At 41.3% G+C, this 288,358-nt stretch overlaps 4 protein-coding genes and 4 pseudogenes across 5 annotated transcripts; 1 reads left to right on the forward strand and 7 right to left on the reverse strand.

The window, feature by feature from the left end:
• Positions 1-8,731: 8,731 nt before the first annotated feature.
• LOC148802967 (senescence-specific cysteine protease SAG12-like) lies at positions 8,732-92,830 on the reverse strand. Its single transcript, XM_088886313.1, has 4 exons — positions 92,798-92,830; positions 80,735-81,083; positions 80,476-80,592; positions 8,732-9,210 (listed from the first exon to the last, which is right to left on the reverse strand). Exons 1-4 carry the CDS (start codon positions 92,828-92,830, stop codon positions 8,732-8,734), a joined length of 978 nt encoding a protein of 325 aa, XP_088742439.1.
• Positions 92,831-93,261: 431 nt separating this feature from the next.
• On the reverse strand, positions 93,262-94,437 carry LOC148802968 (senescence-specific cysteine protease SAG12-like). The gene is made up of 2 exons (XM_088896515.1): positions 93,984-94,437; positions 93,262-93,851 (listed from the first exon to the last, which is right to left on the reverse strand). The coding sequence occupies exons 1-2, from the start codon at positions 94,435-94,437 to the stop codon at positions 93,262-93,264; spliced, it is 1,044 nt and encodes a 347-aa protein (XP_088752641.1).
• Positions 94,438-111,306: 16,869 nt separating this feature from the next.
• LOC148802969 (senescence-specific cysteine protease SAG12 pseudogene) lies at positions 111,307-174,200 on the reverse strand (annotated as a pseudogene).
• A 2,619-nt stretch (positions 174,201-176,819) lies between these two features.
• Positions 176,820-227,947, reverse strand: LOC148802970 (senescence-specific cysteine protease SAG12-like; annotated as a pseudogene).
• Positions 227,948-237,588: 9,641 nt separating this feature from the next.
• On the reverse strand, positions 237,589-238,700 carry LOC104612166 (senescence-specific cysteine protease SAG12 pseudogene; annotated as a pseudogene).
• Positions 238,701-259,154: 20,454 nt separating this feature from the next.
• LOC104612165 (senescence-specific cysteine protease SAG12-like) lies at positions 259,155-267,889 on the reverse strand (annotated as a pseudogene).
• Positions 267,890-268,068: 179 nt separating this feature from the next.
• LOC104612148 (senescence-specific cysteine protease SAG39-like) lies at positions 268,069-269,729 on the reverse strand. Its single transcript, XM_010279471.2, has 2 exons — positions 269,210-269,729; positions 268,069-268,945 (listed from the first exon to the last, which is right to left on the reverse strand). Exons 1-2 carry the CDS (start codon positions 269,652-269,654, stop codon positions 268,353-268,355), a joined length of 1,038 nt encoding a protein of 345 aa, XP_010277773.1. The 5' UTR covers positions 269,655-269,729; the 3' UTR covers positions 268,069-268,352.
• A 12,936-nt stretch (positions 269,730-282,665) lies between these two features.
• LOC104612147 (putative beta-1,3-galactosyltransferase 14) lies at positions 282,666-288,112 on the forward strand. Of its 2 annotated transcripts, none has more exons than XM_010279470.3 (7): positions 282,666-283,409; positions 283,729-283,881; positions 283,984-284,066; positions 284,157-284,256; positions 284,387-284,500; positions 284,897-284,955; positions 286,046-286,184. In XM_010279470.3, exons 1-6 carry the CDS (start codon positions 283,054-283,056, stop codon positions 284,925-284,927), a joined length of 837 nt encoding a protein of 278 aa, XP_010277772.1. In that variant the 5' UTR covers positions 282,666-283,053; the 3' UTR covers positions 284,928-284,955; positions 286,046-286,184. The 2 variants fall into 2 exon arrangements, with proteins under 2 accessions (XP_010277772.1, XP_010277771.1); XM_010279469.3 differs by lacking the exon at positions 284,897-284,955 and adding an exon at positions 287,536-288,112 and having other exon boundaries at positions 282,668-283,409; positions 286,046-286,188.
• The last annotated feature ends 246 nt before the right edge of the window (positions 288,113-288,358 follow it).

A 288,358-nucleotide genomic window follows, 5' to 3' on the forward strand; every position in this document is an offset into this window, starting at 1 on the left:
AGAAAGAGGAAGGCAAAGAAGCCTCAGAAGAAAGCAACTAAAAGCAAGAAGCAGAAGAAAGACAAAGCATCGGATGCCTGTCACTTCTGCAAGAAGACCGGCCACTGGAAAAGGAATTGTCCTGCCTACCTGGAATCCAAGAAAGGTAACTTCGAAACTTGTGTTATAGAAACCAATTTATTGGTAGCTTCTGCGTCCTGGTCTATTGACTCCGGGGCTTCAACTCATGCGTGTAACTCACTGCAGGGGTTCAAGGTAAGCAGAAGGCTGAGTGAAGGAGAAGTCACACTCTACTTGGGGACTACTGCAACTGTTGCAGCCGCGGCCATAGGAACCGTGGAACTATATTTTAGAGAAGGAATAATTGTACTTAAAGATTGTTTTTATGTACAAAATTTAAGAAGAAATTTGATTTCTGTCTCAAAACTGTGTGCAGATGGTTATTCTGTCTTCTTTAGTAATACGATTACTATTAAAAGAAATAACAGATTCATCGCATACGGGGAACTGGAGAACGGTCTCTATGTTCTACATCCTTCTCTAGAAACTAACATAACCGAAACTACGTCGGTTGAAAACCCCAAGAAGAGAGCCCGTGATACAGTTAATCCCACGTGTCTGTGGCATTACCGACTTCGCCACATCGGTGTTGACCGAATCACAAGGTTGGTAAAGGATGGTCCTTTGGATTTTCTAGCTGTAGAAGATCTTCCCACCTGTGAGCCTTGCCTACAAGGCAAGATGACGAAACGGCCATTTGACGGTAAGCCTGAAAGATGTACAGGCACACTTGACCTAATACATACTGATGTATGTGGTCCCCTGAGTGTTAGGACATGAAATCAACACGTGTATTTCATCACCTTCACAGATGATTTTTCACGATATGGTTACGTGTACCTAATGAGACACAAGTCTGAATCCTTTGAAAAGTTCAAAGAGTTTAGACAAGAGGTCGAGAAACAGTTAGGGAGAGAAATTAAAGCCCTTCGATCCGATCGAGGTGGCGAATATCTCTCTGACGAATTCAGGGACTACTTAAAGGACAATCGGATAGTATCACAATTAGCTCCTCCCGCTACACCACAACTTAACGGTGTTTCAGAGAGGAGGAATAGGACCTTATTAGATATGGTCCGGTCGCTTCTCATACACTCAGAGTTACCCACATCCTTTTGGGGTTACGCATTAGAGACTGTGATTTACGTGCTGAATCGGGTTCCAACCAAATCGGTTCCGAATACTCCATATGAACTTTGCACCGGAAAGAAACCAAGTGTCAGACACTTGAAGATTTGGGGTTGTCCAGCACACGTCAAAAGAACGAGTGCAGACAAGTTGGAATCTAAGACCAGCCGTTGCCTATTTGTAGACTACCCAAAAGGCTCTGTAGGTTACCTTTTCTATGACCCAAGTGAGCAGAAAGTGTTCCGCAGTCGAAATGTGCAATTCTTGGAAACCGACTATATCCTGGACACCCATCATCAGGAAGTTGTTCTTGATGAGGAGAGCTCAGGAGCAGTGGGAGATGTCCCACAAGTTCCAGGTAGTGACCAACTTAGAAGATCCACTCGGGCATCCAGACCACTAGTCCGTTATGGTTATGACCAGGATAGTTACCTGGTGGAAACCTTGACTAGTGAGGAGGATCCCGTGACTTACGCGGAAGCTATGTTGGACATAGATTCCCAGAAGTGGGTGGAGGCCATGAGGGCAGAGATGGACTCAATAGAGACCAATGGAGTCTGGACTCTAGTAGATCCGCCCTCCGGGGTAAAGGCAATCGGTTGCAAATGGATTTACAAGAGGAAGAAGGGCCCCGATGGTAAAGTTGAGACCTTCAAGGCTCGTCTGGTGGCGAAAGGGTACACTCAGAAAGAGGGCATCGATTATGAGGAAACCTTTTCACCTGTGGCCATGCTTAAATCCATTAGGATCCTGCTAGCTGTAGCAGCATACCATGATTATGAGATTTGGCAGATGGATGTCAAAACTGCATTCCTGAATGGAGATCTTGCTGAAGATATCTATATGCAGCAGCCGCAAGGCTTCGTTGCTGTAGGTCAGGAAACCATGGTATGTAAACTTAACAGATCCATTTATGGGCTTAAGCAAGCTTCTAGAAGTTGGAACATCCGTTTTAACTCTGCTGTCAAATCGTTTGACTTCGAGCAGAATCCGGATGAACCCTGTGTCTACAGGAAGTACAGTGGGGATAAGGTTACCTTCTTGGTTCTGTATGTAGATGACATTCTACTCATTGGGAATGATGTGGGAATGTTAACTACGGTGAAAGTATGGATTTCGCAGCAATTCTCCATGAAAGACCTTGGAGAAGCCTCCTATATACTGAGACTTCGACTCTATAGAGATAGATCGAAGCAAATAATAGGATTATCCCAATCTGCTTACATTGACAAAATAGTCAAAAGATACAACATGGAAAACTCCAAGAAAGGAAATGTTCCTTTCAGGCACGGAGTCACTCTCTCCAAGAAGATGTCTCCCAAGACGTCTGAGGAGATTGATGGCATGAAAGACGTTCCTTATGCCTCAGCCGTAGGGAGCATCATGTATGCCATGCTGTGCACTTGTCCTGACATAGCTCAGGCAGTGAGTGTAGTAAGCAGATTTCAGGCCAACCCAGGGCAGGAGCATTGGACTGCTGTGAAAAACATACTTAAGTACCTTCGAAGGACAAAAGAGTTTTGTCTAGTATTTGACGGTAGCTCACTACAGATCCAAGGGTTTACAGATGCCGATTTCCAGTCAGACCCAGATGATAGAAAGTCTACATCTGGATATGTTTTCACGATAGGATCGTGTGCTGTTTGCTGGAAAAGCAGCAAACAGGGGTCCACTGCAGACTCCACGTCCGAGGCCGAGTACATTGCCGCAAGTGAGGCTGCCAAAGAAGCCGTGTGGATGAAGAAGTTCGTTCACGAGTTGGGAGTAGTTCCGTCCAGCACATCACCCATCCCATTGTTGTGTGACAACAATGGAGCCATTGCTCAGGCTAAGGAGCCACGAGCCCACTCGAAGTCGAAGCACATCGAGAGGAAGTACCACGTACTGCGGGAGATTGTTGGTAGAGGGGACGTCCTGATTCAGAAGGTAGCGTCAGCGGAAAATGTAGCAGACCCATTGACAAAGCCACTATCACAGAAAGTGTTTGAGAAACACGTGGAAAGCATGGGACTCCGGCTAGTACCTGATTGGACCTAAGTGCAAGTGGGAGCTGTTAGACAGTTTTGTATGCCCTTAGCTTCAATCAGAATGATGTACTTTATGAGTTTATTGTAAATGAATAAAGATACATATTTGATTCATGTTCCCTTGGTATGTTTCTGGGTAATACCCTTAAACTGGACACTTAATGAGACTCGTGTTAGTTTAGAATGTTCACAGCAAGTGGGTCGGTCTGGGGAGACCTATCCTGACAAGGCTGACACTGTAGTGCCACCAAGTCGGTTGGGGTGGCTTGTCTCAACTGCCGGGGTGAGACCCTAGGCACATACAGTGTAGGATTAATTGAATCTTTGAACTGGACCAGATTTCCAGTATTGCCCTGGACCTTGGAGATTGATGGGCAAAACTGGAAAGTTACACCCGACCCCTAGACTCGATTATGATACTACACTAGGTGTCGGATTGGGCTGTCTTTGATGTACCAATCAGTGAGATCCTTAGCGGGGGTCAAAACCTGGGTATGTTGGGACAGTCCGAGAATTCATCTGAGTGGGTGATCATAGTGACAGGATCAGCCCCTTTGTCGGACAAAGGTAATGATCGGAGATGCACTCTCACTGATGGAAACCAAGACTGCCGGCAGCCGATTTCAACCATTGAGATTTGTTTTGCAAAATATATTTTATATAAGATATAAAAGTATATATGTATGGTTTCTAAATTGTTTGCAAGAAGGTTTTAATTCCCGGGATCCATATAAGTGGAGAGTGCAACACTGTTCCTTGCAGCCGAGGGAGAGGTCCTCTCTTGTCGGGCAGTGTATGATCATTATGGGCTGAGAGGTTAAGTGTAAGACCATTGAGGATAATGCCTGATGGGCTAATCTTGCATCTGCCCATAGTCCCTGGGTGTTACAAGGTGGCTTGGCCCAGGGACCACTTAGTGTAAGTGTTGGGCCCATAGAGCTCATTTGATGGGTTTCAGGGGGTACACTGTCTTCAGTAGTGCATTCGGCCTGGCCTTGTAACAAAGGCTGGGCTGAACCCATGTGGCTGATGTGTAGATCAATGCTTGGGTCCCACGCCATACAAGGAAGCCCAACTGGGCAGCAATTTGGAAGTTTTTTGAGTACATAACCTTAATGGGCCTTAAGCCCATTTCGAACTGGGCTGATTTGATCAGTCATTTAAAGGGGGCGAATTCTGAAGTGGGTCAGCTAAAAGGATTGGGCTTAGACCCTATCCACTCAGAGAGTCCAAGATCTAAATAAGATTTAGATCTGGAAACCTCCTAATTAGATTAGGAGACAGCTGATCTTATCTGCAGATAAGATAAGGGTTATCCCTTATCACTAAGGGACTTCTAACCCAAATATGATTTGGATTAGCAGCTCCTAATCTGATTAGGAGCTGATCCCTTTTGAGATTATAAAAGGGGAAGGGGGCGGCAGCCTACTACACAACATCATCAACAGCATTCTTCTCTTAAAGAAAGAGAGATTGAGAGATTTTTTGCATACTGCGAATTCTCTCCTGCCGCCACCTTCCTGCCATTGCCATTCCTTCAGTACGATCTCCAGTTCTTGGGAGCAATCAAGATTGGATCTTGATTTCAATCTTTTGTGAAAAGATTGGTTGGAGCTGTACTCAAGTCCTCCAGTTGATCCTTATGAAGGATCAAGTTCTTTTGAAGAACGTTGCTGATTCTGCTCCACCCTGCACTGCGCCATCTTCAGTGGGAGCAGATTTTGGATCCTTCCTTGGGCGTGAACACCTCCATTGGGAGATAGTATTTCTCCGTATCAGGTATAATCCTCTCCCACTCCTTTTGGTTCAGATCTGGTTCAGTTTATGGTTCAAGATTGATCCTTGAAAATATGATTTTTCTAAATGGGAATACGATTCCCAGTTGAAGGGAGAGATAAAATTTTTGAAATTCGCCCCTTATTCCGCAATCTTTGGGCGTCCATAGGATGGATCTCTCATCCCTTCAATATCTCACTTAAGTCTGTTGTCCTTGGGCCTTCATAGGATGGTTGGACTCACTGATCATTTACTATAAATGTTGGGCCCATTAAGAGCCCATATTGATGGACTCAGGGGTTCACACTGCTTGACAGTGAATTCGGCCAAGCCTTTTCACAGAGGTTGGGACGAACCCATGTAGGCTTATGTGAGGTCATTGTTGGGGTCCAACGCTAAATAAAGTGAACCTAAATGGGCCAACAACAAACCAAGGATGTAAGCCACTTGCTTATTAGGCCTAAAGGCCATGATTAATTGGATTAATTAGGGTGTCACATGATAGCTTAAGCAGTCATTTTATATGGGTGAATATGGGTTTGGATATGGGTCTGGATCAGCCATTAGGATAAGAGGATAAGTTTTATCCACTTAGCGAGTTCAAATCCAAATAAATATTTGGATTAGGAATCTCCGAAAAAAAGAGGAGATCGAATCTGCTCCAGTTTACTCTACTCTTAATTCTCTCTCTCTCTGTTCTTTATGCCTCAGAAACCCTAATTCGACCTCCCCTTCTTGGACTGATCTTGATCAGTTCCACCTCTGATTTTTGGAAGAGAAATATAGAGAAAATTCATGCTCACCTTCCTTGTACGATCCAAAGTGTTGGATTGTAGTTTTGTTGAAAATTGTGTTGCTGAATCGGCTTCAATTCAAGCTGTGCCATCTTCAAGAGAAGTTGGTTTTGGGATTCAGTTTGAGTGTGAACTATCACTTTGGGAGCTACATTTGTGGAATCTGTATCAGGTATACTTCTCCATTCTTTTTGGTTTCAGATTTAGTCTGGTTTCGGTGCAAGAACGATCCTTGAGAAATGCAGCTTTTTAAAACTGGGAATACGATTCCCTAAAGGTTGCAAGAAAATTTTTGAAATTTTGCCCAACCATCGAGCATGGTTTGGCCATCCATATGATGGATTCCACCTTCCTTCACTTGCCAATTTGAGTTTTGGTTAAAATCCAGTTTGGTTCATTCCAAGGGATGAACCTGGCTCCGATACCACTGTTGGAAGGGTTAGGATTCATCGTATGGATGGCCGAACCATGCTAGATGGCTGGGCAAAATTTCAAAAAATTTACTAATCCTTTTGGGAATCGAACTCCCTATGTTTTGAAAAATTGCACTTTTCAGAATTGGTCTTGCACTAAATCAAACTATATTTGAAACCAATCAAAGAGGAAGATTTATACCTGATATGGATACCACAAATGCAGATCCTAAGGTGGCACAGTGTGTAGGTGAAGTTGATTCAATAACACAATTTTCAGCAAAATTGCAACCCAACTACTTGGATCAAACTGGGGAAGGTGAGCTTGAAGTTCCTCTAAATTTTTCTTGCAAAAATGAGAAGAAAACTGATCTCCATCTGTCCTTGAAAGCCTAGGTCGTGACAGGGTTTCATGGAAGACAAAAGAGAAGAAGAGAGAATAAGAAATAGTGGTATTCTTGTCTGGTTCACCCTCTTCTTCTTTTATCTCTTTATGGAGCACTTCTCCAAATCAAATTAGGAGATTATCCAAATCTAATTTGGATGTGGACTCTAATAAGAGATAAGCCTTATCCTCTTAAGAGGATAGGTGCTCCATACCATTTCCTAACATAGATTCGACTTAGAGCACATGACAACTTAATTTGTCATGTGACAACTTAAGATAAAGACCATTAGGTAATCAACCCTGTAATGGTCTCTTACACTTAACCTCTCAATCCATAATGGTCACAACACTACCCAATAGGGAAGGACCACTCCCCTGGCTGCAAGGTATAGTGCCACCTCTCCTTGACAGATCCATTGCCGGTAGTTTAGATTTCCATCAGAGAGAGTGTAAGCCCAATCTTTCGCTTTGTCCGACAAGGGGGCCGATCTTAACATTATGATCACCCACTCAGATGAATTCTCAAACTGCCCCAACATATCCAGGTTTTGACTCTCAATGGATCTGATTGATTGGCATATCAAAGACAACCCAATCCAACACCAAGTGCAGTACCATAATCAAGTTTAGGGGATATATGTAACTCGACAGTTTTGCCCATCAATCTCCAAGGTCCAGGGAATAACTAGAAAATGGTACTGGTTCAATTTTTCATCTAAACACACACTACATGTGCTATGGGTCTAACCCTAGCATTCGAGACAAGCTGCCCCAATTTCTTTGGAAGCATATCAGTCTCAAAAGATATATATATAGGGTTGCCAATTTTCCCCATTTGCCCAATCCCCGTGGTGATCCACCTCAAATGGGGCAGGGATGGGGATGATTTTCCCCTATGGGGACGGGGATGGGGAATTTTCATCCCCATTAGTGGGGACGAGGATCCACACTAATATTATGTATATATGTATGCATACGTTGTATATGTATATATGTACACATGCATCTATATATTAATATTTTTAAAAATATGGTTGAATCGTTTCTAATAAGATTGTAAATTTTATTTTTTTAAATAAAACTAAAAACAAAAACAAAATGGTTAACATTATAAAAAATCACCGGGAATGGGTATCCCCATGGGGATGGGGTTCCCCATTGGGACGGGGATGGGAAATTTCATGAGGAAGGGGATGGGGAGAGGCTCCCCATCCCTGCCCCACCCTGTTGCCATTCATATATTTATATATATATATATATATATATATATATATACTAGTAATTAAGCACATGTAGTGCATGTAAGATTTGAATCTGATGTGAACAAATTTGAAAATAACACCGTACGTAAAAAAAAACAAAGGAAATCATGGGAACCTCAGATTGACAAATTAAACCCCTGAAAATTTTTTGAAAAAGCATGTTAATTAGCTAGATTGAATTGTCTCAGATATCCACCCTTGCGTATCAATTAAGGAGCAGTTACAAGACCTTTGTTCATCCATAAATCTCAAGAGACACCATTCCTAAGATCTAGGATTGCTGCTATAAAGTTTAGTCAAGCCTACATCCAATACATAAATTTCTTAACTAGCTTTGGTACATTTTCATTCTTAGCTTGTTAGTTAATTTTCGCATTACTCTCCTTCTAAATTTAATGATTTAGTTTGATTTCCAATTGATTGATGATATTGAGATTTAGGGTAAATTAATACCTAATTCCCAATAACTTCACTATCACAAACAAATGGTCGATTCGCATATATCCCTTATCTCCCCACTGAGTGCCCCACGGATACTTAATTCCCGGTAACATCATATACAAACTAGTAGATGATGAAGACTCCACACACAAATGGTCGAGAGTGATAACAACAATCATATATATATCAAATACGTACACCTTATATAGGTAAACATTCAGTAGTAGTATATATAATTTAAGTTACACGATCAATGACAAATAGTTAACACTTAATACTTGAGTAATACGGAACATTCAATACAACAAACCCACTCAACGACATCGTTATAACATATTCCTAGAGCAACTTCTTTGTAATTTATATATATAAACTCCGAGCGATATCAATTATCACCATGCATGCATGTATTTATTAGCTAGTATAGCTGATAGATGTTTAATTAGGCGGTAGGATAAGAGGCTTTCATGGCAATGCCACAAAGGCCACCATTTGAGGCAGCAACATCTCGTTGGATTCGCATATATCCCTTATCACCCCACTGAGTGCCCCACGAATTCTTGAGTAGCCAGTACTTCATGCCCTCTTCACTTGTACCATAACCAACCACTGTAACAGCATGGTTTAAATCAGTTCCACATTCCCCTGTAAAAACACCAGTTGAGTAGAAGAGGAAGTCGTTGGAACTAGCGTCTACGGCGACAGAAACTGGTTGCATTGCTACTGCCTTCAATAACTCATTCTCATCATTTGATGGGACGTCCACATATCCACTGATACTTGCTGCATGGGATGCTGATTTCTCTGTGTCGCACATTCCCTGCACTCCTCTGTAAGGGTAGTTTTCTTCGCTGTTAATGCCTCCAGTTTGTTGGATATATTGGAATGCAGTATCCATAAAACCACCGTCACAGCCATTATTTTCAGTGTTGCAGTCTACCAGCTGTTGCTCAGATAGAGAAATTTGTTGGCCTTTCTTGATTTACACGTATATAAACACTCGTATACATGTAATTGATAAGTGATCGATGAGGGGTGATCTAACCGTTCGGTCACGAAGAGCCATGTGGCTAGCCCAAACCATTTAATGACATGTCAGCGCCATATGGAGGCAGGTCGCACCCACCAAGTCTGCCCAAGCCGACCAGCTCGACCTACGTCTCGACTGATGGAAGACCAGCAAGTCACTCCACAGCAGAGTGGAGCACATCACCTCGGGAGAATGAGTTGGTGACTTTGGATGACAACTTGACCTCCCTGACCAGGGTAGACAAAGACTTGAGTAGTCGGCCCACCTCTTGGTTACCAATAAACATGACACATTATCCTTATGCGATTAGTATGCCTATCGGTTCCGAAACAAATGGCGGCATGTCATCCATGCCTTCTCAAGGTACTCGTCATTCATTGCATTTTATTTCTCTAGCTCTCAGAATCTCCCTTCGCTTTCTTGCTCACTAAACTCGGCTAACATAAGCATCGGAGTGCCTAGCTGAAGTCGAAACCCCCAGGTACTCTGATATCTTTCTTCCTGCATATCGGTCTGTCAACCTCAACACCACTCGTTTGAGTTGTCCTCCAGTAGGGCAGTTAGGTGATAAGATCACCATTAATTGACACCATTTGTGGGAACCTAAACAAAAAATCCAGTTCAACCTCTCACCACATTATTCATAAACTCAGCATGTCATTCCCAAAAAACAACCAAAACAAAGGAACCTCCATTGGGGGGCAAACGTAGGTAGTCGAACCCTCGTTGGTTCCTGATAACTCTATATTTTGATGCCTTAAGGAGCATCATTTTAGTGTTACTTGGGCCTTAGAATAGTCAAAATTTTCCATTTTCCCAGTTAAATTCAATATTGTGACCTTTGAGGGTCCCTATGCAAATCCTGTAAAAACTGTGAAATTTATATAGTTTTCTACAGATTTTGGAAAGCTGGTGAGAATTCCAGCTGAGAGAGGGGGTGTTTCTAAAATTTCTCCTAAACTATATCCCCCACTATCCCCCGCTTTCTCCAAAATTATCTATAATTCCTATTTATCTTCTAAATTATCTCTAATTTAGTAGAGAGTTTCTCTCCTAAATTATCTCTAATTCCTATTTATCCTCTCCCCTACTTTTTATCTATATCTCTCTAAAGAAAGATTGGATTAAAAAATTTAATAATTATTTAAATATTCTAACAAAATTAAATAATAACTTTAAAATATGTATTAAAAACACAAAAAAGTAACTTTATATTTTTACAAAATATATCACGAAATTATGTTCTAAAAATTTAAATTATGTTTTTCCGAATTATAAATTTAAATGTTTTTCAAATATTTAATAATATGTAATAATATGTTCTAAAAAAATCTTTAAAGTAGAAAAATAATTAAAACCTAATATTGAAATTAATAATAATTTAATATTTTTACATAATATTATAAGTAACTAATTTCACATATTTGAAGTAATAATTCGAGAAAATAACTTTCAAAAAATTAATATTTATTAATAATAATTTTAAACTATTAATCTGTATTTATTATATAATTATATATACTAAAATTAATATTTATTGTACTTCGGTAATTATTTATTATTTTTATGATAAATTATAAATATATAAATTATCTGTAATTCCTATTTATCCTCTCCCCCACTTTTCTTCTATATCTAAAGAAAGTTTGGATTAACAAATTTAAGAATTATCTAAATAGTCTAACAAAATTATATAATAACTTTAAATATTTATTAAAAGCACAAAAAAAATAATATTATATTATTACAAAATATATAACGAAATTATGTACTAACAATTTAAATTCTGTTTTCTTTGGATCATCAATTTAAATGTTTATTCAAATAATAAAAATTTAACGTTAAAATATAAAATCTTATTTTAATATTTTAAGAAATAAACATCCTAAATAGCATAATATTATAAATATATAAATAATTATATAACAAAATATGTAGTAATATGTAATAGCCTTAAATAAATAAAATTCAAATAAAAGAAATTTTAAATATTTTACATACTGTTTAAATATTTAAATAACTAAATATATAACAGAACTATATTTTAAATAGTTAAAATAACGAAAATTTGTAATAATTTTAAAAATTTTCTTACAAGTAGAAAATAACTATAACATAATATTGAAATTAATAATAATTTAATATATTGAAAAATTAATAATGAAATTATGTATTAATAGTATGAATTATAATTTTATGGATTATTAAATCAAGTATATAACAAAAAATTTTAAAAATTTTACATATTACTTAAATATTTAAATAATTAAATATTTAACATAACTAGATTTGAATAGTTAAAATAACAATATTATGTAATAAATTTAAAAATTTCTTAAATGAAGAAAAATAATTATAACATAATATTGAAATTAACAATAATTTAATATCATGCAAAATTAATAATGAAATTATGTAATTATAGTATAAATTATAATTTTATGGATTACTAAATTCAATAAATCATGAATATTTTAAAATTTAAATATTTTACATACTATTTAAGTAATTAAAATACTAAATATTTTAAATAACAAAATTTAACATAACTAGATTTTAAATTAGTTAAAATAAATAAGTTATGTAGTAACTTTAAAAAACTTTGAAAAGTAGAAAAATAATTATATCATAACATTGAAATTAAAATTAACTTAGTATTTTTTAAAATTAATAATGAAATAAATTTAGTAATAATTTAATATTTTTATATAATATTGTAAATAACTAATTTCACTTATATCAATTAAGATTTCTAGAAAATAACTTTCATAAAAGTTAATATTTATTAATAACCATTTTAAACCCTTAATATATATATTTATAATACAATTATATATATTAATATTAATATCTATTGTATTTCAGTAATTATTTATTGTTTTTTGATTAATCTATTTTCAATAATTATGCATAAGTTTATTTTTGTTTTGTTATTTAATAGAAAACTTTCAATAGTTATTGGAGATTGAACTACTACTATTGAAATTTTTAAATTTTGTTTATTGTACTTATTGTATTTATTATATTTTTGTTATAACTTATTGATTAATATTTATTAGAGATTAAACTGTTATTTGATATTATACTATTTATTGACTAATTTAATATATTTTTAGTATGTATTGTATTTTTGTAATTATTGTATTTTTCATTATCAATATATTTTCAATTATTGTACATTTTTTCTATAAATCTTTAATAATTATTGGAGATTAAAATATTTTTATTTATGAGAGATGAGACTATTAATTTAGCTAAAATTATGAACATTCATGAGTTGGTTCACTTCGGTTGTAGGCTGTTTAGCCAACTAAATTGTCTAGGTTAGGATGGGGAGTTGGTTAGATAAAACTAACTGATCATTTGTGAAAACCGACCAACTCAAATGTATTTTGGTTGATTTTTTGGTTTTGTTAGTTGGTTCAAAATATTTAAGCTTAAAAGTTAAATTTAAATTTTAAAAATTATGGTGAAATTGTGAAAAATATATTTGATAATTAAATTTATGATATAAATCATTTTAGACTAAGAAATATGGGAAATTTCCCACTTTTCCATATTAAAAATTATATTTAAAATGTAAAATATTAAGATATATCAATTGTTATGCCATCTGATTTTGGCCGATTTACAAAGGGCCAAAGCGATAACAATATTAAGAAAATGCAGAAAGTAGTAGACAATTGCAGAGAATGTAGAAAATTGCAGAAAGTTTCAGAAAATAGCAAAACATAGAAGAAAATGCTGAAAATTACAAAAAATAACAGAGAATTGTAGAAAATGCAGGAAAATAGCAGAAAATGCAGGAAAATAGCAGAAAATATCAGGAAATAACAGAAAATGCAGAAAAAACAAAAAAATGCAGAAAAATACCACAAAATTGCAGAAAATTTCAGAAATTACAGAAACTTACAAAAAATGCAGAAAATACCAAAAAATTGTAGAACATTGCAGAAAAATAGCATAAATTGCAGTAAATACCAGTAAATTGCAGAAATGCAGGAAATACAAGAAAATTGCAGAAAAATAGCAGAAAAAACTAGGAAGTTGCAGAAAGTAGCAGAAAATTTGAGAAATAAAAGAAAGTTACAGAAAATACAAGAAATTAGCAGAAAATGCAGAAAATTACCAAAAAATTGCAGAAAAATGCATGAAAAATAAAGAAAATTGCAGACAAATAGCAAAAAATACCAGGAAATTGCAAACAATTCAGAAAATACCAGAAAATAGCATACAATTGCATACAAATTGCAAAAAATACCAGGAAATTGCAGAAAATTACAGAAAATACCAGAAAATTCAGAAAATACCAAAAATAGCAAAAATTTGCAAAAAATGCAAAAAATACCAGAAAATTACAGAAAATGCAGAAAACACCATAAAATTGTAGACAAATAGCAGAAAATAGCAGAGAATACCAGAATATTGAAAAAATTATGTATACAAATAGCAGAAAATGCCAAAAATACCAGAAAATGCAGAAAATTGTAGAAAATGCAAAAAAGTAGAAATTATAAAAAAAGTGTATAACTTTTGCAGAAAAAAATCCGAAAAAACGTATAACTTCTGACATTTTGATCAAAATCTTGAAAAAAAACATGCAAACATACAATTTAGGTGTATGACAAAGAGAACAAAATACATATGTCATATTGTAAGTGTATGAGAAATAAGAGAAATAATACAAAAATAACATTCATTATGTTTAGCCATGAGCAAATTTAAGTACATACTTTGACCATGCCTATAGATGCTATATATTAGAGTATGACATGGAACAATACTTTGTTCATGCCTACAAAAGTTTGTTGCTAATTCAAGGATGCTCCTCTAGATGGAATAATAATTTGTTGCTTCAAGGAAATTGAAACATATGCTTAATCATTTTAGCTAAATATCACATGCATTTCTAGGCATACAAAATTCCAGTTTCTACCAAGAGATTACTGATTTCAGTTTTCGTTCTGTAAATACTGAGATGGTCATCAGATCCTACATTCCCGATATCTTTAGCACCAAGTTCAGAAAAGCTTTGCCTTATTATGATCAGAAACCTTGAACATTTATATATTTGCTACTAAATCCAAGTAAGCAATGTGGAACAGGGACACAAAGACAAGTTTTAGACAAAAAATATCCATTTTTGTCAACCAACTTACTTATTTTTCCATTTTACAAAAGCAAGTAATTAACTTGTTCCTTAATTATAAACAAAATAAATAAAATATTATGGCTTGTGCATGGTTTACCCCACTTTGTAATTTTCCTTCATTATGAATCAAGGCCAACTTGTACCACACAAGCAGGAAGCTGAATCAGGAAACTATGGGTTGGTCTAGTAGATCGGTGAAAATGTTCATTTCGTTAAATAATACTTTCTGAATTAGTGACAATATACTAGCAGAAACTCATGCCTTGCTATTTGTAACAGAAGAAAAAAAAGAAGGAAAGTAATAGACCTTATTTAATTGAAAAGAACATAGAGATTTTGAGGAAATATTTGAAATGTTGATTTTAGAAGCTAGATTGGGCATGATCAAGTCTTATCATGTCTGTGTTGGGTTAAAGTTATAAACCATAAGTATCAGAGAAGTTAAAAAGCTGAAGTTGTTGAAGTGTGGCATTTCTGGTGTATAATGCTAATGTTATTTTAATCAAAAGAGTGAGCTTGGAAGATTAGATACATTGTGAATTGTGATTAAGGGTCATTGATGACAACTAGGGACTTTTCATAGCTACTTAGACACAAGACCTCTAACATAGTTTGGGGGCATATAACTTTCCATGTGTTCCAACCTGGGGTAAGCTACTTAGGTGTCCCACCCTCCTAGAATGGAGAGTGATAGGTTCAAAAATCAGCTAACTAGAATATGATTCCAAATGAATGTTTCTAGTATCAAATATTTAATTTGGATGACACAGAGAAGTTCTATCATTATTCTTTAAAGTTCTGAAGATAATTCTTTATAAATGAAGTCATATTTAAACTCAAACAGTTTGCTGAAACTTTGTTGTTCTATCCAATATTCTTTATTCATTGGAGACCATCCCATGGTGTTGATTGAAAACTTCTTTACCAAACCATATTATAATGAATAGAGCGGCAGATTTGAGGCTATAAATTATAACAATACAATTGTTATGATCTTGGACTTGTGCAGCATAGTAGAAGATGTGACATCCATTGCTCCAATTTAATTAACAATCAGTCAATGTCGTGGACCTTAATTTAAATTTACAGAACTGATGTGGGGTTCAGTGCTAGATATTAGATAAGATTGTCAAAAAATAGTGACCATGTTCAATGGGCATGGGCAAATGGTAGCCTTAGAATCTAAGTTTAGACAAGTCATCGTCAATCTTCAACAAAATAAAAGAAATGAACTTATCAAGAATGGACGCTCACGTCAACCCAACTTAATTAAAACCATCACCTCTAGACGAGATATAACGAGAAGACAAGCGGCCTTAGATATTTGATAAAAGAACAAACTGAAGACATACTTGCTGGGTTGATTTGCATTAGTCTATACTGTAAATCTGTGGTGTTTAATAAATGAAGCTCCATTACAAGCAACAAGTTAAGGGAGACATTCATTGATCCAGTCCAGCAGCCTTGTAGTCATTTTGTTCTTTTCTCTGTTTTATCTTTTTCTTCCAACAGTCATCCAACACAAAGAGATCCCCATGAGCCCATGACTCAACTTGCCATGAATCATCCCACCTAACCAATGGGGATCTTTCTATGTCCACTAGAGAGTAAATATATGTTTTGGGCACTTTTGGCACAAAATATATGCAACAGGGACAAGTTTCAGACATGTTTCATGTTCAACTTTTTAATTGAACAATATGACTATGGGAGGCAGATAATCAATGAAGGTTGAGCAATGTCAAAAGATTTACCTATCCAAAAATCTGATGTACACGCGACTTGAGATTTGAGAACTCTGAGAAACAATGGCATTGAGGCTAAGAGGACAAACTTGTTTCAATGGTAGAGAGGACAATCTGCTTCAATGGTGGAGAACTTGCTTCAATGGTGAAACAAATAACAGAAAATGGATTGAAACCCTAACACCTTTCGATCTTGCACTTGATCTAATGACTAGTGGAACAAAGAGCAAAGCTCTGAAACTTAAATAATGGATTAATCTTCAATGGTGGAAGTTCATTCGACTGAGAACTAAGAAAAACCTAGAGATCTTTGTTCAACAGTTCAACTCTTGCTGCAACTCTCTCTCGACCCTCTCCTCTTACGGTCTTACCCTCTCTCGACCCTCTCCTTACCCAAGTAACCCTAACCCCTTTTGACCCAATGGGTACCCTCGACCCAACCCACTCTGACCCTCTTTTTCCTTGACCCTAATGGGTCACTTGACCCATATAACCCACTATTGAAATGGGTGGGTTGGGTGGGTCAAAAGCGTCAGGGTCAACATTGTCACCCCTAATTTCTTTATTTTGAATTAAGAGATGTTTGGATGTAATTCACGGAGGGTAGAGAGTGGATAGGAAAAGTGAGTAGGAAATCTGGGCTGAAACCGGTTGGCCGTGTCTCAACTCTCGATTGTATGGGATGGAATTAATTAAGTTGATAAGGGAGGTGTCTCCAAGTACCTTGTGGTTGTGGACATCTTAGAAAGACATAAGACATGATTAAAGAACGTAAGTCAATGGTAGGCTTTTAGAAAAGAATTAAGTCCATGAGCAAAAGGCTGGCGTCTATCTCAAGAGAAGACTAAGAGTAGGAAAAGTGAGTAGGAAATTGGGAGGTGATGAGGGGTAATTTGGTCCACCAAATGATATTATGAAATGTGGCTTTCAAGTGATATCTCAGTAGTAAGTAAGCAGATCACCTCGGCAGGTTGGCTGGTAGCACCTAGCGGGGCCGACCTAAAATACCTCATTTTGGCCGATTTGAAGGACCTCCGAACAAGGGGCTACTTACTTCGTAGATCGGTCGAGCAAAGAAAGGTACTATTGGCAACCTACAGAGCATGCTCACAGACTTGTCACACAAATCCGTTGCTAGACCGAGTTCTCCAGATATTAATCAATCGACCATTGGGCCGGATTACTTACATTACACGCATCAGAGCCAATTGGATGGACCTAAACCCTCTGCACAGATTACGTAATCGACATAATTACTCTCCCGACATAACGGAAACAGCTCTGCGAGAACCTGAGACCCATTACTAGAAGGTCTCTGAGCACTCACGCCTATATAAAGGTCTCATTTCTACAGAAGAGGTATGCACGGTTATAAGCTCTCGCACTCTCTAATCTCTTAAGAACTTCTAAGAACTCTTCGTTGACTTAAGCATCGGAGTGCCCACCCCGAGTAAAAACAACCCGAGCACTCTAACTCTCGCCTTTTGTAGAATGATACAGCTTGGCCACTGAATGTGAGCATCCGATTCGGCATCCAAGTCATCTACCACGTGAGAGCCGCTTGCTCGCATACCATCAATTGGCGCCGTCTGTGACAGTACATGGAAAAAAGCTAAGTTCTCATTTTTAAGCATCTTACACTAATATCCATCTCTTCATCAAGCAACCAGCCCTCCAACAACAACAATAATCAAATCACTAAGGGACACGAGCAGCTCGGAATGATCCCATAAGTACCTTTAGTGACTATCGGAAATGTGCCTTTTACCCCACCAGGCGTCCCACCCACTCTAGACCCAACCAAGACACCATATCATGTGAATGCGCCTCCTCCTGCGGATGAGCCCTCCGTGGCTCCCACTGGAGCCGACACGCGCTAGTTCTATGACCTGGTGTAATGTATCTACGGAATGAGCAATCAGATGAGAGCCTGTGAGGACAAGTTTGCCACCCTAATAGGGGCAACAATAGACACAACAACTGCAGATTCAACAACAACAACATTAGAATTGTTAGACAGTTTTGTATGCCCTTAGCTTCCATCAGAATGATATACTTTATGAGTTTATTGTAAATGAATAAAAGTGCATATTTGATTCATGTTCCCTTGGTATGTTTCTGTGTAATACCCTTAAACTGGACTATTAATGAGACTCGTGTTGGTTTAGAATGTTCATAGCCAGTGGGTCGGTCTGGGGAGACCTATCCTGACAAGGCTGACACTGTGGTGCCACCAAGTCGGTTGGGGTGGCCTGTCTCAGTTGCCAGGGTGAGACCCTAGGCACATACAGTGTAGGATTAATTGAATCTATGAACTGGATCAGATTTCCAGTATTGCCCTGGACCTTGGAGATTGATGGGCAAAACTGGAAAGTTACACCCGACCCCTAGACTCTTTTATGATACTGCACTTGGTGTCGAATTGGGCTGTCTTTGATATACCAATTAGTGAGATCCTTAGCGGGGGTCAAAACCTAAGTATGTTGGGACAGTCTGTGAATTCATCTGAGTGGGTGATCATAGTGACAGGATCAGCCCATTTGTCGGACAAAGGTAATGATCGGGGATGCACTCTCACTGATGGAAACCAAGACTACTGGCAGCCGATTTCAACCGTTGAGATTTGTTTTGCAAAGTATATTTTATATGAGATATAAAAGTATATATATATATATATATATTATGGTTTCTCAAATGTTTGCAAAAGGGTTTTAATTCCCAGGATCCATATAAGTGGAGAGTGCAACACTGTTCCTTGCAGCCGAGGGAGAGGTCCTCTCTTGTCGGGCAGTGTGTGATCATTATGGGCTGAGAGGTTAAGTGTAAGACCATTGAGGATAATACCTGATGGGCTAATCTTGCATCTGCCCACAGTCCCTGGGTGTTACAAGGTGGCTTGGCCCAGGGACCACTTAGGGTAAGTGTTGGGCCCATAGAGCCCATTTGATGGGTTTCAAGGGGTGCACTGTCTTTAATAGTGTATTCGGCCAGGCCTTGTAACAAAGGATGGGCCGAAACCATGTGGCTGATGAGTAGATCAATGCTTGGGTCCCACGCCATACAAGGAAGCCCAGCTAGGTAGCAATTAGGAAGGTTAAGTGAGCACATAAGCTTAATGGGCCTAAAGCCCATTTTGAACTGGGCTATTTAATTAGTTAATTAAAGGGGCAAATTCTGAGATAGAGTAGTAGATAGGATAGGGTCTTAATCCTATCCACTCAGAGAATTCAGATCTGAATATGATTCAGATCTAGAAACCTCCTAATGAGATTAGGAGAAAGCTAATCTAAATCTGTAGATAAGATAAGGGTGAAGGGATGAGAGATCCATCCTATAGAAAATCATATTTTCAAGGATCAATCTTGAACCATAAACTGAACCAGATCTGAACCAAAAAGGAGTGGGAAGGATTATACCTGATACGGAGAAGTAATATCTCCCAACGAAGGTGTTCATGCCCAAAGAAGGATCCAAAGACTGTTCCCACTGAAGATGGCGCAGTGCAGGTGGAGCAGAATCAGTAGTGTTCTTCTCCAAGAACTCTGTCCTTCGCAAGAATCAGCAAGATGGTACATGAGCACAGCTTCCTTTCAATCCATTCTCAAAGGACTGGTGTCAAGATCCAATCTTGACTTCTCCCCCAGGTGGAGATCGAACTGGCAAACAGGGCGGCAAGAACAGGGAGGCGGCAAAAGAGTATTTGCAGGGAGCAGAATTCTCTCTTCTTGATTTCAGCACTAAAGAAAACCTGATGATCTGTGTGTATATTCTTTAGGCTGCCGCCCCCTTCTTCTTTTATAATCTTAAAGGGATCAGCTCCTAATCAGATTAGGAGTTGCTAATCCAAATCATATTTGGGTTAGAAGTCCCTTTAAGTGATAAGGGATAATCCTTATCTTATCTGGAGATCAGATCAGCCATCTCCTAATCTGATTAGGAGGTTTCTAGATCTATATCTTATTTAGATCTTGGACTCTCTAAGTGGATAGGGTCTAAGCCCAATTCTATTAGCTGATCCACTTCAGATTTCGCCCCTTTATTAACTAAATAAACAGCCCAGTTCGAAATGGGCTTTAGGCCCATTAAGCTTATGTGCTCACTTAACCCTCTTAACTGCTGCCCAGTTGGGCTTCCTTGTATGGCATGGGACCCAAGCATTGATCTACACATCAGCCACATGGGTTCGGCCCAGCCTTTGTTACAAGGTCTGGCCGAATACACTGTTAAAGACAGTGCACCCCCTAAAACCCATCAAATGGGCTCTATGGGCCCAACACTTACCCTAAGTAGTCCCTGGGCCAAGCCACCTTGTAACACCCAGGGACTGTGGGCAGATGCAAGATTAGCCATCAGGTATTATCCTCAATGGTCTTACACTTAACCTCTCAGCCCATAATGATCATACACTGCCCGACAAGAGAGGACCTCTCCCTCGGCTGCAAGGAACAGTGTTGCACTCTACACTCATATGGATCCCGGGAATTAAAACCTTTTGCAAACATTTTAGAAACCATATATATACTTTTATATCTTATATAAAATATATTTTGCAAAACAAATCTCAACGGTTGAAATCGGCTGCCGGTAGTCTTGGTTTCCATCAGTGAGAGTGCATCCCCGATCATTACCTTTGTCCGACAAAGGGGCTGATCCTGTCACTATGATCACCCACTCAGATGAATTCTCAAACTGTCCCAACATACCCAGGTTTCGACCCCCGCTAAGGATCTCACTGATTGGTACATCAAAGATAGCCCAATCCGACACCTAGTGCAGTATCATAATCAAGTCTAGGGGTCGGGTGTAACTTTCCAGTTTTGCCCATCAATCTCCAAGGTCTAGGGCAATACTGGAAATCTGGTCCAGTTCAAAGATTCAATTAATCCTACACTGTATGTGCCTAGGGTCTCACCCTGGCAGCTGAGACAGGCCACCCCAACCGACTTGGTGGCACCACAGTGTCAGCCTTGTCAGGATAGGTCTCCCCAGACCAACCCACTGGCTGTGAACATTCTAAACTAACACGAGTCTCATTAAGTGTCCAGTTTAAGGGTATTACACAGAAACATACCAAGGGAACATGAATCAAATATGTATCTTTATTCATTTACAATAAACTCATAAAGTACATCATTCTGATTGAAGCTAAGGGCATACAAAACTGTCTAACAGCTCCCACTTGCACTTAGGTCCAATCAGGTACTAGCCGGAGTCCCATGCTTTCCACGCGTTTCTCAAACACTTTCTATGATAGTGGCTTTGTCAATGGGTCTACTACATTTTTCGCTGACGCTACCTTCTAAATCAGGACGTCCCCTCTTCCAACAATCTCCCGTAGTACGTGGTACTTCCTCTCGATGTGCTTCGAGTTCGAGTGGGCTCGTGGCTCCTTAGCCTGAGCAATGGCTCCATTGTTGTCACACAACAATGGGATGGGTGATGTGCTGGACGGAACAACTCCCAACTCGTGAACGAACTTCTTCATCCACAAAGCTTCTTTGGCAGCCTCACTTGCGGCAATGTATTCGGCTTCGGTCGTGGAGTCTGCAGTTGACCCCTGTTTGCTGCTTTTCCAGCAAACAACACACGATCCCATCGTGAAAACATATCCAGATGTAGACTTTCTATCATCTAGGTCTAACTGGAAATCGGCATCTGTATACCCTTGGATCTGTAGTGAGCTACCGTCGAACACCAGACAAAACACTTTTGTCCTTCGGAGTTACTTAAGTATGTTTTTCACAGCAGTCCAATGCTCCTGCCCTGGGTTGGCCTGAAATCTGCTTACTACACTCACTGCCTGAGCAATGTCAGGACGAGTGCACAGCATGGCATACATGATGCTCCCTACGGTAGAGGCATAGGGAACGTCTTTCATGCCATCAATCTCCTCAGAAGTCTTGGGAGACATCTTCTTGGAGAGAGTGACTCCGTGCTTGAAAGGAACATTTCCTTTCTTGGAGTTTTCCATGCTGTATCTTTTGACTATTTTGTCAACGTAAGCAGATTGGGATAATCCTATTATCCGCTTTGATCTATCTCTATAGAGTCGAAGACCCAGTATATAGGAGGCTTCTCCAAGATCTTTCATGGAGAATTGCTGCGAAAGCCATACTTTCACTGTAGTTAACATTCCTACATCATTCCCAATGAGTAGAATGTAATCTACATACAGAACCAAGAAGGTAACCTTATCCCCACTGTACTTCCTGTAGACACAGGGTTCATCCGGATTCTGCTCGAAGTCAAACAATTTAACAGTAGAGTTAAAACGGATGTTCCAACTTCTAGAAGCTTGTTTAAGCCCATAAATGGATCTGTTAAGTTTACATACCATGTTTTCCTAATCTGCAGCAATGAAGCCTTTCGGCTGCTGTGTATAGATATCTTCAGTAAGATCACCATTCAGGAATGCAGTTTTGACATCCATCTGCCAAATCTCATAATCATGATATGCTGCTACAGCTAGCAGGATCCTAATGGATTTAAGCATGGCCACAGGCGAAAAGGTTTCCTCATAATCGATGCCCTCTTTTTGAGTGTACCCTTTCGCCACCAGACGAGCCTTGAAGGTCTCAACTTTACCATCGGGGCCCTTCTTCCTCTTGTAAATCCATTTGCAACCGATTGCCTTTACCCCGGAGGGCGGATCTACTAGAGTCCAGACTCCATTGGTCTCCATTGAGTCCATCTCTGCCCTCATGGCCTCCACCCACTTCTGGGAATCTATGTCCAACATAGATTCCGCGTAAGTCACGGGATCCTCCTCACTAGTCAAGGTTTCCACCAGGTAACTGTCCTGGTCATAACCATAACAGACTGGTGGCCTGGATGCCCGAGTGGATCTTCTAAGTTGGTCACTACCTGGAACTTGTGGGACATCTCCCACTGCTCCTGAGCTCTCCTCATCAAGAACAACTTCCTGACGATGGGTGTCCAGGATATAGTCGGTTTCCAAGAATTGCGCATTTCGACTGCAGAACACTTTCTGCTCACTTGGGTCATAGAAAAGGTAACCTACAGAGCCTTTTGGGTAGCCTACAAATAGCCAACGACTGGTCTTAAATTCCAACTTGTCTGCACTCATTCTTTTAATGTGTGCTGGACAACCCCAAATCTTCAAGTGTCTGACACTTGGTTTCTTTCCGGTCCAAAGTTCATATGGAGTATTCGGAACCGATTTGGTTGGAACCTGATTCAGCTCGTAAATCGCAGTCTCTAATGCGGAACCCCAAAAGGATGTGGGTAACTCTGAGTGTATGAGAAGCGACCGGACCATATCTAATAAGGTTCTATTCCTCCTCTCTGAAACACCGTTAAGTTGTGGTGTAGCAGGAGGAGCTAATTGTGATACTATCCCATTGGCCTTTAAGTTGTCTCTGAATTCGTCAGAGAGATATTCGCCACCTCGATCGGATCGAAGGGCTTTAATTTCTCTCCCTAACTGTTTCTCGACCTCTTGTCTAAACTCTTTGAACTTTTCAAAGGATTCAGACTTGTGTCTCATTAGGTACACGTAACCATATCGTGAAAAATCATCTGTGAAGGTGATGAAATACACATGTTGATTTCGTGTCCTAACACTCAGGGGACCACATACATCAGCATGTATTAGGTCAAGTGTGCCTGTACATCTTTCAGGCTTACCGTTAAATGGCCATTTCGTCATCTTGCCTTGTAGGCAAGGCTCACAGGTGGGAAGATCTTCTACAGCTAGAAAATCTAACGGACCATCCTTTACCAACCTTGTGATTCGGTCAACACCGATGTGGCCAAGTCGGTAATGCCACAGACACGTGGGATTAACTGTATCACGGGCTCTCTTCTTGGGGTTTTCAACCGACGTAGTTTCGGTTATGTTAGTTTCTAGAGAAGGATGTAGAACATAGAGACCGTTCTCCAGTTCCCTGTATGCGATGAATCTGTTATTTCTTTTAATAGTAATCGTATTACTAAAGAAGACAGAATAACCATCTGCACACAGTTTTGAGACAGAAATCAAATTTCTTCTTAAATTTTGTATATAAAGACAATCTTTCAATACAATCTTTTCTTCTCTAAAATTTAATTCCACGGTTCCTATGGCCGCGGCTGCAACAGTTGTAGTAGTCCCCAAGTAGAGTGTGACTTCTCCTTCACTCAGCCTTCTGCTTACCTTGAACCCCTGCAGTGAGTTACACGCATGAGTTGAAGCCCCGGAGTCAATACACCAGGATGCAGAAGCTACCAACAAATTAGTTTTTATAACACAAGTTTCGAAATTACCTTTCTTGGAATCCAGGTAGGCAGGACAATTCCTTTTCCAGTGGCCGGTCTTCTTGCAAAAATGACAGGCATCTGATGCCTTGTCCTTCCTCTGTTTCTTGGGTTTGGCAACCTTTTTCTGGGGCTTTCTCTTCGCCTTCCTTTTCTTGCCCGATTTGCCAGTTTCTACAAGCATGGCAATGGGCTCATCCTTTTTAATCCATTCTTCGGCCCACTACAACATATTGCTGAGTTCCTGCAAGCTGACGTTCAGCTTGTTCATGTTGTAGTTCATGATGAATGGATTAAAGGATGGAGGCAGAGAGTTGAGAATAGCATCGATCTGAGTTACCAAATCCAGCCCGGATCCAAGAGCCTCTAGTTCGTTGATATAGCCCATCATCCAAAGACAATGGTCGTGAACTTGTTGGCCCTTGGACATCTACGCGGTCATGAACTGTTTCATGACCTTCTACCGAGTAGAATGATTCTGCTCTTCGTACATTGTCCTAAGACTGTCCAATACGTCTTTAGCAAGTTCGATCTGATCGAACTGCCTCTGAATTGGATTGTCCAAGGAGGCAATGATATAGCAGCGGGCAAGGGAGTTTTTCTCCTCCCATTCTTGGTATTCTCTTCTTCGGGCCTCAAAAGCCCTATCCCCTGGACGATCCGGGGCAGGATTCTTGGCTACCTTGTCCAATTTCTCAGAGGTTAAGACCAACATAAGGTTCCTGTACCAGTCAGCATAGTTTGGGCCTTTCAACTTGTTGTCATCAAGTAGCTTTGCAAATGATCCGTTTGCCATTTTCTGATAAAAAAGCAAACATCAGTCCACAACCTAATTCGATTCATGTTCATTTCATAGATACGGATTTTAATCTACGATCCATTTCCATTTATTCTTCTTTGAGATTTCCCTCCTTTCTCAGTGACAGAGACTACGGGTTGTCTCTGGAAATGTGGGAAATCACATAGGGTGCATGAAGCCAACTGTTTCAGCTGCATAACCCCACCACCTTTCTGTGAAGGATCATATCCACTCATCATATGAGTTTTCCCTTTGGCCTCTGTCAGACAAGGGTCAGAGCCGTTTTCAGGTAAACCTTTCTGTCCAGTGAGTGCATACCCATCATATTCGTGAACGCCAAGGTACCGTGAGAGAGTTCCCATTTTCTGGTGAAGCCCCTCCCACATCGGTCTATGACGCCCCTATCATCTTATGAAACACTTAGACAAGCCCAACAGCAAATGGATAGCCCATTTTCTGGTGCGTTTCCTCATTACTGAAGGACCCATCCTCGTGCTAATGATGGAAGGCCTTTAGAGAGTTCATCACATGAATCTCCCTATCACATGCACTCATATCATTTGGAGGGAACAGATAATTACGCCCTAGTTCTAACTTTAGGTCAAACCAAAGTGTCTCCCACTGACTTTCATAAAGCCAGATTTTGGTGGGCCTAAATCGGCTAGGGTTCCGCACGAGATCTCATGATGAGGTGTGGGGTCCACCACTGAGAGAGGTCATCCAATGACCAAAAGAGACACCATGGCAATGATGTGCATTTAGCCATGGTGTGCGAAAGAGCCACTATCGATTGAGCATGGGCCAAGTACTTATGGCCCATGTACGTAGCACATCACACATCCATACATCACATGCAGGGATAAATTGATCCAATCAATTAATTATCTGTAAAGCCCATTTGAAGCCCATTTTAAATCCATAATATTAACCATTAACATTATCTAGGTATATGGGCCGAATGGATCAACCCATATAGCTTTTAAGGGTTAGGTGGGCTTTTAGCAGTTTTAATTGTTTAAAACTAGGGCTTTACAGGTTGGGCCGAATTAACCATTTAATTAAATATCAATCCTTAGGCCCATTAGTGGGAAAATTAGGGCTGACTTTCAGCCTTGATTAAACCCTAGATTCGCTCCAAACAGTTTGAACCAATCTTGGTTCGAATGGGTCTAGGGTTTGATGTTTAATTAAATCTTTAATTCAAGAAAATAATCTGAAATTAGTTATTGATAAAAGAAAAACAACAATCAGTAAATCAGGGCTGTTTGCACAATCCATCCTGCAAAACAGAGGTTAGATCACAGAATGCAGTTTCACAAACTGCAAATCGCAGATAGCGATTCTCCCATCTGTGAAATCTTCTTCTCTATGAAATCTCCCTTTCTACGCCGCCATCTTCGATCCAATATAGAAATCCTATTTCTATTAATAATTACATCAGACCGAATACCTATACAATGACTCTAGAAAAATAAAAAAAAATATTTACAGACCAAATGTAATAAATAAATCAAGAAACTGCAAATCTTGCAGGTTCCCTGCGCAGACCAAGATTTCAATCTCCTCTTGTACGAACAGCCCATAAATCAAGAAAATCATAAAGAACAATTCTAAATAATAATCAGATTTATATAATATTAATTTCAGATTATTCACCCATTAATTTTGGGAATAAATTTCCCAAAACCCATATCTGCGCAAATTGGGTAGAACACCTTCTGCCCATCCTATGGATCTGATACCACTGAAGGGATGAGAGATCCATCCTATGGATCTCCGGCTAGTACCTGATTGGACCTAAGTGCAAGTGAGAGCTGTTAGACAGTTTTGTATGCCCTTAGCTTCAATCAGAATGATGTACATTATGAGTTTATTTTAAATGAATAAAAGTGCATATTTGATTCATGTTCCCTTGGTATGTTTCTATGTAATACCCTTAAACTGGACACTTAATGAGACTTGTGTTGGTTTAGAATGTTCACAGCCAGTGGGTCGGTCTGGGGAGACCTATCCTGACAAGGCTGACACTATGGTGCCACCAACTCGGTTGGGGTGGCCTGTCTCAGCTGTCAGGGTGAGACCCTAGGCACATACAGTGTAGGATTAATTGAATCTATGAACTGGACCAGATTTCCAGTATTGCCTTGGACCTTGGAGATTGATGGGCAAAACTGGAAAGTTACACCCGACCCCTATACTCTTTTATGATACTGCACTAGGTGTCGGATTGAGCTGTCTTTGATATACCAATCAGTGAGATCCTTAGCGGGGGTCAAAACCTAGGTATGTTGGGACAGTCTGAGAATTCATCTAAGTGGGTGATCATAGTGACAGGATCAGCCCCTTTGTCGGACAAAGGTAATGATCGGGGATGCACTATCACTGATGGAAACCAAGACTGCCGGCAGCCGATTTCAACCGTTGAGATTTTTTTTGCAAAGTATATTTTATATGAGATATAAAAGTATATATATATATTATGGTTTCTCAAATGTTTGCAAAAGGGTTTTAATTCCCGGGATCCATATAAGTGGAGAGTGCAACATTGTTCTTTGCAGCCGAGGGAGAGGTCCTCTCTTTTCGGGCAGTGTGTGATCATTATGGGCTGAGAGGTTAAGTGTAAGACCATTGAGGATAATACCTGATGGGCAAATCTTGCATCTGCCCACAATCCCTGGGTGTTACAAGGTGGCTTGGCCCGGGGACTACTTAGGGTAAGTGTTGGGCCCATAGAGCTCATTCGATGGGTTTCAAGGGGTGCACTGTCTTTAGTAGTGTATTCGGCCAGGCCTTGTAACAAAGGCTGGGCTGAACCCATGTGGCTGATGTGTAGATCAATGCTTGGGTCCCATGCCATACAAGGAAGCCCAACTGGACAACAGTTAGGAAGGTTAAGTGAGCACATAAGCTTAATGGGCCTAAAGCCCATTTCAAACTAGGCTATTTAATTAGTTAATTAAAGGGGCGAATTCTGAGATAGAGTAGCAGATAGGATAGGGTCTTAATCCTATCCACTCAGAGAGTTCAGATCTGAATATGATTCAGATCTAGAAACCTCCTAATGAGATTATGAGAAAGCTAATTTAAATCTGCAAATAAGATAAGGGATTATCCCTATCACCTAAAGAAAAGTCTTATCCAAATATGATTTGGATAATCTGCTCCTAATTGGATTAGGAGCTGATCTTTTTGGTTAATAAAAGGAAGGAGGGGGCGGTAGCCTTTTGAAGACAGATCATCAGATTTTCTTTAGTGCTGAAATCAAGAAGAGAGAATTCTGCACCCTGCGAATACTCTCTTGCCGCCTCCCTGTTCTTGCCGCCCTGTTTGATCTCCAGTTGTGGGAGAAGTCAAGATTGGATCTTGACATCAGTTCTTGGAGAAGAACACTACTGATTCTGCTCCATCCTGCACTGCGCCATCTTCAATGCAAGCAGTTTTTGGATCCTTCCTTGGGCGTGAACACCTCCGTTGGGAGATACTACTTCTCCGTATCAGGTATAATTCTCCCCTACTCCTTTTGGTTCAGATCTGATTCTGTTTAAGGTTCAAGAATGATCCTCGAAAATATGATTTTCTAAATAGGGAATGCGATTCCCAGTTGAAGGGAGAGAAAAATTTTTGAAATTCGCCCCTTCTTCCGCAATCTTTGGGCGTCCATGGGATGGATCTCTCATCCCTTCAAGAACCAGCGAGAACCGGGTGTCTAACCGGTTGGGTTCCCAGATAGATTCCCAACAAAGTCTCCAATCGAGTTCCTGACATCTGATTGGGTTTCTAGTCAGATTTCCACAACATCTGCTTGGGTTCCCAGTCAGATTCCCAACCAGGTCTGTGACCGGGTTCCTAACCAAAACCTTAACCGACCCCTTGTAGAGAACTGGGTGCTTGACCAAAATCAGTATCAGCTCCCAATAGAAAGTTGAGCTACTACTCCCGTAGGGACTGAAGCCGCCAGTTCCTCCAAAGGATCCAAAAGAAGGCATCATAGACGTAGGAATGGAAACAGGGTAGGGATTACATTACCCATCCCCGACCTCGACCCCCAAATCATCTCCCATCCCCATCGGGGAAAGGAATTCTCCTCCATCCTTGACCCTGATAGGGATGAATTCCCTGTCAAAGACCCAAATCCTCGATTACACAAAGACTGAGACTGAGACAAAGCGACAGACAGAGAGAGAGAGAGTGAGAGAGAGAGAGTGGGGACCTTTGCAAGTTGCGATCGACGACGATAGATGAAGGGAGATTGAAGAACTAGGGTTTTAGCTTTTAGTTCTTTCTTTTTCGAGTCTTTCTTTGTCCTATGACCTCTATCATGTGGTAGTCGACGATCAAAGATGTCTGATGTCCGACGAGTGATGACAATTGGCGACAATAGACAAAGAAAGAAGAAGAACTAGGGTTCTTTGAGACTCTTTCTTTGTCCTCTCACCTCTGTCTATCGAGTGGTAGTCAAGACTCAAGAAGTCTCGAGAGTTTTTTAGAATAGTTTTTGTCTTTTAAGTTTTAATTTTTAATTTTTTACTTTTTATGTTTTTGAGTTTTTATAATTTATTAATCAAATAAATGAATAAAATATATATATATATGATTTGGGGTTGGGAGGGGCAGGGATAGCTTCGTCGGGTTGGGGAGCTCGGGTACTCGTCAAGGACGAGAAAAATTGCCACCCTATGCAGATGCACTCACCGCACCTCATAGAAAAGTCATCTCACTCTATCTGTGAGCGTGATGGACAAGAAATAAGAAAGCAAAGCAACCAGCCAAGCAGACACCTTATCTGGGTGGCCTATATCTTGCACCTCACCACTAGACCCTGAGATACTTATGGCCCCACGACCAAAGAACTTCAGGGCACCCAACCCTGAATCCTACAACGGAATGATAGACTCGATAGACCAAGCTAATAATTTCCAAGCCCTAATGCAACTACACGGGGCCAACGATGCAAGCCTATTTATTGCCTTCCCCAAAACCCTCTAGGATACAGCTCGGCTATGGTACTCAGGATTGGTCCCCAACTCCATAAGAAGTTGGGATTAGCTCGCCAATCTATTTACCACTCACTTCACCACCAATAAAAGGCACCCTAAGTCTGCGACCTACCTATTAAATAGCATTTAGAGACCTAATGAGACACTCTGTGAATACATTAGGAGGTTCAACTTGGAGCATCTCCAAATCCCTAACATTGACATGGTTGTACAACTCATCGTGGCAACTAACGGTGTCTGTCACCCCGACCTATGCTAGGAAATTGAATTGAAGCCTCCAACTTCTATGGAGAAATTCCTCACTGAATCATCCTTGGGCCGACCTCAGCTAGGTCCAAACCACGATAGTACTACACCTCCTGGGGGAGGAGCACACCTCTCCCCATCTGAAGAGCTACATGAGGATCGTAAAGGCAGTTGTGCATAGAGACGTTGATGTTCGGGATGAATTGACGTATGTCAAAAGGGTATGGACCAGCAGGACGTTCTTCTTGGCCCACCTGAAAAAGAGACGCAACAGGATCCATATAGATCTGATCAGTGCTCATAGGGTCGCAGCCTCCCTCAAGGTTGATGACATTCGAAGCAAATGTCGATGACCTCGCCTCAGCACTGGCCTTTGTTCTGCAAAATTTATGTACCGATAATGGTAGTGCTTTAACTATTCATCAGTTCATTGAGGAAATACATTTATGCTTTACTTGTAGGGTCTATCTTCGGCCAAGTTGAAAGAATCTATGAGCTCCGCATTGTCCTTGTATATGTTGAAACGCTTCCCCTTCTCTACATTGTCATTGTCCTGGTATATATATACAACTCCATAGCAAGTCATCCATTGTTCAAACTTCTCCAACATAGATGCATGTTGGAGAGTACGAGCACTAGCTTGAGAAGCAAAAGCTCCTAAATTGATCATTAGAGAGGCCATGCAGATGAGTTGTCATGCCATTGTCTGAAATGACATATGTACAGAGCTGCATGTGCAATTCCTTTGGTGACTATCCTTTATACAGAGCAGCATGTGCAATTCCCCACGTAGCATACAACTATGTTCCTTGTCGTGTAGTGGTGTTTGACTTGACATTTTTAATTAAGAAATTTAGTGGTGTGAGAGTGGTAATAATACATTCAATATTTGGGAGGCTGTGCTTAATTTTATCTTGCACTCAAAAGGACGCAATGCCACAACCTTTATCATTTTTTGTTGGATCATATCTATCTATCTATCTATATATATACATGGGTTGGTCGTGTCTCGATTATGGTGTATAAATAAGTTGATAAGGAGCGGCCTCATTGGATGATGGATGATCCCACACAGAAGTCCCATTAATAAAGTGCAAAATGAGACTTAATGTTTTGTTTTCTTAGCTTTTGCACTCAATTACCGCCCACTGCTGCATATATAATTTTGGTTCTACCTTATCTTAGTTAAAGTTTAAGAGAATAATGTTCTTCAAAGAATAGGTCGAATTTCACTATGATGAATAACTGTACATGGCTGAATCTTTATACAAAATAATAAAGAATAAATTACAATCAATTACAATAATAGAAACAGAGCAATAAGAAAAGGTCTTCAGTAGGAAACCCTAGGGCTGGCCGACCTAGGGTTGGTCGACCTAGGGTTGGACAGCTTCTCAATATGCCCCCTCAAGCAAAAGTGGGTTGGAAGCACTTGAAGCTTAGACCTAAGCCATTCAAACCGTTGAGAAGGAAGTGGCTTAGTGAAAATATCGGCAAGTTGATCTTGTGTGGAAAGGAACCGCACGATTATACACTTCTTAACGATAAGATCCCAAAGGAAATGGAAATTAACATCAATATGTTTAGTACGGGCACGGAAAATGGGAAAAGCTACAAGATACGTGGCCCCAATATTATCACAGTAGAGAACCGATGGAGATCTAAGTTTGACCCCATGCCAGAGAGAAGAGAATTGAGCCACAAGAATTCAGTGGTGGCATTGGCTAGACCTTGGAATTCAGCCATAGTGCTAGAGTGAGCAATAGTCAGCTACTTCTTGGCACTCTGCGAGATCAAATGAGAACCAAGAAAGATACCATGGTCTCTAGTAGATCGTCTGTTGTCAGGGCAACTAGCCCAGTCAGCATTTGAGTAAGCAATGAATGTCTCTGATGCACGACCCAAGAAAAATAAACTAGTGTCAATGGAACCCTTCAGATATAGTAGAATACGTTTAACTGTAGTCCAGTGCTCAGTAGTATGAGCATGCAAAAATTGACACTTTATTGACTACAAAAGCAACATTCAGTTGAGTAAGAGTGACGTACTGGAGTGCACCCACTATGCTCCGATACTGAGTGGGATCAAGGAGTAACTCACCATCAAACCAAGAGAGATGAGAAGAGGTGACCAATAGACTGGAAATCGGTTTGGCTGCAGCAAGATTAGTCTTCATCAAGAGGTCCAATATGTACTTTTGCTGAGAGAGAAACAAACCTGAGGCATCACAGTGAGACTCAATGTTAAGAAAATAGTGCAATGATGTCAAATCCTTGAGGGAAAAAGTTTGAGACAAACTGCTAATAAGCTGAGACACATGCAGAGAAGAAGAGCCAGTAACAATGAGATCATCAATGTAAACAAGAATATAAATTATAATCTGATCTTGACTATAGATAAAGAAGAAGGATCACATTGAGAGCTATGAAAGCCAATATCATATAGTTCATTACTTAATTGAGAAAATCAGGCCCGGGGAGCCTGTTTGCAACCATAGAGGGCTTTATGAAGCTTGTAGACATGATCAGGATAATTACTATCCTCAAATCCTTTCAATTGGCACATATAGATTGTCTTAGTAATAAATGTTAGACAGTTTTGTATGCCCTTAGCTTCAATCAGAATGATGTACTTTATGAGTTTATTGTAAATGAATAAAGATACATATTTGATTCATGTTCCCTTGGTATGTTTCTGTGTAATACCCTTAAACTGGACACTTAATGAGACTCGTGTTAGTTTAGAATATTCACAGCCAGTGGGTCGGTCTGGGGAGACCTATCCTGACAAGGCTGACACTGTGGTGCCACCAAGTCGGTTGGGGTGGCCTGTCTCAGCTGCCAGGGTGAGACCCTAGGCACATACAGTGTAGGATTAATTGAATTTTTGAAGTGGACCAGATTTCCAGTATTGCCCTGGACCTTGGAGATTGATGGGCAAAACTGGAAAGTTACACCCGACCCCTAGACTCGATTATGATACTACACTAGGTGTCGGATTGGGCTGTCTTTGATGTTGGGACAGTCTGAGAATTCATCTGAGTGGGTGATCATAGTGACAGGATCAGCCCCTTTGTCGGACAAAGGTAATGATCGGGGATGCACTCTCACTGATGGAAACCAAGACTGCCGGCAGCCGATTTCAACCGTTGAGATTTGTTTTGCAAAATATATTTTATATAAGATATAAAAGTATATATGTATGGTTTCTAAATTGTTTGCAAGAAGGTTTTAATTCCCGGGATCCATATAAGTGGAGAGTGCAACACTGTTCCTTGCAGCCGAGGGAGAGGTCCTCTCTTGTCGGGCAGTGTATGATCATTATGGGCTGAGAGGTTAAGTGTAAGACCATTGAGGATAATGCCTGATGGGCTAATCTTGCATCTGCCCACAGTCCCTGGGTGTTACAAGGTGGCTTGGCCCAGGGACCACTTAGTGTAAGTGTTGGGCCCATAGAGCTCATTTGATGGGTTTCAGGGGGTACACTGTCTTCAGCAGTGCATTCGGCCAGGCCTTGTAACAAAGGCTGGGCTGAACCCATGTGGCTGATGTGTAGATCAATGCTTGGGTCCCACGCCATACAAGGAAGCCCAACTGGGCAGCAATTTGGAAGGTTTTTTGAGTACATAACCTTAATGGGCCTTAAGCCCATTCCGAACTGGGCTGATTTGATCAGTCATTTAAAGGGGGCGAATTCTGAAGTGGGTCAGCTAAAAGGATTGGGCTTAGACCCTATCCACTCAGAGAGTCCAAGATCTAAATAAGATTTAGATCTGGAAACCTCCTAATTAGATTAGGAGACAGCTGATCTGATTTGCAGATAAGATAAGGATTATCCCTTATCACTAAGGGACTTCTAACCCAAATATGATTTGGATTAGCAACTCCTAATCTGATTAGGAGCTGATCCCTTTGAGATTATAAAAGGGGAAGGGGGCGGCAGCCTTTTACATCATCAACAGCATTCTTCTCTTAAAGAAAGAGAGATTGAGAGATTTCCTGCATACTGTGAATTCTCTCCTGCCGCCACCTTCCTGCCATTGCCATTCCTTCAATTTGATCTCCAGTTCTTGGGAGCAATCAAGATTTGATCTTGATCTCAATCTTTTGGGAAAAGATTGGTTGGAGCTGTACTCACAAGCCGTCCAGTTGATTCTTGCGAAGGGTCAAGTTCTTTTGAAGAACATTGCTGATTCTGCTCCATCCTTCACTGCACCATCTTCAGTGGGAGCAGATTTTGGGCGTGAACACCTCCATTGGGAGATAGTATTTCTCCGTATCAGGTATTATCCTCTCCCACTCCTTTTGGTTCAGATCTGGTTCAGTTTATGGTTCAAGATTGATCCTTGAAAATATGATTTTCTAAATAGGGAATACGATTCCCAGTTGAAGGGAGAGATAAAATTTTTGAAATTTGCCCCTTATTCCGCAATCTTTGGTCGTCCATAGGATGGATCTCTCATCCCTTCAATAAAACCATTGAGGAAGGCATTACGGACGTCTAACTGGTGGATCCCATCCATGGGAAACTACTAGTGAAAGAACAACATGCATAGTTGTTGGTTTGACAACGGGGCTGAAGGTCTCAATGAAGTCAACTCTCGGAACTTGAATGAAACCTTGCGCGACAAGACGGGCCTTGTAATGTTCAATCGAGCCATCTGGGTGCCATTTGATTTTGAAGACCCACTTGGACACAATGACGTTCATAGAGGAATCATAGGGTACCAACTCCCAAGTGCCATTCTTGAGTAGTGCATGAAATTCGGCAATCGTAGCAGAACGCCAATGAGGGGACTTAGCAGCCTGTTCGTAGGAAGATGGCTCCTCTTCTTGAGCAGTAACATCATGGACTAGAGCAAGAGGAAGAGGGTGGCGAGTAGATGTTAGAGCTTGAGCTGATCTGGATGCCATTAACCTAGTTGTCATAGTATGAGTACGGACAGGGGGCTCCACGGCATGGGTTGTGTCATGCTACTCCTGAATAGGTTTGGTGCGCCGAATTGGTAAGAGATCATTAGTGATGGAAGCTTCTTGTTTTGGTTTAGGGGAAAAAGTGGCAGATTCCTCATTAGTAACAGATATAGATGGTGAGTGATCAGGAGATGCCTTGGGAACAGAATCAGTAGAAGCTGGACATGTGTAAGCATTAATAAAACCCAAAGAGGGGAGAGTAACCCTAGTAGGAGCAGTAGGGTTGGGAGATGGCGATGGCTGTACCATTCTAGGAAAGGAATGTTCATAAAAGACAACATGGTGAGCAATGATCTCTTTGCCGGTACCAGGGTTGTAACAACGATACCCTTTGTGACTGTTGCGGTAGCCAAAAAGATACAATGAGCAAAGCAAAAATCCATCTTGTGAAAATTAAAAGGCCAATGTAGAGTAAAACATTTATAGCCAAATACTTTCAGTATAGAATAATCAGGAGGTTTGCCAAATAACTTCTCATGAGGAGAGAGATTACCAAGACCTAGAGTAGGTAGTTTGTTGATAAGAATGACTACATTTTCAGCAGCATCGGCTCAGAACGACTGAGGGAGAGAAGAGGACGCTAAAAGAGATAAGGTGGACTCAATAATGTGCCGATGTCTGCATTCAACATTGCAGTTCTGTTCATGCCTGTGGGGACAACTAAGATGGTGAGTAATACCAGCACTGTCAAGATAACGGGAGAGAGAGCGAAATTCACCACCCCAATCACTCTGAAACATCTTCATTTTTGTAGAGAAAAGATTCTCAACATGATTCTTGAATTTAAGAAACATATTAAACACATATGATTTTCGCTCAATAGGAAAAATCCATGAAAATTTTGAATATGCATCCATAAATAGAAGATAATACCAGAATCTTTTATTGGATAAAGTTGTGATAGGTCCCCATACATCAGAAAATACTAAATCAAGAGGGGAAGAAAAATCCGTATTTGAAGACGGTAAACTTAAACGGTGGGCATTGCCCATCTTACAAGCTTCATACACAAAAGGATGACTAAAACAACCAGAATAATGTAAACCAAATTTAGAAATAATGTTTTTCACAACTCTTAAGGAGGCATGACCAAGACGTTGATGCCATTTTGACAAGGAGATTTTCTCTCCAACACAAGCTTTCATGTTTTCTATCCTCTACTGAACTGCTCTAGGAAACTGATAGTCCATCTCTACTAGTACCTCTGAGTAAAATTCTCTTAGTATGGTCCTTCAAGACAAAGAAACCAGATGAAATTCAAAAATCAAACCAAGTAAACCAAATAAACCCAAAAACCCCAATATGACCCTTTTTCATGACCCTAGAAATTGACGTAAGGGCCATTGTGACAATTTTAAAGTTACATTTTCAGCTATTGAGATGTAAGATTTGAATCTGATATGAACAAATTTGAAAATGACACCATTGCACGTAAAAAAAAAAACAAAGGAAATTATGGGAACCTCAGATTGATTAATTTAATCCCCTGAATATTTTCTGAAAAAGCATGTTAGCTAGATTGAGTTGTCTCAGACCTGCTTCAGCCCTTCCTCTCTATAAATAAGATGGGTTTTAAGCTAGAGACTTTTGAAGAAAAAAGAAGAACCTAGAATCCCCACCCGAATAAACCATTTCAGCCAAGAACTTCAGAAAGAGTTTCAATCTCAGATTAGAACCCACTAAACACCCCAATTTCTCTCAGTGTTTTCATCCTAGCCTTCAAGAAAGGCAGAGCCCTTCCCAGCTCAGATATCCACCCTTGCGCATCAAGAAGCAATCACAAGACCTTTGTTCGTCCAAAAATCTCAAGAGACACCATTCCTAGTTAAGCTCTACTAGGATTGCTTCTATAAAGTTTAGTCAAGTCTACATCAAATGCATACATTTCTTAACCAGCATTGGTAGATTTTCATTCTTGTTAATTAATTTTCGCATTAGTCTCCTTAATTTAAAAGATGATTTGGTTTGATTTCGGATTGATTGAGATTGTAGTTATTGACCTCTGAAAGCTTTCCTTTTAACTTCATGTAATCTTAAAATAAGAGGAAGGGAGGTGGGATTTAGGGTAAATTGATATACCTAATTCCCAATAACATCATCTACATCCTAGTAGATGATCAAGACTTCACACACAAATGGTTGAAAGTAATAACAACAATCATATATATCAAATACACCTATATTCGCAATAACAACAATCATCCATGTCCAATTCCTTTTGTGGTTTTCATTTATATAGAGTTTGCATGCATGTGCACTTCCCCAAGGAAACTATGTTAATTTCCTTGCCGTGCAGGGGGTGTTTGACTTATAACATTTATCATTAGGAATTGATGGGGCTGTATATGATTTTCTTGCACTCAAAGGACGCAACCATGTCACCACTTTGTCAAATTTTGCTGGATGATCACCATATATAACTGGTTGGCCGTGTCTCGATTATGGATTGTAATTGTAATTAAGTTGATGGGGAATGGCCTACGGAGATTGCTCATTTGACGGATATTGCCACACACTGAAGTCCCATTACACAAGTGGAAAATGAGACTTAATGTTAAGGTTTCTTGGATTTTGCATTCAATTATCGCCTCCTGCTGCTTAATTTTGATTTTTTTTTACCTTGTCTCCTACGGCCAACGTGGGCTGGTCCACAGGTCGAGTCTTGGGCTAGTCATGGACCACTCCAAGCCATGAGAAGAATATCTTTTAAAAAATTGAAAAAAATAATTCTAAAAGTTTAAAGTAAATTAACAAAATAAAATAGACAAAAAATTAAAAAAAATCTTTATATATATATATTAAAACGAAATTTTGATGTATAAAATTGTTTATATATGCAATAATAAAATGAAATAATATAATAAAATTGAAAATCAAATTATATATATTAAGATACATATGTGCAAATTTATAAACTTTAAGTATTAAAATAATTATTCTATTATAAATATTTTATTTCTATAAATTTCATGAGATTCAAATAATTAATCTTCTCATATAAATGTGGATCTATTAGATTATTTATTCTATTGTTTTATCAAATACTGATTTTGTATATTATTATTTTTAATTTTTTGTTAGAGTTGTTAAACATAAATATGTATTATTTATTTGAATTGGATTTAGACAAAAAAATTCATAAGGTTATTTTATTTTACTTATTATCACAAGAAGCTAAATGGCTTAGTGGTTTAAGAAATTGGACACTAAGCAGTATTGCCTTAATTGGTTTGGGTTTGAATCACCCCATTCTAGCTCATTTTTTGGTAAAAAACCATGTATGCATGGCATATGTCTCAGTCCATAACGGCCAATACAATGTGATATGGATCCAGACACACCCATATCGACTCAATACGCACAATTGGGGGTGCTCGCAGTTTAATTAACCAAACTAGTGGTACCGATAACTAAAACCGAACTGAAGAAAATCGATTAATCCGAAAAAGCATTCACTCTGCATCGATACTTTTATATATAATATAAATCATATCAAAAAGTGGCATCTATTACATGCGCAAATTGGGGAACATATTTTCTAGCACTTAGAGGACGCAACCATGATGAAAGCTACTATGCTATTGGCTGGACCATAAACTATTCATCGTTTAGTTTAACCAGTCAAATCTAATTTTTTCTAATCTTATACTTCCATTCACTCTTTGACAATATCCATTTACACGTATATAAACACATATACATGAAAATACACATTTAGAAAGGCTATTGTTCCTTCATTAACTTGAAAGTACATTCCTATATCATTGCAACCACCCACAGCATTAATTGGCACTGATTGTGTTCTATCTGTGCAAAGTCTAAGGCAGTGTTTTAAAACCGATCAAAGGCTCATTGGCATTCTTTGGTGCATTGGAAGTCCTTCAGTTTCTTGATGGCTCGGAAGAATGGTAGGCAGCGGTCGGCCGATTTCGACATGAATCAGATGAAGTCAGCCACTTGGTCGATAAGGCTCTGAGTTTCTTTGATCGACCGAGGTGGTGCCATGTAAAGTATAGCATGAATCTTCTTGGATTGGCATCAATACCCTACAGCGTGACGAAGAAGACCAAGAATTTGCCCCAGGTGACGCCAAAAACACTTACTGGGGTTAAGCCTCATGTTGTACTTCCATAGTGTAGCAAAGGTCTTGGCTAGATCCGAGGTGTGCTGGTTAGCCTTCATGCTCTTGATAACCATGTTAGGGGTGCAACTTGGGCAGGCTTAACCCGAGCCCAGCCCGGCCCAACACGATATTTTTCACGGGTTGGGTTAGATTTTCTGGACCTCGGGTTGGACCTGGGCTTGAAAAAGTAGGTTTTTATTTTTTTTAGGTTGGGCTCAGGTTGAGGTCTTTCGTAACCCGAGCCCGGCCCGATGTATTGTGCATGTAGTATATAGTTGAATCAATGAATCGTATGTTAATATGTTATTCTGTTGGCTTAATGGTAGTTGTTTAATTAGTAAATTACTAATTTAATATTAGGTGCCATGTGTCAATTGCCAATGCCATTACTCAAAGTCATTAATTAGTTTCTTAAGTTTCTTTTTCTAGACACATTTCCCTATATGAGACTTTGACGTTTCAAATTCTTTTAATTCGATTGCCATTTTGGCAAGTTGGCAACATTAATTAAGGAAACCCAAAGTTTAAACCGCCAAAAGCCCAAAAGTCCAAAGCGAGTGGAAACTTATTATGGCAAGTTGGCAACATTAATTAAGGAAATCGAAAACGAGTAAAAACTAATTAGGCTCATTAAATTTTTATGTGGGGCTTTGGCCTTTGGGCTGATTAACCAATTCAAGTTTGGCCTAGGCCCGGGCCCAACCCGAGTGCCTAAAATTTTAGTGCGGGCTGGGTTTGGGTTGAATAATTCGGGCTTGACCTTGGGCTCGGGCTTTAGGTCCTATTCTTAGGGTTGGGCCTGGGTTGAGCTAAAACCCGGCCCAGCCTGCCTGAATTGTACCCCTAAACCATGTCATCCAAATAGGTTTTGACGTTTCTTCCCATCTGGTTCTTGAAAACTTTGTCCACAAGCTGTTGATAGGTGGTTTCAACATTCTTCAGGCCGGAAAGCATGCTAAAGTGACCACTACTATTGTACGGTTCCTATTATCTCTTCGTACTCACAGCGCAAGGGAAAACTACTATTGGAAATCTATCTTTTATATCCCGGAATGTCCGAATGTGTGATTGCCCCTAAGCCTTAGCACAGGGTGGCAAAATTTCCTTGCTGTAATTAATTAGAGAGTCCAACTTGAACCATAACATTCATTAAGAACTTTTCTCATGTCATTTGAGAAAGTGGCATTTATTACATGCGCAAATTGGGGGACATATTTTGTAGCACTTAGGGGACACAATCATGACCTATTCTACTCTTTCCTAGACCACAAACTGGTCAATGTTTAATTAGTTCGAATTTATTTTCTTTTAATCATGTACATTCACTCACTCTCTGAAAAGTGTCCACTTACACGTATATAAACACTCGTATACATGAAAATACACATGTAATTGATAAGTGATCGATGAGGGGTGATCTAACTGTTTAGTCACAAAGAGCCACATGGCTAGTCTGAACCGTTTAATGATACTTCTGTTGTTAGATAGTGTATGCCCTTAGCTCCAATCAAATTGATGTGTTAATACATTTATTGTAAATAAGCACATAATTGTTTCATGTTATGATTGGTGTGTTTCTATATAATTACTTTAATTAGTTCTTAAATTAGACATTTATGAGACTTATATTAGTTCAGAATGTTCTCAGACGTTGGATAGACTTGGGGAGTTTATCCTAACAAGGCTGACGCTAATGTCCTCTCAAGAAGGTTGGGGCAGTTTGTCTCAGCTGTCAGGGTTGGACCTGAAACACAGACTACAAGAAAATTGACCTTTGGCAACAGTCACTCAAAATACAATTTTTAGCAACAATTGATTAGTGTTGTTGCCAAACCGATGTATTGGCAACAGTTATTCTACAACTGTTGTGAATTATATTAGCAACAATTGATTAGTGTTGTTGCCAAACCGATGTATTGGCAACAATTATTCTACAAGTTTTGTTTTTATTCAAAATTGATTTAATTGACTATAAGAAGAAGTTGTATTAAATTTGGCTTAAATAGTTTTTTATATACTAATGTTTGAAAAAGTAACTTGAAAATAGAACATTCTCTTACACCTATATCAAAATTATGAAAATTAAAAAAGTTGTAGAAAACTATGTAAAAGTCATTAAATATTTAAAATGATGAAAAATGTTTGAAAATTATATACTAATAAATAGGAATGACAATTTTTCTTGTCCTTGTTGGGCATTTGATTTCCCCAAGCCCAGAGGGATGGGAATTGAGATTACCTTGCTGGAGATGGGGATTGATAGTCATACCTGATGTAGCACAATCCGGTCACTCCTAGCTGGCGCTCACGTGGCTCTTGAGAGGTACCTGAGATGAGAGGAAAACAGAAGAACTCCCGATGGGTTTCTTGACGGGAACACTCCGATGCTTAAGTTAGTATCGTGTGCAAGAAGCGAAAGGAAAACGAAGGCTAAGAGTGAGGATAGTGCATTATCACTATGTTCAGGAGGTCGAAGATTCAAGAAGAAGTTTCCCTTCTACCTTGAGGGCTTTTATAGGGACACTCACATTAGGTCGGGCATAACTGCCACTGGGCTCTTGCCACAGCCGTTACCTGCCAGGGCTGCGCAGGTGGCCGTTGTGGTGTACGCTTCACCCGGGTGATGACACGTTTCCAAATTGGTAGGCATGCCTTTGCCTGTTGAGAGATGTGGACGCAGACTATCGAAAGGACTGGGACTGTGCCATCAGTAGAGGATATGGCGCAGTCTGACCGGTACGGTCTGTCAGTCGGAAGCTTCCTGGAGGGCGCTAGTGCGGCTCGTTCGTGAGCTATCTCGTGGCGAGCTTGGAATACTCCAGGATTACCTTAGTGAAATTGGTCCTCGGAATGACTTGTCTGGTAGTGAGCTCGGGCGAGCTAATAACTTTAGCTCGCGAGCTACAATTTCCTTGGGGTATCTCTTCGAAGATAGCACGGCAAACCTGGAGTTCGCCTTGCAGCGGACTCCTCCCCTCGTGAGCTATAACGTAGCGGACTGCTTCATGGGCTCGTCACTTGGTCACTCTGGGCTTCAGTGCTAGGCTGTCACTCATGCTAAGTCGGCGTCTATGTGTCACCGTTTCATAGGTTGGGTCAAATCATCCTTTATCAATTGCCCCCCACTCCTCGAGCTAAGAGTACCGCCTTAGCGCGGGAAGTTTATGAAGTGCGATGGACTGATTTGACCAAAATTCAATCTTGATTGATTGTCCTTATTAAATGCATTTGCGGGAATCAAGAGATTTTCTGACTTTCCTGACTTTTCGGATTCCAAAAACGTGTTGAGGTGGCCTTTAACTCCGAACGTGATGCGGCTGCGACTACCTTAACTACGGAAGACGTGCCGCTAATCGCCTTCGGTTTTCAGAAGGGGCGCGGTTAGGGCGCCCGCGAACCGTTGGATCTACTTTGATCTGGGCCGTCAATTTGAAAGGGTGGAGACTATAAATAGGGGGCCCCCTCGGGCTCTACTTTCTCCCATGCCATTTTGCTGTCTTTGGATTCTGAGGTTGTGCACTTCACCTAGTCTACCCGAGTTCCTTAGTTTGCTTCATTTTGTCTACTCTGGTGAGTCCCAATTGCTGTTAGCCATGTTTGGGTATCCATATCACACTTATCAGAGGGGCGATAGCTAGGATGATGATGCTCCCTCGAGCTCGGGGAGTGCCTGGGAGCAGATCCCAGAGATTCGGGAGGCCCCTGGTGACATGGCGTCTACTTCTAGGGGAAGGGAGCCTGATACCTTTGGCCCCTCCTTAATGACAGCGGAAAGACTCAGGTCTCTGATCCGCTACTTTCCCCTCCCTGGGGACCTGGTTTACAGCCTCCCTACTAGTAACTTCCCTTGGGAGCACGGTCCCGATGACATAGTAATCTTTCAGGAACAACTCGAGGCCGGCTTGCGTCTCCCCCTGCACCCCTTGATAGTGGAGGTGCTAAATCACTTCAACGTCACTATTGACCAGCTTCATCCCAATGCCATTCGAAACATGGTTGGGACTATATCCCTGTGTCATGAGTACTGCCTTCCTTTCGACCTTGATATTTTTGTCTCTATCCTTTGTTTAAAGAACGCTGCTCCTGGGGTTCCTTCGGAGAGGCGCTTTTATTACCTCTCTCCCCATTGCAGCTATAAGCTCTTGTATGAGCTGCCGAATAAGATTCCCGCCTAGAAGCGGGACTACTTTTTGGTCCGTAATCCCGAGGGGTGGCCCTTTCCCACTGCTTGGAGGGGCGCCATCCAGGACCCCGGGGCCGAGCTGGACCCTGAGATTCGGAAAATGATGTTGTCCTAGGCATCGGTAGGCTTCCTTTGCTCGGACTACTTAACTGAGGAGAAGCTCATGCAGGTAGGCTTGAGCCCGGGTAGGTCGGCCTTTTAGGTCGCGTAGTGCCTTGTGACTATTGTGCACACGTGTATTTTGTTTCTTGTCAGACTAATACCTTGTGGTCTTTTGGCAGCCATCATGTCCAGTGCCGATTCACGTCGAGGTCTTTGTTAGCTCGGTGTTTTGGCCCTTGGGCTGAAGGAGTAGCTTATGGCCCACTCTCGGAGTCTGCCCACGCCATAGAGGCGACTGGGTCCTGTTGTGCTGAGGTCATATTAGCTCGGTATTCTGGCCCTTAGGCTTTGGGAGTGGCTCGTAGCCTACTCGATTCTTACAGATAATATTGCCTTAGGTTGAAAATATTCCATGCTCGAGGGATCACCGAAGCAGTGATCCCCCGAGCACTCGTTTCACTCGATAAGGACCTTCCCAGTTGGACTCGAGCTTGCCAGCGCCGGGCTCAGGTACCATAACTTTACGAAGGGCTAGGTCGCCAACGTGGAGGTTCCGCTTCTTGACCCTGGCGTTATAGTACCGAGCTACTCTCTGCTGGTAGGCTGCGGTCCTAATGTACGCGAGGTCCCTTACTTCATCGAATAGATCGAGGTTGGTACATAGCTCATCTTCGTTTGTCTGATCACTATATGTTTCTAGCCGCAATGTAGGTACTTTGATCTCTACGGGGATCACTGCTCTGGTGCCGTAGGTGAGATTGAAGGGTGTTTCTCCCATGGCGGTCTTCTCCGTGGTTCGGTAGACCCATAGGACACTGGGTAGTTCATCTGCCCACAATCCTTTAGCTTGGTCCAGCTGTGCCTTTAGTCCGCGGAGGATGGCTCTGTTCGTGACTTCTGCCTGACCATTTGCTTGAGGGTGCACGACTGAAGTAAAATTCTATTGGATCCCCATGTCTCGGCACCAGTCTTGAAATTTGATGTCCTCGAACTGCTTGCCATTGTCGGAGATCAATACCCGAGGTAATCCGAAGGGGCACACGATGTTCTTCCAAAAGAAGTTTTGGACATTTCGGGTTGTGATCGTCACGAGGGGCTCGACTTCTACCCACATGGTAAGATAGTCCACTGCCACTACTAAGAACTTCCTTCCACCCGTTGTTGGCGGGAATGGCCCGAGTAGATCGATGCCCCACTGCACAAAGGGCCACGGGTTGGTGAGATACTTGAGGTCAGCAGCGGGTTGGTGGTGAATATTGGCATGTCTCTGGCATTTGTCACATTTTCTGACGAGCTCAATAGCGTCTGCCTTCATTGTGGCCAATAATACCCTTGTCAGAGTGCCTTTTGGGCGAGGGCCCTGCCCCCCAAGTGCCCACTACACAGACCCTTATGGGTGTCGCGGAGTATGAGCTTGGCTTCAGTAGGTCGCAAGCAACGTAAGTAAGGGAGCGTGTAAGATCTCCGGTATAGTTGTTCGTCTATCATGACATTTTTGGTTGCCTGGCGCTGCACCCTTCTAGCTGCGTTGCGGTCTACAGGGAGGGTCCCGTGTAGCAAGAAGCTCGCGAGCGGGTCAATCCTGCTCGATTCTGCTTGAACGACGGGAGCGACCTCCTCTGCCCCCCTGAGGATGCTGGGCTAAGGCAGGTCCTCTATGTACACGGTTCTCATGGTGATGTCGCTGGTGCTGGCTAACCTGGACAGGGCGTCGGCCTCAGCGTTCTCTGACCTAGGGATTTGTCTGATAAAGTGTGACTGGAAGTTGAGCAGGGCTTCTCTGACTTTGGTTTAGGCTACCATGGTCGGCTCGCAAGCTTCATACTCACCAATGACCTGGTTGACCACGAGCTAGGAGTCGCTACAGATCACGATGTGCTTGGCTTTTACTTCTCTGGATAAGGCTAGTCCAGCTAGCAACGCCTCATACTCCGCTTCATTGTTAGACGCCGCGAACTCGAAGCATAGTGCGTACTCCAGTTTCGTGTCACTTGGGCCGTGCAGGACTATTCCGGCCCCACTGCCCTGTTGGTTCGAGGAGCCATCTACATGATGGATCCAGGGCTCCTCATCCCAGCTCGTGCTTGGCCTAGCTAGGAGAGATGCCACACTGGTTGCTACCTCATGGGGCTTAAACTGAACCAGCCTGGGAGCTTCGAGCTCACCCGAACTGGGGAACTCGCGCTCGATTGGCCTAGGAGCTTTGAAGCTGAACGTGCACTCGGCAATGAAATCTGCTAAGGCTTGGGCCTTATTGGTAGTTCGTGGCTTGTACTGGTGGTCATACTCGCTGAGCTCAACCGCCCACTTCGTCAACCGACTAGAGACCTCGAGCTTAAGCAATACTTGCCTCAGGGGTCTGTCAGTGAGGACGATAACAGTATGAGCTTGGAAGTACGGGCGGAGTTTCCGAGTTGCGATTATCAGTGCGTATGCTAGTTTTTCCATCTCCGGGTATCTTGTTTCTGCTCCCTGCAATACTTTAATAACATAATAGATGGGTCATTGGACCCGATCTACTTCCTTTATTAGTACCGAACTGACCACTTCATCGCTCGCTGAGAGGTACAGTTCTTAAACATCGCCCTCCTCGGGCCGGGTTAAGGTCGGCATACTAGCGAGGTATTTCTTGAGCTCGTCGAACATGAGCTAGCAATCTTGGGTCCACTCGAACCCTTTGCTCTTAATTGCCTTAAAGAACAGCAGATAGTGGTCCGCCGATTTAGACATGATGCGGCTCAGGGTGGCTATGCGGCCATTCAACCTTTGAACCTCCTTCAGCTTCTGGGGTGGTCTCATATCTAAAATGGCCTTAACTTTATCCGGGTTGGCCTCGATGCCGCGCCGGGTAATGATGTGTCCTAAGAACTTGCCCGAGGTCACACCAAACACACACTTGTTTGGGTTCAGTCTCATATTAAACTTACGCAGAATTTCAAAAATAGAATGCAAATCTTGTATTAATTCATGTGAGAATTGAGTTTTGATGACCATGTCGTCTACATAGCATTCTATTTTTCTGCCGATTAACGGCGCAAACAACTTATTTACAAGCCTTTGAAAGGTTGCACCTGCATTTTTTAACCCAAAGGGCATAACCTTGTAATAGTATAGGCCGAATTCCGTGATGAAGGCAGTTTTTTCTTCGTACGCCGGCTCCATCTTGATTTGGTTATAGCCCGAATAGGCATCTAGGAAACTTAGCAACTTGTGCCCTGAGGTTGCGTCCACCAATCAGTCAATTCTGGGGAGCAGGAAGCAGTCTTTTGGGCAAGCACGGTTCAGGTCGGTGTAGTCGACGCACATGCACCACTTGCCGCTGGCCTTCTTTACCAGGACGGGGTTGGCTACCCAACTCGGGTAGTGGACTTCTCTTATGAAGTCAGCTGCGAGGAGCTTCTCGACCTCCTCGTCGACCGCTTTCCACCACTCCGGGGCTAGGTTGCGTTTCTTCTGTCTAACGGGCCTAACTAAAGGATCAGTGTTCAGCTTGTGAGTCATGAGTTCGGGGTCTATACCGGGCATCTCTGCCACAGACCACACAAAAATATCTAAATTTTGAAGTAAGATGCTTACTAGTTCGGATCGTAGGGGCTCTTGGACGGAGGTGCCGATCTGAAGCATCCGAGCTGGGTCTGCTGCTGAGGTCGGGACCACGGCTGTTTCTTCCAGGGGCGCAGCTCGCTCTTCACCTTGCTTCGTGGGTCGCTCCAGTTCGAGGTCGTCGGCCACCTTGGTTTTCCCCTTCAGGGTGGCAACATAGCACTTGCGGGACTCGAATTGGTCACCCCGTGCTACTCCCGTACCAAAGTCTGTTGGGAACTTCATAGCCAAATGGTAAGTGGAGACCCACCGCCCGTAGGACATGGGTGATCGGTCGACCTATTATGGCATTGTAGGGGGAGGGGGTCGCTACCACCAGGAAGTTGTGTTTGAATCTGACCACACAAGGCCATGTGCCGATCTTTACAGGTACTGTTACTTTCCCAAGGGGGTGGACTTCTTCAACACTGAAGCCCACTAAAGGGGTGTTTGTAGGCTTCAGGTCACTTCTCTGCAACTGAAGTTGGTCGAACGCAGCTTTGAAAAGGATGTCGGCTGAGCTGCCTGAGTCCATGAGTACGCGCCTGACCTCGAAGTCGTTGATTCTTAGCTTTATTACGAGTGCATCATCATGGGGGTAGTGGACCCCTCACGCATCGTCTTCTGTGAAGAAAATTGGGTCTCCCATCTTCGGCCGCTTTGGGGGGTTCTGCTCTTCCTGGGTGGCCTCACGAACTGACGTCTGAGCTGCTGCTGAAGTGCAACCCGCAACGATCGAACCTCCCACTATCATGTGGATGGTCCCCCGAACTGGCCTCTCCTCTGGAGGCTGCTTCTGCGTTGTTCGACCGGCCTGCTGCTGGACTCGGGAGCATCTTTACCGTGCTCCCCTTGCCGACCTGCTCTATTACTATTGTTATTATTATTTTGTACAAAGTTTCTCAAATATCCGCGACGGATGAGCTCCTCTATCTCATCACGAAGGTTTTTACAACTCTCGGTACTGTGACCATGATCTTTGTGAAAATTGCAATATAGACTCTTATTTCTTTCATTGGGATTCCCCCTCAGACGAGGTGGCCACTTCACGTACGAGGCGTCCTTGATCGCCATCAAGATTTCGGTACGCTTCGCATTCAGTGGGGTGTAATCAGCTCGGTCTGCTACAGGAGCCCAGAACAATTGACCCGGCTTTGCCCCCCGAATTGTTTCCTTTTTTCTTCAGCTGTCCCCTTGACTGGAAGGCTCTCCTTCTCTCTTTCTTTTTTCGGGTGCACCCTCGCCCTTGTGGTTGATCTCCTCTTCGGTGGCTATGAACTTGTCCACAAGCTTTAGAAACTCGGTTATGGTCACGGGTTGGTTGAAGACCATGTGCCACTTGAACTCTTTGTGCATCACACCCTTCTTGGCTGCTGCAAGGCATACGGCGGGGTCCAAGCGCGGTATTTGTATACAAGCATCATTGAACCGCTTGATATAGCCCCGGATGGACTCTCCCTCTCTTTGCGCTATGTTGAGGAGACTTTCTTCAGTTCGCGGGCACTGTTTTCTAGTGACGAAGTGGGACGTGAAGGCTTGTGCGAACTGCCCCCAACTTCTTATCGATCCGGGTGCCAAGTTTTGGTACCACGTACGGGCTGCTCCCCTAAAAGTGGTGGAGAAGGCCACGTACATGCACGACTCACTGGCTCGCGCCAGGTGCATCTGTGACTGAAAAGCATCTACGTGGTCATTCGGGTCGAACGACCCGTCATACTTGTCAAGAGGGGGGAGCTTGAAGTCCTTGGGCATTGGGACTGCTAGGAGTTCGGAAGACAGGGGGGATGAAACCGAGAGGAGGGGAGCTTTGACTTTGGCCGACCTTACCTCTTCTTTGCCCATGAGCTCAGGCAAATCGCGAGTGACAGATCGGTGAGCTCGGCGGTGGCGTCTCTGGTTCTTGGTGGGCTCGGCGTTCGTGCTGCTCACCTCTGCGCTCTCCGGAATGGTTTGTGTAGAGAGTAGCCCAGTCTGCTGGTGATGGCTGTGGACAGAGGGGTCCTGCTTGGAATCCGCTGCCAGGATCTCGAACCGGTTTTCAAGGATCGGGGTTCCAAACTTCGACTGTCGAGGTGATGTAGACCTGCCGAGCCGGGGTCCTCCCGACCTGTCCGCCCGCGGCGAGATCGGGGTAGCCGGTCTCTCTCATCTGCCGCGGTAGGAGGCCTGATTTTTTGGGAGATTTTGGGGGGCCTCTCCTCGGCCAGAGGGGTGCTCATTCTGGAGGCAAGACTTGGCTTGCTGCGAGGCTGGGCGCTGAGGCGGGAGCTGAGGCTGGAGCAACTGGGGGAACTGCTGCTGATACTGATACTGGGAGACTTGGTGCAGTGCGTGTTGTTGATAGAGATGAAGTTGTTGGAACTGTTGCATTTGAGCCTGCATGGCCCTCATGCACTGCATCAAGTCCTCCAGCTAGTTTGGGCTGGCCGCTGGGGGCACGACCGAAGGTCCGGTGAACGTCATTCCGAGTGTAGCAGGGAGTGGGGCGACGACAGGTTCCATTGTGAGGGACACATTCAAGCTGGGGATTCCGTCCACTGAGAGGGGGACGGTTTACTATCTGATACAGACAGTAGGAAGATGGGGTCATTCCCTGGAGTTATCCATTTTCGTGCTTCGTCCGACGTTTCTAGATGAAGCCATGAGTGTTGGATTGTTTCAAGGAGGGAAAGAACTGAAAGAGTTTAGAGAGAAAGGCCTTTTGAAGCATTTTCCATAGATGGCGCCAAATGATGTAGCACGGTCCGGTCACTCCTAGCTGGCACTCACGTGGCTCCTGAGAAGTACCTGAGATGAGAGGAAAAAGGAAGAACTCCCGAGGGGTTTCCCACGGGAACGCTTCGATGCTTAAGTTAGTATTGTGTGCAAGAAGCGAAAGGAAAACGAAGGCTAAGAGTGAGGATAGTGCGTTATCACTATGTTCAGGAGGTTGAAGATTCAAGAAGAAGTTTCCCTTCTACCCTAAGGGCTTTTATAGGGACACTCACATTAGGTCGGGCATAACTACCACTGGGCTCCTGCCACAGCCGTTACCTGCCAGGGCTGCGCAGGTGGCCGTTGTGGTGTACGCTTCGCCCGGGTGAGTGACACATTTCCAAAGTGGCAGGCACGCCTTTGCCTGTTGAGAGACGTGGACATAGACTGTCGAAAGGACTGGGACTATGCTGTCAGTAGAGGATATGGCGCAGTCTGACTGGTACGGTCTGTCAGTCGGAAGCTTCCTGGAGGGCGCTAGTGCAGCTCGTTCGCGAGCTATCTCGTGGCAAGCTTGGAATACTCCAGGATTACCTTAGTGAAATTGGTCCTCGGAATGACTTGTCTGTTAGGGAGCTCGAGCAAGCTAATAACTTTAGCTCGTGAGCTGTAGTTGCCTCGGGGTATCTCTTCGAAGATAGCACGGGGAACCCGGAGTTCGCCTTGCGGCGGACTCCTCCCCTCGTGAGCTGTAACGTAGCGGACTGCTTCGTGGGCTCGTCACTTGGTCGCTCCGGGCTTCAGTGCTAGGTTGTCGCTCATGCTAAATCGGCATCTACGTGTCACCGTTTCATAGGTTGGGTCAAATCATCCTTCATCAATACCTAACCAAGGACGAGGATGGGGAGTGAATTCCCTACCCCACCTCAACCCCAATTATATATTAACATTACAATAAATTAGAATTTTAATACCAAAATCTGCCTAAGAAACTCGTCATTGTAAGGTACTAATTAGGGGTGCAAGTTGGGTGGGTTAGGCTGGGTTTGTGGTCAACCCAAGCCCAATCCTAAGATTTGGGCTCGAACCCAAGCTTGAGGTCAAGTCCAATCTTCCCAACCCGAGCCTAACCCGCATTGCAATTTGATGCATTCAGTTTGGGCTCAAACCCAAGCTGGGCTCAGGTTAGAAAATGGACCCATTCTAAAATTATATATGTATGTATGCAAATATGTATACATATATGTATGTATATAAGTAAATATATACGCAAGTATATATGTATATATATAAATATGTATACACATAAGTACATATCTATATATGTATGTATATGTAAATATGTATAATTGAACCACGTTCAAGCTACCTAAAGGCTAGGCCTGTACCCCAACCCAAAAAATAAAAAGCCTAAGTACCAAAAATCCAAATACAGTTGATGTAAAATTTTGGGCTGGATTAGTTTGGACCAAGGTTCAAAATATCAATATGCCCGATATGCCAATAGGGGCATATCAGGTGAATTGATATATTTTTTTACTTTTTTTTATTTTTTTTCAAAACCAATTCAACGGAGCCAATTTAAGGCTCCTCCACCCCTGAACCGGTCAGACCCCCGATACACCCACTGTAAGGGCATATCGGAGAGGTCCCAAATTAATACATATGCGTATTCATACTTTGAACCTTGGTTTGGACCCACCCAATGTGCACCAAATCGAATTTTATGTATGGTTGTTATTATTTTACAATAATAGATGATCATTTAATGATGAGTTTCAAAAACTCACCATTATTATTTAAATAATTCCGTCATTAATTTAAGAAATAAAATACTTAAAAAAAAATAACAAAACAATTGTGCGCATTGAATTTTGTGCGGGCTCCATCTCCCCTCTCAAAATTCCTTCTTATTTAAACGTGAAATCGGATTTGATGCAACCATGCTCACACTGTTCGCATGCATCCCTTGCAGCCTTTCCTTGAAAATATCTCCCCATAAAAAAAAACAATATAAGTATAGAGATATTCCCAAACGGTCTTTATGAGCACTGAATCTGTTCTCTTCAAACACAGGCCGCTCTCTCCCTCAAAAAAGCAAGAATACTCGTTCTGCTCATTCAAACGGGTCCGGATGTTGTAGGCACATTAGGTAAGCACAATGAGTTAGCATGTAATAGCTGTGTGACACATCTCAGTTAATGTGCCTTTCATTCAAACGTTTTGCTCCTTTACACAGAAATTATTCATTATTTTATTATCTTTGTCAAAATAATTAAAAATAAAAAAAATGAAAAAAGAAAACGTAAATGAGTCTCAACTCCCAACATGTTTAGGTTTTTCTTTTTCATTATTTTTATTTTTAATTATTTTGACAAAGATAATAAAATAATGAATAATTTGTATCTAACGGAGCAAAAACATTTGAATGAAAGACACATTAACTGGGAGATGTGTCACAGAGCTATTATGTGTTCACTCATTATGCTTACCTAACATGCCTATTACATCCATAGTCAGGACCCCTTTTAAACATGTTGCTCCCCGCCTCTTTCTTCTCTTTCACTCTTCCTGCACTAAACCTGAAACCAGAAGTTTGTTCTCTCTCATCTCTCTTCCTGCACTAAACCTAGCATCCCTCTACCTTCTCTACTTCATTGAGTTCACTCCGAATCTAGGAGAAGATTTTGAGAAGAGCAAGAGACTGCGAGAAGAGTCCTAGGCTTGGTCCTAGGGTTTTTTTTTTTTTTTTTTCTTAATCCGATATCAATAATAGGTGGGCCGGTTTTAAATCTCTTACTGATTGCAGATCAAATGGGTGGTTGTCTCTCCAATGCTAAGCTTTTCTTTGCTCTCATAGATGGTGTCTCAGTTTCTATTAACAGGCAAGATTATTCGGCGGCAGCCATTTCCTTGCCTATCATGGTCAGGGGTGGGGCAAGGAGTGGAATTGGGAACCAAGGGATGGATAGAGTAATGATGAAAGAAGGGTTGACAGCTTCATCGTGGATACCAGATCCCGTTACCAGATACTACAAACTAGAAAAAGAGAAGTTCATTGTTTACCTGTTAGAACCATTTTTCTCATCTTTTCTTTTTACTAGTCTTAGAATGTAATCAAGGGCTTCCCTTATTGTTTTTTTCATAGATTTTGACCATAACCCCTTTTCTCTATTTGCAGTATTGCTTTCCATCCTGACTGTCATAACTCATAAAAAAGGCTCACTCCTGTCTTCCACTGCTTATTAGTTACTAACTCTTGGAAATGGAGAAACGATCAGCAAAGTATTTTATTTTTTCTTGAAACTCTATCTATTTTGCAAGCATTCCATTTCTAATTGGAGGGGGTTTTGCAGGCATTCCACATTATGCATTGGATTTGAGGTCATGCCTAAGAGGTTTTGTGCATTTCTGACTTTTTTTTTTCTGTTATCAATTTTGCATTTGTTTTGGCATTTTTGTCTTATGAGAATACTCTGTCTATAGATGTTATACCTATTGTTACTATTAGGAGAAACTCACATTATTGAGTTCCAGATGATTTGAGAACCGAAAATGAGTAAAAGCTCATTAGGCTCATTAAATTTTAACGTGGGGCTTTGGGCTTTGGGCTGATTAACCAATTCAAGTTTGGCCCGGGCCTGGGCCCAACTCGAGTGCCTAAAATTTTAGTCCGGGCTGGGCTTGGGTTGAATAATTCGGGCTTGAACTTGGGCTCGGGCTTTAGGTCCAATTCTTAGGGTTGGGCCTGGGTTGAGCTAAAACCCAGCCCAGCCCGCCCGAATTGTACCCCTAAACCATATCATCCAAATAGGTTTTGACGTTTCTTCCCATATGGTGCTTGAAAACTTTGTCCACAAGCCATTGATAGGTGACTTCGACATTCTTCAGGCCGAAGGGCATGCTAAAGTGACCACTACTATTGTATGATTCCAATTCTCTCTTCGTACTCACAGTGCAAGGGAAAACTGCTATTGGAAATCTACCCTTTATATCCATGAATTTCCGAATGTGTGCTTTCCCTTAAGCCTTAGCACAGGGTGACAAAATTTCCTTGATGTAATTAATTGGAGAGTCCAAGTTGAACCATAACATTCATTAAGAAATTTCCTCACATCATTTGAGAAAGTGGCATTTATTACATGCGCAAATTGGGGAACATATTTTGTAGCACTTAGGGGACGCAATCATGACCAATGCTACTCTTTCCTAGACCACAAAATGTTCAATGTTTAATGAGTTCGAATCTATTTTCTTCTAATCATGTACTTTCATTTACTCTCTGACAAGTGTCCATTTACACGTATATAAACACTCGTATACATGAAAATACACATGTAATTAATAAGTGATAGATGAGGGGTGATCTAACCGTTCAGTCACAAAGAGCCACATGGCTAGTCTGAACCATTTAACGATACTTTTGCTATTAGACAGTGTATGCCCTTAAATCCAATCAAATCGATGTGCTAATACATTTATTATGAATAAGTACATAATTATTTCACGTTATGATTGACATGTCTTTCTATAATTACTTCTAAAACTGGACATAATGATGAGGCCATGAGCACAGATGATGAATTGATAGCCCGTCATTGTCGTCTGAACTCTGAAATAAGAGGAGAACAAAAGCTAAGCTAAGTAATTGAGGATCGATGTCCAATTCTTTGGTGGTTTTCATTTATATAGAGTTTGCATGCATGTGCACTTCCCCATGTAGAGCAATACGTACAAACTAATTTCCTTGTCGTGCAGGGGGTGTTTGACTTATAACATTTATCATTTATATAGACAGCATTCCTTATCATTCCAATCAATCCAGTAGTGCAGGGTGACTAAAATTTCCTTGAAGTAATTGGAGAGTCTAACTTAAATTATATATAGCATTGATCAAGAACTTTCTTCATACGAGAGTGTGGCAAGAATTACCTGCACAAATTGGGGGATAACATTGTATCAAAGAAGAAAAAAAAATGGCCGGGGTCATATTTTCTTGCACTTTGGAAACGGAACCGTGACAAAAACTACTTAATTTGCTTACTCGGTCAGTCTCAAGTGTCCATTTATGTGTAAGACATACATCATATAAAACAGATGTGACTTACAAAAGCGCTATTAGAATAAAAGTAAGTATTTAGAGTGTTGAAGATAATGTTCTCACGTCCAATTAAGATCAGATTAGAATAAAAGTAACATTTATATAAATATATTTTCTAAAAATAAATTTCAACAGTTGAAATCAACTGCTGGTAGTTTAGGTTTCCATCAGAGAGAGTGCATCCCCGATCATTCAATTTCTCCGACAAAGGGGCTGATCATATCAATATGATCACCCACTCAGATGAATTCTCAAACTGTCCTAACATACCCAGGTTTTGACCCCCTCTAAGGATCTCACTGATTGGCATATCAAAGATAGTCCAATCCGACACCTAATGCAGTATCATAATCGAGTCTAGGGGTCAGGTGTAACATTCTAGTTTTGCCCACCTATTTCCAAGGTCTAGGGCAATATTGGAATTTTGGTCCGGTTCAGGTTTTCAATAAAACCCACACTGCATGTACCTCAGCTCTCACCCTAGTAGCTGAGACAATTCACCCCAACCAACTTGGTGATACATCAGTGTCAGCCTTGGCAGGATAAATTTCCCCAGATCTATTCAACGGCTATGAAGATTCTAAACTAACTCAAGTCTCATATGTGTCCAGTTTATGGGTAATACACAGAAACACACCATAATAACATGAATCAATTATGTACTTTATTCATTTACAATAAATGTCAAAAGATACATCTGTTTGATTGGAGCTAAGCACATAATTGTCTAACACTAAGAAGATCGCTTGTGAAGAACCTCCTAGAGGATAAGGGGAAGTTCCTTAAGCACACCCAAAAATATATGAATGTCGAGGAAACACTTCACGCACACGAAAAGCTTGTCAAAGTCAGAAAAAGGAAGGAACGTGATAATGGCCAAGGCAAAAGAAGTAGTAAGCACATTTGTAGAGGCAAGAGGTTGCCTAGGTGCTATGAGTCATTGAAATGCTGATCCAGGTCATCTCTTAGCGCTCCAGGTCGTTGAGGACAGAGGATGAGGACAGAGGAGGTGATTTATTTCATCGAAAATGACATGAAGGGGGCTCACTACCCCATGATGATGCAATCACAGTGAGGTTGATCATCCATAACTATAAGGTGAAGCACATCCTAGTGGATAGCAGCAACTCAGTGGACATCTTGTTCATGGAGGCATTCAAGAAGATGCATCTGTAGAGGAAGAACCTCTTCTCTACCGATGTGTATCTGGCTGGTTTCAACAGGGACATCGTCTAACCTCTAGGAATGGTTAAGCTATTGGTTACAGTGAGGACCACGTTGAACAAGATTTCATTTGATATAATCTTTTGGCCGTGGACACACCTTCATCATACAATGCTATTCTTTGTCGCCCTGTGCTATACGCACTTTGAGCCATGCAAACCACATACTACATGGCCACAAAATTCCCCACTAAGAATAGAATTAGGGTAGTGCGTAGGGACTATCTAGACTCTCAAAAATGTTACATGGTGGCCTTAAAAGGCAAGGGAAAGCGGTCATTGGCGGTTGACCTAGAAATAGGGTTGTTCACGGGCCGGGTTTTGGACCTGACTTTACACTATGTCGTGCTCGGGCTTCAGGCCGGGCTCATTCAAATTTCGGCAAAAGCTAGGCCCGAGCCCAACCCATGAACAGGTCTACTTGGAACTGCTCCCAAAGCTTGGCATGGATAGAGCTCACCCTTTGAAAGATGCCATCCTCGTGTTGATCTTAGAAATCGAGCCCAAGAAGACAATCCATATTGGGCCACAGCTCGATGAACCTCCCCGCTTCTAAATTGGTATGTTTTTTACATTCAAATATTGATGTATTTTCCTAGTTGCATGTTGGCATGCCTGGCATAGACCCCTCTATTATTACCTATAGATTTAATGTAGTTCCCTTGGTTATACTTATAAAGTAGAGGAAAAGGAAATTCACCCCAAAGCGGTGTAAGACAATTGGCGATGAGGTTGGGAAGGTCCTCAAATGGGAAGTGGCATATGTGCGTCGGCTATACAGACCTGAAACAAGCTTGACCAAAGTATATCTTCCCACTCTTAAGGATAGACAGACTAGTTGATTGCACCTCGGGGTTCAAGCTGTAGAGATTCATGGACGTCTATTCTGGTTTCTAGAAGATCTAGATGGATCCAGTAGACCAAGAGAAAACAACTTTTGTAATCAAAATTGGGTTGTATTGTTACAAGGTCATGCCTTTTGGTCTAAAGAATGTCAGGGCGACCTACATATATCTTGTAAACAACTTTTGTTTACAATTTTAATTGGAAATAAAGTAGAAGTTTACATAGATGATGTTTGTTGTTCTAAAGAAGGTTTGCTATTTTAAGAAAATATAACCTAAAGCTTAACCCAAACAAGTGTGTCTTTGGTGTCACATCGGGCAAGTTCCATGGTTACATAGTCACCCGACGTGGCATCAAAGCCAACCCTGAGAAAATTAAGGCAATTTTACATATGTAACCAAGTGAACATAGAGGCAATTTTACATAGTCTATCCCTAAGGAAGGAAGTCGGTGCGAGGAGTGTAGAGGCATGTATTGACTCTTAGCTCATGGTCAACCAAGTGAACGGGCATTACAAAGTTCAGAAGCCTTCAATGATTAAGTACATGCATAGGTGTGTGAGCTAATCAGACAATTCGATACTTTATCCATCCAAAAAATACTGAGATCCATGAAAGCATTGGCTGACGCGCTTTCATAGCTATTGACTCCTATGCAAGTTGTAGAACTGAGCAAGTTGGATTCACTTTTCGAGTATTTGCACCATGGAGTGTTGCCCTTAGATCAGAACACAGCTCGGAATGTCAAATGTAAGTCAAATCGCCACATCATAAATGGTGAATAGTTGTGCAGGAAGTCATTCACCCTTCCTTAATTGCGATGTCTCCATCCTAGCGAGGCTGAGTATGTGTTTTGCAAGATCCACGAAGGACTCTATGGTGAACACTTGGGGGATAGGGTGCTTGCTTTGAAGGCCCTCCAACAAGGTTACTACTAGCCAAAAATAAAACTAAAGGTTTAAACTGGGCCGAGGGAGAGTGGAGAGTGCAACACTGTTCCTTGCAGCCGAGGGAGAGGTCCTCTCTTGTCGGGCAGTGTGTGATCATTATGGGCTGAGAGGTTAAGTGTAAGACCATTGAGGATAATACCTGATGGGCTAATCTTGCATCTACCCACAGTCCCTGGGTGTTATAAGGTGGCTTGGCCCAGGGACCACTTAGGGTAAGTGTTGGGCCCATAGAGCCCATTCGATGGGTTTCAAGGGGTGCACTATCTTTAATAGTGTATTCGGCCAGGCCTTGTAACAAAGGCTGGGCTCAACCATGTGGCCGATGTGTAGATCAATGCTTGGGTCCCACGCCATACAAGGAAGCCCAACTGGGCAACAGTTAGGAAGGTTAAGTGAGCACATAAGTTTAATGGGCCTAAAGCCCATTTCGAACTGGGCTATTTAATTATTTAATTAAAGGGGCTTATTCTGAGATAGAGTAGCAGATAGGATAGGGTCTTAATCCTATCCACTCAGAGAGTTCAGATCTGAATATGATTCAAATCTAGAAACCTCCTAATGAGATTATGAGAAAGCTAATCTAAATCCGCAGATAAGATAAGGGTTTATCCCTATCACCTAAAGAGAAGTCTTATCCAAATATGATTTGGATAAGCTGCTCCTAAATGGATTAGGAGCTGATCTTTTAGGTTAACAAAAGGAAGGAGGGGGCGGGAGCCTTTAGAAGACAGATCATCAGATTTTCTTTAGTGCTGAAATCAAGAAGAGAGAATTCTGCACCCTGCGAATACTCTCTTGCCACCTCCCTGTTCTTGGCGCCCTATTTGCCTGTTTGATCTCCAGTTGTGGGAGAAGTCAAGATTGGATCTTGACATCAGTTCCTTGAGAAAGGATTGAAAGGAAGCTATGCTCACGTACCATCCTACTGATTCTTGCGAAGGACAGAGTTCTTGGAGAAGAACACTGCTGATTCTGCTCCATCCTGCACTGCGCCATCTTCAATGGGAAAAGTTTTTGGATCATTCCTTGGGCATGAACACCTCCGTTGGGAGATACTACTTCTCCGTATCAGGTATAATTCTCCCCTACTCCTTTTGGTTCAGATCTGATTCTGTTTAAGGTTCAAGAATGATCCTTGAAAATATGATTTTCTAAATAGGGAATGCGATTCCCAGTTGAAGGGAGAGAAAAATTTTTGAAATTCGCCCCTTATTCCGCAATCTTTGGGCGTCCATGGGATGGATCTCTCATTCCTTAAGAACCAGCGAGAACCGGGTGTCTAACCAGTTGGGTTTCCAGATAGATTCCCAACAAAGTCTCTAATCGAGTTCCTGACATCTGATTGGGTTTCTAGTCAGATTTGCACAACATCTGCTTGGGTTCCCAGTCAGATTCCTAACCAGGTCTGTGACCGGGTTCCTAACCAAAACCTTAACCGACCCCTTGTAGAGAACTGGGTGCTTGACGAAAATCAGAATCAGCTCCCAGTAGAAAGTTGAGCTACTACTCCCGTAGGGACTGAAGCCGCCAGCTCCTCCAAAGGATCCAAAAGAAGGCGTCATAGTCGTAGGAATGGAGACAGGGCAAGGATTACATTACCCATCCCCGACCTCGACTCCCAAATCATCCCCCATCCCCATCGGGGAAAGGAATTCTCCTCCATCCTTGACCTTGATAGGGATGAATTCCCCGTCAAAGACCCGAATCCTCGATTACACAAAGACCGAGATTGAGAGAAAGCGAGAGACAGAGAGAGAGAGTGAGAGAGAGAGAGTGGGGACCTTTGCAAGTTGCGATCGATGATGATAGATGAAGGGAGATTGAAGAACTAGGGTTTTAGCTTTTAGTTCTTTCTTTTTCGAGTCTTTCTCTGTCCTATGACCTCTATCATGTGGTAGTTGATGACCAAAGATGTCTGATGTCCGACGAGTGACGACAATTGGCGACAATAGACAAAGAAAGAAGAAGAACTAGGGTTCTTTGAGACTCTTTCTTTGTCCTCTCACCTCTGTCTATCGAGTGGTAGACAAGACTCAAGAAGTCTTGAGAGTTTTTTAGAATAGTTTTTGTCTTTTATGTTTTAATTTTTAATTTTTTACTTTTTGTGTTTTTGAGTTTTTATAATTTATTAATCAAATAAATGATTAATATATATATATATGAATTGGGGCTGGGCGGGGCAGGGATAGCTTCGTCGGGTTGGGGAGCTTGGGTACTCATCAAGGACGAGAAAAATTGCCACCCTACGCAGATGCACTCACCGCACCTCAAAGAAAACTCATCTCACTCTATCTGTGAGCGTGATGGACAAGAAATAAGAAAGCAAAGCAACCAGCCAAGTGGACACCTTATCTGGGTGGCCTATATCTTGCACCTCACCACTAGACCCTGAGATATTTATGGCCCCATGACCAAAGAACTTCAGGGCACCCAACCCAGAATCCTACAGTGGAACAATAGACTCGATAGACCATGCTAATAATTTCCAGGCCCTAATGCAACTATACGGGGCCAATGATGCAAGCCTATACGGGGCCAACTATACGGGGCCAACTATGCAACCCTCTGGGATACAGCTCGGCTATGGTACACAGGATTGGTCCCCGACTCCATAAGAAGTTGGGATTAGCTCGCCAATCTATTTACCACTCACTTCACCACCAATAAAAGGCACCCTAAGTCTGTGACCTACCTATTAAATAGCATTTAGAGACCTAATGAGACACTCTGTGAATACATTAGGAGGTTCAACTTGGAGCATCTCCAAACCCCTAACATTGACATGGTTGTACAACTCATCGTGGCAACAAACGGTGTCTGTCACCCCAACCTATGCTAGGAAATTGAATTGAAGCCTCCAACTTCTATGGAGAAATTCCTCACTGAGTCATCCTTTGGCCAACCTCAGCTAGGTCCAAGCCACGATAGTACTACACATCCTGGGGGAGGAACACACCTCTCCCCATCTGAAGAGCTACATGAGGATCGTTAAGGCAGTTGTGCATAGAGACGTTGATGTTCGGGATGAATTGACGTATGTCAAAAGGGTATGGACCAGCAAGACGTTCTTCTTGGCCCACCTGAAAAAGAGACGCGACAGGATCCATATAGATCTGATCAGTGCTCATAGGGTCGCAGCCTCCCTCAAGGTTGACGACATTCGAAGCAAATGTCGTTGACCTCACCTCAGCACTAGCCTTTGTTCTGCAAAATTTATGTACCCATAATGGTAGTGCTTTAACTATTCATCAGTTCATTGAGGAAATACATTTATGCTTTACTTGTAGGGTCTATCTTCGGCCATGTTGAAAGAATCTATGAGCTCCGCATTGTCCTTGTATATGTTGAAACGCTTCCCCTTCTCTACATTGTCGTTGTCCTAGTATATATATACAACTCCATAGCAAGTCATCCATTGTTCAAACTTCTCCAACATAGATGCATGTTGGAGAGTACGAGCACTAGCTTGAGAAGCAAAAGCTCCTAAAATGATCATTAGAGAGGCCATGCAGATGAGTTGTCATGCCATTGTCTGAAATGACATATGTACAGAGCTGCATGTGCAATTCCTTTGGTGACTATCCTTTATACAGAGCAGCATGTGCAATTCCCCAAGTAGCATACAACTATGTTCCTTGCCATGTAGTGGTGTTCGACTTGACATTTTTAATTAAGAAATTTAGTGGTGTAAGAGTGGTAATAATACATTCAATATTTGGGAGGCTGTGCTTAATTTTATCTTGCACTCAAAAGGACGCAATGCCACAACCATTATCAATTTTTGTTGGATCATATCTATCTATCTATCTATCTATATATATACATGGGTTGGTCGTGTCTCGATTATGGAGTATAAATAAGTTGATAAGGAGCGGCCTCATTGGATGATGGATGATCCCACATAGAAGTCCCATTAATAAAGTGCAAAATGAGACTTAATGTTTTGTTTTCTTAGCTTTTGCACTCAATTACCGCCTACTGCTGCATATATAATTTTGGTTCTACCTTATCTTAGTTAAAGTTTAAGAGAAGAATGTTCTTCAAAGAATAGGTCGAATTTTACTATGATGAATAACTGTACATGGCTGAATATTTATACAAAATAATAAAGAATAAATTACAATCAATTACAATAATAGAAACAGAGCAATAAGAAAAGGTCTTCAGTAGGAAACTTGCTAAGAAGAGAGTTTCCTTTATGCTCTGATTGATCTATCTTTGGTAAGAGTATTCTGTATTGTAGCTGGTCCTTTGGTTGGAAGACTGAAGCATTCTTTTGTAGGAGATCTATGGCTCTCTTTGGTAAGAGTGCTGGAGCTCTCTTATGTAGGAAGGCTAGAGCTTTATTTTCTAAGAGTGGAAGAGCTAGGGCTGGCTGACCTAGGGTTGGTCAGCTTCTCAATATGCCTCCTCAAGGAAAAGTGGGTTGGAAGCACTTGAAGCTTAGACCTAAACCATTAAAACCGTTGAGAAGGAAGTGGCTTAGTGAAAATATCGGCAAGTTGATCTTGTGTGGAAAGGAACCGCACGATTATACACTTCTTAACGATAAGATCCCGAAGGAAATGGAAATTAACATCAATATGTTTAGTACGGACACGGAAAATGGGAAAAACTGCAAGATACGTGGCCCCAATATTATCACAGTAGAGAACCGATGGAGATCTATGTTTGACCCCAAGTCAGAGAGAAGAGAATTGAGCCACAAGAATTCAGTGGTGGCATTGGCTAGACCTTGGAATTCAGCCTTAGTGCTAGAGTGAGCAATAGTCAGCTACTTCTTGGCACTCTGTGAGATCAAATGAGAACCAAGAAAGATACCATGGTCTCTAGTAGATCGTTTGTCGTCAGGGCAACTAGCCCAATCAGCATTTGTGTAAACAATTAATATCTCTGATGCACGACCCAAGAAAAATAAACTAGTGTCAATGGAACCCTTCAGATATAGTAGAATACGTTTAACTGTAGTCTAGTGCTCAGTAGTATGAGCATGCAAAAATTGACACTTTATTGACTACAAAAGCAACATTCAGTTGAGTAAGAGTGACGTACTGGAGTGCACCCACTATGCTCCGATACTGAGTGGGATGAAGGAGTAACTCGCCATCAAACCAAGAGAGATGAGAAGAGGTGACCAATAGACTGGAAACCGGTTTGGCTGCAGCAAGATTAGTCTTCAACAAGAGGTCCAATATGTACTTTTGGTGAGAGAAACAAACCTGGGGCATCACAATGAGACTCAATGGTAAGAAAATAGTGCAACGATGTCAAATTCTTGAGGGAAAAAGTTTGAGACAAACTGCTAATAAGCTGAGACACATGCAGAGAAGAAGAGCCAATAACAATGGGATCATCAATGTAAACAAGAATATAAATTATAATCTGATCTTGACTATAGATAAACAAGAAGGATCACATTGAGAGCTATGAAAGCCAATATCATATAGTTTATTACTTAATCGAGAAAATCAGGCCCGAGGAGCCTGTTTGAGACCATAGAGGGCTTTATAAAGCTTGTAGACATGATCAGGATAATTACTATCCTCAAACCCTTTCAGTCGGCACATATAGATCATCTTAGTAATAAAACCATTGAGGAAGGCATTACGGACGTCTAACTGGTGGATATCCCATCCATGGGAAACTACTAGTGAAAAAACAGCATGCACAGTTGTTGGTTTGACAACGGGGCTGAAGGTCTCAATGAAGTCAACTCTCGGAACTTGAATGAAACCTTGCGTGACAAGACGGGCCTTGTAATGTTCAATCGAGCCATCTGGGTGTCGTTTGATTTTGAAGACCCACTTGGACACAACGACGTTCATAGAGGAATCATAGGGAACCAACTCCCAAGTGCCATTCTAGAGTAGTGCATGAAATTCGGCAGTCGTAGCAGAACGCCAATGAGGGGACTTAGCAGCCTGTTCGTAGGAAGATGGCTCCTCTTCTTGAGCAGTAACATCATGGACTAGAGCAAGAGGAAGAGAGTGGCGAGTAGATGTCAGAGCTTGAGCCGATCTGGATGCCATTAATCTAGTTGTCATAGTATGAGTACGGACAGGGGGCTCCACGGCATGGGTTGTGTCATGCTACTCCTGAATAGGTTTGGTGCGCCGAATTGGTAAGAGATCATCAGTGATGGAAGCTTCCTGTTTTGGTTTAGGGGAAAAAGTGGCAGATTCCTCATTAGTAACAAATATAGATGGTGAGTGATCAGGAGATGCCTCAGGAACAGAATCAGTAGAAGCTGGACACGTGTAAGCATTAATAAAACCTAAAGAGGGGAGAGTAACCCCAGTAGGAGCAGCAGGGTTGGGAGATGGCGATGACTGTACCATTCTAGGAAAGGAATGTTCATAAAAAACAACATGGTGAGCAATGATCTCTTTGCCAGTAGCAGGGTTGTAACAATGATACCCTTTGTGACTGTTATGGTAGCCAATAAAGATACAATGAGCAAAGCAAAAATCCATCTTGTGAAAATTATAAGGCCAAAGTAGAGGAAAACATTTACAACCAAATACTTTCAATATAGAATATTCAGGAGGTTTGCCAAATAACTTCTCATGAGGAGAGAGATTTCCAAGACCTAGAGTAGGTAGTTTGTTGATAAGAAAGACTACATTTTCAGCAGCATCGGCTCAGAACGACTAAGGGAGAGAAGAGGACGCTAATAGAGATAAGGTGGACTCAATAATGTGCCGATGTCTGCATTCAACATTGCAGTTCTGTTCATGACTGTGGGGACAACTGAGATGGTGAGTAATACCAGCACTGTCATGATAACGGGAGAGAGAGCAAAATTCACCACCCCAATCACTCTGAAACATCTTGATTTTTGTAGAGAAAAGATTCTCAACAAGATTCTTGAATTTAAGAAGCATATTAAACACATCTGATTTTCGCTCAATAGGAAAAATCCATGAAAATTTTGAATATGCATCCATAAATAGAAGATAATACCAGAATCTTTTATTGGATAAAGTTGGGATAGGTCCCCATACATCAGAAAATACTAACTCAAGAGGGAAGAACAATCCATATTTGAAGACGGTAAACTTAAACGGTGGGCATTGCCCATCTAACAAGCTTCATACACAAAAGGATGACTAAAACAACCGGAATAAGGTAAACCAAATTTAGAAATAATGTTTTTCACAACTCTTAAGGAGGCATGACCAAGACGTTGATGCCATTTTGGCAAGGAGGTTTTCTCTCCAACACAAGCTTCCATGTTTTCTATCCTCTACTGAACTGCTCTAGGAAACTGATAGTCCATCTCTACTAGTACCTCTGAGTAAAATTCTCTTAGTATGGTCCTTCAAGACAAAGAAATCCAGATGAAATTCAAAAATCAAACCAAGTAAACCAAATAAACCCAAAAACCCAATATGACCCTTTTTCATGACCCTAGAAATTGACGTAAGGGCCATTATGACAATTTTAAAGTTACATTCAGCTATTGAGATGTAAGATTTGAATCTGATATGAACAAATTTGAAAATGACACCATTGCACGTAAAAAAAAAAACAAAGGAAATTATGGGAACCTCAGATTGATTAATTAATCCCCTGAATATTTTCTGAAAAAGCATGTTAGCTAGATTGAGTTGTCTCAGACCTGCTTCAGCCCTTCCTCTCTATAAATAAGATGGGTTTTAAGCTAGAGACTTTTGAAGAAAAAACAAGAACCTAGAATCCCCACCCGAATACCCAACCAGTTCAGCCAAGAACTTCAGAAAGAGTTTCAATCTCAGATTAGAACCCACTAAAAGTCTCAGACCTGCTTCAGCCCTTCTTCTCTATAAATAAGATGGGTTTTAAGCTAGAGACTTTTGAAGAAAAAACAAGAACCTAGAATCCCCACCCGAATAAACCATTTCAGCCAAGAACTTCAGAAAGAGTTTCAATCTCAGATTAGAACCCACTAAACACCCCAATTTCTCTCAGTGTTTTCATCCTAGCCTTCAAGAAAGGCAGAGCCCTTCCCAGCTCAGATATCCACCCTTGCGCATCAAGAAGCAATCACAAGACCTTTGTTCATCCAAAAATCTCAAGAGACACCATTCCTAGTTAAGCTCTACTAGGATTGCTTCTATAAAGTTTAGTCAAGTCTACATCAAATGCATACATTTCTTAACCAACATTGGTAGATTTTCATTCTTGTTAGTTAATTTTCGCATTAGTCTCCTTAATTTAAAAGATGATTTGGTTTGATTTCGGATTGATTGAGATTGTAGTTACCGACTTGGCCATATCAGTGTTGACCGAATCACAAGACTGGTAAAGGATGGTCCTTTGGATTTTCTAACCGTAGAAAATCTTCCCACTTCTGAACCTTGCCTTCAAGGTAAGATGTCTAAGCGGCCATTTAACGGTAAGCCTGAAAGATCTGAAGGCACACTTGACCTAATACATACTGATGTATGTGGTCCCCTGAGTGTTAGGACACGCAATCAACACGTGTATTTCATCACTTTTACAGATGATTATTCACGATATGGTTACGTGTACCTAATGAGACATAAGTCTGAATCCTTTGAAAAGTTCAAAGAGTTCAGACAGGAAGTCGAGAAACAGTTAGGGAGAGAAATTAAGGTCCTTCGATCATATCGAGGTGGCGAGTATCTCTCTGACGAATTCAGGGACTACTTAAAGGACAATGGGATAGTGTCACAATTAGCTCCTCCTGCTACACCTCAACTCAACGGTGTTTCAGAGAGGAGGAATAGGACCTTGTTGGACATGGACCGGTCACTTCTCGTACGCTTAAAATTACCCATATCCTTTTGGGGATACGCATTAGAGACTGCTATCTACGTGCTGAATCGGGTTCCAACCAAATCAGTTCCTAAAACTCCATATGAACTTTGGACCGGAAGGAAGCCAAGTGTAAGACACTTGAAGATTTGGGGTTGTCCTACACATGTTAAAAGAACAAGTGTGGACAAGTTGGAATCTAAAACCAGCCGTTGCCTGTTTATAGGCTACCTAAAGGATTCGGTGGGTTATCTATTCTATGACCCAAGTGAGCAGAAAGTGTTCTGTAGTTGAAACGCCCAATTCTTAGAATCCGAATACATCCTGGACACACATCATTAGGAAATAGTTCTTGATGAAGAGAGCTCTGGAGCAGTGGGAGATGTCCCACAAGTTCCAGGTAATGACCAACCTAGAAGGTCCACCTGGGTATCCAGACCACCAGTCCGATATGGTTATGACTAGGATAGTTACCTGGTGGAAGACTTGACTAGTGAAGAGGATCCCGAGACTTACGCGGAAGCTATGTTAGACATAGACTCCCAGAAGTGGGTGGAGGCCATGAAAGCTGAGATGGACTCGATGGAGACCAATGGAGTCTGGACTCTAGTAGACCCGCCCTCCGGGGTAAAATCAATTGGTTGCAAATGGATCTACAAGAGGAAGAAGGGCCACGATGGCAGGATTGAGACCTACAAAGCTCGTTTGGTGCCGAAAGGGTATACTCAGAAAGAAGGCATCGATTATGAGGAAACCTTTTCACCCGTGGCCATGCTTAAATCCATTAGGATCCTGCTAGCTGTAGCAGCATACCATGACTACGAGATTTGGAAAATAGATGTCAAAACCGCATTCCTGAATGGAGATCTTAGTGAAGATATCTACATGTTAGACAGTTTTGTATGCCCTTAGCTTCAATCAATAATGATGTACTTTATGAATTTATTGTAAATGAATAAAAGTACATATTTGATTCATGTTCCCTTGGTATGTTTCTGTGTAATACCCTTAAACTGGACACTTAATGAGACTCGAGTTAGTTTAGAATGTTCACAGCCAGAGGATTGGTCTGGGGAGACCTATCCTGACAAGGCTAACACTGTAGTGCCACCAAGTCGGTTGGGGTGGCCTGTCTCAGCTACCAGGGTGAGACCCTAGGCACATACAGTGTAGGATTAATAGAACCATTGAACCGGACCAGATTTCCAGTATTGCCCTGTACCTTGGAGATAGATGGGCAAAACTGGAAAGTTACACCTAACCCCTAGACTCGATTATGATACTACACTAGATGTCGGATTGGGTTGTCTTTGATGTACCAATCAGTGAGATCCTTAGCAAGGGTCAAAACCTGGGTATGTTGGGACAATCCGAGAATTCATCTGAGTGGGTGATCATAGTGAAAGGATCAGCCCCTTTGTCGGACAAAGGTAATGATCGGGGATGCACTCTCTCGGATGGAAACCAAGACTGCTGGCAGCCGATTTCAACCGTTGAGATTTGTTTTTGCAAAGTATAATTTATATGAGATATAAAAGTATATATTATGGTTTCTAAAATGTTTGCAAAAGTTTTTAATTCCCAGGATCCATATAAGTAGAGAGTGCAACACTGTTCCTTGCAGTCGTGGGAGAGGTCCTCTCTTGTTGGGCAGTGTATGATCATTATGGGCTGAGAGGTTAAGTGTAAGACCATTGAGGATAATACCTGATGGGCTAATCTTGCATCTGCCCACAGCCTTTGGGTGTTACAAGGTGGCTTGGCCCAGGGACCACTTAGGGTAAGTATTGGGCCCATAGAGCCCCTAAGATGGGTTTTCAGGGGGTGCACTGTCTTTAACAGTGCATTCGGCCAGGCCATGTAACAAAGGCTGGGCCGAACCCATGTGGCTAATGTGTAGATCAATGTTTGGGTCCCACGCCTTACAAGGAAGCCCAACTGGGCAGCAATTTGGAAGGTTAAGTGAGTACATAAGCTTAATGGGCCTAATGCCCATTTCGAACTGGGCTGTTTATTTAATTAATTATGGGGCGAATTCTGAGATAGATTAGCAGATAAGATAGGGTCTTAATCCTATCCACTCAGAGAGTCCAGATCTGAATGTGATTCAGATTTAGAAACCTCCTAATGAGATTAGGAGAAAGCTAATCTAATCTGCAGATAAGATAAGGGTTTATCCCTGTCACCTAAAGAGAGATCTTATCAAAATATGATTTGGATAAGCAGCTCCTAATTGGATTAGGAGCTGATCTTTTAGGTTAACAAAAGAAGGGGGCGGTAGCCTGAGAAAGATACACATCTGATTCTCTTCAGAGCTGAAAAAAAATCACAGAAAGAGAGATTTCTGCACCTTGCGAATTCTCTCCTGCCGCCGCCATTGCCTTTAGTTCGATCTCCAGTTCTTGGGAGAAATCAAGATTTGATCTTGATTCCAATCTTTTGGGAAAATATTGGTTGGAGCTGTACTCACAAGCCATCCAGTTGATTCTTGCGAGGGGTTAAGTTCTTTTGGAAGAACGTTGTTGATTCTGCTCCATCCTTCACTGCGCCATCTTCAGTGGGAGCAGATTTTGGATCCTTCCTTGGGCATGAACACCTCCATTGGGAGATATTGATTCTATGTATCAGGTATATCCTCCCTACTACTTCTTTTGGTTCAAATCTGATTTGGTTCTTGATTCAAGATTGATCCTTGAAATATGTTTTCTAAAATAGGGAATTTGATTCCCTGCAAAGATGGAAGAAATTTTTGAAATTCGCCCTATCCATTCCGCAAGATTTGGGCATCCATGAGATGGATATCCCATCCCTTCAGTGGTATTAGAGCCAGGTTCAAATCTTGAATCAATTTAATTCAGATCTGAACCTGCGCAAATGGGCTTAAGGTGTTCTACCCGATTTGCGCAGATATGGGTTTTGGGAAATTTATTCCCAAAATTATTAGGCGAATAATCTGAAATTAATTTTATATAAATCTGATTATTGTTTAGAATATTTCTTTATGATTTTCTTGATTTATGGGCTGTTCGTACAAGTGGAGATCGAATTCTTGGTTTACACAGGGAACCTGCAAGATTTGCAGTCTCTTGATTTATTCATTTCATTTGGTCTGTAAATAATTTTTTTTTTATTTTTAGACTCAATGTATTAGGTATTCGATCTGATGTAATTATAATAGAAATTAGGTTTTCTATTTAATTTATTTTGGATTGAAGATGGCAGCGCAAGGAAGGAGATTTCTTAGATGGGACATTCGCTACCTGCGATTTGCAGTTTATGAAACTGCATTCTGTGATCTAACCTCTGTTTTGCAGGATGGATTGTACGGACAGCCCTGGATTAACTGATTCTTGTTATCTTTTATCAGTTCTTTAATTTCAGATTATTTTCTTGAATTAAAGATTTAATTAAAGATCAAACCCTAGACCCATTCGAACCAAGATTGGTTCAAATTGTTTGGACCAAATCTAGGGCTTATTCAAGGCTGAAAGTCAGCCCTAATTTTCCCACAAATGGGCCTAAGTATTGATGTTTAATTAAATGGTTAATTCGGCCCACCCTGTAAGGCCCAGTTTTAAACTGTTAAAACTGTCAAAAGCCCACTTTAAAGGAACAAGCTATATGGGCCGAACTGGGTAACCCTGATTCAGCCCATATACCTAGATGATGTTAACTGTTAATATTATGAATTAAAATGGGCTTCAAATGGGCTATTACAGATAATTAATTGATTGGATCAATTCCTCCCTGCATGTGATGTATGGATGTGTGTGATGTGCTATGTTCATGGACCATAAGTGCTTGGCCCATACAGATTCGATAGTGGCTCTTGCGCACACCATGGCTGAATGCACATCATTGCCATGGTGTCTCTACTGGTCATTTGATGACCTCCCTCAATGGTGGGCCCCACACCTCCTGAAGAGGTTATGTGCGGAACCCTAGCCGATTTAGGCCCACCGAAATCTGGCTTTATGAAAGTCAGTGGGAGCCACTCTAGTTTGACCTAAAATAAACTAGGGCGTAATTCTTGTTCCCTCCAGTAAATATGAGTGCATGTGATAGGGAGATTCATATGATGAACTCTCTAAAGGCCTTCCATCATTAGCATGAGGATGGGTTCTTCAGTAATGAGGAAATGCACCAGAAAATGGGCTATCCATTTGCTGTTGGGCTTGTCTAAGTGTTTCATAAGATGATAGGGGCGTCATAGACCGATGTGGGAGGGGCTTCACCAGAAAATGGGAACTCTCTCACAGTACCTTGGCGTTCACGAATGTGATGAGTAAGCACTCACTAGACAGAAAGGTTTACTTGAAAACAACTCTGAACCTTGTCTGACAGAGGCCAAAAGGGAAAACTCATATGATGAGTGGATGTGATCCTTCACAGAAAGGTGGTGGGGTTTTGCAGCTGAAACAGTTGGCTCCATGCACCCTATGTTGTTTCCCACATTTCCAGAGACAAGTCGCTATCTCCGTCCTTGAGCAGGAGGGAAAACTCAGAGATGAAAAAATGGGAATGGAACATAGATTAAAATCCATATCTATGACTTGAACATGAATCAAATAAGGTTGTTGACTGATATTTGCTGTTTTATCAGAAAATGGCAAACAGACAATTTGCAAAGCTTCTTGACGACAACAAGCTTAAGGGCCCAAACTATGCCGACTGGTACCGTAACCTAATGCTGGTTTTAACATCTGAAAAACTAGACAAGGTAGTCAAGTCTCCTGCCTCGGAACGTACGGGTGATAGGGCTTCTAAAGCCCGTAGGAGAGAATTCCAAGAATGGGAGGATAAAAACTCCCTAGCCCGCTACTATGTCGTTGCTTCTTTGGACAACTCAATACAGAGGCAATTCGATTAGATCGAACTTGCTAAGGACATATTGAACAGCCTGAAAACAATGTATGAAGAGCCGAACCGTTCTACTCGGCAGAAGGTCTTGAAAATGTTCATGACCGCTCAGATGTCCAAGGGGCAGAAAGTTCACGACCATTGTCTTCGGATGATGGGTTACATTAACAAGCTGGAAGCCCTTGGATCCGGGCTAGACCTTGGAACTCAAGTAGATGCCATTCTGAACTCCTTGCCCTATTCCTTCAATGGGTTCATATTAAACTACAATATGAACAAGCTGAATGTCAGCATCCAAGAGCTGAGCAATATGTTGCAAAGGGCCGAGGACTTACTTAAGAAGGATGAGCCTGTGGTGATGCTTGTTGAAGCTAACAAAACGGGCAAGAAAAAGAGGAAGGCAAAGAAGCCTCAGAAGAAGACTACCAAGCCCAAGAAGCAGAAGAAGGATAGGACAGCAGATGCATGTCACTTCTGCAAACAGACCGGCCACTGGAAGAGGAACTATCCTCAGTACCTCTTTTTGTGCAAAATCTAAGAAGAAATTTGATTTCTATCTCAAAGCTATGTGCGGATGGATATTCTATCTTTTTCAGTAATACGATTACTATTAAAAGAAACAATAAGTTCATCGGATATGGGGAACTGGAGAACGGTCTCTATGTTCTACATCCTTCTCTAGAAACAAACATAGCCGAAACTACGTCGGCTGAAATCCCCAAGAAAAGAGCACGTGATACAGTTAATCCCACGTGCCTGTGGCATTACCGACTTGGCCATATTGGTATTGACCGAATCACAAGACTGGTAAAGGATGGTCCTTTGGATTTTCTAACTGTAGAAGATCTTCCCACTTGTGAGCCTTGCCTTCAGGGTAAGATGACAAAGAGGCCATTTAACGGTAAGCCTGAAAGATGTACAGGCACGTTTGACCTTATACATACTGATGTATGTGGTCCCCTGAGTGTTAGGAGCCGTAACCAACACGTGTATTTCATTACATTCGCCGATGATTTTTTACGATATGGTTACGTATACCTAATGAGACACAAGTCTAAATCTTTTGAAAAGTTCAAAGAGTTCAAGCAAGAGGTCGAGAAATAGTTAGGAAGAGAAATTAAGGCCCTTCGATCAGATCGAGGTGGCGAGTATCTCTCTGATGAATTCAGGGACTACTTAAAGGACAATGGGATAGTATCACAGTTGGCTCCTCCTGCTACACCACAACTTAATGGTGTTTCAGAGAGGAGGAATAAAACCTTATTGGATATGGTCCGGTCACTTCTCACCCATTCAGAGTTACCCACATCCTTTTGGGGATACGCATTAGAAACCGCATTATACGTGCTGAACCGGGTTCCAACCAAATCGGTTCCTAAGACTCCTTATGAGCTTTGGACCGGAAAGAAACCAAGTGTACGACACTTGAAGATTTGGTGTTGTCCGGCTCACATTAAAAGAACGAATCCGGACAAATTGGAATCCAAGACCAGCCGTTGCCTATTCGTAGGCTACCCAAAGGGCTCAGTGGGCTACCTAATCTATGATCCAAGTGAGCAGAAGGTGTTCTGCAGTCGGAATACACTATTCTTGGAAAATGAGTACATCCTGGACAATCTACGTCAGGAAATTGTTCTTGATGAGGAGAGCTCAGATGCAGTGGGAGGTGTCCCACAAGTTCCAGGTAGTCACCAACCTAGAAGATCTACCCGGGTGTCCAGGCCACTAGTCCGTTTTGGTTATAATCAGGATAGTTACCTGGTTGAAACCTTGACTAGTGAAGAGGATCCCGTGACATATACAGAAGCTATGTTGGACATAGACTCCCTTAAATGGGTAGATGCCATGAGAGCTAAGATGGACTCAATGGAGACCAATGGAGTTTGGACTCTAGTGGATCCGCCCTCTGGGGTAAAAGCAATTGGTTGCAAATGGATCTACAAGAGGAAGAAGGGCCCCGATGGCAGGGTTGAGACCTACAAAGCTCGTCTGGTGGCAAAAGGATACACTCAGAAAGAAGGCATCGATTACGAGGAAACCTTTTCGCCTGTGGCTATGCTTAAATCCATTAGGATCCTGCTAGCTGTAGCAACTTACTATAACTATGAGATTTGGTAGATGGATGTCAAAACTGTGTTCCTGAATGGGGATCTTACTGAAGATATCTATATGCAGCAACCGCAAGGTTTTGTAGCTGGGGGTCAGGAACACATGGTCTGTAAGTTGAATAGGTCTATATATGGATTTAAGCAAGCTTCTAGAAGTTGGAACATCCAATTTGACTCTACGATCAAAAAGTTTGATTTTGAGCAAAACCCAGATGAACCTAACAAGGTTACGTTTCTGGTTCTGTATGTGGATGACATTCTACTCATTGGGAATGATGTAGGAATGTTAACTACGATAAAATTATGGCTATCACAGCAATTCTCCATGAAAGACCTTGGAGAAGCCTCTTATATACTGGGTCTTCGACTCTATAGAGATAGATCGAAGCAGATAATAGGATTATCCCAATCTGCTTATATTGACAAAATAGTCAAGAGATATAGCATGGAAAACTCCAAGAAAGGAAATGTTCTTTTCAGGCATGGAGTCAATCTTTCCAAGAAGATGTCTCCAAAGACCTCTGAGGAAATCGAGAGCATGAAAGACGTTCCCTATGCCTCAGCCGTAGGGAGCATCATGTATGCCATGCTATGCACTCATCCTGACATCGCCCAGGTAGTGAGTGTAGTAAGCAAATTCTAGGCCAACCCAGGGCAGGAGCATTGGACTGCTGTGAAATGCATACTAAAGTACCTTCAAAGGACAAAAGAGTTTTGTCTGGTATTCGATGGTAGTTCACTACAGATCCAAGGGTTTACAGATGCGGATTTCCAGTAGGATCTGGATGATAGAAAGTCTACATCTGGATATGTTTTCACGATAGGATCGTGTGCTGTTTGCTAGAAAAGCAGCAAACAGGGGTCCACAGCAGACTCCACAACCGAGGCCGAATACATTGCCGCAAGTGAGGCTGCCAAAGAAGCCGTATGGATGAAGAAGTTCGTTCATGAGTTGGGAGTAGTTTCGTCCAGCACATCACCCATTCCATTGTTGTGTGACAACAATGGAGCCATTGCTCAGGCTAAGGAGCCACAAGCCCACTCGAAGTCGAAGCACATCGAGAGGAAGTACCATGTACTGTGGGAGATTGTTAGTAGAGGGGACATCCTGATTCAGAAGGTAGCATCAGCGGAAAATGTAGCAGACCCATTGATGAAGCCACTATCACAGAAAGTGTTTGAGAAACACGTGGAAGGCATGGGACCCCAGCTAGTACCTGATTGGACCTAAGTGAAAGTGGGAGTTGTTAGATAGTTTTGTATGCCCTTAGCCACAATCAAGAATGATGTACTTTATGAATTTATTGTAAATGAATAAAAGTACATATTTGATTCATGTTCCCTTGGTATGTTTCTGTGTAATACCCTTAAACTGGACACTTAATGAGACTCGTGTTAGTTTAGAATGTTCACAGCCAGTGGATCGGTCTGGGGAGACCTATCCTGACAAGGCTGACACTGTAGTGCCACCAAGTCGGTTGGGGTGGCCAGTCTCAGCTACCAGGGTGAGACCCTAGTCACATACAGTGTAGAATTAATAGAACCTTTGAACCGGACCAGATTTCCAGTATTGCCCTGGACCTTGGAGATAGATGGGCAAAACTGGAAATTTACACCAAACCCCTAGACTCGATTATGATACTACACTAAATGTCGGATTGGGCTGTCTTTGATGTACCAATCAGTGAGATCCTTAGCAAGGGTCAAAACCTGGGTATGTTGGGACAATCCAAGAATTCATCTGAGTGGGTGATCATAGTGAAAGAATCATCCCCTTTGTCGGACAAAGGTAATGATCGGGGATGCACTCTCTTTGATGAAAACCAAGACTGCCAACAGCCGATTTCAACCGTTGAGATTTGTTTTTGCAAAGCATATTTTATATGAGATATAAAAGTATATATTATGGTTTCTAAAATGTTTGCAAAACGTTTTAATTCCCGGGATCCATATAAGTAGAGAGTGCAACACTGTTCCTTGCAGCCGAGGGAGAGGTCCTCTCTTGTCGGGCAGTGTATGATCATTATGGGCTGAGAGGTTAAGTGTAAGACCATTGAGGATAATACCTGATGGGCTAATTTTGCATCTGCTCACAGTCCCTGGGTGTTACAAGGTGGCTTGGCCCAGGGACCACTTAGGGTAAGTATTGGGCCTATAGAGCCCATAAGATGGGTTTTCAGGGGGTGCACTGTCTTTAACCGTGCATTCGGCCAGGCCTTGTAACAAAGGCTGGGCCGAACCCATGTGGCTGATGTGTAGATCAATGTTTGGGTCCCACGCCTTACAAGGAAGCCCAACTGGGTAGCAATTTGGAAGGTTAAGTGAGTACATAAGCTTAATGAGCCTAAAGCCCATTTCGAACTGGGCTGTTTATTTAATTAATTATGGGGCGAATTCTGAGATAGATTAGCAGATAAGATAGGGTCTTAATCCTATCCACTCAGAGAGTCTAGATCTGAATGTGATTCAGATTTAGAAACCTCCTAATGAGATTAGGAGAAAGCTAATCTAATCTGCAGATAAGATAAGGGTTTATCCCTATCACCTAAAGAGAGATCTTATCCAAATATGATTTGGATAAGCAGCTCCTAATTCCTGAGACCCATTCGAGAAGAGAGTGCGACACTGTACTTTGCAGCCAGGGGAGAGGTCTTTCCTTGTCGAGCAGCGTTTGATCATTAAGGGCTGAGAGGTTAAGTGTAAGAGACCATTAATGGTTGTTTTACTTGATGGGCTATATCTCACTTAAGTCTGTTGTCCTTGGGCCTTCATAGGATGGTTGGACTCAATGATCATTTACTGTAAATGTTGGGCCCATTAAGAGCCCATACTGATGGACTTAGGGTTTCACACTACTTGATAGTGTATTCGGCCAAGCCTTTTCACAGAGGTTGGGACGAACCCATGTAGGCTTATGTGAGGTCATTGTTGGGGTCCAACGCTAAATAAAGTGAACCTAAATGGGCCAACAACAAACCAAGGATGTAAGCCACTTGCTTATTAGGCCTAAAGGCCATGATTAATTGGATTAATTAGGGTGTCACATGATAGCTTAAGCAGTCATTTTATATGGGTGAATATGGGTTTGGATATGGGTCTGGATCAGCCATTAGGATAAGAGGATAAGTTTTATCCACTTAGCGAGTTCAAATCCAAATAAATATTTGGATTAGGAATCTCTTAATTTGATTAGGAGTGGTGATCCATAAGGCTAAAAAAAGAGGAGATCGAATTTGCTCCAGTTTACTCTTCTCTTAATTCTCTCTCTCTCTGTTCTTTATGCCTCAGAAACCCTAATTCGACCTCCCCTTCTTGGACTGATCTTGATCAGTTCCACCTCTTATTTTTGGAAGAAAAATACAGAGAAAATTCGTGCTCACCTCCCTTGTACGATCCAAAGTGTTGGATTGTAGTTTTGTTGAAAATTGTGTTGCTGAATCGGCTTCAATTCAAGCTGTGCCATCTTCAGGGGAAGTTGGTTTTGGGATTCAGTTTGAGTGTGAACTATCACTTTGGGAGCTACATTTGTGGAATCCGTATCAGGTATACTTCTCCATTCTTTTTGGTTTCAGATTTAGTCTGGTTTCGGTGCAAGAACGATCCTTGAGAAATACAGCTTTTTAAAACTGGGAATACGATTCCCTGAAGGTTGCAAGAAAATTTTTGAAATTTTGCCCAACCATCTGGCATGGTTCGGCCATCCATATGATGGATTTCACCTTCCTTCACTTGCCGATTTGAGTTTTAGTTAAAATCCAGTTTGGTTCATTCCAAGGGATGAACCTGGCTTCGATACCACTGTTGAAATGGTTAGGATTCATCGTATGGATGGTCGAACCATGCTAGATGGCTGGGCAAAATTTCAAAAAATTTACTAATCCTTTTGGGAATCGAATTCCCAATGTTTTGAAAAATTGCACTTTTCAGAATTGGTCTTGCACTAAATCAAACCAGATTTGAAACCAATCAAAGAGGAAGATTTATACCTGATATGGATACCACAAATGTAGATCCTAAGGTGGCACAGTGTGTAGGTGAAGCCGATTCAATAACATAGTTTTCAGCAAAATTGCAACCCACCTACTTGTATCGAACTGGGGAAGGTGAGCTTGAAGTTCCTCTAAATTTTTCTTGCAAAAATGAGAAGAAAACTGTCCATCTGTCCTTGAAAGCCTAGGTCGTGACAGGGTTTCATGGAAGACAAAAGAGAAGAAGAGAGAACAAGAAATAGTGGTATTCTTGTCTAGTTCACCCTCTTCTTCTTTTATCTCTTTATGGACACTTCTGCTAATCAAATTAGGAGATTATCCAAATCTAATTTGGATCTGGACTCTAATAAGAGATAAGCCTTATCCTCTTAAGAGGATAGGTGCTCCATACCCATTTCCTAACCTAGATTCGACTTAGAGCACATGACAACTTAATTTAACATGTGACAACTTACTTATTCTTATTGATTATGGGCCTTAGGCCCATTTTCTTCAAAGGCTCATGACCCAAGATGTTGTATGGCCAGCTTAGGCCAGATTTGTATGGTGTGGAACCCCACATTTACACTTAAATGATCATTGAATTCAGCCATCCTATGAAGATCCAAGGATAATAGACTTAAGATAAAGACCATTAGGTAATCAACCCTGTAATGGTCTCTTACACTTAACCTCTCAACCCATAATGGTCACAACACTACCCAATGGGGAAGGACCACTCCCCTGGCTGCAAGGTATAGTGTCACCTCTCCTTGACAGATCCATTGCCGGTAGTTTAGATTTCCATCAGAGAGAGTGTAAGCCCAATCTTTCGCATTGTCCGACAAGGGGGCCGATCTTAACATTATGATCACCCACTCAGATGAATTCTCAAACTGCCCCAACATACCCAGGTTTTGACCCTCAATGGATCTAATTGATTGGCATATCAAAGACAGCCCAATCCAACACCAAGTGTAGTACCATAATCAAGTTTAGGGGATATGTGTAACTCTCCAGTTTTGCCCATCAATCTCCAAGGTCTAGGGAATAACTAGAAAATGGTCCTGGTTCAATGTTTCATTTAAACACACACTACATGTGCTATGGGTCTAACCCTAGCAATCGAGACAAGCTGCCCTAATTTCTTTGGAAGCATATCAGTCTCAAATGATATATATATATAGGGTTGCCAATTTTCCCCATTTGCCCAATCCCCGTGGTGATCCACCTCGAATGGGGCGGGGATGGGGTTGATTTTCCCCTATGGGGACGGGGATGGGGAATTTTCATCCCCATTAGTGGGGACGAGGATCCACACTAATATATATGTATATATGTATGCATACGTTGTATATGTATATATGTACACATACATCTATATATTAATATTTTTAAAAATATGGTTGAATTGTTTCTAATAAGATTGTAAATTTTATTTTTTAAATAAAACTAAAAACAAAAACAAAATGGTTAACATTATAAAAAATCACGGGGAATGGGTATCCCCATGGGGATGGGGTTCCCCATTGGGACGGGGATGGGAATTTTCATGAGGAAGGGGATGGGGAGAGGCATATATATATATATATATATATATATATATATATATATATATATATATATATATATATATACTAGAAATTAAGCACATGTAGTGCATGTAAGTTTGGAATCTGATGTGAACAAATTTGAAAATAACACCGTTGCATGTAAAAAAAAAACAAAGGAAATCATGGGAACCTCTTGAAAAAGCATGTTAATTAGCTAGATTGAATTGTCTCGGATATCCACCCTTGCGTATCAATTAAGGAGCAGTTACAAGACCTTTGTTCATCCATAAATCTCAAGAGACACCATTCCTAAGATCTAGGATTGCTGCTATAATGTTTAGTCAAGCCTACATCAATACATAAATTTCTTAACTAGCTTTGGTAGATTTTCATTCCTAGCTTGTTAGTTAATTTTCGCATTACTCTCCTTCTAAAATTAATGATTTAGTTTGATTTCCAATTGATTGATGATAATGGGATTTAGGGTAAATTAATACCTAATTCCCGATAACTTCATTATCACACACAAATGGTCGATTTGCATATATCCCTTATCTCCCCACTGAGTGCCCCACGAATTCTTGAGTAGCCAGTACTTCATGCCCTCTTCACTTGTACCATAACCAACCACTGTAATAGCATGGTTTAAATCAGTTCCACATTCCCCTGTAAAAACACCAGTTGAGTAGAAGAGGAAGTCGTTGGAACTAGCGTCTATGGCGACAGAAACTGGTTGCATTGCTACTGCCTTCAATAACTCATTCTCATCATTTGATGGGACGTCCACATATCCACTGATACTTGCTGCATGGGATGCTGATTTCTCTGTGTCGCACATTCCCTACACTCCTCTGTAAGGGTAGTTTTCTTCGCTGTTAATGCCTCCAGCTTGTTGGATATATTGGAATGCAGTATCCATAAAACCACCGTCACAGCCATTATTTTCAGTGTTGCAGTCTACCAGCTGTTGCTCAGATAGAGAAATTTGTTGGCCTTTCTTGATTTGGATAATCCCTTCTATTGCTGCCACTGCCGAGAATGCCCAACAACATCCTATATATATTGAATTGATTGCTTTGTTAGTGAATTGTACGTATTGTAATGCTTTGAACCCTAGTCGCACTTGCACCCCAAATTATATATATACTTGGTAGAAAAGAAAAAAAAATATATATATATATATATTGCCACTTACCACAACGGCCTTGGTCTTTGATGGGGGTAACAGCTCCTTTTTCTCTCCAGTCTAGACTTGGCGGAACATCAGTCACATTTTCGTAACTGAAACTGCGGCCATGGGGAAATTTTGATGATGGCCTTTGTTGTGCAAAATTTATGTAACCATTACGGTAATGCTTTAACTCTTCATCGGTCCGGTCAGCAAATGCATTTATGCTTTGCTTATATGGTCTATCACCAGCCAAGTTGAACGAATCTATGCGCTCCGCGTTGTACTTGAATATGTTGAAGCGTTTCTCCTTCTCTACATTGTCCTGGTATACAACTCCATGGCGAGCTATCCATTGCTCAATGGATAACAAAAGCTAGGCTAAGTAATTGAGGATCGATGTCCAATTCTTTGGTGGTTTTCATTTATATAGAGTTTGCATGCAATGTGCACTTCCCCACGTAGAGCAATACGTACAAACTAATTTCCTTGCCGTGCAGGGGGTGTTTGACTTATAACATTTATCAAGCATTCCTTATCATTCCAATCAATCCAGTAGTGCAGGGTGACTAAAAGTTTCCTTGAAGTAATTGGAGAGTCTAACTTAAACTATATATAGCATTGATTAAGAAATTTCTTCATACGAGAGTGTGGCAAGAATTACCTGCGCAAATTGGGGGATAACATCATATCAAAGAAGAAAAAAAAATGGCCAGGGGTCATATTTTCTTGCACTTTGGAAACGGAACCGTGACAAAAGCTACTTAATTTGCTTATTCTTATACAGTTATACTTGCATTCGGTCAGTCACAAGTGTCCATTTACATGTGAAAGACATACATCATATAAAACAGATGTGAGTATGTGACTGACAAAGGCTATTAGAATAAAAGTAAGTATTTGAGATGGTCTAGAATTGGAGAATAAGGTTGTGTTTGATGTTTCCACTTTCTTCTTCAATCATTTTCGGTTGACCCATTTGTTCCTCCAGGTTGTAGGACAATGGTTTAACAATCCTATTGAACAGGTTGACCCTTCAATCATTTTCGGTTGACCCATTCGTTCCTCCAGGTTGTAGGTCAATGGTTCAACAATCCGAGTTGAACAGGTTGACCCGTGATGTCGTCACATATATAAGTTAAGAAAACTACAAACTGAGACTAACGCTGATGAGGTTCCTCGGCTTTTGCATTTAATTAATTAGAGAGTCCAACTTGAACCGTCACATTCATTAAGAACTTTCCTGATCATGTCATATGAGAGAGTGGCATCTATTACATGCGCAAATTGGAGAACATATTTTCTAGTATAGGGGACGCAATCATGACCAATGCTACTATTTCCTAGACCACAAACTATTCAATGGTCCGGTCGCTTCTCATACACTCAGAGTTACCCACATCCTTTTGGGGTTATGCATTAGAGGCTGCGATTTACGTGCTGAATCGGGTTCCAACCAAATCGGTTCCGAATACTCCATATGAACTTTGGACCGGAAAGAAACCAAGTGTCAGACACTTGAAGATTTGGGGTTGTCCTGCACACGTTAAAAGAACGAGCGCAGACAAGTTGGAATCTAAGACCAGTCGTTGCCTATTTGTAGGCTACTCAAAAGGCTCTGTAGGTTACCTTTTCTATGACACAAGTGAGCAGAAAGTGTTCTGTAGTCGAAATGCGCAATTCTTGAAAACCGACTATATCCTGGACACCCATCGTCAGGAAGTTGTTCTTGATGAGGAGAACTCAGGAGCAGTGGGAGATGTCCCACAAGTTCTAGGTAGTGACCAACTTAGAAGATCCACTCGGGCATCCAGGCCACCAGTCCGTTATGGTTATGATCAGGATAGTTACCTGGTGGAAACCTTGACTAGTGAGGAGGATCCCGTGACTTACGCGGAAGCTATGTTGGACATAGATTCCCAGAAGTGGGTGGAGGCCATGAGAGCAGAGATGGACTCAATGGAGGCCAATGGAGTCTGGACTCTAGTAGATCCACCCTCCGGGGTAAAAGCAATCGGTTGCAAATGGATTTACAAGAGGAAGAAGGGCCCCGATGGCAGGATTGAGATCTTCAAGGCTCGTCTAGTGGCGAAAGGGTACACTCGGAAAGAAGGCATCGATTATGAGGAATCCTTTTCGCCTGTGGCCATGATTAAATCCATTAGGATCCTGCTAGCTGTAGCAGCATACCATGATTATGAGATTTGGCAGATGGATGTCAAAACAACATTCCTGAATGAAGATCTTACTGAAGATATCTATATGCAGTAGCCACAAGGCTTCATTGCTGCAGGTCAGGAAAACATGGTATGTAAACTTAATAGATCCATTTATGGACTTAAGCAAGCTTCTAGAAGTTGGAACATCCGTTTTGACTCTGTTGTCAAATCGGTTGACTTCGAGTAGAATCCGGATGAACCCTGTGTCTACAGGAAGTTCAGTGGAGATAAGGTTACCTACTCATTGGGAATGATGTAGGAATGTTAATTACGGTGAAAGTATGGCTTTCGCAGCAATTCTCCAAGAAAGATCTTGGAGAAGCCTCCTATATACTGGGTCTTCGACTCTATAGAGATAGATCGAAGCGGATAATTGGATTATCCCAATCTGCTTATATTGACAAAATAGTCAAAAGATACAGCATGGAAAACTCCAAGAAAGGAAATGTTCCTTTCAGGCACATTTATCGGACAGGATCAGCCCCTTTGTCGGACAAAGGTAATGATCGGGGATGCACTCTCACTGATGGAAACCAAGACTGCCGGCAGCCGATTTCAACCGTTGAGATTTGTTTTGCAAAATATATTTTATATAAGATATAAAAGTATATATATTATGGTTTCTAAAATGTTTGCAAGAAGGTTTTAATTCCCGGGATCCATATGAGTGGAGAGTGCAACACTGTTCCTTGCAGCCGAGGGAGAGGTCCTCTCTTGTCGGGTAGTGTATGATCATTATGGTCTAAGAGGTTAAGTGTAAGACCATTGAGGATAACACCTGATGGGCTAATCTTGCATCTGCCCACAGTCCCTGGGTGTTACAAGGTGGCTTGGCCCAGGGACCACTTAGTGTAAGTGTTGGGCCCATAGAGCCCATTTGATGGGTTTCAGGGGGTACACTGTCTTCAGCAGTGCATTCGGCCAGGCCTTGTAACAAAGGCTGGGCTGAACCCTTGTGGCTGGTGTGTAGATCATTGCTTGGGTCCCACACCATACAAGGAAGCCCAACTGGGCAGCAGTTTGGAAGGCTTTTTGAGTACATAACCTTAAATGGGCCTTAAGCCCATTTCGAACTGGGCTGATTTGATCAGTCATTTAAAGAGGGCGAATTCTGAAGTGGGTCAGCTAAAAGGATTGGGCTTAGACCCTATCCACTCAGAGAGTCCAAGATCTAAATGAGATTTAGATCTGGAAACCTCCTAATTATATTAGGAGATGGCTGATCTGATCTGCAGATAAGATAAGGATTATCCCTTATCACTAAGGGACTTCTAACCCAAATATGATTTGGATTGGCAACTCCTAATCTGATTAGGAGCTGATCCCTTTGAGATTATAAAAGGGGAAGGGGGCGGCAGCCTTTTACATGATCAACAGCATTCTTCTCTTTGAAGAAAGAGAGATTGAGAGATTTCCTGCATATTGCGAATTCTCTCCTGCCGCCACCTTCCTGCCATTGCCATTCCTTCAGTTCGATCTCCAGTTCTTGGAAGCAATCAAGATTTGATCTTGATCTCAATCTTTTGGGAAAAGATTGGTTGGAGCTGTACTCACAAGTCGTCCAGTTGATTCTTGCGAAGGGTCAAGTTCTTTTGAAGAACATTGTTGATTCTGCTCCATCCTTCACTACGCCATCTTCAGTGGGAGCAGATTTTGGATCCTTCCTTGGGCGTGAACACCTCCATTGGGAGATAGTATTTCTCCGTATCAGGTATAATCTTCTCCCACTCCTTTTGGTTCAGATCTGGTTCAGTTTATGGTTCAAGATTGATCTTTGAAAATATGATTTTCTAAATAGGGAATACGATTCCCAGTTGAAGGGAGAGATAAATTTTTGAAATTCGTCCCTTATTCCGCAATCTTTGGGCGCCCATAGGATGGATCTCTCATCCCTTCAGAACCCTGCTAGGAGTTGGACTTCCTAAGCACAAGACACCACTTACGCCCCTAACATGGAAATTAGTAGGGCAACCACCTCGGTCAGGTTGGACAACATGGCCTCGGCATTGGGGTCCAAGCAAAACAGGCGTAGGAGGCACCCAAGGCATAATCCCATCAAGAGCCGACTCGGTCCTTAGGTGGATGGTCGTCAGACAAGCCCGCCTAAAGAACAAGAAGTCAGCCTATCAAACACCTCGACTGCTCCTCAATTCATTCGGCCTTTGCCCCTTTCGGCCAAGATCCTTGCTGAGCCCTGGCCTAATAATTTTTTAGCCTCAAACCTAGAGACTTAGGACTAAATGACAGACCTCGTTGACCACATCAACAAATTGTAGGCTTTGATGTAGCTACATGAAGAAAATGAGGCAGGAAAGTGCCTCGCCTTCCCAACCATATTCCGCCAGGCTACCCAAATGTGGTACTCAAGCTTGGCCCGGGCTCCACTAAGACCTAGGACCAGATTGTCAACCTGTTTACGACACACTTTGCTACCTACCGATGTCACTCGAAGACATCCAACTACCTAATTACGGTATACCAGTGTTCTGTATATCCAGAACCATGACCCCGCTATACAGATGACCGCAACAATCCATGACGTCTGAGACCCCCACCTGAGAAGGTTGCTTGTGAAGAACCTCACAAAGGATAAGGGGAAGTTCCTTAAGCATTACCAAAAATATATGAACATCGAGGAAATGCTTCATGCACACAAAAAGCTTGTCAGAGCCGGCAAGAGGAAGGAACGTGATAATGGCCAAGGCAAAAGAATTAGCAAGCACAGTTGTAGAAGCAACAGGTCGCCTAGGTGCTCCAAGTCACTGAAATGTCGATTCAAGCCATCCCTTGCCGCTCCAGGTCGTTGACAAGACGCTTAAGGACTCCCCCCATTGGCGGTTGACCTAGAAATAGAGTTGTTCACGGGCCAGGTTTTGGACCTGACTTTACACTATGTCATGCTCGGGCTTCGGGCCAGGCTCATTCAAATTTTGGCAAAAGCTAGGCCCAAGCATGGCCCATGAACAGGTCTACCCGGAACTACTGCCAAAGCTCGGCGTGGATACAGCTCACCCATTGGAAGATGTCATCCTCGTGTTGATCTTAGATATCGAGCCCAAGAAGACAATCCAGATTGGGCCACAACTCGATGAACCTCCACGCTTCTAAATTAGTAAGTTTTTTACATTCAAATATTGATCTATTTTCCTGGTTGCGTGTCGGCATGCCTGGCATAGACCCCTTTGTTATTACCCATAGATTTAATGTAGTTCCCTTGGTTATACCTATAAAGTAGAGGAAAAGGAAATTCACCCCAAAGCTGTGTAGGACAATTGACAAGGAGGTTGGGAAGGTCCTCAAATGTGAAGTGGCATATGTGCATCGGCTATACAGACCCGAAACAAGCTTGACCAAACTATATCTTCCCACTCTTAAGGATAGACAGACTAGTTGATTGCACCTCGGGGTTCAAGCTGTAGAGATTCATGGACGTCTATTCTGGTTTCTAGAAGATCTAGATGGATCCAGCAGACCAAGAGAAAACAACTTTTGTAATCTAGATGGATCCAGAAGATCTAGATAGATCAAGCATAGTTGTAGAGGCAACAGGTCGCCTAGGTGCTCTAAGTCACTGAAATGCCGATTAAAGTCATCCCTTGCCGCTCCAGGTCGTTGACAAGACGCTTTAGGACTCTCCCTATAATGAATAAAAACTACACACCATTGAACGCGTGGAGGGGGAAGATCTTAATGAATATTAATTCATTCAATTGCTTGAAGTGGTCAAATCACTTGAAGGGAAATTCGGAGAATAGGAATCCGGACCAGTATTGCCACTATCACAAGGAGAGGGGGGGGCACTTGTGGAAATTCATTAAGGAGGACCAAGCTGTTGAGGAACCCACAAAGAGACCAGCCCCAACAGAATGAATGGGCACTCATCGGGATGATCAACAAGAGCACAGGTGGGTCAATAGTAGAGGCTAAGGACACAACTTGAGCAATGACAATGTGAAGCCCTCCAAGAGAATAAGGATAGAGGAGGTGATTTATTTCATCAATGATGACAAGAAAGGGGCTCACTAACCCATGATGACACGATCATAGTGAGGTTGATCATCCATAACTATGAAGTGAAGCACATCCTGGTGGACAGTGGAAGCTCGGTGGACATCTTATTCATGGAGGCATTCGAGAAGATGAATGTACAAAGGAAGGATTTCTTCCCTACTGACATGTATCTGGCTGGTTTCAGTAGGGACATCGTCTAACCTCTAGGAAGGATTAAGTTGTTTGTTATAGTGAGGACGATGCCGAACAAGATTTCATTTGACCATAATCTTTTGGCTGTGGACACACCTTCATCATACAATGCTATTGTTTGTCACCCTATGCTGCACACACTTCGAAACTTGGTAACCACATACTACATGGCCACAGAATTCCCCACTAAGAATGGAATTAGGGTAGTGTATGGGGACTATCTAGAGTCCCGGAAATGTTACATGGTGGCCTTGAAAGGCAAGGAAAAGTGGTCATTGGTGGTCGACCTAAAATTGCTTCTAGAGCTCGGCAAGGATAGAGCTCACCCATTGGAATATGTCATCCTGGTGTCGGTCTTAGATACCGAACCCAAGAAGACAATCCAGATTGGTTCATGACTCAATGAACCTCTACGCTCTAAATTGGTAAGTTTTTTACATTCAAATATTGATGTATTTTCCTGGTCACCTACCGACGTGCCTGGCATAGATCCCTTTGTTATTATCCATAGACTTAACGTAGATCCCTTGGTTAGACCTTTAAAGCAGAGGAAAAGGAACTTCACCCTAGAGAGGTGGAGGACAATTGACTAGGTGGTTGGGAAGCTCCTCAATGCCGACTTTATCAGAGAAGTAGAGTACCCGAGATGGATAACGAATATGGTGATCGTGAAAAAGGAAAATGAGAACTGGCAAAGGTGGGTCGACTATACAGACCTGAAACAAACTTGCCCAAAGTATATGTTCCCACTCTTAAGGATGGACAGATTGGTAGATGCCACCTCGGGGTTTGAGCTGCTGAGATTAATGGGTGTCTATTCCGGTAACAAATAGATCTAGATGGATCCAGCGGACCAAGAGAAAACAACTTTTGTAACTGAAATTGGGTTTTATTGTTACAAGGTCATGCCTTTTGGCCTAAGGAATGTCAGGGCGACCTACTTGCGTCTTGTAAACAATTTCTTTTCCAATTTTAATTGGAAATAAAGTAAAAGTATATTTAGATGATGTTTATTGTTCTAAAGAATGTTTGCTACTCTAAGAAAATATAACTTGAAGCTCAATCCAAACAAGTGTGTCTTTGGGGTCACATCGGGCAAGTTCCACAATTACATAGTCACTCGACGTGGCATTGAAGCCAACCCTGAGAAAATTGAAGAAATTTTAGCTATGTAACCAAGTGAATGTAAAGGCAATTCTACATAGTTTATCCCTCAGGAAGGAGGTCGGTGTGAGGAATGTAGAGGCATGTATTGACTCCTAGCTCGTGGTGAACCAAGTGAACGAACATTATGAAGCTCGGGATCCTTCAATGTGTAAGTACTTGGTGAAGGTGTGTGAGATAATTAGACAATTTGATACTTTATCCATCCACCAAATACCGAGATCCAAGAAGGCACAGGATGACGCGCTTTCATAGCTGTCGGCTCTACTGACAACACCAAGAGGACAACATACGTAGAAGACTTGTTGCACCCCAACATAGAGAGGGCGATAGAAGAGGAGATGGCTCCTGTGCAAGTCATAGAACTGAGCAAGATGGATTCACTTTTCGTGTATCTACATGGTGGGTTTCGAATCCAACAAAAAATAAAAGTCCTGCTCAGATTAAATATTTTTGTATATAGTGATGAGCAAGGTCGTCTCCACAGGGATTGGGTGGATTTATTTCCAAGAAAATGAAATAGGGGGTTGTTGTAAAGATAAGGAAAATAAAATGAAATAAAATAAACAAGGATTAAATCGATGGGAGATAGCTTCTGGTTGAAGGGACAAGTTCAGCCTTGATTCTTTTCATTGATCATCGATGCAAGGATAAATTCATATGTTTATGAATAAATTGGTTATAGCCATTAACAAGCTCTAACAGCCAGCCTCTACTCGTATTTCTCGGCACCCAAAACAATATCTTTGATTGCTTCTCTTATTAATAGACAGTCCTAAACAAGCTCTTAGGATTTAATCTATTAATAGCATTAAGAGGGGAGAGACCCAATTCTAGTCAGCGATCTCACAACTTTGGACCGTTTAAACCAGATCATATATCCTCTTAACATAAATTGAAAACTTGTCCATAATCAATTTATGTTAGTTTCCACCATGATTAAACCTACCAATCATATACGAAATTAGAAGTTCAATCGGCCAGAGATTATTCTCATTGAATGAGCAAGGGATCCTTCTTGCTTAATCAATACAAATAATCCTCACAGGAAATCGCAGAAAACATATGAATACCCATAAACAATGAACTGAAATAAAAATCAATTAGATCTCACAATATTTAAGAATCAAAGCTTCCCTAACTTTTCAACCAGAAATCAAAAGCTTACACACACTTCATGTAGAAATCGCAGCTTCCAGATGAGGGGGGGGGGGGTGGGCGTATTCTGCTTCTTTTCTCCCTTCTTGCTGAATTCTTGTTTCCAAGATTTGATGATGCCTCCTTACTAGTCCGCCCCCCTTTTTATGGACTTAGGGGCGTATCCTGCAGGGCTCTGAATAGTTAGTACAAAAGAAGAGAAACAAGGAAGAACAAGTAAAGCCGAACTTACCCCCATGATTTGATGAAGAGTTGTGCTCTCCAAGAGCTGCTGGTGTGGCTACTGGCTTCCTTCCTAATACCGGGGAGACTCACACCCTGGGCAAGCTGCTCGGCCACCCCCTCTGTCTCAAGGGTGCCTTTTGGCCGAATCAACCATTGTGGCACGTAAACACTGGCCGAGCCCTTAGTCGAAGGATGTTCCGGAGTGTCCCCCCTCTGCAATGAGGACCACTCGAGTTGAGTTGTGGCCTCCTCGGAGTCAACTACCACAACTTCCTCTATGTACCTTGGCTTCTTCCCCTATTGAGGGGTGCATTCTATTGAATGGCGATGAAGCTCCATGGAAGAAGGAGCCCTAATGAGCACCTTGGTGTTCGACCTGGCTGATAGGTAGTAATACCCCTACTTTTGCTTCTTCAAGTGGAGAGTATCTAAACATCGGTAGGGTAATCTCAATATCCTTGAGAGTGCATTTGCAGAGCAACCCGACCAGGTACAAAAATGAGTTCGGCATCAACTGAATAGGTAGGACTCGATGCCACCCCAAGATGACCACTACCCCCAGACCTAAAGGGAACCTAAGGCTGAAAATCAAACTATGGATGCACACACAAATCTCCCCGGGATGGGCCGAAGTGGCCCTCTCCCTGACCCCAGGACACCTCAGTTTGTTCTCTTTGGGAATGCAATACACTTCTCAGATCTGAGCCAGGTCGGTCGGAGAAAGAGTAGACGAAGCAAATAAATAGAAAATAAAAAAAAATAGCTAGGGTTGATAGTGTGATAGTCCAATCCAATCAGGACAAATCCCTACGAAACTACAATCTGCAGATCGATCTCCATATGCAATCTCTATCTTCTTTGTAAGCTCCAACGATTTCTCTGATGTAAAAAAATAGAAAAACCTTAATTTCTATTGCTTACATCAGAAAAACTTAATACATTCTTTCTAGAAAAAAAATAATTAATTATAGACCAAATAATCAAATTAATAAATTTGGTGTGCACCGATCTTGCCACCATCAAGAGTTCGATCTCCAACACACTTTCAAGAATCCATAATAAAACAATTCTATAATATATCAGAATATATCTATAAGAATTTTAGATCATTGGCCCACTTTGAGAACCAAATTCTTAGAGATTTCTGCTAACTACTCAAATTGGCTACACTAGTTCTTGCCGATTTGAGTTTTGGTTCAAATCTAGTTTGGATTAGTCCAAGGGCTGAACCTGACTTTGATAACACTGTTGGAAGGGTTAGGATCCATCATATGGATGGCCGAACCATGCTTGATGGCTGGGCAAAATTTCAAAAATTTATTAATCCTTTTGGGAGTTGAATTCCCTATGTTTTGAAAAACTGTATTTTTCATGATTGGTCTTGCACTGAACTGGACCAGATTTGAATCCAATCAATGAGGGAAATCTATACTTGATATGGATACCACAAATGCAGATCCCATGGTGGAAGTTCACGCCCAAATCAGTCCCAAAGCCATTCTCCACTGAAGATGGCGCAGTGTGTAGGTGAAACTGATTCAACAACATAATTTTCAACAAAACTGCAACCCAACTACTTAGATCAAAGTGGGGAAGGTGACCTAAAGTTCATCTGATCCTTGAAAGCCTAAGTCGTGATAGGGTTTCTTGAAAGACAAAAGAATAGAAGAGAGAACAAGAAAGAGTGGTGTTCTACTCTAGTTCACCATCTTCTTCTTTTATCTCTTTATGGAGCACTTTTCCTAATCAAATTAGGAGATTATCCAAATCTAATTTGGATCTGGAATCTATTAAGAGATAAGCCTTATCCTCTTAAGAGGGTGGGTGCTCTATACCCATTTCCTAACCCAGATTGGACCAAGAGCACAAGACAACTTAATTTGTTATGTGACAGTTTACTTAATTTTATTAATTATAGGCCTTAGGCCCATTTCCTTCAAAGGATCACGACCCAAGATGTTGCATGGACAGCTTAGGCCTAATTTGCAGGGCGTGCGACCCCACAATGATCTCACATAAGTTCACATGGGTTCAGCCCAGCCTTTATGAAAAGGCTTGACCGAATTTATTGTTAAACGTAGTAAACCCATGACCACATCACTTTGGGTTCAATATGGGCCCAACATTTACACTTAAATGATCATTGAATTCAGCCATCTTATGTAGATCCAAGGATAATGAACTTATGTAAGATAAAGACCCTCAGAAAATCAACGCTGTAATGGTCTCTTACACTTAACCTCTCAGACCATAATGGTCCCAACAGTACTCGACAAGAAATGACCTCTCCCTTTGTTGTAAGGTACAATGTCACACTCTCTGTTTGGATGGATTCGGAGAATTAAAACCTTTTGCAAACATTTTTCATAAAACATTAATATAATTCCGAGAATTAAAACCTCCTGTGAGGTACATTGGCGGTAGTTTAGGTTTCCATTAGAGAGAATGTAAACCTATCATTTATTTTATCTTACAAAGGGGCTGATCCTAGCATTATGATCACCCACTCAGATGAATTCTCTGACAAAGGACACAACCATGACAAAACGACACAAATTATGATCACTTTGTCTCACTTGGTCGTGTCTCGATTATGGAGTATAATTAAGTTGATAAGGAGCGGACTGTGGAGATTGCTCATTTGTGTTTTCTTATCTTCTGCACACAATTACGGCCTACTGCTGCATATATAATTTTGATTTCTAACTTGTCTTCAAAGTCCAGTGTAAGCTAGCGCACACACAGATATAATCCCCCTTAAATCACACTTGTATGTATCCCAATCTAAGAACTCAAAAGAGTGAGGGCTGACGTCAGCCCTTAACCTAATCCCCCTTGGCCCAAGATTAAACTAATTAGGACAAACTAAGTAAACCAAAAAATCCCAATGTAATCTGAGATGTCAGACTAGAATCTGATATGAACAAATTTGAAAATAACACCATTGCACGTAAAAAACTAAAAAAAAAAAAAACAAGGAAACTTGCGAAAGAGTTTCAATCTCAGATTAGATCCAATTGAAAATGCCGAAATTTCTCTCAGTGTTTTCATCCTAGCCTTCAAGAAAAACAGAGCCCTTCTCAGATATCCATCCTTTCGCATCAAGGAGCAGTTACAAGACCTTTGCTCGTCCATAAATCTCAAGAGACACCATTCCTAAGCTCTGGGATCGATTGCTGCTATAAAGTTAGTCAACTCTACATCAAATACATAAATTTCTTAACCAGCATGGGTACTTTTTCATTCTTGTTAATTAATTTTCGCATTAATCTCCTTTTAACAGAGAGGTGGGATTTAGGGTAAATTAATACTTAATTCCCGGTAACATCATCTACAAACTAGTAGATGATGAAGACTCCACACACAAATGGTCGAGAGTGATAACAACAATCATATATATATCAAATACGTACACCTTATATAGGTAAACATTCAGTAGTAGTATATATAATTTAAGTTACACGATCAATGACAAATAGTTAACACTTAATACTTGAGTAATACGGAACATTCAATACAACAAACCCATCAATTATCACCATGCATGCATGTATTTATTAGCTAGTATAGCTGATAGATGTTTAATTAGGCGGTAGGATAAGAGGCTTTCATGGCAATGCCACAAAGGCCACCATTTGAGGCAGCAACATCTCGTTGGATTCGCATATATCCCTTATCTCCCCACTGAGTGCCCCACGAATTCTTGAGTAGCCAGTACTTCATGCCCTCTTCACTTGTACCATAACCAACCACTGTAACAGCATGGTTTAAATCAGTTCCACATTCCCCTGTAAAAACACCAGTTGAGTAGAAGAGGAAGTCGTTGGAACTAGCGTCTATGGCGACAGAAACTGGTTGCATTGCTACTGCCTTCAATAACTCATTCTCATCATTTGATGGGACGTCCACATATCCACTGATACTTGCTGTGTGGGATGCTGATTTCTCTGTGTCGCACATTCCCTGCACTCCTCTGTAAGGGTAGTTTTTTTCGCTGTTAATGCCTCCAGTTTGTTGGATATATTGGAATGCAGTATCCATAAAACCACCGTCACAGCCATTATTTTCAGTGTTGCAGTCTACCAGCTGTTGCTCAGATAGAGAAATTTGTTGGCCTTTCTTGATTTGGATAATCCCTTCTATTGCTGCCACTGCCGAGAATGCCCAACAACATCCTATATATAATGAATTGATTGCTTTGTTAGTGAATTGTACGTATTGTAATGCTTTGAACCCTAGTTGCACTTGCACCCCAAATTATATATATACTTGGTAGAAAAGAAAAAAAAAAATATATTGCCACTTACCACAACGGCCTTGGTCTTTGATGGGGGTAACAGCTCCTTTTTCTCTCCAGTCTAGACTTGGCGGAACATCAGTCACATTTTCGTAACTGAAACTGCGGCCATGGGGAAATTTTGATGATGGCCTTTGTTGTGCAAAATTTATGTAGCCATTACGGTAATGCTTTAACTCTTCATCGGTCCGGTCAGCAAATACATTTATGCTTTGCTTGTATGGTCTATCACCAGCCAAGTTGAACGAATCTATGCGCTCGGCATTGTTCTTGAATATGTTGAAGCGTTTCTCCTTCTCTACATTGTCTTGGTATACAACTCCATGGCGAGCCATCCATTGCTCAAACCTCTCCAACATAGATGCTTGCTGGAGAGTGCGGGCGTTGGCTTGAGAAGTAGAAGCTCCTAAAATGATGATCAATAGCGAGGCCATGGCACAGGTGATGAGTTGACAGCTGGCCATTGTCGTCTGAAACAACTGATAATTAACTAGTTATATGATGATGAATAAGAGGAGAACAAATTAAAGGCTAAGCAATTGAGGATCGATGTGCAATTCCTTTTGTGGTTTTCATTTATATAGATCGATCGAGCTGCATTTGCATGCACTTCCCCCCAAGTAGAACAATACAAACTATGTTAATTTCCTTGCCGTGCAGGGGGTGTGGCAAGAATTACATGCGCAAATTGGGGAATCATATTTTCTTGCACTTTGGAAACGGAACCGTGACAAAAAGCAACTTAATTTACTTTTATACTTGCATTCGGTCTGTCACAAGTGTCCTTTATACATCATATAAAACAGATGTGACTGACAAAAACTATTAGAACAAAAGTAAGTATTCAGACTTCATAAAGTTATATGATGATTGAGATGGTCTAGAGTTGGAGATTAAGGTTGTGTTTAATGTTTCCACTTTCTTCTTCAATCATTTTCGGTTGATCAATACAAATTGGCATATTTGATGCTATTTATAATTGACCAATTTAAAAATAGAACTTGTTGACCCATTTGTTCCTCCAGGTTGTAGGTCAATGGTTCAACAATCCGAGTTGAACAGGTTGATAACCCACCCGTGATATCGTCACAAATATAAGTTAAGAAAACTTCACATTGAGACAAATGCCGAAGAGGTTCCTTGGCTTTTGCACCCAATTAATTGGAGAGTCCAACTTGAACCGTAACATTCAGTAAGAACTTTCCTCATGTCATATGAGAGAGTGGCATCCATTACATGCGCAAATTGGGGAACATATTTTCTAGCACTCAGGGGACGCAATCATGATCAATGTTACTCTTTCCTGGACCACAAACTGTTCAATGTTTAATGAGTTCGAAACTATTTTTTTCTAGTCTTGTACTTCCATTCACTCTCTCACAAGTGTCCATTTACACGTATACATGTAATTGATAAGTGATCGATGAGGGGTGATCTAACTGTTCGGTCACGAAGAGCCATGTGGCCAGCCCAAACCATTTAATGACATGTCAGCGCCATATGGAGGCAGGTCGCACCCACCAAGTCTGCCCAAGCCGACCAGCTCGACCTACGTCTCGACTGATGGAAGACCAGCAGGTCACTCCACAGCAGAGTGGAGCACATCACCTCAGGAGAATGAGTTGGTGACTTTGGATGACAACTTGACCTCCCTGACCTGGGTAGACAAAGACTTGAGTAGTCGGCCCACCTCTGGGTTACCGATAATGACACATTATCCTTATGCAATTAGTATGCCTATCGGTTCCGAAACAAATGGTGGCATGTCGTCCATGCCTTCTCAAGGTACTCGTCATTCATTGCATTTTATCTCTCTAGCTCTCAGAATTTCCCTTCGCTTTCTTGCTCACTAAATTCAGTTAACATAAGCATTGGAGTGCCTAGCTGAAGTCGAAACCCCCAGGTACTCTGATATCTTTCTTCCTGCATACCGGTCTGTCAACCTCAACACCACTCGTTTGAGGTGTCCTCCAGTAGGGCAGTTAGGTGATTCGATCACCATTAATTGACACCATTTGTGGGAACCTAAACAAAAAATCCAGTTCAACCTCTCACCACATTAGTCATAAACTCAGCATGTCATCCCCAAAGAACAACCAAAACAAAGGAACCTCCATTGGGGGGCAAACATAGGTAGTCGAGCCCTCGGTGGTTCCTGAAAATTCTATATTTTGATGCCTTAACGAGCATCATTTTAGGGTTACTTAGGCCTTAGAATAGTCGAAATGTGCCCTTTTCCTAGTTAAATTCAATATTGTGACCTTTGAGGGTCCCTGTGCAAATCCTGTAAAAACTGGGAAATTTATATTTTCTATAGATTTTGGAAAGCTGGTGAGAATTCCAGCTGACAAAGGGGGTGTTTCTGTGAAAAATTGAGCACAGGAGGGTGCCTCCTATTTGCTAAACCCAGAATGGCGCCCCTCCTACTCTATTAGCATACTCCCCTCTCCTTAGCAAACCCTAGGGCGCCTCCCTACTCATTCTTTTCACCTCTAACAAACCTTAGGGCACCATCCACTCCTTTTAATCTCCACCTTTCAGGCCTTAGGCCCCTAAATCTCCACCATTCAATTTCGGGTGCCCAAATCTCAGCCATACATAATATTGGGCGCCCTCTCCTTCTATTCTCAGCCTTAGTATCACCTTAAAACAATCCTAACCCTCCATTCTCAACCCTAGGGCGCCCATATTTCTGCAAAAACCCAACTGCCGCCCCCTTCTTTCTCTCTAAACCCAGTTATGTCTACCATTCTCTATAAAAATGACCTTAGGGGCCTGGAGAAAGGGTGGTCAATTCACCTATTTCACCAGGCTAAGGTCTCTCTAAACCTAGTTTTGTCAAGAGGGGTTCCTGCAAACAGTCCAGTGTATCTGCAACTACCACCACTGGATTTGATCAACCATCCGTTTCGTTTTCTTTATTTTCTTTTATGTTATTTTTATTCTAGAAATCTTTTAGTTTTAATTTCTGTGTTGTTTGTGTGTTTTGCAGATCTGAACTCGTCCGGTTCAAGGGTAAGGTGTCTCGAGGGGTTCGAGGGCTGAACGAAAGGAGAAAGCTTGTATTTCGTCTTCTCAGACAACTACTGCCACTAAATCCAAATTTTGGATCATTTTTGTTTATTTCTTTTGTTAATTCCAGTGTTCTTTAATTTGTAAATTTTAATTATTGTCTTGTTCATTTCAGAACATTTAATTTCAGCATTAATCAATTTTATGTTCTTATTTTCTGCAAATCCCAGATCTATTTTGCTTTTATCTGTCTAGAACAAAAATAATAATTTTTATTCTTGCTTCCCTATGTGTTTGACTCCTTCCTCGCCACGTACTACGTTGTTTAAGGTTACGTGAGGATTGAAAAAATTAATAAATATTGAAACTGGTGTTCTGAAGTGGTTAACGACACGCTTCCGAACACACCAGTTCCTACCGGTGTGGATTATCGATAGTTGTAGGAGTTGATGCAATACGTCCGAAGCATGGACCTACGCATGTAGTCCGTGAAGCAGCATTTCGCCGCTCTCGGGCCAATGTAGCTCAGGTGCCATTGTAGATGCAACCACCGCCCAAGAACTAGAACGTCAACAAGTCAGTAACCCCACTGGATGACAAATGTTAACTTCTCGACATCTTAAAGAACCCTGCTAGGACTCGGACTTCCAAAGCATGAGACACCACTTATGTCCCTAATGAGGAAATTAGTAGGGAAACCACCTCGGTTAGGTTGGACAACATGGCATCGATGTCGGGGTCCAAGTAAAATAGGTGTAGGAGGAACCCAAGGCATAAGCCCATCAAGAGCCAACTTGGTCCTGAGGTGGAGGATTGTTAGACCAGCCCACCTAAAGACCAAGAAGTTAGCTTGTCAAACACCTCAATTGCTCCTCAATTCACTCGGGCTTTGCCCATTTCAACCAAGATCTTTGCCAAGCCCCGACCTAATAATTTCAAGGCCCTGAACCTAGAGAGTTAGGACTAAATGACTAACCCGGTCGACCATGTCAACAGATTCTAGGCTATGATCAAACTGCATGAAGAAAATGAGGCAAGACAGTGCCTCGCCTGTAGAGGGATCTTTTCAATGTCCAACCAGTCATAGTCTAGAAGTACAGTCTAAGGTCTTGAATGGGGGTTTTCTGTATTGTTAGTAGATGGAACTAAAAGTACTTTCATGGAATGTGAGGGGTCTGAGGTCAGGTAGGAGAAAGTTGGTGATTTGCAATTTTCTAAGAAGGTTGGAGTCGGATGTGGTGTTCTTTCAAGAAACAGAATTGGATGCAGTAGATGCACATAAGACATTTCCAATTAAGTGGCATCCATCTAAGTTTGATTCAAGTATTATTTTTTGAATTTTTATTTTTTTATTCAATGTCATTTTTAAAACAACCAATGACATGCACTTTCCCAGAACCTAAATAATATCTTCTTCTAAAATTTCTCCTAAATCAGAAATTTTGCAGAAAAAGTGTATAACTTTTGCAGAAAAAAAATCAGAAAAAACGTATAACTTCTGACATTTTGAACAAAATCTTGAAAAAAAAACATGCAAACATACAATTTAGGTGTATGACAAAGAGAAAAAAATACATATGTCATATTGTAAGTGTATGAGAAGTAAGAGAAATAATACAAAAATAACATTCATTATATTTAGCCATGAGCAAATTTAAGTACATACTTTGACCATGCCTATAGATGCTATATATTAGAGTATGACATGGAACAATACTTTGTTCATGCCTACAAAAGTTTGTTGCTAATTCAAGGAAGCTCCTCTAGATGGAATAATAATTTGTTGCTTCAAGGAAATTGAAACATATGCTTAATCATTTTAGCTAAATATCACATGCATTTCTAGGCATACAAAATTTCAGATGGGTGAACTCTGCTTTCAACCAAGAGATTACTGATTTGAGTTTTCGTTCTATAAATACTGAGATGGTCATCAGATCCTACATTCCCGATATCTTTAGCACCAAGTTCAGAAAAGCTTTGCCTTATTATGATCAGTAACCTTGAACATTTATATATTTGCTACTAAAACCAAGTAAGCAATGTGGAACAGGGACACAAAGACAAGTTTTAGACAAAAAATATCCATTTTTGTCAACCAACTTACTTATTTTTCTATTTTACAAAAGCAAGTAATTAACTTGTTCCTTAATTATAAACAAAATAAATAAAATATTATGGCTTGTGCATGGTTTACCCCAATTTGTAATTTTCCTTCATTATGAATCAAGACCAACTTGTACCACTCAAGCAGGAAGCTGAATCAGGAAACTATGGGTTGGTCTAGTAGATGGGTGAAAATGTTCATTTCGTTAAATAATACTTTCTGAATTAGTGACAATATACTAGCAGAAACTCATGCCTTCTTATTTGTAACAGAAGAATAAAAAGAAGGAAAGTAATAGACCTTATTTAATTAAAAAGAACATAGAGATTTTGAGGAAATATTTGGAATGTTGATTTTAGAAGCTAGATTGGGCATGATCAAGTCTTATCATGTCTGTGTTGGGTTAAAGTTATAAACCATAAGTATCAGAGAAGTTAAAAAGCTGAAGTTGTTGAAGTGTGGCATTTCTGGTGTATAATGCTAATGTTATTTTAATCAAAAGAGTGAGCTTGGAAGATTAGACACATTGTGAATTGTGATTAAGGGTCATTGATGACAACTAGGGACTTTTCATAGCTACTTAGACACATGACCTCTAACATAGTTTGGGGGCATATAACTTTCCATGTATTCCAACCTGGGGTAAGGTACTTAGGTGTCCCACCCTCCTAGAATGGAGAGTGATAGGTTCAAAAATCAGCTAACTAGAATATGATTCCAAATGAATGTTTCTAGTATCAAATATTTAATTTGGATGACACAGAGAAGTTCTATCAATATTCTTTAAAGTTCTGAAGATAATTCTTTATAAATGAAGTCATGTTTAAACTCAAACAATTTGCTGAAACTTTGCTGTTCTATCCAATATTCTTTATTCATTGGAGACCATCCCATGGTGTTGATTGAAAACTTCTTTACCAAACCATATTATAATGAATAGAGCAGCAGATTTGAGGCTATAAATTATAACAATACAACTGTTATGAGCTTGGACTTGTGCAGAATAGTAGAAGATGTGACATCCATTGCTCCAATTTAATTAACAATCAGTCAATGCCGTGGACCTTAATTTAAATTTACAGAACTGATGTGGGGTTCAGTGCTAGATATTAGATAAGATTGTCATAAAATAGTGACCATGTTCAATGGGCATGGGCAAATGGTAGCCTTAGAATCTAAGTTTAGACAAGTCATCGTCAATCTTAAACAAAATAAAAGAAATGAACTTATCAAGAATGGACGCTCACGTCAACCCAACTTAATTAAAACCATCACCTCTAGACGAGATATAACGAGAAGACAAGCGGCCTTAGATACTTGATAAAAGAACAAACTGAAGACATACTTGCTGGGTTGATTTGCATTAGTCTATACTGTAAATCTGCGGTGTTTAATAAATGAAGCTCCATTACAAGCAACAAGTTAAGGGAGACATTCATTGATCCAGTCCAGCAGCCTTGTAGTCATTTCGTTCTTTTCTCTGTTTAATCTTTTTCTTCCAACAGTCGTCCAACACAGAGAGTTCCCCATGAGCCCATGACTCAACTTGCCATGAATCATCCCACCTAACCAATGGGGATCTTTTTGTGTCCACTAGAGAGTAAATATATATTTTGGGCACTTTTGGCACAAAATATATGCAACGGGGACAAGTTTCAGATATGTTTCATGTTCAACTTTTTAATTGAATAATATGACTATGGGAGGCAGATAATCAATGAAGGTTGAGCAATGTCAAAAGATTTACCTATCCAAAACTCTGATGTACACACGACTTGAGATTTGAGAACTCTGAGAAACAATGGCATTGAAGATAAGAGGACAAACTTGTTTCAATGGTAGAGAGGACAATCTTGCTTCAATGGTGGAGAACTTGCTTCAATGGTGGAGAACTTGCTTCAATGGCGAAACAAATAACAGCAAATGGATTGAAACCCTAACACCTTTCGATCTTGCACTTGATCTAATGACTAGTGGAACAAAGAGCAAAGATCTGAAACTTAAATAATGGATTAATCTTCAATGGTGGAAGTTCGTTCGACTGAGAACTGAGAAAAACCCAGAGATCTTTGTTCAATAGTTCAACTCTTGTAGCAACTCTCTCTCGACCCTCTCCTTACCCAAGTGACCCTAACCCCTTTTGACCCAATGGGTACCCTCGACCCAACCAACTCTGACCCTCTTTTTCCTTGACCCTAATGGGTCACTTGATCCATATAACCCACTATTGAAATGGGTGGGTTTTGAAGCGGGTGGGTTGGGTGGGTCAAAAGGGTCAGGGTCAACATTGTCACCCCTAATTTCTTTATTTTGAATTAAGAGATGTTTGGATGTAATTCACGGCGGGTAGAGAGTGGATAGGAAAAGTGAGTAGGAAATCTGGGCTGAAACAGGTTGGCCGTGTCTCAACTCTCGATTGTATGGGATGGAATTAATTAAGTTGATAAGAGATGGGAGGTGTCTCCAAGTACCTTGTGGTTGTGGACATCTTAGAAAAACATAAGACATGATTAAAGAACGTAAGTCAATGGTAGGCTTTTAGAAAAGAATTAAGTCCATGAGCTAAAGGCTGGCGTCTATCTCAAGAGAAGACTAAGAGTAGGAAAAGTGAGTAGGAAATTGGGAGGTGATGAGGGGTAATTTGGTCCACCAAATGATATTATGATACGTGGCTTTCAAGTGATATCTCAGTGCTAAGTAAGCAGATCACCTCGGCAGGTTGGCTGGTAGCACCTAGCGGGGCCAACCTAAAATACCTCATCTTGGCCGATTTGAAGGACCTCCGAACAAGGGGCTACTTACTTCGTAGATTGATCGAGCAAAGAAAGGTACTGTTGGTGACCTACAGAGCGTGCTCACTGACTTGTCACACAAATCCGTTGCTAGACCGAGTTCTCCAGATATTAATGAATCGACCATTGGGTCGGATTACTTACATTACACGCATCAGAGCCAATTGGATGGACCTAAGCCCTCTGCACAGATTACGTAATCGACATAATTACTCTCCCGACTTAACAGAAACAGCTCTGCGAGAACCTGAGACCCATTACTAGAAGGTCTCTGAGCACTCATGCCTATATAAAGGTCTCATTTATACAGAAGAGATATGCACGATTATAAGCTCTCGCACTCTCTAATCTCTTAAGACCTTCTAAGAACTCTTCGTTGACTTAAGCATCGGAGTGCCCACCTCGGGTAAAAACAACCCGAGCACTCTAACTCTCGCCTTTTACAGAATGATACAACTTGGCCACTGAATGTGAGCATCCGATTCGGCATCCAAGTCATCTGCCACGTGAGAGCCGCCTGATCGCATACCATCAATTGGCGCCGTCTGTGAGAGTACATGGAAAAAAGCTAAGTTCTCATTTTTAAGCATCTTACACTAATATCCATGTCTTCATCAAGCAACCAGCCCTCCAACAACAACAATAATCAAATCACTAAGGGACATGAGCAGCTCGGAATGATCCCATAAGTACCTTCAATGACTATTGGAAATGTGCCTTTAACCCCACCAGGCGTCCCACCCACTCTAAACCCAACCATGACACCATCTCATGTGAATGCGCCTCCTCCTGCGGATGAGCCCTCCGTGGCTCCCACTGGAGCCGATATGCGCTAGTTCTATGACCTGGTGTAATGTATCTGCGGAATGAGCAATCAGATGAGAGCCTGTGAGGACAAGTTTGCCACCCTAATAGGGGGCAACAATAGACACAACAACCGCAGATTCAACAACAACAACATTAGAACCAACGAGAACCGGGTGTCTAACCGGTTGGGTTTCCTGATAGATTCCCAACAAAGTCTCTAACCGAGCTCCTGACATCTGATTGGGTTTCTAGTCAGATTCCCACAACATCTGCTTGGGTTCCCAGTCAGATTCCCAACCAGATCTGTGACCGGGTTCCTAACCAAAACCTTAACTGACCCCTTGTAGAGAACTCGGTGCCTGACCAAAATCAGAATCAGCTCCCAGTAGAAAGTTGAGCTACTACTCCCATAGGGACTGAAGCCGCCAGTTCCTCCAAAGGATCCAAAACAAGGCGTCATAGACGTAGGAATGGAAACATGGCAGGGATTACATTACCCATCCCCAACCTCGACCCCCAAATCATCCCCCATCCCCATCGGGGAAAGGAATTCTCCTCCATCCTTGACCCTGATAGGGATGAATTCCCTGCCAAAGACCCAAATCCTCAATTACACAAAGACCGAGACTGAGAGAAAGCGAGAGAGAGAGAGAGAGAGTGAGAGAGAGAGAGTGAGGACCTTTGCAAGTTGCGATCGATGACGATAGATGAAGGGAGATTGAAGAACTAGGGTTTTAGCTTTTAGTTCTTTTTTTTTTAGTCTTTCTCTGTCCTATGACCTCTATCATGTGGTAGTCGATGACCAAAGATGTATGAAGTCCGACGAGTGACGACAATTGGCGACAATAGACAAAGAAAGAAGAAGAACTAGGGTTCTTTGAGACTCTTTCTTTGTCCTCTCACCTCTGTCTATCGAGTGGTAGTCAAGACTCAAGAAGTCTCGAGAGTTTTTTAGAATAGTTTTTGTCTTTTAAGTTTTAAATTTTAATTTTTTACTTTTTATGTTTTGAGATTTTATAATTTATTAATCAAATAAATGAATAATATATATATATATATATATATATATATGAATTGGGGCTGGGCGGGGCAGGGATAGCTTTGTCGGGTTGGGGAGCTGGGGTACTCGTCAAGGATGAGAAAAATTGCCACCCTACGCAGATGCACTCACCGCACCTCAAAGAAAAGTCATCTCACTCTATCTGTGAGCGTGATGGACAAGAAATAAGAAAGCAAAGCAACCAGCCAAGCAGACACCTTATCTGGGTGGCCTATATCTTGCACCTCACCACTAGACCCTGAGATACTTATGGCCCCATGACCAAAGAACTTCAGGGCACCCAACCCTGAATCCTACAATGGAACGATAGACTCGATAGACCATGCTAATAGTTTCCAAGCCCTAATGCAACTACAAGGGGCCAACGATGGAAGCCTATTTATTGCCTTCGCAAAAACCCTCTGGGATACAGCTTGGCTATGGTACTCAGGATTGGTCCCCGACTCCATAAGAAGTTGGGATTAGCTCGCCAATCTATTTACCACTCACTTCACCACCAATAAAAGGCACCCTAAGTCTGCGACCTACCTATTAAATAGCATTTAGAGACCTAATGAGACACTCTGTGAATAGATTAGGAGGTTTAACTTGGAGCATCTCCAAATCCCTAACATTGACATGGTTGTACAACTCATCGTGGCAACAAACGGTGTTTGTCACCCTGACCTATGCTAGGAAATTGAATTGAAGCCTCCAACTTCTATGGAGAAATTCCTCACTGAGTCATCCTTGGGCCGACCTCAGCTAGGTCCAAGCCATGATAGTACTACACATCCTGGGGGAGGAGCACACCTCTCCCCATCTGAAGAGCTACATGAGGATCATTAAGGCAGTTGTGCATAGAGACGTTGATGTTCGGGATGAATTGACGTATGTCAAAAGGGTATGGACCAGCAGGACGTTCTTCTTGGCCCACCTGAAAAAGAGACGCGACAGGATCCATATAGATCAGTTCATTGAGGAAATACATTTATGCTTTACTTGTAGGGTCTATCTTCGGCCAAGTTGAAAGAATCTATGAGCTTCGCATTGTCCTTGTATATGTTGAAACGCTTCCCCTTCTCTACATTGTCGTTGTCCTGGTATATATATACAACTCCATAGCAAGTCATCCATTGTTCATACTTCTGCAACATAGATGCATGGTGGAGAGTACGAGCACTAGCTTGAGAAGCAAAAGCTCCTAAAATGATCATTAGAGAGGCCATGCAGATGAGTTGTCATGCCATTGTCTGAAATGACATATGTACAGAGTTGCATGTGCAATTCCTTTGGTGACTATCCTTTATACAGAGCAGCATGTGCAATTCCCCAAGTAGCATACAACTATGTTCCTTGCCGTGTAGTGGTGTTTGACTTGACATTTTTAATCAAGAAATTTAGTGGTGTGAGAATGGTAATAATACATTCAATACTTGGGAGGTTGGGCTTAATTTTATCTTGCACTCAAAAGAATGCAATGCCACAACCTTTATCAATTTCTGTTGGATCATATCTATCTATCTATCTATATATATACATGGGTTGGTCGTGTCTCGATTATGGAGTATAAATAAGTTGATAAGGAGCGGCCTCATTGGATGATGGATGATCCCACACAGAAGTCCCATTAATAAAGTGCAAAATGAGACTTAATGTTTTGTTTTCTTAGCTTTTGCACTCAATTATCACCTACTTGAAGGGATGAGAGATTCATCCTATGGACGCCCAAAGATTGCGGAATAAGGGGCGAATTTCAAAATTTATCTCTCCCTTCAACTGGGAATCGTATTCCCTATTTAGAATATCATATTTTCAGGGATCAATCTTGAACCATAAACTGAACCAGATCTGAACCAAAAGGAGTGGGAGAGGATTATACCTGATACGGAGAAATACTATCTCCCAATGGAGGTGTTCACGCCCAAGGAAGGATCCAAAATCTGCTCCCACTGAAGATGGCGTAGTGAAGGATGGAGTAGAATCAACAATGTTCTTCAAAAGAACTTGACCCTTCGCAAGAATCAACTGCACGGCTTGTGAGTACAGCTCCATCCAATCTTTTCCCAAAAGATTGAGATCAAGATCAAATCTTGATTGCTCCCAAGAACTGGAGATTGAACTGAAGGAATAGCAATGGCAGGAACGTGGCGGCAGGAGAGAATTCGCAGTATGCAGGAAATCTCTCAATCTCTCTTTCTTCAAAGAGAAGAATGCTGTTGATCATGTAAAAGGCCGCCGCCCCCTTCCCCTTTTATAATCTCAATGGGATCAGCTCCTAATCAGATTAGGAGTTGCTAATCCAAATCATATTTGGGTTAGAAGTCCCTTAGTGATAAGGGATAATCCGGATCTTATCTGCAGATCAGATCAGCTATCTCCTAATATAATTAGGAGGTTTCCAGATCTAAATCTCATTTAGATCTTGGACTCTCTGAGTGGATAGGGTCTAAGCCCAATCCTTTTAGCTGACCCACTTCAGAATTCGCCCCCTTTAAATGACTGATCAAATCAGCCTAGTTCGAAATGGGCTTAAGGCCCATTTAAGGTTTTTACTCAAAAAGCCTTCCAAACTGCTGCCCAGTTGGGCTTCCTTGTATGGCGTGGGACCCAAGCATTGATCTACACATCAGCCACATGGGTTCAGCCCAGCCTTTGTTACAAGGCCTGTCCGAATGCACTGCTGAAGACAGTGTACCCCCTGAAACCCATCAAATGGGCTCTATGGGCCCAACACTTACACTAAGTGGTCCCTGGGCCAAGCCACCTTGTAACACCTAGGGACTGTGGGCAGATGCAAGATTAGCCCATCAGGTGTTATCCTCAATGGTCTTACACTTAACCTCTCAGCCCATAATGATCATACACTGCCCGACAAGAGAGGACCTCTCCCTCGGCTGCAAGGAACAGTGTTGCACTCTCCACTCATATGGATCCCGAGAATTAAAACCTTCTTACAAACATTTTAGAAACCATAATATATATACTTTTATATCTTATATAAAATATATTTTGCAAAACAAATCTCAACGGTTGAAATCGGCTGCCGGCAGTCTTGGTTTCCATCAGTGAGAGTGCATCCCCGATCATTACCTTTCTCCGACAAAGGGGCTGATCCTGTCACTATGATCACCCACTCAGATGAATTCTCGGACTGTCCCAACATACCCAGGTTTTGACCCCCACTAAGGATCTCACTGATTGGTACATCAAAGATAGCCCAATCCGACACCTAGTGCAGTATCATAATCGAGTCTAGGGGTCGGGTGTAACTTTCCAGTTTTGCCCATCAATCTCCAAGGTCCAGGGCAATACTGGAAATCTGGTCTAGTTCAAAGATTCAATTAATCCTACACTGTATGTGCCTAGGGTCTCACCCTGGCAGCTGAGACAGGCCACCCCAACCGACTTGGTGGCACCACAGTGTCAGCCTTGTCAGGATAGGTCTCCCCAGACCGACCCACTGGCTGTGAACATTCTAAACTAACACGAGTCTCATTAAGTGTCCAGTTTAAGGGTATTACACAGAAACATACCAAGGGAACATGAATCAAATATGTATCTTTATTCATTTACAATAAACTCATAAAGTACATCATTCTGATTGAAGCTAAGGGCATACAAAACTGTCTAACACTACTGCTGCATATATAATTTTGGTTCTACCTTATCTTAGTTAAAGTTTAAGAGAAGAATGTTCTTCAAACAATAGGTCGAATTTCACTATGATGAATAACTATACATGGCTGAATATTTATACAAAATAATAAAGAATAAATTTCAATCAATTACAATAATAGAAATAGAGCAATAAGAAAAGGTCTTCAGTAGGTAACTTGCTAAGAAGAGAGTTTCCTTTATGCTCTGATTGAGCAATAGTCAGCTACTTCTTGGCACTCTGGGAGATCAAATTAGAACCAAGAAAGATACCATGGTCTCTAGTAGATCGTCTGCCGTCAGGGCAACTAGCCTAGTCAGCATTTGAGTAAGCCATCAATGTCTCTGATGCACGACCCAAGAAAAATAAACTAGTGTCAATGGAACCCTTCAGATATAGTAGAATATGTTTAACTGTAGTCTAGTGCTCAGTAGTATGAGCATGCAAAAATTGACACTTTATTGACTACAAAAGCAACATTCAGTTGAGTAAGAGTGACGTACTGGAGTGCACCCACTATGCTCCGATACTGAGTGGGATCAAGGAGTAACTCGCCATCAAACCAAGAGAGATGAGAAGAGGTGACCAATAGACTGGAAACCGGTTTGGCTGCAACAAGATTAGTCTTCAACAAGAGGTCCAATATGTACTTTTGCTAAGAGAGAAACAAACCTGAGGCATCACAGTGAGACTCAATGTTAAGAAAATAGTGCAACGATGTCAAATCCTTGAGGGAAAAAGTTTGAGACAAACTGCTAATAAGCTGAGACACATGCAGAGAAGAAGAGCCAGTAACAATGAGATCATCAATGTAAACAAGAAGGATCTCATTGAGAGCTATGAAAGCCAATATCATATAGTTTATTACTTAATCGAGAAAATCAGGCCCGGGGAGCCTGTTTGAGACCATAGAGGGCTTTATGAAGCTTGTAGACATGATCAGGATAATTACTATCCTCAAATCCTTTCAGTCCGCACATATAGATCATCTTAGTAATAAAACCATTGAGGAAGGCATTACGGACGTCTAACTGGTGGATATCCCATCCATGGGAAACTACTAGTGAAAGAACAATATGCACAGTTGTCGGTTTGACAATGGGGCTGAAGGTCTTAATGAAGTCAACTCTCGGAACTTGAATGAAACCTTGCGCGACAAGACGGGCCTTGTAATGTTCAATCGAGCCATCTGGGTGCCGTTTGATTTTGAAGACCCACTTGGACACAACGACGTTCATAGAGGAATCATAGGGAACCAACTCCCAAGTGCCATTCTAGAGTAGTGCGTGAAATTCGGCAGTCGTAGCAGAACGCCAATGAGGGGACTTAGCAGCCTGTTCGTAGGAAGATGGCTCCTCTTCTTGAGCAGTAACATCATGGACTAGAGCAAGAGGAAGAGGGTGGCAAGTAGATGTCAGAGCTTGAACCGATCTGGATGCCATTAACCTAGTTGTCATAGTATGAGTACGGACAGGGGGCTCCACGGCATGGGTTGTGTCATGCTACTCCTGAATAGGTTTGGTGCGCCGAATTGCTAAGAGATCATCAATGATGGAAGCTTACTGTTCTGGTTTAGGGGAAAAAGTGGCAGATTCCTCATTAGTAACAGATATAGATGGTGAGTGATCAAGAGATGCCTCAGGAACAGAATCAGTTGAAGCTGGACACCTGTAAGCATTAATAAAACCCAAAGAGGGGAGAGTAACCCCAGTAAGAGCAGCAGGGTTGGGAGATGGCGATGACTATACCATTCTAGGAAAGGAATGTTCATAAAAAACAACATGGTGAGCAATGATCTCTTTGCCGGTAGCAGGGTTGTAACAACGATACCCTTTGTGACTGTTGTGGTAGCTAATAAAGATACAATGAGCAAAGCAAAAATCCATCTTGTGAAAATTATAAGGCCAAAGTAGAGGATAACATTTACAGCCAAATACTTTCAATATAGAATAATCAGGAGGTTTGCCAAATAACTTCTCATGAGGAGAGAGATTACCAAGACCTAGAGTAAGTAGTTTGTTGATAAGAAAGACTACATTTTCAGCAGCATCGGCTCAGAACGACTGAGGGAGAGAAGAGGACGCTAATAGAGATAAGGTGGACTCAATAATGTGCCGATGTCTGCATTCAACATTGCAGTTCTGTTCATGCCTGTGGGGACAACTAAGATGGTGAGTAATACCGGCACTGTCAAGATAACGGGAGAGAGAGTGAAATTCACCACCCCAATCACTCTAAAACATCTTGATTTTTGTAGAGAAAAGATTCTCAACATGATTCTTGAATTTAAGAAACATATTAAACACATCTGATTTTCGCTCAATAGGAAAAATCCATGAAAATTTTGAATATGCATCCATAAATAGAAGATAATACCAGAATCTTTTATTGGATAAAGTTGGGATAGGTCCCCATACGTCAGAAAATACTAACTCAAGAGGGGAAGAAAAATCCGTATTTGAAGACGGTAAACTTAAACGGTGGGCATTGCCCATCTAACAAGCTTCATACACAAAAGGATGACTAAAACAACCGGAATAAGGTAAACCAAATTTAGAAATAATGTTTTTCACAACTCTTAAGGAGGCATGACCAAGACGTTGATGCCATTTTGACAAGGAGGTTTTCTCTCCAACACAAGCTTCCATGTTTTCTATCCTCTACTGAACTGCTCTAGGAAACTGATAGTCCATCTCTACTAGTACCTCTGAGTAAAATTCTCTTAGTATGGTCCTTCAAGACAAAGAAATCCAGATGAAATTCAAAAATCAAACCAAGTAAACCAAATAAACCCAAAAACCCCAATATGACCCTTTTTCATGACCCTAGAAATTGACGTAAGGGCCATTATGACAATTTTAAAGTTACATTTTCAGCTATTGAGATGTAAGATTTGAATCTGATATGAACAAATTTGAAAATGACACCATTGCACGTAAAAAAAAACAAAGGAAATTATGGGAACCTCAGATTGATTAATTAATCCCCTGAGTATTTTCTGAAAAAGCATGTTAGCTAGATTGAGTTGTCTCAGACCTGCTTCAGCCCTTCCTCTCTATAAATAAGATGGGTTTTAAGCTAGAGACTTTTGAAGAAAAAACAAGAACCTAGAATCCCCACCCGAATAAACCATTTCAGCCAAGAACTCCAGAAAGAGTTTCAATCTCAGATTAGAACCCACTAAACACCCCAATTTCTCTCTGTGTTTTCATCCTAGCCTTCAAGAAAGGCAGAGCCCTTCCCAGCTCAGATATCCACCCTTGCGCATCTAGAAGCAATCACAAGACCTTTGTTCGTCCAAAAATCTCAAGAGACACCATTCCTAGTTAAGCTCTACTAGGATTGCTTCTATAAAGTTTAGTCAAGTCTACATCAAATGCATACATTTCTTAACCAGCATTGGTAGATTTTCATTCTTGTTAGTTAATTTTCGCATTAGTCTCCTTTATTTAAAAGATGATTTGGTTTGATTTTGGATTGATTGAGATTGTAGTTATAGACCTCTGAAAGCTTTCCTTTTAACTTCATGTAATCTTAAAATAAGAGGAAGGGAGGTGGGATTTAGGGTAAATTGATATACCTAATTCCCATTAACATCATCTACATCCTAGTAGATGATCAAGACTTCACACACAAATGGTTGAAAGTGATAACAACAATCATATATATCAAATACACCTATATTCGCAATAACATCATCTAGAAATTAACAAGTAGATGATGAAGACATCACACACAAATGGTGGAAAGTGAAAACAACAATCATATATATATCAAATACGTACACCTTGTATAGGTAAACATTCAGTACTAGTATAGATAATTTAAGTTACACGATCAATGATAAATAATTAGCACTTAATACTTGCCTAATACGGAACATGTATTTATTAGCTAGTTTAGCTGGTAGATGTTTAATTAGGCGGTAGGATAAGAGGCTTTCATGGCAATGCCACAATGGCCACCATTTGAGGCAGCAACATCTCGTTGGATTCGCATATATCCATTATCTCCCCACTGAGTGCCCCACGAATTCTTCAGTAGCCAATACTTCATGCCATCTTCAGTTGTACCATAACCAACCACTGTAACAGCATGGTTTAAATCAGTTCCACATTCCCCTGTAAAAACACCAGTTGAGTAGTAGAGGAAGTCGTTGGAACTAGCGTCTAGGGCGACAGAAACTGGTTGCATCGCTACTGCCTTCAATAACACATTCTCATCATTTGATGGGACGTCCACATATCCACTGATACTTGCTGCATGGGATGCTGATTTCTCTGTGTCGCACATTCCCTGCACTCCTCTGTAAGGGTAGTTTTCCTCGCTGTTAATGCCTCCAGTTTGTTGGATATATTGGAATGCAGTATCCATAAAACCACCGTCACAGCCATTATTTTCAGTGTCGCAGTCTACTAGCTGTTGCTCAGATAGAGAAATTTGTTGGCCTTTCTTGATTTGGATAATCCCTTCTATTGCTGCCACTGCCGAGAATGCCCAACAACATCCTATATATATTAAATTTGACTTAAATAGTTTTTTATATAACTAATGTTTGAAAAAGTAACTTGAAAAAAGAACCATTCTCTTACACCTAGATCAAAATTGAGAAAATTAAAAATGTTGAAGAAAACTATGTAAAAATCATTAAATATTTAAAATGATGAAAAATGTTTGAAAATTATATACTAATAAATAGGAATGACAATTTTTCTTGTCCTTGTTGGGCATTTGATTTCCCCAAGCCCAGAGGGTTGGGAATTGAGATTGCCTTGATGGAGATGGGGATTGATAGTCATACCTAACCAAGGACGAGGATAGGGAGTGAATTCCCTACCCCACCTCAACCCCAATTATATATTAACATTACAATAAATTAGATTTTTAATTACCAAAATCTGCCTAAGAAACACATCATTGTAAGGTACTAATTAGGGCTGCAAGTCGGGTAGGTTAGGCTGGGTTTGTGGTCAACCCAAGCCCAATCCTAAGATTTGGGCTCGAACCCAAGCTTGAGGTCAAGTCCAATCTTCCCAACCCGAGCCTAACCCGCATTGTAATTTGATGCATTCGGTTTGGGCTCAAACCCAAGCTGGGCTCAGGTTAGAAAATGGACCCATTCTAAAATTATATATGTATGTATGCAAATATGTATACATATATGTATGTATATAAGTAAATATATATGCAAGTATATATGTATATATATAAATATGTATACACGTAAGTACATATCTATATATGTATGTATATATAAATATGTATAATTGGACCACATTCAATTTACCTAAAGGCTAGGCCTGTACCCCAACCCAAAAAATAAAAAGCCTAAGTACCAAAAATCCAAATACAGTTGATGTAAAATTTTGTGCTGGATTAGTTTGGACCAGGGTTCAAAATATCAATACGTCTGATATGCCAATAGGGGCATATCAGGCGAATTGATACATTTTTTTACTTTTTTTTTTATTTTTTTTTCAAAACCAAAGTAAGGGAGTCGATTTAAGGCTCCTCCACCCCCTGAACCGGTCAGACCCCCGATACACCCACTGTAAGGGCATATCAGAGAGGTCCCAAAATAATACGTATGTGTATTCATACTTTGAACCTTGGTTTGGACCCACCCAATGTGCACCAAATCGAATTTTATGTATGGTTGTTATTATTTTACAATAATAGATGATCAGTTAATGATGAATTTCAAAAACTCACCATTATTATTTAAATAATTCCGTCATTAATTTAAGAAATAAAATACTTAAAAAATAATAACAAAACAATTGTGCGCATTGAATTTTGCGCGGGCTCCATCTCCCCTCTCAAAATTCCTTATTATTTAAATGCGAAATCGGATTTGATGTGACCATGCTCACACCGTTCGCATGCATCCCTTGCAGCCTTTTCTTGAAAATATCTCCCCATAAAAAAAAACAATATAAGTATAGAGATATTCCCAAACGGTCTTTTTGAGCATTGTATCTGTTCTCTTCAAACACAGGCTACTCTCTCCCTCTAAAAAGCAAGAATACTCGTTCGGCTCTTTCAAACGGGTCCGGATGTAGTAGGCACGTTAGGTAAGCACAATGAGTTAGCACGTAATAGCTGTGTGACACATCTCAGTTAATGTGCCTTTCATTCAAACGTTTTGCTCTACACAGAAATTATTCATTATTTTATTATCTTTGTCAAAATAATTAAAAATAAAAAACAATGAAAAAAGAAAACGTAAATGAGTCTCAACTCCCAACAAGTTTAGGTTTTTCTTTTTCATTATTTTTATTTTTAATTATTTTGACAAAGATAATAAAATAATGAATAATTTGTATCTAACGGAGCAAAAACGTTTGAATGAAAGACACATTAACTGGGAGATGTGTCACATAGCTATTATGTACTCACTCATTATGCTTACCTAACATGCCTATTACATCCGTAGTCAGGACCCCTTTTAAACACGTTGCTCCCCGCCTCTTTCTTCTCTTTCACTCTTCCTGCACTAAACCTGAAACCAGAAGTTTGTTCTCTCTCATCTTTCTTCCACCGATCGCTGCTGAAATCATAGGAAAACCTAGCTCCCTCTACCTTCTCTACTTCATTGAGTTCACTCCGAATCTAGGAGAAGATTTTGAGAAGAGCAAGAGACTGCGGGAAGAGTCATAGGCTTGGTCCCTAGGGTTTTTTTTTTCTTAATCCGATATCAATAATAGGTGGACCGGTTTTAAATCTCTTACTGATTGCAGATCAAATGGGTGGTTGTCTCTCCAATGCTAAGTTTTTCTTTGCTCTCATAGATGGTGTCTCAGTTTCTATTAACAGGCAAGATTATTCGGCGGCAGCCATTTCATTGCCTATCATGGTCAGGGGTGGGGCAAGGAGTGGAATTGGGAACCAAGGGATGGATAGAGTAATGATGAAAGAAGGGTTGACAGCTTCATCGTGGATACCAGATCCCGTTACCAGCTACTACAAACTAGAAAAAGAGAAGTTCATTGTTTACCTGTTAGAACCATTTTTCTTTTCTTTTCTTTTTACTAGTCTTAGAATGTAATCAAGGGCTTCCCTTATTGTTTTTTTCATAGATTTTGACCATAACCCCTTTTCTCTATTTGCAGTATTGCTTTCCATCCTGACTTTCATAACTCATAAAAAAGGCTCACTCCTGTCTTCCACTGCTTATTAGTTACCAACTCTTGGAAATGGAGAAACGATCAGCAAAGTATTTTATTTTTTCTTGAAACTCTATCGATTTTGCAAGCATTCCATTTCTAATTGGAGGGGGTTTTGCAGGCATTCCACATTATGCATTGGATTTGAGGTCATGCCTAAGAGGTTTTGTGCATTTCTGACTTTATTTTTTTTTCTGTTATCAATTTTGTATTTGTTTTGGCATTTTTGTCTTATGAGAATAGTCTGTTTATAGATGTTCTACCTATTGTTACTATTAGGAGAAACTCACATTATTGAGTTCCAGATGATTTGAGAATCGAAAATGAGTAAAAACTCATTAGGCTCATTAAATTTTAATGTGGGGCTTTGGGTTTTGGGCTGATTAACCAATTCAAGTTTGGCCCGGCTCAGGCCCAACCCAAGTGCCTAAAATTTTAGTCCGGGCTGGGCTTGGGTTGAATAATTCGGGCTTGACCTTGGGTTCGGGCTTTAGGTCCAATTCTTAGGCTTGGGCCTGGGTTGAGCTAAAACCCAGCCCAGACCGCCCGAATTGTACCCCTAAACCATATCATCCAAATAGGTTTTGACGTTTCTTCCCATATGGTGCTCGAAAACTTTGTCCACAAGCCATTGATAGGTGACTTTGACATTCTTCAGGCCGAAGGGCATGCTAACGTGACCACTACTATTGTATGATTCCAATTCTCTCTTCGTACTCACAGCGCAAGGGAAAACTGCTATTGGAAATCTACCCTTTATATCCATGAATGTCCGAATGTGTGCTTTCCCCTAAGCCTTAGCACAGGGTGACAAAATTTCCTTGATGTAATTAATTGGAGAGTCCAACTTGAACCATAACATTCATTAAGAACTTTCCTCATGTCATTTGAGAAAGTGGCATTTATTACATGTGCAAATTGGGGAACATATTTTGTAGCACTTAGGGGACGCAATCATGACCAATGCTACTCTTTCCTAGACCACAAAATGTTCAATGTTTAATGAGTTCGAATCTATTTTCTTCTAATCATGTACTTTCATTTACTCTCTGACAAGTGTCCATTTACACGTATATAAACACTCGTATACATGAAAATACACATGTAATTAATAAGTGATAGATGAGGAGTGATCTAACCATTCAGTCACAAAGAGCCACATGGCTAGTCTGAACCGTTTAACGATACTTTTGCTGTTAGACAGTGTATGCCCTTAAATCCAATCAAATTGATGTACTAATACATTTATTATGAATAAGTTCATAATTATTTCACGTTATGATTGATATGTCTTTGTATAATTACTTCTTAAACTGGACATAATGATGAGGCCATGGCACAGATGATGAATTGACAGCCCGTCATTGTCGTCTGAACTCTGAAATAAGAGGAGAACAAAAGCTAAGCTAAGTAATTGAGGATCGATGTCCAATTCTTTGGTGGTTTTCATTTATATAGAGTTTGCATGCATGTGCACTTCCCCACGTAGAGCAATATGTACAAACTAATTTCCTTGTCGTGCAGGGGGTGTTTGACTTTTAACATTTATCATTTATATAGACAGCATTCCTTATCATTCCAATCAATCCAGTAGTGCAGGGTGACTAAAAATTTCGTTGAAGTAATTGGAGAGTCTAACTTAAATTATATATAGCATTGATCAAGAACTTTCTTCATACGAGAGAGTGGCAAGAATTACCAGCGCAAATTGGGGGATAACATCGTATCAAAGAAGAAAAAAAAATGGCCGGGGTCATATTTTCTTGCACTTTGGAAACGGAACCGTGACAAAAACTACTTAATTTGCTTACTCTTATACAGTTATAATTGCATTCGGTCAGTCACAAGTGTCCATTTACATGTGTAAGACATACATCATATAAAACAGATGTGACTTACAAAAGCGCTATTAGAATAAAAGTAAGTATTTAGAGTGTTGAAGATAATGTGCTCACGTTCAATTCAGATCAGATTAGAATAAAAGTAACATTTATATAAATATATTTTCCAAAAATAAATTTCAACAGTTGAAATCAACTGCTGGTAGTTTAGATTTCCATCAGAGAGAGTGCATCCCCGATCATTCAATTTGTCCGACAAAAGGGCTGATCCTATCATTATGATCACCCACTAAGATGAATTCTCAAACTGTCCCAACATACCTAGGTTTTGATCCCCTCTAAGGATCTCACAGATTGGCAATATCAAAGACAGTCCAATCCGACACCTAATGCAGTATCATAATCGAGTCTAGGGGTCAGGTGTAACATTCTAGTTTTGCCCACCTATTTCCAAGGTCTAGGGCAATACTGGAATTTTGGTCCGGTTCAGGGTTTCAATAAAACCCACACTGCATGTACCTCAGCTCTCACCCTAGCAGCTGAGACAAGTCACCCCAACCAACTTGGTGGTACATCAGTGTCAGCATTGGCGGGATAAATTTCCCCAGATCTATTCAACGACTGTGAAGATTCTAAACTAACTCGAGTCTCATATGTGTCCAGTTTAAGGGTACTACACAGAAACACACCATAATAACATGAATCAATTATGTACTTTATTCATTTACAATAAATGTCAAAAGATACATCAGTTTGATTGGAGCTAAGCACATAACTGTCTAACACTAAGAAGGTCGCTTGTAAAGAACCTCCTAGAGGATAAGGGGAAGTTCCTTAAGCACACCGAAAAATATATGAACGTCGAGGAAACACTTCACGCACACGGAAAGCTTGTCAAAGTCGGAAAGAGGAAGGAACGTGATAATGGCCAAGGCGAAAGAAGTAGAAAGCACATTTGTAGAGGCAAGAGGTTGCTTAGGTGCTATGAGTCACTGAAATGCTGATCCAGGTCCTCTCTTAGAGCTCCAGGTCGTTGACAAGATGCTTTAGGACTCTCCCTGTAAAGTACAAGAACTACACACCATTGAACGTGAGGAGGAGGAGGATCTTAATGAATATTAAATCAACCGACTACTTGAAGTGGTCATCTCACTTAAAGGGAAATGTAGAGAACAGGAATCAGGACCAGTACTGCCACTATCACAAAGAGAGGGGGCACGACACCGAGAACTACTAGAACCTAAAGGACGAGTCGAGGAGCTCATTCGATGGGGGTACCTGAGGAAATTCATTAAGGAGGACTGAGCGGCTGAGGAACCCACAAGGAGACCAGCCCTAGCAAAATGAATGGCCACTCGTCGAGTTTATCAACAAGATCACTGGTGGGTCAATAGTAGAGGCTAAGGATATGACTTGAGCAATGACAAGGAGAAGCCCTGCAAGAGGATGAGGACAGAGGAGGTGATTTATTTCATCGAAAATGACATGAAGGGGGCTCACTACCCCATGATGACGCAATCATAGTGAGGTTGATCATCCATAACTATAAGGTGAAGCACATCCTAGTGGATAGTAGCAGCTCGGTGGACATCTTGTTCATGGAGGCATTCATGAAGATGCATCTGTAGAGGAAGGACCTCTTCCCTACCGATGTGTATCTGGCTGGTTTCAACAGGGACATCGTCTAACCTCTAGGAATGGTTAAGCTGTTGGTTACAGTGAGGACCACATTGAACAAGATTTCATTTGACTATAATTTTTTAGCCGTGGACACACCTTCATCATACAATGCTATTCTTTGTCGCCCTATGCTATACGTACTTCGAGCCATGCAAACCACATACTACATGGCCACAAAATTCCCCACTAAGAAAAGAATTAGGGTAGTGTGTAGGGACTATCTAGACTCTCAAAAATGTTACATGGTGGCCTTGAAAGGAAAGGGAAAGCGGTCATTGGCGGTTGACCTGGAAATAGAGTTGTTCACGGGCCGGGTTTTGGACCTGACTTTACACTATGTCGTGCTCGAGCTTCAGGCCGGGCTCATTCAAATTTTCGCAAAAGCTAGGCCCGAGCCCGGCCCATAAACAGGTCTACCTAGAACTGCTCCCAAAGCTCAGTGAGGATAGAGCTCACCCATTAGAAGATGTCATCCTCGTGTTGATCTTAGATATCGAGCCCAAGAAGACAATCCAGATTGGGCCACAGCTTGATGAACCTCCACGCTTCTAAATTGGTATGTTTTTTACATTCAAATATTTATGTATTTTCCTGGTTGCATGTCGGCATGCCTGGCATAGACCCCTCTGTTATTACCCATAGATTTAATGTAGTTCCCTTGGTTATACCTATAAAGTAGAGGAAAAGGAAATTCACCCCAAAGCGGTGTAAGACAATTGACGAGGAGGTTGGGAAGGTCCTCAAATGGGAAGTGGCATATGTGTGTTGGCTATACAGACCTGAAACAAGCTTGACCAAAGTATATCTTCCCACTCTTAAGGATAGACAGACTAGTTGATTGCACCTCGGGGTTCAAGCTGTAGAGATTCATGGACGTCTATTCTGGTTTCTAGAAGATCTAGATGGATCCAGCAGACTAAGAGAAAACAACTTTTGTAATCAAAATTGGGTTGTATTGTTACAAGGTCATGCCTTTTGGTCTAAAGAATGTCAGGGCGACCTACCTATATCTTGTAAACAACTTTTGTTTACAAATTTAATTGGAAATAAAGTAGAAGTTTACATAGATGATGTTTATTGTTCTAAAGAATGTTTGCTATTTTAAGAAAATATAACCTAAAGCTTAACCCAAACAATTGTGTCTATGGTGTCACATCAGGCAAGTTCCACGGTTACATAGTCACCCGACATGGCATCGAAGCCAACCCTGAGAAAATTAAGGCAATTTTACATAGGTAACCAAGTGAACATAGAGGCAATTTTACATAGTCTATCCCTCAGGAAGGAGGTCGGTGCAAGGAATGTAGAGGATTATATTGACTCTTAGCTCGTGGTCAACCAAGTGAATGGGCTTTACGAAGTTTAGGAGCTTTCAATGGTTAAGTACTTGTGTAGGTGTGTGAGCTAATCAGACAGTTCGATACTTTATCCATCCAAAAAATACTAAGATCCAAGAAAGCATAGGCTGACGCACTTTCATAGCTATTAGCTCCTATGCAAGTTGTAGAACTGAGCAAGTTGGATTCACTTTTCGAGTATTTGCACCATGGATAGTTGCCCTTAGATCAGAACACAGCTCGGAATGTCAAACGTAAGTCAAATCACCACATCATAAATGGTGAATAGTTGTGCAGGAAGTCATTCACCCTTCCTTAATTGCGATGTCTCCATCCTAGCGAGGCTGAGTATGTGTTTTGCAAGATCCACGAAGGACTCTATGGTGAACACTTGGGGGATAGGGTGCTTGCTTTGAAGGCCCTCCAACAAGGTTACTACTAGCCAAAAATAAAACTAAAGGTTTAAACTGGGTCATGCCGCTTGTGACTCGGCATGACACAGCATGATGACATGCGGGCCATGCTAGGCCTGGCAATAACCGTGACTGAGTTGTATAAATTCAGTAAATATAGAATTTTCTTCAAGCATAAATGACCAAACACCCGCACACAGCCTGGCCGAACTTCAACGACCAAACTCCTCGTTGACCAACGATCCCAGCACAATTGCAACATCATGAAAGACCAGATCGACAATAGATAGTCAAGGCCAGTACAAGCCCCTGACGGGCTTCCTGAGAATGACGTCCTCACCACAAAATGGCAAGAGGACGGCCATTGAACTCCACACACTCTCCCGATTCACAGTCGAAGCAAAGCTAATCGAGGACAACGACTAGCCCAGTCAAAGAGCGTAAAGCTCTCCAAGACCAGATGTCACTGAGCATCCGACAATGTGGAGAGCTTGGAAGCACCTCAGCCAGCATAAGACCGAGGTCACTAAACCAAATACCTCGGCTAGCGAGAATCAAGGACAAAAACCCTAGCCAGCAAAGGCCTAAGACCTCGACAAACATGAGGCCGATGCCATAGAACCGAAGACCCCAGTCACAACGTCATGTCTGAAACCTCAACTAGCTAAGAGCAAGTACAGAAGCATGGCCTAGGGTTCCTATCGACCAACCTAATTCCGAAGCAAAACATATTGGAAAAGGAAGGGAAAAACAACATAGGAAGTGCTCGAGAAAAAGACCAAACTTCCATTAGTGAATAAGTTGATACAATGATTATGAGGTCGACATATCGAGCTGTGTACAACAAGGATAAGGGAAGAGACGGCACATCAACTATCTGCTGGGGGGTCCTAGGCATGATCCTAGGCGTCGGCAATGACAACATCTCCACTATCAGGCTCTTTGATATCAAAAGGGTCGAAACCATGAACGACACCGGCCACCTTTGGGAACTGATGCATCACCCTCCGCTAATAAAGAGCCAAATCCTCCTACCAAGAGTCGGTAGCATAGTTGTCCAACTCGTTCTGATGAGCCTTCGAAGCTCTATAATTAGAGACACCCTCCTTCTTTGCCCAAGCTATCTTTGCGTCTACCTCCTTGAGCCCCCTCCTTAGCACATCCCGCACCTTCTTGAGATCATGGATGCATCCCTTCAGCTTGTGGACTATGTTGTCCCTCTCCTCGACTCTGCACTTCAACTCGACCAATTCTGCCTTCAGTTGGGCATTCTCAATCTCTCACGACTCGTAAAATCATCGCAACCCACAAAGGCGGTCGACAGGCCAACGACCGAACAAACCGACTATAGGGCTATGAATAGTTTGTACAAAAGAAGAGAAACAAGGAAGGACAAGTAAAGCCGAACTTACCACCATGATTTGATGAAGGGTGTGGCTACTAGCTTCCTTCCTAATATCGGGGAGCATCACACCCTGGGCAAGATGCTCAGTCACCCTCTCCGTATCAAGGGTGCCTTTCAGCCGAATTGACAATTGTGGCACATAGACATTGGTCGAGCCCTTAGCCAAAGCATGTTCCGGAGCATCCCCCCTTTGTGACGAGGACCTCTCAAGCTAAGTAGTGGCCTCCTCATAGTTAACTACCACGACTTACTCTATCGACCTTGGACTCTTCCCTTATCGAGGCGTGCATTCTATCAAATGGTGTTGAAGCTCCGTGGCCCTAGGCTACGTGCTCGAGGTCCTAGCTGCCTATGCCTCCCTTGAGACCGCGACCTTCATACGCCAAGCTCTCTTAGCATTAGCAATGTATGAATCTACAAAGTTCAGTACAAAGTTAGAACGAAGTGAAGACAAGATCATAAAAAGAAATGAGAATGCACAGCCCACGTACCAGACTAGAATTGATCGGCTGAAGGGCACATCAGCCCAGCTAGGGTCAGCAATTGGGATGATGTGTACTCCTTGATGTGTAGCTACACTATCCTTTTCACAACAGCTATCTCCTCCTTTGACAACTCGACCTAGGAAGGACCCTTTTCCTTAGTCCTTGGAACAGATAGGGCGAGGGAGAATAACCAACCTCCTCGGCACTTCACAAAGAAGAAATCCTCTTTCCAGTGCATAATGGAAGTGAGACCCAATGAGCACCTTCGTGTTCGACCTAGCCGATAGGTAGTAGTACCCCTGCTTGTGCTTCTTCAAGTGGAGAAAGTATCTAAACATCGGTAGGGTAAACTCAATATCCTTGAGAGTGTAGTAGCAAAGCAGCCCGACCAGGTACTGAAATGAGTTTGGCATCAACTGAACAGGAAGAACCTGATAGCACCTCAGGATGGACACTACCCCGGGACTTAAGGGGAACCTAAGGCTGGCAATCAAAGTATGGATGTACACACAAATCTCCCTGGGACGGGCTGAAGTGGCCATCTCCTAAATCCTGGGACACCTCAGTTCGTTCTCTTCAGGAATGCGGTACACTTCCCGGATTTTAGCCAGGTCGGTCGGAGAAAGAGTATACGAAGCAAAAAAATATCAAATATTCAAAAAAATGGCTTGGGTTGATAGTGTGATGGCCCAAATGCAATCCGGACAAAAGCTGCATCCCTACGAAACTATAATATGTAGATCGATCTCCATCTGCAATCTCTATTTTCTCTGCAAGCTCTAACGATTTCTCCGATGTAAAAAAATAGAAAAAACCCTAATTTATATTGCTTAAATCAAAAAAACCTAATACATTATTTCTAAAAACAAAAATAATTAATTACAGACCAAATAATCAAATTAACAAATTTGGTGTGCACCAATCTTCCCACCATCAAGAGTTCGATCTCCATCACTCTTTCAAGAATCCATAATAAAACAATTCTATAATATATCAGGATATATCTATAAAAATTTTAGATCATTGGCCCACTCTGAAAACCAAATTCTTAGAGATTTCTACTAACTGCTCAAATTGGCTAGACTTGTTCTTGCTGTTAGACAGTGTATGCCCTTAGCTCAAATCAGATTGGTGTACTGATACATTTATTGTAAATGAGTATAAGTACATAATTGTTTCATGTTATAATTGGTGTGTTTCTGTGTAATTACCCCTTAAACTGGACACTTATGAGACTCATGTTAGTTTAGAATGTTTTCAGCCATTGGACAGACTTGGGGAGTTTATCTTGCTAAGGCTGACAGTAATGTGCTGCCAAGAAGGTTGGGGCAGCCTGTCTCAACTACTAGGGTTGGACCTGAAGCACATGTGGTGTGTTTTTATTTGAAACACTGAACCCAGACCAATTTCTAATTATGCCCTGGACCTTGGAGACTGGTTGGAAAAATTGGAAAGTTACTCATAACTCCTAGACTCGATTATGGTACTGCACTGGGTGTCGGATTAGGTTGTCTTTGATATGCCAATCAGTGAGATCCTTTGGAGGTCAAAACCTAGGTATGGTAGGGCAGTCTAAGAATTCACTCAAGTGGGTGATCATAGTGACAGGATCAGCCCCTTTGTTGGACAAAGTGAATGATCGGGACTATACTCTCTGATGAAAACCAAAACTGCCGATATTCGATTTCAAACTTGTTTGAGATTTGTTTTGCAAAATATATTTATATGATATATAGTATGTTTTAAGGTAAAAGGTTTGCAAAAGGTCTTAATTCCCGGGGCCCATCCGAGAAGAGAGTGCAACACTGTACTTTGTAGCCAAGGGAGAGGTCCTTCCTTGCCGGGTAGCATTTGATCATTAAGGGCTGAGAGGTTAAGTGTAAGAGACCATTAAGGGTTGTTTTACCTGATGGGCTATATCTCACTTAAGTCCGTTGTCCTTGGGCCTTCATAGGATGGTTGGACTCAATGATCATTTACTGTAAATGTTCGGCCCATTAAGAGCCCATATTGATGGACTCAGGGGTTCACACTGCTTGACAGTGAATTCGGCCAAGCCTTTTCACAGAGGTTGGGACGAACCCATGTAGGCTTATGTGAGGTCATTGTTGGGGTCCAACGCTAAATAAAGTGAACCTAAATGGGCCAACAACAAACCAAGGATGTGAGCCACTTGCTTATTAGGCCTAAAGGCCATGATTAATTGGATTAATTAGGGTGTCACATGATAGCTTAAGCAGTCATTTTATATGGGTGAATATGGGTTTGGATATGGGTCTGGATCAGCCATTAGGATAAGAGAATAAGTCTTATCCACTTAGCGAGTTCAAATCCAAATAAATATTTGGATTAGGAATCTCCTAATTTGATTAGGAGTGGTGATCCTTAAGGCAAAAAAAAGAGGAGATCAAATCTGCTCCAGTTTACTCTACTCTTAATTCTCTCTCTCTCTGTTCTTTATGCCTTAGAAACCCTAATTCGACCTCCCCTTCTTGGACTGATCTTGATCAGTTCCACCTCTGATTTTTGGATGAAAAATACAGAGAAAATCCGTGTTCACTTCCCTTGTACGATCCAAAGTGTTGGATTGTAGTTTTGTTGAAAATTGTGTTGCTGAATCGGCTTCAATTCAAGCTGTGCCATCTTCAGGGGAAGTTGGTTTTGGGATTCAGTTTGAGTGTGAACTATCACTTTGGGAGCTACATTTGTGGAATCCGTATCAGGTATACTTCTCCATTCTTTTTGGTTTCAGATTTAGTCTGGTTTCGGTGCAAGAACAATCCTTGAGAAATGCAGCTTTTTAAAACTGGGAATACGATTCCCTGAAGGTTGCAAGAAAATTTTTGAAATTTTGTCCAACCATCTAGCATGGTTCAGCCATCCATATGATGGATTTCACCTTCCTTCACTTGCCGATTTGAGTTTTGGTTAAAATCCAGTTTGGTTTATTCCAAGGGATGAACCTGGCTCCGATACCACTATTGGAAGGGTTAGGATTCATCGTATAGATGGCCGAACCATGCTAGATGGCTGGGCAAAATTTCAAAAAATTTACTAATCCTTTTGGGAATCGAATTCCCTATGTTTTGAAAAATTGCATTTTTTAGAATTGGTCTTGCACTAAATCAAACCAGATTTGAAACCAATCAAAGAGGAAGATTTATACCTGATATGGATACCACAAATGTAGATCCTAAGGTGGCACAGTGTGTAGGTGAAGCTGATTCAATAACACAGTTTTCAGCAAAATTGCAACCCAACTACTTGGATCGAACTGGGGAAGGTGAGCTTGAAGTTCATCTAAATTTTTCTTGCAAAAATGAGAAAAAAACTGATCTCCATCTGCCCTTGAAAGCCTAGGTCATGACAGGGTTTCATGGAAGACAAAAGAGAAGAAGAGAAAACAAGAAATAGTGGTATTCTTGTCTGGTTCACCCTCTTCTTCTTTTATCTCTTTATGGAGCACTTCTCCTAATCAAATTAGGAGATTATTTAGGAGATTATCCAAATCTAATTTGGATCTGGACTCTAATAAGAGATAAGCCTTATCCTCTTAAGAGGATAGGTGCTCCATACCCATTTCCTAACCTAGATTCGACTTAGAGCACATGACAACTTAATTTGTCATGTGACAACTTACTTAATCTTATTGGTTTTGGGCCTTAGACCCATTTTCTTCAAAGGCTCATGACCCAAGATGTTGTATGGCCAGCATAGGCCAGATTTGTATGGTGTGGAGCCCCACATTTACACTTAAATGATCATTGAATTCAGCCATCCTATGAAGATCCAAGGATAATAGACTTAAGATAAAGACCATTAGGTAATCAACCCTGTAATGGTCTCTTACACTTAACCTCTCAACCCATAATGGTCACAACACTACCCAATAGGGAAGGACCACTCCCCTGGCTGCAAGGTATAGTGTCACCTCTCCTTGACAGATCCATTGCCGGTAGTTTAGATTTCCATCAGAGAGAGTGTAAGCCCAATCTTTCGCTTTGTCCATAAGGGGGCCGATCTTAACATTATGATCACCCACTCAGATGAATTCTCAAACTACCCCAACATACCCAGGTTTTGACCCTCAATGGATCTGATTGATTGGCATATCAAAGACAGCCCAATCCAACACCAAGTGCAGTACCATAATCAAGTTTAGGGGATATGTGTAACTCTCCAGTTTTGCCCATCAATCTCCAAGGTCCAGGGAATAACTAGAAAATGGTCCTGGTTCAATGTTTCATTTAAACACACACTACATGTGCTATGGGTCTAACCCTAGCAATTGAGACAAGCTGCCCCAATTTCTTTGGAAGCATATCAGTCTCAAAAGATATATATATAGGGTTGACAATTTTCCCCATTTGCCCAATCCCCGTGGTGATCCACCTCGAATGGGGCGGGGGTGGGGATGATTTTCCCCTATGGGGACGGGGATGGGGAATTTTCATCCCCATTAATGGGGACGAGGATCCACACTAATATATATGTATATATGTATGCATACGTTGTATATGTATATATGTACACATACATCTATATATTAATATTTTTAAAAATATGGTTGAATCGTTTCTAATAGGATTGTAAATTTTATTTTTTTAAATAAAACTAAAAACAAAAACAAAATGGTTAACATTATAAAAAATCACGGGGAATGGGTATCCCCATGGGGATTGGGTTCCCCATTGGGACGGGGATGGGAATTTTTATGAAGAGGGGGATGTGGAGAGGCTCCCCATCCCTGCCCCACCCTGTTGCCATTCATATATATATATATATAGTAGTAATTAAGCACATGCATTGCATGTAAGATTGGAATCTGATGTGAATAAATTTGAAAATAACACCGTTGCACGTAAAAAAAAAAACAAAGGAAATCATGGGAACCTCAGATTGACAAATTAAACCCCTGACAAAAGCTACTTAAGATTGGAAACGGAACCGTGACAAAAGCTACTTAATTTGCTTATTCTTTTACAGTTATACTTGCATTCGGTCAGTTACAAGTATCCATTTACATGTGAAAGACATACATCATATACAACAGATGTGAGTATGTGACTGACAAAGGCTATTAGAATAAAAGTAAGTATTTGAGATGGTCTAGAGTTGGAGAATAAGGTTGTGTTTGATGTTTCCAATTTCTTCTTCAATCATTTTCGGTTGACCCATTTGCTCCTCCAGGTTGTAGGACAATGGTTTAACAATCCGATTGAACAGGTTGACCCTTCAATCATTTTCGGTTGACCCATTTGTTCCTCCAGGTTGTAGGTCAATGGTTCAACAATCCGAGTTGATTAAGAACTTTCCTGATCATGTCATATGAGAGAGTGGCATCTATTACATGCGCAAATTGGAGAACATATTTTCTAGCATAGGGGACGCAATCATGACCAATGCTACTCTTTCCTAGACCACAAACTATTCAATGTTTAATGAGTTTGAATCTATTTTTTTCTAGTTTTTTACTTCCATTCACTCTCTGACAAGTGTCCATTTACACGTATATGAACACTCGTATAGATGAAAATACACATGTATTGATAAGTGATTGATGAGGGGTGGTCTAACCGTTCAGTTACGAAGAGCCATGTGTTTAGCCCAAACCGTTTAATGACACCTCAGTGCCATATGGAGGCAAGTCGCACCTGCCAGGTCAGCCCAAGCCAACCAGCTTGACCTGCATCTCGACTAATGGAAGACCAGCAGATTGCTCCACAGCGATGTGGAGCACATCACCTCGGGAGAACGAGCCAGTGACTTTGGATGCCAACTTGACCTCCCTAATCGGGTTGCCAATGACTTGAGTAGTCGACCGACCTATGGGTTACCGACATACATGATGCATTGTTTTTATCTGATTAGTACGCCTATTGGTTCCTAAACAAATGGCGGAACGTTGTCCATGCCTTTTCAAGGTACTCATGATCCATTGCATTTTATCTCTCTAGTTCCTATAGTCTCCCTTTGCTTTCTTACTCACTAAACTCGACTAACTCAAGCATCGAAATGACTACCTCAAGTCAAAACCCCCAGGTACTCTAATATCTTTCTTCCTGCAAATCGGTCTGTCAATCTCAACACCACTCGTCCGAGTGTCCTCTAGTAGGGAAGTTAGGCGATTTGACCACCATCAATTGAAACCATATGTGGGAACCAAAATGAAAAAGCCAATTCAACCTCTCACCACATTAGTCATAATCCCAGCATGTCTTCCCCAAAGAACAACCAAAATGAAGGAACCTCCATTGGGGGGCAAACGTAAGTAGTCGAGCCATCGGCGTTCCTACCAGTGTAGATCATTTACAGTTTCAAGAGTTGATGTTGTACGTCTGAAGCATGGACCTGCGCATGTAGTCCTGGAAGTAGCACTTCACTGCTCTTGGTCAATGCAGCCCAGATGTCATTGCAGACGCAGCCACCACCCAAGAACCAGAACGTCAACAAGTCAGTAACCCCACCGGATGACAAATGTTGTCTTCTCAACGCCTTAGAGAACCCTGCTAGGAGTTGGACTTCCTAAGCACAAGACACCACTTACGCCCCTAACGTGGAAATTAGTAGGGCAACCACCTCGGTCAGGTTGGACAACATGGCCTCGGCATTGGGGTCCAAGCAAAACAGGCGTAGGAGGCACCCAAGGCATAATCCCATCAAGAGCCGGCTCGGTCCTTAGGGGGATGGTCGTCAGACAAGCCTGCCTAAAGAACAAGAAGTCAGCCTGTCAAACACCTCGACTGCTCCTCAATTCATTCAGGCTTTGCCCCTTTCGGCCAAGATCCTTGCTGAGCCCTGGCCTAATAATTTTTTAGCCTCGAACCTAGAGACTTAGGACTAAATGAGGAAAATGAGGCCTGGCCAAGATCCTTGTAGGCTTTGATGTAGCTACATGAAGAAAATGAGGCAGGAAAGTGCCTCGCCTTCCCAACCATATTCCACCAGGCTACCCAAATGTGGTACTCAAGCTTGGCCCGGGCTCCACTAAGACCAAGGACCAGATTGTCAACCTGTTTACGACACACTTTGCTACCTACCAATGTCACTCAAAGACATCCAATTACCTAATTATGGTATACCAGTGTTTTGTATATCCAGAACCATGACCCCGCTATACAGATGACTGCAACAATCCACGACGTCTGAGACCCCCACCTGTGAAGGTTGCTTGTGAAGAACCTCACAAAGGATAAGGGGAAGTTCCTTAAGCATTACCAAAAATATATGAACATCGAGGAAATGCTTCATGCACACGAAAAGCTTGTCGGAGCCGGCAAGAGGAAGGAACGTGATAATGGCCAAGGCCAAAGAATTAGCAAGCAAAGTTGTAGAAGCAACAGGTCGCCCACGTGCTCCAAGTCACTGAAATGCCGATTCAAGTCTTCCATTGCCGCTCCAGGTCATTGACAAGACGCTTTAGGACTCCCCTCATTGGCGGTTGACCTGGAAATAGAGTTATTCACGGGCCGGGTTTTGGACTTTACACTATGTCGTGCTCGGGCTTCGGGCCGGGCTCATTCAAATTTTGGCAAAAGCTAGGCCCGAGCCTGGCCCATGAACAGGTCTACCTGGAACTACTCCCAAAGCTCGGCATGGATAGAGCTCACCCATTGGAAGATGTCATCCTCGTGTTGATCTTAGATATCGAGCCCAAGAAGACAATCCAGATTGGGCCACAACTCGATGAACCTCCACGCTTCTAAATTAGTAAGTTTTTTACATTCAAATATTGATGTATTTTCCTGGTTGCATGTCGGCATGCCTGGCATAGACCCCTTTGTTATTACCCATAGATTTAATGTAGTTCCCTTGGTTATACCAATAAAGTAGAGGAAAAGGAAATTCACCCCAAAGCGGTGTAGGACAATTGACAAGGAGGTTGGGAAGGTCCTCAAATATGAAGTGGCATATGTGCATCGGCTATACAGACCTGAAACAAGCTTGACCAAAGTATATCTTCCCACTCTTAAGGATAGACAGACTAGTTGATTGTGAAGGGATGAGAGATCCATCCTATGGACGCCCAAAGATTGCGGATTAAGGGGCGAATTTCAAAAATTTTATCTCTCCTTCAACTGGGAATCGTATTCCCCATTAGAAAATCATATTTTCAAGGATCAATCTTGAACCATAAACTGAACCAGATCTGAACCAAAAGGAGTGGGAGAGGATTATACCTGATACGGAGAAATACTATCTCCAAATGGAGGTGTTCACGCCCAATGAAGGATCCAAAATCTGCTCCCACTGAAGATGGCGCAGTGAAGGATGGAGCAGAATCAGCAATGTTCTTCAAAAGAACTTGACCCTTCACAAGAATCAACTGGACGGCTTGTGAGTACAGCTCCAATCAATCTTTTCCCAAAAGATTGAAATCAAGATCCAATCTTGATTGCTCCCAAGAACTGGAGATCGAACGGAAGGAATGGCAATGGCAGGAAGGTGGCGGCAGGAGAGAATTCGCAGTATGCAGGAAATCTCTCAATCTCTCTTTCTTTAAGAGAAGAATGCTGTTGATGATTTAAAAGGCTGCCGCCCCCTTCCCCTTTTATAATCTTAAAGCGATCAGCTCCTAATCAGATTAGGAGTTGCTAATTCCAAATCATATTTGGGTTAGAAGTCCCTTAGTGATAAGGGATAATCCTTATCTTATCTGCAGATCAGATCAACTGTCTCCTAGTCTAATTAGGAGGTTTCCAGATCTAAATCTTATTTAGATCTTGGACTCTTTGAGTGGATAGGGTCTAAGCCCAATCCTTTTAGCTGACCCACTTCAGAATTCGTCCCCTTTAAATGACTGATCAAATCAGCCCAGTTCGAAATGGGCTTAAGGCCCATTAAGGTTATGTACTCAAAAACCTTCCAAATTGCTGCCCAGTTGGGCTTCCTTGTATGGCATGGGACCCAAGCATTGATCTACACATCAGCCACATGGGTTCAGCCCAGCCTTTGTTACAAGGGCAAGCCGAATGCACTGCTGAAGACAGTGTACCCCCTGAAACCCATCAAATGAGCTCTATGGGTCCAACACTTACACTAAGTGGTCCCTGGGCCAAGCCACCTTGTAACACCCAGGGACTGTGGGGAGATGTAAGATTAGCTCATCAGGCATTATCCTCAATGGTCTTACACTTAACCTCTCAGCCCATAATGATCATACACTGCCCAACAAGAGAGGACCTCTCCCTCGGCTGCAAGGAACAGTGTTGCACTCTCCACTTATATGGATCCCGGGAATTAAAACCTTCTTGCAAACAATTTAGAAACCATACATATATACTTTTATATCTTATATAAAATATATTTTGCAAAACAAATCTCAACGGTTGAAATCGGCTGCCGGCAGTCTTGGTTTCCATCAGTGAGAGTGCATCCCCGATCATTACCTTTGTCCGACAAAGGGGCTGATCCTGTCACTATGATCACCCACTCAGATGAATTCTCAGACTGTCCCAACATACCCAGGTTTTGACCCCAGCTAAGGATCTCACTGATTCATACATCAAAGACAGCCCAATCCGACACCTAGTGTAGTATCATAATCGAGTCTAGGGGTCGGGTGTAACTTTCCAGTTTTGCCCATCAATCTCCAAGGTCCAGGGCAATACTGGAAATCTGGTCCAGTTCAAAGATTCAATTAATCCTACACTGTATGTGCCTAGGGTCTCACCCTGGCAGCTGAGACAAGCCACCCCAACTGACTTGGTGGCACTATAGTGTCAGCCTTGTCAGGATAGGTCTCCCCAGACCGACCCACTAGCTGTGAACATTCTAAACTAACACGAGTCTCATTAAGTGTCCAGTTTAAGGGTATTACACAGAAACATACCAAGGGAACATGAATCAAATATGTATCTTTATTCATTTACAATAAACTCATAAAGTACATCATTCTGATTGAAGCTAAGGGCATACAAAACTGTCTAACAGATTGCACCTCGGGGTTCAAGCTGTAGAGATTCATTGACATCTATTCTGGTTTCTAGAAGATCTAGATGGATCCAGCAGACCAAGAGAAAACAACTTTTGTAATCTAGATGGATCCAGAAGATCTAGATAGATCAAGCACAGTTGTAGAGGCAACAGGTCACCTAGGTGCTCCAAGTCACTGAAATGCCGATTAAAGTCATCCCTTGCCGCTCTAGGTCATTGACAAGACACTTTAGAACTCCCCCTATAATGTACAAAAAATACACACCATTGAACGCGAGGAGGGGGAAGATCTTAATGAATATTAAATCATTCAATTGCTTGAAGTGGTCAAATCACTTGAAGGGAAATTCGGAGAATAGGAATCCGGACCAGTATTGCCACTATCACAAGGAGAGGGGGACATTTGTGGAAATTCATTAAGGAGGACCTAGCTGCTGAGGAACCCACAAAGAGACCTGCCCCAACAGAATGAATGGGCACTCATCGGGATGATCAACAAGAGCACAGGTGGGTCAATAGTAGAGGCTAAGGACACAACTTGAGCAATGACAAAGTGAAGCCCTCCAAGAGAATAAGGATAGAGGATGTGATTTATTTCATTGATGATGACAAGAAAGGGGCTCACTAACCCATGATGACGCGATCATAGTGAGGTTGATCATCCATAACTATGAAGTGAAGCACATCCTGGTGGACAGTGGAAGCTCGATGGACATCTTATTCATGGAGGCATTCGAGAAGATGAATCTACAAAGGAAGGATTTCTTCCCTACTGACATGTATCTGGCTGGTTTCAGCAGGGACATCGTCTAACCTCTAGGAAGGATTAAGCTGTTTGTTATAGTGAGGACTTCATTTGACCATAATCTTTTGGCCGTGGACACACCGTCATCATACAATGCTATTCTTTGTCGCCCTATGCTGCAGACACTTCGAACCTTGGTAACCACATACTACATGGCCACAGAATTCCCCACTAAAAATGGAATTAGGGTAGTGTATAGGGACTATCTAGAGTCCCGGAAATGTTACATGGTGGCCTTGAAAGGCAAGGAAAAGTGGTCATTGGTGGTCGACCTAAAATTGCTCCCAGAGCTCGGCAAGGATAGAGCTCACCCATTGGAATATGTCATCCTGGTGTCGGTCTTAGATACCGAGCCCAAGAAGACAATCCAGATTGGGAAGCTCCTCAATGCCGACTTTATTAGAGAAGTAGAGTACCCGAGATGGATAACGAATTTGGTGATCGTGAAAAAGGAAAATGAGAACTGGCAAAGGTGCGTTGACTATACAGACCTGAAACAAACTTGCCCAAAGTATATGTTCCCACTCTTAAGGATGGACAGATTGGTAGATGCCACCTCGGGGTTTGAGCTGCTGAGATTAATGGGTGTCTATTCCGGTTACAAATAGATCTAGATGGATCCAGCGGACCAAGAGAAAACAACTTTTGTAACTGAAATTGGGTTGTATTGTTACAAGGTCATGCCTTTTGGCCTAAAGAATGTCAGGGCGACCTACTTGCGTCTTGTAAACAATTTCTTTTTCAAATTTAATTGGAAATAAAGTAAAAGTTTATTTAGATGATGTTTGTTGTTCTAAAGAATGTTTGCTACTCTATGAAAATATAACCTGAAGCTCAATCCAAACAAGTGTGTCTTTGGGGTCACATCTGGCAAGTTCCACAATTACATAGTCCCACTCGACGTGGCATTGAAGCCAACCCTGAGAAAATTAAAGAAATTTTAGATATGTAACCAAGTGAATGTAAAGGCAATTCTACATAGTTTATCCCTCAGGAAGGAGGTCGGTGTGAGGAATGTAGAGGCATGTACTGACTCCTAGCTCGTGGTGAACCAAGTGAACGAACATTATGAAGCTTGGGATCCTTCAATGTTTAAGTACTTGGCGAAGGTGTGTGAGCTAATTAGACGGTTTGATACTTTATCCATCCACCAAATACCGAGATCCAAGAAGGCACAGCATGGCACGCTTTATAGCTGTCGGCTCTACTGACAACACCAAGAGGACAACATACGTAGAAGACTTGTTGCGCCCCAACATAGAGAGGGCGATTGAATAGGAGATGGCTCCTGTGCAAGTCATAGAACTGAGCAAGATGGATTCACTTTTCATGTATCTACATGGTGGGTGTCGAATCCAACAAAAAATAAAAGTCCTGCTCAGATTAAATATTTTTGTATATAGTGATGAGCAAGGTCGTCTCCACAGGGATTGGGTGGATTTATTTCCAAGAAAATGAAATAAGGGGTTGTTGTAAAGATAAGGAAAATAAAATGAAATAAAATAAAGCAATGATTAAATCGATGGGAGATAGCTTCTGGTTGAAGAGACAAGTTCAGCCTTGATTCTTATCATTGATCATCGATGCAAGGATAAATTCTTATGTTTATGAATAAATTGGTTATAGCCATTAACAAGCTCTAACAGCCAGGCTCTACTCGTATTTCTCGACAACCAAAACAAGATCTTTGATTTCTTCTCTTATTAATAGACAGTCCTAAACAAGCTCTTAGGATTTAATCTATTAATAGCATTAAGAGGGGAGATACCCAATTCTGGTCAGCGATCTCACAAGCTCGGACCGTTTAAACCAGATCATATATCCTCCTAACATAAATCGAAAACTTGTCCATAATGAATTTACGTTAGTTTCCAGCATGATTAAACCTACCAATCATATACGAAATTAGAAGTTCAATCGGCCATAGATTATTCTCATTGAATGAGCAAGGGATCCTTCTTGCTTAATCAATAAAAATAATCCTCACAGGAAATCGCAGAAAACATATGAATACCCATAAACAATGAACTGAAATAAAAGTCAATTAGATCTCACAATGTTTAAGAATCAAAGCTTCCCTAACCTTTCAACAAGAAATCAAAAGCTTACACACACTTCATGTAGAAATCGCAGCTTCCAGATGAGAGGGGTGGGCATATTCTGCTTCTTTTTTCCCTTCTTGCTGAATTCTTGTTGCTAAGATTTGATGATGCCTCCTTGCTAGTCCGCCCTCCTTTTTATAGCCTTAGGGGCGTATTCTGCAGGGCTCTGAATAGTTAGTACAAAAGAAGAGAAACAAGGAAGAACAAGTAAAGCCAAACTTACCACCATGATTTGATGAAGAGTTGTGCTCTCTAGGAGCTGCTGGTGTGGCTACTGGCTTCCTTCCTAATACGGGGAGACTCACACCCTGGGCAAGCTGCTCGGCCACCCCCTCTGTCTCAAGGGTGCCTTTTGGCCGAATCAACCATTGTGGCACATAAACATTGGCCGAGCCCTTAGTCAAAGGATGTTCCAGAGTGTCCCCCCTCTGCAATGAGGACCCCTCGAGTTGAGTCGTGGCCTCCTCAGAGTCAACTACCACAACTTCCTCTATGTACCTTGGCCTCTTCCCCTATTGAGGGGTGCATTCTATCGAATGGCGATGAAGCTCCAGGGAAGAAGGAGCCCTAACAAGCATCAAGGGTCAACAAGTTCACGACCATTGCCTTCGGATGATGGGATACATCAACGAACTAGAGGCTCTTGGATCCGGGCGGGACCTTGTGACCCAGATAGATGCTATCCTTAATTCTTTGCCTCCTTCCGTTAATCCGTTCATCATGAACTATAACATGAACAAGCTGAATATCAGCTTCCAAGAGCTCAGCAATATGTTGCAAAGAGCTAAAGAACTGATTAGCAAGGATGAGCCTGTAGCTATGCTTGTTGAAGCTAGCAAGACAGGCAAGAAAACGAGGAAGCCAAAGAAGCCTCAGAAGAAAGCCACTAAGGGCAAGAAGAAGAAGAAAGACAAAGCATCAGATGCCTGTCACTTCTGCAAGAAGACCGGCCTCTGGAAAAGGAACTGTCCTTCCTACCTGGAATCTAAGAAAGGTAATTTCGAAATTTGTGTTATAGAAACCAATCTGTTGGTAGCTTCCGCGTCCTGGTGTATGGACTCTGGGCCTTCAACTCATGCATGTAACTCACTACAGGAGTTCAAGGTAAGCAAAAGGCTGAGTGAAGGAGAAGTTACACTCTACTTGGGGACTACTTCAACCATTGCAGCCGCGCCCATAGGAACCGTGGAGTTACTTTTTAGAGAATGAACAATTGTACTGAAAGATTGTCTTTATGTACAAAATTTAAGGAGAAATTTGATTTGTCTCAAAACTTTGTGCAGATGGTTATTCTGTCTTCTTTAATAATACGGTTACTATTAAAAGAAATAACAGATTCATCGCATACGGGGTACTGGAGAACGGTCTCTATGTTCTACATCCTTCTCTAGAAACTAACATAACCGAGACTGCGTCGGCTGAAATCCCCAAGAAGAGATCCCGTGATACAGTTAATCCCACGTGTCTGTGGCATTACCGACAAGGCCACATCGGTGTTGACCAAATCACAAGGTTGGTAAAGGATGGTCCTTTGGATTTTCTAACTATAGAAGATCTTCCCACCTGTGAGCCTTGCCTACAAGGCAAGATGACGAAACGGCCATTTAACGGTAAGCCTGAAAGATGTAGAGGCACACTTTACCTAATACATACTGATTTATGTGGTCCCCTGAGTGTTAGGACATGAAATCAACACGTGTATTTCATAACCTTCATAGATGATTTTTCACGATATGGTTACGTGTACCTAATGAGACACAAGTCTGAATCCTTTGAAAAGTTCAAAGAGTTTAGACAAGAGGTCGAGAAACAGTTAGGGAGAGAAATTAAAGCCCTTCGATCAGATCGAGGGGGCGAGTATCTCTCTGACGAATTCAGGGACTACTTAAAATAAAATGGGATATTATCACAATTAGCTCCTCTTGCTACACCACAACTTAATAGTGTTTCAGAGAGGAGGAATAGGACCATATTAGATATGGTCATGTCGCTTCTCATACACTCAGAGTTACCCACATCCTTTTGGGGTTACGCATAAGAGACTGCGATTTACGTGCTCAATCGGGTTCCAACCAAATTGGTTCCAAATACTCCATATGAACTTTGGACTGGAAAGAAACTAAGTGTCAGACACTTGAAGATTTGAGGTTGTCCAACACACGTTAAAAGAACGAGTGCAGACAAATTGCAATCCAAGACCAGCCATTGCCTATTTGTAGGCTACCCAAAAGGCTCTGTAGGTTACCTATTCTATAACCCAAGTGAGCAGAAAGTGTTCTGCAGTCGAAATGCACAATTCTTGGAAACCGATTACATCCAAGACACCCATCGTCAGGAAGTTGTTCTTGATGAGGATGTTAGACAGTTTTGTATGCCCTTAGCTTCAATCAGAATGATGTACTTTATGAGTTTATTGTAAATGAATAAAGATACATATTTGATTCATGTTCCCATGGTATGTTTCTATGTAATACCCTTAAACTGGACACTTAATGAGACTCGTGTTAGTTTAGAATGTTCACAGCCGGTGGGTCGGTCTGGGGAGACCTATCCTGACAAGGCTGACACTGTGGTGCCACCAAGTCGGTTGGGGTGGCCTGTCTCAGCTGCCAGGGTGAGACCCTAGGCACATACAGTGTAGGATTAATTGAATCTTTGAACTGGACCAGATTTCCAGTATTGCCCTGGACCTTGGAGATTGATGGGCAAAACTGGAAAGTTACACCCGACCCCTAGACTCGATTATGATACTGCACTAGGTGTCGGATTGGGCTATCTTTGATGTACCAATCAGTGAGATCCTTAGCGGGGGTCAAAACCTGGGTATGTTGGGACAGTCCGAGAATTCATCTGAGTGGGTGATCATAGTGACAGGATCAACCCCTTTGTCGGACAAAGGTAATGATCGGGGATGCACTCTCACTGATGGAAACCAAGACTGCCGGCAGCCGATTTCAACCGTTGAGATTTGTTTTGCAAAATATATTTTATATAAGATATAAATGTATATATATGGTTTCTAAAATGTTTGCAAGAAGGTTTTAATTCCCGGGATCCATATGAGTGGAGAGTGCAACACTGTTCCTTGCAGCCGAGGGAGAGGTCCTCTCTTGTCGGGCAGTGTATAATCATTATGGGCTAAGAGGTTAAGTGTAAGACCATTGAGGATAATGCCTGATGGGCTAATCTTGCATCTGCCCACAGTCCCTGGGTGTTACAAGGTGGCTTGGCCCAGGGACCACTTAGTGTAAGTGTTGGGCCCATAGAGCTCATCTGATGGGTTTCAAGGGGTACACTATCTTCAGCAGTGCATTCGGCTAGGTCTTGTAACAAAGGATGGGCAGAACCCATGTGGCTGATGTGTAGATCAATGCTTGGGTCCCACGCCATACAAGGAAGCCCAACTGGGCAGCAATTTGGAAGGTTTTTTGAGTACATAACCTTAATGGGCCTTAAGCCCATTTCGAATTGGGCTGATTTGATCAGTCATTTAAAGGGGGCGAATTTTGAAGTGGGTCAGCTAAAAGGATTGGGTTTAGACCCTATCCACTCAGAGAGTCCAAGATCTAAATAAAATTTAGATCTGGAAACCTCCTAATTAGATTAAGAGACAGCTGATCTGATCTACAGATAAGATAAGGATTATCCCTTATCACTAAGGGACTTCTAACCCAAATATGATTTGGATTAGCAACTCCTAATCTGATTAGGAGCTAATCCCTTTAAGATTATAAAAGGGGAAGGGGGCGACAGCCTTGAAGAATACAATAACATCAATAGCATTCTTCTCTTTAAGAATGAGAGATTAAGAGATTTCCTGCATACTGCGAATTCTCTTCTGCCGCCACCTTCCTGCCATTGCCATTCCTTCAGTTCGATCTCCAGTTCTTGGGAGCAATCAAGATTGGATATTGATTTCAATCTTTTGGGAAAAGATTGATTGGAGCTGTACTCACAAGCCGTCCAGTTGATTCTTGCGAAGGGTCAAGTTCTTTTGAAGAACATTGCTGATTCTGTTCCATCCTTCACTGCGCCATCTTCAGTGGGAGCAGATTTTGGATCCTTCCTTGGGCGTGAACACCTCCATTGGGAGATAGTATTTCTCCGTATCAGGTATTATCCCCTCCCACTCCTTTTGGTTCAGATCTGGTTCAGTTTATGGTTCAAGATTGATCCTTGAAAATATGCTTTTCTAAATAGGGAATACGATTCCCAGTTGAAGGGAGAGATAAAATTTTTGAAATTCGCCCCTTATTCCGCAATCTTTGGGCGTCCGTAGGATGGATCTCTCATCCCTTCAGTGGTATCAGAGCCACGGTTCAAATCTTGAACCAATTTGTTTCATATCTGAACCTGCGCAAATGGGCAGAAAGTGTTCTACCCGATTTGCGCAGATATGGGTTTTGGGAAATTTGTTCCCAAAATTAATGGGCGAATAATCTAAAATTAATTTTATATAAATCTGATTATTATTTAGAGTTGTTCTTTATGATTTTCTTGATTTATGGGCTGTTCATACAAGAGGAGATCGAAATCTTGGTTTGCGCAGGGAACCTGTAAGATTTGCAGTTTCTTGATTTATTTGTTACATTTGGTCTGTAAATAATTTTTTTATTTTCTAGACTCAATGTATAGGTATTCGATCTCTTGTAATTATTAATAGAAATAAGATTTCTATTTATTTTAATTATGGATCGAAGATGGCGGCACAGAAAGGGAGATTTCGCAGAGAAGAAGATTTCGTAGATGGGAGAATCGCTATCTGCGATTTGCAGTTTGTGAAACTGCATTCTGTTATCTAACCTCTGTTTTGCAGGATGGATTGTGCGAACAGCCCTGATTTACTGATTGTTGTTTTTCTTTTATCAGTAATTAATTTCAGATTATTTTCTTGAATTAATGATTTAGGTAAAGATCAAACCCTAGACCCATTCGAACCAAGATTGGTTCAAACTGTTTGGACCGAATCTAGGGTTTAATCAAGACTGAAAGTCAGCCCTAATTTTCCCACTGATGGGCCTAAGGATTGATATTTAATTAAATGGTTAATTTGGCCCAACCTGTGAAAGCCCAGTTTTAAATAGTTAAAACAACTAAAAGCCCACTTAACACATAAAGCTATATGGGTTGAACCGTTCGGCCCATATACCTAAATAATATTAATGGTTAATATTATGGATTTAAAATGGGCTTCAAATGGGCTTTACAGATAATTAATTGATTGGATCAATTTATCCCTGCATGTGATGTATAGATGTGTGATGTGCTACGTACATGGGCCATAAGTACTTGGCCCATGCTCAATCGACAGTGGCTCTTTCGCACACCATGGCTGAATGCACATCATTGCCATGGTGTCCCTTTTTGTCATTGGATGACCTCCCTCAGTGGTGGGCCCCACACCTCATCATGAGGTCTCGTGCGGAACCCTAGCCGATTTAGGCCCACCAAAATCTGGCTTTATGAAAGTCAGTGGGAGCCACTTTTGTTTGACCTAAAGATAGAACTAGGGCGTAATTTTTCTATTCCCTCCAGATGATATGAGTGCATGTGATAGGGAGATTCATATGATGAACTTTCTAAAGGCCTTCCATCATTAGCACGAGGATGGGTCCTTCAGTAATGAGGAAACGCACCAGAAAATGGGCTATCCATTTGCTGTTGGGCTTGTCTAAGTGTTTCATAAGATGATAGGGGCGTCATAGACCGATGTGGGAGGGGCTTCACCAGAAAATGGGAACTCTCTCACGGTACCTTGGCGTTCACGAATATGATGGGTAAGCACTCACTGGACAGAAAGGTTTACCTGAAAACGGCTCTGAACCTTGTCTGACAGAGGCCAAAGGGAAAACTCATATGATGAGTGGATATGATCCTTCACAGAAAGGTGGTGGGGTTATGCAGCTGAAACAGTTGGCTTCATGCACCCTATGTGATTTCCCACATTTCCAGAGACAACCCGTAGTCTCCGTCACTGAGAAAGGAGGGAAATCTCAGAGATGAATAAATGGAAATGGATCGTAGATTAAAATCCATATCTATGAAAAGAACATGAATCGAATTAGGTCATGGACTGATGTTTGCTCTTTTATCAAAAAATGGCAAACGGATCATTTGCAAAGCTACATGATGACAATAAGTTGAAAGGCCCAAACTATGCTGACTGGTATAGGAACCTTATGCTGGTCCTTGCTTCTGAAAAACTTGACAAAGTGGCAAAGAATCCTGCCCCGGAGCATCCGAGAGATAGGGCTTCTGAGGCCCGAAGGAGAGACTATCAAGAATGGGAGGAGAAAAACTCCCTTGCCCGGTGTTACATCATTGCCTCCTTGGACAATCCGATACAGAGGCAGTTCGATCAGATCGAACTTGCCAAAGACATATTGGACAGTCTCAGGACAATGTATGAAGAGCAGAATCGTTCTACTCGACAAAAGGTCTTGAAACAGTTCATGACCACGAAATGTCCAAGGGTCAACAAGTTCACGACCATTGTCTTCGGATGATGGGATACATCAACGAACTGGAGGCTCTTGGATCCGGGCTGGACCTTGCAACCCAGATAGATGCTATCCTTAACTCTTTGCCTCCTTCCTTTAATCCGTTCATCATGAACTATAACATGAACAAGCTGAATGTCAGCTTACAAGAGCTCAGCAATATGTTGCAAAGAGCTGAAGAACTGATTAAAAAGGATGAGCCTGTAGCCATGCTTGTTGAAGCTGGCAAGACAGGCAAGAGAAAGAGGAAGGCAAAGAAGCCTCAGAAGAAAGCCACTAAAAGCAAGAAGCAGAAGAAAGACAAAGCATCCGATCCCTGTCACTTCTGCAAAAAGACCGGCCACTAGAAAAGGAATTGTCCTGCCTACCTGGAATCCAAGAAAGGTAATTTCGAAACTTGTGTTATAGAAACCAATTTATTGGTAGCTTCTGGGTCCTGGTGTATTGACTCCGGGGCTTCAACTCATGCGTGAAACTCACTGCAGGGGTTCAAGGTAAGCAGAAGGCTGAGTGAAGGAGAAGTCACACTCTACTTGGGGACTACTGCAACTGTTGTAGCCGCGGCCAAAGGAACCGTGGAATTATATTTTAGAGAAGGAATAATTGTACTGAAAGATTGTCTTTATGTACAAAATTTAAGAAGAAATTTGATTTCTGTCTCAAAACTGTGTGCAGATGGTTATTCTGTCTTCTTTAGTAATACAATTACTATTAAAAGAAACAACAGATTCATCGCATACGGGGAACTGGAGAACGGTCTCTATGTTCTACAACCTTCTCTAGAAACTAACATAACCGAAACTACATCGGCTGAAATCCCCAAGAAGAGAGCCCGTGATACAGTTAATCCCACGTGTCTGTGGCATTACCGACTTGGCCACATCGGTGTTGACCGAATCACAAGGTTGGTAAAGGATGGTCCTTTGGATTTTCTAGCTGTAGAAGATCTTCCCACCTGTGAGCCTTGCCTACAAGGCAAGATGACAAAACGGCCATTTAACGGTAAGCCTGAAAGATGTACAGGCACACTTGACATAATACATACTGATGTATGTGGTCCCCTGAGTGTTAGGACACGAAATCAACACGTGTATTTCATCACCTTCACAGATGATTTTTCACGATATGGTTACGTGTACCTAATGAGACACAAGTCTGAATCCTTTGAAAAGTTCAAAGAGTTTAGACAAGAGGTTGAGAAACAGTTAGGGAGAGAAATTAAAGCCCTTCAATCGGATCGAGGTGGCGAATATCTCTCTGACGAATTCAGGGACTACTTAAAGGACAATGGGATAGTGTCACAATTAGCTCCTCCTGCTACACCACAACTTAATGGTGTTTCAGAGAGGAGGAATAGGACCTTATTAGATATGGTCCGGTCACTTCTCATACACTCAGAGTTACCCACATCCTTTTGGGGTTATGCATTAGAGACTGCGATTTACGTGCTGAATCGGGTTCCAACCAAATTGGTTCCGAATACTCCATATGAAGTTTGGACCGGAAAAAAACCAAGTGTCAGACACTTGAAGATTTGGGGTTGTCCAGCACACGTTAAAAGAACGAGTGCAGACAAGTTGGAATCTAAAACCAGTCGTTGCGTATTTGTAGGCTACCCAAAAGGCTCTGTAGGTTACCTTTTCTATGACCCAAGTGAGCAGAAAGTGTTCTGCAGTTGAAATGCGCAATTCTTGGAAACCGACTATATCCTGGACACCCATCGTCAGGAAGTTGTTCTTGATGAGGAGAGCTCAGGAGCAGTGGGAGATGTCCCACAAGTTCCAGGTAGTGACCAACTTAGAAGATCCACTCGGGCATCCAGGCCACCAGTCCGTTATGGTTATGACCAGGATAGTTACCTGGTGGAAACCTTGACTAGTGAGGAGGATCCCGTGACTTACGCGGAAGCTATGTTGGACATAGATTCCCAGAAGTGGGTGGAGGTCATGAGGGTAGAGATGGACTCAATGGAGACCAATGGAGTCTGGACTCTAGTAGATCTACCCTCCGGGGTAAAGGCAATCGGTTGCAAATGGATTTACAAGAGGAAGAAGGGCCCCGATGGTAAAGTTGAGACCTTCAAGGCTCGTCTGGTGGCGAAAGGGTACACTCAGAAAGAGGGCATCGATTATGAGGCAACCTTTTCGCCTGTGGCCATGCTTAAATCCATTAGGATCCTGCTAGCTGTAGCAGCATACCTTGATTATGAGATTTGGCAGATGGATGTCAAAACTGCATTCCTGAATGGAGATCTTACTGAAGATATCTATATGCAGCAGCCGCAAGGCTTCATTGCTGCAGGTCAGGAAAACATGGTATGTAAACTTAACAGATCCATTTATGGGCTTAAGCAAGCTTCTAGAAGTTGGAACATCCGTTTTAACTCTGCTGTCAAATCATTTGACTTCGAGCAGAATCCGGATGAACCCTGTGTCTACAGGAAGTACAGTGGGGATAAGGTTACCTTCTTGGTTCTATATGTAGATGACATTCTACTCATTAGGAATGATGTAGGAATGTTAACTACGGTGAAAGTATGGCTTTCGCAGCAATTCTCCATGAAAGATCTTGGAGAAGCCTCCTATATACTGGGTCTTCGACTCTATAGAGATAGATCAAAGCGGATAATAGGATTATCCCAATCTGCTTACGTTGACAAAATAGTCAAAAGATACAGCATGGAAAACTCCAAGAAAGGAAATGTTCCTTTCAGGCACGGAGTCACTCTCTCCAAGAAGATGTCTCCCAAGACTTCTGAGGAGATTGATGGCATGAAAGACGTTCCCTATGCCTCTACCGTAGGGAGCATCATGTATGCCATGCTGTGCACTCGTCCTGACATTGCTCAGGCAGTGAGTGTAGTAAGCAGATTTCAGGCCAACCCAGGGCAGGAGCATTGGACTGCTGTGAAAAACATACTTAAGTACCTCCGAAGGACAAAAGAGTTTTGTCTGGTGTTCGACGGTAGCTCACTACAGATCCAAGGGTTTACAGATGCCGATTTCCAGTCAGACCCAGATGATAGAAAATCTACATATGGATATGGTTTCGCGATAGGATCGTGTGCTATTTCCTGAATGTCAGCAAACAGGGGTCCTAAGTAGCAAATTAATAGTCCACAACCCAAGCCGAAAGCATTGCCGTAAGTGAGGCTGCCTTATGAATGAAGGTGTTCATTCCTGAATTTGGAATTCAGCACATCACCCATTCCACTGTTGTATGACAACGCTGGACCTACGAGAGGATAGTGTAAAGAGGTAGCATCAGCGGAGAATGTGGTAGACCCATTGACTAAGCCACTATCACAGAAAGTGTTTGAGAAACACGTGGAAAGCATGGGACTCCGGCTAGTACCTGATTGGACCTAAGTGCAAGTGGGAGCTGTTAGACAGTTTTGTATGCCCTTAGCTTCAATCAGAATGATGTACTTTATGAGTTTATTGTAAATGAATAAAGATACATATTTGATTCATGTTCCCTTGGTATGTTTTTGTGTAATACCCTTAAACTGGATACTTAATGAGACTCGTGTTAGTTTAGAATGTTCATAGCCGGTGGGTCGGTCTGGGGAGACCTATCCTGACAAGGCTGACACTGTGGTGCCACCAAGTCGGTTGGGGTGGCCTGTCTCAGCTGCCAGGGTGAGACCCTAGGCACATACAGTGTAGGATTAATTGAATCATTGAACTGGACCAGATTTCCAGTATTGCCCTGGACCTTGGAGATTGATGGGCAAAACTGGAAAGTTACACCCGACCCCTAGACTCGATTATGATACTGCACTAGGTGTCGGATTGGGCTATCTTTGATGTACCAATCAGTGAGATCCTTAGCGGGGCCAAAACCTGGGTATGTTGGGATAGTCCGAGAATTCATTTGAGTGGGTGATCATAGGGACAGGATCAGCCCCTTTGTCGGACAAAGGTAATGATCGGGGATGCACTCTCACTGATGGAAACCAAGACTGCCGGCAGCCGATTTCAACCGTTGAGATTTGTTTTGCAAAATATATTTTATATAAGATATAAAAGTATATATATGGTTTCTAAAATGTTTGCAAGAAGGTTTTAATTCCCGGGATCCATATGAGTGGAGAGTGCAACACTGTTCCTTGCAGCCGAGGGAGATGTCCTCTCTTGTCGGGCAGTGTATGATCATTATGGGCTGAGAGGTTAAGTGTAAGACCATTGAGGATAATGCCTGATGGGCTAATCTTGCATCTGCCCACAGTCCCTGGGTGTTACAAGGTGGCTTGGCCCAGGGACCACTTAGTGTAAGTGTTGGGCCCATAGAGCTCATCTGATGGGTTTCCGGGGGTACACTGTCTTCAGCAGTGCATTCGGCTAGGCCTTGTAACAAAGGATGGGCTGAACCCATGTGGCTGATGTGTAGATCAATGCTTGGGTCCCACGCCATACAAGGAAGCCCAACTGGGCAGCAATTTGGAAGGTTTTTTGAGTACATAACCTTAATCGGCCTTAAGCCCATTTCGAATTGGGCTGATTTGATCAGTCATTTAAAGGGGGCAAATTCTGAAGTGGGTCAGCTAAAAGGATTGGGCTTAGACCCTATCCACTCAGAGAGTCCAAGATCTAAATAAGATTTAGATCTGGAAACCTCCTAATTAGATTAGGAGACAGCTGATCTGATCTGCAGATAAGATAAGGATTATCCCTTATCACTAAGGGACTTCTAACCCAAATATGATTTGGATTAGCAACTCCTAATCGGATTAGGAACTGATCCCTTTAAGATTATAAAAGGGGAACGGGGCGGCAGCCTTGAAGAATACAATAACATCAATAGCATTCTTCTCTTTAAGAAAGAGAGATTAAGAGATTTCCTGCATACTGCGAATTCTCTTCTGCCGCCACCTTCCTGCCATTGCCATTCCTTCAGTTCGATCTCCAGTTCTTGGGAGCAATCAAGATTGGATCTTGATTTCAATCTTTTGGGAAAAGATTGATTGGAGCTGTACTCACAAGCCGTCCAGTTGATTCTTGCGAAGGGTCAAGTTCTTTTGAAGAACATTGCTGATTCTGTTCCATCCTTCACTGCGCCATCTTCAGTGGGAGCAGATTTTGGATCCTTTCTAGGGCGTGAACACCTCCATTGGGAGATAGTATTTCTCCATATCAGGTATTATCTTCTCCCACTCCTTTTGGTTCAGATCTGGTTCAGTTTATGGTTCAAGATTGATCATTGAAAATATGATTTTCTAAATAGGGAATACGATTCCCAGTTGAAGGGAGAGATAAAATTTTTGAAATTCGCCCCTTATTCCGCAATCTTTGGGCGTCCATAGGATGGATCTCTCATCCCTTCAACTGGGAATCGCATTCCCTATTGCGGAATAAGGGGCGAATTTAAAAATTTTTTCTCTCCCTTCAACTGGGAATCGCATTCCCTATTTAGAAAATCATATTTTCAAGGATCAATCTTGAACCATAAACTGAACCAGATCTGAACCAAAAGGAGTGGGAGAGGATTATACCTGATACGGAGAAATACTATTTCCCAATGGAGGTGTTCACGCCCAAGGAAGGATCCAAAATCAGCTCCCACTGAAGATGGCACAGTGAAGGATGGAGCAGAATCAGCAATGTTCTTCAAAAGAACTTGACCCTTCGCAAGAATCAACTGGACGGCTTGTGAGTACAGCTCCAATCAATCTTTTCCCAAAAGATTGAAATCAAGATCCAATCTTGATTGCTCCCAAGAACTGGAGATCGAACTGAAAGAATGGCAATGGCAGGAAGGTGGCGGCAGAAGAGAATTCGCAGTATGCAGGAAATCTCTTAATCTCTCTTTCTTAAAGAGAAGAATGCTATTGATCTTATTGTGTTCTTCAAGGCTGCCGCCCCCTTCCCCTTTTATAATCTTAAAGGGATTAGCTCCTAATCAGATTAGGAGTTGCTAATCCAAATCATATTTGGGTTAGAAGTCCCTTAGTGATAAGGGATAATCCTTAGCTTAACTACAGATCAGATCAGCTGTTTCCTAATCTAATTAGGAGGTTTCCAGATCTAAATCTTATTTAGATCTTGGACTCTTTGAGTGGATAGGGTCTAAGCCCAATCCTTTTAGCTGACCCAATTCAGAATTCGCCCCCTTTAAATGACTGATCAAATCAGCCCAGTTCGAAATGGGCTTAAGGCCCATTAAGGTTATGTACTCAAAAAACCTTCCAAATTGCTGCCCAGTTGGGCTTCCTTGTATGGCGTGGGACCCAAGCATTGATCTACACATCAGCCACATGGGTTCAGCCCATCCTTTGTTACAAGGCCTGGCCGAATGCATTGCTGAAGACAGTGTACCCCCTGAAACCCATCAGATGAGCTCTATGGGCCCAACACTTACACTAAGTGGTCCCTGGGCCAAGCCACCTTGTAACACCCAGGGACTGTGGGCAGATGCAAGATTAGCCCATCAGGCATTATCCTCAATGGTCTTACACTTAACCTCTCAGCCCATAATGATCATACACTGCCCGACAAGAGAGGACCTCTCCCTCGGCTGCAAGGAACAGTGTTGCACTCTCCACTCATATGGATCCCGGAAATTAAAACCTTCTTGCAAACAATTTAGAAACCATATATATATACTTTTATATCTTATATAAAATATATTTTGCAAAACAAATCTCAACGGTTGAAATCGGCTGCCGGCAGTCTTGGTTTCCATCAGAGAGAGTGCATCCCCGATCATTACCTTTGTCCGACAAAGGGGCTGATCCTGTCACTATGATCACCCACTCAAATGAAATCTCGGACTGTCCCAACATACCCAGGTTTTGACCCCCGCTAAGGATCTCACTGATTGGTACATCAAAGATAGCCCAATCTGACACCTAGTGCAGTATCATAATCGAGTCTAGGGGTCGGGTGTAACTTTCCAGTTTTGCCCATCAATCTCCAAGGTCCAGGGCAATACTGGAAACCTGGTCCAGTTCAATTAATCCTACACTGTATGTGCCTAGGGTCTCACCCTGGTAGCTGAGACAGGCCACCTAAACCGACTTGGTGGCACCACAGTGTCAGCCTTGTCAGGATAGGTCTCCCAGACCGACCCACTGGCTGTGAACATTCTAAACTAACACGAGTCTCATTAAGTGTCCAGTTTAAGGGTATTACACAGAAACATACCAAGGGAACATGAATCAAATATGTATCTTTATTCATTTACAATAAACTCATAAAGTACATCATTCTGATTGAATCTAAGGGCATACAAAACTGTCTAACATGACAATGTAAGTAGATTGGGATAATCCTATTATCCGCTTCGACCTATCTCTATAAAGTCGAAGACCCAGTATATAGGAGGCTTCTCCAAGATCTTTCAGGGAGAATTGCTGTGAAAGCCATACTTTCACTGTAGTTAGCATTCCTACATCATTCCCAATGAGTAGAATGTCATCTACATACAAAACTAAGAACGTAACCTTGTCACCACTGGTCTTCCTGTAAACACAGGGTTCATCTGGATTCTGCTCGAAGTCAAACAATTTGACAACAGAGTCAAAACGGATGTTCCAACTTCTAGAAGCTTGTTTAAGTCCATAAATGGATCTATTAAGTTTACATACCATGTTTTCCTGACCTGCAGCAATGAAGCCTTGCGGCTGCTGCATATAGATATCTTCAATAAGATCTCCATTCAGGAATGCAATTTTGACATCCATCTGCCAAATCTCATAATCATGGTATGCTGCTACAGCTAGCAGGATCCTAATGGATTTAAGCATGGCCACCGGTGAAAAGGTTTCCTCATAATCGATGCCCTCTTTCTAAGTGTACCCTTTCACCACCAGACGAGCTTTGAAGGTCTCAACCCTACCATCGGGGCCCTTCTTCCTCTTGTAAATCCATTTGCAACCGATTGATTTTACCCTGAAGGATGGATCTACTAGAGTCCAGACTCCATTGGTCTCCATTGAGTCCATCTCTGCTCTCATGGCCTCCACCCACTTCTGGGAATCTATGTCCAACATAGCTTCCACATAAGTCACGGGATCCCCCTCACTAGTCAAGGTTTCCACCAGGTAACTTTCCTGGTCATAACCATAACGGGCTGGTGGCCTTGATACCTGAGTGGATCTTCTAGGTTGGTCACTACTTGGAACTTGTGGGACATCTCCGATTGCTCCTGAGCTCTCCTCATCAAGAACAACTTCCTGACAATGGGTGTCTTGGATGTAATTGGTTTCCAAGAATTGTGCATTTCGACTGCAGAACACTTTCTGCTCACTTGGGTCATAGAATAGGTAACCTACAGAGCCTTTTGGGTAGCCTACAAATAGGCAATGGCTAGTCTCGGATTCCAACTTGTCTGTACTCATTCTTTTAACGTGTGTTGGACAACCTCAAATCTTCAAGTGTCTAACACTTGGTTTCTTTCCGGTCCAAAGTTCATATGGAGTATTTGGAACCGATTTGGTTGGAACCCGATTCAGCACGTAAATCGCAGTCTCTAATGCGTAACCCCAAAAGGATGTGGGTATATCTGAGTGTATGAGAAGCGACCGGACAATATCCAATAAGGTCCTATTCCTCCTCTCTGAAACACCGTTAAGTTGTGGTGTAACAGGAGGAGGTAACTGTGATACTATCCCATTGTCCTTTAAGTAGTCCCTAAATTCGTTAGAGAGATACTCGCCACCTCGATCTAATCGAAGGGCTTTACTTTCTCTCCCTAACTGTTTCTCGACCTCTTGTCTAAACTCTTTGAACTTTTCAAAGGATTCAGACTTGTGTCTCAGTAGGTACACATAACCATATCGTGAAAAATCATCTGTGTAGGTGATGAAATACACGTGTTGATTTCGTGTCCTAACACTCAGGGGACCACATACATCAGTATGTATTAGGTCAAGTGTGCTTGTACATCTTTTAGGCTTACCGTTAAATGGTCATTTCGTCATCTTGCCTTGTAGGCAAGGCTCATAGGTGGGAAGATCTTCTACAGTTAGAAAATCCAAAGGACCATCCTTTACCAACCTTGTGATTCGGTCAACACCGATGTGGCCAAGTCGGTAATGCCACAGACACGTGGGATTAACTGTATCACGGGCTCTCTTCTTGGAGATTTCAGCCGACGTAGTTTCGGTTATGTTAGTTTCTTTTAATAGTAATCGTATTACTAAAGAAGACAGAATAACCATCTGCACACAGTTTTGAAACAGAAATCAAATTTCTCCTTAAATTTTGTACATAAAGACAATCTCTCCGTACAATTGTTCCATCTCTAAAATATAACTCCACGGTTCCTATGGCCGCGGCTGCAACAGTTGCATTAGTCCCCAAGTAGAGTGTGATTTCTCCTTCACTCAGTCTTTTGCTTACTTTGAACCCCTGTAGTGAGTTACACGCATGAGTTGAAGCCCCAGAGTCAATACACCAGGACGCGGAAGCTACCAACAGATTGGTTTCTATAACACAAGTTTCGAAATTAGCTTTAGTGGATTCCACGTAGGCAGGACAGTTCCTTTTCCAATAGCCGGTCTTCTTGCAAAAGTGACAGGCATCCGATGCTTTGTCTTTCTTCTACTTCTTGCCCTCAGTGGCTTTCTTCTGAGGCTTCTTTCCCTTCCTCTTTCTCTTGCCTGTCTTGCTAGCTTAAAAAAGCATAGCTATAGGCTCATCCTTTCTAATCAGTTCATTAGCTCTTTGCAACATATTATTGAGTTCTTGCAAGCTGACATTCAACTTGTTCATGTTATAGTTCATGCTGAATGGATTAAAGGAAGGAGGCAAAGAATTAAGGATAGCATCTATCTAGGTCACAAGGTCCAGCCAGATTCAAGAGCCTCCAGTTCATTGATGTATCCCATCATTCGAAGACAATGGTCGTGAGCTTGTTGGCCCTTGGTCATTTGTGCAGTCATGAACTGTTTCAAGACCTTTTGTCCAGTAGAACGATTCTGCTCTTCATACATCGTCCTAAGACTGTCCAATATGTCTTTGGCAAGCTTGATCTGATCGAGTTCCCATTTTCTGGTGAAACCCTTCCCACATCATGAGAGAGTTCCCATTTTCTGGTGAAACCCTTCCCACATCGGTCTATGACGCCCCTATCATCTTATGAAACACTCAGACAAGCCCAATAGCAAATCGATAGCCCATTTTCTGGTGCGTTTCCTCATTACTGAAGGACCCATCCTCATGCTAATGATGGAAGTCCTTTAGAGAGTTCATCATATGAATCTCCCTATCACATGCACTCATATTAACTGGAGGGAACAGTTAATTACGCCCTAGTTTGATCTAGGTCAAACCAAAGTGGCTCCCACTGAATTTCATAAAGTCAGATTTCGTGGGCCTAAATCGGCTAGGGTTCCGCACGTAACCTCTTGATGAGGTGTGGGGCCCACCACTGAGGGAGGTCATCCAATGACCAAAAGGGACACCATGGCAATGATGTGCATTCAGCCATGGTGTGCACAAGAGCCACTATCGATTGAGCATGGGCCAAGCACTTATGGCCCATCTACGTAGTACACCACACATCCATACATCTCATGCAGGGATAATTGATCCAATCAATTAATCATCTGTAAGGCCCATTTGAAGCCCATTTTAAATCCAAAATATTATCTAGGTATATGGGTCGAATGGTTCAACCCATATAGCTTTATGTGTTAAGTGGGCTTTTAGCAGTTTTAACTATTTAAAACTGGGCCTTTACAGGTTGGGCCGAATTAACCATTTAATTAAATATCAATCCTCAGGCCCATTAGTGGGAAAATTAGGGCTGACTTTCAGCCTTGATTATTCCCTAGATTTGGTCCAAACAGTTTGAACCAATCTTGGTTCGAATGGGTCTAGGGTTTGATCTTTAATTAAATCTATAATTCAAGAAAATAATATGAAATTAAATACTAACAAAAGAAAATCAAGAATCAGTCAAACAGGGCTGTTTGCACAATCCATCCTGCAAAACAGAGGTTAGATCACAGTTTGCAGTTTCATAAACTGCAAATCGCAGATTGCAGTTCTCCTAGCCGTTTTAGGCCCACCGAAATCTAGCTTTATGAAAGTCAGTGGGAGCCACTTTGGTTTGACCTAAAATAAGAACTAGGGTGTAATTAACTGTTCCCTCCAGCTAATATGAGTGCATGTGATAGAGAGATTCATATGATGAACTCTCTAAAGGCCTTCCATCATTAGCATGAGGATGGGTCCTTCAGTAATGAGGAAGCACACCAGAAAATGGGCTATCCATTTGTTGTTGGGCTTGTCTGAGTGTTTCATAAGATGATAGGGGCGTCATAGACCGATGTGGGAGGGGCTTCACCAGAAAATGGGAACTCTCCCACGGTACCTTGGCGTTCATGAACATGATGGGTAATCACTCACTGGACAAAAAGGTTTACCTAAAAATGGCTCTGAACCTTGTTTGATAGTGGCCAAAGGAAAAGCTCATGTGATGAGTGGATATGATCCTTCATAGAAAGGTGGTGGGGTTATGCAGCTGAAACAGTTGGCTCCATGCACCCTATGTGATTTCCCACATTTCCAGAGACAACCCGTAGTCTCCGTCAGTGAGAAAGGAGGGAAATCTCAGAGACGAAGAAATGGAAATGGAACGTAGATTAAAATCTATATCTATGAAATTAACATGAATCAAATTAGGTTGTGGACAGATGTTTGCTCTTTTATCAGAAAATGGCAAATGGATCATTTGCAAAATTGCTTGATGACAACAAGTTGAAGAGCCCAAACTATGCCGACTGGTGCAGGAACCTTATGTTGGTCCTAGCTTCTGAAAAGCTGGACAAAGTGGGAAAGAATCCTACCCTGGAGCGTCCAGGTGATAGGGCTTCTGAGGCCCGAAGGAGAGACTATCAAGAATGGGAGGAGAAAAACTCCCTTTCCTGGTGATACATCATTGCCTCCTTGGAGAACCCGATACAGAGGCAGTTCGATCAGGTCGAACTTGCCAAAGATATATTGGGCAGTCTCAGGACAATGTACGAAGAGCAGAATCGTTCTACTCAACAAAAGGACTTGAAACAGTTCATGACCGTGCAAATGTCCAAGGGTCAACAAGTTCACGACCATTGTCTTCGGATGATGGGGTACATCAACGAACTGGAGGCTCTTGGATCTGGGCTGGACCTTGCAACCCAGATAGATGCTATCCTTAATTCTTTGCCTCCTTCCTTTAATCTGTTCATCATGATCTATAACATGAACAAGCTGAATGTCAGCTTGCAAGAGCTCAGCAATATGTTGCAAAGAGTTGAAAAACTGATTAGAAAGGATGAGCCTGTAGCCATGCTTGTTGAAGCTGGCAAGACAGGCAAGAGAAAGAGGAAGGCAAAGAAGACTCAGAAGAAAGCCACTAAGGGCAAGAAGAAGAAGAAAGACAAAGCATCGGATGCCTATCGCTTCTTCAAGAAGACCGGCCACTAGAAAAGGAATTGTCCTGCCTACCTGGAATCCAAGAAAGGTAACTTCGAAACTTGTGTTATAGAAACCAATTTATAGGTAGTTTATGTGTCCTGGTGTATTGACTCCGGGGCTTCAACTCATGCGTGTAACTCACTACTGGGGTTCAAAGTAAGCAGAAGATCTTCAACTCATGCATGTAACTCCTTTGGATTTTCTAACTGTAGAAGATCTTCCCACCTGTGAGCCTTGCCTACAAGGCAAGATGACAAAATGACCATTTAACGGTAAGCCTGAAAGATGTACAGACACACTTGACCTAATACATACTAATGTATGTGGTACCCTGAGTGTTAGGACACGAAATCAACACGTGTAATTCATCACCTTCACAGATGATTTTTCACGATATGGTTACGTGTACCTAATGAGACACAAGTCTGAATCCTTTGAAAAGTTCAAAGAGTTTAGATAAGAGGTCGAGAAACAGTTAGAGAGAGAAAATAAAGCCCTTCGATCAGATCGAGGTGGCAAGTATCTCTCTGCCGAATTCAGGGACTACTTAAAGGACAATGGGATAGTTACATAGTTAGCTCCTCCTGCTACACCACAACTTAACGGTGTTTCAGAGAGGAGGAATAAGACCTTATTGGATATGGTCCGGTCGCTTATCATACACTCAAAGATACCCACATCCTTTTGGGGTTACGCATTAGAGACTGCGATTTATGTGCTGAATCGGGTTCCAACCAAATTGGTTCCGAATACTCCATATGAACTTTGGACCGGAAAGAAACCAAGTGTCAGACACTTGAAGATTTGAGGTTGTCCAACACACGTTAAAAGAATGAGTGCAGACAAGATGGAATCCGAGACCAGCCATTGCCTATTTGTAGGCTACCCAAAAGGCTCCGTAGGTTACCTATTCTATGACCCAAGTGAGCAGAAAGTGTTCTGTAGTCGAAATGCACAATTCATGGAAACCGATTACATCCTGGACACCCATCGTCAGGAAATTGTTCTTGATGAGGAGAGCTCAGGAGCAGTGGGAGATGTCCCACAAGTTCTAGGTAGTGACCAACCTAGAAGATCCACTCAGGTATCCAGGCCACTAGTCCGTTATGGTTATGACCAGGATAATTACCTAGTGGAAACCTTGACTAGTGAGGAGGACCCCATGACTTATGTGGAAGCTATGTTGGACATAGATTCCCAGAAGTGGGTGGAGGCCATGAGAGCAGAGATGGACTCAATGGAGACCAATGGAGTCTGGACTCTAGTAGATCCACCCTCCGGGGTAAAAGCAATCGGTTGCAAATAGATTTACAAGAGGAAGAAGGGCTCCGATGGTAGGGTTGAGACCTTCAAAGCTCGTCTGGTGGCAAAAGGGTACACTCAGAAAGAGGGCATCGATTATGAGGAAACCTTTTCACCTGTGGCCATGCTTAAATCCATTAGGATCCTACTAGCTGTAGCAGCATACCATGATTATGAGATTCGGTAGATGGAAGTCAAAACTACATTCCTGAATGGAGATCTTACTGCAGATATCTATATGTAGCAGCCATATAGATCCATTTATGAACTTAAGCAAGCTTCTAGAAGTTGGAACATCCGTTTTGACTCTGTTGTCAAATCGTTTGACTTTGAGCAGAATCCGGATGAACCTTGTATTTACAAGAAGACCAGTGGTGACAAGGTTACGTTCTTGGTTCTGTATGTAGATGACATTCTACTAATTGGCAATGATGTAGGAATGTTAACTACAGTGAAAGTACGGCTTTCACAGTAATTCTCCATGAAAGATCTTGGAGAAGCTCCTATATACTAGGTCTTCGACTCTATAGAGAGAGATCGAAATGGATAATAGGATTATCCCAATCTACTTACATTCACAAAATAGTCAAAAGATACAGCATGGAAAACTCCAAGAAAGGAAATGTTCCTTTCAGGCACGGAGTCACTCTCTTCAAGAAGATGTCTCCCAAGACTTTTGAGGAGATTGATGGCATGAAAGACGTTAATTATGCCTCAGCCGTAGGGAGCATCATGTATGCCATGCTGTGCACTCGTCCTGACATAGCTCAAGTAGTGAGTATAGTAAGAAGATTTTAGGCCAACCTAGGGCAGGAGCATTGGACTGCTATGAAAAACATACTTAAGTACCTTCGAAGGACAAAAGAGTTTTGTCTAGTGTTCGACGGTAGCTCAGTACAAATCCAAGGGTATACAGATGCCGATTTCCAGTCGGACCCTGATGATAGAAAATCTACATCTGGATATGTTTTTATGATAGGATCATGTGCTGTTTGCTGGAAAAGCAGCAAATAGGGGTCCACTGCAGACTCCACGACCGAGGCCTAGTACATTGCCGCAGGTGAGGCTGCCAAAGAAGCCGTTTGGATGAAGAAGTTCATTCATGAGTTGGGAGTAGTTCCGTCCAGCACATCACCTATCCCATTGTTGTGTGACAACAATGGAGCCATTGCTCAGGCTAAGGAGCCACAAGCCCACTTGAAGTCGAAGCACATCGAGAGGAAGTACCACGTACTGCGGGAGATTATTGGTAGAGGGGACGTCCTGATTCAGAAGGTAGCGTCAACGGAAAATGTAGCAGTCCCATTGACAAAGCCACTATCATAGAAAGTGTTTGAGAAACACGTAGAAAGCATGGGACTCCGGCTAGTACCTGATTGGACCTAAGTGCAAGTGGGAGTTATTAGACAATTTTGTATGCCCTTAGCTTCAATCAGAATGATGTACTTTATGAGTTTATTGTAAATGAATAAAAGTGCATATTTGATTCATGTTCCCTTGGTATGTTTCTGTGTAATACCCTTAAACTGGACACTTAATGAGACTTGTGTTAGTTTAGAATGTTCACAGCCAGTGGGTCGGTCTAGGGAGATCTATCCTGACAAGGTTGACACTGTGGTGTCACCAAGTCGGTTGGGGTGGCCTGTCTCAGCTACCAGGGTGAGACCCTAGGCACATACAGTGTAGGATTAGTTGAATCTTTGAACTGGACCAGATTTTTAGTATTGCCCTGGACCTTGGAGATTGATGGGCAAAACTGGAAAGTTACTCCCAACCCCAAGACTCGATTATGATACTGCACTAGGTCTCGCATTGGGCTGTCTTTGATATACCATTCAGTGAGATGCTTAGCGGGGGTCAAAACCTAGGTATGTTGGGACTGTCTTAGAATTCATCTAAGTGAGTGATCATTATGGGCTGCAAGAAGGTTTCTAAAATGTTTATAAAATGTTTTTAAGAAGGTTTTAATTCCCGGGATCCATATAGCCGAGGGAGAGGTCCTCTCTTGTCAGACAGTGTATGATCATAATGGGCTGAGAGGTTAAGTGTAAGACCATTGAGGATAATACCTGATGGGCTAATCTTGCATCTGCCCACAGTCCCTGGGTGTTACAAGGTGGTTTGGCCCAGGGACCACTTAGGGTAAGTGTTGGGCCCATAGAGCCCATTTGATGGGTTTCAGGGGTTGCAATGTCTTTAACAGTGTATTCGGCCAGGCCTTGTGACAAAGACTGGGCCGAACCCATGTGGCTGATGTGTAGATCAATGCTTGGGTCCCATGCCATACAAGGAAGCCTAATTGGGCAGCAGTTAGGAAGGTTAAGTGAGCACATAAGCTTAATGGACCTAAAGCCCATTTCGAACTGGGCTATTCATTTAGTTAATTAAAGGGCCGGATTATGAGATGGATTAGCAGATAGGATAGGGTCTTGACCCTATCAACTCAGAGAGTCCAGATCTGAATGTGATTCAGATCTAGAAACCTCCTAATGAGATTAGGAGAAAGCTAATCTAATCTGTAGATAAGATAAGGGTTTATCCTTATCACCTGAAGAGAAGGGTGATCCAAATATGATTTGGATAAGCAGCTCCTAATGGGATTAGGAACTGATCCTTTAGTTTAACAAAAGAAGGAGGGCGCGGCAGCCTTTAGTGAACGTCCAATCAGATTTTCTTCTATGCTGAAATCACAAGAAGAGAGAATTCTGCACCCTGCGAATACTCTCTTGCCGCCCTGTTTGCCAGTTCGATCTCCAGTTGTGGGAGAATTCAAGATTGGATCTTGACATCAGTTCTTGGATGAAGAATTGACAGGAAGCTGTGCTCACGTGCCATCCTACAGATTCTTGCGAAGGACAGAGTTCTTGGAGAAGAACACTGCTGATTCTGCTCCATCTTGCACTGTGCCATCTTCAGTGGGAGCAGTTTTTGGATCCTTCCTTGGGCGTGAACACCTTCGTTGGGAGATACTACTTCTCCGTATCAAGTATAATCCTCTCCTACACCTTTTGGTTCAGATCTAGTTCAGTCCATGGTTTCAAGAATGATCCTTGAAAATATGATTTTCTAAAATAGGGAATGCGATTCCCAGTTGAAGGGAGAGGAAAAATTTTTGAAATTCGCCCCCTAATTCCGTAATCTTCGAGCGTCCATACGATGGATCTCTCATCCTTTCAGTTGATTCTTAGCTTTATTATGAGTGCATCATCATGAGGGTAGTGGACCCCTCGCGCATCGTCTTCTGTGAAGAAAATTGGGTCTCCCGTCTTTGGCCGCTTTGGGGGGTTCTGCTATTCCCGGGTGGCCTCACGAACTGACATCCGAGCTGCTACTGAAGTGCAACCCTCAACGATTGAACCTCCCACTATCATGTGGATGGTCCCCCGAACTGGCCTCTCCTTCGGAGCCTGCCTCTGTGGTTGTTCGGCTGGCCTGCTGCTGGACTCGGGAGCATCTTTACCGTGCTCCCCATGCTGACCCACTCTATTACTATTGTTATTATTATTTTGTACAAAGTTTCTCAAATATCCATGATGGATGAGTTCCTCAATCTCATCGCGGAGGTTTTTACAACTCTCGGTACTATGACTGTGATCTTTGTGAAAACTGCAATACAGACTCTTATTTCTTTCATTGGGATTCCCCCTTAGACGGGGTGGCCACTTCACGTACGGGGCATCCTTGATTGCCATCAGGATTTTGGCCTGCTTCGCATTCAGTGGGGTGTAATCAGCTCGGTCCGCTACAGGAGCTCGGAAGAATTGACCCGACTTTGCCCCCCGAACTGTTTCCTTTTTCTTTTGGCTGTCCCCTTGACTGGAAGGCTCTCCTTCTCTCTTTCTTTTATCGGGTGTGCCCTCGCCCTTCTGGTTGATCTCCTCTTCGGTGGCTAGAACTTGTCCGCAATCTTCAGAAACTCGATTATGGTCGCGGGTTGGTTGATGACCATGTACCATTTGAACTCTTTGTGTGTCACACCTTTTTTGGCCGCTACAAGGCGTATGGTGGGGTCCAGGCGTGGTATCTACATACAAGCATCATTGAACCGCTTGATATAGCCCCGGACGGACTCTCCCTCTCTTTGCACTATGCTGAGGAGGCTTTCTTCAGTTCACGGGAACCGTTTACTGGTGACGAAGTGGGACGTGAAGGCTTGTGCGAACTACGCCCAACTTCTTATCGACCCAGGTGCCAAGTTCCGGTACCACGTGCAGGTTACTCCCCTAAAAGTAGTGGAGAAGGCCACGCAAATGCATGACTCACTGGTTCACGCCAGGTGCATCTATGACTGAAAGGCATCTACATGATCATTCGGGTCGAACGACCCGTCATACTTGTTAAGAGGGGGGAGCTTGAAGTCCTTGGGCATTAGGACTACCAGGAGTTCGGAAGACAGGGGGGATGGAACCGAAAGGAGGGGAGCTTTGACTTAGGCCGAGCTTACCTTTTCTTTGCCCATGAGCTCGAGCAAATCACGGGTGAAAAATCGGCGAGTTCGGCGGTGGCGTCTCTGCTTCTTGGTGGGCTCGACGTTCGTGCTGCTCACCTCTGCGCTGTCCGGAATGGTTTGTGCAGGAAGTAGCCTGGTTTGATGGTGATGGCTGCAGACAGAGGGGTCCCGCTTGGATTCTGTTGGCAGGATCTCGAACCAGTTTTCAAGGATTGGGGTTCCAAACTTCGACTGTCGAGGTGATGTAGACCTGCCGACTTGGGGTCCTCTCGACCTGTCCGCCCACGGCGAGATCGGGGTAGCCGGTCTCTCCCGTCTGCTGCGGGGGGAGGCCTGATTTTTTGGGAGATTTTGGGGGGCCTCTCCTTGGCTGGAGGGGTGCTCGTTCTGGCGGCGAGACTTGGCTTGCTACGAGGCTGGGCGTTGAGTCGAGAGCTGAGGTTGCTGAAGCTGAGGTTGAAGCAGCTAGGGGAACTGCTGCTGATACTGATACTGGGAGACCTGGTGCAGTACATGTTGTTGATAGAGCCAAAGTTGCTAGAACTGTTGCATTTGGGCCTGCATGGCCCGCACACATTGCATCAAGTCTTCTAGCTGGTTTGAGCTGGCCGCTGGGGGCACTACCAAAGGTTCAGTAAACGTCGTTCCGACTGTAGCAGGGAGTGGGGTGACGACAGGCACCACCGTACGAGGCACATTCAAGCTGGGGATTCCATCCGCTGAGAGGGGGATGGTGAACTGTCCGATACAGACAGTAGGAAGCTGGGGTTGTTCCCTGGAGTTGTCCATTTCTGTGCTTCGTCTGACGTTGCTAGAGGAAGCCATGAGCATTGGATTGTTTCGAGGAGGATAAGAACTGAGAAAGTTTAGAGAGAAAGGCCTTTTTGAAGTGTTTCCCACAGACGACGCCAAATGATGTAGCACAATCCGGTCACTCCTAGCTGAAGCTCGTGTGGCTCCTAAGAGGTACCTGAGACGAGAGGAAAAAGGAAGAACTCCCGAGGGGTTTCCTGACGGGAATCGGAGCTTAAGTTAGTATTGTGTGCAAGAAGCAAAAGGAGAACGAAGGCTAAGAGTGAGGATAGCACGTTATCACTATGTTCAGGGGGTTAGAGATTCAAGAAGAAGTTTTCCTTCTGGCCTGAGGGCTTTTATAAGGACATTCACATTAGGTCGGGCATAACCACCACTGGGCTCCTGCCACGGCCGTTACCTGCTAGGGCTGCGCAGGTGGCCGTTGTGGTGTACGCTTCGCCCGGAGGAGTGACTCGTTTCCAAAGTGGCAGACACACCTTTGCCTATTGTGAGACGTGGACACAGACTGTCGAAAGGACTGGGACTGTGCCGTCAGTAGAGGATACGGCGCAGTCTAACCGGTACGGTCTGTCAGTCGGAAGCTTCCTGGGGGGCGCTAGTGCGGCTCATTCGCGAGCTATCTTGTGGCGAGCTGGGAACACTCCAGGGTTACCCTTAGTGAAATCGGTCCTCGAAATGACTTGTCTGTTAGGGAGCTCGGGTGAGCTAATAACTTTACCTCACGAGCTACATTTTCCTCGGAGTATCTCTTTGAAGATAGCACGGGGAACCCGGAGTTCGCCTTGCGGCAAACTCCTCCCTTTGTGAGCTGTAACATAGCGGACTGCTTCGTGGGTCTGTCACTTGGTCGTTCCGTATCACTGTTTCATAGGTTGGGTCAAATCATCCTTCTAGTATCAAATATTTAATTTGGATGACACAGACAAGTTCGATCAATATTCTTTAAAGTTCTGAAGATAATTCTTTATAAATGAAGTCATGTTTAAACTCAAACAGTTTGCTGAAACTTTGTTGTTCTATCCAATATTCTTTATTCATTGGAGACCATCCCATGGTGTTGATTGAAAACTTCTTTACCAAACCATATTATAATGAATAGAGCGGTGGATTTGAGACTATAAATTATAAGAATACAACTATTATGAGTTTGGACTTGTGCAGCATAGTAGAAGATGTGACATCCATTGCTCCAATTTAATTAACAATCAGTCAATGCCGTGGACCTTAATTTAAATTTACAGAACTGATGTGGGGTTCAGTGCTAGATATTAGATAAGATTGTCATAAAATAGTGACCATGTTCAATGGGCATGGGAAAATGGTAGCCTTAGAATCTAAGTTTAGACAAGTCATCATCAATCTTAAACAAAATAAAAGAAATGAACTTATCAAGAATGGATGCTCACGTCAACCCAACTTAATTAAAACCATCACCTCTAGACGAGATATAACGAGAAGACAAGCGGCCTTAGATATTTGATAAAAGAACAAACTGAAGACATACTTGCTGGGTTGATTTGCATTAGTCTATACTATAAATCTGTGGTGTTTAATAAATGAAACTCCATTACAAGCAACAAGTTAAGGGAGACATTCATTGATCCAGTCCAGCAGCCTTGTAGTCATTTCGTTCTTTTCTCTGTTTTATCTTTTTCTTCCAACAGTCGTCCAACATAGAGAGATCCCCATGAGCCCATGACTCAACTTGCCATGAATCATCCCACCTAACCAATGGGGATCTTTCTGTGTCCACTAGAGAGTAAATATATGTTTTGGGCACTTTTGGCACAAAATATATGCAACAGGGACAAGTTTCAGACATGTTTCATGTTCAACTTTTTAATTGAACTATATGACTATGGGAGGCAGATAATCAATGAAGGTTGAGCAATGTCAAAAGATTTACCTATCCAAAACTCTGATGTACACGCGACTTGAGATTTGAGAACTCTGAGAAACAATGTTATTGAAGCTAAGAGGACAAACTTGTTTCAATGGTAGAGAAGACAATCTTGCTTCAATGGTGGAGAACTTGCTTCAATGGCGAAACAAATAACAGCAAATGGATTGAAACCCTAACACCTTTCGATCTTGCACTTGATCTTATGACTAGTGGAACAAAGAGCAAAGAGCTGAAACTTAAATAATGGATTAATCTTCAATGGTGGAAGTTCATTCGACTGAGAACTGTGAAAAGCCCTTGATCTTTGTTCAACAGTTCAACTCTTGCAGCAACTTTCTCTCGACCCTCTCCTCTTACGGTCTTACCCTCTCTCGACCCTCTCCTTACCCAAGTGACCCTAACCCCTTTTGACCCAATGGGTACCCCTCGACCCAACCCACCCTGACCCTCTTTTTCCTTGACCCTAATGGGTCACTTGACCCATATAACCCACTATTGAAATGGGTGGGTTTTGAAGCGGGTGGGTCAAAAGGGTTAGGGTCAACATTGTCACCCCTAATTTCTTTATTTTGAATTAAGAGATGTTTGGATGTAATTCACGACAGTTAGAGAGTGGATAGGAAAAGTGAGTAGGAAATCTGGGCTGAAATAGGTTGGCCGTATCTCAACTCTCGATTGTATGGGATGGAATTAATTAAGTTGATAAGCGATGGGAGGTGTCTCCAAGTACCTTGTGGTTGTGGACATCTTAGAAAAACATAAGACATGATCAAAGAATGTAAGTCAATGGTAGGCTTTTAGAAAAGAATTAAGTCCATGAGCTAAAGGCGGGCATCTATCTCAAGAGAAGACTAAGAGTAGGAAAAGTGAGTAGGAAATTGGGAGGTGATGAGGGGTAATTTGGTCCACCAAATGATATTATGACACGTGGCTTTCGAGTGATATCTCAGTGCTAAGTAAGCAGATCACCTCGGTAGGTTGGCTGGTAGCACCTAGCGGGGCCGACCTAAAATACCTCATCTTGGCCGATTTGAAGGACCTCCGAACAAGGGGCTACTAACTTCGTAGATCGATCGAGCTAAGAAAGGTACTGTTGGTGACCTACAAAGCGTGCTCACTGACTTGTCAGACAAATCCGTTGCTAGACCGAGTTCTCCAGATATTAATGAATCGGCCATTGGGCCGGCTTACTTACATTACATGCATCAGAGCCAATTGGATGGACCTAAGCCCTCTGCATAGATTACGTAATCGACATAATTACTCTCCCGACTTAACGGAAACAGCTCTACGAGAACTTGAGACCCATTACTAGAAGGTCTCTGAGCACTCACGCCTATATAAAGGTCTCATTTCTACAGAAGAGGTATGCACAATTATAAGCTCTCGCACTCTCTAATCTCTTGAGACCTTCTAAGAACTCTTCGCTGACTTAAGCATCAGAGTGCCCACCCCGGGAAAAAACAACCCGAGCACTCTAACTCTCGCCTTTTGCAGAATGATACAGCTTGGCCACTGAATGTGAGCATCCGATTCGACATCCAAGTCATCTGCCCCATGAGAGCCGCCAGATCGCATACCATCAATTGGCGCCATCTGTGAGAGTACATGGAAAAAAGCTAAGTTCTCATTTTTAAGCATCTTACACTAATATCCATGTCTTTTATACTGTGGGGGATTTGATGAGAGGAGAATTTATCATATTTTTATCCCCAATTACTCTGTCTTTTATACTGAATTAGCACCTAATTGGACTCATATTTCTGTTCAGGGCATGAAAGAAGGCATCAAGAGCAAAGAAAGACAAATCGGATGGTTTTTCACAGTTTTGACATCGTTCAGTGATCTGAGTGTAACTCGCGTCTCCGAACTCCGAATGGGCTGATTCAAGACCCACTGGAAAGATAAGAGAAAAACCCACAACTTTCATATTTTGGGCATTCGCTGGTTCGGCCTGCATCGAAGTCAAATCTGGGCCCGAAGTCGGGGAAATTTCACAAGAAGGCCCAATCCGCAACTGAAGCCCCATTCGCAGAGGAGGTCTAATACGAATCCAAGAACAAGAAACTGAGAAGAGTCCTTCCAGATATAAATTCTTGATGTAATCTTAGAGAGATAAGAGGATTGAATTCATTAGATAAAAAGATAAGATTAGAATTAGGATAGGACTTTCTATTCTTGTAAAGATCAACTTCAAGAGGAAGTAGGAGACCACCCCCTCCCCTTTAAGCTATATAAAGGAGGGGGTGGACCAGCTTTAGGTAGCACACAATCACTCAATCTCTAGGGGGATCATGAATTGCATTGAGAAATCAGTCAAGAAGGGTTCAAGAAAGGTTCAAGAATTCAAGAAACTTCAAGAAGAGGAGATCTCAGCACCATGGGCGAATTCAAGAGTTCTTTCTTCCCCTTTGTTTTAATTCTTCCATCATGAACTGATTTGTTTCTTGCTAGGGCTATGGAAAGACTAACCATGTTAATGAATATATTTTTATCTTCTTGATTTATCCAAGATTTTGATTTCCATATAGTCTATGAATTATTGTGCTTAATGCAATTAAGAGCTTGGCCACCTCTTAATTGATTTGGGTTATGTGAATGAATGGAGAGAGGAATTCACATAATTGACAGAATAATTCATAGTATGAATTGAATGGTATATAGAGATATATATACATGATTCATCTAAATTTAATGGTTTTCTTGGATTTAATGCACTTCCATCTTGAGAGCTCTACTCGAGAGATCGAAGGGTTACCTGATGGGCGTAGGTTTAGTATATCTCGAGAGAGAATATTAAATAAATTTGTGTAAATCTCAGCTTATGGGAATAACAATTAGTCTTACATAATTGGACCCATCAATATTCATTACATTGGTTAGGTGGACTTAAAGTCCTAGCGATTTCATCATTTGCATATTTGATTAGTGATCACCCTTGTTTTTATTTTCTTTGTTCCAGTCTTTATTTTCAATAGTTCTTGTTTCCTCAAATCTAAATTTCAACTGTCCAAATAATTAGGGAAGACTATGATTCTAATACTTATTTTGTTAAATCCCCGTGGAAACGATATTATTATACTACTTGATAACTAGTGCACTTGCTAGGGTTATATATTCATAGATATCATCTTCATCAAGCAACCAGCCCTCCAACAACAACAATAATCAAATCACTAAGGGACACGAGCAGCTCGGAATGATCCCATAAGTACCTTCAGTGACTACCGGAAATGTGCCTTTCACCCCACCAGGCGTCCAACCCACTCTAGACCCAACCATGACACCATCTCACGTGAATGCGCCTCCTCCTACGGATGAGCCCTCCGTGGCTCCCACTGGAGCCAATGCGCGCTAGTTCTATGACCTGGTGTAATGTATCTGCGGAACGAGCAATCAGATGAGAGCCTGTGAGGACAAGTTTGTTAGACAGTTTTGTATGCCCTTAGCTTCAATCAGAATGATGTACTTTATGAGTTTATTGTAAATGAATAAAAGTGCATATTTGATTCATGTTCCCTTGTTATGCTTCTGTGTAACACCCTTAAACTAGACACTTAATGAGACTCATGTTAGTTTAGAATGTTCACAGCCAGTGGGTCGGTCTGGGGAGACCAATCCTGACAAGGCTGACACTGTGGTGCCACCAAGTCGGTTGGGGTGGCCTATCTCAGCTGCCAGGGTGAGACCCTAGGCACATACAGTGTAGGATTAATTGAATCTTTGAACTGGACCAGATTTCCAGTATTTCCCTAGACCTTGGAGATTGATGGGCAAAACTGGAAAGTTACACCCGACCCCTAGACTCGATTATGATACTGCACAAGGTGTCGGATTGGGCTGTCTTTGATATACCAATCAGTGAGATCCTTAGTGAGGGTCAAAACCTGGATATGTTGGGACAGTCTGAGAATTCATCTGAGTGAGTGATCATAGTGACGGAGACTACGGGTTGTCTCTTGAAATGTGGGAAATCACATAGGGTGCATGAGGCCAACTGTTTCAGCTGCATAACCCCACCACCTTTCTGTGAAGGATCATATCCACTCATCATATGAGTTTTCCCTTTGGCCTCTGTCAGACAAGGTTCAGAGCCGTTTTCAGGTAAACCTTTCTGTCCAGTGAGTGCTTACCCATCATATTCGTGAACGCCAAGGTACCGTGAGAGAGTTCCCATTTTCTGGTGAAGCCCCTCCCACATCGATCTATGACGCCCCTATCATCTTATGAAACACTTAGACAAGCCCAACAGCAAATGGATAGCCCATTTTCTGGTGCGTTTCCTCATTACTGAAGGACCCATCCTCGGTGCTAATGATGGAAGGCCTTTAGAGAGTTCATCATATGAATCTCCCTATCACATGCACTCATATTATCTGGAGGGAACAGATAATTACGCCCTAGTTTTATCTTTAGGTCAAACCAAAGTGGCTCCCACTGACTTTCATAAAGCCAGATTTTGGTGGGCCTAAATCGGCTAGGGTTCCGCACGAGACCTCATGATGAGGTGTGGGGCCCACCACTGAGGGAGGTCATCCAATGACCAAAAGGGACACCATGGCAATGATGTGCATTCAGCCATGGTGTGCGAAAGAGCCACTGTCGATTGAGCATGGGCCAAGTACTTATGGCCCATGTACGTAGCACATCACACATCCATACATCACATGCAGGGATAAATTGATCCAATCAATTAATTATCTGTAAAGCCCATTTGAAGCCCATTTTAAATCCATAACATTAACCATTAACATTATCTAGGTATATGGGCCGAACGGTTCAACCCATATAGCTTTAAGGGTTAAGTGGGCTTTTAGCAGTTTTAACTGTTTAAAACTGGGCCTTTACAGGTTGGGCCGAATTAACCATTCAATTAAATATCAATCCTTAGGCCCATCAGTGGGAAAATTAGGGCTGACTTTCAGCCTTGATTAAACCCTAGATTCGGTCCAAACAGTTTGAACCGATCTTGGTTCGAATGGGTCTAGGGTTTGATCTTTAATTAAATCTTTAATTCAAGAAAATAATATGAAATTAATTACTGATAAAATAAAAACAACAATCAGTAAATCAGGGCTGTTCGCACAATCCATCCTGCAAAACAGAGGTTAGATCATAGAATGCAGTTTCACAAACTGCAAATCGCAGATGGCGATTCTCCCATCTGAGAAATCTTCTTCTCTGCGAAATCTCCCTTTCTGCGCCGCCATCTTCGATCCATAATTAAAATAAATAGAAATCCTATTTCTATTAATAATTACAACAGATCAAATACCTATACATTGAGTCTAGAAAATAAAAAAAAATTATTTACAGACCAAATGTGATAAATAAATCAAGAAACTGCAAATCTTGCAGGTTCCCTGCGCAAACCAAGATTTCGATCTCCTCTTGTACGAACAGCCCATAAATCAAGAAAATCATAAAGAACAATTCTAAATAATAATCAGATCTATAAAATTAATTTCAGATTATTCGCCCATTAATTTTGGGAACAAAATTTCCCAAAACCCATATCTGCGCAAATCGGGTAGAACACCTTCTGCCCATTTGCGCAGGTTCAGATCTGAAACAATCTGGTTCAAGATTTGAACCATGGCTCTGATACCACTGAAGGGATGAGAGATCCATCCTATGGACGCCCAAAGATTGCGGAATAAGGGGCGAATTTCAAAAATTTTATCTCTCCCTTCAACTGGGAATCGTATTCCCCTTTTAGAAAATCATATTTTCAAGGATCAATCTTGAACCATAAACTGAACCAGATCTGAACCAAAAGGAGTGGGAGAGGATTATACCTGATACGGAGAAATACTATCTCCCAATGGAGGTGTTCACGCCCAAGGAAAGATCCAAAATCTGCTCCCACTGAAGATGGCGCGGTGAAGGATGGAGCAGAATCAGCAATGTTCTTCAAAAGAACTTGACCCTTCGCAAGAATCAACTGGACGGCTTGTGAGTACAGCTCCAATCAATCTTTTCCCAAAAGATTGAAATCAAGATCCAATCTTGATTGCTCCCAAGAACTGGAGATCGAACTGAAGGAATGGCAATGGCAGGAAGGTGGCGGCAGGAGAGAATTCGCAGTATGCAGGAAATCTCTCAATCTCTCTTTCTTTAAGAGAAGAATGTTGTTGATGTTGTTGTGTAGTAGGCTGCCGCCCCCTTCCCCTTTTATAATCTCAAAAGGGATCAACTCCTAATCAGATTAGGAGCTGCTAATCCAAATCATATTTGGGTTAGAAGTCCCTTAGTGATAAGGGATAACCCTTATCTTATCTGCAGATAAGATCAGCTGTCTCCTAATCTAATTAGGAGGTTTCCAGATCTAAATCCCATTTAGATCTTGGACTCTCTGAGTGGATAGGGTCTAAGCCCAATCCTTTCAGCTGACCCTCTTTAGAATTCGCCCCCTTTAAATGACTGATCAAATCAGCCCAGTTCGAAATGGGCTTAAGGCCCATTTAAGGTTATGTACTCAAAAGGCTTCCAAATTGCTGCCCAGTTGGGCTTCCTTGTATGGCGTGGGACCCAAGCATTGATCTACACATCAGCCACATGGGTTCGGCCCAGCCTTTGTTACAAGGCCAGGCCGAATACACTGTTAATGACAGTGCACCCCCTGAAACCCATCAAATGGGCTCTATGGGCCCAACACTTACACTAAGTGGTCCCTAGGCCAAGCCACCTTGTAACACCCAGGGACTGTGGGCAGATGCAAGATTAGCCCATCAGGTATTATCCTCAATGGTCTTACACTTAACCTCTCAGCCCATAATGATCATACACTGCCCGACAAGAGAGGACCTCTCCCTCGGCTGCAAGGAACAGTGTTGCACTCTCCACTTATATGGATCCCGGGAATTAAAACCTTCTTGCAAACAATTTAGAAACCATACATATATACTTTTATATCTTATATAAAATATATTTTGCAAAACAAATCTCAACGGTTGAAATCGGCTGCCGGCAGTCTTGGTTTCCATCAGTGAGAGTGCATCCCCGATCATTACCTTTGTCCGACAAAGGGGCTGATCCTGTCACTATGATCACCCACTCAGTTGAATTCTCGGACTGTCCCAACATACCCAGGTTTTGACCCCCTCTAAGGATCTCACTGATTGGTACATCAAAGACAGCCCAATCCGACACCTAGTGTAGTATCATAATCGAGTCTAGGGGTCGGGTGTAACTTTCCAGTTTTGCCCATCAATCTTCAAGGTCCAGGGTAATACTGGAAATCTGGTCCAGTTCAAAGATTCAATTAATCCTACACTGTATGTGCCTAGGGTCTCACCCTGGCAGCTGAGACAAGCCACCCCAACCGACTTGGTGGCACTACAGTGTCAGCCTTATTAGGATAGGTCTCCCCAGACCGACCCACTGGCTGTGAACATTCTAAACTAACACGAGTCTCATTAAGTGTCCAGTTTAAGGGTATTACACAGAAACATACCAAGGGAACATGAATCAAATATGTATCTTTATTCATTTACAATAAACTCATAAAGTACATCATTCTGATTGAAGCTAAGGGCATACAAAACTGTCTAACAATGAGATTAGGAGAAAGCTAATCTAATCTGCAGAGAAGATAAGGGTTTATCCCTATCACCTAAAGAGAAGTCTTATCCAAATCATATTTGGATAAGCTGCTCCTAATTGGATTAGGAGCTGATCTTTTAGGTTAACAAAAAGAAGGATGCGGCAGCCTAAGACACACATCATCAGATTTTCTTTAGTGCTGAAATCAAGAAGAGAGAATTCTGCACCCTGCAAATACTCTCTTGCCGCCTCCATGTTCTTGCCGCCCTGTTTGCCAGTTCGATCTCCAGTTGTGGGAGAAGTCAAGATTGGATCTTGACATCAGTTCTTTAAGAAAGGATTGAAAGGAAGTTGTGTTCACGTACCATCCTGCTGATTCATGCGAAGGACAGAGTTCTTGGAGAAGAACACTGCTGATTCTGCTCCATCCTGCACTGCGCCATCTTCAGTGGAGCAGTTTTTGGATCCTTCCTTGGGCATGAACACCTCCATTGGGAGATACTACTTCTCCGTATCAGGTATAATTCTCTCCTATTCCTTTTGGTTCAGATCTGAATCAGTTTAAGGTTCAAGAATGATCCTTGAAAATATGATTTTCTAAATAGGGAATGCGATTCCCAGTTGAAGGGAGAAAAATTTTTGAAATTCGCCCCCTTATTCCGCAATCTTTGGGCGTCCATAGGATGGATCTCTCATCCCTTCAAAGTTTGCCACCCTAATAGGGGGCAACAATAGACACAACAACCGCAGATTCAACAACAACAACATTAGAACCAGCGAGAACCCGGTGTCTAACCGGTTGGGTTCCCAGTTAGATTCCCAACAAAGTCTCTAACCGAGTTTCTGACATTTGATTGGGTTTCTAGTCAGATTCCCACAACATCTGCTTGGGTTCCCAGTCAGATTCCCAACCAGGTCTTTGACCGGGTTCCTAACCAAAACCTTAACCGACCCCAGGTAGAGAACTGGGTGCCTGACCAAAATCAGAATCAGCTCCCAGTAGAAAGTTGAGATACTACTCCCATAGGGACTGAAGCCGCCAGTTCCTCCAAAGGATCCAAAAGAAGGCATCGTAGACGTAGGAATGGAAACAGGGTAGGGATTACATTACCCATCCTCGACCTCGACCCCCAAATCATCCCCCATCCCCATCGGGGAAAGGAATTCTCCTCCATCCTTGACCCTAATAGGGATGAATTCCCTGTCAAAGACCTGAATCCTTGATTACACAAAGACTGAGACTGAGAGAAAGCGAGAGACAGAGAGAGAGAGAGTGAGAGAGAGAGAGAGGACCTTTGCAAGTTGCGATCGACGACGATAGATGAAGGGAGATTGAAGAACTAGGATTTTAGCAAAGATGTTTGATGTCCATCAAGTGACGACAATTGGCAACAATAGACAAAGAAAGAAGAAGAACTAGGGTTCTTTGAGACTCTTTCTTTGTCCTCTCACCTCTGTCTATCGAGTGGTAGTCAAGACTCAAGAAGTCTCGAGAGTTTTTTAGAATAGTTTTTGTCTTTTAAGTTTTAATTTTTAATTTTTTACTTTTTATGTTTTTGAGTTTTTATAATTTATTAATCAAATAAATGAATAATATATATATATATGAATTGGGGCTGGGCGGGGCAGGGATATATTCGTCGGGTTGGGGAGCTCGGGTACTCATCAAGGATGAGAAAAATTGCCACCCTATGCAGATGCACTCACCGCACCTCAAAGAAAAGTCATCTCACTTTATATGTGAGCATGATGGACAAGAAATAAGAAATCAAAGCAACCAGCCAAGCAGATACCTTATCTGGGTGGCCTATATCTTGCACCTCACCACTAAAGCCCGAGATACTTATGGCCCCACGATCAAAGAACTTCAGCGCACCCAGCTCTGAATCCTACAATGGAATGATAGACTCGATAGACCATGCTAATAATTTCCAAGCCCTAATGCAACTACATGGGGCCAACGATGCAAGCCTATTTATTGCCTTCCCAAAAACCCTCTGGGATATAGCTCGACTATGGTACTCAGGATTGGCCCCCGACTCCATAAGAAGTTGGGATTGGCTCGCCAATCTATTTACCACTCGCTTCACCACCAATAAAAGGCACCCTAAGTCTGCAACCTGCCTATTAAATAGCATTTAGAGACCTAATGAGACACTCTGTGAATACAGTAGGAGGTTCAACTTGGAGCATCTCCAAATCCCTAACATTGACATGGTTGTACAACTCATCGTGGCAACAAACGGCGTCTGTCACCCCGACCTATGCTAGGAAATTGAATTGAAGCCTCCAACTTCTATGGAGAAATTCCTCACTGAGTCATCCTTGGGCCGACCTCAGCTAGGTCCAAGCCACGATAGTACTACACATCCTGGGGGAGGAGCACACCACTCCCCATCTGAAGAGCTACATGAGGATCGTTAAGGCAGTTGTGCATAGAGATGTTGATGTTCGAGATGAATTGACATATGTCAAAAGAGTATGGACCAGCAGGACATTCTTCTTGGCCCACCTGAAAAAGAGACACGACAGGATCCATATAGATCTGATCAGTGCTCATAGGGTCGCAGCCTCCCTCAAGGTTGACGACATTCGAAGCAAATGTCGTTGACCTCGCCTCAACACTGGCCTTTGTTCTACAAAATTTATGTACCCATAATGGTAGTGCTTTAACTCTTCATCAGTTCATTGAGGAAATACATTTATGCTTTACTTGTAGGGTCTATCTTCGGCCAAGTTGAAACAATCTATGAGCTTCGAATTGTCCTTGTATATGTTGAAACGCTTCCCCTTCTCTACATTGACGTTGTCCTGGTATATATATACAACTCCATAGCAAGTCATCCATTGTTCAAACTTCTCCAACATAGATGCATGTTGGAGAGTACGAGCACTAGCTTGAGAAGCAAAAGCTCCTAAAATGATCAATAGAGAGGCCATCCAGATGAGTTGTCATGCCATTGTCTGAAATGACATATTTACAGAGCTGCATGTGCAATTCCTTTGGTGACTATCCTTTATACAGAGCAGCATGTGCAATTCCCCAAGTAGCATACAACTATGTTCCTTGCCGTGTAGGGGTGTTTGACTTGACATTTTTAATTAAGAAATTTAGTGGTGTGAGAGTGGTAATAATACATTCAATATTTGGGAGGTTGTGCTTAATTTTATCTTGCACTCAAAAAGATGCAATGCCTCAACCTTTATCAATTTTTGCTGGATCATATCTAGCTATCTATCTATATATATACATGGGTTGGTCGTGTCTCGATTATGGAGAATAAATAAGTTGATAAGGAGCGGCCTCATTGGATGATGGATGATCCCACACAGAAGTCCCATTAATAAAGTGCAAAATGAGACAATGTTTTGTTTTCTTAGCTTTTGCACTCAATTACCGCCTACTGTTGCATATATAATTTTGGTTCTACCTTGTCTTAGTTAAAGTTTAAGAGAATAATGTTCTTCAAAGAATAGGTCAAATTTCACTATGATGAATAACTATACATGGCTGAATATTTATACAAAATAATAAAGAATAAATTAAAATCAATTACAATAATAGAAACAGAGCAATAAGAAAAGGTCTTCAGTAGGAAACTTGCTAAGAAGAGAGTTTCCTTTATGCTCTGATTGATCTATCTTTGGTAAGAGTATTCTGTATTGTAGTTGGTCCTTTGGTTGGAAGACTAGAGCCTTCTTTTGTAGGAGATCTATGGCTCTCTTTGGTAAGAGTGTTGGAGCTCTCTTTAGTAGGAAGGCTAGAGCTTTCTTTGCTAAGAGTGGAAGAGCTAGGGCTGGCCGACCTAGGGTTGGTCAGCTTCTCAATATGCCCCATCAAGCAAAAGTGGGTTGGAAGCACTTGAAGCTTGGACCTAAGCCATTCAAACCATTGAGAAGGAAGTGGCTTAGTGAAAATATCGGCAAGTTGATCTTGTGTGGAAAGGAACCACACGATTATACACTTCATAATGATAAGATCCCGAAGGAAATGGAAATTAACATCAATATGTTTAGTACGGGCACGGAAAATGGGAAAAGCTGCAAGATACGTGGCCCCAATATTATCACAGCAGAGAACCGATGAGATCTAAGTTTGACCCCAAGTTAGAGAGAAGAGAATTGAGCCACAAGAGTTCAGTGGTGGCATTGGCTGGACCTTGGAATTCAGCCTTAGTGCTAGAGTGAGCAATAGTCAGCTGCTTCTTGGCACTCTACGAGATCAAATGAGAACCAAGAAAAATACCATGGTCTCTAGTAGATCGTCTATCGTCAGGGCAACTAGCCCAGTCAGCATTTGAGTAAGCAATCAATGTCTCTGATGCACGACCCAAGAAAAATAAACTAGTTTTAATGGAACCCTTTAGATATAGTAGAATTCGTTTAACTGTAGTCCAGTGCTCAGTAGTAGGAGCATGCAAAAATTGACACTTTATTGACTACAAAAGCAACATTCAGTTGAGTAAGAGTGACGTACTGGAGTGCACCCACTATGCTCCGATACTGAGTGGGATCAGGGAGTAACTCGCCATAAAACCAAGAGAGATGAGAAGAGGTGACCAATAGACTAGAAATCGGTTTGGCTGCAGCAAGAATAGTCTTCAACAAGAGGTCCAATATGTACTTTCGCTGAGAGAGAAACAAACCTGAGGCATTGAGGAAGGCATTACGGACATGATCAGGATAATTACTATCCTCAAATCCTTTCAGTTGGCACATATAGATCGTCTTAGTAATAAAACCATTGAGGAAGGCTTTACGGACGTCTAACTAGCGGATATCCCATCCATGGGAAACTACTACTGAAAGAACAACATGCACAGTTGTCGGTTTGACAATGGGGCTGAAGGTCTTAATGAAGTCAACTCTCGGAACTTGAATGAAACCTTACGCGACAAGACGGGCCTTGTAATGTTCAACGACGTTCATAGAGGAATCATAGGGAACCAACTCCCAAGTGCCATTATGGAGTAGTGCGTGAAATTCAGCAGTCGTAGCAGAACGCCAATGAGGGGACTTAGCAGCCTATCCGTAGGAAGATGGCTCCTCTTCTTGAGCAGTAACATCATGGACTAGAGCAAGAGAAAGAGGGTGGCGAGTAGCTATCAGAGCATGAGCCGATCTGGATGCCATTAACCTAGTTGTCATAGTATGAGTACGGACAGGGGGCTCCACGGCATGGGTTGTGTCATGCTACTCCTGAATAGGGTTGGTGCGCCGAATTGGTAAGAGATCATCAGTGATGGAAGCTTCCTGTTCTGGTTTAGGGGAAAAAGTGGCAAATTCCTCATTAGTAACAGATATGGATGGTGAGTGATCAGGAGATGCCTCAGGATCAGAATCAGTAGAAGTTGGACACGTGTAAGCATTAATAAAACCCAAAGAGGGGAGAGTAACCCCAGTAGGAGCAGCAGGGTTGGGAGATGGCGATGACTGTACCATTCTAGGAAAGGAATGTTCATAAAAAACGACATGGTGAGCAATGATTTCTTTGCCAGTAGTAGGGTTGTAACAACGATACCCTTTGTGACTGCTGCGGTAGCCAATAAAGATACAAGGAGCAAAGAAAAAATCCATCTTGTGAAAATTATAAGGCCAAAGTAGAGGAAAACATTTACAGCCAAATACTTTCAATATAGAATAATCAGGAGGTTTGCCAAATAACTTCTCATGAGGAGAGAAATTACCAAGACCTAGAATAGGTAGTTTGTTGATAAGAAAGACTACATTTTCAGCAGCATCGGCTCAGAAGGACTGAGGGAGAGAAGATGACGCTAATAGAGATAAGGTGGACTCAATAATATGCCGATGTCTACATTCAACATTGCAGTTCTGTTCATGCCTGTGGGGACAACTAAGATGGTGAGTAATACCACCACTGTCAAGATAACGGGAGAGAGAGCGAAATTCACCACCCCAATCACTCTGAAACATCTTGATTTTGGTAGAGAAAAGATTCTCAACATGATTCTTAAATTTAAGAAACATATTAAACACATCTGATTTTCGCTCAATAGGAAAAATCCATGAAAATTTTGAATATGCATCCATAAATAGAAGATAATACCAGAATCTTTTATTGGATAAAGTTGGGGTAGGTCCCCATGCATCAGAAAATACTAACTCAAGAGGGGAAGAAAAATCCGTATTTGAAGACGGTAAACTTAAAAGGTGGGCATTGCCCATCTGACAAGCTTCATACACTCAGACCTGCTTCAGCCCTTCCTCTCTATAAATAAGATGGGTTTTAAGCTAGTGACTTTTGAGGAAAAAACAAGAACCTAGAATCCCCACCCGAATACCCAACCATTTCAGCCAAGAACTTCAGAAAGAGTTTCAGTCTCAGATTAAAACCCACTAAAAGTCTCAGACCTGCTTCAGCCCTTCCTCTCTATAAATAAGATGGGTTTTAAGCTAGAGACTTTTGAAGAAAAACAAGAACCTAGAATCCCCACCCGAATAAACCTTTTCAGCCAAGAACTTCAGAAAGAGTTTCAATCTCAGATTAGAACCCACTAAACACCCCAATTTCTCTCAGTGTTTTCATCCTAGCCTTCAAGAAAGGCAGAGCCCTTCCCAGCTCAGATATCCACCCTTGCGCATCAAGAAGCAATCACAAGACCTTTGTTCGTCCAAAAATCTCAAGAGACACCATTCCTAGTTAAGCTCAACTAGGATTGCTTCTATAAAGTTTAATCAAGTCTACATCAAATGCATACATTTCATAACCAGCATTGGTAGATTTTCATTCTTGTTAGTTAATTTTCGCATTAGTCTCCTTAATTTAAAAGATGATTTGGTTTGATTTCGGATTGATTGAGATTGTAGTTATAGACCTCTGAAAGCTTTCCTTTTAACTTCATGTAATCTTAAAATAAGAGGAAGGGAGGTGGGATTTAGGGTAAATTGATATACCTAATTCCCAATAACATCATCTACATCCTAGTAGATGATCAAGACTTCACACACAAATGGTTGAAAGTGATAACAACAATCATATATATCAAATACACCTATATTCGCAATAACATCATCTAGAAATTAACAAGTAGATGATGAAGACATCACATACAAATGGTGGAAAGTGAAAACAACAATCATATATATATCAAATACGTACACCTTGTATAGGTAAACATTCAGTACTAGTATAGATAATTTAAGTTACACGATCAATGACAAATAATTAGCACTTAATACTTGCCTAATACGGAACATTCAAAACGACAACCCACTCAATGACAAAGTTATAACATATTCATTGACCAACTCCGAGCGATATCAACTATCACCATGGATGCATGTATTTATTAGCTAGTTTAGTTGATAGATGTTTAATTAGGCGGTAGGATAAGAGGCTTTCATGGAAATGCCACAAAGGCCACCATTTGAGGCAGCAACATCTCGTTGGATTCGCATAGTAATTGAGGATCCATGTCCAAATCCTTTTGTGGTTTTCATTTATATAGAGTTTGCATGCATGTGCACTTCCCCAAGGAAACTATGTTAATTTCCTTGCCGTGCAGGGGGTGTTTGACTTATAACATTTATCATTAGGAATTGATGGGGCTGTATATGATTTTCTTGCACTCAAAGGACGCAACCATGTCACCACTTTGTCAAATTTTGCTGGATGATCACCATATATAACTGGTTGGCCGTGTCTCGATTATGGATTGTAATTGTAATTAAGTTGATGGGGAATGGCCTGCGGAGATTGCTCATTTGACGGATATTGCCACACACTGAAGTCCCATTACACAAGTGGAAAATGAGACTTAATGTTAAGGTTTCTTGGATTTTGCATTCAATTATCGCCTCCTGCTGCTTAATTTTGATTTTTTTTTACCTTGTCTCCTACGGCCAACGTGGGCTGGTCCACAGGTCGAGTCTTGGGCTAGTCATGGACCACTCCAAGCCATGAGAAGAATATCTTTTAAAAAATTGAAAAAAATAATTCTAAAAGTTTAAAGTAAATTAACAAAATAAAATAGACAAAAAATTAAAAAAATCATTATATATATATATTAAAACGAAATTTTGATGTATAAAATTGTTTATATATGCAATAATAAAATGAAATAATATAATAAAATTGAAAATCAAATTATATATATTAAGATACATATGTGCAAATTTATAAACTTTAAGTATTAAAATAATTATTCCATTAAAAATATTTTATTTCTATAAATTTCATGAGATTCAAATAATTAATCTTCTCATATAAATGTGGATCTATTAGATTATTTATTCTATTGTTTTACCAAATACTGATTTTGTATATTATTATTTTTAATTTTTTGTTAGAGTTGTTAAACATAAATATGTATTATTTATTTGAATTGGATTTAGACAAAAAAAATTCATAAGGTTATTTTATTTTACTTATTATCACAAGAAGCTAAATGGCTTAGTGGTTTAAGAAATTGGACACCCCATTCTAGCTCATTTTTTAGTAAAAAACCATGTGTGCATGCGATATGGATCGATACACACCCATATCGACTCAATACGCACAATTGGGAGTGATCACGGTTTAATTAACCAAACTAGTTGTACCGATAACTAAAACCTAACTGAAGACAATCGATTAATCCAAAAAAACATTCACTCTGCATCGATACTTTTATATATAATATAAATCATATCAAAAAGTGGCATCTATTACATGCGCAAATTGGGGAACATATTTTCTAGCACTTAGAGGACGCAACCATGATGAAAGCTACTATGCTATTGGCTGGACCATAAACTATTCAATGTTTAGTTTAACCAGTCAAATCTAATTTTTTTCTAATCTTATACTTCCATTCACTCTTTGACAATATCCATTTACACGTATATAAACACATATACATGAAAATACACATTTAGAAAGGCTATTGTTCCTTCATTAACTTGAAAGTACATTCCTATATCATTGCAACCACCCACAGCATTAATTGGCACTGATTGCGTTCTATCTGTGCAAAGTCTAAGGCAGTGTTTTAAAACCGATCAAGAGGTTGAGCCACTGGCCCACTGCTGGGTCACAGGTCAGAGGTTCAACCATCCAAATCGGATGGATTAGAGTGACACATCATCCGCTATATAAGTGTATAAATTATTTATTATATAAATAAAAATGTATAATTACATTTTATATGTAATATATGTATGTATATATATGTTTAGTTCAGGTCTAATTTATATATTTTAGAGTACAGTACAAAAACCTCCCTTGAAGTTTTTGACAATCATAAAAACCTCCCTTATAGTTTCATTTTAATAAAAACCTCTCCACAAAATTAACAAATACCTTCCTTCCGTCAATGATCCAGACGGAAAACGTTAAAGAGATGATCATTTTTTTCAAAATACCTATTTTACCCATTCTCGAACACTGTTCATTTTCTTCCCTATTCGAACCCAGAAGTAGAGGCAGCGGCGGCACCCCTCTAAATCCGATCACTTCCTCTTCTCTAATCTCTCATCTTCTTCGGCTTCTTGTTCTCCTTTTTCCCTTTCTCTATCTGGTTGCAGCGGTAGATTCAAACTCAGCGTCGATCCACCTTTTCCCACCATCTTTCTCCCCCCTCTGTGCTCCCTCCCTTTCTTCTCCATCTCTTTTCTTCTTCTTGTTCCTCCTTCCCCTCCTTCCTTCTCCTTCCCCTGTCGGCATCCATTTTCGGATCGCTTTCTAGGTTCGAATGGGGAAGAAGATGAAATTCTTTACCACACATCACATTCGTATAGGCATAGGCATAGGGTGCCCTTGGTTTTGAAATTGTGTTTTTTTCTTTTTGACTAACGAGTAATGACTACTACATGGCTTAACATGTTTCTCGATTGAAACAAGTCCTCAGTCATCAAAATCAAAAGCAAATCTGTGAAATCCAAATTCCTTCTTAACATTAACTCAGAAGTCTCTCTGAATCCACAATTCCACAAACACGAACGAGATCTCAAATCTGAGGTCTTCCCAAGTCCCAACTCCATGATTACCATCTTGTTTTCTTCAGAACTTCTATTTATTATTTTCAGATTATTAATTTCTTTTGTAATCATTTTTAGATCAAAACCAAGGACACCCTTTCTTCCCCTATCGGTGGTAGAAAACAAGGGCGATGGAAGGGGACAATGCTAGAAGAAGAAGAAGAAGAAACAGAGGAAGAAGAAGAAGAAGAAAAGAAGGAGAAGAAGAAGAAGAATGGAAAAGAATAAGAAGTCGAAGAAGATGGGAGAAGAGGAAGAAATCAGATATAGAGGGGTGTTGTTGTTGCCTCTACTTTTGGGTTCGAATGGGGAAGAAGATGAACAGTGTTCGAGAAAGGGTAAAATAGGTATTTTGAAAAAAATGATCACCTCTTTAACACTTTCCGTCTTGGTCATTGACAGAAGGGACGTATTTGTTAATTTTGTCAAAAATAGAGGGGAGTTTTTTGCTAAAATGAAATTATAGGGGAGGTTTTTATGATTGTTAGAAACTTTAGGGGAGGTTTTTGTATTTTACCCTATATTTTATTTCAATTTTAATTGCAGCGTTTAACCTGACCTAGTTGCTGAGTCAAACAGGTCGACTATTTTTTGCTCAAATTTTTAGGTTTCCGTTGTTGCCAAGGTTGGGCCGAGGGCAACACTGTAATTATGCTTCCATAGATGAGGGCTAATTGAGTCCGAGGGCTTATCAAGTTGAGGGCAAAAAGTCCGACTTGTGAAGGAAGAAGCATGTCAGAGGCCCGGGTGTTATCCTAGGGGTGGAGACTCTGACGGTCAAGTTAGTAAGTGCGTAACAAGGGGTCGGAGAGATCTAAGAGAGGTAGCTCAAACAAGGTCACCCAGATGCTAGAGAGCTTGAGAGTAGAAAATCCAAGATAGCTTACCTAGGGAGTGACACCACTTATTTATACTTGAGCCTGCCCCCCACTCTCGAGGTCGTGGTGGAGATTCGAGTAGGGACCTTGGTTTTGGCTGAAGAGAGTGTAACATTATTATCGGGAGGCACTAAGTGGCATGTTCCAATGTAGACCTCAGAGATAGCCTTAGCTCAAAGGTGCGGAGGTGTCGACCTTAGATTTTGTGGGCATCCCTTAGTTGCTTTGGTGGCATCTGCTTTGTTGATGAGTTTACCTCTTGAGAAAGTTATAATGGGCCAAGGGCTCGGTACCGTGCCTTGTACGGGTATGAGAGGCTCGTGCCCCCTGATCATGTGCCTCACAAGATAGGTATCGGAGTCGATGAGTCGTGACCGTATGCGGGACGGGCGTCGGTTCGTCCAGGTTGGGTTACTTCTGGCCCAGAGCCGGTGGACGAATAGGCTTGATCACTCAGTGTCGTTTTGCACTACCAAGGTCGATGATGCGTGTCACGCATCAGATTGGGCAGTCAAGTCGGCTGCTCCGCGGCCATTAGATCCAAGAAGATTTGAGCTGTCTGTTTCCCAGTAAATAGGGTGCTAGTTGAGGCAAAGATCACCATTTGCCTTCTTCATCCTGAGCTTTCAGAGACCTCATCCGTCATCTTAGCCAATCTCCTAACCTTCCGAGACCTCACCAAAACAGAACTAAGGGCCTTGTCCCTAGTCGAGAGGTATAAGAACAGTGTGTCCCCACGAAGCGGCCGAGTGAGCAAAGGAGGCAAGGCAAGGTAAGACTTTAGTTCATCAAAGGCTTTTTGGCATTCTTTGGTGCATTGGTAGTCCTTCAGTTTCTTGATGGCTCGGATGAAGGGTAGTGATGAAGGATGATTTGACCCAACCTATGAAATGGTGACACGTAGGCGCCGACTTAGCATGAGCGACAACCTAGCGTTGGAGCCCAGAACGACCAAGTGATAGGCCAACGAAGCAGTCTACTACATTACAGCTCACGAGGGGAGGATTCCACCGCAAGGCGAACTCCGGGTTCCCCGTGCTATCTTTGAAGAGATACTCCGAGGCAAATGTAGCTCGTGAGCTAAAGTTATTAACTCGCTTGAGCTCTCTAACAGGCAAGTCATTCCGAGGACCGATTTCACTAAGGGTAATCCTGGAGTGTTCCTAGCTCACCATGAGATAGCTCGCAAATGAGCCGCACTAGCACCCCCATGAAGCATTCAACTGACAGACCGTACCGGTTAGACTGTGCCATATCCTCTATTGACAATGCAGTCCCAGTCCTTTCGACAGTCTGCATCCACGTCTCTTGATAGGCAAAAGCATGCCTACCACTTTGGAAATGTGTTACTCCTCCGGGTGAAGCATACACCACAATGGCCAGTTTGAGAATTCAGATCTGAGTTTTGAAGGTTAGTTGGCCGAATTAATCTACAATAACACCCTTAATCAAGAAACTTCAAGTACAATTCATGACCATTTGAATGAATCAAAAAGAATTAGATTGTTGAACTGAAATTTTACAAGCTGAAATACATCAAGGAAGAATGGAAAAAAAGGAGAAAGAAGAAAGAAAATATAACAAAGAAACTGAATTCAAATCAAAAGAAAATGAAACTACAATTGATTTATTACAAAAGATCTTTGAATCACAAACCCTTAATTCAAACTCACCTTCTCTTCTAGCTTGCTTGTCTTGAACTTCCTTCAGCCCTTCTTCTTCTTCTTCCTTGTGCCTAGCCTTCTTCTCTTCTCTTCTCTCAAGGTGGCCAAACCTCTAAGAGTGGGAGAGCCTTCCTCTCAAGCAATTGAACACCTCTCCCCCCTCCTAGAGGCCTCCTTATATAGTTTTTCAAGGGGGCTCTTGCCCCTTCTTGAAGCCTCTAGAATGGGGTGTATTACACCCCTTTCTTAAACTTTCTAGAGCTCTCTTGAAAGCCTCCTAAGGGCTGCTATTTGGGCTGCTCTTAGGCTCTCTCTTAGAACATGATAGCTATACATTGAGCTGCTCTTTTGGGCTGAGAATGGGCCTTCCTTGCTGGGCCGAATTCTACTCATAGCTAGGCTTTCTTTTCTTGGGTTTTCTCAAGGAATTCACTTGCTCTTCTTGGGCCGAAGTGCTCTCTCTTGCTTCCACGACCGGGCTGGACTTAAATTGGTCTTTTTGAACCTTCTTTTCTTGCCTTTTTCCTTCCTTTTCTTGGATTAATTATCCTTGAAACTTATTCTTAGCATTAAGCTAAATTAAGGCAAAAATTAATAAAACCGGCATAAAAATCCATGCTAAAGTCCTCAAAAATTATAGATAAATTGTAAGTTCATCAGGGCTTCAACGGAGAAGTCCGTCCCCTTGGGAAAGTAACAGTACCTATAGAGGTTGGCACATGGCCTTGTGTGGTCAAATTCGAACACAACTTCCTGGTGGTCGCGACCCCCTCCCCCTACAATGTCATAATAGGTCGACCGATCACCCATGTCCTACGGGTGGTGGTCTCCACTTACCATTTCGCTATGAAGTTCCCAACAGACTTGGGTGTGGGAGTAGCGCGGGGCGACCAGCTCGAGTCCCGCAAATGCTATGTTGCCGCCCTGAAGGGGAAAACCAAGGTGGTCGACGACCTCGAACTGGAGCGACCCACGGAGCAAGGCGAAGATCGAACCGCGCCCATGGAAGAAACAGTCGCAGTCCCGACCTCAGCAGCAGACCTAGCTCGGATGCTTCAGATCGGCGCTCCATCCAAGAGCCCCTACAATCTGAACTGGTAAGCTTCTTACTTCAAAATTTAGATATTTTTGCATGGTCCGCGGCAGAGATGCCCGGTATAGACCCCGAACTCATAACTCACAAGCTGAACACTGATCCTATAGTTAGGCCCGTTAGACAGAAGAAACGCAACCTAGCCCCGGAGCGGAGGAAAGCGGTCGACGAGGAGGTCGAGAAGCTCTTCGTAGCTGACTTCATAAGAGAAGTCCACTACCCGAGTTGGGTAGGCAACCCCATCCTAGTAAAGAAGGCCAACGGCAAGTGGCGTATGTGCGTCGACTACACCGACCTGAATCGGGCTTGCCCAAAATACTGCTTCCTACTCCCCAGAATTGACCGATTGGTGGACACAACCTCAGGGCACGAGTTGCTAAGTTTCTTGGACGCCTATTCAGGCTATAACCAAATCAAGATGGACCTGGCGGACGAAGAAAAGACTGCCTTCATCACGGAATTCGGCATATACTGTTACAAGGTTATGCCCTTCGGGTTGAAAAATGTAGAGGAAACCTTTCAAAGGCTAGTAAATAAGTTGTTTGCACCGTTAATCGGCATAAAAGTAGAATGCTATGTAGACGACATGGTCGTCAAAAATCAATTCTCACATGAATTAATATAAGATTTGCATTCTGTTTTCAAAATTCTGCGTAAGTTTAATATGAGACTAAACCCAAACAAGTGTGTGTTTGGTGTGACCTCGGGCAAGTTCTTAGGATACATCGTTAACCGGCGCGACATCGAGGCCAACCTAGATAAAGTTAAGGCCATTTTAGATATGAGACCACCCCGGAAGCTGGAGGAGGTTCAGAGGTTGAATGGCCGCATAGCCGCCCTGAGCCGCTTCATGTCTAAATCGGCAAACCGCTGTCTGCCGTTCTTTAAGGCAATTAAGAGGAAAGGGTTCGAATGGACCCAAGATTGCCAGCTCGCGTTCGACAAGCTCAAGAAATACCTCACTAGTGTGTCGACCTTAGCCCGACCCAAGGAGGGCGATGTTTTAGAACTGTACCTCTCGACGAGTGACGAAGTGATCAGTTCAGTACCAATAAAGGAAGTAGATCAGGTCCAACGACCCATCTATTATGTTAGTAAAGTATTGCAAGGAGTAGAAACGAGATACCTGGAGATGGAAAAGCTAGCATACGCACTGATAATCGCAGTTCGGAAGCTCCGCTCGTACTTCCAAGCTCATACTATTTTCGTCTTCACTGACAAACCTCTGAGGCAAGTATTGCTTAAGCCCAAGGTCTTTGGTCGGTTGACGAAGTGGGCCGTTGAGCTCAGTGGGTACAACCTCCAGTACAAGCCGCGAACTGCCATTAAAGCCCAAGCCTTAGCAGATTTCATTGCCGAGTGCATGTTCAGCTCCGAAGCTCCTAGGCCAGTCGAGCGCGAGTCCCTAGTTCGGGTGAGCTTGAAGCTTCCAGGCCAGTTCAGTCTGAACCCCATGAGGTAGCAGCCAGTGTGGCATCTCTCCTAGCTAGGCCAAGCGCGAGCTGGGATGAGAAGCCCTGGATCCTTCATGTAGATGGCTCCTCGAACCAACAGGGCAGCGGGGCCGGAATAGTTCTGCACGGCCCAAGTGGCACGAAACTGGAGTACGCTCTACGCTTCGAGTTCGCGGCATCTAACAATGAAGCGGAGTACGAGGCATTGATAGCTGGACTAGCCTTAGCTAGAGAAGTAAAGGCCAAGCACATCGTGATCTGCAACGACTCCCAACTCGTGGTCAACCAGGTCGTTGGCGAATATGAAGCTTGCGAGCCGACCATGGTAGCCTATTTAACCAAAGTCAGAGAAGCCCTACTCGACTTCCAATCACACTTCATCAGACAAATCCCTAGGTCAGAGAATGCTGAGGCCAACGCCCTGTCCAAGTTAGCCAGCACTAGTGACATCACCATGAGAACCCAGTGTTTTGTGGGCATACCGGACCACAGAGAAGATCGCCATGGGAGAAACACCCTTCAATCTCACCTACGGCACTGAAGCAATAATCCCTGCAGAGATCGAAGTGCCCATGCTGCGACTAGAAGAATACAGTTAATCCCACTAGCCCCCTCAGGAGGGGGCATCGGAACCTCGGGCGGAGGAGAGGGTAGAACCGGCTCGGTAGACCCGAACTCAGTACTTCTCGAAGGAGGGGTCCGGTCGGGGTGCGTCCTCTTCGCATGGCGCCTCTGGCTGCCCGAGAGAAGGCGGCGTGAATCGGCACTGGACATGATGGCTGCCAAAAGACCACAAGATATTAGTCCGACAAGAAACAAAATACATGTGTGCACAATATTGTCACAAGGCACTACGCGACCTAAAAGGCTGACCTACCCGGGCTCAAGCCTGCCTGCACGAGCTTCTCCTCAGTCAAGTAGTCCGAGCAAAGGAAGCCTACCGATGCCCAGGACAGCATCATTTTCCGAATCTCAGGGTCCATCTCGGCCCCGGGTCCTGGATGGCGCCCCTCCAAGCAGTGGGGAAGGGCCACCCCTCGGGGTCATGGACCACAAAGTAATCCCGCTTCCAGGTGGGAATCTTATTCGGTAGCTCGTACAAGAGCTTATAGCCATGGCGGGGAGAGAGGTAATAAAAGCGCCTCTCCGGAGGAACCCCAGGAGCAGCGTTCTTTATACAAAGAACGCCGACTTAGCATGAGCGACAGCCTAGCGTTGGAGCCCAGAACGACCAAGTGACAGACCCATGAAGCAGTTTGCTACGTTACAGCTCACGAGGGGAGGAGTCCGCCGCAAGGCAAACTCCGGGTTTCCCGTGCTATCTCTGAAGAGATACTCCGAGGAAAATGTAGCTCGTGAGCTAAAGTTATTAACTCGCCCGAGCTCCCTAACAGACAAGTCATTCCGAGGACCAATTTCACTAAGGATAATCCTGGACTGTTCCCAGCTCGCCACGAGATAGCTCGCGAACAAGCCGCACTAGCACCCTCCAGGAAGCTTTCGACTGACAGACCGTACCGGTCAGACTGCTCCATATCCTCTGCTGACGGGGCAGTCCTAGTCCTTTCGACAGTCCGAGCGAAGCGTACACCACAACGGCCACCTGCGCAGCCCTGGCAGGTAACGGCCATCGCAGGAGCCCAGTGGCGGTTATGTCCGACCTAATGTGAATGTCCCTATAAAAGCCCTCAGAGCAAAAGGAAAACTTCTTCTTGAATCTCTGACCTCCTGAACATAGTGATAACGCACTATCCTCACTCTTAGCCTTTGTTCTCCTTTTGCTTCTTGCACATAATACTAACTTAAGCATCGGAGTGTTCCCGTCGGAAAACCCCTCGGAAGTTCTTCCTTTTTCCTCTCGTCTCAGGTACCTCTCAGGAGCCATGCGAGCGCCAGCTAGGAGTGACCGGATTGTGCTACATCACTACCTATTGTTACTATTGGTGTTTTATTTGCACAAAGGAGAAATTCACATTATTGAGTGCTAGATGATTTGAGAACCGAAAATGAGTAAAAACTCATTAGGCTCATTAAATTTTAATGTGGGGCTTTGGGCTTTGGGCTGATTAACCAATTCAAGTTTGGCCCGGGCCCAGGCCCAACCTGAGTGCCTAAAATTTTTGTGTGGGCTGGGCTTGGGTTGAATAATTCGGGCTTGACCTTGCACTCGGGCTTTAGGTCCAATTCTTAGGGTTGGGCCTGGGTTGAGCTAAAACCCAGCCCAGCCCGCCCGAATTGTACCCCTAATGTTAGACAGTTTTGTATGCCCTTAGCTTCAATCAGAATGATGGACTTTATGAGTTTATTGTAAATGAATAAAGATACATATTTGATTCATGTTCCCTTGGTATGTTTCTGTGTAATACCCTTAAACTGGACACTTAATGAGACTCATGTTAGTTTAGAATGTTCACAGCCGGTGGGTCGGTCTGGGGAGACCTATCCTGACAAGGCTGACACTGTGGTGCCACCAAGTCGGTTGGGGTGGCCAGTCTCAGCTACCAGGGTGAGACCCTAGGCACATACAGTGTAGGATTAATTGAATCTTTGAACTGGACCAAATTTCTAGTATTGCCCTGGACCTTGGAGATTGATGGGCAAAACTAGAAAGTTACACCCGACCCCTAGACTCGATTATGATACTGCACTAGGTGTCGGATTGGGCTATCTTTGATGTACCAATCAGTGAGATCCTTAGTGGCGGTCAAAACCTGGGTATGTTGGGACAGCCCGAGAATTCATCTGAGTGGGTGATCATAGTGACAGGATCAGCCCCTTTGTCAGACAAAGGTAATGATCGGGGATGCATTCTCACTGATGGAAACCAAGACTGCCGGCAGCCGATTTCAACCGTTGAGATTTGTTTTGCAAAATATATTTTATATAAGATATAAAAGAATATATATATGGTTTCTGAAATGTTTGCAAGAAGGTTTTAATTCCCGGGATCCATATGAGTGGAGAGTGCAACACTGTTCCTTGCAGCCGAGGGAGAGGTCCTCTCTTGTCGGGCAGTGTATCATCATTATGGGCTGAGAGGTTAAGTGTAAGACCATTGAGGATAACACCTGATGGGATAATCTTGCATCTGCCCACAGTCCCTGGGTGTTACAAGGTGGCTTGGCCCAGGGACCACTTAGTGTAAGTGTTGGGCCCATAGAGCTCATTTGATGGGTTTCAGGGGGTACACTGTCTTCAGCAGTGCATTCGGCCAGGCCTTGTAACAAAGGCTGGGCTGAACCCATGTGGCTGATGTGTAGATCAATGCTTGGGTCCCACGCCATACAAGGAAGCCCAACTGGGCAGCAATTTGGAAGGTTTTTTGAGTACATAACCTTAATGGGCCTTAAGCCCATTTCGAACTGGGCTGATTTGATCAGTCATTTAAAGGGGGCGAATTCTGAAGTGGGTCAGCTAAAAGGATTGGGCTTAGACCCTATCCACTCAGAGAGTCCAAGATCAAAATAAGATTTAGATCTGGAAACCTCTTAATTAGATTAGGAGACAGCTGATCTGATCTACAGATAAGATAAGGATTATCCCTTATCACTAAGGGACTTCTAACCCAAATATGATTTGGATTAGCAACTCCTAATCTGATTAGGAGCTGATCCCTTTAAGATTATAAAAGGGGAAGGGGGCGGCAGCCTTGAAGAATACAATAACATCAATAGCATTCTTCTCTTTAAGAAAGAGAGATTAAGAGATTTCCTGCATACTGCGAATTCTCTTCTGCCGCCACCTTCCTGCCATTGCCATTCCTTCAGTTCGATCTCCAGTTCTTGGGAGCAATCAAGATTGGATCTTGATTTCAATCTTTTGGGAAAAGATTGATTGGAGCTGTACTCACAACACGTCCAGTTGATTCTTGCGAAGGGTCAAGTTCTTTTGAAGAACATTGCTGATTCTATTCCATCCTTCACTGCGCCATCTTCAGTGGGAGCAGATTTTGGATCCTTCCTTGGGCATGAACACCTCCATTGGGAGATAGTATTTCTCCGTATCAGGTATTATCCTCTCCCACTCCTTTTGGTTCAGATCTGGTTCAGTTTATGGTTCAAGATTGATCCTTGAAAATATGATTTTCTAAATAGGGAATATGATTCCCAGTTGAAGGGAGAGATAAAATTTTTGAAATTCGCCCCTTATTCCACAATCTTTGGGCGTCCATAGGATGGATCTCTCATCCATTCAGTGTAGAATTGTTCTTTATGATTTTCTTGATTTATGGGCTGTTCGTACAAGAGGAGATCGAAATCTTGGTTTGCGTAGGGAACCTGCAAGATTTGCTGTTTCTTGATTTATTTATTACATTTGGTCTGTAAATAATTTTTTTTTCTAGACTCAATGTATAGGTATTCGATCTGATGTAATTATTAATAGAAATAGGATTTCTATTTATTTTAATATTGGATCGAAGATGGCGGCGCAGAAAGGGAGATTTCGCAGAGAAGAAGATTTCGCAGATGGGAGAATCGCTATCTACGATTTGCAGTTTGTGAAACTGCATTCTGTGATCTAACCTCTGTTTTGCAGGATGGATTGTGCGAACAGCCTTGATTTACTGATTGTTGTTTTTCTTTTATCAGTAATTAATTTCAGATTATTTTCTTGAATTAAAGATTTAATTAAAGATCAAACCCTAGACCCATTCGAACCAAGATTGGTTCAAACTGTTTGGACCAAATCTAGGGTTTAATCAAGGCTGAAAGTCAGCCCTAATTTTCCCACTAATGGGCCTAAGGATTGATATTTAATTAAATGGTTAATTCAGCCCAACCTGTAAAGGCCCAGTTTTAAATAGTTAAAACTGCTATAAGCCCACTTAACCCTTAAAGCTATATGGGTTGAACCGTTCGGCCCATATACCTAGATAATATTAATGGTTAATATTATGGATTTAAAATGGGCTTCAAATGGGCTTTACAGATAATTAATTGGATCAATTTATCCCTGCATGTGATGTATGGATGTGTGATGTGCTACGTACATGGGCCATAAGTACTTGGCCCATGCTCAATCGACAGTGGCTCTTTTGCACACCATGGCTGAATGCACATCATTGCCATGGTGTCCCTTTTGGTCATTGGATGACCTCCCTCAGTGGTGGTCCCCACACCTCATCATGAGGTCTCATGCGGAACCCTAGCCGATTTAGGCCCACCAAAATCTGGCTTTATGAAAGTCAGTGGGAGTCACTTTGGTTTGACCTAAAGATAGAACTAGGGCGTAATTATCTGTTCCCTCCAGATAATATGAGTGCATGTGATAGGGAGATTCATATGATGAACTCTCTAAAGGCCTTCCATCATTAGCACGAGGATGGGTCCTTCAGTAATGAGGAAATGCACCAGAAAATGGGCTATCCATTTGCTGTTGGGCTTGTCTAAGTGTTTCATAAGATGATGGGGGCGTCATAGACCGATGTGGGAGGGGCTTCACCAGAAAATGGGAACTCTCTCACGGTACCTTGGCGTTCATGAATATGATGGGTAAACACTCACTGGATAGAAAGGTTTACCTGAAAACGGCTCTGAACCTTGTCTGACAGAGGCCAAAGGGAAAACTCATATGATGAGTGGATATGATCCTTCACAGAAAGGTGGTGGGGTTATGCAGCTGAAACAGTTGGCCTCATGCACCCTATGTGATTTCCCACATTTCCAGAGACAACCCATAGTCTCCGTCGCTGAGAAAGGAGGGAAATCTCAGAGACGAATAAATGGAAATGGATCGTAGATTAAAATCCATATCTATGAAATGAACATGAATCAAATTAGGTCGTGGACTGATGTTTGCTCTTTTATCAGAAAATGGAAAACGGATCATTTGCAAAGCTACTTGATGACAACAAGTTGAAAGTCCCAAACTATGCTGACTGGTATAGGAACCTTATGCTGGTCATTGCTTCTGAAAAACTTGACAAAGTGGCAAAGAATCCTGCCCTGGAGCGTCCGGGAGATAGGGCTTCTGAGGCCCGAAGGAGAGACTATCAAGAATGGGAGAAAAACTCCCTTGCCCGGTGTTACATCATTGCCTCCTTGGACAATCCGATACAGAGGCAGTTCGATCAGATCGAACTTGCCAAAGACATATTGGACAGTCTCAGGACAATGTACGAAGAGCAGAATCGTTCTACTCGACAAAAGGTCTTGAAACAGTTCATGACCACACAAATGTCCAAGGGTCAACAAGTTCACGACCATTGTCTTCGGATGATGGGATACATCAACGAACTGGAGGCTCTTGGATCCGGGCTGGACCTTGCAACCCAGATAGATGCTATCCTTAACTCTTTGCCTCCTTCCTTTAATCCGTTCATCATGAACTATAACATGAACAAGCTGAATGTCAGCTTACAAGAGCTCAGCAATATGTTGCAAAGAGCTGAAGAACTGATTAAAAAGGATGAGCCTGTAGCCATGCTTGTTGAAGCTGGCAAGACAGGCAAGAGAAAGAGGAAGGCAAAGAAGCCTCAGAAGAAAGCCACTAAAAGCAAGAAGCAGAAGGAAGACAAAGCATCGGATGCCTGTCACTTCTGCAAGAAGACCGGCCACTGGAAAAGGAATTGTCCTGCCTACCTGGAATCCAAGAAAGGTAACTTCAAAACTTGTGTTATAGAAACCAATTTATTGGTAGCTTCTGCGTCCTGGTGTATTGACTCTGGGGCTTCAACTCATGCGTGTAACTCACTACAGGGATTCAAGGTAAGCAGAAGGCTGAGTGAAGGAGAAGTCACACTCTACTTGGGGACTACTGCAACTGTTGCAGCCGCGGCCATAGGAACCATGGAATTATATTTTAGAAAAGGAATAATTGTACTGAAAGATTGTCTTTATGTACAAAATTTAAGAAGAAATTTGATTTCTGTCTCAAAACTGTGTGCAGATGGTTATTCTGTCTTCTTTAGTAATACAATTACTATTAAAAGAAACAACAGATTCATCGCATACGGGGAACTGGAGAACGGTCTCTATGTTCTACAACCTTCTCTAGAAACTAACATAATCGAAACTACGTCGGCTGAAATCCCCAAGAAGAGAGCCCGTGATACAGTTAATCCCACGTGTCTGTGGCATTACCGACTTGGCCACATCGGTGTTGACCGAATCACAAGGTTGGTAAAGGATGGTCCTTTGGATTTTCTAGCTGTAGAAGATCTTCCCACCTGTGAGCCTTGCCTACAAGGCAAGATGACGAAACAGCCATTTAACGGTTAGCCTGAAAGATGTACAGGCACACTTGACCTAATACATACTGATGTATATGGTCCCCTGAGTGTTAGGACACGAAATCAACACGTGTATTTCATCACCTTCACAGATGATTTTTCACGATATGGTTACGTGTACCTAATGAGACACAAGTCTGAATCCTTTGAAAAGTTCAAAGAGTTTAGACAAGAGGTCGAGAAACAGTTAGGGAGAGAAATTAAAGCCCTTCGATCAGATCGAGGTGGCGAATATCTCTCTGACGAATTCAGGGACTACTTAAAGGACAATGGGATAGTGTCACAATTAGCTCCTCCTGCTACACCACAACTTAACGGTGTTTCAGAGAGGAGGAATAGGACCTTATTAGATATGGCCCGGTCGCTTCTCATACACTCAGAGTTACCCACATCCTTTTGGGGTTACGCATTAGAGACTGCGATTTACGTGCTGAATCGGGTTCCAACCAAATCGGTTCCGAATACTCCATATGAACTATGGACCGGAAAGAAACCAAGTGTCAGACACTTGAAGATTTGGGGTTGTCCAGCACACGTTAAAAGAACGAGTGCAGACAAGTTGGAATCTAAAACCAGTCGTTGCCTATTTGTAGGCTACCCAAAAGGCTCTGTAGGTTACCTTTTCTATGACCCAAGTGAGCAGAAAGTGTTCTGCAGTCGAAATGCGCAATTCTTGGAAACCGACTATATCCTGGACACCCATCGTCAGGAAGTTGTTCTTGATGAGAAGAGCTCAGGAGCAGTGGGAGATGTCCCACAAGTTCCAGGTAGTGACCAACTTAGAAGATCCACTCGGGCATCCAGGCCACCAGTCCGTTATGGTTATGACCAGGATAGTTACCTGGTGGAAACCTTGACTAGTGAGGAGGATCCCGTGACTTATGCGGAAGCTATGTTGGACATAGATTCCCAGAAGTGGGTGGAGGCCATGAGGGCAGAGATGGACTCAATGGAGACCAATGGAGTCTGGACTCTAGTAGATCCGCCCTCCGGGGTAAAGGCAATCGGTTGCAAATGGATTTACAAGAGGAAGAAGGGCCCCGATGGTAAAGTTGAGACCTTCAAGGCTCGTCTGGTGGCGAAAGGGTACACTCAAAAAGAGGGCATCGATTATGAGGAAACCTTTTCGCCTGTGGCCATGCTTAAATCCATTAGGATCCTGCTAGCTTTAGCAGCATACCATGATTATGAGATTTGGCAGATGGATGTCAAAACTGCATTCCTGAATGGAGATCTTACTAAAAATATCTATATGCAACAGCCGCAAGGCTTCATTGCTGCAGGTCAGGAAAACATGGTATGTAAACTTAACAGATCCATTTATGGGCTTAAGCAAGCTTCTAGAAGTTGGAACATCCGTTTTAACTCTGCTGTCAAATCGTTTGACTTCGAGCAGAATCCGGATGAACCCTGTGTCTACAGGAAGTACAGTGGGGATAAGGTTACCTTCTTGGTTCTGTATGTAGATGACATTCTACTCATTGGGAATGATGTAGGAATGTTAACTACGGTGAAAGTATGGCTTTCGCAGCAATTCTCCATGAAAGATCTTGGAGAAGCCTCCTATATACTAGGTCTTCGACTCTATAGAGATAGATCGAAGCAGATAATAGGATTATCCCAATCTGCTTACATTGACAAAATAGTCAAAAGATACAGCATGGAAAACTCCAAGAAAGGAAATGTTCCTTTCAGGCACGGAGTCACTCTCTCCAAGAAGATGTCTCCCAAGACTTCTGAGGAGATTGATGGCACGAAAGACGTTCCTTATGCCTCAGCCGTAGGGAGCATCATGTATGCCATGCTGTGCACTCGTCCTGACATAGCTTAGGCAGTGAGTGTAGTAAGCAGATTCCAGGCCAACCCAGGGCAGGAGCATTGGACTGCTGTGAAAAACATACTTAAGTACCTTCGAAGGACAAAAGAGTTTTGTCTGGTGTTCGACGGTAGCTCACTACAGATCCAGGGGTTTACAGATGCCGATTTCCAGTCAGACCCAGATGATAGAAAGTTTACATCTAGATATGGTTTCACGATAGGATCGTGTGCTGTTTCCTGAATGTCAGCAAACAGGGGTCCTAAGTAGCAAATTAATAGTCCACAACCCAAGCCGAAAGCATTGCCGTAAGTGAGGCTGCCTTATGAATGAATGTGTTCATTCCTGAATTTGGAATTCAGCACATCACCCATTCCCCTGTTGTATGACAACGCTAGACCTACGGGAGGATAGTGTAAAGAGGTAGCATCAGCGGAGAATGTGGTAGACCCATTGACTAAGCCACTATCACAGAAAGTGTTTGAGAAACACGTGGAAAGCATGGGACTCCGGCTGGTACCTGGTTGGACCTAAGTGCAAGTGGGAGCTGTTAGACAGTTTTGTATGCCCTTAGCTTCAATCAGAATGATGTACTTCATGAGTTTATTGTAAATGAATAAAGATACATATTTGATTCATGTTCCCTTGGTATGTTTCTATGTAATACCCTTAAACTGGACACTTAATGAGACTCGTGTTAGTTTAGAATGTTCACAGCCGGTGGGTCGGTCTGGGGAGACCTATCCTGACAAGGCTGACACTGTGGTGCCACCAAGTCGGTTGGGGTGGCCAGTCTCAGCTGCCAGGGTGAGACCCTAGGCACATACAGTGTAGGATTAATTGAATCTTTGAACTGGACCAAATTTCTAGTATTGCCCTGGACCTTGGAGATTGATGGGCAAAACTAGAAAGTTACACCCGACCCCTAGACTCGATTATGATACTGCACTAGGTGTCGGATTGGGCTATCTTTGATGTACCAATCAGTGAGATCCTTAGTGGCGGTCAAAACCTGGGTATGTTGGGACAGCCCGAGAATTCATCTGAGTGGGTGATCATAGTGACAGGATCAGCCCCTTTGTCAAACAAAGGTAATGATCGGGGATGCATTCTCACTGATGGAAACCAAGACTACCGGCAGCCGATTTCAACCGTTGAGATTTGTTTTGCAAAATATATTTTATATAAGATATAAAAGAATATATATATGGTTTCTGAAATGTTTGCAAGAAGGTTTTAATTCCCGGGATCCATATGAGTGGAGAGTGCAACACTGTTCCTTGCAGCCGAGGGAGAGGTCCTCTCTTGTCGGGCAGTGTATCATCATTATGGGCTGAGAGGTTAAGTGTAAGACCATTGAGGATAACACCTGATGGGATAATCTTGCATCTGCCCATAGTCCCTGGGTGTTACAAGGTGGCTTGGCCCAGGGACCACTTAGTGTAAGTGTTGGGCCCATAGAGCTCATTTGATGGGTTTCAGGGGGTACACTGTCTTCAGCAGTGCATTCGGCCAGGCCTTGTAACAAAGGCTGGGCTGAACCCATGTGGCTGATGTGTAGATCAATGCTTGGGTCCCACGCCATACAAGGAAGCCCAACTGGGCAGCAATTTGGAAGGTTTTTTGAGTACATAACCTTAATGGGTCTTAAGCCCATTTCGAACTGGGCTGATTTGATCAGTCATTTAAAGGGGGCGAATTCTGAAGTGGGTCAGCTAAAAGGATTGGGCTTAGACCCTATCCACTCAGAGAGTCCAAGATCTAAATAAGATTTAGATCTGGAAACCTCCTAATTAGATTAGGAGACAGCTAATCTGATCTGCAGATAAGATAAGGATTATCCCTTATCACTAAGGGACTTCTAACCCAAATATGATTTGGATTAGCAACTCCTAATCTGATTAGGAGCTGATCCCTTTAAGATTATAAAAGGGGAAGGGGGCGGCAGCCTTGAAGAATATAATAACATCAATAGCATTCTTCTCTTTAAGAAAGAGAGATTAAGAGATTTCCTGCATACTGCGAATTCTCTTCTGCCGCCACCTTCCTGCCATTGCCATTCCTTCAGTTCGATCTCCAGTTCTTGGGAGCAATCAAGATTGGATCTTGATTTCAATCTTTTGGGAAAAGATTGATTGGAGCTGTACTCACAACACGTCCAGTTGATTCTTGCGAAGGGTCAAGTTCTTTTGAAGAACATTGCTGATTCTATTCCATCCTTCACTGCGCCATCTTCAGTGGGAGCAGATTTTGGATCCTTCCTTGGGCGTGAACACCTCCATTGGGAGATAGTATTTCTCCATATCAGGTATTATCCTCTCCCACTCCTTTTGGTTCAGATCTGGTTCAGTTTATGGTTCAAGATTGATCTTTGAAAATATGATTTTCTAAATAGGGAATATGATTCCCAGTTGAAGGGAGAGATAAAATTTTTGAAATTCGCCCCTTATTCCGCAATTTTTGGGCGTCCATAGGATGGATCTCTCATCCCTTCACCTAAACCATATCATCCAAATAGGCTTTGACGTTTCTTCCCATATGGTGCTTGAAAACTTTGTCCACAAGCCATTGATAGGTGACTTCAACATTCTTTATGCCGAAGGGCATCCTAAAGTGACCACTACTATTGTATGATTCCAATTCTCTCTTCGTACTCACAGCGCAAGGGAAAACTGCTATTGGAAATCTACCCTTTATATCCATGAATGTCCGAATGTGTGCTTTCCCCTAAGCCTTAGCACAGGGTGACAAAACTTCCTTGATGTAATTAATTGGAGAGTCCAACTTGAACCATAACATTCATTAAGAACTTTCCTCATGTCATATGAGAAAGTGGCATTTATTACATGCGCAAATTGGGGAACATATTTTGTAGCACTTAGGGGACACAATCATGACCAATGCTACTCTTTCCTAGACCAAAAATGTTCGATGTTTAATGAGTTCGAATCTATTTTCTTCTAATCTTGTACTTTCATTTACTCTCTGACAAGTGTCCATTTACACGTATATAAACACTCGTATACATGAAAATACACATGTAATTAATAAGTGATAGATGAGGGGTGATCTAACCATTCAGTCATAAAGAGTCACATGACTAGTCTGAACCATTTAACGATACTTTTGCTGTTAGATAATGTATGTCCTTAAATCCAATCAAATTGATGTGCTAAACTTTGAAATAACTAATAACTATATATATGATGATGAATAAGAGGAGAACAAAAGCTAAGCTAAGTAATTGAGGATCGATGCCCAATTCTTTGGTGGTTTTCATTTAGATAGAGTTTGCATGCATGTGCACTTCCCCACGTAGAGCAACACGTACAAACTAATTTCCTTGCCGTGTAGGGGGTGTTTGACTTATAACATTTATCATTTATATTGACAGCATTCCTTATCATTCCAATCAATCCAGTAGTGCAGGGTGCCTAAAAATTTCCTTGAAGTAATTGGAGAGTCTAACTTAAATTATATATAGCATTGATCAAGAACTTTCTTCATACGAGAGTGTGGCAAGAATTACCTGCGCAAATTGGGGGATAACATCGTATCAAAGAAGAAAAAAAAATGGCCGGGGTCTTTTTTTCTTGCACTTCGGAAATGGAATCATGACAAAAACTACTTAATACACATGTAATTGATAAGTGATCGATGAGGGGTGATCTAACTGTTCAGTCACAAAGAACCACATGGCTAGTCTGAACCGTTTAATGATACTTCTGATGTTAGACAATGTATGCCCTTAGCTCCAATCAAATTGATGTGTTAATACATTTATTGTAAATAAGCACATAATTGTTTCATGTTATGATTGGTGTGTTTCTATATAATTACTTTAATTACTTATTAAATTAGACGTTTATGAGACTCATATTAGTTTAGAATGTTCTCAGTCGTTGGATAGACTTGGAGAGTTTATCCTAACAAGACTGACACTATGTCCTCTCAAAAAGGTTGGGGTAGTTTGTCTCAACTGTCAGTGTTGGACCCGAAGCATAGACTACAAGAAAATTGACCTTTGGCAACAGTCACTCAAAATACAATTTTTAGCAACAATTGATTAGTGTTGTTGTCAAACCGATGTATTGGCAACAGTTATTCTACAACTGTTGTGAATTGTAACACAACTGTTGCTAATTACATTAGCTTTAGCAACGACCGTAAAACTTGTAGTGGCTTAAATTGGGGAGGGATGTCAATGGGTCAAGTTTGTACAAGTTTCGTTTTTCTTCAAAATCGATTTAATTGACTATAAGAAGTTGTATTAAATTTGACTTAAATAGTTTTTTATATACTAATGTTTGAAAAAGTAACTTGAAAAAAGAACCACTCTCTTACACCTAGATCAAAATTGAGAAAATTAAAAATGTTGAAGAAAACTATGTAAAAATCATTAAATATTTAAAATGATGAAAAATGTTTGAAAATTATATACTAATAAATAGGAATGACAATTTTTCTTGTCCTTGATGGGCATTTGATTTCCCCAAGCCCATAGGATTGGGAATTGAGATTGCCTTGATGGAGATGGGGATTGATAGTCATACCTAACCAAAGACGAGAATGGGGAGTGAATTCCCTACCCCACCTCAACCCCAATTATATATTAACATTACAATAAATTAGATTTTTAGCTACCAAAATCTGCCTAAGAAACTCGTCTTTGTAAAGTACTAATTAGGGGTGAAAGTCGGGTGGGTTAGGCTGGGTTTGTGGTCAACCCAAGTCCAATCCTAAGATTTGGGCTCGAACCCAAGCTTGAGGTCAAGTCCAATCTTCCCAACCCGAGCCTAACCCGTATTGTAATTTGATGCATTCGGTTTGGGCTTAAACCCAAGCTGTGCTCAAGTTAGAAAATGGACCCATTCTAAAATTATATATGTATGCATGCACTTATTTATACATATATGTACGTATATAAGTAAATATATATGCAAGTATATATGTATATATATAAATATGTATACACGTAAATACATATCTATATATGTATGTATATATAAATATGTATAATTGGACCACATTCAAGCTACCTAAAGGCTAGGCCTGTACCCCAACCCAAAAAATAAAAAGCCTAAGTACCAAAAATCCAATACAGTTGATGTAAAATTTTGGGCTGGGTTAGTTTGGACCAAGGTTCAAAATATCAATACGCCCGATATACCAATAGGGGCATATCAGGCGAATTGATACATTTTTTTACTTTTTTTTTATTTTTTTTCAAAACCAATTCAAGAGAGCCGACTTAAGGCTCCTCCACCCCCTGAACTGGTCAAACCCCCGATACACCCACTGTAAGGGCATATCATAGAGGTCCCAAAATAATACGTATGCGTATTCTTACTTTGAACCTTGGTTTGGACCCACCCAAGGTGCACCAAATTGAATTTTATGTATGGTTGTTATTATTATAGAATAATAGATGATCATTTAATGATGAATTTCAAAAACTCACCATTATTATTTAAATAATTCCGTCATTAATTTAAGAAATAAAATACTTAAAATAAAATAACAAAACAATTGTGCGCATTGAATTTTGCACGGGCTCCATCTCCCCTCTCAAAATTCCTTCTAATTTAAACACGAAATCGGATTTGATGCGACCATGCTCACACCGTTCGCATGTGTCCCTTGCAGCCTTTCCTTGAAAATATCTCCCCATAAAAAAATACAATACAAGTATAGAGATATTCCCAAACGGTCCTTATGAACACTGAATCTGTTCTCTTCAAACACAGGCTGCTCTCTCCCTCAAAAAACCAAGAATACTCGTTCGGCTCTTTCAAACGGGTTCAGATGTAGTAGGCACATTAGGTAAGCACAATGTGTTAGCACGTAATAGCTGTGACACATCTCAGTTAATGTGCCTTTCATTCAAACGTTTTGCTCCATTACACAGAAATTATCCATTATTTTATTATCTTTGTCAAAATAATTAAAAATAAAAAACAATGAAAAAAGAAAACGTAAACGAGTCTCAACTCCCAACATGTTTAGGTTTTTCTTTTTCATTATTTTTATTTTTAATTATTTTGACAAAGATAATAAAATAATGAATAATTTGTATCTAACGGAGCAAAAACGTTTGAATGAAAGACACATTAACTGGGAGATGTGTCACACAACTATTATGTGCTCACTCATTATGCTTACCTAACATGCCTACTATATCCGTAGTCCGGACCCCTTTTAAACACGTTGTTCCCCGCCTCTTTCTTCTCTTTCACTCTTCCTGCACTAAACCTGAAACCAGAAGTTTGTTCTCTCTCATCTTTCTTCAACCGATCGCTGCTGAAATCATAGGAAAACCTAGCGTCCCTCTACCTTCTCTACTTCATTGAGTTCACTCCGAATCTAGGAGAAGCTTTTGAGAAGAACAAGAGACTGCGGGAAGAGTCCTAGGCTTGGTCCCTAGGGCTTTTTTTTTTTTCTTAATCCAATATCAATAATAAGTGGGCCGGTTTTAAATCTCTTACTGATTGCAGATCAAATGGGTGGTTGTCTCTCCAATGCTAACTTTTTCTTTGCTCTCATAGATGGTGTCTCAGTTTCTATTAACAGACAAGATTATTCGGCGGCAGCCATTTCATTGCCTATCATGGTCAGGGGTGGGGCAAGGAGTGGAATTGGGAACCAAGGGATGGATTGAGTAATGATGAAAGAAGGGTTGATAGCTTCATCGTTAGAACCATTTTTCTTTTCTTTTCTTTTTACTAGTCTTAGAATGTAATCAAGGGCTTCCCTTATTGGTTTTTTCATAGATTTTGACCATAACCCCTTTTCTCTATTTGCAGTATTGCTTTCCATCCTGACTGTCATAACTCATAAAAAAGGCTCACTCCTGTCTTCCACTGGTTATTAGTTACTAACTCTTGGAAATGGAGAAAACGATCAGTTTGCATTTGTTTTTGTGTGCATTTCTGACTTTTTTTTTCTGTTATCATTTTTTCATTTGTTTTGGCATTTTTGTCTTATGAGAATAGTCTGTCTATAGATGTTCTACCTATTGTTACTATTGGTGTTTTATTTGCACAAAGGAGAAACTCACATTATTGAGTTCCAGATGATTTGAGAACCAAAAATGAGTAAAAACTCATTAGGCTCATTAAATTTTAATGTGGGGCTTTGGGCTTTGGGCTGATTAACCATTTCAAGTTTGGCCCGGACCGGGCCCAACCCGAGTGCCTAAAATTTTAGTGCGGGCTGAGCTTGGGTTGAATAATTCGGGCTTGACCTTGGGCTTGGGCTTTAGGTCCAATTCTTAGGGTTGGGCCTGGGTTGAGCTAAAACCCAGCCCAGCCCGCCCCGCCAGAATTGTACTCCTAAACTATATCATCCAAATAGGCTTTGACGTTTCTTCTCATATGGTGCTTGAAAACTTTGTCCACAAGCCATTGATAGGTAACTTTGACATTCTTTAGGCCGAAGGGCATACTAAAGTGACCACTACTATTGTATGATTCCAATTCTCTCTTCGTACTCACAGCGCAAGGGAAAACTGCTATTGGAAATCTACCCTTTATATCCATGAATGTCTGAATGTGTGCTTTCCCCTAAGCCTTAGCACAGGGTGACAATATTTCCTTGATGTAATTAATTGGAGAGTCCAACTTGAACCATAACATTCATTAAGAACTTTCCTCATGTCATTTGAGAAAGTGGCATTTATTACATTCGCAAATTGGGGAACATATTTTGTAGCACTTAGGGGACGCAATCATGACCAATGCTACTCTTTCCTAGACCACAAAATGTTCAATGTTTAATGAGTTCGAATCTATTTTCTTCTAATCATGTACTTTCATTTACTCTCTGACAAGTGTCCATTTATACGTATATAAACACTCATATACATGAAAATACACATGTAATTAATAAGTGATAGATGAGGGGTGATTTAACCGTTCAGTCATAAAGAGCCACATGGCTAGTCTGAACCGTTTAACGATACTTTTGCTGTTAGACAGTGTATGCCCTTAAATCCAATCAAATTGATGTGCTAATACATTTATTATGAATAAATACATAATTATTTCAAGTTATGATTGATATGTCTTTGTATAATTACTTCTTAAACTGGACATAATGATGAGGCCATGGCACAGATGATGAATTGACAGCCCGTCATTGTCGTCTGAACTCTGAAATAACTGATAACTATATATATGATGATGAATAAGAGGAGAACAAAAGCTAAGCTAAGTAATTGAGGATCAATGTCCAATTGTTTGGTGGTTTTCATTTATATAGAGTTTGCATGCATGTGCACTTCCCCACGTAGAGCAATACGTACAAACTAATTTCCTTGCCGTGCAGGGGGCGTTTGACTTAACATAATAGTAATTAATACTTGCAAAAATTGATGGGGGTATGATTTTCTTGCACTTAAAGGACGCAATCATGTTAAGGCTTCTTGGATTTTGCATTCAATTATCGCCTGCTGCTGCATAATTTTGATTTCTTTCTACCTTGTCTCCTACGCCCAACGTGGGCTGGGCTGGTCCACAAGTCGAGTGTTGGGCCAGGCTAAGTCATGTGAAGAATATTTTTTTATAAAATTGAAAAAAATAATAAAGTTTAAAGTAAATTAACAAAATAAAATAGTCAAAAAATTAAAAAAACGTTAATATATATATTTTAAAATGAAATTTTGATGTATAAAATTGTTTATATATACAATAATAAAATGAAGTAATATAGTAAAATTGAAAATAAAATTATATATATATTTAGATACATATGTGCAAATTTATAAACTTTAAGTATTAAAATGATTATTCTGTTATTAATATTTTATTTGTACATGAGATCGAAATAATTAATCTTCTCATATAAATGTGGATCTATTAGATTATTTATTCTATTGTTTTATCAAATACTGATTTTGAATATTATTATTTTTAATTTTTTGTTAGAGTTGTTAAACATAAATATATATTATTTATTTGAATTGAATTTAAACAAAAAAATTCATAAAGTTATTTTATTTTACTTATTATCACAAGAAGCTAAATGGCTTAGTGGTTTAAGAAGTTAGACACTAAGTACTATTGCCTTAATTGATTTGGGTTTGAATCATCCCCATTCTAGATCGTTTTTTAGTAAAAAACCATGTGTTCATGGTGTATGTCTCAGTCCACAACAGTCAATACAATGTGATATGAACCAACACACACCCATATCGATTCAATATGCACAATTGGGGGTACTCGCGGTTTGGTTAAGCAAATTGGTGGTACCGGTAACCAATACTGAACTGAAGACAATCGGTTAATCTAAGAAACCTTTCACTCTGCACCGACACATTTATATATAATATAGATCATATGAAAGAGTGGCATCTATTACATGTGCAAATTGGAGGACATATTTTTTAGCACTTATGCTGTGTTTGGTTTGAAGGAAACATAGCCTTAGGGGACGCAACCATGATGAAAGTTATTGGCTGGACCATAAACTGTTCAATGTTTAACCAGTCAAACACATATACATGAAATTACACATTTAGAAAGGCTATCGTTCCTTTATTAACTTGAAAGTACTTTCCTATATATCATTGCAACCGCCCAAAGCATTAATTGTTACTGATTGCATTCTATTTGTGCAAAGTCTAAGGCAGTGTTTTAAAACTCATCCAGAGGTTGAACCACTGCTGGGTCACAGGTCATAGGTTCAACCATCCAAATCGGATGGATTAGAGTGTGACACATCATCCTCTATATAAGTGCATAATTGTTATATAATAAAAATATATAATTACATTTTATATGTAATATATATATGTTTTAGTTTAGGTGTGATTTATATATTTTATTTAAATTTTAATTGCAATGTTTAACCTGAATTGGTCGCTGAGTCAAACAGGTTGACTGTTTTTTTTTTGGAGAATAACGGTTCAGCCCAGTGTAAGAATTTTAGGCCCAAAGTACAGTTGGGGTAGGTGCCAGCTTGGAATTGATGCCAATTCACAGGCAGGCATTGGTGTATAGTGTGGGGGTTTCAAATTTTTAGGTTTTATAAACACTAAATCCCATAATGGGTCAGAATGATTGTTGAAATGGTTAGAATGTTCAAGTCAACAATGGGTTGTTGAAAAAATCGGCGTTAAGCACAAAGACAAAAAGGTGCCCCCCACTAATGGTACCAGATTTCCTATATGGTTTTAACCGTTCAGTCCACCCCTAGGATGGAGCTAAGATTTCTAAGAGTGGACAGAATCCTAACCGTGGATTGATGCCAAATCCATGGGCAGGAGGGCTACTAGTCGAATAGCAGGTGGCTGATTTCTAAGAGTGAGTATAGTCTGCTTATCCCAAATTAAAAAAATGGTTGCTTTATGACAAGCCACTTAAGTAACGATTACGAGTCTATGATTAGATGTGTAAGATAGGTTGTGTTGCCCGTGCGCTAATACAACCTGATATATATAGATAGATAGATAGACAAATAAATTATTTTTAAGCTGTAACTAAATTATTTTTAAACTGTAATTACCAGAAAACTACATTTAATTAGTTTTAGCCAAGAAATGACCAATATATTTGTATTTTTAATTAAATACAGTAATATAATAATTACAGTATTATTAATTAATAGTATTTTTCATAATTACAGTATTTTTAATAATTAACAGTATTAATTAATTAACTGTATTCTCAATAAATAAAGTATTGTTAATTAACACTATTTATAAAAAATAGTATTAATTAACAGTAATTATTTCAAAAATGTAACTAAATAATTATTTTTCAACTGTTTTTAACAGAAATTATATTTTTTCAATAAATACAGTAATTTAATAATTACAGTATTTACTGAAATGCAGTATTAAATGTAATTTAGTGATATAATTTAGCATAAATAGCATTAGTGATGTAATTAATACTGTCTTTTCTAAATACTGTTAATCTTTCAAAATATTTAAAATGTAATTTTATGCTATTATGCTATAAATAATGTAAAATACATTTGTGATGTCTATTATGCTATAAATAGCATAAATAGCGTAAAAATACAAGCTATAAATGATTTTTAAATTGTAATTAACAGTAATTATAAGTTAAGCTATAAATAGCATAAAATTACATTTAACTACCAGAAAATTACATTTAACATTAATTAACAGTAATTCATTAAAAGTAATTCATTAACAGTAATATAATTCATAGTAATTAAGCTGTAACTAAATTATTTTTAAACTGCAATTACCAGAAAATTACATTTAATTAGTTTTAGGCAAGAAATTACCAATATATTTCTGAAAATATGATAATTTCCAGGAATTAATGTAGTTTAAATAAATACAGTAATTCAATAAGTACAGTATTTATTGAAAAATAGTATTATTAATTAATAGTATTTTTTTCATAATTACAGTATTTTTAACAATTAACATTATTAATTACAGCTGTTATTTATTAACATTTTGTGTTTAAAATGCTTGGTTTGTTTATTTGAAAATGGTGTAGATATTTTTGTTTTTGTTGTTGCCATCTATTTGAAAATGTTTGCTTTATTTATGTGATTGATTAGATACTTTGTGTTTTTTGATGTTGCCATCTATTTGAAAATGTTTGGAATATTTATGTTATTTATGTGATTGATGTGTAATTAAATTTTATTTTGCTATTTTCAATTTGTTGTTGCAATTTTATATCCATAAAAACAAAATAATAATAATAATAATAATAATAATAATAATTAACAGTATTAGAGAAATATAGTATTTCATTTAATTAATAAATAATAATTAATGTAAAATGTAGTTTAATTACTGTTAATTAATGTTAAATTAATTAACAGTTAATTAATGTTAACATTAATTAATGTTAAATTAATTACTGTTAACTAAATACAGTATTTCATTTAATTAATAAATACAGTATATATTTAATTAATTGCAGTATTTTTGTATTTAGTTAATTACAGTATAATATTAATATGTGACTGCAATACAGTATTAATTAATTAACACTATTAATTACAGTATTTAATTAGAAGTATTTATAATTGCATTATTTTTCATAATTTTTAATAATTAACAGTATTTTAAAAAGTACAGTATTAATTAATTAATATTATTAATTACAGTATTTAGTAGGAAGTATTTATAAATGCAATATTTCACTTTTTTTACCAAATCCCGTGCATCGCATGGGTCTCTGCTAGTTGTATATTAAAATTCATATGAATATTTTTTCAATTTATTATCTATCTTATTAATTTAATTTAAATTTTTATTATTTTTTAGTTTATCTTAAAAAAATTATGTTATCCTATGCTCACTGGGCCTGGGCCTTGGGCCGTTATTGGCTTCCCACTTGGGGAATTCATGCTAAGCAGGCACAGTAGTGGCTAAAAGTTTCCTTTTACATTGAACGGTTTCAATCAATCCAGTAGTACAGGGTGACTAAAATACAGTATTAATTAGCTTTCTTCATACGAGAGTGTGGCAAGAATTGCATGCGCAAACGTAAGTAGTCGAGCCTTCAGTCGTTCCTACTAGTGTAGATCATTTACAGTTTCAAGAGTTGATGCTGTACATCCGAAGCATGGACCTGCGCATGTAGTCCTGGAAGCAGCACTTCACCGCTCTCAGGCCAATGCAGCCTAGATGTCATTGTAGACGCCGCCACCATTCAAGAACCAGAACATCAGCATGGCCTCGGCATTGGGGTCCAAGCAAAACAAGCGTAGGAGGCAGCCAAGGTATAAGCCCATCAAGAGCCGACTCGGTCCTGAGGTGGAGGGTCGTTGGACAAGCCCGCCTAAAGACCAAGAAGTCAGCCTGTCAAACACCTCGACTGCTCCTCAATTTATTCAGGCTTTGCCCCTTTCGGCCAAGATCCTTGCTGAGCCCTGGCCTAATAATTTTTTGGCCCCAAACCTAAAGACTTAGGACTAAATGACTGACCTGGTTGACCACATCAACAGATTGTAGGCTTTGATGTAGCTGCATGAAGAAAATGAGGCAAGACAGTGCCTCGCCTTCCCAACCATATTCCGCCAGGCTACCCAAATGTGGTACTCAGGCTTGGCCCGGACTCCACTAAGACCTAGGACCAGATTGTCAACCTATTTACGACGCGCAAAACCAACCGATGTCACTTGAAGACAACCGACTACCTAATTACGGTATACCAATGCTATGTATATCCAGAACCATAACCCCGCTATATAGATGACTGCAGCAATCCACGGCATCTGAGACCCCCACATGAGAAGGTTGCTTGTGAAGAACCTCCCAGAGGATAAGGGGAAGTTCCTTAAGCACGCCCAAAAATATATGAACGTCGAGGAAATGCTTCACGCACACGAAAAGCTTGTCAGAACCGGCAAGAGGAAGGAACATGATAATGGCCAAGGCAAAAGAAGTAGCAAGCACAGTTGTAGAGGCAACAGGTCGCCTAGGTGCTCCAAGTCACTGAAATGCCGATTCAAGTCATCCCTTGCCACTCTAGGTCATTGACAAGATGCTTTAGGACTCCCCCTATAATGTACAAAAACTATGCACCATTAAATGCAAGGAGGGGGAAGATCTTAATGAATATTAAATCGTTCAACTGCTTGAAGTGGTCAAATCACTTGAAGGTAAATGCAGAGAATAGGAATCCTGACCAGTACTGCCACTATCACAAAAAGAGGGGGGCACTTGAGGAAATTCATTAAGGAGGACCAAGCTGCTGAGGAACCCACAAAGAGACCAGCCCCAACAGAATGAATGGGTACTCATCGGGATGATCAACAAGATCACTAGTGGGTCAATAGTAGAGGCTAAGGACACGACTTGAGCAATGACAAAGAGAAGCCCTCCAAGAGAATAAGGACAGAGGAGGTGATTTATTTCATCGATGAAGACATGAAAGGGGCTCACTACCCCATGATGATGCGACCATAGTGAGGTTGATCATCCATAATTATGAGGTGAAGCACATCCTGGTGGACAGTGGCATCTCGATGGACATCTTGTTCATGGAGGCATTCGAGAAGATGCATCTACAAAGGAAGGATTTCTTCCCTACTGACATGTATCTGGCTGGTTTCAACAGGGACATCGTCTAACCTCTAGGAAGGATTATGTTGTATGTTATAGCGAGGACGATGCTGAACAAGATTTCATTTGACCATAATCTTTTGGCCGTGGACACACCTTCATCATACAATGCTATTCTATGTCACCCTATGCTGGACACACTTCGAACCATGGTAACCACATACTACATGGACACAAAATTCTCCACTAAGAATGGAATTAGAGTAGTGTATGGGGACTATCTAGAGTCCCGGAAACATTACATGGTGGCCTTGAAAGTAAAGGGAAAGTGGTCGTTGGTGGTCGACTTGGAATTGCTCCTAGAGCTCAGCATGGATAGAGCTCACCCATTGGAAGATGTCATCCTAGTGTCGGTCTTAGATACCAAGCCCAAGAAGACGATCCAGATTGGTTCATGGCTCAATGAACCTCTATGCTCTAAATTGGTATGTTTTTTACATTCAAATATTGATGTATTTTCCTGGTCACCTGTCGACATGCCTAGCACAAAACCCTCTGTTATTACCCATAGACTTAACGTAGATCCCTTGGTTAGACCTTTAAAGTAGAGGAAAATGAACTTCACCCTAGAGAGGTGGAGGACAATTGACAAGGAGGTTGGGAAGCTCCTCAGTACCGACTTTATCAGAGAAGTATAGTACCCGAGATGTATAGTGAATATGGTGCTCATGAAAAAGGCAAATGAGAAGTGGTGAAGGTGCGTCGACTATACAGACCTGAAACAAACGTGCCCAAAGTATATGTTCCTACTCTTAAGGATGGACAGATTGGTAGATTCCACCTCAGGGTTCGAGCTGCTGAGATTAATGGGCATCTATTCCGGTTACAAACAGATCTAGATGGATCAAGTGGACCAAGAGAAAACAACTTTTGTAACTGAAATTGGGTTGTATTGTTTCAAGGTCATGCCTTTTGACCTAAAGAATGTTGGGGCGACCTACTTGCGTCTTGTAAACAAATTCTTTTTCAAATTTAATTGGAAATAAAGTAGAAGTTTATGTAGATGATGTTTGTTGTTCTAAAGAATGTTTGCTATTCTAAGAAAATATAACCTAAAGCTCAACCCAAACAAGTGTGTCTTCGGTGTCACATCGGGCAAGTTCCACGATTACATAGTCACCCGACGTGGCATTGAAGCCAACCCTAAGAAAATTAAAGCAATTTTAGATATGTAACCAAGTGAATGTAAAGGCAATTCTACATAGTTTATCCTTCAGGAAGGAGGTTGCTGTGAGGAATGAAGAGGCATGTATTGACTCCTAGCTCGTGGTGAACCAAGTGAACGAACATTACGAAGCTCGGAAGCCTTCAATGTTTAATTACTTAGTGAAGGTGTTTGATCTAATCAAACAGATTGATACTTTATTCTTCCACCAAATTCTGAGATCCAAGAAGGCATAGAATGATGCGCTTTCATAGCTACCAGCTCTACCAGCAACACCAAGCGGACAACATATGTAGAAGACTTGTTGCGCCCCAACATAGAGAGGGCGGCAGAAGAGGAGATGGCTCCTGTGCAAGTCATAGAACTGAGAAAGATGGATTCACTTTTCGAGTATCTACACCATGGAGAGTTGCCCTCAGATTCAAACACATATTGGAATGTCAGACGTAAGTCAAATCATCACATCATAATTGGCGATTAGTTGTGCAGGAAGTCATTCACCCTTGATTGTGATGTCTCCGTCCTAGTGGGGCCGAGTATGTTGTCTAAAAGATCCATGAACAAGGCTACTACTGGCCAATAATAAAAGTAGAGGTGTAAATTGGGTCATGCTACACGCCGCCCGACACGACGGCACATGGTCCGTGCTAGGCCCGACACTAACCGTAACCGAGTTGTACAAATTCAGTAAACAAAGAATTTTCTTCAAGCATAAACGACCAAACACCTACACACAGCCCGAACAAACTCCAATGACCAAACTCTACGTTGACCAACGATCGCAACATGATGGCAACCTCATGAAAGACCCGACCGACCACAGACAGTTGAGAGCAAAACAAGCCCCCGATGGGCATCGTGGGAATGATGTCTCTGCCACATAATGGCAAGAGGATGGCTGTCGAACTCTGTGCACCCTCCCGACTCGTAGTTGAAGCAGAGCTAATTGAGGTCCACGGATAGCCCAGTTAAAGAGTGTGAAGCTCTCCAAGACTAGCCAGCATAAGGCCGACGCCACTAAGCCAAAGACCTCGGCCGACAAGAATCAAAGACGAAGACCTCAGCCAACAAAGGCCGAAGACCTTGGAAAACATGAGGCTGAGGCCATTGAGCCAAAGACCCTAGCCACAATGGCATGTTCAAAACCCTGACTAGCCTAAGAGCAAGTACAGAAGCACAACCTATGGTTCCTATCGACCAACCTAATTCTGAAGCGGATCATATTAGAAAAGGAAAGGAAAAACAAAACAGAAAGTGCTTGACCAAAAGACCAAACTACCATTAATGAAAAAGTGGATACAATGATTATAAGCTCCACATACCAAGCTGTGTACAACAGAACAAAGGGTAGAGACAACACATGAACTATCTACTGGGGGGTGCCCTAGGCACTCTCCTAGGCATTGGCAACGACAACATCTCTACTATCAGATTCTTTGATATCGAATGGGCTGAACCCATGAACGACACCAGCCACCTCTGGGTACTAACACATCACCCTCCGCTGACAGAGAGCGAATCCGTCCTCCCAAGAGTTGGTAGCATAGTTATCCAACTCGTTATAATGAGCCTTTGAAGCTCTATACTCAGAGACACCCTACTCTTTTGCCCAAGCTATCTTCATGTTGGCCTACTTGATCCTCTTCCTCAACACATCCCGTGCCTCCTTGAGATCATGCATGCGTCCCTTCAACTTGCGGACAGTGTTGTCCCTCTCCTCGACTCCGCGCTTCAGCTCGGCCAAGTCCGCCTTCAGCTGGGCGTTCTCAATCTCTCATGACTAATAAAATCATCACAGACCATGGAGGTGGTTGACAAGGACAACAACCGGACAAACCAACTACAGGGCTCTGAATAGTTAGTACAAAAGAAGAGAAACAAGGAAGAACAAGTAAAGCCAAACTTACCACCATGATTTAATGAAGAGTGGTGCTCTCCATGAGCTACTGGTGTGGCTACTGGCTTCCTTCCTAATACTGGGGATCCTCACACCCGGGCAAGCTGCTCGGCCACCCCCTCTATCTCAAGGGTGCCTTTTGGCCGAATCAACCATTGTGGCACGTAAACACCGGCCGAGCCCTTAGTCGCGGGATGTTCTGGAGCGTCCCCCTGCAATGAGGACCACCCGAGCTGAGTCGTGGCCTCATTGGAGTCAACTACCACAACTTCCTCTATCGACCATGGCCTCTTCCCCAATTGAGGCATACATTCTGTCGAATGGCGCTGAAGCTCCATGGAAGAAGGAGCCCTAACGAGCACCTTGGTGATCGACCTGGCTGATAGGTAGTAATACCCCTACTTGTGCTTCTTCAAGTGGAGAGTATCTAAACATCGGTAGGGTAATCTCAATATCCTTGAGAGTGCATTTGCAGAGCAACCCGACCATGTATCGAAATGAGTTCGGCATCAACTGAACAAGTAGGACCCGATGCCACCTCAGGACGACCACTACCCTAGGATCTAAAGGGGACCTAAGGCCGAAAATCAAACTATGGATGCACACACAAATCTCCCCGGGACAGGCCGAAGTGGCCATCTCCCTAATCCCAGGACACCTCAGTTTGTTCTCTTTGGGAATGCAGTACACTTCTCGGATCTGAGCCAGGTCGGTCGGAGAAAGAGTACACGAAGCAAATAAATAGCAAATAAAAAAATGGCTAGGGCTAATAGTGTGATAGTCCAAATCCAATCCGGGCAAATGCTGCATCTCTACGAAAGTGCAATCTGCAAATCGATCTCCATCTGAAATCTCTATCTTCTCTGTAAGCTCCAACGATTTGTCCGATGTAAAAAAATAAAAAAACCTTAATTTCTATTGCTTACATAAAAAAAAACTAATACATTCTTTCTAGAAAACAAAAATAATTAATTACAAACCAAATAATCAAATTAATTAATTTAGTGTGCACCGATCTTACCACCAACAAGAGTTCGATCTCCGACATACTTTCTTGAAAGGTTTCTTGATCCTAAGTCATGATAGGTTTCTTGAAAGACAAAAGAAAAGAAGAAAGAACAAGAAAGAGTGGTATTCTCGTCTAATTCACCCTCTTCTTCTTTTATCACTTTATGGAGCACTTCTCCTAATCAAATTTGGAGATTATCCAAACCTAATTTGGATCTAGAATCTATTAAGAGATAAGCCTTATCCTCTTAAGAGGGTGGGTGCTCTATACCCATTTCCTAACCCAGATTTGACCTAGAGCACAAGACAACTTAATTTGTCATGTGACAACTTACTTAATCTTATTAATTATAGGCTTTAGGCCCATTCCCTTCAAAGGATCACGACCCAAGATGTTGCATGGCCAGCTTAGGCCTAATTTGCATGGCGTGCGACCCCACAATGATCTCACATAAGTCCACATATTTCAGCCCAGCCTCTATGAAAAGGCTTGGCCGAATTTATTGCTATATGTAGTAAACCGCTGAGCATATCATTTTGGATTCAATATGGGCCCAACATTTATACTCAAATGATCCTTGAATTCAACCATCTTATGAAGATCCAAGGATAATGGACTTAAGTAAGATAAAGACCCTCAAGTAATCAAACATATAATGGTCTCTTACACTTAACCTCTCAGCCCATAATGGTCACAAAACTACTCGACAAGAAAGGACCTCTCCCTTGGCTGTAAGGTACAATGTCACACTCTCTGTTCGGATGGATTTCGAGAATTAAAACCTTTTGCAAACATTTTTCATAAAACATTAATATAATTCCAAGAATTAAAACCTTCTGTGAGGTACACTGTCGGTAGTTTAGGTTTCCATTAGAGAGAGTGTAAACCTATCTGATGTAGGGTGATCTGGCCCGACCTCGTAACACGGGGACATGTGGACATGACCTGGCATAGGTGACGACTCAGCACGACAGCCTGGCAACAACTCGGTGTAACAAGCTCACCGAGGCCCAGCCAAACAACTCGGCGGATGTGGTAACTCACCGGGAAGCGAGACCTAGCTCATCCCAAATCCTCCCTAAGGGTGGAGACCTGAGCTCCCCTTGAGACCTGAGCTCCTCCTAATGAGCCCCGAGCTCTTCCTCCCTAAGAGGGGAACACCCCGACTTTTGGCAAAGTGCCCCGAGGTAGGAACACTTCAAGACAGCACCGTCAACTCTCCTGTCCATACTTGCCTGAGGTTCGCCTCTTGTGTAAGCACCTCGGCATACCTCGGCACCTCGGTGCTGGGTAGTTTGGCCCAAGGTAGTTCGATGCAAAGTTGTTCGGCAACCTTTAGGGAAGATCCGCCTAACAGTCGTACCTGTCGGATCTGGAGGCAGCGCCCACATCTCTCACCAGGCAGCGTCGTGCCTGCCATCTCTGAAAAGCATGGCACGCCTGACGAATCCGTACCCAGCAACGGCTGCCTACACCCGCCACCTCAGCCCTGGCAGTAACGGCTGTGGGAGAGGCGGTTACGCCAGATTTGACAGAGCTCCAGTATAAGAGAACCCCAGCCCTCGTGAAGCAAAGGTATTGAAGCTAGCGCAATCAACACTCTTAGTTTTCTCTCTGCATTTTCCTTGAGTCTTCTCAGAATTCTAACTTAAGCATCAGAGTGTTCCCACTAGGAGAGCTACCCGAGAATTCTTCACGTTCCTCTTCGTCTCAGGTGTCGTCAGTCGCAGCTAGGAGCCAGGTTCCAGCCAGCTAGGAGTGCCCAGATCGCGCAGCATCATTCGGCACTGTCTGTGGGAAGCGCTTCAAAAGGCCTTCCTCTAACTTCTGTGTAACTTTCTCCGAAGAACTCATCAGCACCATTAGCACTCATGGCTTCCTCCAGCAACATTGGACACCGAAACGCCTATGAGGAACAACCCCAGTTTCCCACTATTTGTATCGGATAGTTCACCATCCCCCTCTCTGCGGACGGAGTTCCTAGTCTAAATGTTCCTTAGATAGTGGCACCCATGACTGTTCCACTTCCCCCTACGGTCAGAACAACCTTCGCTGAACCCACCATCCCCCCTCCGGTGGCCATCCAAGGTTAGCTTGAGGATTTGATGCAGTGCATGTGAGCCATGCAGGCTCAGATGCAACAGTTCCAGTAGCTTCAGCTTTATCAGCAACAAGTGTTGTGCTAGGTTTCCCAATACCAGTATTAGCAACAATTTCCTTCACTCCACCCTCGGCATCCATCCACACAGCAAACCAGGCCCCGCCACTAGAACGAACTTCCTTCCCGCCGGGGAGAGACCTCGGTATCATCTCACGGGAGAAAGGAGAGACCACCTACCCCTGCCTCGCAGCCTACAGTCAGGTCGGGGGCTTCCCAGCCAGTTAGGCACGCATCGCCTCAGCGTTCGCAGTTCGAGCTCCCACTTTCCGAAAACCGGTTCGAGGTGCTGGCTGCCGACCTGGGACAAGGTCCCTCAGTTCGCAGCTACCAACAGCAGTCTGAACCTTTCCTTGGGCCCATCGAGCTTGGTAATACCGAGGCCAGTAGCACCAATGCCGAGTCGGCTAAGAGGCAGCGGAGACGTCGCCGAGCTCGCCGAGCTGCCACCCACGGTCTGCTCGAACTCAAAGACAAGGAAGACGTAAGCTCGGGCGAGGTAAAAGCTACTCCGCTTCTTTCAGTTCCTTCCCCTCAGTCACCAGAGCTCCTTGCTGTCCTCATGCCAAGGGACTTCTAGCTCCCCCCACTGGACAAGTATGATGGATCCTTTGATCCGAATGATCACGTGGACGCCTTTCAGTCCCAGATGCACCTGACAAGAGCCAGTGAATCCTGCATGTGCGTGGCATTCTCCACCACCTTCAAAGGGGTAGCCCGCACCTAGTACCGAAACATCGCACCTGGTTCGATAAGAAGTTGGGCACAGTTCGTGCAAGTCTTTACCTCTCACTTTGTCACCAGCAAGAGGTGCCCAAGAACTCAAGAGAGCCTCCTTGGCATAGTTCAGAAGGAAGGGGAGTCCATCTGAAGCTACATCAAGTGGTTCAATGACGCTTGTTTACAAATACCCGACCTGGACCCCGCAGTTTGGCTCACTGTGGCCAAGTGAGGCATCACCCACAAAGAGTTCAAGTGGCACGTGGTTGTCAATCAGCCCAAGACCATGACCGAGTTCCTCAAGCTCACAGATCGGTTCATAGGGATGGAGGAAGAGGTCAACGAGAAGGGCGAGCAGGCCCTTGAGAAAAGTAAGAGGGAAATAGAGCCCCCAGCTCAGGGCGACAGCAAGAAGAAGAAGGACCAAGCTCGGGGGGCAAAGCCAAATCAGCCTTTCTGAGCTCCAGCAGCAAAAAGGGACTACACGCCCCTCAATGCAAAGCGGGCCGAGATCCTCATGGCAATCAAGGATGCCTCGTATGCGAAGTGGCCACCTCGGATGAAGGCCGACCCTAATGTTAGAAATAAAAATTTGTATTGCAGTTTTCATAAAGATCACGATCACAGTACCGAGAATTGTAAAAGCCTCCACGACGAGATAGAGGAACTCATCCATCGCGGATATCTGAGAAATTTTGTACAAAACAATAATAGTAATAAAGCAGGTCAGCAGGGGGAGCAGAATAGAGATGCTCCCGAGACCAGTAGGCAGGAAGAATAGCCATAGAGGCAGCCCCCCGAAGAGAGACCAGTCCGGGGGACCATCGATGTAATTGTCGAAGGATCAATTGTTGCGGGTTGCACTTCGGCTGCAGCTCAGTCATCAGCTTGCAAGGCCACCAAGGAAGAACAGAATCCCCCGAAGCGGCCAAGGGTGGAGGAATTGATCTTCTTCACGGAAGATGACGCGCAAGGGGTCCACTATCCCCATGATGACGCACTCGTCATAAAGATAAAGATCAACGACTTTGATGTCAAGCGTGTCCTCGTTGACTCGGGCAGCTCAGCGGATATTCTCTTCAAAGCAGTCTTCGACCAACTTCAGCTCCAAGAAAGTGACTTGAAGCCCGCAAGCACTCCACTGGTGGGATTCAGCGGAGAGGAGGTCAGACCTTTGGGAAGAGTTACTATACCTGTGGAGGTTGGCACCTGGCCTAGCGAGGTGAGGCTCAACCATGATTTCCCAGTGGTCGCAACTCGCTCCCCGTACAATGCAATAGTAGGTCGGACCATCACCCACGCCTTACGAGCAGTAGTCTCTACCCACTATCTAGCAATGAAGTTCCCTATAGACTTCGGAGTCGGAGTGACGCGAGGAGATCAGCTTGAGTCCCGCAAGTGCTATGTAGCTGCCCTCAAAGGAAAAGCCAAGGTAGTAGACGACCTCGAGCTGGAGCGACCCGCAGAGCAGTACGCAGAGTGTGCCGCATCCACCGAAGAGACCGTCTCCATCCCGGCTTTGACAGAGGACCCAGCTCGGGCACTTTAGATCGGCGCTTCTATTGAAGAGCCTCTGCGATCTCAACTAGTAAGTTTCTTACTCGAGAATTTGGATATTTTTGCATGGTCCACGGCAGAAATGCCCAGAATAGACCCTAGCATTATAACTCATAAGCTTAATACTGATCCTGTAGTTGTGCCCGTTAGACAGAAGAAACGCAACCTAGCCCCAGAGCGATGGAGGGCAGTCGACCAGGAGGTCGAGAAACTCCTTGCAGCTAATTTTATTAGGGAAGTCCATTACCCGAGCTGGGTGGCCAACCTCGTTCTGGTGAAAAAGGCTAACGGTAAATGGCGCATGTGCATCGACTACACCGACCTGAACCGAACTTACTCAAAGGACTGCTTCCCGCTTCCCAGGATCGACTGTCTGGTGGACGCGACCTTGGGACATGAGTTGCTGAACTTTCTGGATGCCTATTCGGGCTACAACCAGATCAGGATGGACCCAACTGATGAAGAGAAGACTGCCTTCATAACCGAGCTTGGCCTGTACTTTTACAAGGTCATGCCCTTTGGGTTGAAAAATGCTGGGGCAACTTTCCAAAGACTTGTAAATAAACTGTTTGAGCCATTTGTTGGTAGGAAAATAGAGTGTTATGTAGACGACATGGTCGTCAAAACCCAATTTTCACATGATTTAATACAAGATTTGCATTCGGTTTTTGAAGTTTTACGTAACTTTAATATGAAATTGAACCTGAATAAGTGTGTCTTCGGTGTCACCTCGGGTAAATTCCGAGGGTACGTCATCAATCAGCGCGGCATTGAAGCTAACCCGAACAAAATTAAGGCTATCCTAGAAATGAGACCGCCCTGAAAATTGAAAGAGGTTCAGAAGTTGAACGGCCGTTTAGCCGCTCTGAGTCATTTCATGTCCAAGTCGGCAGACCGTTGCTTTCCTTTCTTTAAGGCAATAAAAAGCAAAGGCTTCGAATGGACTGAAGAATATCAGCTCACGTTTGACGAGCTCAAAAAGTACCTCGCCACCGTTCTTGTCTTAACCCGACCCAAAGAGGGTGATGTTTTAGAGTTGTACCTCTCGGCAAGTGACGAGGTGGTCAGCTCGGTACTAATAAGAGAAGTAGATCGGGTCCAACGGCCCGTCTACTATGTTAGTAAAGTATTGTAGGGAGCAGAGACAAGGTACCTAGAGATAGAAAAGCTAGCCTATGCACTAGTCATTGCAGCTCTGAAGCTCCGTTCGTACTTCCAAGCTCACACCATCGTCGTCCTTACCAACAAACCTCTAAGGCAAGCCTTGCTCAAGCCCGAGGTCTCCGGAAGGTTAACAAAGTGGGTCATTGAGCTTAATGAGTACGAGCTCCAGTACAAACCGTGAACTGCTATCAAGGCCCAAGCCTTGGCAGATTTTGTCGCAGAATGCACCTTCACCTCCGAAGTCCCCAAGTCAGTCGAACACAAGGCCCCTAGCTCGGGCGAGCCCAAGGTTCCTAGGCCGGTTGAGCTCGGGCACCATGAAGCAGCAACCAGCGCGGCATCTCTCCTAGTCAGACCAAGCGCGAACTGGGATGAGGAGCCCTGGATCCTTCACGTAGATGGCTCATCAAACCAGTAGGGCAGCGGAGCTAGGATCATTCTATACGGGCCGAGTAGTGTAAAACTGGAGTACGCACTGTGCTTCGACTACGCGGCATCCAACAATGAAGCAGAGTACGAGGCGTTACTAGTCGGGCTGAATCTAGAAAACGAGGTGAAAGCCAAGCACATTGTCGTTTGTGTTAGACAGTTTTGTATGCCCTTAACTTCAATCAGAATGATGTACTTTATGAGTTTATTGTAAATGAATAAAGATACATATTTGATTCATGTTCCTTTGGAATGTTTCTGTGTAATACCCTTAAACTGGACACTTAATGAGACTCGTGTTAGTTTAGAATGTTCACAGCCAGTGGGTCGGTCTGGGGAGACCTATCCTGACAAGGCTGACACTGTGGTGCCACCAAGTCAGTTGGGGTGGCCTGTCTCAGCTACCAGGGTGAGACCCTAGGCACATATAGTGTAGGATTAATTGAATCTTTGAACTGGACCAGATTTCTAGTATTGCCCTGGACCTTGGAGATTGATGGGCAAAACTGGAAAGTTACACCCGACCCCTAGACTCGATTATGATACTGCACTAGGTGTCGGATTGGGCTATATTTGATGTACCAATCAGTGAGATCCTTAGCGGGGGTCAAAACCTGGGTATGTTGGGACAGTCCGAGAATTCATCTGAGTGGGTGATCATAGTGACAGGATCAGCCCCTTTGTCGGACAAAGGTAATGATCGGGGATGCACTCTCACTGATGGAAACCAAGACTGCCGGCAGCCGATTTCAACCGTTGAGATTTGTTTTGCAAAATATATTTTATATAAGATATAAAAGTATATATATATGGTTTCTAAATTGTTTGCAAGAAGGTTTTAATTCCCGGGATCCATGTGAGTGGAGAGTGCAACACTATTCCTTGCAGCCGAGGAAGAGGTCCTCTCTTGTCGGGCAGTGTATGATCATTATGGGCTGAGAGGTTAAGTGTAAGACCATTGAGGTTAATACCTGATGGGCTAATCTTGCATCTGCCCACAGTCCCTGGGTGTTACAAGGTGGCTTGGCCCAGGGACCTCTTAGGGTAAGTGTTGGGCCCGTAGAGCCCATTTGATGGGTTTCAGGGGGTGCACTGTCTTTAATAGTGTATTCGGCCAGGCCTTGTAACAAAGGCTGGGCCGAACCCATGTGGCTGATGTGTAGATCAATTTTTGGGTCCCACGCCATACAAGGAAGCCCAACTGGGCAGCAGTTAAGAGGGTTAAGTGAGCACATAAGCTTAATGGGCCTAAAGCCCATTTCGAACTGAGCTGTTTATTTAGTTAATAAAGGGGCAAAATCTGAAGTGGATCAGCTAATAGGATTGGGCTTAGACCCTATCCACTTAGAGAGTCCAAGATCTAAATAAGATTTAGATCTGGAAACCTTCTAATCAGATTAGGAGATGGCTGATCTGATCTCCAGATAAGATAAGGATTATCCCTTATCACTTAAAGGGACTTCTAACCCAAATATGATTTGGATTAGCAACTCCTAATCTGATTAGGAGCTGATCCCTTTAAGATTATAAAAGAAGAAGGGGGCGGCAGCCTAAAGAAGATATACACACACAAATCATCAGGTTTTCTTTAGTGCTGAAATCAAGAAGAGAGAATTCTGCTCCCTGCAAATACTCTCTTGCCGCCTCCCTATTCTTGCTGCCCTATTTGCCAGTTCGATCTCCACTTGTGGGAGAAGTCAAGATTGGATCTTGACATCAGTCTTTTGAGAAAGGATTGAAAGGAAGCTGTGCTCACGTACCATCTTGCTGATTCTTGCGAAGGACAGAGTTCTTGGAGAAGAACACTGCTGATTCTGCTCCACCTGCACTGCGCCATCTTCAGTGGGAGCAGTCTTTGGATCCTTCCTTGGGCGTGAACACCTTCGTTGGGAGATATTACTTCTCCGTATCAGGTATAATCCTTCCCACTCCTTTTTCGTTCAGATCTGGTTCAGTTTATGGTTCAGAATTGATCCTTGAAAATATGATTTTCTAAATGGGGAATACGATTCCCAGTTGAAGGGAGAGAAAAATTTTTGAAATTTGCCCCTTATTCCGCAATCTTTTGGGCGTCCATAGGATGGATCTCTCATCCCTTCAGTTTGCAGTGACTCTCAGCTCATGGTCAACCAAGTTACGGGTGAGTACAAATCCCGCAAACCAACCATGATAGCTTACTTAGCCAAAGTAAGAGGGGCTCTGCTCAACTTCTAGTCACACTTCATCCAACGGATCCCAAGATCAGAGAACGTTGAGGCTGATGCCCTATCCCGGTTAGCCAGCTCTAGCGATAACACCATGAGAACCGTGTATATAGAGAACTTACCTCGGCCTAGCATTCTCGGGGGGCAGAGGAGGTCGCTCCCGTCGTTCAAGCAAAGCCAAGCTGGATCGATCTGCTCGCGAGCTTCCTACTACACGGAACCCTCCCTACAGATCGTAATGCCGCCAGAAGGGTAGAGCATCAGGCAGCCAAATACGTCATGATAAATGAGCGGTTGTACCAAAGATCCTATATGCTCCCCTATCTACGCTACTTGCGATCCTCTGAGGCCGAGCTAGTCCTCCGCGATACTCATGAGGGCCTGTGCGGCGGACACTTAGGGGCAGGGCCCTCACCTAGAAAGCACTGCGACAGGGATATTACTTGCCAACGATGAAGGCAGACGTGACAGAGCTCGTCAAAAAATGCGACAAGTGTCAGAAGCACGCCAACATCCACCACCGGCCTACCGCCGACCTAAAATACCTCACCAGCCCGTGGCCATTCGTACAGTGGGGGATCGACATACTCGGGTCATTCCCACTAGCAACAGGGCAAAGGAGGTTCCTAGTGGTGGCAGTTGACTATTTCACCAAGTGGGTCGAGGCTGAACCTCTCATGACCATCACAACCCGGAATGTGCATAACTTCTTTTGGAAGAGCATAGTGTGTCGTTTTGGACTACCTCGGGTATTGATCTCCGACAATGGTAAGCAGTTCGAGGACATCAAATTCCAGAACTGGTGCAAAGACATGAGAATTCAGTAGAACTTCACCTCAATGGCACACCCTCAAGCAAACGGACAGGCGGAAGTCACAACAGAGCTATCCTCCACGGGCTAAAGGCACGCCTGGACCGAGCTAAGGGACTATGGGCAGACGAGCTGCCCAGCGTATTATGGGCTTATCGTACCACGGTAAAGACTGCTATAGGAGAGACCCACTTCAACCTCACCTATGGCACCGAAGCAGTCATTCCCTCGCTGAGACTAGAAGCATATGATGACAAGGAAAAAGAAGACGAGCTATGTACCAACCTCGACTTACTTGATGAGGTACGGGACCTCGCATACATCAGGACACAAGTAGATCAATATGGATTCCATGATGCTTAGCCCACCTCAGCATACAACTGGAAGATAGTTCAGGCATATGCCTTACTATGTCAGTCACCTCGGTGTACGTCACGAAAATCACCCCTACGAGGTGTTGGGAGACAGTTCGAGGTGGCAATAGTTGAGAAACCCTACTTCGTGCACTTAACTATGATAGCTCAGGTAAAACAATTGCTTGGGCGAGTAATAACACTTGGCAAAAAAGTTAATTTCAGTAATAGATAGTTTTGTACAACGAGCTTGACAAAAAGGGAAAAAAGAAACTAAAACTGAGCTCGCAGGCTCGGAGTACAAAGAACAACTACTTCGGGTGCTCGTCATCTCTGTGCGGGACCTCCTCAGAAGCTTCAGCCCGGTCGGCGACATCTTCCTCTTTGTCACCATACTCCTCTTTGGAGTCCAGATCCTCTGTAGCTCGATGGGCTATCTCATTTGTGATTCGCGAGGTGGTGATGGCACTTGTGTTGAGCTCGGGGTATGTATGCCTTATTAACCACCTACTAAGCTTGAAGCCCTTACGATAGGCCTCCCCCAGAACGACATCGAACTTGTCCGATTGGACATAGTCCGTAACAGCCTTGATCTTTGTCTCCTCTATGGCTTGAGTGAAGATCTCGGTCTTCTCCTCGATATCGACCTTGAGGAACTCCACCTCGTGCAGAAGGGCCTTCTTATTCTCTTTGAGGCCTTCTGCCTCTGCTTTAAGGGCATTCACCTCACTCCTCAGCACGTCCCTCTCACATGATAGCTCTTCCTTCTCCGCCATCAGTGCTGGGATGACGTTCTTCTGAGCCACAACATCGCTCTCTAGCCGGTGGATTTGGCCGCGAGCTGCCCTTAGATCAGCATGGGCTGCGCGAGACGACTCCTCGGCAGTGAGAGCTCGCTTCAAGTTCCTCTCAGACTGGAGGGTCAAGGCATGCATGATGGAGTTCGCCTGACAAAAAGGCCGGTTAGAACTGAGGAGATAAAAAAAAAAGAAGAAAAAAGTAAAAAGAGAGGAAAGAGAACTTACCACCATTGTGTGGGTAGCAGCTCGGGCTCCGAGCTGAGAAGGAGTGAGTTCGGCCCAGAGTGAGACCTCCTTGGCGTAGACAGCCCCCCTTGCTCTTCCGAAGGCCGCAATGAGGGACCAGGATGCTTCGAGCTCCCTCTTGACTCCCTGAGATGGAAATCACCGTCTCGGCTGTGCGGATGGGCTCAGTGGAGGCTTCAGCTACTGCGTCGGCGGCCCCGATGACGACCTTAGGCTCCGCAGCTGCCTTCGTAGCAGGCTCAGCCGAGGTTTCGTGCTCCTGGGTGGTAAGGACTCTTCCAAATTGATGACCGGAGCACCAAGAAGCTTGGGCTCAGAAATAGGAGCCTGCGGGAGCTTGGCCTCGGGAGTGGGTGCCTGTGGGGACTCAACGCGAGCTCTCTTGGCATTCAACTTCTTTTTCCCCTTCATGTGGCTGAAGAGCTTCTCCCCCTTAAGCTTCTCTGCTTCCATGGGACTTGCAACGGAGCTCGGCATTAGTAAACAAAAAAAAAAAAGAGAAAGGGAGGTGCAAGCCTAGTGACTAAGGTACTAAATAAGACTACCTACCCGGGCTCAAGCCGTTCTGTATGAGCTTGCTCTCGGCGACATAGTCCTTCTAATTAAACTCGAGCTCAGCCCACGACTGGAGCGTCTCCCTTGTCTTCTTATCCATAATAATGTCGAGGTCTTGGATAGCTGCCCTCCAATGAGTAGGGAAGGGCCACCCCACAGTGCTCCGAACAACGAAGTAGTCCTGCTTCCAAGCTGGGGTTTTGCTAGGAAGCTTGTGCAGCAGCTTGAAGCCCAGGCGAGGGGACAAGTAGTAGGCCCTCCTGTGCTCGGGGAGAACACATGAAGCGCTCTTCTTTATTGTTAGGATGGAATAAAAGATGTCTAAATTCAAAGGGATGACGTACTCACAACAGAGGGAGATGGTCCCGACCATGTTGCAGACCGAGTTCGGGTGAAGCTGGTCTATTGTAACATTGAAATGTTTCGGGACCTCTACAATGAGGGGGTGGAAAGGAAGACGGAGCCCAACTATAAGCTGCTCCTAGAAGATCACGACCTCGTCAGGGCCGTGTTCCCATGTGAAGTTACCCGCGAGTAGACTGTAGGTGTACTCCCTAGGCAGATTGTACTACCGGATGAGGTATCGGAGCCTCTCCAGGGTCATGATGGAAGGGCCGAACCTATCCGGCATCTGACCTCGGTGAGAGGTGGACACCAGGTTACCCAAGGCCTCCCATGCCTCGAGAGACTGGACTCTGGCGGGGTCACCCTGAACCGAGGCACCCACCTCGGGCTCGTCTAACTGACTATCGAAACTAGACATAATGAAAAGAAATTGGAAGAAAAGGAGGCTAAGGTGACTCACCAAAGGAAGACAACCGAACTGGAGAGAATTGACCCGAGCTGGAGGCTTTGGACGCGAGCTCAAGACAAAGGCTGAGGACTTATGGCAAGGGAAAAATGGCCAGGACCCCTACTATTTATAGCCACTGTACGCGGGCATCGACGGTCGAGATTGAAATGATCTGATGGTTCTCATGAATACCGGTTGCACGATCCCCGAAGCGAATTTGGTTTAGCGCATTTTTTGACATCCGCAGAGCCCATAAATCGTGTGATGTCCGCGCGTAGAATGTGCATGACCCGGTTTGCTCCTAGTTGAGCCAAGCAGAGAACCGGGCCGACCAATGATCTGGCGAACAAGAAGGCATAAGCTCTGAACCAAACCCACCCGGCACACCGCAGACTCCCCATGCTGGATCAGAACCCCCAACACGGGGAGTGGGGGGCAATTGATGCAGGGTGATTTGGCCCGACCTTGTAGCACGGGGACACGTGGACATAACCTGGCATAGGTGATGACTCAACACAACAGCCTGGCCACAACTCGGCGTAACAAGCTCGCCGAGGCCCAGCCGAACAACTCGACGGATGTGGTAACTCGCCGGGAAGCGAGACCCAGCTCATCCCAAATCCTCCCTAAGGGTGGAGACCTGAGATCCCCTTGAGACCTGAGCTACTCCTAATGAGCCCCGAGCTCTTCCTCCCTAAGAGGGGAACACCCCGACTTTTGGCTAAGTGTCCTGAGGTAGGAACACTTTGAGACAGCACCATCAACTCTCCTGTCCATACTTACCTGAGGTTCGCCTCCAGTGTAAGCACCTCGGCATACCTCGGCACCTCGGTGTAGGGTAGTTTGGCCCAAGGTAGTTCGGTGCAAAGTAGTTCGGTGCAAGGTAGTTTGGCCCACATCTCTCACCAGGCGGCATCGTGCCTGCCATCTCTGAAAAGCATGGCACGCCTGATGAATCCGTACCCTGCAATGGCTACCTGCACTCGCCACCTCAGCCCTGCTAGTAACGACTACGGCAGAGGCGGTTACACCAGATTTGACAGAGCTCCGGTATAAGAGAACCCCAGCCCTCGCGAAGCAAAGGTATTGAATCTAGCGTAATCAGCACTCTTAGTTTTTTCTCTGCATCGGAGTGTTCCCGCCGGGAGAGCTACCCGGGAATTCTTCACATTCCTGTTCGTCTCAAGTGTCGTCAGTCGCAGCTAGGAGACAAGTTCCTGCCAGGTACAAGTGCCCGGATTCCGCAACATCACTATCATTCACTTTGTCTAACAAAAAGACTGATCCTATCATTATAATCACCCACTCAGATGAATTCTCTGACAAAGGATGCTACTATGACAAAACGCCACAAATTATGATCACTTTGTCTCACTTGGTTGTGTCTTGATTATGGAGTATAATTAAGTTGATAAGGAGCGGCCTGCGGAGATTGCTCATTTGATGATGGATGATCCCACACCGAAGACCCATTACTCAAGTGGTAAATTAATGTTGTGTTTTCTTAGCTTTTGCACACAATTACCGCCTAGTGCTGCATATATAATTTTGATTTAATCCCTCATAAATCACACTTGTATGTATCCCAATCTAAGAACTCAAAAGAGTGAGGGCTGACGTCAGCCCTTAACCTAATCCCCCTTGGCTCAGTATTAAACTAATTAGGACAAACTAAGTAAACCAAAACATCCCAATGTAACCCCTCTTGACCCTAGTTGATGTAAAGGCCATTATTGCAACTTTAAATTTACATTTTTTTTCTATTGAGATGTCAGACTAGAATCGATATGAACAAATTTGAAAATAACACCATTGCACGTAAAAAACAAAAAAAAAAACAAAGGAAATCATGGGAGCCTCAGATTGACTAATTAAACCCCTGAAAATTTTCTAAAAAAGCATGTTATCTAGATTGAGTTGTCTCAAGACCTGCTTCAGCCTTTCCTCTCTATAAATAAAGGGTTTTAAGCTCTAAGAGAGACTTTTGAAGAAAAACCAGAACCGATCGAGAATCCCCACTTGAATACCCAACCATTTCAGCTAGGAACTTGCGAAAGAGTTTCAATCTCAGATTACCAATTGAAAATGCCGAATCAGTGTTTTTATCCTAGCCTTCAAGAAAGACAGAGCCCTTCGCAGATATCCATCCTTTCGCATCAAGGAGCAGTTACAAGACCTTTGCTCGTCCATAAATCTCAAGAGACACCATTCCTAAACTCTGGGATCGATTGTTGCTATAAAGTTTAGTCAAGTCTACATCAAATACATAAATTTCTTAACCAGCATGAGTACTTTTTCATTCTTGTTAATTAATTTTCGCATTAATCTCCTTTTAACAGAGAGGTAGGATTTAGGGTAAATTAATACTTAATTCCCGGTAACATCATCTACAAACTAGTAGATGATGAAGACTTCACACACAACAATCATATATATATCAAATACGTACACCTTATATAGGTAAACATTCAGTAGTAGTATATATAATTTAAGTTACACGATCAATGACAAATAGTTAACACTTAATACTTCAGTAATACGGAACATTCAATACGTTGTATATGTATATATGTACACATACATCTATATATTAATATTTTTAAAAATATGGTTGAATTGTTTCTAATAAGATTGTAAATTTTATTTTTTAAATAAAACTAAAAACAAAAACAAAATGGTTAACATTATAAAAAATCACGGGGAATGGGTATCCCCATGGGGATGGGGTTCCCCATTGGGACGGGGATGGGAATTTTCATGAGGAAGGGGATGGGGAGAGGCATATATATATATATATATATATATATATATATATATATATATATATATATATACTAGTAATTAAGCACATGTAGTGCATGTAAGTTTGGAATCTGATGTGAACAAATTTGAAAATAACACCGTTGCATGTAAAAAAAAAACAAAGGAAATCATGGGAACCTCTTGAAAAAGCATGTTAATTAGCTAGATTGAATTGTCTCGGATATCCACCCTTGCGTATCAATTAAGGAGCAGTTACAAGACCTTTGTTCATCCATAAATCTCAAGAGACACCATTCCTAAGATCTAGGATTGCTGCTATAATGTTTAGTCAAGCCTACATCAATACATAAATTTCTTAACTAGCTTTGGTAGATTTTCATTCCTAGCTTGTTAGTTAATTTTCGCATTACTCTCCTTCTAAAATTAATGATTTAGTTTGATTTCCAATTGATTGATGATATTGGGATTTAGGGTAAATTAATACCTAATTCCCGATAACTTCATTATCACACACAAATGGTCGATTTGCATATATCCCTTATCTCCCCACTGAGTGCCCCACGAATTCTTGAGTAGCCAGTACTTCATGCCCTCTTCACTTGTACCATAACCAACCACTGTAATAGCATGGTTTAAATCAGTTCCACATTCCCCTGTAAAAACACCAGTTGAGTAGAAGAGGAAGTCGTTGGAACTAGCGTCTATGGCGACAGAAACTGGTTGCATTGCTACTGCCTTCAATAACTCATTCTCATCATTTGATGGGACGTCCACATATCCACTGATACTTGCTGCATGGGATGCTGATTTCTCTGTGTCGCACATTCCATGCACTTCAATAACGCATTCTCATCATTTGATGGGACGTCCACATATCCACTGATACTTGCTGCATGGGATGCTGATTTCTCTGTGTCGCACATTCCCTGCACTCCTCTGTAAGGGTAGTTTTCTTCGCTGTTAATTCCCCCAGTTTGTTGGATATACTGGAATGCAGTATCCATCCAACCACCATTACAGCCATTATTTTCAGTGTTGCAGTCAACCAGCTGTTGCTCAGAAAGCTAAATTCGTTGGCCTTTCTTGATTTGGATATTCCCTTCTATTGCTGCCACTGCCGAGAATGCCCAACAACATCCTATATATATTGAATTGATTGCTTTGTTAGTGAATTGTACGTATTGTAATGCTTTGAACCCTAGTTGCACTTGCACCCCAAATTATATATACTTGGTAGAAAAGAAAAAAAAATTACCACTTACCACAACTGAAACCGCGGCGGAACATCAGTCACATTTTCATAACTGAAACCGCGGCCATGGGGAAATTTTGATGATGGCCTTTGTTGTGCAAAATTTATGTAGCCATTACGGTAATGCTTTAGCTCTTCATCGGTCCGGTCAGCAAATACATTTATGCTTTGCTTGTATGGTCTATCACCAGCCAAGTTGAACGAATCTATGCGCTCCGCGTTGTTCTTGAATATGTTGAAGCGTTTCTCCTTCTCTACATTGTCCTGGTATACAACTCCATGGCGAGCCATCCATTGCTCAAACCTCTCCAACATAGATGCTTGCTGGAGAGTGAGAGCATTAGCTTGAGAAGTAGAAGCTCCTAAAATGATCAATAGTGAGGCAATGGCACAGACGATGAGTTGGCACGCCATTGTCGTCTGAACTCTGAAATAACTGATAACTATATATATATATATGATGATGAATAAGAGGAGAACAAAAGCTAGGCTAAGTAATTGAGGATCGATGTCCAATTCCTTTGGTGGTTTTCATTTATATAGAGTTTGCATGCATGTGCACTTCCCCACGTAGACCAATACGTACAAACTAATTTCCTTGCCATGCAGGGGGTATTTGACTTATAACATTTATCATTTATATAGACAGCATTCCTTATCATTCCAATCAATCCAGTAGTGCAGGGTGACTAAAAATTTCCTTGAAGTAATTGGAGAGTCTAACTTAAACTATATATAGCATTGATTAAGAACTTTCTTCATACGAGAGTGTGGCAAGAATTACCTGCGCAAATTGAGGGATCACATCGTATCAAAGAAGAAAAAAAAATGGCCGGGGGTCATATTTACTCTTATACAGTTATACTTGCATTCGGTCAGTCACAAGTGTCCATTTACATGTGTAAGACATACATCATTTTAAATTCCTCTTGTCTTCTTTTTATATATCATTTTTAATACAGCAATCGAATCACCCAATATCTGTAATCGGTTTTTTCTTCAAATTCCTCTTGTCTTTCACAGAGCACATTATCTTGAACATAGAGTTCATAAAGTTATATGATGATTGAGATGGACTAGAGTTGGAGATTAAGGTTGTGTTTGATGTTTCCACTTTCTTCATCAATCATTTTTGGTTGACCCATTTATTCCTCCAGTTGAGTCTGAATTACCACTTTGGGATTCCTTCAATCATTTGTGGAAGTTGGTTTTGGGATTCAGTTTGAGTGTGAACTACCACTTTGGGAGTTACATTTGTGGAATCCGTATCAGGTATACTTCTCCATTCTTTTTGGTTTCAGATCTTGTCTGGTTTCGGTGCAAGAACAATCATTGAGAAATGCAGTTTTTTAAAACTGTGAATACAATTCCCTGAAGGTTTCAAGAAAATTTTTGAAAATTTTCCCAACCATCTGGCATGGTTTGGCCATCCATATGATGGATTTCACCTTCCTTCACTTGATGATTTGAGTTTTGGTTCAAATCCAGTTTGGTTCATTCCAAGGGCTGAACCTGACTCCGATACCATTGTTGAAAGGGTTAGGATTTATCATATGGATGGCCGAACCAATCTATATGGCTGGGCAAATTTTCAAAAAATTTACTAATCCTTTTGGGAATCGAATTCCCTATGTTTTGAAAAACTGCATTTTTTAGGATTGATCTTGCACTAAATCAAACCAGATTTGAAACCAATCAAAGAGGAAGATTTATACCTGATATGGATACCACAAATGCAAATCCTAAGGTGGAAGTTCATGCCCGAATCAACCTCAAAACCAGCCCCCTCTGAAGATGGCACAGTGTGTAGGTGAAGCTGATTCAACAACACAGTTTTTAGCAAAACTGCAACCCAACTACTTGGATCGAACTGGGGAAGGTGAGCTTGAAGCTCCTCTAAATTTTTCTTGCAAAAATGAGAAAAAAACTTATCTCTATCTGTCCTTGAAAGCCTAGGTCATGAAAGGGTTTCATGGAAGACAAAAGAGAAGAAGAGAAAACAAGAAAGAGTGGTATTCTTGTCTGTTTCACCCTCTTCTTCTTTTATCTCTTTATGGAGCACTTCTTCTAATCAAATTAGGAGATTATCCAAATCTAATTTTGATCTGGACTCTAATAAGAGATAAGCCTTATCCTCTTAAGAGGATAGGTGATCCATACCCATTTCCTAACCTAGATTCAACCTAGAGCACATGACAACTTAATTTGTCATGTGACAGTTTACTTAATCTTATTAATTATGGGCCTTAGGCCCATTTCCTTCAAAGGCTCATGACCCAAAATGTTGTATGGCCAGTTTAGGCCAGATTTGTATGGCGTGGAACCCACATTTACACTTAAATGATCCTTGAATTCAGCCATCGTATGAAGATCCAAGGATAATAGACTTAAGATAAAGACCATCAGGTAATCAACCCTGTAATGGTCTCTTACACTTAACCTCTCAGCCCATAATGATAACAACATTACCCAATAGGGAATGACCTCTCCCCTGGCTACAAGGTACAGTGTCACCTCTCCTCGACAGATCCATTGCCGGTAGTTTAGATTTCCATCAGAGAGATTGTAAGCCCAATCTTTCGCTTTGTCAGACAAGGAGGCGGATCTTAACATTATGATCACCCACTCAGATGAATTTTCAAACTGCCCCAACATACCCAGATTTTGACCCTCAATGGATTTGATTGATTGGCATATCAAAGACAGCCCAATCCAACACCAAGTGCAGTACCATAATCAAGTTTAGGGGATATGTATAACTCTCCAGTTTTGCCCATCAATCTCCAAGGTCCAGGGCATAACTAAAAAATGGTCCCAGTTCAGTGTTTCATCCAAACACACACTGCATGTGCTTTGGGTCTAACCCTAGCAATCAAGACAAGCTACCCCAACTTCTTTGGAAGCATATCAATCTCAGCCTTGGCAGGATAAACTCCCCAAGTCTATCCAATGGCTAAAAACATTCTAAACTAACACCAGTAGCCAAAGAGCAAGTACAAAAGCTTGGCCTATGGTTCCTATTGACCAACCTAATTTCGAAGCGGAACATATTAGAAAAGGAAGGGAAAAACAACACAGAAAGTGCTCGACAAAAAGACCAAACTTCCATTAGTGAATAAGTTGATACAATGATTATAAGGTCGACGTATCGAGCTGTGTACAACAAAATAAAGGGAAGAGACAACACATCAACTGTCTGCTAGGGGTTCCTAGGCACACTCCTAGGCATCGGCAATGACAACATCTCCACTATCAGGCTATTTGATATCAAATGGGTCGAACCCATGAACCACACCGGCCACCTCTGGGAACTGATGCATCACCCTTAATTGAGAGAGACTGAATTCCTCCTGCCAAGAGTCGGTAGCATAGTTGTCCAACTCATTCTAATGGGCCTCTGAAGCTCTATACCAGTGACACCGTCCTCCTTTGCCCAAGCTATCTTCGCGTCGGCCTCCTTGAGCCCCCTACTCAGCACATGCTCCGCCTCCTTGATATCATGGATGCATCCCTTCAACTTGTGGACAGTGTCGTCCCTCTCCTCGACTCTGCACTTCAACTCAGCCAACTTTACCTTTAGTTGGGCATTTTCAATCACTCATGAGTCATAAAATCATCGCAACCCACAAAGACAGTCGACAAGGCCAACGACTGAACAAACCGACTGTAGGGCTCTGAATAGTTAGTACAAAAGAAGAGAAACAAGGAATAACAAGTAAAGCCGAACTTACCACCATGATTTGATGAAGGGTGTGGCTACTAGCTTCCTTCCTAATACCGGGGAGCATCACACCCCGAGCAAGCTGCTCGGCCACCCTCTCCATATTAAGGGTGCCTTTCGGCCGAATCGACCATTGTGGCACCTATACATCGGCCGAGCCCTCATCCGAAGCATGTTCCAGAGCATCCCTCCTCTATGACAAGCACCACTCGAGTTGAGTAGTGGCCTCCTCGCAATCAACTACCACGACTTCCTCTATCGACCTTGGCCTCTTCCCCTATCAAGGCATGCATTCTACCGAAAGGCACTGAAGTTTTGCGGCCCCGAGCTGCGAGCCCGAGGTCCTAGCCACTTGTGCCTTCCTTGCAGTCGCAACCTTCATATGCCGAGCTCTCTCCTTAGCATCAACAATGTCTGAATCTACAGAATTCACTACAAAGTTAGAACCAAGTGAAGACAAGCTCATAAAACAAAGAGACTGCACAACCCACGGACCAAACTAGGATTGACCAGCCAAAGGGCACATCAACCTAGCCAAGGCCAGCAATCAGGTTGATGTGTACTCTTTGATATGCACCCGCACTATCCTCCGTACAATAGCTATCTCCTCCTTCGACAGCTCGGCCTAAGAAGGACCCTCCTTAGTCCTCCGAACGGAAAAGGCGAGGGAGAATGACCAACTTCCTCGGCACTGCAGAAAGAATAATCCCTCTTTCTAGTGCTTAATGGAAGAGGGAGCCTCAATGAGCACCTTGGTATTCGACCAGGTCGACAAGTAGTAGTACCCCTGCTTGTGCTTCTTCAAGTGGAGAAAGTATCTAAACATCGGTAGGGTAATCTCAATATCCTTGAGAGTGCAATAGCAGAGCAACCCGACCAGGTACCGAAATGAGTTTGACATCAACTGAACAGGCAGGACCTGATACCACCTCAGGATGGCCACTACCTTGGAATCTAAAGGGAACCTAAGGCCAGCAATCAAACTATTGATGTACACATAAATCTCCTCAGGACAGGCTGAAGTGGCCCTTCCCCTGATCCCAATACACCTTAGTTTGCTCTCTTTGGAAATGTGGTACACTTCCCGATTCTGAGCCAGGTTGGTCGGAGAAAGAGTACATGAAGCAAATAAATAGCAGATAATCAAAAAATGTCTAGGGTTGATAGTTTGATGGTCCGAATCCAATCTGGACAAAAGCTACATCCCTACGAAACTGCAATCTACAAATCGATCTCCATCTGCAATCTCTGTCATCTTTGTAATCTCCAACGATTTCTTCGATGTAAAAAAATAGAAAAAAACCCTAATTTTTATTTCTCACATAAGAAAAATCTAATGCATTCTTTCTAGAAAACAAAAATAATTGATTATAGACCAAATAATCAAATTAATTAATTTGGTGTGCACCGATCTTCCCGCCATCAAGAGTTCGATCTCCATCACACTTTCAAGAATCCATAATAAAACAATTCTATAATATATCAAGATATATCTATAAAAATTTTAGATCATTGGCTCACTCTGAGAACCGAATTCTTAGAGCTTTATACTAACTGCTCAAATTGGCTAGACTAGTTCTTGCTGATTTGAGTCTTCGTTCAAATCTGGTTTGGTTCAGTCCAAGGGCTGAACCTGGCTCCGACACCACTGTTGGAAGGGTTAGGATCCATCATATGGATGGATGAACCATGCTAGATGGCTGGGCAAAATTTCAAAAGTTTACTAATCCTTCTAGGAATCGAATTCCCTATGTTTTGAAAAATTGCATTTTTCAGGATTGGTCTTGCACTGAACCAGATTAGATTTGAAACCAATCAAAGTGGGAGATTTATACCAGATACAGATACTACAAATGCATATCTCAATGTGGAAATTCATGCCCAAACCAGTTTCAAAACCAGCCTCCACTGAAGATGGCATAGTGCGTAGGTGAAACTGATTGAATAACATAGTTTTCAGCAAAACTGCAACCCAACTGCTTGGATCAAATTGGGGATGGTGAGCTTGAAGTTCCTTTGAATTTTTCTTGCAAAAATCAGAAGAAAACTGATCTCTATCTGTCCTTGAAAGCCTAGGTCATGATAGGGTTTCTTGGAAGAGAAAAGAGAACAAGAGAAAACAAGAAAGAGTGGTGTTCTAGTCTGCTTCACCCTCTTCTTCTTTTATCTCTTTATGGAGCACATTTCCTAATCAAATTAGGAGATCATCCAAATCTAGTTTGGATTTGAACTATATTAAGAGATAAGCCTTATCATCTTAAGAGGATGGGTGCTCCATACCCATTTCCTAGCCTAGATTCGACCTAGAGCATATGACAACTTAATTTGTCATATGACAGCTTACTTAATCTTATTAATTATGGGCCTTAGGCCCATTTCCTTCAAAGGATTACGACCCAAGATGTTGCATGGCCATCTTAGGCCTGATTTGTATGGCGTGGCACCCCATAATGACCTCACATAAGTCCATATCGATTCGGTCCAGCCTCTCTGAAATGTCTTGGCCGAATTTATTACTAAACATAGTAAACCACTGAGCACATCACTATGGGTTCAATATGGGCCCAACATTTACACTTAAATGATCCTTGAATTCATCCATCCTATGAAGATATAAGGATAATGGACTTATGTACGATAAATACCATAAGGTAATCAACACTATAATGGTCTCTTACACTTAACCTCTCAGCCCATAATGGTCACAACACTACCCGACAGGGAAGGACATCTCCCCTGGCTACAAGGTACAATGTCACCTCTCCTCGGCATATCCATTGCTGGTAGTTTAGATTTCCATCAGAGAAAGTGTAATCCCTATCTTTCACCTCTCCCCTGGCTACAAGGTACAATGTCACCTCTCCCCAAATCTATTGAACAGCTATGAACATTCTAAACTAACACAAGTTTCATAAGTGTTCAATTAAAGGGGTAATTTCATAGAAACATACCAATATCAACATTAAACAATAATTTACTTTTATTCATTTATAATAAATATATCTCTACATCAATCTGATTGAAGCTAAGGGCATACACTGTCTAACATTTGGAGAGTATGAGCTAAAATTTTAGGAGAAGAAGCTCCTAAAATGATTAATAGAGAGGCCATGCAGATGAGTTGTCATGCCATTGTCCAAAATAACTGATAACCAGCTCTACATTTCAAATTATAAAAACCCTCGCCATGTCATTATAGTTTTATGTGGTTCTTGCCAACATGGGACTCTTAATCCATGTTGGACACAACAAAAAGCTTATACTAAAATTGCCCATTAATCCATGTTCTCTCTCTCTCTCTTTCTCTCTCTCTCCCTCATACTCTCTCACTCACAGTCATCTTTATCTACTCAACGACTATGTGATTTGAAAATAAATAAAAATGGTTTTTAGTTTCTATATTTACATTCTCTATATCGATTTGTCTCTATCTATCATTCTCTCTCATTCCCTTTCTTGGTTAATCTCTCATTCTCCCTAATTTCTATCATTCTTCCTCAGTTTTTCTCCCACTCTCTCTAGTTTTTTTTTTAATTTGTTACACACTTATATGGTATTGATTAGATCGTATAAAAGAACATGAGACCAACTTGGTATGATTCAAAAATTATTACACAAATTTGATAAAAATTCACAAGAAGCTCTTGGCTATGAAATTTACATCAATTGGAAAACGATAGAGATTGAGGAAGAAGGAGAAATTGACCGAGCGGGAGAGTGAGGGAGAAGAATAAGAAAGATTGAGGGAGAACAATAAAGAGAGGTTTTGATTTGGCTACAAAAGCTGAGAGAGTGGAAGAGACAGAGGGAGAGGGAGATCGAGAGATGACTGTAAGAGTGAGAGATAAGGGAGGGAGATCGAGAGATAGAGAAAGTGGGAGAGAAACTGAAAACCTATTTTCGGCATAGAATTTTTGCTATGTCCAACATGGACTAAGAGTCCTATGTTGGCAATAACCACATAAGCCTCTAATGACATGGTGGCGGTTTTTATAATTTGAAATGTAGAGCTGGTTGTCAGAGTTTTGTTGGTTTCTGGACCAACTTGAAACCTAATTTTAAATGCACAACAGATTTTGATTATAATTTTCCCTTTAAATTATATATTTCATTTACATTATATAAAATCTTTATAACTTATCACACTTAATTTTTGTTTGTCTATGTTATCATTTGACTCAAACCACTAACCCACCATCTAAAAATAAGAATCGTTTGATTTCTAGATTGACATTAAATTTTGTATTACATTTCCATCATTGATAAAATTATTTCTTATGTATAAAACTTATTTTTTGTTCAACATAATGATTTTATTCTATTAGATATGTACCTAATATTTTATTTTTTATAAAATATTAGATATGTGCCCAAAACTTTCTCTATCTTTTTTTTATTATTTTTGTGATTCCTTGCATTTTCTATTATTAAAAATTTTATTATTTGACTATGGCATCATTTCTTTTCTAGGTAAATTTGAATTTGGCATTCCATCTTCATCATTAATATAAATACTTCTTACATTTCATATCTATTTATTTTTATTTTTTATTATTTAATTATGACATTAATTATTAATCCATTTGACCCCAAATGGTCGAATTGCTTACATACCACCGGGAGGAAAGAAAATGGTTTTGTTCTCAAATTACTTTTTAAAATATTTATTTTTATACTATTAAAATTAATATTGTGATTTAATTACAAGAATTTAATGATGAGAAAAATATATCTTCAATATAGGATTTAATGAGAGACAATAGGAAAATATTTTTATTTCCAATTGGTTTTAAATTTTACATTCCATTTCCATCATTAACAAAAACATTTTTTATTTATCATATTTATTATTGTTTAATATGTATGTTAAAAATGTTCCCATTTTTTTCATTTTATCTATTTTTTAATTTTATTATTTACTGTGGCAACATGGATTAACCCATTTGGCCCAAAATGATTTAATTTTTTACAACCACCTAGATGAAAACACTATTTATGCTAGGTAGATTTTAAAAGTAAGCTTTTATGTTATTGGAATTATTGATTTATTAAGTATGAATTTAATTAATAAAACTTAATGATGAGGAAAACAAAATTGACTTGAATATATGATTCAATGAACATGAATGCAAGTTAATTTACCTCTTTTCATCCCATTTAATATCAAGAACCGATTACCCTATTTGTCCTCATTTTTTGTCAATAAATATAAATATAGAGGGGTAAATTTTGTCCTTAAAAAATTCCAGAAATATTCTTGAAGCCATTTGTGCTTTTTAAAGTAGTATAGATATAATTGGTTGGTCGTGTCTCGATTATGGAGTATAATTAAGTTGATAAGGAGTGGCCAGCGGAGATTGCTCATTTGATGATGGATGATCCCACACAGAAGTCCCATTACTCAAGTGGCAAATGAGACTTAATGTTGTGGTTTCTTGGCTTTTGCACTCAATTACCGCCTACCTCTGCATATATAATTTTGATTTCTATCTTGTCTTCTAAGTCCGATGTAAGCTAGCGCAAGAACATATATAATCCCCCTTAAATCACACTTGTATGTATCCCAAATCTAAGAACTCAAAAGAATGAGGGCTGATGTCAGTCCTTCACTTCATCCCCTGGGCCTATTAACCCAATTAGGACAAACCAAGTAAGCCAAATAAACCCAAAAACCCCAATATGACCCTTCTTCATGACCTTAGAATTGACGTAAGGGCAATTATGGCACTTTAAAATTTACATTTTCTGCAATTGAGATGTAAGATTGGAATCTGATGTGAACAAATTTGAAAATAACACCGTTGCACGTAAAAAAAAACAAAGGAAATCATGGGAACCTCAGATTGACAAATTAACCCCCTGAAATTTTTTTGAAAAAGCATGTTAATTAGCTGATTGAATTGTCTCAGATATCCACCCTTGCGTATCAATTAAGGAGCAGTTACAATACCTTTGATACACCATTCTTAAGATCTAGGATTGCTGCTATAAAGTTTAGTGAAGCCTACATCAAATACACAAATTTCTTAATTAGCATTGGTAGATCTTCATTCTTAGCTTGTTAGTTAATTTTCGCATTACTCTCCTAAAATTAATGATTTAGTTTGATTTCCAATTGATTGATGATATTGGGATTTAGGGTAAATTAATACCTAATTCCCGATAACTTCATTATCACAAACAAATGGTCGAAATATAATTTAAGTTACACGATCAATGACAAATAATTAACACTTAATACTTGACTAATACGGAACGTTCAAAACGACAACATCTCGTTGGATATCACCATGCATGCATGTATTTATTAGCTAGTATAGCTGATCGATGTTATTTAGGCGGTAGGATAAGAGGCTTTCATGGCAATGCCACAAAATCCACCATTTGAGGGAGCAACATCTCGTTGGATTCGCATATCCATTATCTCCCCATTGAGTGCCCCACGAATTCTACAGTAGCCAATACTTCATGCCATCTTCAGTTGTACCATAACCAACCACTGTAACAGCATGGTTTAAATCAGTTCCACATTCCCCTGTAAAAACACCAGTTGAGTAGAAGAGGAAGTCGTTGGAACTAGCGTCTATGGCGACAGAAACTGGTTGCATTGCTACAGCCTTCAATAACGCATTCTCATCATTTGATGGGACGTCCACATATCCACTGATACTTGCTGCATGGGATGCTGATTTCTCTGTGTCGCACATTCCCTGCACTCCTCTGTAAGGGTAGTTTTCTTCGCTGTTAATTCCCCCAATTTGTTGGATATACTGGAATGCAGTATCCATCCAACCACCATTACAGCCATTATTTTCAGTGTTGCAGTCTACCAGCTGTTGCTCAGATAGGGGAATTCGTTAGCCTTTCTTGATTTGGATAATTCCTTCTATTGCTGCCACTGCCGAGAATGCCCAACAACATCCTAATATATATATATATATAGCTGCTTGTTAGTGAATTGTATTGTAATACTTTGAACCCTAATTGCACTTGCACCCCAAATTATATGTACTACTTGATGTGGGTAACAGCTCCTTTTTTTCTCCTGTCTAGATTTGGCGGAACATCAGTCACATTTTCATAACTGGAACCGCGGCCATGGGGAAATTTTGATGATGGCCTTTGTTGTGCAAAATTTATGTAGCCATTACGGTAATGCTTTAACTCTTCATCGGTCCGGTCAGCAAATACATTTATGCTTTGCTTGTATGGTCTATCACCAGCCAAGTTGAACGAATCTATGCGCTCCGCGTTGTTCTTGAATATGTTGAAGCGTTTCTCCTTCTCTGCATTGTCCTGGTATACAACTCCATGGCGAGCCTTCCATTGCTCAAACCTCTCCAACATAGATGCTTGCTGGAGAGTGCGAGCATTAGCTTGGGAAGTAGAAGCTCCTAAAATGATCAATAGAGAGGCAATGGCACAGACGATGAGTTGGCACGCCATTGTCGTCTGAACTCTGAAATAACTGATAACTATATATATATATATGATGATGAATAAGAGGAGAACAAAAGCTAGGCTAAGTAATTGAGGATCGATGTCCAATTCCTTTGGTGGTTTTCATTTATATAGAGTTTGCATGCATGTGCACTTCCCCACGTAGAGCAATACGTACAAACTAATTTCCTTGCCGTGCAGGGGGTGTTTCACTTGTAACATTTATCATTTATATAGACAGCATTCCTTATCATTCCAATCAATCCAGTAGTGCAGGGTGACTAAAAATTTCCTTGAAATAATTGGGGAGTCTAACTTCAAACTATATATAGCATTGATTAAGAATTTTCTTATATACGAGAGTGTGGCAAGAATTACCTGCGCAAATTGGGGGATCACATAGTATCAAAGAAGAAAAAAAAATGGCCGGGGGTCATATTTTCTTGCACTTTGGAAACGGAACCGTGACAAAAGCTACTTGGCTTACTCTTATACTTGCGTTTGGTCGGTCACAAGTGTCCATTTACATGTGTAAGACATACATCATATAAAACAGATGTGTGTATGTGACTGACAAAAGCTATTAGAATAAAAGTAAGTATTTGAGATGGTCTAGAGTTGGAGAATAAGGTTGTGTTTGATGTTTCCACTTTCTTCTTCAATCATTTTCAGCTGACCCATTTGTTTCTCCAGGCTGTAGGTCAATGGTTTAGCAATCCGATTGAACAGGTTGACCCTTCAATCATTTTCGGTTGACCCATTTATTCCTCCAGGTTGTAGGTCAATGGTTCAACAATCCGAGTTGAACAGGTTGACCCGTAACATTCATTAAGAACTTTCCTGATCATGTCATATGAGAGAGTGGCATCTATTACATGCGCAAATTGGGAAACATATTTTCTAGCACTTAGGGGACGCAATCATGACCAATGCTACTCTTTCCTGGACCACAAACGGTGAATCTATTTTCTTCTAGTCTTGTACTTCCATTAACTCTCCCACAAGTGTCCATTTACATACATGAAAATACACATGTAATTGATAAGTGATCGATGAGGGGTGATCTAACCGTTTAGTCACGAATAGTCACGTGGTTGAACCGTTTAATAACACCTCAGCGCCAGATGGAGGCAGGTCACGCCCGCCAGGTCGGCCCAAGCCGATCAGTTCAACCTACATCTCGATTGATGGAAGCCCAATGGGTCGCTCCACTGTAGAGTGGAGCACATCACCTCGAGAGAATGAGCCAGTGACTTTGGATGCCAACTCGACCTCCTTGACCGGGTAGCCAATGACTTGAGAAGCCGGCCAACCTCTGGGTTACCAACATACATGATGCGTTGTCCTTATCCTATTAGTACACCTATCGGTTCCGAAACAAATGGCAGCACGTCATCCATGCCTTCTCAAGGTACTCGTGATTCATTTAATTTTATCTTTTTAGCTCTCAGAATCTCCCTTTGCTTTCTTGCTCACTCGGATAACTTAAGCATTGGAGTGCCTAGCTCAAGTCGAAACCCCCAGGTACTCTGATATCTTTCTTCTTGTAGATTGGTCTGTTGACCTCAACACCACTTGTCTAAGTTGTCCTCCAGTAGGGAAGTTAGGCGGTTCGACCATCATCAATTGATACCATTTGTGGGAACCTAGACGAAAAAGCCAATTCAACCTCTCACCACATTAGTCATAATCTCAGCATGTCTTCCCCAAAGAACAACCAAAATGAAGGAACCTCTGTTGGGGGGCAAACGTATGTAGTCGAGCCCTCAGTGGTTCCTACTGGTGTGAATCATCGACAGTTTCAGGAGTTGATGCAGTACGTCTGAAGCATGGACCTGCGCATGTACTCCTGGAGGCAACACTTCGCCGCTCTCAGACCAACACAGCTCAGATGCCATTGCAGACGCAACCATCGCCCAAGAACCAGAACGTCAAGAAGTTGGTAACCCCATTGGATGACAAATGTTGACTTCTCAATGTCTTAGAGAACCCCGCTAGGACTCAAACTTCCAAAGCACGAGACACCACTTACGTCCCTAACGAGGAAATTAGTAGGGCAACCACCTAGCTCAAGTTGGAGAACATGGCCTTGGCGTCAGGGTCCAAACAGAACAGGAGAGAGTAGGAGGCACCCAAGGCATAAGCCAATCAAGATCCGACTCGGTCCTGAGGTGGAGTGTCATCTGACAAGGAGAAGCCCATCAATAGTAGAGGCTAAGGATACGACCTGAGCAATGACAAGGAGAAGCCCTGCAAGAGGATAAGGACAGAGAAGGTGATTTATTTCTTCGAAAATGAAATGAAAGGGGATCACTACCCCATGATGACGTGAACGTAGTAAGGTTGATCATCCATAACTATAAGGTGAAGCACATCCTAGTGGATAGCGGCAGCTCGGTGGACATCTTGTTCATGGAGGCATTCAAGAAGATCCATCTGCAGAGGAAGGACCTCTTCCCTACCAATGTGTATCTGGTTGGTTTCAACAGGGACATCGTCTAACCTCTAGGAATGGTTAAGCCGTCGGTTACAGTGAGGACCACATTGAACAAGATTTCATTTGACTATAATCTTTTGGTCGTGGACACACCTTCATCATACAATGCTATTCTTTGTTGCCCTATGCTATATGCACATCGAGCCATGGAAACCACATACTACATGGCCACAAAATTCCCCACTAAGAATGGAATTAGGGTAGTGCATAGGGACTATCAAGACTCCCGAGAATGTTACATGGTGGCCTTGAAAGGCAAGGGAAAGCGGTCATTGGTGGTCAACCTAGAACTAGAGTTGTTCACGGGTCGGGTTTTGGACCTGAATTTACGCTATGTCGTGCTCGGGCTTCGGGCCGGGCTCATTCAAATTTTGGCAAAAGCTAGGCCCAAACCCAGCCCATGAACAGGTCTACCTAGAACTGCTCCCAAAGCTCGACGTGGATAGAGCTCACCCATTGGAAGATGTCATCCTCGTGTCGGTCTTAGATATCGAGCCAAAGAAGACGATCCAGATTGGGCCATGGCTCGATGAACCTCTACGCTTCTAAATTGGTAAGATATTTACATTCAAATTAGGATGTATTTTCCTAGTCGCCTGCCGGCATGCCTGGCATAGACCCCTCTGTTATTACCCATGGACTTAATGTAGTTCCCTTGCTTATACCTATAAAGTAGAGGAAAAAGAACTTCACCCCAGAGCGGTGTAGGACAATTGACGAGGAGGTTGGGAAGGTTCTCAAATGGGAAGTGGCATATGTGCGTCGACTATACAGACCTGAAACAAGCTTGACCAAAGTATATCTTCCCACTCTTAAGGATAGACAAACTAGTAGATTGCACCTCGGGGTTTAAGCTGTAGAGATTCATGGACGTCTATTCTGGTTTCTAGAATATCTAGATGGATCCAGCAGACCAAGAAAAAACAACTTTTGTAACCAAAATTGGGTTGTATTGTTACAAGGTTATGCCTTATGGCCTAAAGAATGTCGAAGCGATCTACCTGTATCTTGTAAACAACTTTTGTTTACAAATTTAATTGGAAATAAAGTAGAAGTTTACATAGATGATGTTTGTTGTTCTAAAGAATGTTTGCTATTCTAAGAAAATATATCCTAAAGCTTAACCCAAACAAGTTTGCCTTTGGTGTCACATCGGGCAAGTTCCATGGTTACATTGTCACCCAACGTGGCATCGAAGCCAACCCTGAGAAAATTAAGGCAATTTTACATAGTCTATCCCTCATGAAGGAGGTCGGTGCGAGGAAGGTAGAGGCATGTATTGACTCTTAGCTCGTGGTCAACCAAGTGAACGGGCATTATGAAGTTCAGGAGCCTTCAATGACTAAGTACTTGCATAGGTGTGTGAGCTAATCAGATAGTTTGATACTTTATCCATCCCCCAAATATTGAGATCCAAGAAAGCACAGGCTGATGCGCTTTTATAGCTATCGGCTCCTATGCAAGTCGTAGAACTGAGCAAGTTGGATTCACTTTTCGAGTATTTGCACCATGGAGAGTTGCCCTTAGATCAGAACACAGCTTGGAATGTCATTCACCCTTCCTTAATTTTGATGTCTCCATCCTAGTGAGGCCGAGTATGTGTTTTGCAAGATCCACGAAGGACTCTATGGTGAACACTTGGGGGATAGGGCGCTTGATTTGAAGCCCTCCGACAAGGTTACTACTAGCCAAAAATAAAACTAAAGGTGTAAACTGGGCCGTGCCGCCTGTGGCCTGGCATGACACAACACGACAATATGCGGGCCATGCTAGACCTAACAATAACCATGAGTGAGTTGTTTAAATTCAGTAAATAAAGAATTTTCTTCAAGAATAAATGACCAAACACTCGCACACAGCCTGGCCGAACTCCAACGACCGAACTTCTCGTTGACCAACGATCACAGCACAACTGCAAAATCATGAAAGACCAGATCCACCACAGACGGTCAAGGCCAAAACAAGCCCCCGACGAGCTTCCTGAGAACGACGCCCTCACCACAAAATGGCAAGAGGATGGCCATCAAACTCCATACACCCTCCCGATTCATAGTCGAAGCAAAGCTAATTGAGGACCACGACTAGCCCAGTCAAAGAGCGTAAAGCTCTCCAAGACCAGGTGTCACCGAGCATCCCGGAAATGTTGAGAGCTTGGAAGCACCTCAGCCAGCATAAGACCGAGGTCACTAAGCCAAATACCTCAGCTAGCGAGAATCTAAGACAAAGACCTTGGCCAGCAAAGGCTGAAGACCTCGACAAACATGAGGCCGATGCCATAGAACCGAAGACCCCAATCACAGCGTCATGTCCGAAACCCCAACTAGCCTAAGAGCAAGTATAGAAGCATGGCCTATGGTTCCTATCGACTAACCTAATTCCGAAGCAGAACATATTAGAAAAGGAAGGGAAAAACAATACAAAAAGTGCTTGAAAAAAAGACCAAACTTCCATTAGTGAATAAGTTGATATAATGATTATAAGGTCGACATATCAAGCTGTGTACAACAAAAAAAAAGGGAAGAGACAGCACATCAACTGTTTGTTGGGGGGTCCTAGGCACGCTCCTAGGTGTCGGCAATGACAACATTTCCACTATTAGGCTCTTTGATATCAAATGGGCCGAACCCATGAACGACACCGGCCACCTCTGGGAATTGACGCATCACCCTCCGCTTATAGAGAGCGAAATCCTCCTGCCAAGATTTGGTAGCATAGTTGTCCAGCTCGTTCTGATGAGCCTTCGAAGCTCTATACTCAGAGACACCCTCCTCCTTTGCCCAAGCTATCTTCGCGTCTGCCTCCTTGAGCCCCCTCTTTAGCACATCCCGCACCTCCTTGAGATCATGGATGCATCCCTTTAGCTTGTGGAATCCAACCCACTCAAATTGTATCAGTTTGGATTAATTTTTTGGTTTGGTCAGTCGGTTCAAAAGATTTAAACTTAAAAATTAAATTTAATTTTTAAATTTATAATATAATTATTAAAAATAAATTTAAAAATTAGATTTATGAAATAAAACATTTTAGACTAAGAAATATGGGAAATTTCCCACTTTTCCTTATTAAAAATTATATTTAAAATATAAAATATTAATATATCTCCATGGTTAGGTCGTTCGATTTGGGTCTGTTTACAAATGGCCAAAGTGAAACTAATCCAACTTGGTCGAATTGGGAAATTTTTGAACCAAAGGCAACCTAAAATACTAGAAAAACGAACAACTCAAGTCGAGTTGATCGGGTTGGTCGATTTAATCATTTTGATGAATAAACCTAACTGAAATTAATTAGTTATTTGTTTATTATAAAAAATTTATTAAAAGTAGTATATAAAATATTAATAATTATTAATTATTTAAAAAGTTGAAAATATAAAACAATTGTATACTCTTATGTGTTTCTATTAGGGTCATTTACTAGAACATACATTTACGGATGACAATTTTCCCCATCCCCTTCAGGGACCCGACTTCCCCGACTCGATGGGGCCGAGTATGGGGATTATTTTGGCAGGGCGGGAGTGGGGGTGGGAATGGGGATGGGGATTAATAGGAATCCCCAGTCGCGGTTACGGATGGGGATTGAGGTCCCCGTCCCCCCCCCCCCCCCAACCCCAATTATATATCTATATATATATTAAATGTTATTTATATTAAATGTACTATTATATTTTTATATTGTATATATATCAAAACATATTTAAAATGTAATTTATAATTAAAAATTTTTATTTATTTTAATTAAATTTATTTAAAAAATATACTATTATCTGAAAACATTTGGGGGATTCGGGTCCCACGAGGAAACCATCCCCGTCGAGGATCGGGGATGGGGGTTAATTTCAAAATCGAGGTCGAGGATAGGGAATATGATCCCCATCTTGCCATTCCTACACACCTTATGATTTTACATATTTACTTAAACCTACCTTATAGTTTTCATTTTACTAAAACATCCCATATATTTTACAACATATTTACTTAATCAACCTTTCATTAAGGAGTTTTTGTTTTGCCATTAGACCCATGATTTTTATTCAAAAAATACACTTAACACTTTTTTGTATAGAAAACAAAATTGACCAAATATAACTAATAAAGTGGCATGTTGCCCATGTCTTATTAAGGGCAAAAATGGTATTTTTATTTTTAATTTTCTTTTGATTAAATTTATTTAAATGAACATTAGGGTCAACATTGTCATTTTCCACTGTCATCTAATGGAAGATTGATTAAATTCATTGCAAATTATAAGTGGTGTTTTAGTAAAATACTAACTATAGGGTAGATTTTAGTAAAACTATTAGAGCTATTTTAGTAAATGACCCTTTCTATTATTTAACTTTCGCTTAATAAATCCTGTTGCATGGGTCCCCACTAGTATTACCTAAAAAAATGAAATAAAAATAAGAAATCAGAGGGCATTTTTCATTTTTATATATATATCAATAATTTAATCGTTGGTTTCTCAATTTTATTTGGAGGAAAAGTAGCAGCATGAGCAATTTGAGCTAGGTTTTTATCTTTGTGCTAAAAACAAACATTTTCAACACACTGTTAACTTGGACATTCAAATTAAATCATTTGAACCATTACCTAGCCCTTTTTTTTGTTTGGTTTTTCTAAAACATGAAAATTGGCTTAAAAGCTATTGATGACTTGGTCAAAACCCATCTAAACCAAGCAATTGAACCAACGTTATCATTGCCTCAATTGTTGATTCAAATCAGGGGTGGCAAGTTCTTTCAAAGTTCGATTTCCAGCCATGATTTCCTCCTCTCTTAAATCAGAATCGTTAATTGATAGGGATTCAAGAGTTGGATCGTTCTCTTCAAAATTACTCCGAGCTTCCCTCCTTAACCTGCGCAAAGTTCCCTCTATTTCTGGATCGTACTGAAATCACCTTGCTTAGAAAATCAAGTTACATGCATAAATCAAGGAAACCATAATAAACCATGAAAAAAATATCAAGAAAAATCTAGAGTGATGAAAATAAATAAATAAATAAAATAAAAAAATTCTACGCTAAAACACAAACAAACAAAGTGATCTCTCTTTTTTTCAAAAATTTCAAGAACGAAATAAGGATCACAAGAAGAACAAAAATCAACTAGAAAAACTCCCCGGCAACGGCGCCAAAATTTGGTGTGTTGTCGCAGGCACCAAAAAATAAAACCTATACTCCTACAAATACATGCAGTAGTGCGAGTAAGGATCGTTCCCACAGATAGTATCTAGCCTATTTTATGCTACGTGAACAAGGAGGGGGGTTTTGAGTATAACAAAAACAAATAAAAATAAAACAAAAAGGAACAACTGAATTTGAAATATTGAAATTAATCAAAAGAGCAAATCTTGGTGTAAGTCAATATCTACCATCAGAATTTTACTACTGATCATCGATGCAAGAATATATCAATTCACACATTGAATATTCACCATTGGAACTATTTTCCTCTCTCTCCTTAGTTGTAGTTAATTAGAAAACAAGCGATCTACTTAACTCTTACTACTAAATAATTCGAAACAAGCGTTAAAGATTTAATCCAGTAGTAGTTGTAAGAATTAGAGAGAGATCGATGAAGCTAAACAACACAAGCACAAGCGGTTGTATTTAATTTAGTCGAGTGTTCTTCCTAAGATCTAACAACTTCTGACGCATCAAATCATTAAAACCTAGTTGCTTTGCAGATTAGATGAATCAAACAATTATGGATCTGATATCTAACCTAGCAGTAGATTGCAACGAATAAAGAACTAGTAGGCCTCCTAGCTATTAAACAAGACAATCATGAAAATAGGCATAGAAGAACATTCGATACTCAAAGCATGAATTAAACAATAAAAATTAAATTAGATCTCACAGTTTTGCTGATTCTGAGGCTTCAGTTTCCTTCGACAAAGTATCAAGGTTTAGCCACGCATGGTCATGATGAAAACTCAAGGAAGAATTAGAGAAGAGAGGGAGGTGCATCGGCCCAGGTCTGATTGTTTTTCCTTCTCTTCTTTTCTTTTTTTCTATACTTCCCATTCCCCAAGAGAAGCCTACAAAATCTCCTAAAATTTCTCTCTAGATAACAGTCTCCAATTCTGACTTATCAAGAAAAATATTAAAAATAAAATAAAATAAAGTTCTAATGCAAGTGGGAGAGTGGTGATTTCCGCATATTGAACTTGTGGGCTAAGAAACGTTTCCAGCACATCAATAGTGCAGGTGCAACTACTTTGAGCCCGGTTTTGACCTTGATGCAGTCAGTATCTCTCAAAACTCAAAACATAAAAGTTGTATAGCTTTTCCTTTTCATTCCAAATAATCTTGAATCATCTCAATCGGAGTTCGGATGAAAGAGTTATGCCTAGATTACAAAGTGATGCCGAAACTGTCCAGAATTGCCCAATTAGCTCCATTTTTCACTTAACACCTCCATTTGTACCCTAAATCAAAATATAAGAATAATGAGTCCATTTAGGCACTAAATAAGTATAAAAGACTAAACATTAAGGGAGAAAATATGATGTTTTGCATTCTCATCACCACAATTCTCATCACACCAATTCAATAATTCTCTTAATCTCTTCTCTAGTTCTCATACTCTTTCAAGTCTCAGTCTCTCAATCTCTTGTACATTATCTGATTCTCCAATTCTTAACTTTATTGAAGTTTCAACAAGAAGAAGGCTTGCTCAACAGCTCAAATATCTCAAGTTCGCAATTTGGAAGTCTTGGACTTTTGGAGTTCAAAGGTTTTATTCATTGAAATCAAGTTGGGATTCCTAACCGACAATCCGGGTAAGTACTAATACTAGACTTTAATAGTTTTTTAGAATTTAAAAAAAAAAAATTGTCTGCTCCTCCTAACATGGTAGTGTAAGCACCGATATGGATGCTATTGGTATTGACGGAACTTCCACCCCTAGTACTGATACTAGGGGAAGGAAAAAGAAGGCCACTAAGTTGATTAGCCCGGTTTGGAAAATATTTAAAGAAAAGGAGATTCAAACATTTGCTCACCATGAGAAAGAATAAGAAGAAGAAGTAGAAGAAGAAGAAGAAAAAAAAGAAGTAGAAAAAGAAGAAGACGGGAAAGAAATAACACAAACACAAATTTGGTGGGGGTATTTTGGTACTTTTAAATATTCTCAAGAAAAAATGAGGCAAGAATTAGCAAAATACATTATACATGCTGAACAACCTTTTTTGTTAGCTGTTACCGGTCATTTTATTGATGAAAATTGCCTTTTAAATAAAAGAATTTTAAGTTTTACTAGGCTTGAATGGACACATACTGGCCCAGCTATTGCTGCAAGTACTTTAAATACTTTACATGCTTATGGAATTGACAATAAATTATTTTCTATTAGTTTTGATAGTTCTAGTAATAATGATTCAACAATAAATATTTTAAAATCTCAATTAAAACATGTTTAAATGGTTAATTATTTCAAATAAATGTGCATGTCACATCTTAAATTTATGTATTCAGGATGCTTTAAACATTGTTTATGTAAAAATTATGCTTTAAAATATAAACATTTTATATTAGATGTTAAACATAGATGGGATTCTACTGATGCTATGTTAGAAAGTTGTATTGCTTACATAGAAATTCATAGTGATTTTTATAATGCAAAAATGCCTACTAATATTATATTTGAGGAAGACTGGAAAATGGCAATTTGTATAGGAGATTTTTAAAAACATTTTTATGATGCAACTAATGAATTATTGAGTATTTATTATCCAGTTGTAATTTAGCTTATCAATTAATGATGATTAGTGATTGTTTTGCAAAATATAGAAAGAATCCATAATTTAAAAATATTGTCGAAATAATGGAAAATAAATTTAAAACTTATTGGGAGAACATTTCTCCTCTTTATTGCTTAGGTACAATATCAAAACATAGGATTAGGAAAGATTGTTTAGATATTTTACTTGAAACATATTGTGAAAATACTAATATTGAAATTGGAAATAAAAAGAAGAAGTTAATAGTTTATTATTTGAAATGTATAGTTTATATGAATCTGAAGTAACAGGGAAAAATAAAAATTCTACAACTTGTACAGATGTATCTTCCACTTCTGAACTTGAGTCCAATAGTGGAAGAGAAAAACTTTTTTATTTAATAGGTAAGAGGTAGAAATCCACTGTCTCGACAACAAGTTCATTTATTGAACTTAATTTTTATTTACAATCAAATTTTTCTACTTTAGGTGATTCTTCCTTCACCTCGAAGCGAACAAATAATTTTGGTATTTTAGCCTGATCGAGTAAACATTCAAAACATTATCTAGTTCTCTCAACCAGGCAAAAAATTGATTTATTCCATTTTCTAATTTTCATATTCCATTCATCCAACCATTGTATGCTTTGTATCATTCAAATTTAAATGAAATAAAATTCCTATTTTTCTTCCAATTTGTTATTCATTTTGAGTCTTTGTCTCTTTGACTTCTTATTTGGTTAAGTATTTTTTTTTCATTTCTTTGTTAGATTTCTTATTTTTTCAAATAGTTCCTAAAGAAAAGTTAAATATTTTAGTTTTATTTAGCAAAGAAATAAAAAAAAAATCAAAAATTTCAAAAAACAAAAAAAAACAATCTAGCCAATTTGACCCATGCCTAAGGCCCAACCTGTTGACCAGCCCAATGTGGCCCAAGCCCATGGCATGGCCTACAGCCCGCCCGACCCAAGACCACACGGACTTGGGCCATGGGCCGTGCCGAGCCGACCCCCCAAATTATCCCTAGGGAGGGCGACAACCCAAGACAGTCGACGGGCCAACACAACCCATTTTACACCTCTAAATGAAAGCCAACACAATCCAGTTCGTACAACGTTGTGATTGATGCCAGTGCCATGCCAACATACCAAACAACCCGTCGTTGACTTGCAGAACCTCACCAACCCGTGGCCTTTTGCCTAGCGGGTGATAGATATCCTCAGTCCCTTGCCACTAGCAATTGGGTAGAGGAGGTTCTTGGTCATGGGCATGGATTATTTCACTAAGTGGGTTGAGGCCAAGGCACTAGCGACCATCACACCTTGGAATGTCCAAAACTCTTCAAGAAGTATATCATTTATCGATATGGATTGCCAAGCATATTGATCTTATAATAGGAAACAATTTGAGGACATCAGATTCCAATATTGGTGTGCAGATCTGGGGATCAAACAACAATTCACATCGGTCTCTCACCCCCAGGTGAATGCTGAGGTAACAAATAGGGCCATCTTGTGAGGCGTGAAAGCTCAGCTTACCCGAGCTAAGGATTTGTGGGTCGATAAGCTCCCTAATCTCTTATGGGCGTATCGAACAACGAGTAGAATGACAATGGTTGAAATGTCATTCAATCTAATGTTTGGGACTGAAGTTATTATTCTTACCAAGATCATTGTACTGACCTTACGATCAGAAACGTATGACGAGAAGGAGAATGACAACGAGCTAAGAACCAATCTCAACTTAGTCAAAGAGGTATGCGACCTGGCTCAAATTTGAACTTCCACATACCAGCAGAGGGTAGCTTGATACCATAATGCCAGATACCTCATGCTGAGGAAGGTCATGATACCTGAGCTGGGCTCAAGAAATGTTGGCGCCAACTAGGAAGGTCCCTACAAGGTGACTAAGGTACTAGGACCAAGGACTTACAAGTTCAGAACTCTCAAAGGGAGCTAGGTACCCCGTACGTGGAATGCCAAAAACTTTAGAAGCTATTGCATTTGAAGTTTCGAGCTCCTAAGCTAAAACTTGGGGATTTTTGCTAAGTGTTGTAAGCAACAACTCAGCAATCCGAGGCTCCGACCTATGCGATCACCCACTCACGTGATTTGGTTCGACTAACCCACTCTATGCACTTCAGCTCATTAAAAACGAATGCCAACATGCACTAAGCACCTTGACATCATTTTGATTTAGCTAAATTCGTAAAAAGTTTTCTAACTTAGAGAAATTAAAGGTGAAAGAAAGGAAAACACTCTGGAACATCATGCAAAAAAGTGAATTTCCATTTCTCAGTGAAAAGAAAAAAGTACATCACTACTACAAAAAAAAAATTGAAAACCGATCTCAGAGGCTTGGGATTCATCATATGTATAGGAGGTCCAAGAAAATAGGAATATGATCACTCGTTGCTATGGGGCACGTTGTTGTCCTCAATCCACATCTCCTCAACCTCATCATTGGCTTACTCAACTCCACTATCCTCTCCTTCCTCCTCGAAATTGGTCTCCTTGCTGACCCATGCCATCATCTCAACAGTGCAGATTAAGATCCTCAGCTTCCCTAGGTTGAACCTGGGCACAAAGAAGCCACAAGCATGCAACACAACTTGAAGACCTAATAGAAGGCAGCAACGTCAAAGTCCTCCCTCTCTTGATAAAATTGTTAGAGGCACGATACTCTTCGACGCCTTTGGCCTTGGAGATGTTGATGTCTTTAGACAACTTTGACCTTCACTCTGCAAACTCTACCTCTTTCTACTCCAGCTCGTTGGCCTAATTGTTGACCTTCTTTACGAACTCGGCCTTCTCTTCTTTCTCCTACCCTAGCTCGGTCTTCAGGTCTAAGACAACTATAGAAGCCCATTCCAAATGACCTTAGCAGTCCTCCATGACTATCAGTAACCCGATTTGGCTTGGTTCATAGAGCATATGTCAAGGAGATCACCTGAAAAAAATCTCAAGATAGTTAGAAAGTGACAAGAGACGCACAACATAAATTGAAGTTGTAACAGCATTTACCGCCATGAGGTAACAAAGTATCTTTTTGTCGACCTTAGTAGGTCACCATGTACACTACTGTCTCTAACTCCTTTGGGATGACGACAACTTTACTCATCTCTAGCACTGTCAACGGGTCCAAGGTCGAGCGTGTTTCCCTAGAGCCAGCCTCTGAGGTGTCGATCCCGTTGGCATTGGGAAGTGGGCGACTCTCCTTAGGAGCCTCAACGCTGCCGGATTTTGTAGAGACACCCTTTTCTCGTTCATCCTCAATGAGGTTGATGTGGACAACTTCGGAAGCAACCTTCCTGACCTGCTCATTGATCGTGACTTGAGGAGCCTTGTTGTGGGCCACCTTCCTCTTCTTCCTCTTCATGGATTGGAAGAGCCCCAAGGTTCTTACTCCCAACATGTCTAAGTGTGGCATGACGACCTACTTAGAGGGCTTAGCCCAGCTCGAATTAATGCCTCCTCGGTCAAAAGTCCCCAACCCATTCTATCTTCCAAAACAAGTCTTTTACTCTCTATTGCAGGATCTCACTCTAAGTGGCATACCCTATGTTCCTTATGGTCGTCTTCCACTCTGGGTTAAAGGGCCACCCATCATTAGCGTCGAGGGAAAAGAATCTTCTCTTCAACTTTGGCACCTTGGATAGGAATCCACCTAGCAATTCGCAATTATGATGGTAGGACAAATAAAAGCTATATTTCTAGGTAGGGTTCCTCTTCAGGTGACAGAGGCCAATGAAGTTATTAAGGGTTAGAGGGAAGCCGTATTGGTGATAGAACAAGAAGGTGTGTACAAGGGTCCTAACGGAGTTTGGATGAAGTTAAGCAATTAAGATAGTAAAGTACCCCAACACCTCGCCAATGATGGGGTGGAGTAGGAACCTGAGCCTGGCCACCAAGGCCTACTCAAAGATGCATATCTCATTGTACTTGGTTATGAGCTTCACCACCTCCTCGGGTGTGAGAGCTCTATCGGGCCAAACTCTAACCTAGTCTTAGGTTGACAATAGGAGGTCAAGGCCCCTTTATGGGAACCTCGCCGTTCCTAAGCTGAGAACCCCTCCTTGGCGTGAACAACCCTCTCCCCCTCTCCTCTAGACTCACTACGAAACATAACTTAAAGATGGAAAGGAAAAGAGAAGAAAAGGAAAAGACTCACTAAAGACTAAGAGAACTGACCGACCTTGCTGACCTCAGTCAACCATGTCGAGCTCTTCGACCTCACGATGCTCCAATCTCACTCAAACTTCAGAAGACAGGTGTCGATACCCCCAAAGGCCTCTATTTATAGACGGGGAACCCGTCATATGAATGGTTGAGATCGATCCAATCCAATCCCTAGGAGAGATATGATGGTTCATCTTCTGAGGCCAAAATGAGTTTAGCGTGCTTTTTATGTCCGCAGAGCCTAATGACCACATGACGTTTGTGCATGCCCAAGACGCAACATGTCAGATGGTCCAAACTGGGCGAACTGGTTCGATCTTGAACCATGATCCAATGAAGAGCTAGCGTTAGGTGCTAGGCCAAAATCACCCCGAACTGAGCTACCCCCTTCATCGAGATTGGCACATCAGGCTTCGGAGTGGGGGGAAATTAATGAACGGTGATCTAACCATCTACCCACGAAGAGCCACATGGCTAGCCCGAACCATTTAATTGACACCTCGATGCCACATGGAGGTAGGTTGCGCCTAACCAAGTCTATCCAATCTGACCAGCCCAACCTATGTCTCAACCGAAAGAAGACTGGCTGGTTGCTCCACAACAGAGCGGAGCAAATCACCTCAGGAGAACAAGTAGGTGACTTCAAATGCTTGCTTGACCTCCTCGACTTGGGCAACCAACGACTTGAGTAGCTAGCTGACCTACATGGCATGTTGTCCTTATTCGCTTAACATGCCTATTAGTTCCAAAACAAATGGTGGCACGTCGTCCACCTAGCAGGGATGACCCCCAATCCCACATGCTTTAAAGGGACTGGATGAGGATCATAACTAGCGCCGGTAGAACGTGCCCCAAAGGTATCGGGCTGATAAGACCTATCATTCCCGGATATCTTGGACACAGCTCTTGGACCCCAAAGCCTATAATAAGGCACCTCCACGCCTTCACAAGGTAGGTGCAATTTAGTGAATTTTAGCTCGCTAGCTCCTACAATCTCCCTTTGCCTTCTTGTTCACTCAGCTAACTTAAGCATCGGAGTGCCAAGCCCAGGTCCAAACCCTTGTACACTTTGATACATTGCTTCTTATAGATCGATTTGCCAACCTCAACACCACTTTTCCGAGCTATCATCCAGCAAGGAAGCTGGGCGATTCGACCACCATCAATAAACTCTATGATGATTAGGATGGTCTAGGGCCGTAGATAATCAGATCATGATCAGGTTATGGTTCAAATGGTTTGGTCGGCCAGTTCACTACAGGTTGAAAACTAGTTAAAACAAGCATACACTAAAATGCATTCCTAGGATTGGAGTTTTAGCTGTTGTGATTCTCATATGTGATGTAACAATGCAAATGTCTTATGTAATCTACCCAAAATATTTCAAATACAAATAGCATTGGTATACTAGACTACCTGAAGAACACATTATTTTTTTAAGGGAAAATTCCAGATCAGTACCATGTACTTTGGCTCGAGTGACACTTTAGTCCCTGAACTTTAAAATGCGACAGTCTAACATCCAAACTTCCAATTTGTGACAATCTGGTACCTAACGTTAATTCACCATCAGTCAAAGTCATTACGTGAGAATAGGTGCAGTTTAAATAATTTCATAATGTCAAACTAACCTTTATTATTCAAATATTACCCTTTTCCTTTCTTTTTACCCTATTCCCCTTTCTCTTCAATCTGGGTTAAAGGAACAATAGAACAGAGGTGGCGTTCACTGACCATCCGTTCTTTTTCCCTCTTATCCAATTGAGTTCTAAAATCTATTCTACTTTGTGTTTAGTCTATCATGGGGATGGATGGAAAGAACAAAGAGGTTGCAAAATCTCGAAAGACTCTGGTCACTTGGTCATTGCTGAGAAAGATGAACGTGAACCAAAAGAAAATGGCAGGGTTTACTGGGAAGCACACTCGATTAATCTACAATAGCGACGACAAGATAGAAGAAGAAAGAAGAGGTTGCAGAAATGAAAAGTTTATCACCTGGTATTGTTCATTTGAATGGTATGCCCACTCTGGAAGGGTAGCATCTCCGCTTCCTCGAAGAAGAGTAAAGAGGAGAGATGGGCTTTCGATGGCGATCAATATTGTAGGAGATTATGATCTCTCTATTTTTTTTTTTTTTTGAGAGGAACAAATTTCTGAAAGCGACACAGGCGATGCAAACAATGGAGGTGCTTTTTCGGTTCCCAGGTTTTGTGAAGATTCAATATTTCCCCCATTGAACTACAAGGCAGAGCCACTAGTATAGACGATTGTAGTGAGAGATGTTCATGGTGTGATGTGGGATTTCTGGCACATTTACCGTGGGACGTTGTGTCGGCATTTGTTGACGACTGGGTGGAGTAAGTCCGTTAATCATAGAAGCTTCTTCCTTGAGATTCAGTAGTTTTTATGTAGAATGAAACTGGAGAACTTTCTATTGGGATAAGGCGCACTGCGAGGTCAAGTGGTAGTATGGATTGTGTTCAGCGTTACTATCATGTTGGGTCTGTGGCTTCTCCTATTGTGAAAATGGAAGAGGGGTTTGGAAGTGGAGAGGGGTTCTTGAGGTAGTAGAAGGGGCAGGGTTCCAGCTGAATTTGTAGTAGAGGCTATTGAATTAGTGGGAGTAAATAGGTTGTTTATTATCCAAGGGCAGGTTCATCAGATTTTGGGATCAAGGCGGAGGCGGAAGAGGAATCCCTCAATATAGTGGTCATTTTTGTCATTTCATAAATGATTCAAATTTGATTGTTGAAAAATGAAATGGGTATTTATGTCTTTTTATGCGTTGACTAACGATGGGTTAACGCCAGGTACCGTATTGTCACAAATTGAAAGTTTGGGTATTGGATTGTCGCATTCTAAAGTTTGGGGACCAAATTGTCACTTAAGCCAAAGTAAAGGGTACTGATAAGAAATTTTCCATTTTTTTAAGTAAATAGAATTCAACAAAGAACACAAAAATGATTATGCTCATCTAATTATGAGAATGTTAACCGATAAACATCGGGTTACCAGGTGCACTGACCGATTGACCTTTTTCATTTAATTATACGTCTCAGCATGTTGTTAAGGCTGCAATTGTTATTGATGCAAATTGCTGTTAAGGTTGCAATTAAATTACCAAAATCAATAATTTTTAGTAACTAAATTACCAAAATCACTAATCATTGCTCAAAAATTATAGTAAATATCAAAATGATTGAAAATATAAAAAAAAATTATATTTATTGAAATTATTTTTCCACTGCAAAAAAATTAATTAATGTCTGATAATATCATTAAATATTAATAAATTGACAAAAAATACAGAAAATATGAATAACTACTTATAGCTTAAAGCTATTGATAATATCAAAATTACTAAAATGTAAAAAAATAAATTTATATTTATTGAACTAAATTTTCTAATGAAATATTACTAATAATTTTTAATTATTAAATTGTTTTTTATTAAAATTTTAATTAATTATTTATTTTCAGTAATTATTGACTTCAATAATTAATTTTCGAAAATTTCTGAAAGTAAATTATCAAATTTAGTAATTTTCATAAAGCAATTTTTAGTAATTAAATTTTCCAATTTACCAAAGTTACGAAAAATTATAGTTTAGGTATTGATATTTACTGAACAATATTCAATAATATCAATAATTATTGAAAATTATCAAAATTAATTTAAATACCCAAGTTAATTTAACCACGTTTTTGGTTTTTAGATGGCTTATTGAGCATGTAATATAGATCATGATGTGTTTTAAGAGGAATTTTAGGTGGGAGAAATAACTCAAGAGAAATTTTTGGAGGGGGTTGGCTAAGTGATTGGAAACATGAGAGAGAGAAATCTATAATAGAATATAGATGCACCTTAGGTAAACATTCCCTATTATAATTTAAGTTCCACTAGTAATGACATATAGTTAACACTTAATACTTGATTAACGAAACTTCATTAATATAACATATAATATGCATCACACTTTTAGCTACTTCTTGCTAATTAATATAATATATATATATATATATATATATATTTAGACAGTTTTGTATGCCCTTAGCTTCAATTAGAATGATGTACATTATGAGTTTATTGTAAATGAATAAAAGTACATATTTGATTCATGTTCCCTTGGTATGTTTCTGTGTAATACCCTTAAATTGGACACCAAATGAGATTCGTGTTAGTTTAGAATGTTCACAGCCAGTGGGTCGGTCTAGGGAGACCTATCCTGTTAAGGCTGACACTGTTGTGCCACCAAGTCGGTTGGGGTGGCCTGTCTCAGCTGCCAGGGTGAGACCCTAGGCGCATACAGTGTAGGATTAATTGAATCTTTGAACTGGACCAGATTTCCAGTATTGCCCTGTACCTTAGAGATTGATGGGCAAAACTGGAAAGTTACACCCGACCCCTAGACTCGATTATGATACTGCACTAGGTGTCGGATTGGGCTATCTTTGATGTACCAATCAGTGAGATCCTTAGCGGGGGTCAAAACCTGGGTATGTTGGGACAGTCTGAGAATTCATCTGAGTGGGTGATCATAGTGACAGGATCAGCTCCTTTGTCGGACAAAGGTAATGATCGGGGATGCACTCTCACTGATGGAAACCAAGACTACCAATAGCCGATTTCAATCGTTGAGATTTGTTTTGCAAAGTATGTTTTATATGAGATATAAAAGTATATATATTATGGTTTCTAAAAGGTTTGCAAAAAGGTTTTAATTCCCGGGATCTATATAAGTAGAGAGTGCAACACTGTTCCTTGCAGACAAGGGAGAGGTCCTCTCTTGTCGGGTAGTGTATGATCATTATGGGCTGAGAGGTTAAGTGTAAGACCATTGAGGATAATACCTGATGGGCTAATCTTGCATCTGCCCACAATCCCTGGGTGTTACAAGGTGGTTTGGCCCAGGGACCACTTAGGGTAAGTGTTGGGCCCATAGAACCCATTTGATGGGTTTCAAGGGGTGCACTGTCCATAACAGTGTATTCGGCCAGGCCTTGTAACAAAGGCTGGGCCGAACCCATGTGGCTGATGTGTAGATCAATGCTTGGGTCCCATGCCCTACAAGGAAGCCCAACTGGGCAGCAGTTAGGAAGTTTAAGTGAGCACATAAGCTTAATGGGCCTAAAGCCCATTTCGAACTGGGCTATTTAATTAGTTAAATATGGGGCGAATTCTGAGATGGATTAGCAGATAGGGTAAGGTCTTAACCCTATCCACTCAGAGAGTCCAGATCTGAATGTGATTCAGATCTAGAAACCTCCTAATGAGATTAGGAGAAAGCTAATCTTATCTGCAGATAAGATAAGGGTTAATTCTTATCACCTAAAGGGATATCTAATCTAAATCAAATTTGGATCAGCAAGTCCTAATTGGATTAGGAGCTGATCCTTTAGGGTTACAAGAGAAAGAAGGGGCGGCAGCCTTTAGGAGAGTTGGTTTTACATCCTCTTTAGTGCTGAAAAACACAAAAGAAAGAATTAAGCAACCCTGCAGAATTCTTTCTTGCCGTCTCCTTGTTCTTGCCGCCCAGTTTGCCAATTCGATCTCCAATTGTGGGAGAAGTCAAGATTCGATCTTGACATCAATTCTTTGAGAAAGAATTGATAGGAAGTTGTGCTCACGTGCCATCCTATTGTTTCTTGCGAATGACAGAATTCTTGGAGAAGAATACTGTTGATTCTGCTCTATCCTGCACTACGCCATCTTTAGTGGGAGCAGTCTTTGGATCCTTCCTTGGGCGTGAACACCTTCGTTGGGAGATATTACTTCTCCGTATCAAGTATAATCTTCTCCTACTACTTTTGGTTCAGATCTGGTTCAGTTTATAGTTCAAGATTGATCCTTGAAAATATGATTTTATAAATAGGGAATGTGATTCCCAGTTGAAAGGGAGAGAAAAATTTTTGAAATTCGCCCCTTTATTCTGCAAGATTTGGGCATCCATACGATGGATCTCTCATCCCTTCATATATATATATATATATATATATATATATATATATAAACTCTGATGGATGTCATCACCATGCAGATACTTATATTAATGAAGATCTTTAGGTAGTAGGATAAGAGGCATCCATGGCAATGCCACAAAGGCCACCATTTGAGCCAACATCTCGTTGGATTCGCATATATCCACCATCTCCCCATTGAGTGCCCCATGAATTCTGGAGTAGCCAATACTTCATACCATCTTCACTTGTACGATAACCAACCACTGTAACAGCATGGTTCAATTTTGTTACACATTCCCTAGTGAAAATACCACTGTGGTAATTGTGGAAGTCAGGACTGTTGGCAGCTATGGCGACGGAAACTGGTTGCATTGCTACAGCTTGCAATAGTGCATATTCGTCGCTTGAAGGGACTTGCTCATATCCATTGATACTTGCTGCATTGGATGTTGACTTCTCTGTGTCGCACACTCCCTGCACTGCACTGTAAGGGTAGTTTTCTTTAGTGGTAAGGCCTCCATTTTGTTGGATAAACTCGAATGCTTTTTCCATGGAACCACCATTTCAGTGTTGCAGTCTAACAGCTCTTGCTCAGTGATGTGGCTCATTGTGACACTAGCAAGTGCACTAGCTGTTCAAGTAGTAAAGTAGTGAATAAAGTATCGTTCCCACGAGAATTTAGGAAACAATTACCAATACTAAATTGGGCACTTCTTATCTGATCAACAATCAATCAAAACTTTATTCAAAAGCTAAAAATCCTAAACTAAAACCTATCTAAATTATTGGCCCAATTTCCTTCAATTCAGGTTAGAAGAGTAAGCAGTTAATGTTAATCTCAGAATTCAGCAATCAATCAAATTGAATCATTCGAATAGATTGTGATTAAGCCTTGGTTTGGTGAAACCCCAAGGTCATGAGCAGCCTTTTTCGAGTGCATGTTCATCCTATGCATTAGTGATGATCCTCATATCTCTATCAAGGATCTAATCCCATGCATGCATTTCTTCAAACACTTCTAAGGCATCCAATTCAAATCTAAGAATCATTCAAACATTTCTTCAATTCAAATCTGAATTGATCACCAATTGAATTGTGCAAGTTATCTCTAACCTTGCATCCAATTCAGTTCTTGAATAGTAGATCTGAATTCCTAAAGTCTTTCTCAAGCACTCTAAGAATTCCAAGCTTAGATCTATTCGGCCAATCTGAAAAATTGCAGGTCTGAATTCTCTTTCAAGCAATTCAGATCTTGCAATCTCATATATGAGTTTTGAAAGTTTAATTGGCTGAATTGATCTACAATTAACCCTTATTCAAGAAACTTTAATAACAATTCACACACATTCGAATGAATCAAAAAGAAATTGATTGCTGAACTGAAATTTTACAAACTTAATTACATCAAGAAAGAATAGAAGAGGGAAAAAGAAACATAAAGGAAGTTGAATTTGAATCAAAGGAAAATGAAACTAGAATGGAATTATTACAATAGATCTCTGAATCAAAAACCCCCAATTTCGAACTCACCTTCTCTTCTTGCTAGCTTCACTTGAACTTTTTCAGCCCTTCTTCTTCTCTTCCTTGTGCCTAGCCCTTCTTCTCTTCTCTTCTCATCAAGGTATTCGAACCTCTAGGAGTGGGAGAGCATTTCTCTCAAGTAATTGAACACCTTCCCCCCTTCTAGAGGCCTCCTTATATAGATTTTCAAGGGGGCTCTTGCCCCTTCTTGAAGCCTCTAGAATGGGGTGTATTACACCCCCTTCTTGAACTTTCTAGAGTTCTCTTGAAAGCCTTCTAAGAGTTGTCGCCCCTAGCTCTTTGGGCTGCACTTAGGCTCCCTCTTAGCAAATGATAGCTACACTCTAGGCTGCTCTTTTGGGCTAAGAATGGGCCTTTTCTACTAGGCTAAATTTTACTCTTTGCTAGGTTTTCTTTTCTTGAGTTTTTTCAAGGAATCAACTTGTTCTTCTTGGGCCGAAGTGCTCTCTCTTGCTTCCACAACCGGGCTGGGCTGAAATTGGTTTTTTTGAACATTCTTTTCTTGCCTTTTTTCTTTCTTTTTCTTGGTTTAATTACCCTGAAATCTTTTCTTATCATTAAACTAAATTACGGCAAAATTAAATAAAAATGGCATAAAAATCCATGCAATGACCTCATAAATTATAGATAAATTGTATGTTCATCACTCAGATAGAGAGATTAGTTGACCTGTCTTGATTTGGATAATCACGTCCATTGCTGCCACTGCCGAGAATGCCCTACAACATCCTAGCCACGAAGAGCCACATGGCTAGACTGAACCATTTAATTGACACCTCGATGCCAGAAGGAGGTAGGTTGCACCTGACCAAGTCTATCCAAGCTGACCAGCCCGACCTACGTCTCAACCGATGGAAGAACTGGCTGCTCCACAATAGAGCGGAGCACATTACCTAAGGAGAACAAGTAGGTGACTTCAGATGCTGGCTTGACCTCCTTGACCTACATGGTGTGTTGTGCTTATTCATTTAACACGCCTATCGATTCTAAAACAAATGGCGGCACGTCGTCCACCTAGCAGGGATGACCCCCAATCCCACATGCTTCAAAGGGACTAGATGAGGATCATCACTAGCGCCGGTAGAACGTGCCCCAAAGGTACTGGGCCGATAAGACCTATCATTTTCGGATATCTTGGACGGCTCTTGGACCCCAAAGCCTATAATAAGGCACCTCCATGCCTTCACAAGGTAGGTGCAATTTAGTGAATTTTAGCTCTCTAGCTCCTACAATCTCCCTTTGCTTTCTTGTTTACTCAACTAACTTAAGCATCGGAGTGCCTATCTCAGGTCCAAACCCTTGTGCACTTTGATAATTAGGTTCTTATATATTGATTTGCCAACCTTAACACCACTTGTTCGAGCTATCATCCAGCAAGGAAGCTGGGCAATTCGACCACCATCAATAAACTCTATGATGATTAGGATGGTCTAGGGCCGTTGAAAATCAGATCATGATCGGGTTATGGTTCAAATGGTTTGGTCAGCCAATTCACTACAGGTTGAAAACTAGTTAAAACAAGCATACACTAAAATGCATTCCTAGGATTGGAGTTTCAGCTGATGTGATTCTCATATGGGATGTAACAATGCATATCTCTTATGAAATCTACCCAAAACATTTCAAATACAAATAGCATTGGTATACCAGACTACCTGAAGAACACATTATTTTTTAAGGGAAAATTCCATATCAGTACCCTGTACTTTGGCTCGAGTGACACTTTAGTCCCTGAACTTTAAAATGCGACAATCTAATATCCAAACTTCCAATTTGTGACAATCTGGTACCTAATGTTAATTCATCGTCAGTCAAAGTCAACACGTGAGATCAGGTGCAGTTTAAATAATTTCATAATGTCAAAACTAACCTTTATTATTCAGATTTTACCCTTTTCCTTTCTTTTTACCCTATTCCCCTTTCTCTTCAATCTAGGTTAAAGAAATAACAGAACAAAGGTGACGTTCACTAACTGTCTGTTCTTTTTCCCTCCTATCTAATTGAATTCTAAAATCTATTCTACTTTGTGTTCAGTCTGTCATGGGGATGGATGGAAAGGGCAAAGAGCTTGCTAAATCTCGAAAGACTCTGGTCTCTTGGTCATTGTTGAGAAAGATGAACGTGAACCAAAATAAAATGGTAGGGTTTACAGGGAAGCACACTCGATTAATCTACAATAGCAACGACGAGATAGAAGAAGAAAGAAGAGGTTGCAGAAATGAAAAGTTTATCGCTTGGTATTGTTCGTTTGAAGGGTATGCCCACTTCGGAAGGCTAGCATCTTCGCTTCCTCGAAGAAGAGTAAAAAAGAGATATGGGCTTTCGTTGGCAAGGAGATTATGATCTCTCTGTTTTTTTTTTTTTTTTTTTTTGAGAGGAACAAATTTCCGAAAGAGACACAACTTATCTGTTGAGGGGAATAGTTTGTTTTCATTCTTAGTTTACTAGTTGTCTTTCATAGTATACCTACAAAATGAGTTAAAAATCCCCACCGTCGGTTCCACAGTTTGCAACTTCCTGCAAGTCCATGCGAAGCAGGCTTCTTCTTCTCTAGATTTTAGTTCTCTGGTCTGCATCGAGCGCATCGCTCTGTGCAGAATCGTGTCGGTTATGTTCCTAGCGAATTTTGATACTTGTGAGGTTTTTGCAAAATACGTCTTGAACCGCCAGATCAATCATTTTTCGGAATGGTTCGTATGCCATCAGTTGCAATGGGATTGTCGCAGGATGGTGAGGTTGAGGATTATGAGGAAATGATTTTGTCACTCTCGAAGATCCTGACACCAAGCGATGCAAACAATGGAGGTGGGTTTTCGGTTCCTAGGTTTTGTGAAGATTCAGTATTTCCCCCATTGAACTACAAGGCAGAGCCACCAGTATAGACGATTGCAATGAGAGATGTTCATGCTGTGATGTGGGATTTCCGGCACATTTACTATGGGATGTCACATCGGCATTTGTTGACGACCAGGTGAAGTAAGTTCGTTAATCATAGAAGCTTATTGACGACTGGACGAATTAGCAAGAGTAAATAGGTTGTTTATTATCCGATGGCAGGTTCACCGGATTTTGTGGTCAAGGCGAAGGCGGAAGAGGAATCCCTCAATATAGTGGTCATTTTTGTCATTTCAAAAATGATTCAAATTCGATTGTTGAAAAATGAAATGGGCGCCGCTGCTCTCTTTGTTGGAGCCGTCTCTGCAACTGGAGATGGCGGTGGCAAGTGGCGGTGGCAGGTAGCTGTCGAAGTGCGGCTGTCAAGCGTCAGATCCCAAGTCAATCAGGTGCGCCACCCCTGGGTACGGACTTCCTCGGTGTCAGGCGTGGTACGGTTGTTCAGTTTGGCGTCCTGGAGGCGAAGTGCTGGAGTGGTGAGCGAGGTGAAGTCTCGAGTTCAGATAGAGGTGTGTCCCGAACTGCCATGGGGCAGGCCAGTTCGGGTTGTTGCCCTTTGTGTTTGTAAGGCTCGGGAAATAAGGGAGAGCTCGGGCTCCTTGCGAGGAATTCGGGCTCCTTGTAGGGAGTTCGGACCACTGGTTCATCCTTTCGGAACTCGCACCTTGGACGCACTGTTGTGCCGAGCTGTTGCCTTTGCCACGTGTTGAATGATCACGAGATCGAACCAAATCTTCCTTCATCAGATTTCATTCTAAATTAAAACATAACTAAAATAGAAAAACGGTAAAAAATTATCAGTTGCCCAAATAATTTTCAAGCCGAACGGTCTAATCATTCAGATCAACGGCATGCAGTTCAAAAACACTGGTGTCATGCCTCACAATAACCAATAATAACATCTTATGTCATGCCTCACAATAACTCAATTTCTCTCTTTGCATGGATGGCTTGTGACTGACGTGGGGTATTATTATTATTTCCAACTTTTAACGATTTTTACATTTTGAAAGCGACATCGGAAACCTTATGAAGATGGTCATACAAATAAATAAATAAAATCACTCCTTTCAGGAAGTATGTATTTCCGCTTTTTCAAATATGGATGATAAGGATACGCCTCTTCGTTTTGTGAAAAATTTTGAATGTTAGATGAGATGTTGAAAAACGGAAATAAGCTGACCACATTATGACTTATTTTTGAATTATTTATGGATTAGAGTTAATCAATATGAATATATGATATGATAGCCTAACTAATTAGGGCCATGTAATTTGACTATAGAGTTGTCTTGATTATCAAGTGGTGAATGAGACTAGCTAACTCCTAGAACAACGATCATGCAAGAGAAATAAAACCACGGATTTTTTCTTTTTTTTTTTTGGAAAAGTAAGGGCAAGCCTAATGTAGATTTCTGAATTTTATTACAGATTTATAAACATTTAAAATGTCAATAATGCCCATTCCATACAAAAATGTCCACCTGTGAATTGACATCAATTCCAAGCTGATATTTATATCAACTGTACTTTGGGCCTAAAAATTCTGACCCTGGACTGAACCGTCATTCTCCCTAAATTATAACCTACATGTTTTCATAATTCTTTTTTATCAAAACCATATTTAGAAGAACATAAAACAAAGATTTTCAATAAATAAAGAATATTAAATAACGAACCCCACACAAGAATATAAGATAAGCAATAAATAAATATTTGCAAGAATAGGCTGAACCAACGTTTTAAAAAATGACCCCGAAATGGAACCGTTCTATTGACCGGTTTTTGGGTCGACGGTCTAACCGTCCAGTTCAAACAGATGGCCCATTCTGGCAGCAAAATTAAAAAATAATTAAAAAAATAAAAAAAATGTCAAAAACCATTGAATGGGTCGACAGTTCTACCGCCCGGGTCAATGGTTTATTGACTTTTTCAACGATTTTTTTATCAAATTTCAGGTTTGAGGTAAAATGGAACTGGTTACCTAAACGATTCCTGGGCCGAACGGTCCGGCCGTCTGGGTCAACGACGGTTTGAAAACGTTGGGCTGAATTATATATGCAAAACCCATTTTAACAATTTATTATATTATATTATATTATATATGTCATTAATGTTATGTATGTTAAATTTTAGTTAATTGTGTATATTCGCATTTATATTTATATAGGAAAGTTTATTAACAAGTTCATGAATATGTTAAATATTGCTTTGACGTGCGGGCAAATTAAGATATGTTTTCAAATTAACATAGTAGGGATTTGTAATATGTCAAAATAAATTATTTTTAAGTCTTAGTCCTCAAAAGCAATAATTTGACAGGATCGCCTCTAAAGCCTAAGGGTAATATTTAATATAATTATGACCTTTTTCAATATTAAAAATGACAAATTTTGATTCTGCATTTTCTACAAGAATATGTTTTAAATAGATAAATGTTAGTATGTGAAAATTTATAATATGAGAATGAAACGATAATAAAACCCCTTGTATTGCTAATAGGTATTTTCCATTATGGCACTAGTCCCATAATAGTATAAGTTATAACCCTTTTTAAATATATTAATTAGACCTAATTAATGTTTATAATAAACTGTAATGCACACATAACATTTCGAGAAAATTCTTAATTAGAATCCTGTAATTTCGGCCTAGTGCCGCTTTGGTCCCTGAATTTTAAGACGTGATAATTCAGTATGGTTTTTAAAACTGGACCGGACTGGATGGTTGGACCAGAAAAATCGGGAATCGGTCAGGTGATTGGTTCCGTTTTTCCCAAAAACCGGATTTTCCCCCAAAACCATTGATTTTGGTCAGCAAACCGCTGAACTGGGCATTTGAACCATTCGTACGGTTTTGACCATTTTTTATTTTTTAAATTTTTTTTATTTTTTCTCAGAACAGTCCGAGTGTTCGGTTCAAACGGTCGAACCGTTTGACCTAGTAACCGGATCCCTGACCGGTTCGGTCTTTGGGTCGGTTTTAAAAACCATGCAATTCAGTACTCGAACTTTCAAAACATGTCAATCCATTACCTATCGTTAACCAGTCCAATCCATTAACCATCTGTTAAGTTGCATTTGAAAAGACACAAATGTCCTTCCAATGTCATCTAATTTTCTTTATCAGCCATCTAAGCATTGATAAAAAATAAACAGTCCTAAATCCTTGTCTATTATTTTTTTCAACAAAGTTAGAATCACCAGAATGCCCATTGAGATGTGACCCTAATTTTCTTGAATAGAAGAGGAAAGGATTTGGGACCGTTCATCATGGTTTTCAAAACCGGACCGGACCGGAGGGTCAGACCAGAAAAACTGGGAACCGATCACCTGACCGGTTCCGTTTTTCCCCAAAACCATTGATTTTGGTTAGCAAACCGCTGAACTGGTCGGTTAACTATTCAAATGGTTTTGACCGTTTTTCAATTTTTTTATTTTTTTTTTTATTTTTTGTCAGAATAGGCTGACCATCTGAGTCAAACGGTCGGACCGTTCGAACCGGTAACCAGACCCCTGACTGGTTCGGTCACCGGTTCAGTTTTAAAAACCATTGCTGTTCATTTTTTATTAACGTTTAGATGTTGATAAAAATAAAAATAAAATAGATGCCACTAAAAAAACATTTTTCTTTTCAAATACCATTAACGACTAGTTAATGAAATGATTAACAGCAAGTACTAAATTGATACATTTTAAAAATTTAAATACTAAATTATCGCATTCAGAGACTAAAATGACACTAGGTCGTCCAAAGTAGATTTCATGCAGCGCTTTTCTCCACACACAAAATGCAATAAATAAAAGAAGGGACAAGGCCGACCAGGTAAAATCCTATATCATATCTAAGCCTACCTTCTACTTTGTATGTTGATATTTCGGGTATTGTTGTATTTTCACTGCTTTTGACGTAGAAAGGGAAATTAATTGGATCAGCCAGTGAAACAAATTTTTTAATTCACTATAGTGAGTAAGGTTTTAAAACTATCTTTCACCGTGACCTGGATGGTCGATCGGACAGAAAAGCGGGCAGGGTATCAGTTTTATTTCAGCCCCGAACCACTTTTTCCCACCCATTGACCCAGCTGATGGTTGAACCATTAATCCGAACAATGGTTTCTGGGCAGTTTTTATATTTTAATTTTTTAATTCTTTTAAAACATCACCAACTGATTTATACAGATCAGATGGTCGAAATTGAACAATGGTTACAGGGTTCAATTTCGTTTGAAGGTCCTACTTCATAGGTTTATCGCTTTCAAGCGAAGTAGCAATCAACTGATTCAAGTCCTCTCCATGTAGAATGGAAAGAACGCTTACCAGTTCAGTACTGTATATTGACACTTGTTCATTTGCTGATGAAATGCGTTTGTCATCAACAGCTGCTTTGTCCGTCATTTAACTGGTCCACGATTAGATAGAGAAAGGTGTAGTATACCCAATTGGACCAATCTACATCTCTACATGAAGATTGAAGACCCCTAAACGAACACTTCAACAAAAGAAAAAAAGAAGACAAGAAACACATTTCTGCTTTCCAGGACTTAAAGTACAAAGAATATACGACCCAACAACAGAAACCAGCACTAGATCAAGCTTTCATTAACATCATAAAACCATTTACATTCCATCCCTTAAGAGGGAAACGACCAAATTAATTAAGTACACATGCTTATATATATATATATATATATATATATATTAGATACATATAAAAAATAAGCACAAATTAAAAAACAAGTAACGTGGAGGATAAAGCAATTTAAATCATGGTTTTTAAAATTGGACCGGACGGTTGGACCGTTTGATCTGGAACTGATTATGGTTTTGGGTTAAAACCATGATTTAAAAACTATAGCTATTAGGCAATAGGATAGGAGGCTTGCATGGCGATGCCACAGAGGCCTTCCTTGGAAGCCACATCTCTCTTCATCCTTATATACCCTTTCTCCCCCCAAGTAGTGCCCCATGAATTCTTCACCAGCCAATATTTGGTTCCATCACTGCTCGTCCCATAACCAACTGCAGTAACACCATGGTCTAGGTTGGTTCCACACTCCCCGGTGAAGATGCCGCTTGAGTAGAACTGGAAATCAAAGCCACCGGCATCTATGGCCACCGAAACTGGTTGGTTGGAAACAGCCTTCAATAACGCCACCTCGTTGTTGGCTGGAACGTCTTCGTACCCACTGATTTTAGCTGCAGACAAAGCTGACTTCCTCTTGTCGCAAGTTCCGTCTGTTTGCTTGTATGGGTAGTTGGCTTCGGTGGTGAGGCCTCCGTTGTGTTGGATGAATTGGAAGGCGTTATCCATGAAACCACCCTCGCACCCATAATCACCACCGGCGGTGTCACAGTCTACCAGTTCTTGCTCTGAGAGAGAGATCAGTTTACCTGCCTTGAGCTTTGTAATCCCTTCCATGGCTGCCACAGCCGAGAATGCCCAACAACACCCTGTATTTAATTTGATATAACATATATGCATGAGCCAATTGTGCCACCGTTGGCCCGGATGGTTGGACCATTTGACTCAGAAACCATCCAGACAACCGGTTCTATTGCAGAATTTTGCCAAAAAAAATTGAGTTAATTAATCAGCCACCCAAAAACCGGTTGCCAAAGGGATTCCAGCTCTGGATTGGTTTTTAAAACATTATATAAGCACATAATTTCTGTTTTATTATTCTACTAATAAGATATTGTTGTGCCATATCTTACCACAGTCGCCTTGGTCCTTGATGGGGGTGACAGCTCCTTTGCTTCTCCAGTCCATACTTGGGAGGACTGAAGTCATATTTTCATACCTGAAGGATGTTTTAGACGACGATGGCTGTGTAGACCTTTTATACCCATTACGAGATGCCTTGAACTCTTCGTTGGTTTGGTCTGCAAATCTATTGACGCTAAGTTTATATGGCTTGTTCCCAGCCATGTTGAAGGCTTCTATGCGCTCGACGTTGTCCTTGAATATAGTGAACCGCTTTTCCTTCTCCACAGCATCCTCGTACAGGACACCATGACTAGCCATCCATTGCTCGTGCCTCTCCAGCATAGATGCTTCTGCTGGGAGAGTGCGAGCTGCAGCTTGGGAAACCCAAATTCCCAAAGCTAGCAGCAGCGCCAAGCAAAGAAATTGGGACCCCGTCGTGCAATAAGAAGCCATTGTAGGAACCCACGAAGAGCTATATGAGAAAGGAGAAGTATAGGCTAGCTATACGAGTCGAAGATGTCCAACCTTTGTGAATGTGTCTGCTTTATATAGACACAATTTGATGCTTCCCATAGTGACAGATCGATTCTCTTTTGCTCTACTATAGTTGCTGGGACGGAGACTGGACGGTGATTTAGTTTCCAGTAGTTGGCTTGCCGTGCTAGGGGTCTTTTACTGATTTGGACCAGATGGTCCCACCTGAAAATGAAGATCTAGGGTCCATTTGGTTCGTGAGAATAGGGGTCTAGAATTGGAATCGGCATGGTGGTTTCCTGTTTGGTTGGACACATTCCTAGTGGAATGACATTCTCCTTTTGAGGGAATGATCATTCCTTCCCCAGCCTCCCTTGGAAATGAGAATCCATTCCAGCTGATTCTGATTTTGATTTCAATTCCAAATTTCATCTGAACCAAATAAATGGGAGGAATAGATAGGAATAACAACGGGGTAGAGACCATATTCCCTGTCTCCAACCCCAACCTTGATCCCCATCGGGGATAAAAGTTGTCCTCCATTCCCAATTCCCAGTGTAGATGGGTTCCTTGCAGAGATACAAATCCTTGAAAATTTTTTAATTATCAATATTTTTGAAAAACAAATTTACTTAAAATAAAGAAAAAGTTAAAATATAAATAATATTTTAAATATATTTTGATATATATGATATAAATACTAGTATATATTTTTTCAAATATATAATATAAATAATTGGGGTCGAGGTGGGGTGGGGATTTCATTCCCCATCCCCAACCCGACCCCATCGGATTGGGAAGATCAGGTACTCGACCGGGATGGGGAAAATTGCCAACCTTAGGAATAGACCATTCTGATTCTAATTTTGGTTGAGATTCCAATTTTTAACTGTAAGCCAAACGGACCCTTATTCAAACTACGACTGTATATATGATTTGATTTTCGTGCATGGAGTTGCAGTTCACTAAGCTCCAATGCCGTTTCTACATTCCATTTATGAATAAAATATTAAGATTCCATTTATGTTAAATCGTTCGTGGAACTGAAAACTACTTTGGCCAATCAAAAGTTGCTTCTTCTTTGATTATTTGCTCAATACATCCATTAATAAATCGTTAAGCAATCGATTGGATATTAAGATTGTCTCTACGTTCCCAAGTTTACGTTACGTGTCATTCTAATGAAGCGCTTATAAGATTCAATCAATCATGTGGACATAAAAAAATGTGACATGCAAAAAGATAACGACTACAACCCAATTCAATTCGAGACGAATGACAGAGAAACACTCCAAGTCCAAACCACAGAGAAAAAACCAAACCCTTAGCCATTATTTCACTGATAAAATACAAAGATTGGGATAAAAGTGATAAGATTCCTCACTCCAGAACTTGAGGTATCTTATCTGTCCAAATCAGGTCACTTTCCCCGCAACGTAGGAAAGCATCTCTCCAAATTCACGACTGAGAAATCCTATCATCAAGTGCTAACAGGGCTGCCCATCAATCGGCCAACCCAGCTAGGGCGGGGTCCAGGCAAAGACAGGGCTAGCTACTTCCGACGGTGGATACCAAAGCCACGCTGCTCATGTGTTGAAATTCTCAATCTTCCTCACAACATGGGTTACGTGTTGGTGTTTTCCGCCGGCCAACCTTGTTCCCACCCTCTTACATCAGTTTGAGTTTCTCTGAAACTTTGATGAGGTGCGTGGTATCGATCAGTTCAATTGGGTATTACCGTATTAGTTCATTGTAAGTTGTAACCTATGCTCTAAAACCAAACATCAAATTCTGCTTATCGGTAGCATACTTTCAATAAACATTATAAAATCAGTTGACTCATCAAAATGGGAAAAGGTGTGTCAATAAACCGGTTTTGGATTGAATTTGGACGGACTGGTCCAATATAAGGCATATTGAATTGGATGAGTCCAAATTTAATGGTTCAAAATATTTATTAGATTGGATTGGACATGGTCCATCCATGGATTTATATAGTATTGGGTTTGATTGAACTAATTTAGTGATCACAGGTGTCAATGGACCAGGTATGATCGGAATCAATCTAAATTAGAACCAATTTGAATAGATTAGATGATCTAGACATTGAATTGGACTGATACAAAATGGTCCAAAGTATTATCAGATTGAATTGGACCTATTCTATCTATAATGGATTCACATTGGACTGGATCAGATTAAACCACATCCCATCCAATTGACACCCCTACTTGGTTAATTATGTTTGTTTTCTACGGTTCAAACAATCACCCCTACATTTGTTTTTTATTCTAAAGTGCTGGTAAAATCAATATGGTTCAAACTATCATACACCTTTGTGTATGGGTACTTTAAACTATTGCACCTTTTATTTTTTTTTAGGTTTTTCAAATTTCAATTTTAGGCATACTTTTATATACATATTATTTAATAAAAAATGTGTTCCTGAAAATACATGTAAACAGGTGTATTGGGTACCAAAGATACGATAGGATGCGCCCGATACGAGGCATATCGTATTGATACTTTTTTTTTGTATGGATCGTATTGGTACTTTGAACCTTAGGTAAAAAATCTCACTAGTTGTGTATAAATTATAACATCTATTTCATACATACATACTTGCATGCATACATATATACATACATACAATATGTATGTATTCCTGCAAACACGTGTTCCTACAAACACATGTAAACATATGTATCGGGCACCCAAAGATACACGAGACATATTGTATTGATACTTTGAACCTTTAGTAAAATGTCTCACTAGTTTGTGTATAAATTATAACACACACACACACACACACACACACATATATATATATATATATATATATATATATATATATATATATATATATATTTGACTATAATATCTGAAAGATATGATACCGAAAAAAACTTACAGCCAATCAATTGGTATCATAAAAGAGGTGACCAATCAGGTGGTATTCATGGCAATTCATGAGGTGGTTTGATTGATTGGTTAAATTTCTTCTGGTACCATATATAGGTCCAGAACTTGGCTCAGACCTAGTCCATGATGACCTTAAATTGTTTTCTAAAAGCAAATATATTTGTCAGGTCAGTAAAATACACATTTTTATTATTTTTGCAATGGGAAAACCCCTTAATGAAACTGGGCATGCCAAGATGGTTTCGAACTAGAAGGTCCCGGTTTCTACTTTCGACAGTTTGGGAAGTGATTTGGACAAATCCCAATTTTGATAAGGTTCAGTTTGGGAAGAGTACAAATACAATACACTGCAAACATAAATAAATAAATAGTACCGTATACAAGATTTTGCTTTGTATTTACACTTACAAATTAAAATTGAGCCTAAAGTTTAAAAAGGTGCATGCGTTTAAGACATAAACCATAATATTTTTATAGCAATCAGTGGTGATATATAGGAAAAAGGTTTTTCGTGACTTTTCATAAATATCATCAAAAGCTAGGGAAACATCGCCAAAAAGTTTTTGTGACATTTGCATTATCATCACGATTGTGAATGTTGTTAAAATTTTTTACGACAATTATATCAGATTTCGCGACATTTTGCAAATGTCACTAAACTTTTAACAAAAGTCACATACACACATATCCATGGGTTGCAACCGAACCTAATCCATACTCTATCTAATGCATCCATTTTGGCCCGTTTGAATGTTTAAATCTGTCTAAATGAATCCTTCTGGAGAAAAAAATTAGGTGGCTGGTGTCACATGTCACTACCGAGTTGGTTCAATCCAAATACAAGATTGAATTTGTTAAAAAGGACAGAAGAGATAACCAAGGAGGAGGGAAATGAAAAGAGAAGAGGAGACAGAAAAAGGAGAGAATAGAGAGGAGGGAGAAAGGAGCAACATGTGAAGAGAGGGGCAGGAGAGGAGAAAGCAAATTGAATCAAGAGAAAGAAACGGGATAATAGAGAGAGAGGTGTTCAGATCTCTTACCCACAAGAGCCCTATCCACCTATCATTATAGTCGCACATTGAGAACATTTCCCATATTTGCATGTTACCATTCATGGGGAGATGTTCCTAATGTACATCTGTAGTGTCTTATAGGTAGGAGATATGGATTGGAGGGAGGGTGGAGAGTAACGAGAGATAAGAGAGAAAAGAAATAGGAGAGAGAAATGGGAGGAGAAAGTGGAGGGAGAGAGAAGAGAGATGATTATAGAAAAAGAATTACTTAACTAACTTCTTTCATGTAGTGGACCCAAATGGATACCCATAACCCAACATTTTTAAACCCAACGAGTGCTTCAACCCATATTCTACACAGATCTTAAATGGGTGGGTTTGTGTGGATTGTAAGTAAAATGGTTAGATGGGTCAGACCTTGCCACCCTAGTTTTAGAGGCACCGTGAAACCCTACACAAGGTGGGTACAAAATTCAAGTGAATTGAGTTTGGATCTACTTCCTCCTGAATCTTGGGCCCTATTCACCGGGTAAATGCATTTATCGGGTAATTGCATTTACCCATGTTCTTTTATTTCTCAGGTAATAAGATAATGACCATTTTAGCCATAAAAAGCCATTATCAAAAAATGCAGTTTTGTCCTATCCAAGTGTTAGCAACTCCCTCCCCCCCCCCCTTCCGTGGGAAAGTTACTTACCCCACCTGGGAGATGGGCATTATTTATATGAATAAGTGATACCCAAGAAAAATAAATTTTCGAGGGACCCCACATAAATCTGAAAAAAGAACATGGGTATCTTGATCAATGGGAACCAAAATCCCATTGACCAACTTTCCCCCTCTCAAAATCCAAAAAACATTGGGCCCTTGATGTACGACTATTGTTGCTTGTTGGGGGGCTCGTGGAAGCATTTTTTTCATAGCAGATCCGGTTTCATGTGGACTAGGGACCAAGAATGAACTGGTGGCAGATAAAAGGGCCCTTTGTCCAATTAAATCTTCAAATTGGCCATATCATTAATATTCAACCTAATAGGAATACAGCAAATCAACCAAAGTCGCTTTATTATTGGTAGGGGTGAGCTTGGCTCATGAAAAACTCAGCGCCATTCAATCTAAATCAAGCTTCGAGCTAAATTCAAGCCCAATGAAATTTGGCTTGTGAAGCTGATTGTGCTTATATTATATAATATTTTTAACTTTTTATATGAAATTATATACATATTTTTTTACATGTATTTTTTTTTATTTTATGTATGAAGCTTGTCCCATTGTTGAGCTTAAACAAATGAACTTTTTAATTGAATTGAATTCGAGCTCAAATCAAGATAGAGCTCAAACTCAAGCCACATGTTTTTCTACCAAGCCAAGCTCAAATAGCTAGATTTTTTACTTGGCTTGACTTGAATTTTCCCCTAATTATTGAGTTTAAGTATGCAAGAGTAGGAATGGAAATAGGGTAGGTTCAAGGTGGGGATCACCCTGACTTTCAAACAAATCTTAATCCCAGACCTTGATCCCTGTTAAGGACAAAAATGAACCTCCATCCACAATCCCTGATGGAGACCCAAATCCCCAAAATTTTTAAATTAAAAGTTTTTAGAAATTATATTTGCTTAAAACAAGGAATTTTTTAAATATATTTTTATATATAATATACATAATGTCACAAATAATATAAATAATGTTACATATGTATATATTTAATATATAATATATGATTAATATATATAATTAGGCTCGAGGCAGGTGGTGAATCCACTCCCCATCCCCGCCCTTATCCTTGCCAAGGCATTCTCCATCCCCAACCCATTTGGGTGGGTTGGGTTGGGTTTAGAGCCAACCTAAGCCCATAACAAAGAAACAAATCTCCTTATTCCCCCTAGGTATCAATAGACTGACTGATAAAGTCTTTGGCTAATTATACTCAAGGTTCCAAATTTTGATATGATACACCATGTATTGGGCATTTTATATGTATCAATAGCTCCCCTGAAACCCCAAATAAGGATAGTTTTGTAATTTGGTCACTTTCAAGTGTAGGCAAGCCTAAAATTGACCCCCTGAAACAATTTTGAAAAAAGCAACAAAGAAAAATTATGAAGTATCGAAACACTTTACATACCTGTTTATAGGGGTGGATTTGAGTCTAACCGAATATCTAACTATTTGAACTTGGCTCGCCAATATAGCATATGGTTTGAGATCGAGTTCAAATGTATGTATGTATATAAAAATTCGATTAGCAAACGAGCGTATAAATTGGGCTTGAGCTCGGCCCAAATCTCAATTTAAAATGAGCCGAACTAAGCTTTTTACAAACTGAGCTCAAATAACTCATGAAAAACTCGACTTATTGCCACCCCTACCTGTTCATAAGCGTATCAATACTTTAAACCTTAATTATACTAGGGATCAAACCCAACTTCCTTCACCAACGGACTCCAGATTGGCTACTTGCAAGGTTGTGAGTAGACTCCTACACTGTCATGCATCCAATCATGAATGAACATGTTGGTGCTTCATACATATAAGATCCAGGAACACGGGTGCGTTCACTCGTGATTATATATATGACCCATTACACACGACTTTGTAAGCAGCAGATCTCAATTCTCATCAACGTCTACGGCTGGGGGCTTGGAGGCCTACCCCTGTTGTGTTGTGTCATTTAATCCATTACACACGAATTTGTTATTAAGTTTTAAGGTGTGATCTATATATATATAATGAAGATACAGGGGAGTTTATTAATACTATTTAATTCATTATTGACAATGTTAGACATAGAACCTAAATCAGTTAAACAATCTGCAGGCTGTTTTGCCTCCTCGACTAGAGTTGCTACTTGGGCCGGGTAGTCCGAACCCAGCCCAAAAAAATCGGCTTGGATTGAAGCTCATGTTAGGGGTAGGTTTAAAAGGGAAGAATAAATCCAATTTAACTTCGGATTGGATTAGGGGTCAAACCTTGACCCACCCAACCCGATTTAACTTCATATTTGTGTACATATGTGTGTGTGTGTTGCCTTAATTTTCCGGCAAGTGTTTATAAATGCATATATATTGTATGTCAAATTTAAAGGAAAAATTTGCTAAAACATGAAAACCATATTCTTGTGTTTTTTACACATAATAATGCTAATCTATATATCTATATAAATATATTAAGTTGAAATGTGTACGAAGGAAAGCTTGAGGATGCAAGAAATGGAATCTAATAGTAACTTTTGTCTTTTTTTCCTTAGAAATTACAAGAATACCACATAAAGATAAACCCCCTTATGTGATTGACTTGTAATTGCCCCCATGTTATTCGAAAATTACATGACTACCACATATAAGACAAGCTTTTCAACTTGTAATTGACTCTATAGTATTTGAAAATTGCAAGACTACCACATATAAGACAAACCTTCTAATTTAATTGACTCTAAGGCATTCAAAAATTATAGGAATGTCACATATAAGACAAACCTACTCTCTTTACACCAATGCCTCTATGATATTCAAAAATTACAACAATGCCATATACAATTATTTATGATTATCCCATCCTACAAAATAAAATGCCATCCCTCTTTTCTCTCGCTTAATTCTCTCTCTGTTCTTATTCTTTATCTCAATTTTTATTTATTCATTTATTTTTTATTATTATCTAAGAATTTATTTATTTAAGAAAATTAAATAAATTATTTTAAATCAATAAAATAAAAGAACATTGAGAGAAAGATTTTAATAGACATTTATTTATTTATTTTATTAAATTATTTATTTAATTTATTATTATTATCTAATAATTTATTTAGTTAATAGAAGTAAATAAATTATTTATAAATTAGTAAAGTAGAGGAGATTTGGCATTGAGAGAGATTTTAATAGACATTTATTTATTTATTATACTAAATTATTTATTTTTTCTATTATTATCTAAGCAATTATTTACAAACCCTATCGATTCGGTTTCAGTTCAAAAATTATAGACCCTATCAAGTTTGGGTCCAAATCCAAGTCCTCAACATTTTATGTTGGGTCGGTTTTGGTTCCAACTGGTCGATTTCGACCTAGACCTTACCCATTGATAGTACTATATTTAGGGCTATCAATAGGTAGGTTTGAGCCCAATATTTATGAGGGGGGCCAAAATGTAAGTGGAGTGGGGGGGAGGGGGGGCATGGCTTCCCTAGGTCCCCTTGGCTCCACCCCTAGGGTTGGGATTAAACCTACTCATAGATCACGTCGGGATGTGATCTTTGCCTTAATATCAATCGAACATATTCAAGTCCAAGTTTGAGCATGACCGGACCATCGGATCTAGATCTTAAGCCCAAGCCCGACACCCATATAAAGCTTGAAGCTCAACCAAGAAATTGAGAAAAAAAATATTTGTGTTCTTTATTTAACAACAAATTGATTTATTTATATTAATTTGACTTCAAAAGTGAAAATTTTAATTATTTATTTATTGTTTTATTTTATTAAATTAAATATATTATTATCCATAATTTTTATTTATTTAATTCAACATGCACCCAATATTTAGGGTTGTCAATGGGTCGGGTATGGTTCTAGATAACTTGGACCAATCATGTCCCAATAATAAATGAATAGTTATTTATTTTATTATAATAAATAATTGATTTATTTATTTTACAAAATTAAATAAATTATTATCCATAAATTTCCTATTTACTTAATTTACTAAATTATTCAATTAGTTAATAATATATTTTACTAACAAATTATTTATCTTTCTCCCTAAGCCTAATAATTTAGGGCTATCAATAGGTTAGGTTTGCATTGGGCAAGGGTGGAGTTAGGAATTTTTTATGAGGGGGGCTAAAATCTAAGTGGATTGGGGGTAATTTAGGGCTATCAATAGATTAGGTCTAGGTTGGGGAGGAGTAGATCTAGGAATTTTTTATGAGGGGTACCAAAATCTAATTGGGTTGGGAGGTAGGGGGAATAAATAGGGATGACCATTGGGGTGGGGAGTGGGGGAGTGAGGGAGTGGAAAAATATACATGAAGAGTGGGGATTTCTTGGGCCATAGGGGGCCATGGCTCCTTAGGGTCCCCTTGTCTCCACCTCAGGGTTGGAATTAAACCTCTTCATAAGCCATGCTAGGCTTTGCCTTTATATCAACGGAACATATTCAGGCCTAAGCCTGAGCATAATCGGGCCATCAGGTCCAGATCTTGAGCCCAAGCTCGACCCCCATATAAAGCCCAAAGCCCAGCCAGGAAATTGAGAAAAAAATTGTAATCTTTATTTAATAACAAAATTGATTTATTTATATTAAATTGACTTCAAAACTAAAATTTTTATTTATTTAGTATTTTATTTTATTAAATTAAATATATTATTATCCATAAATTTCTACTTATTTTAAGTAAATCCTTTTTACTAAAAAATATTAATTAAAAAATTTACCTTTTGCAAATTCATTTTTTCCTATACAATAATTTAGCTTTTGCAAGCCTATGCAACGCAAGGGCCCCTCCACTAGTATATACTAACAAAAAAATGGGATACGGATTACATAATTACATTATCTGAATCCAAGATAGTCGATGAGTATACTAACAATGCAAGGGCCCCTCCGTCGAGCTACTTGGTCCATGAACATGTCTAATTATAACATCCGAATCCAATCTGATTACATAATTGCATCATCTGAATCCAAGATAGTCGGTGGGCCTAGTGTTAAAAGAGAAATAGAGGGTTGTGTGGGAAATGACGAGGCCCAATGTTAAGAGATAGATAGAGGGGATTGTGTGGGACCCGATGTCATTATTGGGGTGGGAGAGAGAATGCGGGGTTGTGTGGGACCTAATGGGCCTAATGTTAGAAGAAAGAGAAGGGTTGAATGAAACCTCATGGGGCCTCGTGTTAGGAGAGAGAGAGAGAGTTTGTATGGGAGCTTGTGTCATAATGGGGTTTAAGAGAGAAGAGAAGAGGGTGAGAGAAAGGGTTACCTAGGACCCGATAGGGTCTGTCTCTTGTGCTAGGAGAGAAAGAGAGAGAGAGGTTGTGTGGGTTTTGTTTTTAAAAAAGTTTTAATTTAATGAAAATAATTTATTTTTTTCTTTTAAAAAGATAACTTATTTTTCTTTGACAAATTATTTTTCTTTTTTTAATGATTTTCAATCTTGTAAACTCCTGAATAAACTTAGGGATAATTACTTATATATACCTTGTTATATTTAATAAACTACTTAAATGTACCAGACAAAAGGTAAAGGACAAAAATAGCCTTAACTGTTTATTAAATTCTCAAAATAGGTGAACTCGTCAATGATGTCCAAAAGAGAGAGGGAGGGAGGAGACTGAGGGAGAGGAACTACCACTGCTAGCTTGGCGGTGACAGAGGTGGATGGAACCAAAGGAGAAGGAGAAGGAGAAGAGTAGCAGAATAGGGAAGGAAAGAAGGGGGAGGGAGAGAGGGAGAGAAGGGGGATATGAGACCGAATCTGCTACTATAATGACAGTGTCAAGGAGTTGACGAGTTGACAAATAAAATCACCACCCCTAGTCCCGAACCGGATACAACCCATGGACTTCCCTAACTTCTGTGCGTGAAAATATATCAACCTTCGGATTTTCAGACCTTGAATGTATCTATCATAACCCCTTTTTTCCCACCAACTCCAACAAATCCTTTAATTGTTTCCCGTCGTTACACACACAGGGGAGAGAGAGTAAGCAGGGCGAAGAAGATGGGAACAAGAACGAGGAAGAAGGTCCAAAGGAAGTTCAAGATTAGAGGCTATACCCTGAAAATCGATGCCCTATAAGATATTCTCTTTTTCTTGATCCGTTTCGAAGATGTTGAAGACGAAGCCATCGACCTCCTCATCGACGGAATCAAGAAGGAATCTCGTAAGTCACACTTACCCTCTTCCTCAAAACCTTCAATCTCTTCATTTTCTCTTCCTTTAAATGTTTTATTTTTATTTTGATTTTCTGAGTCCTGACCTTCACTACTCTATTGTTGTGAAAAATTGGCAGTTCAATTGTCCATTTTGAACAAGGAGCCCTGCAACGAGTTGTAAACCTTTTTATTGGAAGCAAAAGCCACAGTAGAGGAGAACTCTAGTTCCAGTAGTCGATCTACAGATCTGCACTTCGTGTAATAGAAGCTTTCATTGTCCCCAAGTTTTACAATGATCCCAGTAAGTCCTTAATTCAATGTTTTTTAGCAGTAGAGTTGGCCAAAATATGAATACAGTGTTCAGGTAAACAGAAATAAGATAAAAATACAAACATGTTTGAGAATTGTTGCCAAAAGCCCATCTGTGGTTTGGTGTTTAGTAGTTATAAGGGCAATATTGACATTATAAAAACGTTTAGATTAATGGTCCTAAACGATTCATTAACAATGATTATGTTATGTGGGGCTGGTCAACAAGGTATATATAAATAGATTTTGAAAGTTTAGGTATATTAAGGAGTTAGGCTTTGATTAGTACAATTCCACACTCACACCGTTCCAACAACCTTTCATTGAGAATATCTCCCCATAAAATAAAGTATACAAGTATAAGATATTCTTAATGCAAAGCTGTAAATGCTGTTTGAACGGGCTTTCCACTGATGGAAGCTGAACTTACATTTAAGTAGTTTCTTAAATGTACGGGTTATATGTAAATAATGAGCCCATAAATAATATTTATTTGAAAACTACTTTATCTTCTCATAGCCCCTGCAACGCAGCCGTCCTCCCCTAGTATTAAATTAACATGAACCCTTGAGCTTAGTTAATACCAACATTTACCAAAAGGGAAGTAGAAAAATCTGACCAACTGGAATCCAACCCAAAGGCCAAAGAATTGGGGTCAGGGGTTCAACAGCTCCAGTTGGGTTAGCATTAACTCCATCCCGAATTGCATTCCTGCTAACGATTCCAAATCTAGTAGGCACAGTACGTTTAATGAGCACTCAATCTATGGGCAGGATTCAGTCGACCCCTAAAAATCATACCTCTAGGGTGGACTGAACTATAAAAATTTCTTCAATTTATTTTTATTTTTTTTCAAGGGTAAAGTAGGGTATTTAAAGGGACAGATGCCAAATTTTTTTTGAAGTGCTTACTCACCTGATCCGGACTGCCTAACGTGTTTGAGCTCAATCCTACTTGCGATCTGGAGGCATTCATCATCATCAATTTATCTTCTTGATTCTCCAAGATAGCTCCAAAATTCCATTGATGCAATGGACAATAAACTTCCTATCTCCTACCAAAATGAGTTGTAAATCTCTAAACTTAGTGGCCAGTCATGGGCCACCAAGGCGGCCCTTGCCTCTACAATTGTTATAATAGCCCAACCAAACGATTTAGAGCGTGTAGGCGGAATTCTATTTTTTCGTTTTGTGCAATGCAAAGGTTTTAAAAAATTGACGCAGAAGTGGAATCGTTCTGGCCATCGCTTTTCAGGCCAATGGTTGGACCATCCGGTTTGAATAGACAATCTGTTTTAACTTGAAAAATAAATAATTAGAATTAAAAAACAGCCAAAACCGTTGAATAAATCAACGGTTCAACCATCATGTCAGCAGGTTGTTAACTAAATCAATGTTTTTTAGCCAAAGACCGGATTAAGAGTGAAACAAAACCGGTTCGGTCCGATCATCCGGTCAACGGCGGCTGAGAACAATTGTAATTGCAAATTTGCAACTATTATGTCAGGGGTTGGGATCTGCTACCAACACAACACGTGGGCCAAGTATACTGTGTACTAAAACACTGTAGGCGGAGCACAATTAAGGTTCAAAATATCGATACGCTCGATACGCCGATAGGGGCATATCGGGTGTTTTGATACTCGTTTTTTTTACTTTTATTTATTTTTTTTCAAAACTGGTCCAGGGGAGCCGACCTAGGACCCCTCCATCCCCTGAACCGGTCAGACCCCGATACACCCACTATAGGATCGTATCGGAAGAGTCCCAGAACGATACGTATCGATCGATACGTAACGATACTTTGAACCTTGAGCACAACCCACATTTCCACTCGACAGGCGGCTCTATAAGTTGTTGTGACTGATTGTTGGACCGTTGTTGGGACTAGAGCCGGTCTCCTCTACTTTGGTCTTTGGTATCTCATCCTGCACAAAACTCTCACCGGAGATCAATCTATACGTTATCATACATTCTTTTACTTTTTATTTTTTTATTCTATTTATTATTTTCAATTTTTTTCCTTGTAAGATCTCTTATTATGTTCCATTCCTTGAAGTGAAATTAGTAATTCAGTTGCTTCTTCTTTTAATTTTCGCGCCATGAATGCTCTCCGGCATTCGTTTCTGGCTCTGCTGAGAAATCTCTGATTTCCGTAACTTCTCTGCAATCTCAGTAACCTTACTGTTCTTCCTGCAACCCCTAGTTTTCTTCTAAGAAAACCCTAGTTTTCTATGGTTATGAAGGCGATACTTAGAAGATATGCCTTCGTCTCCTAAGGCCTACTACCCTCGCCCATCGAGGTATTCTTACGTTCGGAGATCTTCGTTTTTGGCCTTTTGTCTTCTTATTGGAATCACTAGTTTTGCTTTTGGATTGGTGTCCATTTTAAAGCCCGCTCCTGGGTATAAATGTAAGAATAGTGTAGCTAGATCTGTCTCTGTTGTTTGGGAGAAGGGGAAACATGTTGAGGATCTGAATCGCGTTAGTTCTGTTGGGAATCAGAAAAGGTACAAAGTGATGGGATTTGTGGGAATACAGACTGGTTTTGGATCCGTTGGAAGGCGAAGATCGTTGCGGAAGACTTGGATGCCTTCTGATAAGCAAGGCCTTCAACGGTAACTTTCCCACCTTGGATCTTGAACTTTGATTTCTTTGTCTTATTTTCCTCTATTTTATCCGTTACGATATGACAATGCTCATTTTATGGTTTTGGCTTATGTCATAAGTGAATTAAGAAAGTTGGAAATCTTGCAAGGATTAGATTCAAATTCCAAAGATGGGAAGCGTAGTAAATTAGTTGTCATATGTTGTCTGGATGTGATAAAAGTACTGTTACCCGTTGAATACATTTAATGATTTTAAGTAGCGAATTTATAGACTGTTAAAGTTTCTTTCCTTATCTTCACCCTTTTGAATTCTGCAAATTTCCTGCAGCTTGGAAGAGTCTACGGGATTGGCTTTTCGATTTGTCATAGGAAGAACAAATGATAATTCAAAGATGTCTGAGCTCAGAAAAGAGGTGGCAGAGTATGATGATTTCATGCTCTTAGATATCGAGGAAGAGTACAGCAAGCTCCCGTATAAAACGTTAGTACCAAAAGTAGATTAGTATAGTTCATCTGGTTATGCTTTTTTTATTCCTTTCAATTTTTTTTGGCACAAAACTCTTATATAGTCTTTCTGTTGCAGGTTAGCTTTCTTTAAAGCTGCTTATGCACTTATTGATTCAGATTTCTATGTTAAGGCTGATGATGATATATATTTGAGGCCAGGTGACATGTTTGGAATTTTACTTTAGTGCAATAGTGTCCTCCATTCTTTCCCGCACTTGTAAATTCACAGCTTTTCTCTCTGATAACTAGATCGTCTTTCACTACTCTTGGCAAAAGAACGTTCTCACCCTCAAACTTACCTTGGATGCATGAAAAAAGGTCCAGTTTTCACTGAACCAACTCTCAAATGGTTAGTTGTAATATTGTCCTTCATTATGGTTAGAACTTGTGATTTTTAACCATTTACATCTCAAAATGGTGATTGCCCTGCCTTATGTCTTTTCAATAATGTAATGTTTGGATAATTTGCATTAATTCAGGTATGAGCCACTATCTTATTTGCTAGGAAAGGAATACTTTCTCCATGCTTATGGTCCTATATATGCTCTTTCAGCGGATGTGGTAGCAAGCTTAGTTGCTTTAAGAAATGACAGGTAAAGATCTTTTTCCTATCCAGTCAAGTATTTACACTCAATCGTTTCATAATTTATTCCTCACTCTCACATGGAAAGACTGGTACTGGATCTTGTGGTTTTCATTTGTGGCACACATTCACCAAATTCAATTAACATATCACATTACTGACTTTTTTGTAATGTCTAATGTGTATTGAACTTCAATGCATTTTCATATCGATCCAAAACAAAACTCAAATGCATTTTCACTCCATTAATAATTCATTGTTTGATAGAAATGTTATAAAGATTTTCTTTGAATATGGTTTTCATAAAAATAGATGATTTAATACATATTATGGTAAATCTTGTCATTATTTTTTGTTTCTGTCTATTTGATCATTTTAATGTTATTTCTTCCCTAATGAATGGCAGTAAAGAATATCATGCAGACCCCAGATATTAGAGCTCAGATTTAACCAGCAACTTGCAACGTATGTTCTCAGAGATTCCACTAAATATGTTTTTCATCAAGTTTTCTCTTCAGTAGATCCAATCAGAGTAATTAAAGTGTGTAGCTGTGTATTGCTGGACTTAACCAGTAACCATTACTTTCATGCCATGGTTATCTTAGATATCAGAAGGGAAGGGGTGGTACCAGGGAACTGTTAACATAGAACTAGATAGATGTGCTATATTAATCCCTATTGTAATTGTAGGAAGTCTTTCAATACCAATAAAGGAAGAGAATTCACTTTATTAGATTTTCATCCAGTGTTGCATGGACTCTCCTAAGTGGATAAAATGTCCATGTTGGACATACATTCGATTTTGGCACTCCATGAATTATTAATTGCCACTTTTACATAATATTTCTTTTATCTACTTGCTTATTTGACATAAATGTATAGTTAATGTACACAATGGATTTCGTTTTTTTCTAAAACCATTATTAAGCAACAGAGATAAAGTTACAGACCTTATTCATAGGTATATAATGTTAGAATTGGAAAAAACATATGGACTATAATCTTTTGTAGATGTTTCCAAGAGTCATTGACTTCTTGCCAAGTCATACTCCCTGAGATGCATCAAATTCTGATTCCCATATTTGTGTCAATAAAACACTTTTTGGTTAAATGTTTCTTTTTGTAGTTATTATAGGCTAACATATTCTTAGGAAGAAAATTCAATTGTATAGCTAATAGTTGGTACAACTAGTTGGTAGCTTTAATCTGCCACCCTGAGTTCCTGACTAGCCTATTACCTTATCCACCTACAACTACTATAAAAGGGGCTGATACTGGCTGGCTGGGTTATCTCAGATATTGTTGTAATCTCCATCCCAACCTGTCCCAAGTATGAAGTGGGGGCTATCAAACTAGAAACATGAAAACAAACAAATAAATAAAACAGGTTCATAACAAGTTTGCTGTTGGGTAGGTCAACATTGCCACCTTTGGTTTTCTGGGTGAAACAGCTTTTGAAAATAATGATAGTTATCATCTACATACAATATCTCATATTTTTTGGAATTTCCACCTCCTATCTAACAATGACTCTATTTCTTTTGTGAAATTACAGTTTCCGAATGTTCAGTAATGAGGACGTTACAATTGGTGCATGGATGCTTGCAATGAATGTCAACCATGAGGACAATCAAGCACTATGTGAACCAGAGTGCACACCATCATCTATTGCTGTGTGGGATATTCCCAAGTGTTCAGGTTGGTGCTTATAGTTTTTCTTTTTATACTTTTTCTTAATTACTAAAATCTCTTTTATTACCTTGGGTACCTCTTCAAACCTCTTGATTCCAGAACTTTTCCCCCCTGACCCACTAATGGGGTTGACAGTGAAAGTAAAATTACTAAATTTCACACATTCAAGATCCATTTGGTAGACAGTAATAAATATCAAAATGATGAAAATAACCATATCATTCTCAAGGGTTGAGATTTTAGAAAAACTACATTAGGTAAAATGGTCTCATAAAATGATAAAATAACTAATGGAATGCTAATGGAATGCTAATGGTGGGAGCAAAGTGCTGGAATCCAGAAGTTCAGGGAGAGCTTTGTTGCAAAACAAAGTTCAGAGGGTGTTTAATTTTAGAAATGTTTATAAAATGAATGTTGGCTTAGTGGTTAAAGGTGTGTTTAATTATTGGGCATAGGTGTCTTGGGTTCGAATCACGCCACCCTCTAATTTTATTCATCAAAAAAAAACAAAGTTCAGAGGGCAGTGTCACTACCCCATAAGTACAGTGTGGCTGTCTGTTATATACCTAATTATTTTTCTGGATTAATTATGCCAAGTGGCCTGCTGAACCCATGATGGGGTGTTTAGCATATTTATAGGTAAAGATGGATCTAAAACTAGAGACTATTGCTTCATTTTCTTGTGGCAATGGTAAAACCTCAGGCTGACAAGCATGAGAATGTGGATTCAAGTATGACAGCAGCCATTAAAAAAGAAAAGAAGAAGAAGCCAAAGATTAGGTACTTATCCAGTCCACCCTTCCCATGACCCCAGATTTCTAGGACTAGGGGTGTTCACAGTCCGGTTCTGTGCTGTTTGGAGAAGATCTCAGACCAAATCAGTAAATTACGGTTTGAGAAATTTGCGGACCAAACCAAACCATTTGCGGTTTGAACTGTACAATAAACACCCCTAGCTGGGACCAACATTGAGTTATGGTCCTTTTGTGGATCTAAACCCAGTGGTGGAAGATCATTGCACATAGAACCAACTCAGCAAGCTGGTTTCTTTAGGTCCTTAGATTTGTCCAGTTGAGTCCACTAATCTGGTCATTTGATATAAAATAAAACTGTAATATAGAAGTTCCATTTTGATCAGATACAGGTTAGAAATTACTTGTTGAATATTTGGTTGAAGATCTCTGTAAACTATTGAATTGGATGTTGTCTTTGATTAGTTGACTGTTACCAAGATGTGGGAGGCTTTTTTCCTATATATAATTTGCCCAGAAGGATTAATTTAGCAGAACTATAGTTCACCTATCTGAGAGATCGATAGCCACTAATAATACTAACATGGTTATCTTCACACAGGACTTTGCAACCCAGAAAAGAAGTTACTGGAACTTCATGAAATTGAGAGCTGCTCAAAAAGTCCAACTTCATATTATGACGAGTAGCATCTTTACCGGTTCCTGGTGCAAATGGGACAACTTGTGCAGACTGCAAAATCGCTTGGTTTACCTTTAACTGGTTTGCCAGTCGATCACCAATCCTGGCTTTATATTTTCTAAGGGTGCCAATTTTGGTTTCATGTTTTTCAGTTCATTTTCCTCCTTTTATTTTTAGTTGGGGGAGAGGGGGAGGTATGAGAATATCCTTATGAAGCCATAAAATTCAAAATTCTTGGGAATATGGTAGAGACTTATTTGAGAGCTCCGATACATGATAACCCTGGACATAGGATATACTCGTTCATAAGCACGTTGTTTCAAATTTTCAATTAAAGGTGAACCAAAATCAGCCACGGACTGATGGACGTGATGATAAATTATAAGTTGGGCTTGCCCATCAATCACTTTTTCATCCATACATAAATGTTTGATTTGGCGGTGTACTAATGTTTGATAACAACAGGAAAAATGCCAAAATCAGTTTTACATGAAAACAATGTTTGTCCTAGATCAAGAACTGAGATTAAAGATTTTTATTTTCTCCAATGTTTTCTTTTTCTTTTTGGTTCCATGGAGCTGCTCGTCACAACGGGGTAGCTTATCTCCCAAAGGCTCAAATCCATAATCCACCGGAGGGATTCGATCCCAGGAGACCTTAATATGAGCCAGTTGCCAGTTGCCACCTTTCATTCATCAAGACTGCATTGGACAATCAGACAGATCCCCATAAAATTTAGGCTTTT

This window comes from Nelumbo nucifera, chromosome 1 (assembly GCF_055504915.1).
Source record: "Nelumbo nucifera cultivar China Antique chromosome 1, China Antique-T2T, whole genome shotgun sequence".
Taxonomy (NCBI): Eukaryota; Viridiplantae; Streptophyta; class Magnoliopsida; order Proteales; family Nelumbonaceae; genus Nelumbo; species Nelumbo nucifera.

Excerpts from the sequence above, each read along its gene's own strand:
- LOC148802967 (XM_088886313.1), bottom strand. The coding sequence starts at position 92,830 with ATGGTGTCTCTTGAGATTTATGGACGAGCAAAG. Across the intron at positions 80,593-80,734 it reads CAAAGACCAAGGCCGTTGTG|GATGTTGTTGGGCATTCTCG; the intron begins GTAAGTGGCAAT and ends CAATATATATAG. Across the intron at positions 9,211-80,475 it reads CTGCAACACTGAAAATAATG|ATAATGGCTGTGACGGTGGT; the intron begins GCTGTGACGGTG and ends GCAACACTGAAA.
- LOC148802968 (XM_088896515.1), bottom strand. The coding sequence starts at position 94,437 with ATGGCCAGCTGTCAACTCATCACCTGTGCCATGGCCTCGCTATTGATC. Across the intron at positions 93,852-93,983 it reads CAAAGACCAAGGCCGTTGTG|GATGTTGTTGGGCATTCTCG; the intron begins GTAAGTGGCAAT and ends CATTATATATAG.
- LOC104612148 (XM_010279471.2), bottom strand. The coding sequence starts at position 269,654 with ATGGCTTCTTATTGCACGACGGGGTCCCAATTTCTTTGCTTGGCGCTG. Across the intron at positions 268,946-269,209 it reads CAAGGACCAAGGCGACTGTG|GGTGTTGTTGGGCATTCTCG; the intron begins GTAAGATATGGC and ends AATTAAATACAG.
- LOC104612147 (XM_010279469.3), top strand. The coding sequence starts at position 283,054 with ATGCCTTCGTCTCCTAAGGCCTACTACCCTCGCCCATCGAGGTATTCT. Across the intron at positions 283,410-283,728 it reads GATAAGCAAGGCCTTCAACG|CTTGGAAGAGTCTACGGGAT; the intron begins GTAACTTTCCCA and ends AATTTCCTGCAG. Across the intron at positions 286,189-287,535 it reads GGATATTCCCAAGTGTTCAG|GACTTTGCAACCCAGAAAAG; the intron begins GTTGGTGCTTAT and ends ATCTTCACACAG.